Source organism: Schistocerca nitens, chromosome 3 (genome assembly GCF_023898315.1).
Source record: "Schistocerca nitens isolate TAMUIC-IGC-003100 chromosome 3, iqSchNite1.1, whole genome shotgun sequence".
In the NCBI taxonomy this organism is placed as follows: Eukaryota; Metazoa; Arthropoda; class Insecta; order Orthoptera; family Acrididae; genus Schistocerca; species Schistocerca nitens.
This window is the reverse complement of record NC_064616.1, coordinates 486,499,769-486,743,561: the sequence shown is the minus strand read 5'-3', so window position 1 is coordinate 486,743,561 and position 243,793 is coordinate 486,499,769. Positions and strand designations below refer to the sequence as shown.

Here is a 243,793-nt window from a genome sequence, read left to right as displayed (position 1 = left end):
CTCTGGTTTCGGCTCTTGAGGAGGAATGGGCTGCCACTCCTTCATAGACATTCTGACACTTCATTGAAACTATCCCCAGCATAGTTCAAGCCCTCATACGAGTATAGAAGAAGGACGGACAAACCTCATATTATTGTCGACCTAATGAATATTCGAATAGTTTTGGTCAGATGGTGTATGTACCTGTATTCAACAGATAAATTTGGGTCACAAGTCTCTCAGATCGCATGGAAAGGGACCATTGTGTGCGGAGAGGGAAATCCTTTCTACTTAGGGGGCTCAACGACTTCTCAGTATTCCGCATTGCCGCACGACTCTTTCTTTCATTTTACCGTGTAATCAGGAATGGCTGCTTGTCTGCGGTGGTGGCCTAGACAAAAATCTGTAGGTTGTTACAGTGCAGAATCGGGATAACGAGCTTTTGTACCTTCCTTGGCATTCTAATTCCAATAGTGATGTGAAGCTGACTTTTCACGTGTAACATGTGCTGTTTTTGAACGACCATCTTCTCTCCCGCAATTCTGCAATACGACCGCCATGATGCTCTGTTACTTGCGCCAGGTGACGAAAGCCTGGCATGTCTGTAGTGCTCGAAAGAACAGACCGGTCTTTCAATAATTGAAATACAGTGTCCATTGGCGCATGCTCATTACGTGGTCACTACTCTATCCACAGCACGCCGTTTTGAAACATTGTGTGTTCTGCCTTTATTCAGTTTCCCATGAAAATACAGCTCTTTTACACTGACGCGACAAAAGCTATCAGATACCTCTTAATACCGTGTCGGATCTCCTTTTACCCGGCGTAGTGCAGCAGCTCGACGTGACATCGATTCAACAAGTCGTTGGAAGTCCCCCACAGAAGTATTGAGCCATGCTGTCTCTATAGCCGTCCATAATTGCGAAATTGTTGCCGGTACAGGATTTTATGCACGAACTGACCTCTCCATTGCGTCTCATAAATGTTCGATGAGATTCATGTCGGGCGATCTGGGTGGCCAAATCATTCGGTCAAATTGTGCAGAACGTTCTTCAAAGCAGTCTGGAACGATTGTGATCCTGTGACATGGTGCATTTTCATCTGTAAAAACTCCATCGTTGTTTGGAAACGGTCGGCCGGAGTGGCCGAGCGGTTCTAGGCGCTACAGTCTGGAGCCGCGCAACCGCTACGGTCGCAGGTTCGAATCCTGCCTCGGGCGTGGATGTGTGTGATGTCCTTAGGTAAGTTAGGTTTAAGTAGTTCTAAGTTCTAGGGGACTGATGACCTCAGAAGTTGTCCCATAGTGCTCAGAGCCATTTGAACCATTTGTTTGGAAACATGGTCATGAATGGCTGCAAACGGTCTTCAAGTAACCGAACACAACCATTTCCAGTCAGTGATCTGTTCAGTTGAACCAGAGGACCCAGTCTATCCATGTAAATATAGCCTACACCATTATGATGCCACCACCAACTTGAGTCCATGGCTTCGTGGGGTCTGCTCCACACTCGAACCCTATCGTCAGCTGCTACCAACTGAAATCAGGACTTCTCTGACCAGGCCACGGTTTTCCAGTCGTCTAGGGTCCGACCGATATGGTCACACGAGCCCGGGTGGGGTTCAGCAGGCGATGTCGTGCTCTTATCAAAGACACTCCCTTCGGTCGTCTGCTGCCATATATTATTAACGCCAGATTTCACCGCACTGTTCTAACGGATACGTTCGTCGCACGTCCCACATTGATTTCTGCGATTATTTCAGGCATCTTTGTTTGTCTGTTAGCATCGACAACTCTACGCAAACGCCGCTGCACTCGGTTGTGAAGTGAAGGGCGTCAGCCACCGCGTTGTCTGTGGCGAGATGTAACGCTTGAAATTTGCTATGCTAGACTCACTCTTGACATTGTGACTCTCAGAATACTGAATTCCCTAACGATTTCCAAAATATAATGTCCCATGTGTCTAGCTCAAGCTACCATTCCACGCTGAAAGTCTGTTAATTCCCATCATGGAGCTATAATCACCTGGGACACCATTTCACACGAATCACCTGAGTACAAATGACAGCTCAGCCAATGAGATGCCTTTTCATACTTTTTTTACGAGATTCTACCGCTATCTGTATACGTGCATATTGCTATCCTATGACTTGTCATCTCAGTATAAACTACATTGTTGAGTAATATTCTCGAAGCTCTCAGACTAGTATTTTCTGCATTTTTGTACAAAACCCTGACCTGTTCTTCCCTCTAGGCGTGCCACACAATAATTGCGTAATGGTGATAGCTCACTTGTCACGCGCATGTAGCCCTAAACTGTACATGACGTGGGGGCACAACCGACATATGCATAAGGATTGTGCCAAAGACGTCTGTTTTCTGGAGAATTATCTGAGATTAGTATCGAGGCAGGGCCTCAGGCGTTGAGTAACAGCAACGCCGAGATTAGGTGCGGAGGCCGGTGCTGCAAACAAACTTATATGGCTGGGAGCCGGTGGCGGGTGGCAGTGGATGTCAGCGATGAGCGCGCGGAAGATGTCCATCAGGGCTGATTACGCGGCGGTGGCGCTGCAGGACCCCGCGCAGTCGCCGCTGCCGCTGCGGGTCCGCGTCTACCCGCGGCGCTGGCTCATCCTGGCCATCTACATGCTCTTTTCGACGTCCAACCTCTGGCAGTGGATACAGTACGCAATAGTCGGAAACTTGGTGCGCAAGTACTACGACGTCAGCAGCTATGCCGTGGACTGGACGTCTGTCCTCTTCATGCTGGTCTACATACCATTCGTTTACCCAGCGTCGTCCCTCATTAACGAGAAGGTGAGTGCTTTGCATACATCGGCAAGCTTTCGTGATCCTTGTCAATAAAAATAATATCTACTCCCGAGCCTGTTCTGTGTAAATCTCTTCATCTCTGAATATGTACTGTAACATACATTCATTTGGACCTGCTTACTGTATTCATGTCTAGGTCTCCTTCTACAACTTTTTACAACTTTTGCGCTCGACACTTCCCTCTATTACCAAATTCATTAATCTTTGATGCCTCAGGATGTGTCCTATCAACTGATCCCTCCTTTTAGTCAAGCTGTGCCATAAATTTCTTTTTTCCCGAATTCGATTCGGTACCTCCTCATTAGTTATTCGATCAAAACAGCTAATCTCCAACATTCTTCTGTAGTATCACCTTTCAAAAGCCTCTGATCTTTCCTCGTCTGAACTACTTATCATCCACGATTCACTTCCGCACAAGGCAACGCTCTACACAGATACCTATAGATAAGACTTTCTAACACTTAAATTTATGTTATGGGTTAACAATTTCCTCTTTTTCTGAAATGAGTTTTTTGCTATTGTCAATCTGAATTTCACACCCGCTCCACTTGGGCTATCATTAGATATTTTGCTGCTCAAACAGTAAATCTCGTCTACTACTTTTAGTGTCTCATTTCATAATTTAATTCCTTCAGCATCGCCAAATTCAATTCGACTACACTCTATTACCCTCCATTTGCTTTGGTTGATGTTCATTTAATAATATATTTTCAAGACACTATCCATTCTGTTCAACTTATCTTCGAAGTTGTTTTGTTTCTGTGACAGAATTGCGACCTCATCGGCAAACCTCGAAGTTTTTCTTTCTTCTTCCTGAACTTTAACATCCCTCCCAAATTTCTGCCTAGTTTCTTTATACATTAGTCAGTGTACAGACTGGTTAACATTGTGGTAAGCTACAGCCCTGGGTCTCAACCTACAACTCCCCTTCCACGACCTTCAACTCTTACGACTGCATTCTGGTTTCAGCACAAGTTGTGGATAGCTTTCCGTTCGGTGTATTTTTTAGCACAACCAGCTTCAGAATTTAAAAGAATGTGTTGCAGTCAATAGATGCCTTTAAATATACAAGTGCTGTAAACATTGGTTTGTCTTTCACCACACTAACTTCTAAGATAGGTCATAGGGTCAGCGTCGCCTCTCGTGTTCCTGCAGTTCTCTGGAACCCTAACTGATTTTCTCAGAGGTCAGCTTCTATCAACCATAAATTATTAAACTGACTGCTCAGTAATATTCACACATGTCTGCACCTGATTCCTTTGGTATTGTAGTTACTACAATCTTCTTGCAGCCTGGGGTATTACACATGTCTGATATATCTTGTATACCAGATGGAAAAGTTTTGTCATGGCTGACTCTCCCAAGAATTTCAAGAATTCTGAAGGAATTTTGTCTGCGCTATGGGCCTCTTTCGACTTATGTCTTTCAGTGTTATGTCAAATTATTCTAGCAGTATGATCTTTTTCCTGGCTTTTCCCGTGTCTTCTCGGTATCGGCATGTTAATATGTTAGTGGTAGAGGGTGGCTGGACGCTCTTCCTGTCACCACACCTTCCTTCCTTCCTTCCAACCGAGAACGGAATTTGTGTATTCCATCTGTGTTTGTCTAGTGTTGTCCCATGTGAAAGAGCTAGACCGTTTTCGAAATGTTTGCGAATCTTGCAACTGAGGTGAAACGTGAGTAGAAGTCCAGTACTCACCTAATCAGATATGGAAAACCGCCTGAACACCACGTCCGAGCGTTGTTCCAGCGATGGCACGTCTCCCCAAATCCCGGAAGCGGAGTGCTAGCCCCGCAGCTATCCAGGACTGAAAGTATCGTATCTCCCTTACAATATGCGTTTACTTCCTCTTCCCTTTTTATAATACTGCCTCTAAGTTCATTTATCTTGTATATCCCATCTATATGTTCTTTCCGCTTTTCAGCTTTCCCTTCAGTGCATGGTACTGATATGTCAGCTTGAGCTCTTGATAACCATATAGCTGCGTCTCTTTTCTCCCAAGATCTCTTTAGTTTTGCTGTTGGCAGCATTTATTTTTCACCTAGTCACGCATGCTTCTACAGCCTTGCATTTGTACTCTAGCCAGTCCAGCTTAGTCATTCCTCAGTTTCTGGCAATCTCGTTTTTTAGACGTCTTTGCTCCCTTCCACCTGCTTCATTTGCTACATCTTTAGGTTTTTTTCTTTCATCTATTAAATGCAATATCCCCTGTGTTAAACAAGGGTTTCTACTAGGCCTTGTGATTTTTACCTATTTTATTCTATGCTGCCTTCACCATCTGATTTTTCAAAGCTTGCCATTCGTCTACTATCGTCTTCCTTTCCTCTATTTCAGTCAAGCATCGCGTAATGCTCCTTCTGAAACACTCAACAAACTCTTGTTCCTTCAGATTATACAATTCCGTCTTCTTAATTTCTTACCTTTACACAGGTTACCAGTTTCACTCTGCAGTTCATAAACAATAAATTATTGTAAGGGTTTACATCAGCCCCTGTAAACGTCTTACAGCTTGAAATGTGATTTCGAATTCTCTGTCTTACCATTACATTATCAGTTTCAATTCTTCCAATGTCTTCAGGTCTCTTTCAAAGATAGGCACGTACTTTTCCTTTTATACTCCTCAACATTTCGATCCTACTGCTGGCATCTTATTGGGAAATTCAAGAGGTTGAATATTGCCGGAAAACAGTTTCCTGTTGTCACATCACGACAGCGTCCTGTGGTTCTCTGAAAAATGAATTAGTGTGAGACAGTTGTCAGGCTCTCACTGGCAGGTAATCGTTATTCACACGTTTTTAATTAAGTTCTGGCATCCTGTGGAGCGCGGAAGGAAAAATTTCAATTATTTAGTTATTGCAGTCTGAAAACTTGCCCTGCTGTGTATCTAAAGCAGGCGGTATAATACATTCAGAAAAATGAAAATTCTCTACAAACTAATACTTTTTATAAATTCAAAATTCTAGTCACGCACTAATAAAAATATTATTATATACAATAAATAATTATAATAAACATATGTCAAAAATCGTAATTAGCTAGAAAGAATATGAACTGAAAATAAGTGATGAGCCAGAAAACAAAAATGAATGTATTAGACCGTTTCTAGAGTGGATTACTCTTGCTGCTCTTCGGTTTACGGCAACGTCTGTATCGCTTCGAGTTTTGCCTGCTCAGAGTTGGACAATAACCTACTCTTACAGACACCAGTTGCCGTTATGTAAAATTTATTCCTATATAGATCATTTGTATTCTGTAGTCATAAAGTCAGCGTACGGCTCGGTAATTCTCGAGCATTTCATATGAGTTTCATACAAAAATGTATTTGATTCTACTTATCTATCATTAAACCTTTAATACTGTAATTATAAATAATAGTTCAGTTATTGGAAGACTCGGCAAAAGATCGAACCATCACAACAACAACATACGTTACTATTACTAGTTGCCGGCCACTGTGGCCGAGCGGTTCTAGGCGCTTCAGTCCGGAACCACGCGACCGCTGCGGTCGCAGGTTCGAATCCTGCCTCGAGCATGGATGTGTGTGATGTCCTTAGGTTAGTTAGGTTTAAGTAGTTCTAAGTCTAGGGGACTGATGACCTTAGACGTTAAGTCCCATAGTGCTTAGAGCCATTTTTTTTTACTAGTTACTAATGTATTTATATAAAACTAAATTACGATATTACATATTCTACTATAAAAGAACCGCTACACGTCATTAATAACACTGTGTTTTCATGCTACTTGTGAGCATATATTCGCGCATTTGCTGGTCGTGGTTACTTTCACCTGTGTGTCACATAACAGGCGGCGAAAAACTGAGAAGGAGTGAGGAGCTGATATTAATTAACTATCTTATTTGCTTTAGGTTACAAACGTACTTCTATACTTGTATTACATAAGACACCAGAGGCCACATAGTACACCAAGCATAATTATCTCGCCTTCCGTGGATGGTACGCAGGAAGCTCTCTGTATGAGGCTGGATTTCTCTAATTCTAACGTTGCAGTCTGCCTTCGGCAGGGCAACAGAGCGGACGCGTACGTGTTGACTTCGTGCGGCGCGCGAGCTCGCCTTGTTTACTTTCTGACGGCCGTTGCTTAAGTGCCGGCTTACCTTGTACGATCCATGGCGAACCGTTACCGTAAATCAACACTCCGATTTACTTTCTGCAACGATTATGCCCGACCCAAAGCACTTGAGGTGGAGCGTTTTCTGCGAGAGGAAGTGAAGATCCCGGCGACCGATATTATCGGCATACATTTGTCCATCGTGAGCAGCACGGTCTATGTGAAAATCATTAACGGCGCGGCGTGCGAACGCATACTACGTGAGACCAAACAGGGGCTCCGCTTCTGTCACGCTGATGGCAATGTGGGGGAGGTAACCGTCGACCACGCAGGCTTAGGTATGCGAACGATACGCATTTTCGAATTGCCATTCGAACTTCCAGCTGAGGAAGTCGTCGCGGCACTACGCCCATACGGCACAGTCCACGGCCACACTGCGGAGAAGTGGACACAGTTTCGGACGTATCCTGTCCTAAACGGGGTCCGACAGGTCACCATAGATCTCCGAAGCCACGTCCCGTCCTACTTACAGATCGGCGGATGCCGTGCCATAATTATATACGATGGCCAGCCTCGGACCTGTTCCGGGTGCGGCAAAGAAGGCCACCTTAGATCCGAATGCCTACAACGGCGTATTACGCAACTTCCAGCTGCCGAAAAACCACCCACGTCGCAACCTACAGTGCTACCGGTGACCTATGCCGCTGCTCTGGCTTCTCCTACCACTTTGCAACGTCGCCCGGTCACCACAAACGACGCCACCAACGAGCCCGACCAGACACCGCCGGAGAGCGCCTCGGACGACCCGCCGCCTCGGCCGGCCATTGATGCCGCTCCGATGCCGACGCAACCAGACGCTGACCCTGATCTCGGAACCACGATGGAGATCGACTCGCTCATCGTTCCTACAGCGGCCTTTCTGCCAGAACGAGGCGACTCCCTTCCGTCGTCGGACACGGAGGGTCGTACAAGGAAACAACGTTCCCCGAAACGTCGCAAGCGAAGACGTCGCACCGTTTCCGGCCAAGAGGAGACGTTACAAGTCGAGGAGGACGTAACCGTCGACCAGCACGAGGCCTCAGAACCCGTTACTGCTGACGAAGACGTAATGAGCGCGGAGACATCTATCGGTGTGCCTGCGCCCCGTGCTGACGCTGAACTAAATCATGAACGTCTCCCGGGCGACACTACACCACGCACAATTACAACATCTTCTGCGGACAAAATGGACGATACACCAGTTTCCGCTTCCACGGCGTGGCACGGGGAGGAGGTCACGGAGCAGGAGCCGTTACGGGACCCTGCGCCGTCACGGCCGCACCACTAATCATACTCTCCCCAGACTCCCCTGCGGCCCAGCGGGATAACGTTCCGCTGCGACGCCCACACCTTTGCGCGGACGGCGGAGTGGACCAGCCTCCAGCAATCCGACACCAGGCCTACCGGGTAGCAACCATCAACACCAACAACATCCGTTCTAGGGTGAAAATCCGCCTTATGCAGGAGATGTTCTGGGCTTCGGATATTGATTTCGCCCTTCTGCAGGAAGTTCACTTGGCTAGTCTCCCGGATATTAATGGCTATACCGCCCACGCCTCCGCGAGTGATCCTATGGGCCGCGGGGTGGCCATCTACGTCCGCCACGGGATTTCTGTGACCGATGTCGCCTTCCTTGCATCAGCTCGGGGCATGGCACTCACTGCCATGGGGACACGCATCATTAATGTCTACGCTCCCTCAGGCACCGACCGACGGCATGAAAGAGCCCAGTTTTATTCCGAGGAAATCGCTCCCCTGTTTTTAGGGCGTTATGACCATTGCCTACTAGGAGGTGACTTTAACTGCGTTCTGCATCCTAAAGATCAGATACCCCACTATACTACATGCCAGGAGCTACGTATAGTGGTGCGAGACCTCCTGCTTCACGATACATGGGAAGTACAACACGGCGACCTTTCTGGCCATACCTTTCTTACAAGTCATTCCGCAAGCCGGCTAGACAGGATATATGTCTCACAAACTCTTAGATCTGCGATACGGGGCGCCGAACGCTGGCCGCTGGCCTTTTCCGACCATTGCGCTTACATCTGTACGGCCCTCCTTCCGCCGCAATCAGTATGGCGCAGCCGTGCGCCATGGAAACTCAATACCTCACACTTGCATGACCTGGCGTGTCGCCAACAAGTCACTGAAACGTGGACAGCCTGCGAACGACGCCTTCCCCGCTACCACTCGACATTGACATGGTGGTTGGACTGCGCCAAGCCGGCGATCCGGAGGACACTGATGAGATACGGGAAGGACATGGCCGACTGGCATCACACCACTGTTGACTTCTATTACGCGATTCTCCGCGATCTGGATGCTCAACCGCCAACCCCGGACAACCAGTCGGAACGGCAAAGAACTAAGGCGAAGATAATTGCGCTGGCACGCCGGAAATTGCAAGGGGTCGTGATACGGACGCGGCGTCACGATCACGCAGATTTAGAAATTCCATCCATGCATGATATAGTGTCCGACAAACGAAGGCGTCGTCGGCAGATCATCAGCACTCTGACCACGCCTCATGGAACGCAGGTGACCACTCAGAATGACATCGTCCGCGCATTCGTCGAGCACTACCGTCGTACTTATAGTGATGACGACGCTGAAACTGCAGCAGACGACTCCATTTTGAATTACGTCACGCGCACCCTCCCCCACGCGGAGGCGGACGCTTTGACAGTGGCGGTCACGCTAGACGAAGTCAACAACGCAATCGCCAAGGGTGCAGTCAACAGATCGCCCGGCATTGACGGCTTACCGATTGAGTTTTACCGTACCTTTCGGGACCTCATGGCCCCACGGTGGACGACTATGTATCAAGAACTGATAACATCTGACCAAGCAATCCCACCCGCCTTTGCTGAGGGCATCATTATACCAGTCCACAAACCAGCCCGTGGTTCGATGGTCACGAGTTACAGACCGCTCACCCTCCTCAATGCCGATTACAAGATTTTCGCGCGCTTACTGGCAATGCGGCTACGAACTACACTTCCTCATATCCTCTCGCCAGAGCACGCGACTCCTGGCGGACAGATTAACATACAGACTGCCACAGGGGAATGCCGCGACTTAATTGCGATAGCGGCGGCCTGCAGGCTCCGGGCAGCGGTCGTCGCTATAGACTTCGACAGCGCCTTCGATAAAGTGCGTCATCGTTTCCTGTTTTCGGTGGCAGCCCGAATGGGCCTCCCCCCTCCGTTTCTCGACGTCATCCGGCGTCTTTACGACAGTGCCAGTTCACGTGTCCAAGTCAATGGACGTATAGCAGGGCCGGTACCTATCTGCCGTTCGATACGGCAGGGGTGCCCCCTCTCTACCCTTCTGTATGCTATTGCCCTTGAGCCCCTTATTGGGGGCTTGACGACGAAGCTCTCTGGCCTCACCCTACGCCAACACACTTTTCGCTGTCGGGCATATGCTGATGACCTCCTCCTCCTCATTCGCTCCGGCTCTGAGATTCGGGATGTCCTCGAATTGATTACCCATTATGGGGCTGCCGCTGGCAGTGCCATGAATGTCGCCAAATCTTCTGCGATGCACATTGGACGAGGCCTCCAGGAGGGTGAAGTGGCACCACTGCCGCTTGTACGGACTTTCCGGTACCTGGGCATTACCTTTACCCCCACGGTCACACGCACGGCGGCAACGAATTTCCGTCGCCTGTTACACGTCATCCGCAACGACGTCCGCCAGAACCTCTTGCGCCGCCAGGACACACTTCAACGGGTTGCGTTTATTAATCTTTATGTGGCATCAAAATTGGTTCACATCGCGCAAGTTCTCCCTCTGCCAACTGTAATTGGGCGCAACCTTCAGGCGGCTTTTGGCTATTATCTCACAGCTGGTTCAATGTTTAAAGTCCGTTATGAGACACTTACCCTGCCCTCACGGTATGGTGGCGTCGGGCTCGTCAATGTCCGTATGCGAGCTGCAGCCTTGTACATGAGTACCATGAGAAAACAGTGGATGAGCCAGGGTACATCTCTAACACACAGCTTGCTTGAGGTCCTCCTACCTGCTTCCACCTCACCACCAGTGTCTGTCGGCCATATCGTGCCTCATTTGTCCCATATTTCGACCTTTTTCGTCGACTACAGTTACATACATACCAGTCTCCCAGATACACGCCCACCTAGGACTAAGGATTTTTACAGCCTGTTGCTGCGCTGTGTTCCCCGGAATGTGATGGAGACCAAACACCCCTCCATCCAGTGGCCCATAGTGTGGACTACCGTCCACCAGCCCTTCCTTCCTACGAACGTCCGGGCACTGTGGTATCACATAGTCAACAGGAAATTGGCCACGAAGCAGCGCCTGCACAACATTGGCTTGTCAGAATCCCCTCTTTGTCTCCTTTGCCAGCAACTGGACACTGATGAACACCGTCTGACATGCGCCTCATCGCAAGATGTATGGCGCTTCGTGCAGCAAATCATTGCCTGCTATCTCCGGGTGCCACCAGACACAATCGAGCCTCGAATGTTTCTATACCCGGAGGACCGACATTTTCCCGCCGCCAAATGTCATGCTATTACGTGGGTCAAAGGGTGGGCGGTCGCTTATCTCTTTAATGAGGGACCTAAATCCCGCCTCGACTTCTGGACCTATTTACGAACAGCCCATGCAGCTCTCGAAAACACGCCACGTTACCGAACATTATTTGCTAACTATCTTCGAGCGGTCTTTGTTAGACCTCCACTGAGTTGGGGGGTTCCTGGCACAGAGGGCACCCACCCCTCCTCCCCCGGCGGTGTCTGAGTTTCAACCGCCTACGATCTATTCTACTTCTGACCTCCGCGGATGGGAGAGCGCGTCGCAGATTGCGCGGATTTTATTTCTTTTTGCTTTTCCTTTTTCCTTTCCTTTTCTTTACCCAGAATTTATATTTCTTTTCTCTTTCGCATATGTGTTCCCATAATTTCATGCTATTAGTGAATATTACAAAAACACATGCAAATAAATAAATAACAACGCCTTCTACTACTGTTGATTCCTGTTTCTCCCACTTCCCTAAGCACCACAGGCTCGGTGGTGGTGCGTGGGACACTGTGGCCAGGCCTCACGTTTTCGACCCCTGCCCACTTTGCCCCCCGAGTCCCCACCGGCCCACTAAAAAAAAAAAAAAAAGTTGAGCACTTGCCCTAAAAAAAAAGCGGTTCTAGGCGCTTCAGTCCGGAACCGCGCGACCGCTGCGGTCGCAGGTTCGAATCCTGCCTCGAGCATGGATGTGTGTGATGTCCTTAGGTTAGTTAGGTTTAAGTAGTTCTAAGTCTAGGGGACTGATGACCTTAGACGTTAAGTCCCATAGTGCTTAGAGCCATTTTTTTATTACTAGTTACTAATGTATTTATATAAAACTAAATTACGATATTACATATTCTACTATAAAAGAACCGCTACACGTCATTAATAACACTGTGTTTTCATGCTACTTGTGAGCATATATTCGCGCATTTGCTGGTCGTGGTTACTTTCACCTGTGTGTCACATAACAGGCGGCGAAAAACTGAGAAGGAGTGAGGAGCTGATATTAATTAACTATCTTATTTGCTTTAGGTTACAAACGTACTTCTATACTTGTATTACATAAGACACCAGAGGCCACATAGTACACCAAGCATAATTATCTCGCCTTCCGTGGATGGTACGCAGGAAGCTCTCTGTATGAGGCTGGATTTCTCTAATTCTAACGTTGTGGTCATCGCACGAGTATGCTTCTTAAGTCATTTTGGACCTCAGGTTCTCGGAATTTTGTAAATAAAGCTCTCCGCATTACACTAACTCATGTATCTCTCCCAGTGAAGTTCATTAGTTTAGTGACACATTCCCACCGGCTAAACAAATTCGTGAAGAATACTGCTGTTTTCCTTTATAGAACATCTGATCAAAAATATCCGGACACCCCTATGCAATGTGGAACTGACGACTGCAGGTGACGAGAGGCGCACCCGCTAGTATAAAAGGAGGCGGGGAATATCGTGTTGTCAGTAGAGAAGCAGTAACCACAGAAAGGGTCAGTCAGGAGAGCTCAGTGATTTCGAACGTGGACTAGCCATTGGATGCCATCTGAGTAACAAATCCATCGCGGGCATTTCATCCCTTCCAAATCTGTCTAAATTCCGAAGTCCGGCTGCTGATAGTCTCCGACCAATGGTGCGGGATGTAAAAGAATGAGCAGAGGGACCATTACTTGTTCTCGGATGGTGGACGCAGATGTGAAGGGGTTACGATGTGCTTGGTACACAGTATAACGATCCTCCTCTGTTGTGGTCAGACATGGTCGACAGCAGGCCTGAGGACATCTACGCCTGTCCTCATGTTCCCACGCAGTCTAACATCTGGCCACTGTCACATTCGAATGCCCTACAAGTCTAGATATTGTACGATTCGATCAGTTAGCCAAATGGAGACTTACAATGAGGCCACTTTCAAACTCTGTCAGGTGCTGATAAAGCTGTCTCACACTAGTATGCAGCATCTCTGTGTCCTTCACCGTGGTCAGTCACCATCTGACGTTGTTCAGACCTCTTAAATACCCTACCAGGCCTGGTAACAACACTAAACACGTGCAACACCAATGCACTCTGGTGGCTGTTCTACATGTAACATAGAATTGCAACTCTAATCCTTTATCCATCAATGGTGTGCACCCATCATGTTTCCAGGGTGCTTAAATTTTTGTGAGATAGTGTTCCACTCAAACCTATCTGATTTCAAAGACCCAGGAAAAAAAACACAGTAGATCCGACAGTGAAAAATGCACCACATTGTATGTAGAGCATCTCAAAGAATTTATTGATATATCATCAATATACCTCTACATGTGAACCATTTGAAGCATGAATAATATCGAGTCTATATTAAATTACTTGCTAAGTTCTTTGAAACATTTCCTCAGTTATTGTTGCATTCGCATTAGTGATACGATGTCGCAACAGGAATATCGTCCACTTTGATCGTATACACACGGTCCTTCACGAATCCACATATGAAGAAATCAAGCGGCGCAATGTCAGGTGAATGTGGTGACCAGTCAATGGGTCCTCCGCGTCCGATCCAACGACTGGGAAATTTCCTATCCAGGAACTTGCGAACAGCCATTAACCTTGCGGCAGAGCTCCATCTTGTTGAAAAATGATGTTGGGTTGCAAGTCTTGTATCTGAGGATACACAAACTGCTCCAACATGTCCAGATACACTGACACATTCACTATTTGTTCCGCAAAGAAGAACGGTCCAACAATCCTGTCGTGCATTAGCCTGCACCAGACGTTTACTTTTGGGCTATCACAAACATGTTTAATGAAAACGTGCGGATTTTGCGAACCCCAAATCCGAACATTATGCCTATTAACCCTTCCTGATAGATGAAAGGTTGCCTCATCTGAGAATAAACGTCTTCCCAGGTAGCTGGCATCCATATTAATACACTGCAGCATATCTGCAGTAAATTGTTGTCGGTGTGGATTGTCGTTCAACGTCAGATGTTATAGAATTTGCACTTTGTAAGCACACATACGAAGACGCTGGTGAACTACACGATGCAATGTTGATCGACGTACATCAAGTTGTCTAGATGTTTGACGAATTGACTTACATGGGCTTCTGAGAAACGTTTGTCTGATGTTCTCCACTGTCTCTTCTGAAACTCCGTAACTTGCATCGCCAGAATGTTTCAGAACACTTCATGTTGCCAGAAACCTCCTATAACATTCCTTAATTATTTTCACATCAGGTGGATCATATTAATACACACGACGATAATTTCTTTGGACAGTAACTGGCGATTTTGTTTCTGAAAACCACACAACTGCTTGTGCACGCTGCTGTGCAGTCGCCATTTTCACTTCATGCGACCATGCTGTACTCTGGTGACGATGCGTGGCACTTCTGATGCAGAAATATAAATACTTTGAGATGCTCTACTATGTGGTGCATTTTTCATTGTCATATCTACTGTGGTTTTTCTCTCCTGGGTCCTTGAAATATATATATATATATATATATATATATATATATATATATATATATATATATATATAGGGTGAGGAAGCAATGCCGCATTTGGAGATCGGCATGCGATTCCTCATCCAGATTCAAGGCAAAAGTTTATCTAGCAAAATCAGATCGGGAGCATTTTGAAAACACACGTAAAAAACGAGGAGCTGCAAACAATGCCACATCATGGAGCGCATTGGAATGTACAGAGGAACGCTTAATACTCTGCACAGCCGAATTAGCAGTTGTAGCCCACTGCGGAGATTCCTGGGACCTCAAATACACATCCACCATGGAACTATGGTCCGAATCCTCTCAGTTTCCCTTTTTTTCTATTTTTAGACCTCCGTTCCCTAGTTGTCGTCGTTTATAAGCAGGACACCATATTGTCACATGGCATTTTTCAACCTCCACAACAGCCATTATTGGTAGGAACACGACCCACATGTCACCTTGAACGTGGCTTTCAGGCACGCTTTGACATAAGTGTGTGGGCTGGAATCGTGATAGGAGTGCTTTTGTGCCCTTACCTACAGCCGGACAAGTTGAACGCGCCCTTGTAGCGTACGTTTCTTCGCAATGCTTTGTCTGAAGAATTAGAAAACATTCCATTTGGTGTTCGGCAGCAGCTATGGTTTCAGCATGATGGTGCACCGCCACACTTTGAAATGAATGTGCGTAACTATCTAAATGAACCGTCTCCATGGAAATGGATTAGTCTCCGAACCTTAATTGACTAGATTTTTATTTGTGGGGACATTTAAAGGAACAAGTTTATAATACTGCACCAATGGACGTACACGACCTAATACCTCGTGTGCATGCCGCTTCGGTAATGGTCGGTGCCGATGTGTTGCGTAGGGTCCAGCCAAGTGTGATCCAGTGAGTGGTGAAGTGTGAGAAACGCAAGGTGGTCGCTTTGAACATCTTCTCTAAAGTGAACGTTGCTCGTGCATGTACGTTCTGCGCTGTGAAGATAAGCCTGGACGTCAAAACGTACAGAATAGAATTATTGTGCGCAACGTAATGTGAAATCAAGTGTAGCCTATCTATTGCGTTTTTTGTCCCTCATTGACACAGACGATGCTACTGTATCCACTGTTATTTTATATTGGCTTTATTTGTGTCATAAACGAAACAAAGTGGTTTTTAAGAAGTTCATGCTATGTATTATTGTTTAAATAAAATTAACAATAACCGAAAGAAATACACATGTACCGCTCTGTGGAAGAGTAAGCTGGGATACAGTTTGATGCTTTCATTGAAAAAAAAAAAGTTTGGCGCAACGAGACTAACTTCGGCAAGTCTGCATATCCATTCCCCAAGGCACTGCCTCGTCTTACAGAGCTAATAGGACAAATGGTTCAAATGGCTCTGAGCACTATGGGACTTAACTTCTGAGGTCATCAGTCCCCTAGAATTTAGAACTATTTAAACCTAACGAACCTAAGGATATCACACACATCCATACCCGAGGCAGGATACGAACCTACGACCGTAGCGGTTACGCAGTTCCAGACTGTAGCGCCTAGAACCGCTCGGTCAGCCCGGCCGGCGCTAATAGGACAACTCTGGCACAGAGTTCATGGTAATTGTTCTTGGTCACGCTGCATACGTTGCCGGAACCCCGTTTTCCAAGTTTTTATTGGCAGTACCAGGTTTTGATAGATACACATTTGTCTTGAAATGGGATGAGGAATCGCAAACCGACGGCCGAGTCCGGGATTTTTTCTTCACTCTCTATATACAGGGTGTTACTAAAAGGTACGGACAAACTTTCAGGAAACATTCCTCACACACAAAGAAAGAAAATATGTTATGTGGACATGTGTCCGGGAACGCTTACTTTCCATGTTAGAGCTCATTTTATTACTTCTCTTCAAATCACATTAATCACGGAATGGAAACACACAGCAACCGAACGTACCAGCGTGACTTCAAACACTTTGTTACAGGAAATGTTCAAAATGTCCTCCATTAGCGAGGATACATGGATCCACCCTCCGTCGCATGGAATCCCTGATGCGCTGATGCAGCCCTGCAGAATGGCGTATTGTATCACAGCCGTCCACAATAAGAGCTCGAAGAGTCTACATTTGGTACCGGGGTTGCGTAGACAAGAGCTTTCAAATGCCCCCATAAATGAAAGTCAAGAGGGTTGAGGTCAGGAGAGCGTGGAGGCCATGGAATTGGTCCGCCTCTACCAATCCATCGGTCACCGAATCTGTTGTTGAGAAGCGTACGAACACTTCAACTGAAATGTGCAGGAGCTCCATCGTGCATGAACCACATGTTGTGTCGTACTTGTAAAGGCACATGTTCTAGCAGCACAGGTAGAGTATCCCGTATGAAATCATGATAACGTGCTCCATTGAGCGTAGGTGTAAGAACATAAGCCCCAATCAAGACATCACCAACAATGCCTGCCCAAACGTTCACAGAAAATCTGTGTTGATGGCGTGATTGTACAACTGCGTGCGGATTCTCGTCAGCCCACACATGTTGATTGTGAAAATTTACAATCTGATCACGTTGGAATGAAGCCTCATCCGTAAAGAGAACATTTGCACTGAAATGAGGATTGACACATTGTTGGATGAACCATTCGCAGAAGTGTACCCGTGGAGGCTAATCAGCTGCTGATAGTGCCTGCACACGCTGTACATGGTATGGAAACAACTGGTTCTCCCGTAGCACTCTCCATACAGTGACGTGGTCAACGTTATCTCGTACAGCAGCAACTTCTCTGACGCTGACATTAGGGTTATCGTCAACTGCACGAAGAATTGCCTCGTCCATTGCAGGTGTCCTCGTCGTTCTAGGTCTTCCCCAGTCGCGAGTCATTGGCTGGAATGTTCCGTGCTCCCTAAGACGCCGATCAATTGCTTCGAACGTCTTCCTGTTGGGACACCTTCGTTCTGGAAATCTGTCTCGATACAAACGTACCGCGCCACGGCTATTGCCCCGTGCTAATCCATACATCAAATGGGTATCTGCCAACTCCGCATTTGTAAACATTGCACTGTCTGCAAAACCACGTTCGTGATGAACACTAACCTGTTGATGCTACGTACTGATGTGCTTGATGCTAGCACTGTAGAGCAATGAGTCGCATGTCAACACAAGCACCGAAGTCAACATTACCTTCCTTCAATTGGGCCAACTGGCGGTGAATCGAGGAAGTACAGTACATACTGACGAAACTAAAATGAGCTCTAACATGGAAATTAAGCGTTTCCGGACACATGTCCACATAACATCTTTTCTTTATTTGTGTGTGTGGAATATTTCCCGAAAGTTTGGCCGTACCTTTTTGTAACACCCTGTATACAGAGTGTTTGTTTTAACTTGAGACAACCAAATATCTCGAAAACAACGCATCGTGCCAAAAAAGTTAATAATAGTAAAGAGGAAATCTGTCTGTGCTACAACTGACCACCACTAATAGTTCCTTCTGTATGGGCGGGGCCAACTTCGCATTTTCAATGTGAAAACCCCATTTTCATTGTATCCCACGCCAAAAAATACTGTCACTTCAGGGACGTTTTACGTTACTACAATAGTTGTGGCTTATATTCCGCCGGTAGCGGCCAGCGCGAGAGATACGGCGGTTGGATGGAAACACACCGAAATCAGTCACCCTGATGAGGGGGTTCGAGGGCGACCACCGAAATCAAGCAGTCTGATGGCTTGGAGACTCATCACTATCAACCCCGAAGGGAAGAGAAAACTACGTTGCCATATAGGTAGCATATTTCTCAGCAATGTCTGTGTGTAGCCTTATTATTTGTCGTGTACAATCACATTTGCAACACTCGAGTAACGCTTGAACGTCAATATCAACCGTCAGAACGCAAAGGTTTACGTTTACATCGTAAACTGAAATGTCAAATCAAATGCGTCTGTTCTTAAGTTCTAAAACAGGCACACTTGATATTTGTCGATTATTGCGCCAGCTATCACGAATGGGGAACAATGGTTTGAGTTAACCGTACGTATAAAAATGGTTCAAATGGCTCTGAGCACTATGGGACTTAACATCTGACGTCATCAGTCCCCTAGAACTTAGAACTACTTAAACATAACTAACATAAGGACATCACACACATCCATGCCCGAGGCAGGATTCGAACCTGCAACCGCCGTACGTATACTTGTGGTAGAATCCGAATATGCAATAGAATGGGCGGTTCCTATTTGAAATACAAAGTTGACCCCGACTACGCAGGAGAGGTGGTTAGGAGGTGGCCAGTTGTAGCGCAGACAGATTTCCCACTTTACTAATATTAAATTTGTACCTCAAACATTTTTTTTCATATGATGCGTTTTTTCGAGATATTTGGTCATCTAAAGTTAAATAAACACCCTATATACGACAAAAATTTCGCCATTTATTATAACATACTATGTTATTCATGTTCCAGCTTACATTTTGGCCTATGGCTGCATACACTCGAGGTATATTTCTCATGTATTTAGGTATAATTTGAAATTGCCTTGGAATCAGGGTTCGAAACTTTAACAAATGTATTAGGATTTATCGTGCTAATGGAATATCTTCCCGGGAATAATTCATCATTCTAGCGTGTTGTAGATAGCTGGTACTTCGTTGATGGCTGAAAGTCACAAAGTCAGAAGCTTTTAGCCGCCTCCTGTGTTGAAATTTCATCCGTTTTCAGAGAATTCTACACTTTGCTTATGTGAATGTTTCTTCCTTAATCGGCATGTTCAAGCCACAATTCTCACTAAAAGAAGCAACTTCTTACGTTCAGCTGTTCTCCTGCTGTCAAACTACGATACTCTATTAGTTTCAACGACATGTCTGATTAAGAATCAGAACATTCGAAAAATGTAGCAAGTGAAGCACTGCAGTAGCTACGGCACTCTTTCGGCATTTGAGAGACCTGGGATTCACTTCTTCGTCCTGGTTTCAAGGGGATGGCCGATTTCCCCTCATGAAATGTGGAATTAAACACTACAGGTCACGAGAGGTGGACCCGTCAGTATAAAAGAAGGCGGTGAGTATTTTGTTGTTAGTAGAGTAGTAACAGCAGAATGGATTGGACGGGACATCTCACTGACTTCGAACATGAACCACTTCTTGGATGCCACCTGATTAACAAGTGAATAACATACATTGCCACCTGTTTTTTTCTGTTTACTTCTTGTGCAGAATCAGTATTTGTTCCGCTGACTTGTGCAGTTTCTGTTTGATAATATAACTTATTAATGGTTTGTCTAGAAATGTTCCTTTGTGGCCCAGTGGCTTAAATTCCAGACTACTAACCCACAACTTTAGGATTCGATCCTGGTTGATCCTATTATTTCCTCAGTTACTTAACTCTGAGTAAGCTTGCCATTATATGGAACAATTTTTCGACCCGACATGCGTCTATGCAATTACATAGAGCTTTGAGATCCAAAAATTTTGGAAGAGACACTGGGTTCGAGTACATCAAAGATATCATACTGTTGCAGCACACTTGTAACTTTTGTACAGTGAAAGTGTCAAAGACAACTGGAGGACGATTCTCGCCTCTCTACACCAGCAGCAATTATTGAAGCAATGTCTTACCCAAGATTTGAAAACAAGTACAGTAGTTCACCTGTATTGTTGTCCATGACCAAGGGAGGCTTACAATAACATACACTTTAGAGATATACAATTAATCGCCAAAGAAACTGGTATAGGTATGTTATTCAAATACAGAGATATGTAAACAGGCAGAATACGGCGATGCGGCCAGCAACGCCTATATAAGACAACAAGTGTCTAGCGCAGTTGCTAGATCGCTTACTGCTGCTACAATGGCAGGTTATCAAGATTTAAGTGAGTTAGAACGTAGTGTTATAGTCGACGCATGAGCGATGGGACACAGCATCTCCGAGGTATCGATGAAGTGGGGATTTTCACGTAGGACCACTTCACGAATGTACCGTGAATATCAGGAATCCTGTAAAACTTCAAATCTCCGACAACGCTGGGGCCGGAAAAAGGTACTCCAAGAACGGGGCCAATGACGACTGAAAAAAATCATTCAAGGTGGCAGAAGTGCAACCCTTCCGCAAATTACTGTGGATGTCAATGCTTGTCCATCAAGAAGTGTCAGCGTGCGAACCATTCAACGAAACATCATCGATATGGACTTTCGGAGCCGAACGCCCACTCGTATATCCTTGATAACTGCACGACACAAAGTTTAACGCCTTGCCTGGGACCGTCAACACCGACATTGGACTGTTGATTTACTGGAAACATGTTGTCTGGTGGGACGAATCTCGTTTCAAATTGTATCGAGTGGATCGAAGTGTACGGGTATGGAGACAACCTCATGAATCCATGGTACCTGCATGTCAATAGGGGACTGCTCAAGCTGGTGGAGGCTCTATAATGGTGTGGGGCGTGTGCAGTTGGAGTGATATGGAACCCCTGATACGCCTAGATACGACACGTACGTCAGGATACTGTCTGATCATCTACCCATTATACTTTTTGTCAGATTTCGAAACAGAGTTTCAGAGTGGAAGCATCTCGCATTGAAGTCTGCGCTAAGTTTAGAGCTTCAATAAAACATCGCCAGTCTTCGATATTTTGTGTTCTTTTAAATTTGGCATGCTTGTTTCGTTGCTTATGAAACAGTGTTGTGACTTGTTTTGTGCTCCATGGGGGATCATAACCACATTTATTAATTTATTTGATATAAACGACTCATTTCTCAGATACAATTGCTTTGAGTTTAAGCCATGATTACTCATATGGACAAGTGACCGAAAAAGCGTTCCAAGGTAGATACACCCACTTGTAGGTGGACATTAAAGGTCTTTTCCAGTGCAGGTTTCAATGACTGAAAGAACACATGAGAACACACCACTAAAGTGGGGATGTTCTGTCTGTACTAGTGTTTTAGCCTCCTCACTCGAGACGGTAGTGAGCTGGGGCATCATCATGCGGTAATTACATTATCTTTACTACCACCAAAGATACGTCTTCCAGCAGGGGACGCAGGTCCACCGGCAGGATGTGAAGATACACTGAAGAGCTCCAGAAATTGGTACATCTCCCTAATATCGTGTAGGGCCCCCGCGAGCACGCAGAAGTGCCTCAACACAACGTGGCATGGACTTGACTAATGTCTGAAGTAGTTCTGGAGAGAACTGACACCATGAATCCTGCAGGGCCGTCCATAAATCCGTAAGAGTACGTGGCAAGGCATCCCAGACATGCTCAATAATGTTCATGTCTGGGTAGTCTGGTGGCCAGCGGAAGTGTTTAAACTCAGATGAGTGTTCCTGGAGCCACTCTGTAGCATTTGTGGACGTGTTGGATATCACGTTGTCCTACTGGAATTACCCAAGTCCCTCGGAATGCACAATGGACATGAATGGATGTAGATGATCAGACAGGAGGCTTACGTACGTGTCACATGTCAGAGTTATATCTAGACGTATTAGGAGTCCCATATCACTCAAACTGCACACGCCCCACATCGTTATAGAGCCTCCACCAGTTTGAACAGTCCCCTGCTGACATGCAAGGTCTATGCATTCATGAGGTTGCCTCCATACCCGTACACGTAAATCCGCACGATACAATTTCAAACGAGACTCGTCCGACCAGGTAACACGTTGCCAGTCATCGACAGCCAATGTCGGTGTTGACGAGCCCAGGCGAGGCGTAAAGCTTTGTGTCGTTCAGTCACCAAGGGATCACGAGCGGGTCTTCGGCTCCGAAAGCCCATATCGACAATGTTTCGTTGAATGGTTCGCACGCTGACACTTGTTGATGGCTCAGCATTTAAATCTACAGCAATTTGCGGAAAGGTTGCAATTCTGTCACGCTGAACGATTCTCTTCAGTCGTCGTTGGTCTCGTTCTTGCAGGATCTTTTTCCGGCCCCGGCGATGTCGGAGACTTGATGTTTTACCAGATTCCTGATATTCACGGTACACTTGTGAAGTGGTCGTACTAGAAAATCCCCACTTCGTCACTACCTCGGAGATGCTGTGTCCCATCGATCTTGCGCCGACTATAACACCACGTTCAAACTCAAAAAAATGGTTCAAATGGCTCTGAGCACTATGGGACTTAACATCTGAGGTCATCAGTCCCCTAGAACTTAGAACTACTTAAACCTAACTAACCTAAGGACATCACACACATCCATGCCCGAGGCAGGATTCGAACCTGCGACCGTAGCAGTCGCGGGGTTCCTGACTGAAGCGCCTAGAACCGCACGGGTTCAAACTCACTTTAATCTTGTTAGCCTACCACTGTAGCAGCAGTAAGCCATCTAGCAACTGCGCCAGACACTTGTTGCCTTATATAGGAGTTGCTGACCGCATCGCCGTATTCTGCCTGTTTACTTATCTCTGTATTTGAATGCTCATGCCTATACTAGTTTCTTTGGCGCTTCAGTGTATATCTCACCTGTGAGGCTTTGTGGAAGGATAGTTGGTCGCACGAGGGTGTAGCCAATAATCACCGCCCACACATTGAGGCTGAACTGGAGTTGACGGTTCGCTGTCACCATATTATGGGGATTCTCCATAGTGCACAGGTGGACGCTGTGAAGTTTCGTCTTCCCTCGCGAAGGTAGTCTCATTTGTGAATAGTATGGATGACAGAAATCCCAGCAACGATCTAGCGACAAAACTGTCGCCGCGGATGCCAGTCCATAGCTAATAAGGCCTGCACGCACTAGCAGTGGCAGTTGGCGTCGAGAATGTTCCGCGCGGTCGTCTGGCTTACCCCATGCTGGCAGGTCATCTGGCTGGTGGTGGATGCTGATACCGTGGTCAGTGTCGAAGATCTTTTATCTCCAGCTTCAAGTGGGGAGCTCATACAGATGCTCATGGACGGCTGTTCATCTTACATCCCATTCGCGGCTGGAACATAAAAGACCATTAGTGTTGTGTGTGTGTTGAGGGGGGGGGGTGGGAGGGGAGTGGGGAGGGGGACGATAATACTTGTATCTGAAGTTACTTTCTCCACGTACCAGCAAGTGTCTTGTGGGGTGTAGATGAAGATGTAAGAGGGTGGTTTAATACGTAAGGGTACAAGAGCTCCCACAGCTGTATAAATACCTGATGCGAATTAAATTTCACGCTTAGATACAATAGAAATAAAAGTTTTCAAACGTCGCTGGTAGATGGAGGTATCTTTACCATTGCGCTTCGAAATACCGCACCAAGATGGGGGCTTGACAGATACACAGTTGGCGATTGAAGTGTGGAGTGTAATAAGGTTTTTCCGTTTGAAAAAACGTGCCCAGCTGCAGGTTATCCTTAAGTGAAAGACTACGGAGTGACTGTAATGTTCAAAAAAATGGCTCTGAGCACTATGGGACTCAACTGCTGTGGTCATAAGTCTGACTGTAATGTCATGAAAACAAGTGTGGTTTTGATGGCAGCAGGTTGATGAAGGCCGAACAGTTATGGGAGACGAACAAAACTCAGGGCGGGCAACAATGGTCATCTCAGATGAGAACGTGTGTCATGTCTAAGGGTTGATTCAAGCCAATCGCTTCATTCAAATGAAGCAGATTACACACGAGCTCAATATCTCCATTTGTAATGTAGTGAAGAGCGTGAACAACGCACTGGACTACCGGAAGACGTGTTCTCGGTGGGTACCGTGCCAGTCTCTCTCTATGTAAATTGAAGTCGCTTCCTAGCGTCGGTCTATATGTGCAGGCTAATCTCAGGAACTGCTGTAGGGCTTTTGGTTCGATCGACACTAATAGATACACTGATCCGCGAGGAAGGTTTTTGTATATAGTTTATAAAGATTTCGTACAAATCGTCTGAATTACGATGAATTAAAGTTGTGGAAACTGTGCTACCATCACCTACAGAACATCGGCCATAACTCAAGAGAGCAGCAATGCCTTGAGTTAGAAGGAAGCCTGACCAAATTCGCATCTACGATATTGCAGTACCTGTGTTATTCTGATGGTTGACGACGTATGGAAGTTTGGGTCTGACCATGAGTCGTGCTCGGTTAGCCGAATGGTAAGGCGACCGCTCGCGATAAGGGGGAAATCCGGGTTCGAGTCCCGGTGCGGCACAATTTTCACTGTCGTCATTCCATTACGCAGCTGATGGTGGTCATTATTCGCAATTGAGAATTTATCTAATGTGACATTCGCATCTGGTTTGATGGTCTACTGGTGTTCGCTTATCCTGCCCCATCCCTCCCGTCCGTCCGCTGACTCCTTCGATGGTAGGGATGGAGTCAGGACTACAGAGTCAAGTGGCCTGGAGTTGAGATGTTTGCAGTTTTACGAAGCGGAGGCTGTCTATCGTTTGCTTAAGAGTTCTCGGTGTCTTAGTTTGGAGAGCAATTTTAATTTTGTTTTACGTCCTAGCGATAAGACCCCACATTATAATTTTAGGCGTGAACTAACTGAATTGGTTAGTCCGATGCTTTTGCGTGACGTGTGGCAGCAGAAATTCCGAGATCGATTAGACACACGATTTATACTATCATCTCCTGTAGCCGTGTCGACAGGTTTTATACATCTCATTGTTTATGTGATAGCATTCTTGCCGTTGACGTGAAGCCCATTTCCGTTTCTGACCACTGTGCTGTGGCGGCTGCTGTAAGCCTTTAACGGCACCCTGCGAAACTTCTTCTGGCCCAGTGGATGCTGAACTCCCAACTCACGGATAGCAGTCCTGGATGTTATGTGCGTTATTCATCGCTTTTGGATTGGTGGACAGACTTATGGAAGCCGAAGCTCCGTTAGCCCTTAACATCATGCTGTGTTGCTCGAGCGAGGGGCTTTAGGAGAACTTATGAATTTTATTACTCTCTTTTGCGTGAATTGTATGACCGAAGTGGTAACGGCCCTGTACGGATCTGAGACGTTCGTCGAATTAAAGCAAAGCTGCTGCGGCTGAAGCGGGTTTACTGGTCAAATCTAAACCTCTGTAGCTTGTTAAAGGGGAACTGACATCAATGTATCACCTGCTTCGCCAACAGTCGCGACGTCGTCACTCCTTCATTAAACTCCGGCGCCGGCCCCGGTGGCCGTGCGGTTCTAGGCGCTTCAGTCCGGAACCGCGGGACTGCTACGGTCGCAGGTTCGAATCCTGCCTCGGGCATGGATGTGTGTGGTGTCCTTAGGTTAGTTAGGTTTAAGTAGTTCTAAGTTCTAGGGGACTGATGACCTAAGATGTTAAGGCCCATAGTGCTCAGAGCCATTTGAACCTTCATTAAACACTAATAGTGTTGCAGCGAAATTGAAGTAGATACTTCCTGTGAGTTAGTGTGGGTAGAGGTCATTCTTTTCAACCGGAATAAAATAACAATTGGATTCTTTTACCCTCGTAGCAATATGATGAAGGCCATTAAATTTTTTAGTTCTGTATCTGCGTTTCCCTATGGCGTATTTTATATATATTTTTCAACGTCCATGTTTTTAGCTGTTTTATCTTCCGCCGATTGGGACTGACGTATAGTCGTTTTTAGCTCCTTTCTTTGTCTACGTGTTTCACAGTTTTGATAACATTGGCGCGTATGACCCTAGTTGTTTTTGCACCCAACAACAAAGCAAACAAACAAACAACTTAAATGATACAATTTCTGAAAGGTTCAAAGAAAGGTTGAGTCTAATTTCGAACACATGCACGAATCATGCAATTATAATTGGTAGTGACTTCAATTTATCCTCGATATGTTGGCGAAAATAGACATTTCAATCTGGGGGTACACATAAAACATCATCCGAAACTGTGTTAAACAAATTCTCTGAAAATTATTTCGAGCAATTAGTTCATAAGCCCACTCGAATAGTAAGTTGTTGTCAAACAAACTTGATCTCTTAGAAACAAATAATCCTGAGCTAATAACGAGCGTCAAAACGAATGCAGGAATTCATGAACATAGGGCTGTCGTAGTGAGACTGAATACCGTAACTCCCAAATTGACTAAAAACAAAGGAAAAATATACCTATTCAAAAAACCAGATAATAGTTTTCTTGACACCTTCCTGATAGACAATCTCCACTCCTCCCAAATTAGCAATGCTAGTGTAGACCAGATGTGGCTTGTATTCAAAGAAATAGTATCGGAAGTAATTGGGAGATTTATACCGAATAAATTAACAAACGACGCAGCTGATACCCCTTGTTGCATGAAACAGATCAGAACACTGTTGTAAAAACAACGATAAAAGCATGCCAAATTTAAACAATACAATCCCCAAGATTGACACTCTTTTACAGAAGCTAGAAATTTAGCGCTGGCTTCAATGCGAGATGCTTATAATAGTTTCTACAACAAAACTACGTCTCGAAATCTGATAGAAAATTCAAAAAGACGCTGGACGTATGAAAAGTATGCTAGCGGCAAGACACATCAATACCTTCTCTGTGCGATAGCAATGGAAATACTATCGATGACAGTACTGTTAAAGAAGAGCTACAAAACACAGCCTTCCGAAATTCCTTCATCGAAGAAGACGAAGTAAACATTCCACAGTTCGAATCAAGAACAGGTGCCAACACGAGTAACTTAGAAGTAGATATCCTCGGAGTAGCGAAGCAACTTAAATCACTTAATAAAAGCAAGTCTTCGGGTCCAGATCGTGTACCAGTCAGGTTCCTTTCAGAGTATGCTGGTGCAACAGCTCCATACTTAACAATCATATACAACCGCTCACTCGAAGAAGGATCCGTACCTAAAGACTGGAAAGCTGCACAAGTCACACTAATATTCAAGAGAGGCAATTGAAGTAATCCACTAATTGCAGGTCATATGAGTAAAGTCGATATGCAGCAGGATTTTGGAATATACACACATAAAAAAAGTTCTGCATCACATCGGTTCCGAGATTTCCTGAACCTATGTGCTCTAATAGATACTACCCAGCGTCGATTTTCCTGCTGTGGACATTTGGCGAACAGGTATTGATCCGGAAACAGCTGGCTTTCCTTACTAGATGTGTTGACATCGCCTACGCCACTAATATTGTGGCTGCCTGGTCATTTTGCATACTTTGTGGTCGCTGATGATTGAGGAAATTATCACTTGGCTTTTCGCTAGTATATGCATTTTGTATACTGGTGCAGCCGGCTATTGCCCCGTTTTCAGGACTCCTTTGCGAACATGCTCACCCTTACCTTTTAGCGGCGGGTCGGATGCTGGTGTAGAAGGCTTGTGATTGTATGCTCTGTTCTCTGTTGCACATTTGCATAAAAACACTATTGTTCGAGACCAATCGACTTACAGAACTGGCTGATGGGTAGGTGACACGTAGCAGTGCAGATGTACATTATCAAAATAAGAAAAAAAGAAAAAAAAGGTTGCGTAGTGGATAGAGTTTTGCGTCATAGAGCTCGAGATGGATAGTTCACTTATAGGTCGCGTGTACTGTTTTTTATTTTTTTTATTTTATAGTTTCACACTGTGTGATTAAAAGAGGTGTAATGGATAATGTCGGTTTATGTGGTCAAAGGATGTAGTTTTGCATCCTGCTATGTGTTAATATTTTTTTTTTATCTTCGCGTTGTTAACAAAAAAAATGTGGTTAAGGTCGCTAACATAGACATGAAGTCACGAGTTCTAGTCCACACACTCCCTGATTTTATAAGAACGCATTTCGGCTGCCTGCTAAAAAAGGAAGATAAATTTCAACTTTCAAGTATAGTAATAAATATAACAATAACGAAAAGATAAACACCTCATCATCAAGCTTTGATGTGAGACTTGCAGTTTGAAGTGATCAATATTTTTTAATGAATAGTTTCCCTGCCATCGTTTGAGAACAGTTACACAGTGGAAAAACGTGAGAATCCAAAATTATGGTGTTTTAATTTTTATACTTGAAGTAAAACGTTCTCCCAAAAAGTACTTCAGAAACTTTGCTTCGGTTACGTACATTACATTCTTTCAGCATCACAATAGATGTGTCACATTTCAGCTTTCTGCTTTCCTTGAGTCGAACCTACATGTGAATACTATTCTTTGCGTGGCACGGTGAAGTCTGCTATAAAGAGTCCACGACAAAGAACTGTCGGCAGTGAGTCTCAACAATACAGCACGGTGCGCATTAAGCTTCACAACAGGAGTGCTGTAACACGAGCTAAACATGTAGATCATGCGTGTATTTCCTTATGTTTCCTTTTATTTGTGCCACGGCAGCCAGCTTTCGACACATATTGTATCACTAACAGACATATATGCCCATGATTCACATTCAGTCTTTACATTGGTTGTATTATTTATTACTGACATCACGATGTGCGCCCATCATTGGAACGACATGTCACGTCAAACACCAATTCAGTATGGATACTAAGATGGTATCTGTTCTTTCGGACATTGGTGACCAAGCAGCTCGTTAGAATGAAATTACAATGAAATGAACACCCTTAGCTGCTTACGGACGTCGACATAAGTCACCGGGGTCAGATGAAAATGTGTGCCCCGACCGGGACTCGAACCCGGGATCTCCTGCTTACATGGCAGACGTTCTATCCATCTGAGCCACCGAGAACACAGAGGATAGCGCGACTACAGGGATTTATCTCTGGCACGCCTCCCGCGAAACCCACATTCTCAACGAGTTGTCCCACACAACATTCGTAGTGCTCCCGCCAATTATACTCATTAGTCGAGGCGCGTTGACGATTCCCGTAAGAGTTCGGGCAACGTTTGTGCATTCGCACACAAGAACAAAATGGTCAAGTGGCCGGTGAGCCTTAACTATATATAGATACTAAGATGGTATCTGTTCTTTCGGACATGTCCTCCCTCTGGCATGTGTGTGTGTGTTTGTACTTAGGATGATTTAGGTTAAGTAGTGTCTAAGCTTAGGGACCTTAGCAGTTAAGTCCCATATGATTTCACACACATTTGAACATTTTTTGAACACAAACAAAATACACCAGGCCAGTGAAGTCCTGCAGTGGACTTTTCTAACCACTCTCGTAAATATAGTATACAAGGTTGTTTAACTTCTGGTAATACAATAGGATATCAGAAAAACAAAGGCAACACTATGTTGTGACGAATGACCGACAGGTCATTTTTCAAGAGGAAATCTTTGTCCAGAAATCATAATTCGGATACTGTGGAGCTTCGAGGTTTGAAAATCATGCGTCAGTCTGTTTTCGTATTGTGTTTGGTAGCTTAGTTATGTATCTTGCTGTCCATCAGTGTACGATAGATACACGGACTGCGCCTAGTAATAGCATACCTGATATGCGTTGCATCTTCACGTAGTCATTTGATCTCGTTATAATTGTGAGCTGTACAGAACATAAATAATAAAATTATCGATACGACGCTTTCATGCGGTAATGCTGTTGCATGATAGTATGCGGAAAGATATCCCAACGGATATAAGCTACTCCGCATCATTCGACGTCCACAGCAATTGAGATAAGAGCATTAGAGAGCGGATAGTTGCGTAAGTAGGTACGTTTTTCCAGAACTCTAGCGTGGACATGCAGCAAAATTATTTTCTGTGGTTGTTACTTTTGCGGCGTGGCTTCACACAATGTAGGCAGGTCATGCTGCGAAATACGGTACTTAGCGTGTGGATACCAAGATCGGCGCTAACTCGATGGCCGAAAACACAGTAGGGATTGAACGTTGCGACAACGAGTAATGGAGTAATGAAAGCTCGAAACAATATCGATGAACAAAACCAGACTCGTCTTAAACGAAAACATACGATAAAAAAAGTTACAAATCAAATTCTAAGCACGGAAAAATGAGGTAACAGGTTTATTCGTGAATTAGTGCAACAAAAGCTTCAAAGACGAGATACAGACTGTCGATTCATCCAACTGGCCTGGTATTTTTCTCCTGCAGCAGGCCAAAGGCCATCCCCATGTGTCGAGTTTTTTGCGACCCTTGAAGTCGCAGCATCTGTAAGCGGAACTATCTGCCACACAAATAATGTCACCACCTCTCTCCGAACCTGTATGCATAGCGCTGAGAGAAGGGATATTAGAATTTTATTTTGTTGCAGATACAGGAGTACTGTGTGGTACTGCGAAATTTATTGTACCAATTATTCTCCGGCCGACCGGAGTGGCCGAGCGGTTCTAGGCGCTTCAGTCTACGACCGCTACGGTCGCAGGTTCGAATCCTGCCTCGGGCATGGATGTATGTGATGTCCTTAGGTTAGTTAGGTTTAAGTGGTTCTAAGTTCTAGGGGACTGATGACCTCAGCTTTTAAGTCCTATAGTGCTCAGAGCCATTTGAACCATTTGAATTATTCTCCATTTCTGTGCAGTGATAGATGTCAGAAATGGATGCCAGCCGTACTTAGTTGCCTTTGAAACGCTCCTTTTGTCTGTGCCACGGAGCAACCGTGGTGCTGCACGAAGTCACATCAAGGTTGCGTACAGAATCCACGCGCTCTCGGTGATAGGCGGAGCGAGGGACGAGTTACGCGACGTACTGCTTCATAGATTTGATAGGATTAACGGACGCGGATGAATCCGCTGCACTGCCAAACGTGTAAAATAAGCCTCAATAAAGGCCACCAGCCTCGCAATGGCCCGTAGGACAGAATTAAACTTCTCACTACTCCAATGTCAATAATTAAAGCCTTATATCTACCTGCTTTCAGAAATAATCCGAAAGTCGGTTATTGGACTGGTATACCTATCGCGCTAACAGTTAATACACCACCTCCAACTGAATCCTAACAACATTCGCCGATAATCTCCACTAAGTGAAACACGAATGTAGTTCAACGTCAGTACATTCACTCAGTTTCGACACATCCCCCGCACACCACACCATCATCAGCAAGCAACTGCAGATTGCTGTCCACTCAGACCACCAGATCATTTATGTATACAGAAAATAATAGCTGTCCTGTCACACTTACCCGGGGGCAATCCTGATGATGCCCTTGTCTCTGATGAACACTCGTCGTCGAGTACAACATACTGGGTGCTATAACTTAAGAAGTCTTCGAGCCACTGACATATCTGTGGACCTAGTCCACACGCTCGTACCTTCTTTAACAGCCTGCAATGGGGCAGCGTATCAAACACTTTCCGTAAACCTAGGAATAAGGAACCTGTCTGTTGGCCTTCATCCTTAGTTCGCAGTATATCATGTGAGAAAAGGTCAAGCTGAGTTTCACACAAGGGATGCTTTATAAAACTGTGCTGATTTGGGGACATAAGTTTCTCGACATCAAGAAAATTTATCGCATTTGAACTGACAACATGTTCAAGAATTTTGCAGCAAATCGATGTTAAGGTATTGTTTGTAAATACTCGGGTCCATTCTTTTACCTTTCTTATGTACAGGAGTCACCTGCTATTTTTTTCTAGCCGCTCGGGACTTAGCGTTGGGCGAGATATTCGCGAAAAGTGCAAGCTAATTAAGGGGACCATGCCGCAGAGTAATCTTTGTAAAACCGAGCTGGTATTTCATCCGGATATGGAGACTTATTTGTTTTCAACTGTTTCAGTTATTTCTCCATTCCAGAGATGCTTAATACTGTACGGGAGTTTGTTCGATGGTCAAATGACGGTATGTTTGTACGATTATCATGCGTGAACGATTTATTAAACGTGAAATTTTAAACTTCGGCCTTCCTTTTGCTACCTTCAACTGCCACCCCAGGCGGGTCAACGAGTGACTGGATGGAAGCCTTAGACCCGCTTAGCGATTTTACATAGGACCAGAATTATTTTCTCGTGTTCTCAGCCTGACTTTTTGCTAAGATGTAGTGGTGGCAGTTGTATGTTTCTCTCATAGATCTTTTCACAGGTGCACGAATCTCTGCGCTTTCTCTTTTGAACCGAGAGTACAATAGTCTCTCCTTCCTCAGCATTTTCCGAATTTCGTTGTTAACCCATGTTTGGTCTTTTCCGCCCTTAGTCCACTTACTAGGCACGTAGTTCTCCAGACCACGATTTACAATCTGTTTAAACTTTGTCCATAATTTCTCTACGTCCATGTTACTGGAGTTAATTCATGTCAGTTCATTGTTTAAGTGAGATGCCAACAACTGGTTATCTATTCTTGCTAGCAGAAATACTCTCCAAGCCTCCTTGACTGACTTATTAACATACGCAACCATAGTCGGTATGATATCATGATCACTAATCCCCATCACTGTACTGACACCGTCGATAACGTCCAGCCTGTTTGTAGCTACAAGGTCTAAGATATTTTCATTGCGCATGGGCTGCCGAACTAGTTTTCGGAAGACGTGTTCAAGAGTATTTCGCAAGACTGGCTGTCTGCACCCCACGCAACGAGTCCATAACGTCCCTGCCTAGATTAAAGTCGCCTCAAACTATTATTGCATGATCTGTATAACTACACGCTACCGACAGTATGCTTCGTTTTGAATGACTCTAGAACTGTCACGGTGGAATCGGATGGCTGGTAAAAACATCCAAAAATTAAGTTGGTTTGATCTGGGCCTGTTATACTTCACTGTAACACTCAACTTCAACGTCAATAGGGACAATATTTTTGTTAACTGCATTGAACACTCCCACTCCTATGGTGGCTAATCTGCCTTTCCGATATACGTTCCATGACTCGCTAGATATCTCAGAACTTTCTAATTTGGGTTACAGTCAGCTCTCGGTAGCAAGAATAATTTGAATACGAGATCTTTTCTGGAGGGCTGTGAATTCGGGAAGACGGCATTAGCGTGATGTGTCCCATTTTTTGTATGGTGTACTTATTATGTTGCAATAGCGATAAGAGCTGCTTGCAGGGTCTGCGGCTGTCCATTCTGCTGGGTGCTGCTCTGAACGCTGCGGCGACGTGGCTGAAGGTGTTGGCCGTGGCACCCGACCGCTTCTGGCTGCTGCTGGTGGCGCAGTCGATCGCCGCTGTCGCGCAGGTCTTCGTGCTCACCGTGCCACCCACTGTCGCCTTCCTTTGGTTCGGCGCCAACGAGGTGTCCACTGCCTGTGCACTCGGCGTCTTCGGCAATCAGGTGCGTCCAGGACATCTCATACAGTTTGTTGTCTTTATGGGTTTACTAGTCTTTTCCCCACTGCTTCGCCCACGTACCCATGTGGTACATATATTGCACACATCCTCTCCTCTTCCTCACTCTATCCATATCTTCCTCTCCCTCTCTCTGTACATCTCCTCCTCCCCCTCTGTCTGTACATCTCCTCCTCCCCTTCTCTCTGTACATCTCCTCCTCCCCCTCTCTCTGTACATCTCCTCCTTCCCCTCTGTCTGTACATCTCCTCCCCCCTTCTCTCTGTACATCTCCTCCTCCCCTTCTCTCTGTACATCTCCTCCTCCCCCTCTGTCTGTACATCTCCTCCCCCGTTCTCTCTGTACATCTCCTCCTCCCCTTCTCTCTGTACATCTCCTCCTCCCCCTCTGTCTGTACATCTCCTCCTCCCCTTCTCTCTGTACATCTCCTCCTCCCCTTCTCTCTGTACATCGCCTCCTCTCTGTACATCTCCGCCTCCTCCTCCCTCATACCCCCTCTTCCTTTTCCATCTCCTCCTCCTCTCTCTGCCAGCCGCTGGTGGCCGAGCGGTTCTAGGCGCTTCAGTCTGGAACCGCGCGACCGCTACGGTCTGCTCAGCTGTGCTTGTCGGTACATAGAGCCCCTGGAACGCTTTCTGATGCTATGTGCACAGCATGCCTGTCTTATAGGGCAGCCTAGATGTCAGTTGTTAGCAAATCTATTTTTCCCCACACCAATCCGTATGGGAGATAGGTTGTTCTTCCAACCACAGCACTTCTTCCCAGACTATAAGTAGTATATTTACCAGATTTGGTTGAAACTGATCCATCAGTCTTGGAGGAGACATAGAAAACACACACACACACACACACACACACATACACACACACATATGTAAATCCATTTTGATGTATGTATATAATTGTGCAGATGCCTGGATCAGAGTAATATCAGTGACTGGCACTCTGGAATAGCAGAGCCTAGAAGGAAGCGACATTGTCAGCTGGCTGATACCAACACACGCAGTATGGCTGAGGCATCAGCAACTGCATGGTTCCATTCTTATCCAACCACACACTCTCTGTTAGTGTGTTTGCTTTTTTTTTAATGATAACATCACTATTACTTTCCTGTGCTCGAATTTTGCCATATTTCAACAGTATATATATAGGCTGTAACTGCCATTTGCAACAAACTGTGATAACCATCACCTTTGGTTGCAGAGCAGTATGAGAACTGAACAGAAATGGTGTGCCTAAGGAAATAGGCCATGTTGTTCCCAAAGGAACTATCATGGAATTTACCTGAAGCTGGTTTGGGGAACCATGGGAAGCACAAATGTGGATGGTTGAATGGGGATCTGAACAGCGGCCCAAACTTGGAATAAGAGAAACTTCCTGCCCGGTTAAAACTATGTGCCCAGCAGGACTTTTAATATCTACCTCCACTTCTTTTTCTTTAGAAAATTATTCTTGTCTGACTATAGCAGTAGCTAAATAAGAAAGTAGTAACTGTTGCTAAGTATCTGCCTAAATGTTACTTATTTTTGGAATTTTGGATATGTGAATGGAAAACTCATAATGTAACCAAAATTTATTATTAGCCTAATTTAAGACCACTTTAGGAATACAAGTCCCAATGGCTGTAATTGATCTATACATCATATTTGATGTTGAGACTGCGGGGTTTTGTAGTGTTACTACAGTGAACACTGACCAATTAAGAGAAACTTCCCACCAGGTTAAAGCTATGTGCCCAACAGGACTTTTAATATCTACTTCCCCTCCTTTTTCTTTACAAAATTATGCTTGGCTGGCTATAGCAGCAGCTAAATAAGGAAGTAGTAACTGTTGCTAAGTATCTGCCTAAATGTTACTTTTTTTGGAATTTTGGTTGTGTGCATGAAAAACACTCAGAATGTAAGCAAAATTTATTATTAGCTTAATTTAAGACCAATTTAGGAATAGAAGTCCCAATGGCTGTAATTGACCTATACATCCTATTTGATGTTGAGACTGCGTAGTTCTATAGCATTACTACAGTGAACACTGACCAATTAAGGCTCAAATAGAAATTTTAAAAACACAATGCACCTTTCAAGTATTATAACATAATGAGCAAATGTGTAACTACCCCTGCTTCCTAGTGGCTTTTATCATATGTCATTCATGAGTCTGCTGGTTAGCGAAATTCTAACACAGTCGCTAAACATGACAACATAGTCCGTGAGTATACCTAATGATCTACACATACACGAGTAAATGTCTTAGCAGATACCATAAATATGAGTTTGACACAAGAAAACAGTTCCCTCTTCAGAATCTGCTCATTTCAAAACTAAATTACTCATGATATACAGTTAGCGTGTAATGACAATTGTGAAAAATATCTAAAATGAACCTTTGTAGTAGAATTACTAATCAGCAGCAATGTCCTTAACCTCGAAGTTGACTACAGACATTACACATGTTCTTTACATACTGATAGGTTCTGCATGCTCATTTACTCGCACACTCTTCACACAGTAACTGGAAGTGAGTATTAAAGTATCTGTAGTCGCAGCAAAGCACATTCAACTCTCTCTCTCCTTCATTTCTTTAGATACCTCACCACCGCTTTTCTTCCTTCAACTCTGTTTAAATTAGAACCATTTAACGTATGATGGTAAGCTGAAAATAACTTGAGTTTATGTATGGCTGGTAAACTATCGACGTCTGAGCCTCAGTATAAGTATTTATTACTTATGCATTTGACCAACACTAGAGAAGGAGATTAAGAACAGTTATATATACAAACAGAAGTAACAAAAAACGAGTACCTTTTGCAACTTAATTCACATTTTGTGATTCTTTCTTTTATGAATTAATGTACCACACATACCGCTATATCTCCAAAAATGGAAACGATCTTTAGTCAGTTATTCCTTGGGAAATGGTTGTATTGACAGCTTTGTTTTGTCGGAGTCTTTTTTATCAAATTATGACCATTTTTTGAGCAAACAATGACTTCAGATTCGCATTTAGTTACTTGTTGTATACTCATGATAAGTTGGAAATCCATTTATTGGCTAACCTCTGTCTTTTAGGTCAATCACACACCACAGAACTCCAATTTTTTTCGAAGTTATTGATGATACCCACATTCATTAGTAAAATTGCGCACTGGACGCTTTTCCCACCCACTTCTATAAACCAAACACGCATTAAATAACGTTATCTCTCTCATTCCAAAAACAGTTTATAAAACAAAATTACAAAGTTAACATTTGTGCAACTTTGTAATTACTTTTGAATATATTATGTAAAATACATATCTGGAAGCTAATAAATTAACCCTTTCAGATATGAATTGTTTTTGGAGGAAGGAAAATTTTCTTTATGCTGTAATGCTCTTAGGTGATTTTTAATGACTTTTGGTGCAAGATTTATATAAAAGTATGTACCCATTTTCAAAAAATGCTTTGTACACTTGGCTTACTTTATGGGTTAAAATAATTAATTTTGAAATATTCACTGTTGTAATAAATAAACTGATGATTCAATAATTACCATACAATATAACAATAATAATAGTATTCATTTATGCAGTGGAATGTAACAAACCAAGCACTTCCGTGTATTCTGGCGGTCACAAGCTGCTGCGCACTGCTAAAATGACTCGTTGATATTTTATAGTGAAGCCCAACAGTCAGCAGCATTTGTGCATCATAAAAAAACTAAACATTCACAAATGTGTACATGAAGTTCCCACTGGGGAAAAATATTTTTGTTCCAACTAAGAGACAGTAAAATTTAATGTATACAGTTATAACCTGATACACGTCTGGGAGCTGTTTTATTAGATTCACCAGAACAATAACAACAAAATAAATGGAAATCGTGCTTTACCTCTTACCTCTTACGGTTTTGCGATGGCTTCATATTAGCGAAGTAGCTACATTTCATGCAAAATCTTTTATTAGCCGCAACTCCGTAACTAAACATTTGCGGACCTATGTTTATATGAACTTTTTTCTGTAGTTTTACTTGCAGAATAACATTAAAATATCTGCATATCTTCGTGAATCACCCTGTATACTGGGAGCAACGACTGGTGGTTCCCATTGGCGAGTGCTAGCGTCACTTCGCTACATAGTTGTTTTAGATAAACCACAGATGGCTCTGCATACGCTATTACTTGTCCCTTCATTTATAAGTCAATTTCTCGATATGTTACAGGTTCCAATCTGGAGCCTGGCTTTCCTTGTGCTATGTTCTTACCGACTGAGATACCCAGGCACGACATTCAACATTTCCTCTTCCCTGACGTAAAAACTGAGAGATAAGTAGTTACAGAATAGGCTATGACGTCGTGGGTTGTGTCTGGATAGCTCAGGAGATAAGAGTATTGCTCGCGAAAGGCAAAGTTCTGTGTTTGATTCCCGGTCAGGCACCAAAATCTGATGCCACGTAGATCCACAGCTCCACACATTCCGCTGAAAAATGAAAGAATCGTAATGGAAACAGCCGCCATCCTTTCATCCAGGAGTGCTACTTTAGAGGTGCCTGGCGGAAAGTTCATTGGACTATTGGAGAGAGGTACGGACAGAACGGAAGATGTGAGTCGGGTCGTGTATCGTGTCTGAATAGGTCAGTCGTCAAGAGAATTGCCAGCGAATACCAAGGATCTGGATTCGAGTCTCAGTCTGCCACAATATCTCAAGAAGCTTCCAAAGAGCGCACACTTCGCTGTAGAATGATAGACTCATTCTGAAGCTGTACACAGATCTAACAGGATGGTGGCTAAATAACTGTACGTCGTGTCTTACGCATGCTGTGCACAACTGGGGTCTGAAGACCTTGCCGATGAGTCCATACTGTAGGTGCCCGCAAGGAATTCATTTATCAGAGCAACTTTGTGCTCATGGGCAATATCGCCGTGAAAAAAAAAAAAATTCTGGACTAACGGCATCTCTTAAAAGTGTTAGGCCTGACGTAGCATCTTACAACATACGTTACACACTACACTATACAAGTTGTATAAGTTGTTACTTTACTTAATTTTGATAGTGATCATGTTACTAGTAGTTAGATGACATAACTGAACTCAAAGGTATATTTTATCCCCCGAAACACACTATAGTTAGCGCCAAAACAATGCGGATTATAAATAGATTCCATTATGTCACACAAAGCTGTAAATACAAGTTGTAGCAAGGTAAAATTACGGTTGATTGTGCAATTCGAACATACTTTTTAGTGAGTAAGTGTGGTGTGCGTACTGTAAGACCTTCGGTTCACACACCATCAGATTACTAGACTCGTCGCTCTAACGAAGTAGGCGAGTGTCAGCAATATGTCTCGTGGTCTTATCGTGGCGCCTTTATCTTCTGCCGTTAGGTCAGACGATAGAAATGCCACTTGCACCCTTAGAGTAGCAGATTGATGGTGACCAACTTTAAACAGAACTTGATTAATTTTCACACACATTTATTAAAATAATAACAAGCATAAACCTTACGTAACTTGATCCTGGATGCTATTTACAATTGACAATCTGAAGTTCCTTTGGTCTTGGTACGTTAATCTTATTCTCACATATCTCTGATACTTGACAAAGTGTCTATACATTTCTCTTCATGACTATGTACAGGAATATGATAATCTTATTAGGCGCAGACTGAAACTTGACTATAGACTGGTACAGACTAATGCAGACTGGTACAGAAAGGTGCAGATAAATGCAGACTAATGCAGACTGACTGATCGGAGGTCTGTACACTCGTTATAATACCTCGCGTGTTCAGGTATCACTGCACGAGTGTGATCTGCGAGGAGAAAAGGTTCTACGTTAGCAGCAATGTCATTGGCTGCGTTACATAATAATACGCAGATCGACGGAAGCAGAATTTGGTCCGTCTCTAAGGCAGCGCCATCTCATAGTGCGGAGACGGATGAGCGCTGCGCCTGCGCTGTTGTGCTTAGCGGGGCGCGCTCTAGTGGGAAAGTTGTGTACGCGCTGACTATGCGGAACTATGTACACAACAGTAAGGCAACTACAATAACTGAACCCTAAATTTCAGAGACTAATGAACTGTCTACATTAACTATTTCATGAGAAAGCTATTGAACCAACTTTTATGTGGAATATTTATTATGTTGTTCACTGTGAAACGCTAATTAAACAGTAAATCACTCCTCACATTAACAGTTACGAAAATATTCTGTATCGTTCTGAGCAAAGAAACATCAAGGAAATTAGTCTGCAGCCCTACATTTTTCACACAGATGTTCCATAAACACAGATACACATAAATGTACGTACACTTGTCACGCTTTGCAAACAATGAACCGCTAAATATAAATTAATCATTTATATTGTCTGTTTATTGGAAAATACCGTCAGAATAAAGTTACTTTTACGTTATTGGGTGACTTCTCAAGAAATTCTAATTTTATTACAACGTTAGGCAACGGTAAAATTTGAAGTTCTTTTTAACGAGACAAAATGGTTAAATATTTTTCAAGCAAAAATGAGTGAATCACCCATAAATGGAGGAGGAAGGGAAATGAAGCTTCACGGATTGAGAGGGTATGTGATACTATTGCTGTGATTACAAAATAGAGTAAAAATTACAAAAAACTTGTCAGTATGACGTTGCACCCTCTGTGGCCTGGATGTATGCAACGATTCGTTTGGGAAGGGCGTCATGAAGCTGATGCATCCTGTCCTGAGGTGAGATGGCCCTTAACTGTTGTCACTGGTTCTTGATATCCTAGATACTGACACTGGGACGGAGTTGACAGCCAAGCTGGTCCTACACATGTATTATGAGTGACAGATCTGGGTAACATGCTGACCACGGGAAGCGCATTGTCCTGTTGAAAAATGACACCACAATACTGTCAAGCGAAAAGTGACACTTGCGGACGCAAATGTCCGTGACGTACAGATGTGCCTTCAGAGTTCCCTCAATCAGTACCAGCCGTGACCTCGCGATCAAATCCACACGATTTTACATAAATTAAATTTTTGCTTCAAATGACGACCAACTGCGTAAATAAAACTGGTATTTTGTGACCAGTCGGTCATAAGCGTTTATCACATATTTAAATATCGTTTAAATGCACCCAGTACGGCCGAAACTTTTATACTGAATAACTAAAACTGGTGTTCCGCGCCATCGGCTGCTGTTCGCGAAATCGAACTGCAGCTTCCGTCTGCTCACCAATGGCACGCGACCTCGGCTGTAGAACAGGTCGTAATTTTAGCCTTCGCAAAAGTTATCCGTGATCACGAAATACATGCCCTATCCCTCACTGGAGTATTTACATTGTTTTATTTGTGCAACTAACGATATCATTATCATTTTTGTTAATGAATTGAATTGTGTGTTGTGTGCTTTCTATGAAAATCGATTGTTGTTAAACAATTAAGGCTATAGATTACTGATTCTGAAGTAACTGATGGATGTAGTGGTTCGATGGTAAAATCCACTCCCTATTTTGAGAACAGTGTCTTAATTATAACACTGCGTACTTGCAGTACCGTTCTGATACTGTGGATACAGCCATACATTGACGAGCTTCAGTTGCAGGTGCAAGGAAAGAGAAGACGGTATCTTACCTTATTAATCTCTCTAAAAGAAATATTATGTCTGGGTTCTTACGGTCGCCAAGCTCTGCAAGAGTTAAACTGATTGTAATTAATTCTGAAATTTGTTGTGAGTTTAAAAGCAAATTTGTTAACTGTACTTTGTACTCAAAATTCTAAGTTGGAAGCAAGCCAAACTGATTCTGTTGCCATATTCTGGCAGCCATCTTTCAACTGTTTTACGCAATAAATTACTGAAATTTATAAACTGGATATGAACTTTAAATTAACATAACTTACGCCAGCAAACGGAAGAACAAAGGCACAGATACATAACATTGTAATTTACGCAAAATACATTACTAGCATTGTATCCTGAAATACCATAGTCTTTGCAGATATTATTACGATACTAAAGCTCGTAATTTTCACACATGTTATTGTTTGTAATAAATTACAAATGATTGAGGATCGAGTAGTAATGGAATAATCAAATAAAAGTCTGATCAGTGTTACAAATAAACTATAATGTTCAAATTAAATGTTCTTGATTTCGACCTAACGTGACAAGGTGTGTTAACAAAAGCCTTTTCTGAACAAAATGAGATTCTTACCTGGTCGTGGTTTGCGTAGATGCAAGCGTGATTGTGGTTGAGTAGTCGAAGCGGTGGTGGACGATGATCTCAAACAGATTCTTCGCGTCTCTGGTAAATTTATACGCGCCAAGCAGCATGAAGCTTTTCAGAGTCATTGTTCCTGCGGAACTTCGCAGCGTAAGTCCGGAAATTTTTGCATCCGCGACTTGATGATTGCAGAGACGACTTAATAGCGAGTAAGGGAGAGGCCAGCCCGCTCGGTTAGCCGTGCAGTCTAATGCACTGCTTTCCGGGCAGGAAGGCGTGCCGGTCCCCGGCACGAATCTGTCCGGCGGATTACCGTCGAGGTCCGGTGTGCTGGCCAGTCTGAGGATGGTTTTTCAGGTGGTTTTCTATCTGCGTCGGTTCCTCTTATTCCGCCTCAGTTACACTATGTCGGTGATTGCTGCGCAAACACTTTCCCCACGTACGCGTACACCATAATTACTCGACCACGGAAACATTGGGATTACACTCGTCTGGTGTGACTTTCCCGAGGGGGAGGGGGCGGGGGGTCCACTGGGGGCCGAACCGCACAATAACCCTGGGTTCGGTGTGGGGTGGAGGTGGGGTGAGTGGACTGGACTGCTGTAGCTTGTTGTGTGTTTGTGAACCATTGAGGGCAACTGCGGGGACGAAGGCTCTCCGTCGTTTCTAGGTCCCCTGTTCCATACAATACAGTACAACGGAATGGTCACACCACTTTGATGAAGATTCGACACACTCTTAGCACCACAATAGGAGGTGGGCAAGTGTGAGGTATGGAGTATTTTTAATATTCTGGAAGACGAATGGCGAGTTGTAAGAGCCACAAAAAAATTGCAGTTCTGTCCCAGTTAAAAACCTGCGTAACACCGATTTATAAATCATTTTCTTGCAAGAAAAAACACTTGGCTGCCTATGTTTTTTCCTTTCCCTGAGAGCTGGGGGTGGGGTGGGGGGTGGGATTTGGCACCCTAGCCCACCCCCTGTCCCCGAGTATGGGCGCCCTTGATCTGTGGCCATCGACAATTCGTCTACGCCGTATAGCACTTCCCACTGTCTGCTTCTTCCGTTACAGCTGCACGCGGCACCACCGAGCGCGTCAAGCCAACCGTCCAATCCGATTGCTAGATTTTTGTGGTATTAACTTTTCTTTTACCAAAGCATCAATGAAACCCTCAGACTAGGCAGTCGCTTACAACTGGATAAACAAATATTACACTGTTTTCATCTGCTTAAAATAACACACATACGGAAAGTAATACATTTTACAAGTGCACAAAGGTATCTCTATTGCCAACGTCACATATAGTTTCAAGATTAATCGATCGAGATTTGTATCGAAAGCGATTTTAAAATTTATTGTTTATGTATATGTAGTATAGTCGTTCCGTTACAAAAAAAAAATGGTTCAAATGGCTCTGAGCACTATGCGACTTAACTTCTGAGGTCATCAGTCGCCTAGAACTTAGAACTAATTAAACCTAACTAACCTAAGGACATCACACACATCCATGCCCGAGGCAGGATTCGAACCTGCGAGCGTAGCGGTCGCTCGGTTCCAGACTGTAGCGCCTAGAACCGCACGGCCTGTTCCGTTACAACCTGAAGTCATACCCAATTGCTTCCCGCACCATGATGTTAAGAATAACACTGCTGTGTCTCTCCAAAACATTGGAAGAATGGGACCTCTGCCAAGGTCGCTGCCATACAGGCCGACGAGAGTCGTTTGGGGTTGTGCGGAACTGGGATTCATAACTGAATACATTGCGACGGCATCCATCGGCAGTCAATGCTTGCAGATCACGGCACGTCTCGAAATGTAGCCGTTTGTGCTGTCGTGTTAACAGAAGCATACTCATGGGACGGTAATTGAATAACTGCCTAAGCCAGCTGCTGCTAATATCTAAGCAATGGTGCATGATGACACAGAACGTTGCAGGGAGTCCATTACTTGATCCCAAATGGCAGGCACACAGGTGAATGGGTTACGACACACTTAACGCATAATATGGCGATCCTCCCTTGTGGTAGTCACACGTGGTCGACTGGAACCATTACAACGACCATGCCACACCTCATGTTGCCACTATCACACCTTAATGCCCAAAAATCTGGATATTGCACAATTCGACCAGCCGGCCAACTGCACAGACACAATGATATCTCTTTCAAATTATGTCAGGTGCTGATAACGGTGCCTCATATGAGTACCCGTAAACGCTATCTCCTTCACAGTAAGCACCCAATATCCTACGCTGTTCGTGCCCCTTATATACACTACCAGGCCTACTAACAACACTAAACATGAACAATATTGCACTATGATGGCCGTTTTACCTATCACCGAGAGCTGAAACTCTGATCATTTATATACCCATTAATGGTGTGTATGTGTAAGGACTTATATTGACATCCGACCCTATCTTCTGGATGTTTCCATTTTTTTACTGGCAATATATACACACATCAAAAAGGTTTTGCATCAACTAGGTACTGAGAGTTCCGGAAACTGTACAGAAAATTGGAATTGAGATCAACATAAACATCATTTCTGCCCTTTTTATTGCTCATGGATACCACACATTGCATGTTGTACCACCACACAGCGAGACCTTCAGAGGTGGTGGTCCAGCTTGTTGTACACACCGGTCCTCTAATACCCAATAGCACGTCCTCTTGCCGTGATGCATGCCTGTATTGGTCGTGGCATACTACCTACAAGTTCATCAACGCACTGTTGGTCTAGATTCGGCGATTCGGCGTAGATCCCTCAGAGTGGTTGGTGGCTCACGTCGTCCATAAACAGTCTTTTCCAATCCATCCCAAGCATGTTCAATAGTGTTCATGTCTGTATAACACGCTGGCCACTTTAGTCGAGCGATGTCGTTATCCTGAAGGAAGTCATTCACAAGATGTGCACGATGGGGGCGCGAATTGTCGTCCATGAAGACGAATGCTTCGCCAATATTCTTCCGATATGGTACCACCAGCGGCGTACGTCGGCCCCACATTAATGCCACCCCAAAACAGCAGGGAACCTCCACCTTGCTGCACTCGCTGAACAGTGTGTCTAAGGCGTTAAGCCTGGTCGCGTTGCCTGCAAACAGGTCTCAGACGATTGTGTAGTTGAAGGCATATGCGACACTCATCGGTGAAGAGAACGTGCTGCCAATCCTGAGCGGTCCATTCGGCATGTTGCTGGGCCCATCTGTACTGCGCTGCATGGTGTCGTGGTTGCAAAGATGGAGCCCGCTATGCACGTCGGGGGAGAAGTTGCTCATCATACAGCCGATTGCACACAGTTTGAGTCGTAACTCGACGTCCTGTGGCTGCCGAAAAGCATTATTCAACATGGTGGCGTTGCTGTCAGGGTTCCTCCGAGCCATAATCCGTAGGTAGCGTTCATCCACTGCGGTAGTAGCCCTTGGGCATCGTGAGCGAGGCATGTCATCAACAGTTCCTGTCTCTCTGTATCTCCTCCATGTCTGAACAACATCGCTTTGGTTCACTCCGAGACGCCTGGACACTTACCTTGTTGAGAGCCCTTCCTGACACAAAGTAACAATGTGGACGCGATCGAACCGCGGTATTGACCGTCTAGGCGTGGTTGAACTACAGACGACATGAGCCGTGTACCTGGCTCTGAGCACTATGGGACCAAACATTTATGGTCATCAGTCCCCTAGAACTTAGAACTACTTAAACCTAACTAACCTAAGGACATCACACAACACCCAGCCATCACGAGGCAGAGAAAATCCCTGACCCCGTAGGGAATCGAACCCGGGAACCCGAGCGTGGGAAGCGAGAACGCTACCGCACGACCACGAGATGCGGGCAGCCGTGTACCTCCATCCTGGTGGAATGACTGGAACTGATGAGCTGTCGGACCCTTCCGTCTAATAGGCGCTGCTCATGCATGGATGTTTACATCTTAGGGCGGGTTTAGTGACATCTCTGAACAGTTAAAAGGGCTGTGTCTGTGATACAACATCCACAGTCAACGTCTGTCTTCAACAGTTCTGGGAACCGGAATGATACAAAACATTTTTGATGTGTTTATTTTTAAAACAATACATTATAAATACTCTCCCATGTCATTAACAATGCTAAAGGAAACAGTACGGTGACGATGCGAAGTACTACGTTGGTGGCATCAAATATTATATTGATCCAGCCTCAGCGTTTACAAGGCTCACGCAAAACTCATTTGCTTAACAACTTATCATGGAGCTGTGTTTAAACGCTCCTCATTTTGTACCATGGAGCCAGCAACAATCCGATTTTTCCATACAGCTGTAAAGATTTTAGCCCCGTATACAATCCGAGGTGCGCACACTATGTTGGCTGATTTCTGACTGGACGCTTGACCTCAGTTAGCTCGCTCTCCTCGCGCCTTCCACCTTTTCCATTGGCACGCTTTTTCCTCATTAGCACAGGGATACTTCCATCCTGCGTTTCCTGTCCTATCGCTAAAATTCTGTCGATCCTACATGTGCACCTGTAACACTACAATGATTTCGCAGTTTATGTTATGTACTGTATCATCACAGCTTTACTTCCGCCAGTAACCCATCTCCTACCATACACACCTCACAGTTGGCCGTCGATGATGACGTGAATGAAATTCCTTATGTCTTTGTGATTGTCGTACATGGATGATTTGCGTCTCCAGCGATCTCACTTCCGTAGATGGTCGCGTCGCTTAGTTTTCCTGGAGTCGGCGGCTAGGTGAGTGCCTTATACTTCTGTACGGTGATGGGGAATAGCTACGGCCTGTTGGGGAGCGACCTCGGTCACTTGACCGGCGTGAACAGAACTTTTGTGATGACTAACGCCTTGCAGCGTAGTAGTCGCCGAAAATTCGCCTTCTTTCTCTGCTGCAACGTTCAACGTGCCCAGTGAGTCCACAGTGAAAACACACCGGATTGTTGTCCTCCATCTTCCAAATGTCTGTTCTTCTGTTGGATGTTAAACTTCGCATAGCAGTTAACTGTACCTGCATTGGTAGGGTGCTGAGTTGTCGTTCGATGGCTCAGCATAAGTTTGGGTTGATGGAATCCTGTCTTCCTTGCACGTTTGGCTGGTGGCAGACATTAGTGCGAAAGATCGATTCACCTCTTGTTCAACATTCTCAATTAGCTCCTGTCGCATTGGGTCGACATTATTGCTGCAGTTTCTTTTTTACTCGGTCCCACAGTTCTGGCCGCCATAAAATGTTGTATCTCTTCTCTGTGTGACACATGAGAGAGATGAGATTGTGGTGGTCTTCCACAACTGCAGTAGGGACAACGTTCGGGACTCTGTCATACGTCTTGCCTCCGATTCTGTTTGTTACATTTCCTCGATACGCTGACACCACTTGATGAATTCCTCGCCTTTTGATCACGTCCTTTACCAGAAGAGCTTGATACATGTCTTTGCAGATCCTTTCATCAAGTGTGTGATTTTCTCTGCTTCCCTCATATTCGAATTCACGATGTGGCATAGGACCAAAACATTCTACAGATAAGAGTCTGTCGTTTTCCCACGATGTTGGCCGTGTTCTTCAATTGTTCTTCTGCTAAGTGGATCTGATGTTGGTAGTCGCCACGTGTTTTCTTCAGTTCGGAATTTATCCCAGCTATTGATCGTCTCCTCTTTGTCCTCGAACTACTGCTGGGCTGCTCCATCCAAGTAAAAGTACTTTTCTTCCAAACACATCATGTCATTCCACCTGTTGTATTTGGCAACTCGGTCGAATTGTTTCAGCCATTTGTCAGGTTATGACCAGCATCTCTGGAATACTGAAGAATTCCTTATGTGCAGCTGACATATTGTTGGCTTGGGATCCGTTGGTCTCCTGAATATTCGTACCGTGGGAACGATGTACTGCTTGTATTTAGGTTCCTATCCGAATAGGCGACGGCTTTTACGCTCCATAATTGGAGCAGCGAGATGTAGATGTTTCGAAGTACCCTCGCCTTCACGAAACAATGTCACATTGTAACCACATCCAAGTCTAAACCAGAAAGCAGAGTCGTCAGTGAAGCACAACACTTAACATAAAAAGCACGTTTATTAAGAACATCAGCCTACAGCCAGAACGGAACTGATCCCCTGGATAGAGACTGCAGCTATTTATACAAACATCGAATATTCCAGAGTAATGGTATTTATACAGACATTGAATATACCAGAATATACTAACATTATGAACATAAAATATTTCGAGAAACTTCCAGAAACAGTAAATATTAAATAAGAAATTATTACTGGTGGTCGGGTTTTAAGTGGTGACCCGCAGCACGCCATCCCTCAACGATAACCATTACGTCACAGTGCATGTGTTGTGTGATGTCCTTAGGTTAGTTAGGTTTAAGTAGTTCTAAGTTCTGGGGGACTGATGACCATAGTTGTTAAGTCCCATAGTGCTCAGAGCCATTTGAACCAACAGTGCATGTACCACAGCTTTCGGGTGTGCCGCAGGGGAGTGTCATAGGACCGTTGCTGTTCACAATATACATAAATGACCTTGTGGATAACATCGGTAGTTCACCGAGGCTTTTTGCGGATGATGCTGTAGTATACTGAGAGGTTTTAACAATGGAAAATTGTACTGAAATGCAGGAGGATCTGCAACGAATTGACGCATGGTGCAGGGAATGGCAATTGAATCTCAATGTAGACAAGTGTAATGTACTGCGAATACACAGAACGAAAGATCCTTTGTCATTTAGCTAAAATATAGCAGGTCAACAACTGGAAGCAGTGAATTCCATAAATTATCTGGGAGTAGGCATTAGGAGTGATTTAAAATGGAATGATCATATAAAGTTGATCATCGGTAAAGCAGATGCCAGACTGAGATTCATTGGAAGAATCCTAAGGAAATGCAATCCGAAAACAAGTGGGTTACAGTACACTTGTTCGCCCACTGCTTGAATATTGCTCACCAGTGTGGGATCCGTGCCAGATAGGGTTGATAGAAGTGATAGAGAACAACCAACGGAGAGCAGCTCGCTTCGTTACAGGATCATTTAGTAATCGCGAAAGCGTTACGGAGATGATAGATAAACTCCAGTGGAAGACTCTGCAGGAGAGACGCTCAGTAGCTCGGTACGGGCTTTTGCTGAAGCTTCGACAACATACCTTCACCGAGGAGTCAAGCAGTATATTGCTCCCTCCTACATATATCTCGCGAAGAGACCATGAGGATAAAATCAGAGAGATTAGAGCCCACTCAGAGGCATACCGACAATCTTTCTGTCCACGAACAATACGAGACTGGAGTAGAAGGGAGAACCGATAGAGGTACTCAAAGTACCCTCCACCACACACCGTCAGGTGGCTTGCGGAGCATGGATGTAGATGTAGATATCTCCAAACCTAAACTGGTTTTTGATGATTCTACAAACAACTTTAGGTGACGTTCCTGTTCACCTCCATTGCTGCTATTGTGAACGTTTAGCCTTACAATCGTGTGGCTCTACGTATATTCCGAAGTGCGTGCAGCAAATGCAGAAACGTGAACTAGGGCGACGTTATTACCAGTTGCATCCAAACAAGACCAACGTGCTTTTATTCTTGTCTTGGCTGCCGAAGAATAAACACTGGTAGACATCTATCGGAAAATGAAGAATGTGTATGGGGCAGCATGTCTGTCGAAAACCACTCTTGTGGGATGGTGCGTCAAGGGGTGCTGTTGCTTCATGATAATGCACGTCCCCATATCGCAAATTTCGCAACGCAGAAGTTACGCCACCTGGAGTGGGAGACACTCGAACACTCGCCCTATCACCCTGATCTCTCCCCTCACGATTATCACGTCTTCGGCCTCTTACAACAGTCCCTGAAGGATGGACGTGTAATGTCGGACGGGGATGTGCGGCAGGCAATTACGGACTTCTTCCCACAGCAAGACATGGTGTTTTAGCAAACGGGTATCTTCAACTTGATGCATCGGTGGGATGATTGCTTCAGTGCTGACGGCGATTTTGCCTGTTTGGCGTACCTATTCTGGACTGTACGGCCTTCGAACTGAAACTTTTTGATCGCCCCCATATAGAAGCTGCACGCAACAGGAATACATATATCATAGACGGACTATTTAATCCACACGAATACCACACAGGACAATCTAATGCGCTTGTACACAAAACAGACGTGTTAACTCAGTAAAACACACACACACACACACACACACACACACACACACACCCGTAAGTTGCTGTAAGATCACTGTCGAAACACAGAAGTAAGTCTAGCTTATAGCAAATAGTATGTATAATGACGAATTTCGGATTCTAAGCGGATTCCAAGCAGTTCTGAATACAAAATTATCATTCAGTGTAATAAGTATTTACAGAGAGCAATGCAAGTACAAGAAAGGAAAAAATGAGGGAGATCGCATGGGCCCGCACTCCATCTTATACCTTCCACTGATCCAGAGACAACTTTCGGTTGATGAGATACTGCAGAAGTAAAGGCATTTTACTCATAAGTCTGGCTCTCAATCTCGTGATAAAGAACGTTTCTGTTCCAACTCCCCCCTCAAATGGTTCAAATGGCTCTGAGCACTATGCGACTTAACTTATGAGGTCATCAGTCGCCTAGAACTTAGAATTAAACCTAACTAACCCAAGGACATCACACACATCCATGCCCGAGGCAGGATTCGAAGCTGCGACCGTAGCGGTCGCTCGGCTCCAGACTGTAGCGCCTAGAACCGTACGGCCACTCCGGCCAGCTACTCCCCCCTCCCCATCCTAAAAGAGCACATATAAGAAAACACTGAGATTCTGGATTTCAGGACTCCATAATTAGGATGGAACAGCTAGGTTAACGGAATAAAAAAATAAAAGTATTGCATTATCCTGGATAATTGATAATGGCTCGTGTCAGTTCTCGAAAACCTTTATTCTGAAACACAACGACAGTTGCAGCAATCTACCGAATGAAATTACTGATACCATTGGTCGACGGATACCAAAATCGAAACTTTGCCAAGGGTGTACTGTAGGGTTTACTTAATGCAGTAATCGTTATCTCTTATACTAGTACAACCCAGAAAATCTATTAAAACCAGATGACGTTTTGCCAAAGAATGTACTGTTGAAAACAACGCATACAGTTGTCCCGAGTTGTACTGTTTACCATACTGTTGAAAATCACAAATATTCCCCGAAAATTTCTTTGAATGTTAGATTATTTAAATTAAAATGCTCTGTGGACAGCTGAGAACCGAAAAACTGTACCTAGTTTCAAAACATAAGATTTTTACTCTGCATATTTTCGACTGCGATCTGAGATTAACGAAGATTCTCTTTTCTAAGAGAAAATTATTTTTGTTTCAGCTGGGGGTATCTCTGAGCTTCTTCCTAACACCACTCTTAATAACGGACCACGAGAACGTAGAAGACATCGGTTGGGACATGAAAGTCTACTCTTACTCCCTCGCTGGAGGATCCACGCTTGTCTTGTTACTGGTAATCGCATGTGAGTAATTGAAATATATTAATTTTTACATGAACAACTCTTCCAAGAATATTGTTAGGCAATAAGAGGGTCAGGACAGAGAGGTCGTGTTGATTGTTGTACTAGCAATCAAAGAAGCTGGCTCAATATTAACACACTGGACTCTAGAACTTGCTATGTTATCTACGGTATTTTGTGTTTTGACAGAAGAACAGGCTGTCATCAGTGTTGTTCAGTTTATACAGTGATGGTATGACCCGGCTGCAAAAACCAGCAGCACCTGTAAGAATACAACTAGGTCACCAAACGAAATTCGCTGTTATCAAGCGACAGCGAAAACACTGCAAAATTTTAACAGCGAAACATGAGTCTCCTTTCGGGGAAACTACTTTCAAACATATGTGATGATGATGATGATGTTTGGTTTGTGGGGCGCTCAACTGCGTGGTTATCAGCGCCCGTACAATTTCCCAACCTTTGCTCAGTCCAATTTCGCCACTTCCTTGGATGATGATGAAAAGATGAGGACAACACAAACACCCAGTCATCTCGAGGCAGGTGAAAATCCCTGACCCCGCCGGGAATCGAACCCGGGACCCCGTGCTCGGGAAGCGAGAACGCTACCGCGAGACCACGAGCGGCGGACTCAAACATATGTGTAGACAGTGTTAGTAGAATCAGTTACAGAAATTAAATACCATACATCACGTACAACTACGACTAGGACATTGAAAACAAAGACGGCGAGTTCCTGTAGAATGTATAGTGCAAAACGTACGGCACTTTGAAGACATTGTAGAAAGGAACCTTAACTTAAATTTTGCAAATCGATGCCTTCCCTACGTGAAGTTGAAGGTTGCTTCAAAAGAGATCAAATAGAGGATGGTAATATCCAAAAAGAATGGGAAAATTATGTAAGTAGCGTGAATAAAAGGACGCTATGTGCAAGAAGCATGAAGCGCCCTTTGAATGTATCCTGAAAGCTAAAAGAGCCACGCGCACTTTGAATAAGAAAATGCTATTTGACACTGAAATCAATATAAAAGATAGGGTCGCCACCAACTCTAGCCACACGACAAAGAAGAGGTAGCACTGAGTCGGAAAATTACTTAATTTATTAATAAGAAAAACTCACAAAAGAACATTCATTGTAAAGTCATTGATAAAGAATGGGATGTAGTTATTAATATGATCCAGGCATTCTTCCCGTGAATCAAATATTGAGTAAAGTAAATAGGGCGTGAACACCATGCGTAAGTGCAGCCTGCAGCAATATTCGTGAAAACACGATCTATTCCAGAGCATTTGTTTCAGATAAAAAAAAGGGACACTAATCACTACACCTGTGCACATGGAAACGCTATAGGTGGGCCAACAAGGAAAACTACAAGGTAAAATGGCGAAGGTAACGGCGACGTAACATCGGTACACAAGATAAGATTGAAGGCAGAATTATTTATTCCTTAAAACATTGATGTAGTGCATCTATAGACTGCTGTTACATGCTAACTATGTACAATTGCTTGTGAAATACTATACGTTTCATAACAGACTCGCGTGCTCACTCGGTCCGCGGAGACAATTTCTATGGACCGTGGCCAAATTTTAATCACATGAGACAAAGAAAATTCACAAATACACAAAAATTACCAAGATCAATAATTGTGACCTCATGCGGTCCGCAAAGCAAAAAGAACAAATTAAATTAAGCGTGATATACTACGCTAACATCATGTCATCTGACCTACTACGACCACAACCATGAGATATTATTTTAAAATTGCTTTAACCAACTATCAAAAGTTAACATAGAGACATAGGTGAACAGGTACATAATATATATAAATATATAAACAAATACAATGATGCAAAATCATTATCACGAACCAAAGCAGTATCATCTGGTGCTGACATATATAAAAACATGCAAGTGAAAGTGCAAAATACAATATTCACAACAAATACAGTGATACAAAATCATTAATGAACCCAATGGTATGACAGCTGGTAAATAATCACCTATGGAAAATAAGACATGAGTACAAAAACACATCCAGAAATCAACTCGTTGACACGCTGTCATTTTTCAGTTTCGCCACATGGTTGTTTCACTGGGTATTCTCTTTAGGTGCTGGGGTGGGCGTCTCTTCTAAAGGCGACTTGGAGGATAAGCTACTAGGGGACCACAACACTGAACTGGGGAGTTCGCAGCGGCGTTGATTGTAACGTCCGTTGTAACCCAGGTTGTTCATCCTAGACAGCACCCCGCGACGTTGCCTCGTGCCCGTTTCCACCCTCTGCGTCCATACTGTGGGATGGTTCGGCGTTGCAGATTTGCAGGACATCGCCACTTGTGGGCCCTGCCTCATCATCGAGAAGGCGGCTTGGCGGTCGTCGTCCGTGTGTTGTGGAGGAATGTGTTTTACCGACACACGCCCCCGTCTCCTGTCGTGTCAATGGGGAGACACGCGCTCTTCTGTGTCGCATCGAGGTCGACGTAAACTCGTGCGGGTGTCGGGCTTGAGACCCGCGTATCACCTCTTTGCACCGTCTCAGCTGATGCGTCAGTGGTGGGACCCGCGTCCCTCCGGGCAGTGGGCGTTACCTCACCGCAGCAGCCGTCTGGACTAGCGGCGCTCAGGGATCGGCGGCCTCGCCTGGTGTGCGTCATACTTTCCCTTTCGCTTGTCAGATGACAAGCGCATGGGGTGGAACGCCGGCCATCAGCTGGCGCTGCCGTGGTGACACGCCTGCGGGCTCCGGTGTGAGCCTGCGCCTGGGGGAAGACCAGCATCCCCTCCCCTCTGACGGGGAAACAGCTGTGACCGCTCGCCGCATCACTGCTTCGCCGTTGATACCAGGGTTCGGCAACGCCTGCCGGTGGACCAAGCCCTGTGCTTTCTGATGCGGAGGCTCCCTAGGCGGCCTTGCACCCACTTAAGAACTGCGCTCACAGGGATCGTTACAAAATATCATGTGTACAGATTACCACAAAATCTTCGGAGTTTCTCACTCCTGATCAATACATGGAATAGTGCCCAAAATTAACTTGACAAAAAGGGCCTTCTTAACATTACTAATAAAAAAACAATGAAGAAAATTAAATAACCAATATTCAAACAAACAAAAAATCCTTTTTATAAAATATAGTTCCAGCATTACATCTGCTGTCAATCATTCAGGGTAGATCTTGTACAAGGTTTGGTCAGGATTTGGATAGGATTTGGCGCCGCTGCTAGCTACAGACACAAAACTCTACGTGCTCCTAACTACGCTCTCACACACAATCTACACAGCTCGTACTAGTCACCATCACCATATAGCCCGACTACAATTCCCACATATAAACAAAATATTCCTTTCAACACCAATACCTATATCGTTGTTCATTGACTGCTCCTCCAAGGTTTGCAGAACATGTTTGCTGATCTGTGAAAAATTTCCGAGACTTCTTTTCTATGGACATTGCATAATAAAAGTTATGATTAATGAGACACAGAAGGTTCATTCAAGTCACATCTGGAATGGTAAATGTTTCAACATCTATTCATCAGACTAATGCAAAAGGTCAGTGGGCATAAAAATGAAAATAAAATCATTCTATCCTATTAGCAAACACATAAACACTTCGTCCTATAAGTACATAAAAAAATACTGTCAAAAGAAATCCATTGTCCAGGGCCATGAGTACCCAACTTACTGCTATCATAAGATACTCATAATGATTACACACTTACTCACCACATGTCCCCAGGGGTCCTCACCTACCGTCATGTTATTTTAGCTTGGAGGTAGTCGCATTGATTCTCTATTAAATATCAAGCTGCTTGAGTTTATAAGCTGTTTCCATATACATCTTCTGGGGTTTCACACCCTGGTGTCCTCAACCGTACCTAGTAGTATGTGACGGCAAGTTACACTTTCCAAATATCTTATAAGATGGCAACTCTGATAATCAAACACTATTAATCTCCCTTCATACACAAGTCCTTCACCTACAAGTCACCAAGTTGCTTCGTTAACATCGCAGTACATTTGAAAAAAATCTCACTGAATCATGCTCACCTAAGGGGAATAAGAACACTAAAACTGTAATTTATCATCAAGAATTACCTTACGACCATTGACTCGCCACCCCAACACACCCGATACCTTTTTAGTCATCAAAGAACGAAAGCCATCTTACTGTAATAGGAAACGCTTCATATGAGCCTCATAATAATTCACATTCAGATGTTTTGAAACTGCACAACACTACTCCTTTCTGCTGACAAGAAGAAATAACTACACACATATTGGGGGACCCTTTACAATACACAGAAAATATACACTTTAATTTTAATCACACCAGAGTGAATCAAAACATTGGAAAATATGCACTGTAATTTTACTCACAAAAGAATGAATGCGAAAAAGCATATGGGCAATACGTCATTCCGACCTCCGAGGGGCAAGATCTTCTGCTTCTTATTCAATGTAAGGTTTTACGTTGGAGATGTGGTACAGGCCCTTCGACTTTCGAGAGCGGAGTGTTTCTACTTCAAGCGCATTCGGATGTGGAATCCGCTTGATTCTGTACGGCCCGTTGAATAAGAAGAAGAACTTCTTTGACAACCCAGCCCGTTTATTAGAGAGCTTGTGCGAGCGTACAAGTACTTTCTGGCCCACGTGAAAAGTTATATTACGCACCTTCTTTTTGCAGGTTCTTATCCGAGCCTCGGCGGCACTCTTTATATTTTTCAGGGCAAGCTCCACAATTGCAGATCTTCGTAACCTGGGTTCTACTGGCCAGGGAACCACCTCTTTTATTTTACTCGGAGGCTCCTTGTTTTTCAGGACCAGAATCGGTGGCAACGTCGTCGAGGAATTTGGCAACTCATTTAATATGTTCTGGAAACCGGCTAGTTTCGTGTCCCACGTCCGGTGGTCACGGTGGCAGTATAACCTACACAATTTTCCAATCTCCTTCATCCACCTTTCACAAGGATTTGCTGAAGGGCAGAAAAGGGAGATAAAGATCGGTTTCACTCGCTTTCTCCGAAGCATATGCTCCCAGTGACGTGACCTGAATTGTGGCCCGTTGTCCGAAATCACACGCTTCACAGTGCCAACCTCCCGTAAGAAGTGATTTGCGAACGCGGCAGCTACTGCCTTCCCGGTGGCCCTACGCAGCGGGGTGAGGCAGACGAATTTTGACGTCAGCTCTACTGCCACAAAAATGTACGCAAATCCGTTCCTAGAACGCACTAGCGGACCGAATAGATCTACTGCTGCGAGATCCCTGAGTTTATTGGGAACGATCGGGTGTATTGGTGCGGCAAACGACACAGTGGGCGGCTTGGCTTGCTGACAGGGCTTGCATACCCTAATTACTTTACGTATACGCCGAAGCATATTATTAAAGTAACAGGTTTCCCGCAGCTTCTCCAAGCATTTCCTCGCACCAAAGTGACCGTAGCTCAAATGCACGTACCACACGAGCTTGTTCACCAGTTCCTCCGGAATCGCTAACAGCCACCTGGAGTCATCCAGAGCTCGCCTCTTAAATAGGATGCCATTCCGGATAATATAATACTGCCTGATGGCCGCGTGGGATTTATCATGCCATTTCTCTTTGATGTCACGCAAGACTTCGTCCCTGTCTTGTTCCGCCCCGATATTGCCTAGTGACGTAGTGACATAATTCGCGAATGCCACATTTTGAAGGTATAACACACTGAAATTGTTTTCATCAATAGCGTTATCCTCAGCATGGGTGAGCCCGATAGGCATCCGAGATAGAGCATCAGCAATGATGTTCTTGTGCCCCGGAATGTACTCTATCGTGAAGTGGTATTCCTGGAGGAACACCGTCCACCGTCCGAGTCTACCGTGATTGATTTTGGCGCTCATTAGGAATTGTAGTGCTCGGTGGTCACTGTACACCCTGGTCGTGCTCCCGAACAAATAGTAACGGAATTTCTTGAATGCCCAGACAATCGCCAGGGCTTCAAGCTCCGTGACAGAGTAGTTCCGTTCACTCCGCGAGAGCACACGGCTGGCGAACGAGATAGTTTTCCAGGTGGACGGGTCCTTTCCACCATCCGTCTGGAAAAACACCGCTCCTAGCCCCGTCAGTGAACTATCTGTCATCAGGCAAAACTCCTGATTCAAATCCGGATGGGCGAGCAATGGAGCGTTAACGAGTGCATTCTTTAATTCGTCAAATTCGCTCTGTGCTTGTTCGTCCCACATCCAAACGGTGTTCTTACCCGTCAGTGCACATAAACGAGGGGTAGACAAAACACTGAGATTTATAAATCTCTTGTAGAAATTGCAAAGCCCCAAATAACCCCTGAGCTGACGCTTTGACGTGGGCGTTGCGCACTCCGCAATTGCTGAAATTTTTTCGGGATCCGGATGAATTCCATCCGCCGACACAATATGACCCAGAAACTTTATGCTTTCGCGCCCGAACTGGGATTTGTCCAGATTCACGGTCACCCCCGCTTTCTCGAATACTTCGAGCAATCGATTTAGAACCCGGTTGTGTTCCTCCCATGACTTCTCTGCAATTAGAATGTCGTCCACATACACAGTTACGCGCGCTCTTAGGTCGTCAGGTAGTATGCTATTCAGGCCTCTTATGAAGGCGGCTGAAGAAACATTCAACCCGAAAGGGAGACGTTTGAACTGGTAGCAGCTCCCATAGCAGAGGAAGGCAGTGTATTGCCTGCAAGACGAATCGAGCATAATTTGCCAATAGCTGTTTCGGAGGTCAACGGATGACAAAACTTTCACGCCATGAAACCTTTGCAGCAGTTCCTCCAATCCTTCTGGCCTATCTGTCTCAGACATGATTACCGTATTTATATGTCGCGAGTCCAACACCAAACGCACGGACTTGTCCCGCTTTGGCACAACGAGTAATGGCGAGTTGTATGAACTCCTAGCTCGCTCTATTATACCCTGCTCCAGCATCCTACTTATTTCGGCTTCCACACTGCTCTTGTGCACCAGTGGGATGGGGTAGGGCTTAACAAAGAAAGGAAGATGCTCGCGCACCGTAAAGCGGTACAGAAATCCATCAATTGCCCCCGGTGAATCCGAAAATAGTCGGGAATGGCTTCTCAGAACGCGACACAGTTCCATATGATTCGCTTCCGAGGCTCCCGCACCAGCAATACACCTTTTCACCGCGCTCGTGAAAACATCGTTCCTACCATACTCATTAGGTTGTGAATCTAGGTCACTAATCAGATTGACCAAAACCTCCTGCCCAGGTCGCGACTCAGTCCTAACGTGAAATTTCAGACAGCTCACCTCAGACTCCTTGCGCAAAACACATTCCTCGAAAATTAGACTGACAGGGTTGCTCCCGGCAATGATAGTCATAACACCGCCAGCCACGTCGATTACGGCGCGGTGGGCATTCATGAAGTCAGTCCCCAATATCATCGCCACGGTCATCAGCGGCATCACAAAAAAATTGAATTCAAACTCATGTCCTTGACAGACGAAGTTTACTCGAGTCTGAACTTTAATTTTAACACTTTTTCCATATATCGCGCCCCTGACTGTAGTTCCTCTCACCTGGAAAGTTGGCCAACTCCCCGTTTCCTCAGACTTCCGAAACGCCGCCTCACTAATCAGCGAAAAGGGGCTGCCTGTATCGAGTACACATCTAAGACTGACTCCCCGAATGTAAACAGACACGACTGGGTTTACCGCGGGCACACCAATACTGTGGTCCTCCCTCAACAAATCTTCCCTAATATCGTCTTCCTCTGTCAAATGCACGTCAATATCACTGGTCCTCATTAAGTTGTCGCCAACCGAGTCAGCCGCTAGTCATTGATCCCTTTGATTAGGGTCATGTGGCGGATTGTGACGCGGGTTTGCGGGACGAATTTCAACACCCAATGGCGGACCACCCGTACTGTTTACAGCACCCCTGTTGTTGCTTGTTCGATAATTATTCTGTGGTCGGTCACGACTACCGTTCCTAGGTCCGCTATAATTACTCCAATGTCTCTGCTCATTACCATATCTTCTAAACTCCCGGGGGTGTCTTTGATTTACTCTCGGCGAATGATGACGATTGGCATCGTTCGTTCTGTCCGCGTTCCGTGAGGAATCGCGACGCTGCCAACGCTCGCGCGCCCTGTAACTCTGAGGCGACCCGTTACGTCTGGAGTGCCACCTGTCTCTACGGCTGCGGCTTCGCTCGCGCGGCCGCTGCTCGTAGGCGCTCTGACCGTAATTCTGCGTGGTGCCATTCGCATCGCACTCAAGCTCTAAAAGGAAATTGCGAAACCCCTCTACGTCATCCTTACATCGTCCTGCAAGGATAGCGTGCCGCAACTGCATTGGAAACTTTCCCAGGCAAATACGAATAATTTCTGCAGGTCCATAAGGATCGCCAAGATGTTCATTCGCCTGCAGCATGTGCTCGAACATCTGCACAGGGCTGGAGAATTTTGACCTGTTTAACTCTGGTAGCATGATGAGTCCGTGTTTTACACGACTTTGCGCTGCCACTGACCAATATATCGACAGGAAGTGTTGACGAAACTCCCCAACAGTGTAGCAATTGCGTGCAATTGACCTCATCCGCGCCGCTGGCTCACCTTCGAGGTAGCCGCACATATACTCTATTTTGTGCGCACTGGGCCACGTAGGAGGGAGGGAGAACTCGAACTGCTGTAACCAGGCCCGCGGGTGAATCCCCGTAGCCGAGTTACGGAAGACTTCAAACTGCCTCACGGTCAGAAAATGTTTAAAGTCAAATTCGTGAGTTTCCCTTGGCGAACGTTCCTGAGGGGATCCGCACCGTTCCCACCTGGTACGAGATCCGTGATCATGACGATGATCAAATTCGCCATCGTTCCCGGAATCATCGTCGGAATAATGGCCCTTTCGTTCATTTCTTTCAACTTCATGGGCCTTTAACCCTTTTAGGTGAAGTTCTAAACGGGCAATGCGCTCACATATTCCCTCGGTAACCCCTCTTTGTTGTATTTTTATTTCACACTGTCCACGCGGACATTTCGTTATCGACGGTATTTCGTCTGCATCCGCTGATGACGAGGTAATCGTTTCCCTATTATTGTCAGCCTTACGCGCCACTGCGTCTGAGATCCTGGCTATTTCTTCTCGCATCTCTCGGTGGGCCGTGTCTTGTTTTGTTTGCGTAAGCCCTTGCTCTCGCTCGAGAGCTATTATCGCCTGGCTGAGGGTTTCTACCTGCGCGCTAAGGTGGACCGGGCACTTAGCCGCAGTGTCCTCTATTCGGGACACAAGAGCCGTGTGGTCACTCTGGCATTGTTCTGCTAATGCGCGGAGATCCCTGGCGGAATTTCGTCCTACTCGGGTCTCAAGAGCCGCTTGTTCACTCTGGCATTGTTCTGCTAGTATACGTATATTCCCAGCGAACCTTTCTTCTTGCTCCATCACCTGCTTGCTAATGACTTGGTGCCCCTCTTCTAAGGCGGAGATGCGTTGGTCAATGATCGCCAGTTTCTCCCCAACACCCTGCACTATTTCACTAGTCAATCTTTTATTCGCTTCCTCGATATGCCTCCTATTTTCTTCTGCTTGTTTTTTATTCACTTCCTCGATATGTCTCCTATTACTGTCTAGTAATTGTCGTAGCATAGCCTGTAATGAATTTGCATCTATCGAATGATTCGAAATCACTACGGCTGGCTCAGGATGGACAACACTTGTACTTGCGTTTTCCGCGTTTCGTTCCTGGTCAGACTCGACGTTTTGACCTCGTCCTTGTTCAGGGTTATTGTCTGGCAGGTTTTTCCGATCGCGGCTCCCTGAACAGCTACGCGTCTCCATCATAAGGATAGTTACTCCGTGCTCCAAAATACAACAAGAATAATGCCAAAGTCTCCTAATGGACTCACAGTCCCCACAAAGCACCCAAGATTTACTATATGACACCAATACACGCCACAGGACAAGAGTCAACCCACACTTGTAACACAATTGAATACTAAATCACAATATCTATACAGTAATACATATACAAGATAAAACATGTAAGAAAATGCACACCTATATCATAAATTCACGTAAATTCTGTATCACAGAAAGACAATATACCAATTAGCACATCCAACCAAAAATAACTAATCCTCACTGCGCATCAGAAGATCTCTGGTTTACCGAAATCTGTGAGCAGGGTAAGTCATGTGTAAGTAGCGTGAATAAAAGGACGCTATGTGCAAGAAGCATGAAGCGCCCTTTGAATGTATCCTGATAGCTAAAAGAGCCACGCGCACTTTGAATAAGAAAATGCTATTTGACACTGAAATCAATATAAAAGATAGGGTCGCCACCAACTCTAGCCACACGACAAAGAAGAGGTAGCACTGAGTCGGAAAATTACTTAATTTATTAATAAGAAAAACTCACAAAAGAACATTCATTGTAAAGTCATTGATAAAGAATGGGATGTAGTTATTAATATGATCCAGGCATTCTTCCCGTGAATCAAATATTGAGTAAAGTAAATAGGGCGTGAACACCATGCGTAAGTGCAGCCTGCAGCAATATTCGTGAAAACACGATCTATTCCAGAGCATTTGTTTCAGATAAAAAAAAGGGACACTAATCACTACACCTGTGCACATGGAAACGCTATAGGTGGGCCAACAAGGAAAACTACAAGGTAAAATGGCGAAGGTAACGGCGACGTAACATCGGTACACAAGATAAGATTGAAGGCAGAATTATTTATTCCTTAAAACATTGATGTAGTGCATCTATAGACTGCTGTTGCATGCTAACTATGTACAATTGCTTGTGAAATACTATACGTTTCATAACAGACTCGCGTGCTCACTCGGTCCGCGGAGACAATTTCTATGGACCGTGGCCAAATTTTAATCACATGAGACAAAGAAAATTCACAAATACACAAAAATTACCAAGATCCGGAAAAGATTAGAAGCATACACACACAGTTGTAGGCACATAAACATTCACACTGAACCGAGGGCACTTCAACATATGCAACTCCTTTGTGCTGCGTTCCTCTCACGGATCAAAGTCAAGACTGCATTGGGAATCAAACTGAAAGTCTACAAAAGCCTTGCATTCCCTGCTGCAACCCAGCAAGTAAATCTTTATAAGACGAAATTCGAGACCAAAAGCTAAAAGCTCCCCTCTCTATGTGACAACGCGCCACGCGGTCAGTCCAACTCACCCTTCTTCGACTGGAGCACAGCTGTGTACGCTTCCCGTACCGGCGGCAGACTGTCTCCCGCTTCTGTAGCCTCTTCCACGCTCCGCGTGGACCGGAAAACCCCAGGATGCCATTTCCGCCACCAACCTAACGCAGGTGGATTTCTCACAAGTAGCGGAAACCTCTTTGCCGACTTGACCACTACGAGAGTTGGCAATGAAAGGTGGCTACAGGACCCTTTCAATTATATGAATAACAAAACAAATGGCTGAAGGTTGAAAGTTCAAATAAGCTCCGTGTTGAATCTTCCAGGCAGATTAAAACTGTGTGGTGGACCGAGATTCGAACTTGGGCCCTTCGCTGGATAGTGCTCTACCGTCTAAACTACCAAAGCACGGCTCACAACTCCTGCTCAAAGCTTTACTTCCGTCAGTATCTCGTCTCCTACCTTTCAAACTTCACAGAACCTCAGAACCTCTCCTGCGAAAGTTGCTTGCTTGTGCTTGGGTAGCTCAGTCGGTAGAGCACTTGCGCGCTAAAGGCAGTGGTTCCGAGCCTCGGTCCGGCCTACAGTTTTAATCTGCCTGGAAGTTTCATATCAGCGCACACTTCGCTGCAGAGTGAAAATTTCGGTCTGGGAAGCTCTGTGTTAACACAAACTGACGCTCAACATCCTAGATCAGTGGTTTCCAATCTTTCATAAACCACTACCCCTGAACGAATGCAGATGTGCCGGCCGAAGTGGCCGTGCGGTTAAAGGCGCTGCAGTCTGGAACCGCAAGACCGCTACGGTCGCAGGTTCGAATCCTGCCTCGGGCATGGATGTTTGTGATGTCCTTAGGTTAGTTAGGTTTCACTAGTTCTAAGTTCTAGGGGACTAATGACCTCAGCAGTTGAGTCCCATAGTGCTCAGAGCCATTTGAACCATTTGAATGCAGATGTGAGCCACTGGCTCAACGAACTTCAACGCCTAAGAGTTAACTCACCTGTGGACGAAGGATAAATAATATTCACAATTTTCGAACGAGGAGATAATGAGCTAGCTGGTATTACTTATTTCTAACAATCATTTTTATATTACACCACAATTACGCTGCAATTATATCATAAATACCCCATCTATACACCACACATGTGCCGTACCTACACCACACACACAGGATGGCAATTATTGAACTATATGGGAAAAAACGTAAATTAGTTACAAATTATGGCGTGCAGACATTTTATTCAACACGTTAACTTCACTACAGATATTCGTATTTAGGTTATGACATGTTCGATACGCCTGCCATCATTGGCAATAATGTGGTGCTGACGAATAGCGAAATTCTGCATTACCCGCTGAAGTGTCGGAACATCGATGCTGTCGATGACCTCCTGAATGGCTGTTTAGATTGAGCAATGGTTTTGGGGATACTGCTGTACACCTTGTCTTTAATATAGCCCCACAAAAAGGAGTCGCATATGTTCGCCAATTGAGGCCCATGCCAGTGGCCTCTGGGTACCCCAGAGCCAGAATGCGGTCCCCGAAGTGCTCCTCCAGGACATCAAACAATCTGATGCTTCGATGGAGTCGAGCTCCGTCTGGCATGAACCACATCTTGTCAAAATCAGGGTCACTTTGGATAATGGGGATGAAATCATCACCCAAAATCTTCACGTACCGTTAGGTAGTCACTATGCCATCAAGGAATATCGCACCGATTATTCGAGACTGGACATCACACACCATACAAACCCACTGAGGGTGAAGGGACTTCTCTATCGCGAAATGTGGATTCTCAGTCCCCCAAATGCACCAGTTTTGCTCACTGACGAACCCATCCAAATGAAAGTGGGCTTCTTCGCTAAACCAAACAACAATGCGCATACTAATTCCCATCATGCCCCGTGGTCAACCGTGCAGTTTGAACGTCCTAACGCAAACCGTTCAGACGTTATGACGATTTTATTTCATATAGTTCAATAATTGTCACTCAGTATGTTGTACATATTCTGAGTTAAGATACTTCCACAGTATAAAAAAATAAAGACATCATAGCACAGTCTGTAAAAAACGTTAGTTGAGTCATGCCAAATCTGGAAATTGGTAAAACTGGCGTTTTGGTAGGTTGACAAATTGGAAACTGGTAAAAGTAGTAGAAAGGACCAAAACTGCAGATGTACTGGCCACAAAAAAGGCATCTGTGTAAATACTTCCATTCCTGTGAAACTTAAAGATCTATTCCATGCATTATCAATTGCAACTGATAGGTTGTGTCGTTGGCATCCACATGTAAGAGGCATGAACTATGAATTTGTTGAGTATTTCCACAAAAAAAGCGTAAATATAGACCAAGTGCAAAACCAATGCCTAAATTCCGCCTGTACCAAATTCTATAAATGTGACATCTACTGAGCCTGTACAGTCTGAGTTTACGAAAGTTATTCCAATGTATGTGATCGCACCAGTTGGACTCGATACAGTACCGGCTGAATTTAAAGGTTACAGAAGACAGCATTTCGCGAAATACTGTGCTACAACACATTGATTATAAGTAAATGTATATATGTAAGTAAGCCAAAAAAAGTGTAATTGTTATTTCCCTATGTACTATCTACATCACGTATACGTCCTACATACGGTGTACATACACTTCACATACATCATACATATATTGTATATACGCTGCGGTAAGTCGTTTCAACAGTATAAAAATATTTACGTCACAGAATAGTTTGCAAAATGTTAACTGAATGGCTTCTGGAAGCTGGTAAAGGTAGCTGTAAAATTGATAAACTGATAGGACACCAAATTTGGAAATTGGTAAATAGTCTGGCAGGATCCACCAAAATGTAGATGTGCAAGCCAAAGAATTGAGCACTTTTTTAAGTGTGTGTGTGTGTGTGTGTGTGTGTGTGTGTGTGTGTGTGTGTGTCTGTGTGTGCGTGTGCCTACTGAATAAAGTGAATCCATTCTCGCAGAAAAGATGCGTGCAGTGTAAACAACTGGTCGCCTGACGTTAAGTGTTGTTCGCCCAAGCACCACTAGGGCAAGAGCTAATCACAATATCACAATGTAGCCTATGGTCAAAAATATCCAAGTATTTATCAATCATGTGCTGTTGGTCTCAGCTAACAGCCGTAGGGCTCCACTGATCTTAGGCAGTTTGCTCTCCATTCTAGGACAGCACTTTGTCGTAAGAGAATTAGAATGTGGGTATTTGCTATAAGAAATCCATTCTAGCTATGCACCGAAAATGATGTTAGCATGTTCACATGTAGCCCTTGTCAAGTGTGGCCAGCCATAAAAAGTGATGGAAAGGACCAAAATGCAAGTATAAAAGAATAGGTAGAATTAGATACCTGCCGTTAAGATAAGACGTCTCCTTTTGTGTAACTGCATGGTGGTCTTTAAAACGATTAGGGACACTGCCTCCACTATATACAAAGAAAAACTTTTAATAGCCACTGAAGAGACGATGTGTAGTCTGTAAGCACTACGAAGCCGACCACCACCTGTCTTCTACCTCCCCATGCAGTAAAATAAAAAAAGAACAAAACAGCTCCACACGTACGAATTCACTTAGCTCTAGCATAGTGCAATGCACTGATGAAGAAGCGCGGGGTAGCCGTACGCTCTGAGCGCCTTGGCACGATTCGCGCGGCTCCCCCCTTCCCCCCGCCGGAGGTTCGAGTCCTCCCTCGGGCATGGGTGTGTGTGTGTGTGTTGTCATTAGCGTAAGTTAGTTTAAGTTAGATTAAGCCTAGGGACCGATGACCTCAGTAGTTTGGTCCCATAGGAACATACCACAAATTTCCAAAATGCACTGATGAAACATTGCAACCCGGCCTGCACTTGATTAGTGGTACATTAAATTCCTAAGGAGCTTGCGGCTACGAAAAGTCGGCAACCAATATTTTAGATGCTTCGGTCAATCAAGAACCCTACAGCGCGTCTGGAACATGAGCTATGCAGCAGCAGGATTTTTTGTATATAAATACGATCAGCTCTGTATGTCGGCCCAGCAATACACGTTATAAGCAAGATCGACAGTCCACATAAATTATGGGTAAGAGAGAGAGAGAGAGAGAGAGAGAGAGAGAGAGAGAGGCCGGACACTGTGACGGAGCGGTTATAGGCGCTTCAATCCTAAACGGCGCTGCTGCTATGGCCGCAGGTTCGAATCCTGCTTCGGGCATGGATGTGTGTGATATCCATAGGTTAGTTGGGTTTAAGTAATTCTAAGTGTAGGGGACTGATGACCTCAGATGTTAAGTCCCATAGTGCTTAGAGCCATTTGAAACATTTGAAGAGAGAGAGACTGAGACTGTCAGCTTCTGGTGGTTCATAAAGAGCAATCAATTTACGTCGTGGGTTTGTAAAGCCTCTTATGAAGCAGGAGAGAGCATTGCTGCAATATGTTCTAATAATAATGATAGTAACAAAAAAAATGGCTCTGAGCACTATGGGACATAACTTCTGAGGTCATCAGTTCCCTAGAACTTAGAACTACTTAAACCTAACTAACCTAAGGACATCACACACATCCATGCCCGAGGCCGGATTCGAACCTGCGACCGTAGCGGTCGCGCGGTTCCAGACTGTAGCGCCTAGAACAGCTCGGCCACACCGGCCGGCAATGATAGTAATAGTAGTAACAGTATCTTTATAAACTAGCCCTGTGAAATTAAGACACACCACTGTTGATTTACATAAAGCCTTCTCTCTGCTTTAGAAGCGACGCGAGTTGACCAGGAAGCTGCTGGCCGGCGCTTCAGTAGGCTGTCGCTCTTCCGGTATTAAGTCGCCGCCTCCCCTCCGCTCCCCTCCCCCCTTCACCTCCCGACACTCTAATCCCTTATTTCGCGATAATATAAAACTTGCTGCCCTTCTCTGAACGTCTTCGATGTACTCCGTCAATCCTGTCTGGTAAGGATTTCACACAGCGGAGCAGTACCCCAAAAGAGGACGGACAAGAGTAGTGTAGACAGTCTCTTTAGTAGATATGTTAAATTTTTTTTGTGTCCTACCAGTAAACCGCAGTCTTTGGTTAGCCTTCCCTACAACATTTTCTATGAGTTCCTTCCAATTTAAGTTGTTCGTAATTGTATTTCCTAGGTATTTAGATTTGACTGATTTATCATGTAACCGTAGTTTAACGGATTCCTTTTAGCACTCATGTGGATGACCTCACACTTTTCATTACTTAGGGTCAATTGCCAATTTTCGCACCACTGTAACGGTCGTGAGAGTTAATTACCTTTGAGATTGGACGTGGAGAACTGTTGTCAGTCAAGAGTGCCTTTGAGGCGACAAAGACGCCATTGTCAGTACTTCACTGAGACTTGGGAAATCCATCGGGGATTCTCTCAGCCGGCTCCAGCATAAAGCACGCCCATTTCATTGAGACAAGCCACAGAAATTTTTTTCTGCTTTTCGAATTGTTGCTGGGAAAGTATACAGTCATAAGAATTCGTGTTACCAAAGCCAGAACGTGATTTTGTCGGAATTGGAATTGCATTGATATACGCCGCTTTTTCTCGCAAAAAAATCAGCACGCACGTGCAATATGTGGAAGGGACACAGCTGCAACTTTTTTTCGCGATATTGTAGCATTTGTCCAGCAACGAACACGTCGCGCTGGCTCGCACTTGTCAAATATGCCTTACTAACTGAGAAAGTCAACACTTACCGCGTAACATCAGTATGTGCTCTAATTTTTGCATAGTAAGATGATGTTTTCTTGTCTAACATAGTTGAGAGTGCGTAGTTTCTAGTAATAATAATAATAATAATAATAATAATAATAATAATAATATTAGTAATAATAAACAAGTTACAAATAGCATCGATTCTGTGGCAGTATCCGGTCCCAGTAACTTAGCATATGACTCGATTTCCACTCCCTCACATCATTAATAAATGCTCCGTTAAAAAAATGTACATCAAATATATCACATGCTGATTTATAAATGATGAATAGAGACCCATCCGTGCTAGTAGCGCTATTTATGGTTCATGTAACCATATATCAGGCCTGATTGCCTAGGAGGTGCTGGTTTCTATGCCACCTCAGTCTGTCTTGTATTTGTATACCTGGAAGGTCTAACTGTATTACATCATTGTCCAGTAAAGCAAAACCTAATCTGTTTTTCCGAATTTTCGATGTCCGAGATCATCAAACAGAGCTCTGTAAGCATATATGCGTAACTTATGTTTGTATGCATTCTATGACACTAAACAGCTACCTAGGGAGGCAATTTAGCTGCATGACCTCTGCTACTTGCGTAGCCCTGCTCCTAAGCTCAGTTAAGGGCTACCAAAATCCTGCTATAGGATGTTGGTATTTGTTAAAAAATGAATTTTGTTATGAAGGTGTAGCGAGAAGGCCATTAGAAGCGGACTTGCAAATGACGGTGAATATTAATTAAGACACTTCGACATTACAGTGTGTTGGCATAGTCTGCAAAATGCCGGCAAATATTAACGTAAGACACTTTGAAATTATAATGTGTGTATAACTGAATGGTAAATTACGCAAAATGGTGGAAAAAAACTGTTAATCCTCTAGGAGAATTGTGTGTGGCAGAGTGCCAAGTCCCGACGGACGGACAGTGTCACAAGCCTTCATATGTAGGAGGAGCGTGACTTGACTTTAGAAAGTATTTGTTGATTAGGTAGCATCAAGCCTGAATGAAGCTCTTTTGTTAGTCTTAGCTTGTCCTGAGGAGCACACACATCAGTTTCTTTCGAGGCCGTGATTATGAACTAGCTAAATACTTTCGCAAGCCCCAACCTGTTAGGACGTGTATAGATGGTGAAATATGAAATTTCATACATCAGAAAGACATCATCACTACAACAACATTGCTTGTGGTACTAGTTCTAATTTGACGGTATTGTGAAAAAGACTGTTTGTCCTGCTTTAATGTAATAATTCTGTGACGTATTTGTTGGAAACAGTGTTGTTTATTAAAACTGTGGCATGGGGGCTTAATTAAATAGAATGCAAATAATTTCAAGTTTTGTAGCTGACTGTCCGGCTACGCAGTCTCGTAAACGGTTAGCCCTGACTGGTATTAGTACGCAATCTGACTGCATAGAATAACAACAAAGAATGAAAGAAAACTTCCGTTAACACAATTAATTAAGTCCCCAGCAACTATAAAACCTACGAAACAACAAAACACAAGTGTAACTGTTCTGTGTGTGGAAGTGTGATTCAACGTACACATCTGGCATTTACACTGAAGTAATTAAAAAAAAAACTATAATTGCACATAAAAATCAGAATTACACTCTAATACATGAACACAAGCCAGATGCTTTGTTGACTGAACCTGTGACCAAGAGACATTGTTAGTTAGGACATTTGAAATAAAAAAAAATTTTCTCTACCTTCATATACACTCCTGGAAATTGAAATAAGAACACCGTGAATTCATTGTCCCAGGAAGGGGAAACTTTATTGACACATTCCTGGGGTCAGATACATCACATGATCACACTGAGAGAACCACAGGCACATAGACACAGGCAACAGAGCATGCACAATGTCGGCACTAGTACAGTGTATATCCACCTTGCGCAGCAATGCAGGCTGCTATTCTCCCATGGAGACGATCGTAGAGATGCTGGATGTAGTCCTGTGGAACGGCTTGCCATGCCATTTCCACCTGGCGCCTCAGTTGGACCAGCGTTCGTGCTGGACGTGCAGACCGCGTGAGACGACGCTTCATCCAGTCCCAAACATGCTCAATGGGGGACAGATCCGGAGATCTTGCTGGCCAGGGTAGTTAACTTACACCTTGTAGAGCACGTTGGGTGGCACGGGATACATGCGGACGTGCATTGTCCTGTTGGAACAGCAAGTTCCCTTGCCGGTCTAGGAATGGTAGAACGATGGGTTCGATGACGGTTTGGATGTACCGTGCACTATTCAGTGTCCCCTCGACGATCACCAGTGGTGTACGGCCAGTGTAGGAGATCGCTCCCCACACCATGATGCCGGGTGTTGGCCCTGTGTGCCTCGGTCGTATGCAGTCCTGATTGTGGCGCTCACCTGCACGGCGCCAAACACGCATACGACCATCATTGGCACCAAGGCAGAAGCGACTCTCATCGCTGAAGACGACACGTCTCCATTCGTCCTTCCATTCACGCCTGTCGCGACACCACTGGAGGCGGGGTGCACGATGTTGGGGCGTGAGCGGAAGACGGCCTAACGGTGTGCGGGACCGTAGCCCAGTTTCATGGAGACGGTTGCGAATGGTCCTCGCCGATACCCCAGGAGCAACAGTGTACGTAATTTGCTGGGAAGTGGCGGTGCGGTCCCCTACGGCACTGCGTAGGATCCTACGGTCTTGGCGTGCATCCGTGCGTCGCTGCGGTCCGGTCCTAAGTCGACGGGCACGTGCACCTTCCGCCGACCACTGGCGACAACATCGATGTACTGTGGAGACCTCACGCCCCACGTGTTGAGCAATTCGGCGGTACGTCCACCCGGCCTCCCGCATGTCCACTATACGCCCTCGCTCAAAGTCCGTCAACTGCACATACGGTTCACGTCCACGCTGTCGCGGCATGCTACCAGTGTTAAAGACTGCGATGGAGCTCCGTATGCCACGGCAAACTGGCTGACACTGACGGCGGCGGTGCACAAATGCTGCGCAGCTAGCGCCATTCGACGGCCAACACCGCGGTTCCTGGTGTGTCCGCTGTGCCGTGCGTGTGATCATTGCTTGTACAGCCCTCTCGCAGTGTCCGGAGCAAGTATGGTGGATCTGACACACTGGTGTCAATGTGTTCTTTTTTCCATTTCCAGGAGTGTATATTGACGAAACATACACTCTGATCATTACAACATCCGCAATCGAATAGCATCGGCTGTCTAGCCCATCAGAACAACTGCATACAACATGCTCAAAACTAGTCACGGCTACATCAGAACTCCTACTGCCGACTTCTCAATAAGCAGTCTCCACGATGACTTCTCGACAAGCACTGCCAGTGGAGGCGGCTGAATAATACTCTTTGGCGCAATCTCTGGCGCTGTGACTCAGTGTAGCCACCTTTCATATGCCCCTCCTGCACGGGCTAGAATTTGATGGTATTTTTGCCAGCATTGGTGGTGAAAATACCACCAAATTCGTCCAAAAAATACAGACAAAAATTAAAAAGTAATATTAATAAGTAAACATCACATAACTAAATAAATTTTGGCTTTGCACTGACCCTTCAATACCCTAATATATAAAATACAGTAAGGAATACAAATGCTTGCATACATATGATTTTACATAATAGTTTACACAAGTATCATGTGGTTAAACAATTCAATCAATAGCGTCAGCCATGACGAATAGGTGCAGGTAAGAGTCTCATAACATCTCATAAACAGTAAACACACAAAAAATCAGTTTATACAAATATTCACATAAAATCCTTTCAATAGTTCAATAAACAAGTAGAACTCCTCAGAGTAGTTGACAGTTCCTGGCACCCAAAAATGGCGAGCAGGCGCAGACACCAACAAGTGACATTATCTCAGTAGAAGCAGTCCATTAGTGGCACCCAGTAATGTTGAACAGGTGCAGACACCAACAAGTGACATCATTTCAGTAGAAGCAGTCCATCAGTGGCACCCAGTAATGTTAACAGGTGCAGACAGCAACAAGTGACATCATTTCAGTAGAAGCAGTTCCATCAGTGGCACCCAGTAATGTTGAACAGGTGCAGGTAACAGTCCATAATATTCACTATCACTAATCAAACAGTTCATCAGAGTTCATTAGCAGAAATTAAACATTTCCAAGTGTCACCCATCATGTTGAACAAGTGCAGGTAACAGTCCATAATATTCACTATCACTGATCAGACAGTTCATCAGAGTTCATTAGCACAAATTAAACATTTCCAAGTGGCACCCATCGTGTTGAACAAGTGCAGGTAACAGTCCATAATATTCACTATCACTGATCAGACAGTTCATCAGAGGTCATTAGCACAAATTAAACATTTCCAAGTGGCACCCATCATGTTGAACAAGTGCAGGTAACAGTCCATAATATTCACTATCACTAATCAGACAGTTCATCAGAGTTAATCAGCAGAAATTAAACATTTCTAAGTGGCACCCACCAATGTTAATTCGTGTAGGTGACAGTCCATAATATTCACTATCACTAGTCAGACAGTTCATCAGAGTTCATTAGCAGAAATTAAACATTTTCAAGTGGCACCCACCAATGTTAAACAGGTGCAAGCACGAACAACAGTTTGAATGCACACACAATTGCTTTTACAAAATTATCATCAATGCTCTTACACTAAACATAAAAATAATAATAAACACACAATGATATCAGATAATTGTCATATTAAATATTACAAATACACAAATATCAGTAAACCTATAATATTTATGGGTGTCAGTGCAAGCCGCAACAAACAAGTAAAATAATATTTAGGAGATAGGTCGGTACCAATTATTTGGGATTAGGAAAGGAAAACACACTCACTCATCTTTCATCCACACATTAAGTACTACTGTGTAATTGAATAGTGTTAACTGTGTAACCGAGCGAGGTGGCGCAGTGGTTAGACACTGGACTCGTATTCGGGAGGACGACGGCTCAATCCCGTCTCCAGCCATCCTGATTTAGGTTTTCCGTGATTTCCCTAAATCGTTTCAGGGAAATGCCGGGATGGTTCCTTTCAAAGGGAACGGCCGATTTCTTCCTCATCCTTCCCTAACCCGAGCTAGCGCTCCGTCTCTAATGACCTCGTTGTCGACGGGACGTTAAACAACGCTAACCTAACCCTTAACTGTGTAAATACAATTCTGTCCAAAATGTTATGTTCAACTTGTGTATCAAGTAGTAGTGGCAGCAATGTATAACAGTCAATAATAGTTAGTCAACGTCGTAGTCATCATGTCAAGACCAATGTTTGCCAAGCCAAATCAAAATGTACGGTTGCTGAACAACTGTCAGTGTGCCAAAATATGCAATTACTTTCTCTCTCTCAAAAAAAAAAAAAAAAAAAAAAATATATATATATATATATATATATATATATATATATATATATATATATATATATATATATATATATATATACTGCTTATTGATTTAACAAAGTGTGTGCGTAGACAACCTTCCTCCTTGTTCCATATAGACCAAAAAAAAGAATGCTCCTCACTTACTTCACCTCTTATCCACCAAAACTCCAATAATCATTATCATCACATAATCTTAATACTTCAATGATATCTCTTACGTCGATACATATAAACCTTATCATCAATATCATTTACCTTACCTCCTGTCCACCAAAACTCCAATAATCATCAACTTCACACAATCTCAATACCTGAATAATACCTCTTCAATACGTCGATACATATAAACCTTATTACCAATATCATTTCACTTCCATAACAACTCTTTCCTCTAGTCAGTCTCCTCGAACAAGTACAGACAAAATCCTAGTACAAACTTAAATTTATCATCCCATGCAATCCGAAGACACAATGTCCACACACAACCTCTGCGTAATCCATCTGACCCAAATCTTCTACTAATTATGAATTATAAAATACATTTTGGTTACCTTGTCCATCATTAAACAAAAGAAATGCATCCATGACCTCTAACAGCCTTTAGTTTAAATAACTCTCAGTAAGTAAGTACGATTACGGAGTGTGAATGGTCGTAATATTTCACAGTGTGTACACCACTTTAAGAATCATGGCAAAACAGAAGCAAACATGTGGAGTATTTCTTGTGTCAAGTGTCACTTGCTATTTCAATTGCTCACGAAGAATGCAGTATAATAGCTGTCAATGGTCTAAACCTAGTGTTGGTATGTCATGTCGTTAGCTTCCTTCCTATTAGCATAAATTTATGCAGCTTCCATAAAACCTCCAGCTCATGTGACTTCAATGAAGTTTCTTGTACCAATGTCGCTCGTAGAATTATGGCAGTTCATTTTCTTATCTTAAAATATAAGGCACTGAGCGTAAGCAAAACATGCAATTGCGAGTAAATATACCAGTAGAGAACAGAATGTTAACAAGTGGATGTAGCACAATCCCTATAACGAGGCTCTGCCAAGCGAAAAATCTATAATTAATACCACAGTGTAACCTAAACTCTATGTTCGTACACAGTATATCAGCATTTCTATATACCAAATTAAAGAGTAGTTATGACAACAAAACAGAAATGTGTAAATATGCAATCCATAAGCAAGCAGCAAATATGTATCTTACATAATAAATAGGTCATTAGCATCATATCAACATAAGCAAATAAATGTTCATATGTAATCTTAATAAGTAAACATGAAGGCGGAAGCAGATAAATCACAAAGTATAACCTACATACATAACCACAGTCAGCACAATTAATCAGGTGACAATTATAATTTAAATAAATAAGCACAGCAGGCACATAGTACAAAAACTGTCACATCAGCGAAAAAGCAGTGCAGCCAAGCGATGCATAATTACATAAGTAACAACCCTGTTCATTAATCAATCATTGTCAAAATCAGTAAACACAAAGTATAAATCACGTAATCGCGAGCAGCATATTACGTCTAAAGTACGTACCTAAGTGGAAATATGGTACCTGAAAAATAAACTCAACTAATAGTGACCTTTTTAGTTTATTAGTTTCTTCTTCGAAATTACATTCTTCCTGAAACTTTCTCGATAGCAAGTCCTCTTAACGTCGGACACACACAGAATTTACCTGAAGTTCTTAAGTATTTTATACAACCGCATCCTGAAAAATACTGAACGTTAATAACATAATTTATCAAGTCACTATAGCTCTATACTGAATTTATGCGGAGGAATTACATTGTGTATTTGTTTACGGGTGTCAGTGCATTCGCACTGAGCGCTCGATCAGCTGTAGGTATGCGTGACGTAGGAAGTAATTGTTTGCGGTCAACGACTGCCTTGTGCGCCGCGCAGACTTGACTGTTGCTTTGAGTATGTGCCGCCGCCGGAACACGGCGCGGTATCCTTGTATTCTCTGCATGTTTACATATAACTATTGGTTTCTCGAAAGTATGTCATTCCACAAAAATTTTAACGTTCGATATATGATGTATTCCCTTAGAGCGCCGAGATTTAAGAGTTTCTACTTCGACAGTGTTATCATGAATGATTTTGCGAACCCTATATGGACCGTTATAAAGCAGAAAAAATTTGCGACACAAGCCTTTTCCTTTGTGAGACAAACGGTGAGAGTTAATTAACACCTTTTGACCAACTGCCAAGATTTTTAAACGACCAGGACGTTTAGCTGATTTCTCTCTTCTAGCAGCTGCAGATGCGATATTTTGCAGAGCCAGGTTCACAACTTCAGAATGCCGCAGTTTCCGTATAGGCGGAAAAGGAACGATTTCAGAAATGCGATTTGTCGGTGCTTTATTTTTTAATATCAATATAGGCGGTAAAGAAGTTGAATCATTAGGGAGTTCATTCAGAATGTTTTGAAAAATATGAAGATACTGATCCCACGTTCTGTGATTCTGATGACAATAAAGTCGACACAATTTATTGATTTCCTTCATCCATCTCTCTGAAGCGTTAGATTTAGGGTGAAAAAGTGAAATGAAAATTGGTTTAATCTTACGACGCCGTAGAGTACGAAGCCAAATTTTAGAACGAAACTGTGATCCATTATCTAATATAACTTTATCAACATGACCTACTTCTTTAAGAAAATGTTTGATGAAAGCATTAGATACTGAACGAGCTGTTGCTTTGCGTAAAGGTGTAAAACACACATATTTTGATGTCAATTCCACTGCTACCAAAATGTACGCAAAACCATTAGTAGAACGAACCACTGGACCGAACAAATCAACTGCAGCCATCTCCTTTAATTTCGCTGGAATGATAGGAAACAACGGTGCTCTGTGAGAAATAGTTGGCGGCTTAGCCTTTTGACATAATTTGCATTTGGCAAGAACAGATCGAATACGTTTTTCCATATTACTGAAGTAGCAATTTTATCGTAATTTATGAAAGCATTTTCTGGGACCAAAGTGTGCATAACTGAAATGTGTATACCAAATCAATTTATTAACCCACTCATCAGGAATACAAACTAACCGAACAAAGTTGTCGACCGATTTTCGTTTGGAAAGAATATCATTGCGAACTAAATAATACTGTCTGATCGCTACGCTGTCCTTTCTCCTCCACTTCTCCTTAATGTCCTTCCAGATTGGATTCTTGTTTTGCTCCTTAGCGATGTCCTGGAGCGAAGACGAAATAAAATTCTCAAACGCAACACCTTGAATATACATCAAACAATAATTGTTCTCTTTGCAGTCCTATTCATCACTTTGTTTCAAACCCATAGGTGCACGTGATAAAGCATCAGCAATAATATTTGAAGAACCCTGTATGTAAACAATACTAAAGTCAAATTCCTGTAGATACAGCGCCCATCGTGACAATCTTCCATGAGTTAATTTTGTTGACATAAGAAATTCCAGAGCTCGATGATCGGTGTAAACCTTAGTATGTCTGCCATACAAAAATATGCGAAATTTTGTGAAAGCCCATACAACAGCCAAAGCTTCAAGTTCCGTAATCGAATAATTCTTTTCTGATTTAGAGAGAACACGACTTCCAAATGCAATAGTTTTCTGTACTACAACGCCGTCTTCTTCTATCTCTTGAAATAAGTGTGCATCTAGGCCTTTGTGTGATGAGTCCGTCGCCAAACAAAAATCTTTAGATAAATCCGGGTGTGAAAGAAGTGGATCAGCAACCAAAGCATCACGAAGTTGTTCAAATTCTGATTGAGCTTCCTCATCCCAACACCAATTATATTTCTTTCCAGACAGTTCACATAAACGAGGTGTGGCCAAATTGTCCAATCTAACAAAGCGTCTAAGAAAATTACAGACACCAAGGAAACTACGAACATCACGTTTTGTGGTAGGAACAGCATAATTACGAATAGCGTCTAGTTTCTCTGGATCAGGAAGAATACCTTCTGTAGAAATAATATGACCATGAAATTTCACCTGAGAACGACCAAATTCAGATTTTTCCAAGTTCACTGTAATGCCAACTCTTGCAAAAATACGTAATAATGAATCCAAAATTTTGTTATGCTCACTCCAAGAACGTTTAGCAATAAGAATATCGTCAACATATGAAGTAATATTGTCACGAAGATAAACAGGTAAAATTTCGTTTAAACTACGAATGAATGCTGCTGAAGATACAGAAGTCCAAACGGCAATTTCTGAAATCACTTTTGGGTAAAATAGTCATATCCGGTTATTTTTTACCGACTCTCTAGATAGATTGATAGTTGAAGAGTTGTTTTGACAGATACAAAGAATAGTAGAAGAGTAGGCAGCGGTGCAGAAAACTAAAAGGGAAATAGCACCACTACAGCTCGGGGCCCTGTGCACGCTAAGGCACATATTCACTTAGTGTAGTGAATCCCCTGAGGACATTTACATCTTCCGGCTAAAGCAATTTGTCTTATGGATTGTGGCAGCTTAGTTAAACAAATGCGAATTAATTGAGTCGGGCTATAGGGGTTGGACAGGAACTGATTCTTTCGAATCATGTCTTCAAAGTATTCTGCCGGCGTGCGGAACTCAGACTGTTTAAAATTACGCTGCATAATAAGACTATGTTTGACTCTGTCTTGCGTGTTTTCTGACCAATATGCCGATAGAAATGCATGATAAAAATCATTTAGATTATTACAATCTCTAATAAGTGCGCGCATCCGCGTCGCTGGTTCGTTTTTTTAAATATCCACACATAAATTCCAGTTTGTGACTTAGTGGCCAATCTGGTGGAAGTGCGTACATAAATTGATCTAACCATGAACATGGATGTATGTCATTCTTAGAATTGCGAAAGATCTTAAATTTCCGAACAGTTAAGAAGTGTTTATAGTCAAAGTTTTCTCCTCGTGGCGACAAAGACCTACCGCGTCTGTCCCAGTCCCAATGTCGATTTTTGTCAAGTTCGCGCGCCTGGCGCTCTCTTGTTGCATCTCGTAAATGAAACAAATTATTTTCTTCAAACCCCTCTGCTATCTGTGATTCTAAATTTCTTCTGCTGTCTTTTCCTACGATTTCGCCTTCAATTTGTTTGACTTGCTTTCGTAATGCCTCAAATTCCCTTTTGACGCGTTCATTAAATTTTCCCTGATTTTCAACATGCTTATTTATGTTCTGGTACTCTTCGGTTTCTGCAAATGGCAATGGAGCTGTATCATCTGAATCTCTGTCCCCATTTAAACTAAGACTTGTCAATTTATCTGAAATCTCCTCAACTCTTTCCGATAAGTCACCTATTTGTTCTTTCTGTTTATTTACGTCTTCCGTAAGTGTCGCGACTCGGGTTTCGGTATTGACACATTTAGTAGTTAACTGTTCATACTGTTGTGTTAGGTTATTTATTCTGTCAATAGGTACTGATTCCTCGATTTTTTCAAATATTTCTTCCTTATCGTGTGCATGTTGTAAATTTAACTCTGAAAATTTTTGTACTATCACGCGATCTCTTTCTTCCTGTTCTCTATCCTGTTCCTTTTGTCTGAATTAATCTATTATTGTGAGCATTCAAAATCGGTTGTACTTCTTCTCTAATTTCTTTGTTTGATTCATCTTTCATGTTTTTGAAACATGTTCCTATTCGTGAACCTAACTGTGTTTCCATTGTTTCCATCTCGGTTTTAATTGTTCCTATTTGTGAGTCTAACCGTGTTGCCATTGCTTTCATCTTGGTTTCTAACCGTGATTCCAAATTTAATATTGCACTCATCAACTGCTCCATATTAACTGGTTCGAAACTCTTTTCACCCCTAACATTTCCCGCAAAATCAACTTCTTTCGTCATAGCTGTAAAGCTATCTTTGTTCGATACTATTCTAGAATCTTCTGTCGTTAATCTCATATTCTGAAAATTTTTTGATTGTGAAAAATTTTGAACTGTTTCCGGACTATTTTCCGGACTTATTAAATTGTTTTCCACTTCATTATTCATCATCCTGTTCTCCTGTGTTGGCGAGTTCGCCATGTCAACAATTTCGTTATTCTGACTATCCATCATTTTTGCCTTTTTCATCGATAGCGTAATCATTTACAAAACATACAAAACTCGTCACTATACGAAAATTACACACAATATAACACTTTACCACCAACAATACCATTCACACGAAATGCTTCCCGACAAACACACCTAACGAACAATTAAAACCTTCACAATTGCACAAAATTGTCAGACCTGTATACAAGACACCAAAAATTAAATTCTGCCAATATACCATTTAAAAGAATGACACGACAACTACAAATGTTCAGTTACCAAATCTACACATGCAATATAGACTACAATTACTAAACTACAAATTACTTCAACAATACTACTGTCTGCTATTTTTACTATCAGAAGAATTCCAAGGGACGATCCGAAGCAGCGGTCGCCACGTGCATGGGGGCTTAATTAAATAGAATGCAAATAATTTCAAGTTTTGTAGCTGACTGTCCGGTTACGCAGTCTCGTAAACGGTTGGCCCTGACTGGTATTAGTACGCAATCTGACTGCATAGAATAACAACAAAGAATGAAAGAAAACTTCCGTTAACACAATTAATTAATTAAGTCCCCAGCAACTATAAAACCTACGAAACAACAAAACACACGTGTAACTGTTCTATGTGTGGAAGTGTGATTCAACGTACACATCTGGCACGGTTCTTCCTCAATAAGACAAGGTATTTTAAGCACCATTTACACTGAAGTAATTTAAAAAAAAAAACAAAAATACTATAATTGCACATAAAAATCAGAATTACACTCTAATACATGAACACAAGCCAGATGCTTTGTTGTCTGAACCTGTGACCAAGAGACATTGTTAGTTAGGACATTTGAAATAAAAAAAAAATTTCTCTACCTTCATATATATTGACGAAACATACACTCTGAACATTACAACATCCGCAATCGAATAGCATCGGCTGTCTAGCCCATCAGAACAACTGCATACAACATGCTCACAACTAGTCACGGCTACATCAGAACTCCTACTGCCCACTTCTCAATAAGCAATCTCCACGATGACGTCTCGACAAGCACTGCCAGTGGAGGCGGCTGAATAATACTCTTTGGCGCAATCTCTGGCGCTGTGACTCGGTGCCCGCATCTCGTGGTCGTGCGGTAGCGTTCTCGCTTCCCACGCCCGGGTTCCCGGGTTCGATTCCCGGCGGGGTCAGGGATTTTCTCTGCCTCGTGATGGCTGGGTGTTGTGTGATGTCCTTAGGTTAGTTAGGTTTAAGTAGTTCTAAGTTCTAGGGGACTGATGGCCATAGATGTTAAGTCCCATAGTGCTCAGAGCCATTTGAACCATTTTTTTTTGTGACTCAGTGTAGCCACCTTTCACTGTACGCAGACAGAACATAGTTAATAATAATAATGATAATAATAATAATAATAATTGATTGACTGGATGGTTTACCTGTACACCAGTGGACAAATTGCAAAGGGTTGTAAGTTTATTTGTTAGCTGACACTACACTACATTATAAACACGGTTTATTAGCATTTAAAACACTTATACGAACTATCACAAAGCCACGCTCATGCTTACCAATAACTTTGTTCACTCCTGGGTTTGTGATTTGATATATATATTTATTGCTGGCCGCGGTGGTCTAGCGGTTCTTGGCGCTCAGTCCGGAACCGCGCGACTGCTACGGTCGCAGGTTCGAATCCTGCCTCGGGCATGATGTATGTGATGTCCTTAGGTTAGTTAGGTTTAACTAGTTCTCAGTTCTAGGGGACTAATGACCTGAGAAGTTGAGTCCCATAGTGCTCAGAGCGATATATATTAATTATATATGTTATTCTACCATTGAAGGTCATTCACGTTAAACAGTTAATTCCAACTTTCTTATCGTAGAGTATAGCCCTATGTATCCTCTTATAGGCGACATGTCCCCTCTAAGAGAACATTACGCTCCACCTTGGGAACTGTATACACTGAAGCACCAAAGAAACTAGTATAGGCAAGCGTATTCAAATACAGAGATATATAAGCCGGCAGAATACGGCGCTGCGGTCGGCAACGCCTATATAGCACAACAAGTGCATGGCGCAGTTGTTGATCGGTTACTGCTGCTACGATGGTAGGTTATCAAGATTTAAGTGAGTATGAACGTGGTGTTATAATCGGCGCACGAGCGATGGGGCACAGCATTTCCGAGGTAGCGATGAAGTGGGGATTTTCCCGTACGACCATTTCACGAGTGTACCATGACTATCAGGATTCTGGTAAAACATCAAATCTCCTACATCGCTGGGGCCGGAAAAAGATACTGCAAGAACGGGACAACGACAACTGAAGAGAATCGTTCAAGGTGGCAGAAGTGCAACCCTTCTGCTACCTGCTGCAGATTTCGATGGTGGGTTGTCAATAAATGTCAGCGTGCAAACCATTCAATGAAACATAATCGATATGGGTTTTCGAAGACGAAGGCCCATTCGAGTACCCTTGATGATTGTATGACACAAAGCTTTACGCATCGCCTGGGCCCATCAACACCGACATTGGACTGTTGATGACTGGAAATATGTTGCCTGGACGGGCGAGTTTCGTTTCAGGTTGGATCGAGTGGATGGACGGGTACAGGTTTGGAGACAACCTCATGAATCCATGGACCCTGCATGTCAGCAAGGTACTGTTCAAGCTGATGGAAGCTCTGTAAAGGATTGAGACGTGTGAAGTTGGAGTGATATGGGACCCCTGATACGTATAGATACGCTGCAGTGGATGGGCACTACTGTTGTGGGTCGGCCGTGAGGATCCAACGAACGTCCAGCATGTCCAAGTCCTCTGATCGATCCTCACTAGTGGGCAGCCCTGTTACTGCTCGCAGTGAGGTTGAGCCCTCACCTGTGGTCGTGTAGGAGGTCGCGCCGAGACGTGGCAGGTGGCGAAAGACTTCTCAGGGGGCCACACGTAAAGTCTCCCCGGTTAGTCTGACTAACAGGTTCCAGGAGCTGTCTGTGGCTGAGATCGTCGCACAGCCAGATGCCATCGGCTGTCCTGTTTCAGAGGAAACTTCTCAGCCTGCAAGATCTGGGAAATCACAGAGGGTGGGTTTATTGATAGTTGAGTGCTCCAACGTAGGAGCGTTATGGGGCCCCTTAAAGGACATGGCTGCAAACAAGGGGAAGAAAGCCAGTGTGCACTCCATGTGCATACCAGGTGGAGTCCTTCCAGAGGTGGAAGAACTCAATCCGGATGACATGAAGAGCACAGGGTGTAGCCAACTGCAGGTGCTGGCTCACGTCTGTATCAATGATGTGTGTCACTTTGGATCGGAATAGATTCTCTCTGGTTTCGAGTGGCTAACAGAAGTGGTAAAGGCTGCCAGTCTTGCTTGCGAGATGAAAGCAGAGCTGACCATTTGCAGCATAGTCGACAGGACCGATTGCGGACCTCTGGTAGAGAGCCGAGTGGGGGGATCTCAATCAGAGGCTCAGACGGTTCTGCCACCGTGTAGACTGCAGATTCCTCGACTTGCGCCGTAGGGTGGTTGGGTTTCGGGCTCGGCTGAACATGTCAGGAGTCCACCACACGCAGCAGACGGCTACACGGGTAGCAGAGGCTGTGTGGGGTTGACTGGGCCGGTTTTTTTCTTAGGTTAGAGGGTCTCTGGGAAACACAAAAAGAGCTTCAGTCACAAAGGGTGCAGACCGAACACAGGAAGAACCTAGATACAGGAACCATCGGTAAAGCGGCTGTGAATTGTCGCTGGGGAAGGACACGAAGGAGGCCTATTGTGTTTTCTGATGAAAGCTGGTTATGCCTCGGGGCCAGTGAGAGCCTGCAACCAACCTTTTTGCGTAGTAGACACACTGGACCTATTCTTGGAGTAACAGACTGAGGTGCGATTTCATATGACAGCAGGACTACTCTCGTGGTTATCTCACTCACCCAGACTGCAAATTTGTCCGTCAATCTGATGATTCGAGCTGTTGTGCTGTCATTCATTAACAACATTTTGGGGGTGTTTCTTTGCCCACATGCCACGCTGTTGTAACCAAAGATGCTCTGCAGAGTGTCTACATGTTGCCTTGGCTGCTCGGTCACCAAATCTGTCTCCAATCGAGCACATATCGGACATCATCGGACAACTCCAACGCCATCCTTAAACAATATTAACCGGCCCAGTATTGACCGACGAAGTGCAACAGGCATGAAACTCCACCCCACAAACTGACATCCGGCACTTGTACAACAAAATACATGCGCGTCTGCATGCTTGTATGCAACGTGATGGCGGTTATACCGTTTATAACGTATCAGCATTTCACATTTGTAATGACGCATCTTGCGCTTACTTTAACCTGTGATTTTGCAACGCTAATCACTTAAATATGTTTCCTAGACAAATGTATTCCCGAAATTTCATTTCTCTACACAAAATGGTTCAAATGGCTCTGAGCACTATGGGACTCAACTGCTGTGGTCATAAGTCCCCTAGAACTTAGAACTACTTAAACCTAACTAACCTAAGGACATCACAGACATCCATGCCCGAGGCAGGATTCGAACCTGCGACCGTAGTGGTCGTGCGGTTCCAGACTGTAGCGCCTTTAACCGCTCGGCCACTCCGGCCGGCTTCATTTCTCTACATTAATTATTTTTTTGGTATTGCTGCAACAATAACCATAAAGTCTCGCCCTGTGCGGGAATCACAGGAACTGTGCGAGTGCGATACGTAAACATCCGGTGACATATGAAAATTTGGGTCGGTCCCGGAAGCGTGGTCGGATGGACGAAGTGGATAAGGTGGACGCTCGCGTAAAGTAGGAAATTCGAGTTCGAGTCCTGGTCCGACACAGATTTTCACTTGTCACTAACAAATTATGCAGTATCAGTCTAATCGTAATCACAGTTCCGAATATATTTCTTCCATGACTGAATTTAGTTCGTGGAGTAGAGGCGCAAGTTATTTTGCTCACCTGCACGCCTGGCACCTGCAAAATCCTCCCTCAGACCTGTTACAAGAACTATTGCAATTCATTTCCACCGACTGATGAGCGCATACCTTGGTTTTTTCATTGAGTGCTGGTTTTGCTTTGGCTTCATTACTTCCTTAAGTCATTCTCTAACCAATGGTGTATCAGAAAAGCTGGGCAAAAAACTCTGCGAATGGCAATCAGCAGTTACACCTGTATAGCTTTTGCTACTAGACGCCATATTACTCCAGCACGAATGTTCCTACACCGACAAGCACCCCAGTACAAATCTTGCTTTGCTCTTCCACAATGTGAAAACTTACTTATTCGGAAAACATTCTTCCAAGCTCTGCACTTTGATGTCAGCTCGGTTACACTTCCTCTGGCGCTTTATGTACTTATTACTGGAATGTTTTGAGAACAGAGTCCAATAAATCCTTTTTTGGCCAGAGGCACAAAAACACCGCTATTTTCAATTTGTTCTACACTACTGTATATTAAAACTGTGGTACCAGAAAGGTAAAAAATTACTAAATTTACTTATGCTGCATATACAGCACTACCAAAAGAATACACGGTAAAATTTTTAGATGATTTCGGAATTACTGATTGTGAAGTTTAGTCTACAGAGCTGTTACCTTTTCCAGCAAGAATAGCTCTAACCTGGTGAGGCAAGCAGTCGAACTGAGCTTGAATGACAAATGTGGGTACATTACCCCATTCTACTTCAAGGCACATTGTAATGCATTTGCAGCCGGAATTTGAGCATCAGTTGACACCACACTGACATAAGAAACTGTTACAAATCGGTTAGTTGAAGGACAGCTCCGAGCCAGACGCCCTGCAGCGTGCATTCCTCTACAATCAAACTACCACAATTCGCGACTTAAGGGATGTCAAGCGAGAACTCATTAGAGGTCAGGGTACAGGCCTCTTGTGTTTTCTGATAAAAGCTGGCTATGCCTCGGTGCCAGTGATGGCTGTGTGTTAACGAGGGGGAGGCTATTTGGGGGCCTGCAAACAACTTTTCTGCGTGCTCGACACACTGGACGTATACTTGGGGTTACGGTCTGTGGTGCTATTTTATATGACAGCAGGACCACTCTAATGGTTATCTCACTCACCCTGGCCTTCAAATTTGTCCGTCAATCTGGTGATTCCACCTGTTGTGCTGTCATTCATGAACAACATTCAGGGAAAGGGGGGGGGGTGCTTTCCAATAGGATAACGCTCGCCCACATACCACGATATTGTAGCCCATGATGCTCTACAGAGTATTGACATGTTGTCTTGGCCTTCTCGATCACCACATCTGTCTCCAATCGAGCACATATGGAACATCATCGGACGGCGACTCCAGCGTCATCTACAGAGTTGACCGTTCCTATATCGACGGACCAAGTGCAACAGGCATGGAACTCCATCCAAAAACCTGCCATCCTGCACGTGTACAACACAATACATGCGCGTTTGAATGCGTGCATTCAACATTCTGGCGGCTACAGCGGTTGTTAATGTATAAGCATTTCTCATTTGCGATTGCTTATCTCGCACTTACATTAACCTGTGATGTTGCAATGTTAATCACTCAAATATGTTACCTAGAAGACTGTATTCCCGAAATTACATTGCTCTATGTTAATTATTTTTTTCTATTGTGATTTTTTACCGACAATGTATACGCAATACAGATGACATTACTCTTACCTATTATGTAAAGTTGCACTGAAACGTTAACCATTTGCGTATCCAATCATGTAAAACAGTTCATATCAATTTGACGTTTGAAGGATTCCGCCTGCATGGTGTTGTGATTTTAACTGCCTATACTGTATTATGTATTGGCGATACTAATTCGACGACATTACTTTCGCGTTTTAACTACCTTGTAGTTTCAAAATACTAATTTAGAATTTCTTTGCTCTTGATCGAGTATAAGTTGTTCAGATAATTTGCAACAAGTTAAATCTGAGGTCTTTTCGGTATAAATGCAGGTACCCAAACAAATATCACCCAGCGCCTGTGTAGTTTGCAAGGAGCCAGTGGGCTATTTGCTTTTCTAAACTTATGCGGGAAGTATGAGGTTTCGAATCCTGGAAAACGTATTTCATTTGAGACCAGTCATAAAGTTCAATTTGTTCGATATTGTTATCCCTAACTGGCTCTTAAATTAAGTGGGCATCTTCCAGTGCCGAACTTTACGAAACTTTGATGTTCACTGATTTATGCTTCTCATTTACAATTTCTTTGTACTTTAATTTGCTTAAACATGTTAGCTTTTCTTGACGTTATATGAAAAACCTTAGTATTTTTTCTGTTACGTTCACTTTCTTCCCATGTGACAGAAACGACAGCCTTTTCACGTCAGGATGTTATGAAATGGTCCAATGTGTTTTTATTTTGTTTTAATGAACACCGCAGGTGTGTTGTTTGAGTTTTTAGTGTTTTAACCATATGAGCTGAGTGTTGGAAACCTGAAGATGACAGCAATGTCTCTTGAAACACTTTGTTTAATTATGTGAACTGCGATTAAAGTGGTTCAATGCTATCAGCTTTACTTATAAAGTGTAACAACCGCTACAACACATCCTAAAAATGGATAATATTAAAATGTTACGAAACGCTCCCAATAATTACGTAGCCATAAAATATTCGACAGATCGTGTTGACTGAGCTGCGTGGCACGCTGATTTAAGTTACTGGTCCCGTGCTTGGCAGCAGCGGAGTTCAAATCGCTGGCTGGCCATCATATTCTCAAGCGATAGCTGTGATGGTTTGCTTAACAAGACCTGAGTTCCTTTCCTATTACCTGCTCATCTCTAAAGGATTCCACGTCGGCAGGGGGAACTTTAGCAACCCTTCCTTCCTTAGGGCTTCATGTGACTTTGGGTCCCTTTCGCCAGGTAATTTCTCAGAAGTAGGAACTTTCTTACAAAACACAGCAATAAGTAACGTTATTATACGCAGCCCCTGAGTGGTTAAAAAAAGCTTGTGAAGTATTGTTAGACCAATTGCCAGAAATGTCAGAGCAATAATTTTGTAGAGACTTCGAAGTTTCATGGATTTGTTGGCTCTGGCTTAAAGCATTGCGTGCCGTCCCTGTACACGTAGGAAGGAATTCTGTGCACGTGTTGGGAACTCGTGCAGGAGTCTGCACCTTCAACAGCACTTGTGCAGTATAATATAACAGCCAGAGCCAATAATACTTTTCTTGCTTCGAGAAAAATTCACTTATCAAGAACAACAGAGTACGTTACGACGATTCCTTAGCCGTATACCATTATGTAATAAGTCAGTCGTACAGAGGCTAATACATTGCAAACCTATCTCTCTACTTGGGTAATGTCGCGAAGATTCTGCAAGGATACCTTCTGCTCATAAACAGCGTCATTCCCTTACAGGTACCCAGTTTATGTATGTAGATCGTATGCACGATTGTTGACTTTAACTCATAATGAAGGAGACGAAAATAATGTCACCAGTCACTGTTTTTGCTCTTTTAACGCACTATAAAATCGTTGTGGAACCCGTCCTCTATCCTCAGGTGATAACCAAGTGATGATGATGCAAATGATAAGGGATAATAAAGAATGGCAAATGCATATCAAGAGCGGTGGGGCCAGTCCTGATGTAGAGTCTGTAGGGATGATATATATGCCCACAAGTTGAAGTATACTGTCAAGCAGAGCCAATGAAATGACCATGTACCTAATATATAGTTAGTAGATCTGATTTTCGTGTGGAGACGAGCAGAGACAAGCAAATGGAGTCTATATGAAAGCTGACAGCTGATATTGGGATAAATACCCACGAGGAAAACACGAAGAACACCACTTATATAAGACTTTTGTGTTGATTAAGGAAAAGAGGGCGAGTAGCATCGCTATACAACATATGTAGGAGAGCAATGGTTTTCTGGATCAAATCTAAACTCAACCATTGCTGAACTTGAACTTTGGGGTTTGATCCTGACTTTTGGACTTGACTTTGCTATTGACATGTACTGGTCTTATCTGAGACTTCCTTCCATCTCAGTCGGAGGCACATTGGTTGTCTGATTATTAATTGATTTAATAGGTCCTAGAGACACATCTTGGGAGGGTGCGGATGGGAGCTGCGAGCCCTCAAGCTGGATCAGGCACTGCTTCCACTTACTTCTGCTGATCTCCTTCTATGCGCTTTCCTTTCGGCCTCCCTTGGCTAACTCTTGCTTTTTAGATCCCAGGGGCATTAATTTTTGAAGCCTAAGGGTGTCTTTCTTTCCAAAACTATTTATCGTCAATTTGTAAAAGAAGCAGGAGTGGTGGATAAGCTTCATTACCTTCAAGATCAACGTTCATGATGAATTATATCAAGAATCAATGTTCCAAAATAGCCCCACAATCGTATCTCCTGGGGGGAACTACTTTGATGTCTGCATCAAGAAAGGAAAGGTGTTTGATTATCACAATCCAGATCATAGAGATCCTCACCATTTGCTGTTGGACAATGACAGTTTAGAACAAATTAAGGAGGAACTGGAGTATCCTGCGCGATGCAAACAAGAATGCTGTCTCCTTCTTTTTCGGTGAACCCGATAGGAAACAAAATGTAGACGGGTCCTTACAAGGGAACCTCCCCATCGCACCCCCCTCAGATTTAGTTATAAGTTGGCACAGTGGATAGGCCCTGAAAAACTGAACACAGATCAATTGAGAAAACAGGAAGAAATTGTGTGGAACTGTGAAAAACTAAGCAAAATATACAAACTGAATAGTTCATCATATGATAAGCAGCATCAAGGAGACAGGGGACGCAGGAGCGCCGTGATCTCGTGGTAGCGTTAGCAGCTGCGGAACGAAAGGTCCTTGGTTCAAATCTTCCATCGAGTAAAAATTTTAATTTTTTATTTTCAGTTTATGTGACAAACTCTTATGTTTTCATCACTTTTTTGGGAGTGATTATCAGATCCACAAGAAAACCTAAATCGGGCAAGGTAGAAGAATCTTTTTACCCATTCGCCAAGTGTACAAGCTAGGTGGGTCGACAACATATTCCTGTCATGTGACGCACATGCCGTCACCAGTGTCGTATAGAATATATATGATGTGTTTTCCTGTGGAGGAATCGGTTAACCTATGACCTGGCGATCAAATGTTTTCGGTTCCCATTGGAGAGACACGTCCTTTCGTCTACTAATCGCACGGTTTTGCGATGCGGTCGCAAAACACAGACACTAAACTTATACAGTGAACAGAGACGTCAATGAACGAACGGACAGATAATAACTATGCAAAAATAAAGAAAGTAAAATTTTCACTCGAGGGAAGACTTGAACCGAGTACGTCTCGTTCTGCAGCTGCTCACGCTACCACGTGACCACGGCGCTGCTGAGCCCATAATCTCCATGATGTTGCCTATGTGACCCATGGACTACTCAGTTTGTATATTTTGTTTATTTTTTCACAGTTCCACACAACTTCTTCCTGTTTTCTCAATTGATCTGTGTTCAGTTTATCAAGACCTATCCACTGTGTCAATTTATAACTAAATCTGAGGTGGGTGCGATGGGGAGGTTCCCTTGTTAGTAAACAAAAATATCACTGATAGGTTATCGGTATTAGAAGAGATATGCAGTAGAATAGTTTGATTGGCTTTAAACATTTCGTCGAGATACAGGTTCAAAAATGGCTCTGAGCACTATGGGACTCAACTGCTGAGGTCATTAGTCCCCTAGAACTTAGAACTAGTTAAACCTAACTAACCTAAGGACATCACAAACATCCATGCCCGAGGCAGGATTCGAACCTGCGACCGTAGCGGTCTTGCGGTTCCAGACTGCAGCGCCTTTAACCGCGTCGAGATACAGGTCTGTGTTCCTACTTCAAATCACGCAGACGAAAAGAATGACTCATTCAACGAAAGCGTTATCCAAACGAGTAGAAAAGGAAGGAATTGTCACTTTGGATTAGTTACTGATGATTCTGACGCTAATATAGGGTCACATAAACAGGGTGAAACAGTAATTTGGAATTATGGGAACGAGGAGAAAAATGGGAAAGGAGACCTAGTAGTGCAATTTGCAGAATTTACTAAAATATCTATAATGGACATGTTCTTCAAAAAGCATCCTAACAGGAAGTGGACACAGAGAAAAATCACTTTCAATTAGACAAGTGAGAGTTTTTATACTGTCGAATTCTTTTAATGTTGTTAAAATGTCTCTGTTTTAAACAAATTCAACACTGACAGTGACCACCAACTTGTCTTCTTTTTCTTGTGTCTTTGTCTAGCATCGACGTAGGGTCGACATGGTTAGTAACGGATTTGGCATGGTTAATTTAGAGGGTAGCCGGATGTCCTTTCTGTTGCCACCCATTCACCTCCTGGGATTGTCTGCACGTAGCATTATTCATGTGAAAGTGAACGAAGATTTTCTAAATGTTTGCGAATCATGTAACTGAGGTGGAACTTGGGCACCAGAATGGTATTCATTATTCACCGACAGTCGTTAATTATCCTGGTGGATTCGATCCGGGGCCGGGGCACCACCTGCACCTCCCCCCCCCCCTCCCCACCCCATTCCCTCCCGGAAGTAGCACTTGAACACGATGGCTATCTTGGCGGGTGTGACCACAACTATTAGGAGCAAGAATCAAGGTAATACAATGGAGTAAACTTCCGATATTAAAGATAAATGCTATCAATCAACATAGAAAATATTAGTGATGAAACTAGAAATTTACTTAAACTCATAAGCGAAGTTAAAATTCAATCTGAAATGAGGTAATTCTAATACCTAGTTTAGGGAACAAAAAAAGCTTAAATAACGTTATACGAAAGCTCATGATTGGCCAGAAGCAGATTACTACGTTAGATAGAGAAAATGGTAGACTTACTGACTAAGTGGAAATATTAAATTTCATCAGGAATTTTCACAGTCACCTGTACGCAAAACTAAAGCTAATTACAGCATAAGCTGACCTGTACAATGCACCCAGAGATCCGGATGTACCTCCTTCGGAAGTCAAATATGCTACTGATACCTTTAAAAAGGGCACTGATCCTACTTATGATGAGTAGTATGTAGATATTATGAACTTTGCTGATAAGGAAACTCACGAACACTTGTCAAAAACATTTACTTTGTCTATTGACCATGCATCAATCCCAGCCTCATAAAACAAAGCAATGATAATACTGCTCCAAAAGAAAGGAAGAATTCAAAGGGCACTGATCCTACTTATGATGAGTAGTATGTAGATATTATGAACTTTGCTGATAAGGAAACTTACGAACACTTGTCAGAAACATTTACTTTGTCTATTGACCATGCATCAATCCCAGCCTCATAAAACGAAGCAATGATAGTACTGCTCCACAAGAAAGGAAGAATTCACGACATAAAAACTATCGTCCCATGTACCTAATCTGTGTTTTGTACGAAGCTCTTAGAAGAATATTGTAAAATCGTATCAGTCTTATCCTTGACGCAGATCAACCCATAGAGCAGGCTTGAATCCACAACAGCTTCATCACATTATGCCATATTTTTGTTCCCTGGGAAGTGATAAGCAGAGCAAACGAATACCGCATGCCTCTATGATTAATTTTTGTAGTTCTGAAACGGCATTTGATTCAGCTAGCCATGCTATCATCAGTCAGCAGTAAATTATTTTCTTGGAAGAATAATCAATCCTCCATAATAGATGGGATCTTGTGTAGTTCCCATATATTTTCGCCTACTGCGAAGTGACAATTGTTTTGCACATCTGCGTGATGGTAATGACGTTACTAAGTCGTAGCCTCGATCGATAAGCTGATCTGCTTCTTCAACGTAAACTCATGAAACTGTAGCATCTGTTTCTTTTGCCCGCTTCTTTGCGCTGACAAAATGTTTTCGCACTTTATTTTGTGCTTCATCTGGAATAAAAACATGGCTACCTTCCCCTGAAACTGTGTTATTTCTTGTGGATAATCTTCCTTTGCATTCATTTTTTTAAAAGTTTTGGTTTAAATGGCTCTGAGCACTATGGGACTTCACTTCTAAGGTCATCAGTCCCCTAGAACTTAGAACTACTTAAACCTAACTAACCTAAGGACGTCACACACATCCATACCCGAGGCAGGATTCGAACCTGCGACCGTAGCGGTCGCGCGCTTCCAGACTGTAGCACCACAATCGCTCGGCCACTTCGGCTGGCAAAGTTAACACTGCGCCCGTAAGTCACTTCTTGTTTGTTTGTATAATCCACCGTTGTAAATCAGTTAAGGCTTCCTTTTGGTGGTCTAGGTGAACTCCATTATCTCAGCACTAAAACACGGAACTCTAATCGCCAGTCAGACGTCACCTACAGTACTGAACTCTGGGAGAACCCCACGCACACTACGAACTGGTGCGAGCACAGGGAACTTTGTACAGGAATTGGGGTTCGGCTTTCCCCAGAACACGCCGCAGGCAGCGGTGTGCAGGTCGGTGTATCCTACTACTGGATCATCCTGTCCACTACCTACGGTGTCGGCTCCTTGCAAATCAACATATTCCCTCTCCGTACAAGTGTCACTCCATGCATGTGTCACCAACTCAAGGGAACTGGCTGCCTTATTAGCTGCCTGGCCGCCACACAGTTCCCTCCCCGGCCCCCCTATCGAGAGCGGAGCTCGGGCCATGAGCGAGGTGGCGACGATGAAAGCTGGTACCGGCTAAGCGGCGCCCTCCAGCAGTGAGGTTGTGGCCGGAAGCGTCGATTTTGCTGGTGCCTGTCATGCGAAGAAGGCGAGCACCGGAAGTCGGAGCGCCGGGTGGCAGCGTGTGAGATGGGCGGAGCGGACGGTTGTTAGTAGTGCCGGAACGCTTCGTGACAGGCACATGCGGCTCGGAGCCGTGCCATAGCGTACACATTCTGCTTTTAGCCTGCACTGTTAGCCAGGCAGGCAAGCTGTCGTACGTTACAAACAGAACGGACAGGCTGCTTTACTCCTATCCAAGCCAAGCTATGTCTAAGCCAAGCAGGCTAAAGGACTCCTGCTTGCCTGCTCGTCTTCCTGTTTTTCTGCTCTACGGAACAGTTTAAAAATGGTTCAAATGTCTCTGAGCACTATGGGACTTAACATCTGAGGTCATTAGTCCCCTAGAACTTAGAAAGAACTACTTAAACCTAACTAACCTAAGGACATCACACACATCCATGTCCGAGGCAGGATTCGAACCTGCGACCGTAGCAGCAGCGCGGTTCTCGACTGAAGCCCCTAGAACCGCTCGGACACAGCAGCCGGCCCACAGCACCCTGGCACATTTTATTAATTGTGAGTTTTCATAGAATTTTTTTATTTGCTGTGATTGGCTAAGTTATGTCTGTATATACGGAATCTTGTTGCTAGTACTCATACACAAGGCACGCTGCAGAATAAATGTGACGATCTGAAACCAGGTTTCTTTATTTGTGTGTTAGCTTATCCGCATTCCTAGCAACAGCTGTCGGTTTGCTTTTAATACGTGGTCTGGCTGTAACAAGCAATGGAGAGGACACCGAATGGTAAGTGGTAAATGAAATGAAATGATCGTATGGCATTGTTGGCCTGGATGTCCCATTCGGGTTCGGCCTCCAAGGGCAAGTCTTATTTCAGTCGGCGGCACATTGGGCGACTTGCGGCCGATGATGAGGATGAAATGATGATGAGGATGAGATGATGATGAGGACAACACAATTCCCTTTTCCCGAGCGGAGAAAATCTCCCACGCGGGCGGGAATCGAACTCAGGCCCAGTGCATGGGAGGCAAGCACATTACCACTCAGCTAAGCAGGCGGACATTTTAAGTGGTGAAAACTTGCTTGTGGTACGGATGTCGACTGAGTAAGAAGACTCCGGATGGTTCGTTTTTAACAACTTCCCTTGTGCCTATAGTTCACCGAGCATGTAGTGAGTGCTAAAAAAGACTGTTATTCAGGCAACAGTCTTGAATTAAGACGGACGCCCCAAGCAGACCAAGTGCAGATTTGAAAATTTCCAATTTCGTCTTTAGTTTCCAAATCAGTCGTTAAGGTTCCCCCCCCCCCTATTATTTTAATACATTTGCTCTTCTCTATCATTACTGATAATTTGTATCGTGATGATGAGGGAGACGCACTATATAGGTCCTCTGTGCTGTCCTCTGACCTCAGTTTCCCCCAGTGCACTTGTAAGTCTTACATTCAGGAAGAGGGTGGTTCAAATCCCCATCTTGCAATTTATTTTCATGGTTTTATTAAATTCTGGGAAGTTCCCTTGAAAAGGACGCTATCGATTACCTTCCCCAACCTCCCCCCAAACCGAGCTTGTGATTCGGCTAACTATTTCGAAGTTGATGAGACAGTATGCCGTAATCTTAGTTCCTTTTTAATTTCCTCCACCATAATTAATTTGCTTGTCGATGGAAACTTACTTATATCGCATCACCATTAATAGTACAAAAAAATAAAGACTTTCATTTTACATTCATAATTTCAGTGAACATAAATGTTATTTTTGTTGCTATGAACTCCCACAGATGCATTTTATACGTGATGGATTGGTCGTCAACAATTTACACAGTTCAGCTGACTGGTAGTGCAAAATTCCAAGGTAGAAATGTTGCAGGCCTTTGTTACCTATTTCATTACATTTCAGTTGGTTATTTGCATTTGGTATCTTGATTCTTAAATTATAACGCTAGAATAATTCATCTGACTGAAATGACTTTGTGCCAGAGATTTAGTGTATGACAATACTCAAATGGCTATAACTGCCAAGCTAAACACGGTCTTTGTGTTTGCTTTCAGGAAGTGAGAGCTTCACACTGTACAGGACTAGAAAATCAAAACCGACTTGGATTTTTTACTTGCTGCCATGTCTCTAAGGGGTACCATTATTCGCCGTATGTACAAACTGACGACGATTAACAGATCCCTAACATTATGCGCCTTCCTGCCCCTGACGTGAGACAGAGCAGGCTGCCCAACAGTCTTACTGACTCTGTTACAGCTTGGATGGGTGCGGTACTTTGATTTCATCCCGGTCCACGTCAATCCTGTATAGGGCTTCTAGACCGACGACTCTCGCGCCTTTCATAGTCAACGGTGACGGTGACAGATATTTCACTTTTGTAGAGGAAAGGATAGCTTCCGAGGTGCCTCTGGTATTCTGGTACATGTCTCTCGGTAACCGTCCCAGAATACCCATTCGCAGCAGTTTCCAGTCGCTTGACAGCTTGACAGCAGTCACGACAAACTCGAACTGCTTACGAACAGCAACTAACTCAACCTATGTCCAAAAATATCGTGCACAGAGGGGTTTCATTGTGGTTGGCCCAGTTTTCTACAGAGCAGTACCGATATTTTTAAATGTATGGATCTTTTATGCTAAAAGTATTTTCAACAAGCTACCACAAGAATTCAAAAATCTTAGCAGTAATCCACGCGCTTTCAGATCGGAACTGAACAGTTTCCTCATGGGTAACTCCTTCTACTCTGTCGAGGAGTTCCTTGAAAAATTAAGCTGATTCTTGTTGTATTGTTGATTGCGTTTACTTAAACTTATGGCATGACTTTTTGGGGTTCATAAACTATCTGTTTTTATGTGTTATTACTTTTACGCCGTAATTTCATGTACTGACATGTTACATGACCTTAGAGATTTGCTCCTCAACTTGGTCCTACGCAACTCGACGTGTAAATAAATAGAAATAAATAAATTAAAATTTCCGTCTAACAACTGAAGCGATTCACACCCAACAATGTGACTTTTGGTATTAAAAGATAAAACTCTGAGGTCAGATTTATTGATTCTCTGAAGCACAATAACTTGGCGATAAGTGAACCTTGTGTATGCTCAGTAAAGTTGTGGTATCTTTTGAAATTCCAGTCTTTGTCTTAACTGTACAATCAGAAAGGCGCGTATTATTTTCAAACAAGTGAACTATAACAGCTTCAAACTCAACTACCTCCCAGATTATTTTTTTACTAACTAAAAGCTTTTTGTTCCTTGAGATTCTAAACTCTCATTTTACTCTTCTGAATTAGCGTCTAGTGACTCACTTTGCTCTCTGTTACTAGCCTCAGTGCTGTCACCCAAGAATACGACCTACATATTGATAAAGTCTCTATCAAAAGTATGTTTTGCAAATGAACTGATATTATGCTGTTCAGTGTGAAAATGGCAGGCAGCAATAGTTGCAGAATTATCTGACAAAAGATCACAACTATTGGTTGATTCAAGTGGCAACACCATCTCGGAATCGTCTACATCTACGTTCACAGCAACACCACTTACATCTTCATTCACATGATTAATACCACTAACCTCAACACACTCTACATGACTGACCAAAATCGTACCTGAATTAGCAGCGTATCACCACCCTGAATAGCAACAGTAGACATAACATTACTTCAACGAAAGTACACCACCAACCAAGACTTATACCTCTACCTAAACTTCTATTCCATCTACTACTTCTTATCTCTCTCTGACTGTAATAGTCTTCTCCAGAACCAGAATAATAGAACTAAAATAATAATCAACTTCCTGAGAATAACACTGATCAGAAAAAAATAATCTTGCAACAAGCCTCCAAAATCTCAGTGTAGCACCCTAAAATAAACCTCACAGGAGAGTAATGTGGAATATTCCTCTTCAATAACCAACAGTATATTGAAAAATAAAAAATGAATCTAGACCAGCATGTAACAAAAGTATTCAATGTTCTGCTCAGATGAAAATAAAAAGTCAGTGATCAATCAACAAAATTTATATAAAATCAAAGGTAAAACATATACCATATAGATGCACGAAATATTTCAAATCTCATCACACAAAGTTCAGTAGCTTCACAACTCTTTACCGATGTACAGACCACAAAATGTTTCCAAAGTTCGAGATCACTTTCTCTGAATAAGACAAATGAAAATGATTGTACACTCACTCAACTTCATGACAGAGGGGTGGGGGGTAAGAGCGGAGCAGAAATCTTTGCTCTTCACTCCAAGTGTAATTTCTTACTGCAAGACTGTCCAAATACTGAAGAAGTAACCAAAATCACTCCAAACTTTCACTGTGATGAAATTATTTGTTGTGCAGGCCAAAAGATATCCAATAATATGTCTCATAAAAATATCAGAGTTAATGATAGCCAACACGTAAATGGTAAATCCACAAGTGTACTCTACTGCATAAATATTTCAAATGAATCTGCGATAAACTCCTATACCTTATATCCCATATGATCGAATACATTTTACTGACAATCTCTCACACCACAGGCAGTTACATAGAATGGTAGTATAGAACACATCAGTGCAATTTATGGCAGTAATTTCGCCTTGTATTGACACAGAACGGAAACCAACAAAAAGAATGCTGTTTTCACTGGATAGTGAGCTAAATTAATTACATATGATCAGAAAACATGCCTTAAACACATGCAGTGCCACACAGAAATAAAGTTATATACAGAAGTTAAACCTTTCATGTGCCTGACCCCTAATCGGTATGCCAGTAAGTGCTAAACAAGTTGTCATCAAATCCTTGATCTAAAATGTTTCACTCTCAGTTATCATATGTCAGTACTGTGCAACTTCATCAAGCAGTACCAGACAACATCAAAACTATAAAAACCCCAACACACATTTAAACACAAATTACAATACTGAATTTCCATTACAGCATCACCAGTAACACACCTAATTTTAATTTAAGCACAAGAAAAGAATTTTTACCACTGCAGCAACGTTACTCACCAGTTTGACTCGATTAAGCGCTTCAACATATAACTGTAAATTCCTGCCAGTAGCAAAGTCAAAATGCAAATCTCACACAATATATTGTGTAACAAGTGTACAGCACACTATAAGAAAGTAATCCCAAACTCAATGTTTGTAAGGAAATAAATAAACGTATGTAAAAGTGAGCCCTGTCCACTTAAGTATGTTGTTAAAGTACAAGAATTATCAGCTGGTCCCAAGCTAATCACAAAGTGTAATTTCAACATCAATGTAACAACACAGTCATGCAGCTTCAGTTAAAGAGACAAGGATTGTTGACTGTTCACATATATAACTAAGGTTCCTCACTCTTCACTACAAGCAAAACTCTTCGCTTCAAATAAACGTAAACAGTAGCTTACTATCAACAACAATGTACTGAATAGTTCCAACTTTTCCAGAAATGAATACAACAATATTTTAACTTACTCATCAGTAATTTATAGTAAACAAACTTGCAATCAGTTATGTAATGTGGTGAATAAACACAAGTTTCAGCAAACAATAAGCAAAATCAGTGCAAAGAAATAAAAATTGAATATATAGTAACTATTGAGATCTATGTGCAAAGGAAGTGTGCACCCATATATCAAAAATTTGTTATATTGTCCTGAAAGTATATAAGAATGTAAGGTTTAGATCACACTGAAATCTACTTGCCACAGAGGATGCATGAGCAAATAATTTAAAAGTAAGACCTCTTAAACTAGAAAAATATTACATGCTGGTAGTAGCAGTTGAATGAAAATAAGAAGAACAATTTTTAATCAAGCTAACAGGAAAAGATATGAAATGAAACAAATATCTATCAGCAACTGGTACTAATCACTGTACAGACTGACTAGCCATTCTGAGTTAATGGGAGTAATTCATTAATACATTAGTGAGAATTTAAAATTGACCTTCATGTCTAAAGCTGCTATCAAGCTACAGGTGTCTGTTCACAATGTGAGTTCTCACAGTGGCCAATGTGCCAGGGAAACATAGAAGATGTATCACAAGACTGTTTGCAGACACAGTACACTTTTCAGCTCTTTACTGAATGCACTAAATTAGTATATGTATGAGAGTTCTGCGACAAAGAGCACATTTTTTAAAAACTCCCAAAATGAAATCATCATTTTAATTTTACTGTATGTCCTCTTAAAAAATTTGTCTATACCAATGACAGGTATTTTCTTTTAATGAAAAAATAAATATTATTCAATTAAAATATAATATTTAAGAAAATAAATCTGTTGAGTTAAAATTTAAAAACAGAAAAAATTCAAAAATTCATTCAAATTCAATAATATGAACTGATTTATTTTTGCTATTTTTTACCTCAATATATAAAATTTAATCCAATAATTACCTCTATCTTCATCTTCTGAAAAGATGTAGTATAACAATGCAGAAAAGTAATTTTAAACTTATCATCTAAAAAATAATAAAACCTTTTGGTCATATTTAGTTACCAAAATTACAGATTTTGAAGTATTTTAAGTTTTACTTTTCTCAGTTCTGTTAATTTAGTGAAGCCTCCGGCAAAACCATTGCTATAACTATTAAGTTCTCTTACAAAATGTTCAATACTGTCCTTCATGTTCGTTTTCTTTTCCTTTATCTATATCCAAAAAGTAAGATTAAAATTTTTGAAATTGATACTTTCGAAAACTTGAAAATAATCAACTTTCCAGCTAAAAATTTTCGATTAGTATCCTGTGTTGTGAATCATAATTTAAATTCTTTTTACTATGTATAATTACACATGCAAGGGTATCATTTGGTATGTTTGCATAAAACAGGCAAATAATTTGATTGTTGCTTTTGTGTGCTTAACACATTCATTCTCCTTGAGATATTTATTACATAGATAGAATGATTTTGAATAGAACTGAAGGGATTTGTATTCACACTGCTGCTCAGTTGTGTTATTCTTTTAAAAATCTCCAACAGCATCATAAGCTTTCCAAAAGCTATTCAGTGGATTAAGATTTCGTAATTCTGAACGAAAAATTTCTGTTCTTCCATTCTGTATATAGATATTTGTAATTTAACATGACTGACAAATAATGTAACTGATTATTTTTTCATTTCATTTGGAGAACAATGAAAATAAAATAAGGCATATCAAATTCAGCAGAATCATAATAAATATCTGATTCAAAATTTCTTCTTCTATTCAATCCTGCAAACACTATGGTTTTTGGTTCAAAGAAATAAATTGGAATTTTCGAATTTTTCCATCCTCCTTGTTCTAGTTGAGGTGAATAATCTGATTCATATTTAACAACTTGAACATGGATTTCCATACTTTGTACAACTATTTACCTTCTTTTGTACATGATCCAGGAATATCAGTACCATCATGATTTTTACTACACTATCAAGGAATAGAATCTTCAGAATGTGAGCTCCAAGTAGAAGTTACTGTTAAACATTCTTCCCAAATTATTTCTTGAAAATCTTTAAAAATCGCCAAACAATTATAATGGATAAATTGCTTCATTTTTCTTGTTTTCAATTTTACCATTGTTAAGAATATGATGTTCCATACTTAATTCATTTGATAGAGACAAAGTCAATCAAACAAGAACTGGTGCAGAAATAAAGGGATGTTTTATTCTATACACGATATTGCTTCTATTTTAACTGTAATAACATTGAACAGATTTACCACGTAATTATCAGTTAGATTAACATTTGATTTGCTGTCATATGCTGAAAAATCTCTCCCAACTGTATGAATAGCATCAAATGTCATATACAATTGTGGGTGATTTGGACAAATCTATCTATCACCATTATTAACATTAATTTGTACTTCTTTGATTAGAACATTAAAATTATTCTTCGACTTTTCCTTAACAGGAAAAGAGTAAAACTGGTAAGTCCCAATTCTCTTCATCTCTTATCTTTATTTCGTTATCAGAATTCAGCTTATTATATTTCAGTCTAATATTCAGTGTTAAACATCTTGTATAAAACTGAAATGGAGCATTTTTATGAGTTTCTCTTATTGTAACAGTTAACCTTTTTTTAAGAACAGATGATTTATCACTCAGCTGAAAAATATGATCCATTTATTATTAATAAAAATTAAGTAAATAGATGACAGACTGGAAACAGAAAAAAAGAATTCCAGAAAATAAATTAAAAAATAAAGACAGTAAACTATTACCAAATTCTATTCAGTGTTCAATAGTGCGACCAAGCAATTGTGGAAAACAACATTAATGGTTGATAACTACATTCTAGCTGTGGGATGATGGAATTTCAATAAAATTAACGATTTGTACATTTATTCTATAAGCTTAAATCAAGCGAAATATCAACAATTTGAGAAAAACTGAAGATAAAATTGGTTAAAAACAGTAATTTTATTGAAAATAGTGAAGAGATCATTCCGTTAGATGACTGTGAAGATAAGTCAGAAGTTACATTTGACGATTTCATTCTTGAAAATCAGGATGTAGTTACAGAATATTTAACCAAATGACACAAAGATAAATTATATTTATCATTAACTCTTTGGAGATGATTTTAAATTTGACAATTTAGAAAAAACAAATGCAGTAAATGGAATATTGTTGAATTTAGTTTTATTAGGCTAGGAATCACAAGAAAACACACAATGGTAACTACAGAGAAAAGATTAAAAATTTGTTAAACATTGAAAGCAAAAATTGAACCTACACATGGAATATACATATTGAACATAAAAGGTGAACATAAAAATGTAAGTGATTATTGTTTTTTATCCTTAATAAATGTTTATTAAATGTGACCCAGAAATTGTTAATAAAGCTAGACGAAATAGAAAAATAAAAGAATAATTAAAAGAAGAAATTAAAAATGGAAAAACAACCAAGAATGGAGTATTAAAAATTCAGAAAAGAAGACCGAAGACTTATCAACGCAGATGTAGAGTTAAAACAAGGAATTGAAAGACTATGTTATACTATGTTAAAACTGACTGAAGAAAATGGGGAAGTTGAAAAAGATGATTCCTTGCAATCAAAATTATTTAGAAGAATTTAGCGATCAATGATATGATATAAAGTTCACAATGTAATTATACACAAATTGAATCAGAAATAAACGTTTGTTGAATAAATATGAAGAATACATTAAATATAGGAAAATTTAAAAAAATAACTAAAAATCATCGAATATTGGAAAAATTAAGATAAGTGATAGAATGGTACAATTTATCAACAAGAGTGTTGATAAAATTTTTTGGTTAAAACCTATCAGTAGATTTAAGTATATTGGAATATTACGATTAAGATTTGAATGTGATAATAATTGGAAAAGAAGGGACAAATGATTTAATGAATGTTTTAACAAAAAAAACAAATAACTGTGGAGGAACTGGTGATAACTCATTTTCTACTGATTTATCAAATAACGTAGATACATTTCTTAATTTGGGAGAATTATATTCCAATAATAATCAAAATAAAATAAAATCAAGTAAAAGTAATAAATATAACTACTTCAGAAAAGATATTGTCGATGTTAATTATTTTAATAATTACCAGTAAATTTATAATCAAATTCAGATTCAAGTGTAGACGCAAACATGGCTGAAGCTTTAATAAAAAAATATTCAGAAGTACCAATCAAATATGTTTCGATGGGTGATGTCTGCCTGTTAGTTGCAGACTATCAGTAATTCAGGTCAAGAATTATCAGGAAATAAAAATTATCATAATGAAAACGTTGCAATAACTCAAATGTTAACAAGTAAAATTATTGATTTTATTATTAATAACCCAAAAGGAATTTGGTATTCGCTTTTATTTTTAAATAAATTGCCTCACACTTTTGGAAAACGGAAAAATTGGGGGAAATATTAGTTAATACATTAATAAAGTATCTTTCGAATTACATAAACCTGGTTATAGTTACTGTGGGCCTGGACAAAAATTAGAAGAATTATTATCTAGAAGTTAATCCATTAAATGAGGCTTGTAAAAACCATGATATTTTTAATGAGATAATAAGTATTTAGAAAAAAGATACAAAGCTGATAGATGACTTCAATTAATTGCAAAAGAAAGAATGCATTATAACATTTCTTTGTTTGTTGAAAAGTTTGCTGCAACTGCAAATAGATTAATAATGTATGAAAAAAGAAACTGAGGTATGGGTATTCAAACAGATGCAAAGGATAGGGTTTATAAATATTCGTTATTAATTTTTAATCTACATATCTGAATAAATTTAGTAGTGATTAAAATTTACTTCCAAATGCTATAAAAAAACCAGATTCGACTACAGCTAAATTAAATAATGAAGAAGTCAGTAGTATACATAATTTCTTAACCGATACTCCAAAAAGAAACAACAATAAAAAGCTGACTAAATTTATTCATTAAATTAGGTCTTGCTGTTGTAATTGAAATTTAATGAATATTTAATGATGAATGAATAATGAAGACTGCACATTTAATGAAGAAGAATGAAAGGTCTGGATTAACAAAACATGACGCCACATTTTTACCAATTTTATTACGATCATTATCTGCAGTTGGTTCATGAAGCTGGTAGTGCAGCAGCAGTCGCAAATTCAGTTCATTACGAACAAAGAAACGATAGAGTATTACAAGAACAAAGCAGATACACTCTAATAGTGAAAAATAAAGGGAAAGTAATAAAAATACAAAAATAATCAAAAAATATAATAATCTTTATCTTATTTTGATATAGAAGAAATTGCTTGAAAAATTGAAAATTAAACACTTTCATACTGTATTCATGACTGATGAATTAGCCGCACAGAGTGACGATGTGGTTTGAGGCGCCATGTTACAGACTGTGAGGCCCTCCCATTGGATATTCGAGTCCTCTCTCGGGCATAGGTGTGTGTGTTGTTCATAGCACAAGTTAGTTGTACTAGTGTGTAAGACTAGGGACCGATGACCTCAGTTTTCGGTCCCATAGGAATTCCCTCACATTTGAACATCTGAACTGTTGAATTACCTACTAATTAAAAAATTACTCAATGTGGAATACTTAATTCTGATACATCTGATCATGTTTGTATTCACTGGATTTTTTATTATAAATCAGAAAATACGAAACTTGTATTGATTTATTTTGTGCAAATATTCATGAACAACTGGTTGATTCTTTGGAAAAAAATAACCTATGTTATAACAACAAAGGAACACAAAATTTTAACAAATTTATTTATGGTTATTGTTTATTCACCTTAAAAACTATTATCAGAAATTCATAAATTCAAGATTTTTTTCATATAATTAATGGACATTTTTGGACATTAGTTAAATCTTAAAGACAATGGTGAAATATAAAAACTCATGGTTTTTCAATGATTTGAACTGAAAATTAATGAGGTATAATCTGATCTTAATAAAATGATAAAAATATCAGAATAAAAAATCAAAAATATTCAATCACTAAAAACAAAAAATTAAGAAGAAAAAACTTCAGAATTTGAAGATTTTCTATCAGAAATTAAAAATATGACATATGGTTTTCAGCCAAAATAGATCCAAAAATTAAGAAAAACTGAAACAGACAATAGAGTCCTTAGAAACAAAAATCAGAGATATTCGATCACTGGAACCGAAAATAAAGGAAGAATGAAGTTCAGAATTGAAAAATTGTCGTTACAGTCATTAGAAACAAAATATAAAGATATCCTAAATTTTCAATCATAAGTCGACCTAAAAAAAACGAAAATTAGATTAAACAGTTTCAAAAAGAATCAAGCAGGATTTTTAATTCAAGTAAAATTTACATTAGTTGTCATCGTAGAAGTAAAGTAAGTGTAAAAGTTCCAATCGCTAAAACAAATGTTTTCAATAAAAGACATTAAGAAAAAGAATTTTAAAAAATATGTTTAAAAACCTGAGTGCACAAGTATTTTGACACAATTGAATAATTACATCTACTGTTTGTAGTTTAAAAATTTACTGGAAAAATAACCTTCATAGAGTAACAACTACAATTGAAAAACAAAGAAATAAAGATCGTTACCGTTAAAAAATTTTATATGTAACGTATTTAATATTTATGAGGAAAGTATTAATGAACTGCGTAAACTGAAGAGAAAAAAATTAAAAACAATCGTTGTTTCTTTCATAATTTATGATTTATGCCACACTGATTTAATCTAAATGGATTCTGATTGTTTGAAAGGATTACGAAAAATAAATAAACGATATAAATATTTATTTACTGTTATCGACGTTATTTTCAAATTCTGCTTGGTCCATTCCATGATGGATGATGGCGGCTTAAACCTCTGAAACGTGTAATGGAGATACACAAACAGCAACGGGTAACAGTAAACTTGTTTCATTCGATGGACCTTTCTAGTTAAGGATAAAACCGGTAAGAACATAGTTGACCTTTTCAAAAAGTATTCAAGTCAAGAAAACCAAGAAATTCACAGACAGATAATGGTATAACCTTTTATAATAAAGAATTTCAGGAATTAATAAAAAATTTAATTTTAATCATTATTCAACCTTTTCTGAATTAAAAGCATCTGTTACTGACAGATGTAATACAACACTGAAAGACAAGACATGGAAAAAATTTGACTTACAAGGACATTATAAATGGGTCGATTTTGATTAATATCTAGTCTATGAATATAATAACAAAAAGCATTCAACAATAAAAATGAAACATATAGATCAAAAGAAATAATCAAGGAAAAACAAAAAACCTAATTGAACACTGTTTATGTAATTAATTTACAGATACTGACACAAAATATAAACTTGCCAAACAAATAAGAATAAATAAACTGAAAGGAATAAAGGGGAAGGAAAGATATTATGCCAACTGGTTTTCTGGAATTCGTTAAACTGAAAATCCAGTTCCTGGCAGTTTAAGAGATTTTATAGGAGGAAAAGTAAAAGGAAATTTTTGTAAACAAGAACTATTGCAAATGAAATATGCAGTAATTTATCTTGTTGAAAAAGTTTTGAGAAAGAAATGCAATAAAGTATAAATTAAATGGCTAGGATTTGGTAATTCACACACGTTGGATCGATAAAAATAAAATTGTCATATAATTTTTTTATATAAATCGACCTTCTTATTGAAAATTTAAACTTGTGTGGCACTGATTACAATATTCATTACGCTTATTGTTTTATGAAAGAAGATGGAATATGTTTTGATATTAAAATAAAGGTTAGTAAGACTGACCTAATGTCAGAATTATTTCAGGATTTTAAATTTTAATTAACTGAATATGACGTTTTTCATGATTTCCGTTTATTAGATGCATATAAAAACCGTTATGGATGTTTTATAAATTTCAATAATGGAAAGAGTACTTAGAATTTCACTTTTATTTTCTAAGAAATGTCATATGATGCCATCAAACAAATCTTCTCATCAATACATATTCTGAAGATTGAAATATGTTCGGTAATAAACATTATCGTTTTGCTTCCATTCTTTGGAATAATGTTAGTGAATTAGGTTCATAAAAATACTTAAAAATTCTCCATAATTTGGATGTCCATTTCTGATAACATTTATTTGGTAATTTTATATTTTTAAATTTTGTTCAAATCAAAATTATAATTATTTAATTTAAAAAAAAACATAATCATGGCTTAAATCTTCATCAGGTATTGGAGGAACAATATGTGGTGAAAGACTCGTTATTTGTTCATTTTTTTCACATAAAATTCCTGTTGCTCTGTCTTATATTTCATCTGACTTTTTTTGGCAAATTGTAATTTTATTTATCTCCTGTAAATGTTGTATTCAGTTTTTATAGGAATCTATCATTTCTTTTCTTATTTTGTATTCACCATGTTCATAAATAGATGGTAAAACTTCTCTATAAATCCAGTCTTAAAAATTTTTATGAGTTTCATCTCTGATTTTATATTTAAAGAATATAATCATGGCTCATTTATAAAATTTGTAACTAAATGTAAGTGTAACTTCTGGTTACCACAAATGACAAAAAGATAAATCATAGCTATAAATCTTGGATTATTATTTTCATCAATTTTATTAACACCTGTTTAAACATATTTTTTAAAAATTATTAAATTTTTATATTTTAATTTCATTAAATTTTTTATTAATAAATGGAACATAAAAGTAAAGCGAGTTCCCCAGGGTGTAAACATGAAAAACAAATTAATAAGGTAAAAAAGTTACAACACAGAACTCATCTTCAAAAATGAGTTGTGTTGATTGTATAAAAAGGAACAAAGAGGTTTTAGGCAAAATATACAAGAACACACAAAAAAATAGTAACTCAAATCAAAGAAACATTTCCTAGTGAAATCTTTAAAAAAGTTAAAATTCTTCTAAATATATTCATAGATTATCAAAAACAAAATGACAAATATTAGTATAAGATTGAAAGTTTTTGTGGAAAAGTTGTTTGCATAATATATTCAAAACACATCAAAAATTAACATGTCATGAAAAAATTAAACACAGAATAAATATTTATTTGATAATTGGTTTTATTTAATCTTAGCGGTAAATGTTTAATTTATATCAGAAACAAATGTAAACATAATGATCATCTTTTATTTAGTTTTCTGAATAACCATTAACACAACTCTTTAATTCACATATGAAATCATTTACTCTTACTTGATTTTCTGGATTATCATTAATTCAACTAATTAATTCATGAAGAAAATCATTGTATTCATCATATGTGATTGATTTGTTCACTTTGCAGTTACCATATGGTATAGTATTAACTCCATCTGTAATGCAATCTGTTTATTATAAGTGGAACTTACAGCAATTTTGTTACATCTGCTTGTATTTATCATATATGTATATTTGTATTTGTATTTAAAATATCTAATCAAATTCATTTTTTTATTTTGTCAATTAAACAAGTTTTCTAATAAAGTAAAGTAATTTCATTTTTACAACTGATTTTTTAACTGATCTAGGTTTTTTTATATTCTTGATTTTTCTCTTAATAAGCATACATTTTCAATCGTAAACAAATGTGTTATAACATAATTTTCCCGCAATTTATGTATTTCATTATTCTTAAAACTTCCTTGTTTACTCGTTGAATTTAATATATATTATCTTTCGGATGATCACTTGAATTAACATTGTTTACCATTGCTTCACTGTCGTATAAATCATCAGTTTTTGTATCATTTGTAATTTATTAGATGGAGAAAATCCTATTTTTACTTTGTGGTTTTTGAAAATCTTTGCAATCTTCTGTGATATATTTTCAATGTATGAGATGCTAGGTGTACATTAGTTTTTGTCTTTTTCTTCTGTGGTATGTTTTGTGTCTGGATCTTTCATCACTATGTCTACTAGTGTGTCAAACATATAAGTAGTATAATCATGGCCAACTGCAGTCTGTTTCACTATATTTATTTCCTGTGGCATGTTTCCATGGTTCAAAGTTATTTTAGTTGCCCCATATAGCACTGACCTGTATGCTGGCTGTTAATGGATATTTGGATGACATGAAGTTGCAGGGATTGTGAAGTTGATCATTTGCATTTTTCCTATAAATTTTGAATTTTTTGTGTGTTGTTGTATCTTATAATATTTAGTTCCAGGTGGCTGGTGCTTTTGTCTTGTTCATATTTTGTTGTAAATGTAATTGTATCATATAGACTGTTGAAGGAATTTAGAATGTCTGTTATATCTTTGGCATCCTCTTTCACTAGCAGTAGTGTGTCATCTACACATCTTCTGTAAAATTTAATTTCCTTTAAGCTGGGTTCTTGACAATTAAATAATTTTGTTCCAAATGGCTTATGTATATGTCAACCATGTTATCAGATATACATGATCTCATGCTAGGCCATCTTGCTGCTTATAAAAATTACCATTAAATGTAAACAGTTGTAACTTAGGATTATCTGGAGGAGTTCCACAGATTGAACAATCTCTTTGTATGCAAATTTCTTGTATCTCATAAAGTTGTTCAGGATTACTGATACAGATTCTTGTGCAGGTATGTTTGAGTAAAGGTTTTTAATGCCAAGTGGTAAAAACTGAGCATCATGGGGAAGGTTTTCTGACTTTGAGTTCTTCATCTAGTATCACACTGTTTTTTATTGACTATGTGGTTCCATGTTTTTAATTTTTTCATCATTATTTGGTTCAGTTTCAGCGACAGTTTGTATACTGGGCTATTTATAGAGCTAACCTCTACTGTTATCGAACTACGTTTTTTGTGTATTTTTTGCTGTGTTCTTAAATGTGGTGCTTTTGGGGTTCATGCATGTGAGATATTTCTTATTTGTTTCTGTCAACTCGAAACGTGTGGTCTTTCGTTGTTCCTTTGTTTTACTTTGAAATTGTTTCCTTGGGTCTTTTTAATGTGGTGAATATTATTAGTGTCAAAGAATTAATGGTTTTGTTTATATACTCCTTTTCTTTCATCTCAACTAGTGTATTGCCTTTGTCTGACTTCATAACTATGGACTGGTTGCTTTTCAGTATATTTTTTGTGGATTTTAAGGTTTTTGTATCATTTAATAATTATTTAGATCTTAAGTATCTTCTATCATGTCATTGTTAAGAAGCTTTTTTACTTTGTGGCCTACTGATTCTTTTGTATTTGAATTGAACTTTATACCACCTGCTGCTTTTTAGTTGCAACTATGATCTGTTTCAGAGAATGTTTGATTATGTTGGATTTTATGATGTATTTTAGTCCTTTTTGAAGTAGACTATTTTCTCTTTGGTGAAATTTTATGTCTGTGTTGTTCACCACTCTGCTGCAGAATGTGTGTGTGTTTTCCTCCATAATTATAAGGTTGGATTTGTTATTTTGTTTTGATGTCAAGGACTGCAGTTTCTTGTCATGTGTATAGATAATGGTCAAGTACATTGCCGACCATGGCTTACGAGGGCCTATGTATACTGCTGCAATTGGTGGGTTCCTTTCAGTTTGTTGCTGCATCTGTCTACATGCTGAGTGTCTGTTTATTAATTCTTTCTCCTTGTGTAATTCCTTTTTTTAGGTTTTCAGCCATAGTTTTTTTAGGTTTAGGGTTCATAAGGTTTGCTATGCTGCTGCTTCGACTTATTTTCAGTTATTTTCACACGCAGTTATTGTTCTTCAAATCTAAATTTCAGGATAAAACAAGTGGGTTATCTTCTCTTTGGTTATAGGTGATTTCTCTGTTGCAGTGTAAACAACTAACATGTAACTTAACCATATTAATTGTTAAGTTCTGCTAGGATCTGCATAAGTCTAATGACGAGTGTTACATAACACAATACTCCATATGTGTGGTGCATTATGAGACACTTACCCACCATGTGCCATTCTAAACTGAGCCATATAGGTTTTAAGTTGTAACGAAAGATAACTTTGACAACAGGGGTAAGAAAATGACTTTAGTCATATTGAAACTACCTCAGGACATCATTTGGTACATTTAAGATAGAATGTTAGGGTATATCGCTGGATGTATTGCAGTGGAGAAGGTTCCTACCGAGTTCATGTCTGCCTCCCATGTCTGATACTCAATAAAAGGTTTTTATTTGTCGAATTTTGCTCTAAACAGCATTTCCTTACTTTAATTATAACGCAATTATTCAGTATCTTTCGAGGTTTTACGTGACATGCTGGAGTTGCGAAATTACACATTGATGTGTTACTTTAATTGGTTGCCCTTTTTATGAGTTAATTTTCACATGTTCCATAGATTCCACTCACAATAAACGTCATAATGTGGAATGCGTCTTTAAAAATGAAATCTTTCCTGGCATGTTGCTGCTTTCACCTTCAGCATGCTATCAGGAGAAAGAACACTGGCGTTCTACGGATCGGAGCGTGGAATGTCAGATCCCTTAATTGGGCAGGTAGGTTAGAAAATTTAAAAAGGGAAATGGATAGGTTAAAGTTAGACATAGTGGGAATTAGTGAAATTCGGTGGCAGGAGGAACAAGACTTTTGGTCAGGTGATTACAGGGTTATAAATACAAAATCAAATAGGGGTAATGCAGGAGTAGGTTTAATAATGAATAAAAAAAATAGGAGTGCAGGTTAGCTACTACAAACAGCATAGTGAACGCATTATTGTGGCCAAGATAGACACAAAGCCCATGCCTACTACAGTAGTACAAGTTTATATGCCAACTAGCTCTGCAGATGATGAAGAAATTGATGAAATGTATGATGAGATAAAAGAAATTATTCAGGTAGTGAAAGGAGACGAAAATCTAATAGTCATGGGTGACTGGAATTCTTCAGTAGGAAAAGGGAGAGAAGGAAACATAGTAGGTGAATATGGATTGGGGGGAAGAAATGAAAGAGGAAGCCGCCTTGTAGAATTTTGCACAGAGCATAACTTAATCATAGCTAACACTTGGTTCAAGAATCATAAAAGAAGGTTGTATACATGGAAGAATCCTGGAGATACTAAAAGGTATCAGATAGATTATATAATGGTAAGACAGAGATTTAGGAACCAGGTTTTAAATTGTAAGATATTTCCAGGGGCAGATGTGGATTCTGACCACAATCTATTGGTAATGAACTGCAGATTGAAACTGAAGAAACTGCAAAAAGGTGGGAATTTAAGGGGATGGGACCTGGATAAACTGAAAGAACCAGAGGTTGTAGAGAGTTTCAGGGAGAGCATAAGGGAACAATTGACAGGAATGGGGGAAAGAAATACAGTAGAAGAAGAATGGGTAGTTTTGAGGGATGAAGTAGTGAAGGTAGCAGAGGATCAAGTAGGTAAAAAGACGAGGGCTAATAGAAATCCTTGGGTAACAGAAGAAATATTGAATTTAATTGATGAAAGGAGAAAATATAAAAATGCAGTAAATGAAGCGGGCAAAAAGGAATACAAACGTCTCAAAAATGAGATCGACAGGAAGTGCAAAATGGCTAAGCAGGGATGGCTAGAGGACAAATGTAAGGATGTAGAGGCTTGTCTCACTAGGGGTAAGATAGATACTGCCTACAGGAAAATTAAAGAGACCTTTGGAGAGAAGAGAACCAGTTGTATGAATATCAAGAGCACAGATGGCAACCCAATTCTAAGCAAAGAAGGGAAGGCAGAAAGGTGGAAGGAGTATATAGAGGGTTTATACAAGGGCGATGTATTTGAGGACAATATTATGGAAATGGAAGAGGATGTAGGTGAAGACGACATGGGAGATAAGATACTGCGTGAAGAGTTTGACAGAGCACTGAAAGACCTAAGTCAAAACAAGGCCCCGGGAGTAGACAACATTCCATTAGAACTACTGATGGCCTTGTGAGAGCCAGTCATGACAAAACTCTACCATCTGGTGAGCAAGATGTATGAGACAGGCGAAATACCCTCTGACTTCAAGAAGAATATAATAATTCCAATCCCAAAGAAAGCAGGTGTTGACAGATGTGAAAATTACCGAACTTTCAGTTTAATAAGTCACAGCTTCAAAATACTAACGCGAATTCTGTAAAGACGAATGGAAAAACTGGTAGAAGCGGACCTCGGGGAAGATCAGTTTGGATTCCGTAGAAATATTGGAACACGTGAGGCAATACTAACCTTATGACTTATCTTAGAAGAAAGATTAAGAAAAGGCAAACCTACGTTTCTAGAATTTGTAGACTTAGAGAAAGCTTTTGACAATGTTAACTGGAATACTCTTTTTCAAATTCTGAAGGTGGCAGGGGTAAAATACAGGGAGCGAAAGGCTATTTACAATTTGTACAGAAACCAGATGGCAGTTATAAGAGTCGAGGGGCATGAAAGGGAAGCAGTGGTTGGGAAAGGAGTGAGACAGGGTTGTAGCCTCTCCCCGATGTTATTCAATCTGTATATTGAGCAAGCAGTAAAGGAAACAAAAGAAAAATTCGGAGTAGGTATTAAAATTCATGGAGAAGAAGTAAAAACTTTGAGGTTCGTCGATGACATTGTAATTCTGTCAGAGACAGCAAAGGACTTGGAAGAGCAGTTGAACGGAGTGGACAGTGTCTTGAAAGGAGGATATAAGATGAACATCAACAAAAGCAAAACGAGGATAATGGAATGTAGTCAAATTAAATCTGGTGATGCTGAGGGAATTAGATTAGGAAATGAGACACTTAAAGTAGTAAAGGCGTTTTGCTATTTAGGGAGTCAAATAACTGATGATGGTCGAAGTAGAGAGGATATAAAATGTAGACTGGCAATGGCAAGGAAATCGTTTCTGAAGAAGAGAAATTTGTTAACATCGAGAATAGATTTAAGTGTCAGGAAGTCGTTTCTGAAAGTATTTGTATGGAGTGTAGCCATGTATGGAAGTGAAACGTGGACGATAACTAGTTTGGAGAAGAAGAGAATAGAAGCTTTCGAAATGTGATGCTACAGAAGAATGCTGAAGATAAGGTGGGTAGATCACGTAACTAATGAGGAGGTATTGAATAGGATTGAGGAGAAGAGAAGTTTGTGGTACAACTTGACTAGAAGAAGGATCGGTTGGTAGGACATGTTTTGAGGCATCAAGGGATCACAAATTTAGCATTGGAAGATATAAGATGAACATCAACAAAAGCAAAACGAGGATAATGGAATCGTAGAGGGAGACCAAGAGATGAATACACTAAGCAGATTCAGAAGAATGTAGGTTGCGGTATGTACTGGGAGATGAAGAAGCTTGCGCAGGATAGAGTAGCATGGAGAGCTGCATCAAACCAGTCTCAGGACTGAAGAGCACAACAACAACAACAACATGCTAATCGCTTTTCATTTTCTCTCCTTCATTAATTTCGAGCTTCTAATCCGTTAGTAGTTTCAGAGGACACTTCAGAGAACATTTTGCGGTAGTGATTAAACGAATGTGAGGGACTGAACACGAATTCTTGCTTTGAGATCTGTTAGCTAAGGGCAAGCAGGAATTTCATCATTGTTGGCTTAGGAAATGAACTTATTATTGACTTATATAAGAAACTTTTACAACATAGTCCCAGTGTGATTTAGAGAAACCATAGAAAACCCAAATAAGGATGACTAGAAGCAGATTTGAAGATCGGTGCTCTCCATCAAAATCACAGTTTCTTAATAAGTGCGCATCTCGTCTTATCGAAACAAATAGCAGGAAAACACATATGTGTAATGACTAAACACAGAGAAAAAATTTAATTAATGACATTGAATCTACGTCTGGATGCAACTGAATAAATGTAATTCTTGTTTATTCATCATTTTCCATATAGGTTTTGCCTCAAATTACAGTAGTGTAGCATCATCAGTTACCTGAAAACCTACAGCCACAGATAAAATATCATACTCCACATCCATTCATTCCCACAACCAAAAGCAGGCTGCACTGAGACAATACGTATTATTCCACTTAGAATGAGAAATTAAGAGAAAAAATATACAAACGATAAAATAGATAGCAATGGGCAATAGGTATGGCAGTACAAACTAACATGCAAAATAAAAACGACACAGATAGAAATCAACAGATCACACACAATGACAACGTATCCACATGACGATTACGCAACAAGAAATTGATGGATATTGTAAGTAATGACATGCATACATAACCTGAAATATAGATTTTTAAAAATTCTAAAGACATAAGGCCTTATTTTACATGTTATAAAGAAATACATCTCTGTGTAGCATACAAAACAATAAACATCGTCCAAGCAAATTTATACAGCTCAACACGCAACAGAGACAAAGCGAAAGAGAGAGATATGTATCAGCTTGAATGTCGGCAAGGCTGCAACGCTGTGTGTGTAAGAATACCTAGCAGAATTTTTAGCACAACTTGAAAGGAACAAATTAAACGTTGGAAGTATTACAGCAATTATCACTGATGTTTATAATGTCTTTGTTTATACCATGTCTGTATCCTCACGTTGCTGTGTCCTTCATGCGTGCATGCATGCATTTATGTCTGAAGCTGAGGTTCGAGCTGTGTAACACTCTTCCATGGATCAAACAAACCTGTGAACATTAGTGCTGACCTTCTCTGTATACGTTCAATATCCCCTGTTAGTTCTATCTGCTACGGTCCCTCACATTTGAGCAACATTCTATAATGGATCACGTGAATGTTTTGTGAGCAATTTAGTTTTGCAGGCGGATTGCCTCCCCGTAGTATTCTACCAATGAACCGAAGTCTGGCACCTGATATACTTATGACGTGAGGGATACTGAAATGGGAAAATACAGACACTGTACAAACACGGACATTGTAACCATCAACGATATATCCATGCCTAGAGGGGGTTCTCATCTCCATAAATTCCCACATTTTTATAGTTTCTTCAGTTTTATTCTACAGTTCATAACCAATAAATTGTGGTCAGAGTCCACATCTGCCCCTGGAAATGTCTTACAATTTAAAACCTGGTTCCGAAATCTCTGTCTTTCCATTATATAATCAGGTTGAAACCTTCTGGGGTCTTCAGGTCTCTTCCACTTATACAACCTTCTTTCATGATTCTCAAACCAGGTGTTAGCTATGATTAAAATATGCTGTGTGCAAAATTCTACCAGGTGACTTCCTTTCCATTATTTTCCCTCAGTCCACATTCACCTACTATTTTTCCTTCTCTTCCTTTTCATACTATCGAATTCCATCCCCCGTATCTATTAAATTTTCACCTCTCTTAACTACCTGAATAATTTTTTTTATCTCATCATACATATCTTCAATCTCTACCTCATCTGCGGAACTAGTCGGCATATAAACTTGTACTACTCTGGTGGGGGTGGGTTTTGTGTCTGTCTTGGCTACAATAATGCGTTCACTATGCTGTTTGTTTTAGATTCCTGGTGTTCCTATTTTTTATTCATTATTAAATCTACTCCTGCATTACCCGCATTTGATTTTGTATTTATAATCCTATATTTACCAGACCAGAAGTCCTGTTCCCTCTGCCATCAAACTTTTTAAATTTTGTAACCTACTTACCCGATTAAGAGCTCTGACTTCCACGCTCCGATCCGTAGAACGCCAGTTTTGTTTCTCCTGATAACGACGTTCTCTCCATATAGAGTAGGACACAAATAGTATGAGAACATACAGTATGATCATATGAAATACCTCATTTTGAAATTTATACCCTAAAAGCCATGCTGGTACCCTATAAATGGCCAAAAACACGTAAACAACTACTGAGTAATGAACCTCTCTGAAGATATGAAATAGGTATAACACTGACTCCTCTCTCTCTCTCTTTCTCTAAATACATACTGGTGTTAACAACACTACAGAAAACTGAACGCAATAACATACTGCAAAAGTGTCTGTATGTGCAGTTTGCGCGCTGTCCTGTGAAGTGTTGGTGGCGTTGCAGGCCAGAAAACAGCGTCACTAGCAGAGAAGTGAGGAGACGTGTAGCGAGACATTATCACAAACTGTAAATTATAAATCACAAGAAAATGCATGCCATATCTCCTTGTTACTAATGAGTACAATGCAAAATATGAAAATTAGAATTGCTGCATGTAATAAAAAAAAGGGTATTTGTATTCCAGGCTACTTAATATGCCTCAATAAAATGAGGCGAAACGAGTATGTCAAAACAAATGGAATTTATTCAGTTCACATATGACCAAAAATTAATTACTGTAACATTATTAGCAACTGGGATAGACAGGCCAACAACATTAAAGATTTTAACACAGAACAAAGTTTAGCCGACTCATAGGCAAATTGTGGACTGGCCCTGAAGATTTCCTCCCTTAAGCTGACATGGCGACAGGAAGGACATCTGATCACAGAGCCGAAAATACTTGCCATATAATCGTCAGCGCGCCTCATCACTGGCAAGAGAACAGCTGATAAAAAGGGTTACGGATTATTTAGAGCACTAAATTTGAATCATGCACCGAGAAAACTAGCAGCAGGTGAAACTCGCGCAACAGAACCTTCTGCGACCAGACGCAAATTGCCTTTGGTTTACTTTAATGAAAAAGCCCCGTTACGCTTTCCAAACTGCATGTTTTTGTCAAAAGACGTAGTACACTGATTTGCAGATGAGATTCCTCCGGAGATTCCTCCGGATAAACAAAAATTCAGTTACGAAAGAGTGACATCTACACCTACATCTACATCCGTAGTCTCTAAACCACTGTGCAATGCGTGCCAGATGTTACTTCCCACTTTACCCGTTTTATGGGCTTCTTCCCATCCCATTTACTTACGGAGTGCGAGAAGAATGACTGTTTAAATTCCTCTGGGTGTGCTGTAATTAATCTAATCTTGTTCTCATGATCCCTACGGGAGCGGTACGGAGGTAGCATATTTCTAGATTTCTCATTTAAACTTGTTTCTTGAAATTATTTACAGGGTGAGGCGCTTAAATCCGGACAAATGCAACTTTTTTTTAAAGCAAATGTAGTAAAACAAAATATAGATGAAAATGAAAAACCTCTTACCTGTAAGTACTCGTGTCTTTTAAGAGTAACATTACTCGATGTATCCCCCATCAGTCACAATGACCGCCTCCAATCTTGTCCTGAAGCGATCGCACGCACTCTTTAAAACAGCGCTGTCCATATTCGGGAGTGCTGCGTTGATAGCGGTGCGTAGAGATGCGACATTAGGGTGACGCGTCTTATTGGTAACTCTCTCGACTACGCTCCAGACATAGTTGTTGAGGGAGATCAAATCCTGGCTATCTGGGGGCCAGAACTCCTTTGACCAGAACATGTCAACGTTATCTGAGAGCCAGTTTTGGAGTAAATGGCTCATATGAGTCGGTGCGCCGTCCTGTTGAGAGACATATAGTCTCCCTGAGGCCACAGCTACCATCCACGGTTTCACGACATTCGTCGGAACTTGCAGATAAACTTCTTTTGTGACAGTCTTTCCCTTTTCAAAGAAATGTGACGGCATGATATCACCCTCACTGGACACAACACCTAGAACGTGAACCTCAGACGTCTTCTCCGAAGCATTATACTTGAGCACAATATTGTAAACAGTTGATCTCGGGTACCCAAAGAATCGTAGTAATTCAATGGGTGAACGCCCTGCACGAAGACTTTCGATAATCGCGGATTTCGTTTGAACTCCACACTTGTCCGTAACACTTCTGTCATTTTGAGTTTATGACTGTTTACTAGATGCCTATGGCGTTCAAGAACGACAATAGCTACGATGTGGAAATTCAAAATGAAATTTGTCCGGATTTAAGCGCTGCACCCTGTAATTGGGCTTCCTTGGAATATTTTGTATCTACCTTCATGTGTCTGACAATTCAGTTTCGGCAGCTTCTCTATGATTCCCTTCCACGCGTCAAACAAACCTGTGAACGTTCGTGTTGCCCCTCTCTTTATACATTCAGTACCACTGTTAGCTTTATTTGGTAGGGGTCCCACACACTTGAGCAATATTCTATGATGAGTTGCACGAGTGTTTTTTGAGTAATTTCCTTTGCAGAATGATTGCATTTCCGTAGTATTCTACCAAAGAACCGAAGTCTGCCACCCGCTTTAGTTACGACTAAGTTTATGTGATGGTTCGGTTTCACATCTTTACAAAGTGTTATATCTAGGTATTCGTAAGAACTCACAGATTCCAACTGTGCTTTTATAATACGGTAGTTATAGGCTACGATGTTTTTCGTTTTGTGAAGTGCACAGTTTTACATTTCTGTAGATTTAAAGGAAGTTGCCAATCTTTGTACCGCTTTGATACCTTATCAAGGTCCGATAGAACATTTGCCCAGCTTTTTAGACAGTGTTTCATTATAGATAACTAAAAATGTTTTGAAAAGTGTGAGGTTACTATTAATATTGTATGCAAGGTCATTAATATACAAATGAACAGAAACGGTATCAACACACTCTCCTGGGCCACTACTACTTCTACATATGTAGATGACTCTATATCCAAGATAACATGCTGTGTCCTCCCTACCAAGAAATCCTGAATACAATGACAAACAAATTTTACTTGGTACTTTTGGTAATAAGCATAAGCGTAGTACTGAGTCAAATGCTTTTCGGAATACAAGTAATACTGCATCTACCTGACTGTCTGAATCCGTGGCTTTCAGGATATCATATGAGAAAAGTGCGCGTTGGGTTTCATATCATCGATGTTTACAGAAGCCATGCCTGTTGGCATCTGTTCAAGATACCTCATTACCTATGATCTGAGAACATATTCTAAGACGCTACAACAAATGGATGTCAAGGATACTGGATTGTAGTTCTGTGGTACACTTCTGCTGCCTTTTGCAGACGTGTGTGAGCTGTGCTTTTTTCCAACTGTTTTTTTTTTTTTTTTTTTTTTTTTTAACTCCGTCTACAGGCCGCAAGCGACCCATCGGGACCATCCGACCGCCGTATCATCCTCAGGTGAGGATGCGGATAGGAGGGGCATGGGGTCAGCACACCGCTCTCCCGGTCGTTATGACGGTTTTCTGTGACCGGAGCCGCTACTATTCGGTCGAGTAGCTCCTCAATTGGCATCACGAGGCGGAGTGCACCCCGAAAAATGGCAACAGCACGTGGCGGCGGGATGGTGACCCATCCAAGCGCCGGCCACGCCCGACAGCGCTTAACTTCGGTGATCTCACGGGAACCGGTGTATCCACTGTGGCAAGGCCGTTGCCTTTTTCCAACTGTTGGGCTTTTTTTTTGGGGGGGGGGCTTATGGGTAACAGAGGGCCTATTTCAATTGAAAGTTCGGTATAGAATCTGACCGAAGCTCCCAGTCTGCCATTTTTAAATTTTTTACTATCTTATATCTTAACGAATGAATTAAGGATTACCTTTCGGTTTCCCTGCTTAGACTGTACTTTGTCAAATTATGGTAGATAATTGTCCCTCCTGAGGTAACCTCCGAGTGTTGAACTTAGTTACAAGTTGAGATGCTTGTAGAGGTAACGTCTATGATAGGGCTTGCTCTCGCACTTTTTGGTAAGTATATGGATTTCCTGACGAACTAAGCATACACAATCGCAGCTTCAGACTCGCCTCTTCATATTCATGATTTCCATTACGAGATGTTCCACTGTGCCACGTGATACACTGAGCATCTGCATCAACACTATCCATAACAAACTTACCATAAAGCACCTGACTGATGTGTTTTAATTTTTTGATAGGTACTGATACTTCCCCACAGTGCTGAAAGTACATACTATCCATAAACCAACTAGTATCAACAGGGACAGCGTTTACAACTATTGCGTATTCATCACATAACTGAGTGATTTTCGTGACTTTATACCTAATGTTGGGAACTACTTCTGCCGCCATTTGGCATCTGCTTTCCGTTATTACATAAACTGCTTAGGCAATTTAGGGATTCTGCCTTGTACTTTGTGCGGATAACGTAATCTTTCTTCTTCTAATACCTTCCGTAACTCATGTAGCACCGTCACATTGCGTAATACATTCAGCTATGCTGTTAGTAACGTTTGTATGAGGTGGAATAGGTGTTAAAGGGAGTCAAAAGCGACTGGGAACGCAAAAATTGGCATTCGTCTTAATTCTGAAAGAAAGTCTAGTGTCCTAAATCTTAACCACTGCGTCATCTTGATTAGCTGACCATTCAGACAAAAGACTGTTCCTGTTTAACCTGAGAAAACTTGAAATTTCATCTTATCTCTGAACCTGTTAACGTTAGCAGTATTCCTCCGCAGACATTCGAGACCTGCAGCCCCTCCTTCTCTCGGGAGTAAGAAGTGCCTGGGATGCCCTCAGGGTTTAATTTCCGATAGGGAACAGTTTCAAGTCTTCGCTGCCAGGCCTCGCTGCGGGTCACCGTCAGCGCTTGTTAACCATAATCACTTTCGCTGCCTGTGATCATCTTCGCATCGACATCTCGCCCTCATCACTGGTCATCGCCAGCTCACATCTTCACTGCCAGTCTTCACCTCCGTCAGCGTCACCGCAGTTTCATCGCTTGTTTGTCATCGTCGCCGCCTCCATCTGTTGATCGCTGTCATCGCATTACTCCTGACATAGCTGCTTCCATCCTTGTCACATCGGAGACATTCTCATCTTGCACAACTTCACCACAACTCGTCACCGTCTTCCCAGCGCCGCTTCGGAGGCCGCTCATCACGATCAACGCCGTTCATCACTCTCCACCATCATGGACCGCCCAACTACACTTATCCATCTCTCGCTTCCACTGCCACCCCATGGAGCACGTCTTCTAATTCACCCCCTTACATCAATCCCCACTACCTACCCTATCCCAACACAAAATTCATACATTTATCCTTAATGAAATATTCCTCCAACCCTATCAGACCATCCAAACCTCTTCCTATATCCTCCATTGCATAGGTAACCCCCTTCTCCTGGCCAAAGGCACAGTTGCTGTTGAATACAAAAAGAACATCCCTGTTCGGCCACAACCCTTATACAATACTCCCACCGACCACATTATCCTTATCCGCTTTTTTCCCCTCCCTAACCATTAACTGTGCCACCATGTACATCAGACCTAATCACCCCATCCCCTATGACTTCTTCACCCACATAGACTGTACTTTTTCCACCTATATTATTGCCACAGACCTCAACATCCATAGTAGATCCTCTGCAGAACTGCAACAGTGGCTACAGTTTACCGCCTCCCAGCAAGGTAACATTATTCTCCTCCCATATCACACTTGTCCTGGAAGCAACACCGCTCCTGATGTCATCCTAGTGTCTCTCAACCTCCGTGGACACATCAGTGCAGTAGTCCTCGATTCTATAGGAAGTGACCACCTACCTGTGCTCCTCACCATCTCCTACTCCCTGCTTCAGCCCTGTGAACCCCATCCCAACTCCATCCAAGACTACTTCTGGGCCAACTGGGAACCCATAGAGACCGAGACTGGTAGCCATCCTCTGTCCTTCCAGCAACCTGATGATATCTTTCAGGCCAGATTCTTCCTGCAGCAGACCCCTACATTCCTACCAAGACAATATTCCTCTCCACCCTAACCTCCCCCCCACAAGCCCTACAACTCCTCCAACAATCCCATCACATGTACTGATCCTTCTTGCATATTCGTGATCAGGATACACTCACACGCAACTGGCAAATACATAGAAAAATCAGGAATTTACTGAATGCAAAACACACACACACACACACACAGGACTGGTGCCAGACGTGCACCACACTCAATGCTACACTCCCCATTAACTCTTCCGAGTACGGGAAAGCTTTCCATCAGGTCACTGGCAATAACCTTACTAAGTGCTTCTCCGTGATAACCATCCCTTACCTGACAACCTGAGCAAAGCTAACCATTTTGCGTCCTATTTCTATGGCATTTTCTCCATCCCTGATGACCAACATTTTGATTACTCATTTTTCCCTACCACCCATGAAAGTATAAATAGCGCTGTCCCACTCCTGGCTCCCAGATTCCAGTACATGGAGAACATATCACAAACAGAATTAAGTACACCAGCTGCAGCAAGGGGTATAAAACAAGTACTCCACAAAAAATGCAATGCCTTCTCCAGTCACGACAGCATTTCTTATCGACACCCCAAAGAATGCTCCCTCTCCTTTCTCATCACCCTTGCAACCCTTTATATCACTATCCTTTCCACAGTTTATTATCCTCAGCAATGGAAAACTCGAAAATCCTGCTTCTCCTCAACCCCCCCCCCCCCAAACCTCCTACTAATACCTTCTCCTACTGCCCCATCGGTCTCACCTCATTGTTTAGCAAGGTCTTCAGATTCATCCTCTCCCGATGCATCCAGCAACATTTGAACCAACACCACCTTCTTCCTATTAACCAGTGTGGCTTCCATCCCAATTTCATCTCTGATGAGCACCTCCTGCACCTCAGCCATCTCCTCTCCCATCAACTCAACTCCCATAAATCCGCTATTTTTGTCTCCCTCGACCTCGAAAAGGCCTACAACTGTGTATTGCATTCCGGTCTACTATTCAAACTACAGATATAAGCACATCCAATTAAGTATGCCCGCCCTATTGCATCCTTCCATTGTAATCGCTCCGCCTTTGTCACTATTAAAATTACCAATTCCCATACATTCCATTCCACTGCAGATGTGCCCAAAGGCTCTGTCCTATCTCCTCTCCTTTATTTCCTCTACATTGCTGATATGCCCAAGCCACGTCCGCCGGTCCACCTCCTTCAGTATGCTGATGACCCCATTTTCTGGCCCTCTACCCTACACTCCAGAAATCCCAACGATCGTTCCAAACCCATCTCAGTCAGTTTACCTCCTGGTTTAACCAATGACTCCTCAAGAACAACCCCTCCAACACCCAGGCAATGATTATAGGTTGCACCAACTCCATGACTTCTACCATACCATTTATAACTGTCCTATCGAGCTAACTAACACACTAAAATATCTTGGACTAACCTTTGATCAGCAACTAATGCGGAAACCTCACCTGCTAACCATCCAACAGAAAACCAACAATAGACTAAAACTAGTAACAGGCTGAACTTGGGGATTACACCGCTTCACTATTCTCCACACCTACGCAACCCTGAACTGCCCCATCCCTGCTATGGAAATGCTAAATGGATCTCTGTCCCACCAAAGTTCTGTAAGTCCCTCTGAATCCTCAAACGCCACACACTCTGTCTTCCTTTGCACATCTGTTTATCTTCTCCCATCTGGACCCTTTACCACCTCATCAAATTTCCAACCCTCCTCACCCACATCGAACACTTCTGCATCTCCTATGCTGTCTGCAAATAAGATTCCAATCACACCGTTGTCTCCCCTCTGATCACCAACCCTGGTATGCTGCTGCGCCTTCAAAAACACATCCCTCCATCACTACACCTCTACACGCTCCATATCCTATGCCAAAGCAAATTCAACCAATTCCCTCTCGCAGACAATGAGATCCGCCCTGATATTTATCTCTCCTACCAATTTTATCTTTTTCTCACCTATCCCACTCTACATCAGGGCTCCTCTCTCCTTTCCCTCTCCATCCATCCCGATCCATATCATCTTGCAACCACTGTCCTATCCATACGATACACTTTCCTCACCATCTGTCTTCCCCACATACTGTATTTCTCACTCTCCACCTCAGCTCCTATCTCTCATCTCCATAGTTTTTCATATTCGATAGAACCCTCAACCCTAGGGAACACACTATTTTCTCTGGCAGTATCTGTAACCCTAGTGCAGGTCCTACAGTTTTTATGTGACAGTGCAGTGGTTTGGTGTTTTCATGAGAATTTCACCTTCCTGCGACGTGTTTGTAAAATGTATGTACTTGTATTTCCGTTTTTTTTAACTGTCTGTCTTTGATTTTTAATTTAAACTTTCTCAGTGTAAAATTTTCTAATGTACTTGATTGAAGAGCGGAGAATTGTACTGCTGACTGATAGCCCGGCCACTGCCCATCGCCCCGCCCCCGCCCATATGGGGCAAGGGTGATGAAATAACGATAAAGGAAAAAAAAAGTTCCTTCGCATACAGGGTGTCCCACATCATGATTCCCATCACAAAAAATTGGTTCCTTACCTTGTCTAGGCTACTACCACTTTCACGCTAGATCAATGCGTCACAAGAAGCTTCAACTTTTGTAGTCCTGTCTTCCTCAGGTGCTTGTAATATTACGATATATTGATAATACGAGGGCGGTTCAGAAAGTAACCTCCGATTGGTCACAGTGCGGGTTGTGGGGGGAGTAGCGACGCCATCTGTGCGTTCACGCACTCAACAGGTCAGTCGGCATCAAGCCGTGGTCTAGTGAACGTCGTACCTGCGCTAGTTTAGTTTTTGTGGCAGTTTGAAATGTGTGCTGCAATAGAAAACCCCGCCAAATGTGAAGTGCGTGCTGTCATAAGGTTTTTTACAGCCAAAGGATATTCTGCAGCAGCTATTCATCGTGAGCTTTGTGCCGTGTACGGACCAAGAGTTATGAGTTAAGGAGTTGTCCGTGAATGGGTACGTTTATTTAAAAGTGGACGAGAAAACGTTCATGATGAAGAGAGGAGTGGTAGACCATCATTGGTGACTGACGAACTCGTTCAGACAGTTGATGCAAAAGTTCGTGAAAATCGACGTTTCTCAATGTCGGAGTTGTCTACTGGTTTTCCACAGATTTGGCTAGGGTCACAGCGGTTTGATGACGACGAAGAGGTCAAAGATGCGGTCACAGGCTGGCTCCAGGCACAAGCGGGTGATTTTTATGCAGAAGGAATTTCAAAGCTTGTGAAGTGATACGATAAGTGCCTCAATCGCTATGGAGACTATGTAGAAAAATAGTGCAAAGATGTAGTTGTAAGATGTATATATTAAAATATTTTTATTTAACTTGGTGTATTTTTTAAATCAACCGGAGGTTACTTTCTGAACGGCCCTCATATTTACTTTATGGACCGTCTGACTACAACTGAATGAAACACAATTTTCGTGTCATACGCGTTTCGCCTTTATTTTCTGCAAGGCATCTTCAGTGGCCTGGAATCTGAATATATTTTTGCTATTTACATTTTGGTCAATGTACGTATAGGCTATTAACAGTTCTGGTGGTTGGTTTTTGCAATTATGTAGTAATATTTTTGAACTGTACTGATAGGTTGCGTGGACGATTTACTGCATATTACGCTCCTGTTCCATTTTTGGTGTTGTTCCTCTTCTTATAAATGCCAATTTGCGATTTTTTCCCTCATGTCATAGCACTAGGAACTGAACACTTGTTCTGATGCAATGCTTTGATTTGTGTTGCCGACTGGCAGAGGTTATTGCCAACTTTCGAGTGTAATTATTGAATTATCTGTGATCTGTTTGTGTATGCATTTGTGTGTGTGTGGGTATCAAGGAATACATAAACACCAACGCCATTCAAAAACTATAGTCAGAAGCAACTACATGATTACAGGCAAACATGAAATGAACATTAAAAAATACTGAACACACACGCACAGACAAACTGAAATACTACATAACACAGAAAAACCCATAAGCACCAACACTCCGCAGTCAACCAAAGGTACATAAAAATGGAACGTTAATGAGAGCTGCTACAAACTTCAAGGAAGCCCCAATATACCACATAGCCAAACACTTTCAAAAGTTAGTTACAAACCACTGCAAAGTAGAAAACAACAGAACAGTGATAAACACAGGAAACCAAATACACTACTGGCCATTAAAATTGCTACACCAAGAAGAAATGCAGATGATAAACGGGTATTCATTGGACAAATATATTATACTAGAACTGACATGTGATTACATTTTCACGTAATTTGGGTGCATAAATCCTGAGAAATCAGTACCCAGAACAACCACGTCTGGCCGTAATAACGGTCTTGAGACGCCTGGGCATTGAATCAAACAGAGCTTGGATGGCGTGTACAGGTACAGCTGCCCATGCAGCTTCAACACGATACCACAGTTCATCAAGAGTAGTGACTGGCGTATTGTGACGAGCCAGTTGCTCGGCCACCATTGACCAAAAGTTTTCAATTGGTGAGAGATCTGGAGAATGTGCTGGCCAGGGCAGCAGTCGAACATTTTCTGTATCCAGAAAGGCCCGTACAGGACCTGCAACATGCGGTCGTGCATTATCCTGCTAAAATGTAGGGTTTCGCAGGGATCGAATGAAGGGTAGAGCCACGGGTTTTACCACATCTGAAATGTAACGTCCACTGTTCAAAGTACCGTCAATGCGAACAAGAGGTGACCGAGACGTGTAACCAATGGCATCCCATACCATCACGCCGGTTGATACGCCAGTATGGCGATGACGAATACACGCTTCCAATGTGTGTTCTCCGCGATGTCGCCAAACACGGATGCGACCATCATGATGCTGTAAACAGAACCTGGATTCATCCGAAAAAATGACGTTTTGTCATTCATGCACTCAGGTTCGTCGTTGAGTACACCATCGCAGGCGCTCCTGTCTGTGATGCAGCGTAAAGGGTAACCGCAGCCATGGTCTCCAAGCTGATAGTCCATGCTGCTGCAAACGTCGTCGAACTGTTCGTGCAGATGGTTGTTGTCTTGCAAACGTCCCCATCTGTTGACTCAGGGATCGAGACGTGGCTGCACGATCAGTTACAGTGAAACGTCCCCTTTGAAAAATTATACATGACTGTGCTTAAACTGACACACAATATTTTTAGCGCAACGCAATCTGACTTTCAATAATCCCTACAAAAGAATGGCCCTGACTAACATTAACCTATACCTTTCACAAATCACTTACCTCACAAAAATCTTCGTTACTCGAACTACTGCAATACAGCGAGCGCCACTACTCCAAGCTAAATAAAAGATTCAAACTACGGAAGGCACTAACTACTGATAGGCATAGTTAGCAAATGAAAGATTTTAATAGAGAACAAACAATGTATTTACCTTAATAGTGTTGAAAAATCATAATATACATAGCAGTTCATGACATCCAGTCCTACAAATTTCAAAACTCCGCCATTTCTCTCCCCACATCCACCACAGCTGGCGGCTCACCTCCAACTGCGCAACGCTACGCGCTGTTAACATCCAGCTGGCCAACACTACAATGGCGAGTATTGCAACAATGCAAAGCAGCCACAGACTGCACACAGCACAGCCAGTGATTTTCATACAGAGCGCTACGTGGCGTTACCAATAAGAAAACATAAACAGCCTACTTACATAGCCCCATGCTCCCAAAAAAAAATTTTACAAATTGTTTTGGGCAGTGGCCAATACAGATTTGAAAAATTTTTTCATAATTAAAATAACAAAGATATCAACTGCACACACTTATTGATACAATGTTGGTCAAAACCTAAATTTTTTTTACAGTCCATAAAGACAGTCCTGATCGTTCATCACAGTAAAATTGCAGTGTTTTTCTCAAAGTCTCAGCAGTAAAAGAAAATGCACATGGAAGTAGTGGATTTCCATGCAGTCTTGAAGAAGTAGCGGTGTCCTTCCAACGGAAAGACACTGCTGACTCTCGACATGGAGACAGGTAATGGGCCACAACAGAGCAAACCCACAGCAGAGTCAGTCGAAGTTTTGAAGAATACTGGTAGGTAGGTCATCACACAGCAGACCCACTGTGGTCCTGGTAGAGATTGTGGTATTGGTGGCTCACCATAGGTGCAGACCCACTGCAGTCCTTGTAGAAATAATGGTATTGGTGGGCCACCAGAGATGCAGACCCACTGTAGTCCTTGTAGAGACGGCCAGCAACCATCTGTTGCGACTGTGCAAGTGCACAATCACCATCGAAGAGTCTTGCGGACAATATAGCAAGTCCATAAACCACAACTTGTGCACTCACAAAAATTTTTTTTGAAATGTCTTTAGAACCAGCAATGCTGTTATCCAGTCCTTGCTGAATTATCAACACACGTGCAAGCACTAACAGTCCAAACTTCTCACATACTGTGCATATATTATGACCAACAGAAATGTGTGCAGTGAAATGATACTTAATTTTAAGAACTGGTAACAATTACAATTTGATAACATAAAAATACAACAACAAAGGTACAAAATACATCATTAAAGAACATAACAATACAGATAACATTTATAGTAACACAGGCTTTACAAAAGAATAGAAATAAACATATACATCAGTGTTACAAAAATAATGACATAAGGACATACATAAAGATCAGAATAACTTTTGAAACATCACCTTTACACATGATCATCAAAACAAAACAGAATAAATAATGTCTAAACATCTTTACAAAGTAAATAACATAGTATTAGAAAAATTCTACAACATAACTCTGATCAGCTAAACACATAAAGACAGGAAAAACACAAATTCACAAGAGTACACAAACACTTAGCAGAACGATACAAAAGGATGGGACAGGGTTTGTTTTACTGCAGTATTTTGCAAACAAAACTTTCTTTACTTCTTGGAGATCTCCCTTCATTCATCATTATTCCCAAAAAGTCCTTTTCTATAATTGCTTTCTGTATTCAATTCATATTTCTTTCAAAATAATTATTTCTCCATGTACAATACTCATTTTGGCCCAAATCTTTTTCATATGACTTCTCAATGCATTTCTCCCAATTCATCACAACTCGTTCTCTCATATAGCCTACCCCATCTTAAGCTAACTTAAATCTACTGAGCTCAGTTGCTAAACTAAGGGACGAGTCAATGCAGCAGCACAAAACAATTAACACAAACAGCAATGACAAAATATTCAAACTGGCAAAGCAAGCAGCAATATTACAACTAATATAAGGCAATGAGCAGCAAACAAGAAAAATAAATCAGTAGTAAAACTGGCTTAACAGAGTAATGAAAAATGAAATTTAGTAGCACTATGCCTGGCAAACAGCAGCAGCAAATGTAATAACTTATATCTAAACATGACAAAGCTCAAGCAGAAAAAATATTACGCTAAAGATGGCCATGTCTAATACCTATGTCACATCTTAATACTAGAGCGATGCATCACAAAAACTTACTCTGCAAGAAAGTTACCAAGTCATTAAAAAATTATTTATGCAATTCCTGTGAAGGGAAATGTCTATTTGTGCTCTCTTTTCTAAGAAAGTATATCATAAACGTATTCTTTACTGGGTCTGTAGACGGAAAATAGTGATATTAGTACATCTATTAAATTTTATAATAACCAATGCTGCAATGCAGCTAGAAACTAGATATTAAAGAAAATGAGCAAATATGTACAAAGGAAGGCATGAAACATCATTCATTAGCCATATGGAATTTCATAAGGTAGTAAAAAAAATCTCTCAACTAGAAAGACAGTAGTCATAATCAGGTGTATAGACATAAAAATATTTCTCATCATTTCATTAGGCATTTCAGTAAATATCATAAATTAAGAGCTCCACAGTGTTATCATATGTTTTCAGGTTTGAGCGCGCCGTATTTGCGATGCTTTCTACAAAGGAATGTCAATAGCGAAGATAATGGCCCCTATTTTTTTTCTCCACCTGTGCCTCTGAAAGGCACACACTAATGGCTTTTTTCCAGGCGACTGTTGCGCAGCTGGGTGCCCACGACTCATTACGTGAAGGTGGTCGCTTAACTTTCTTACTGAAATATTTACGGCACCAGTTTGCATTATAGTGACAGTCTCATATAAAAAATTTCGCAGGTCGAGAATTTGCGTTGCAAATGTGTAGAAACAAAATCCTATGAATATAACAGTGTTCAAAAAGTTTTCGTCGGCATTGTGGTACATTCACGCATTTACACACATTTCATAACTCTTAAAGTACGATTCTTGGTTTCCAACATCCTTTTCCACAAATCAGAATCCCTAAGCACTACTCATTATTCCTTACCTTATTACACATATACATATTCGTTGACACTTCTTCAGTATTTCATCATATTAAATATGTAGCATAATCAAATTTCTCATATAGCATCAGCTTATTGTTCATAAACATACCTCAACAGCATAATACACATAGTCATCGTAATAACAACATCATAACAGATCAATCACATCTCAGAATCGTCGCAGCTTCTTTCAATAATTTCAAGACCTTCAATAAAGTCATCTACCTCAAACGTACTTTAAAAATCATGGTCCCATACCAAATACATCATTCAGAGCTCTCATAGTATCACAATGGTTCCGAAAAAATATGAACAGTTCACAAAGTACAGACGAAATACAATTTCATAAGTGTGAAGTTATCCAACTGTGTAATTGTGTAAACATCTGTCACTGACGTAGTAAAAAAAAATGTTTGTTTCTCTGTTAAATAATCAGATAGCTGTGTAATTCCGTGTTAGAGGAATATGGTACCGATGTGTAAAGTTGTATAAGCAAATACCATATTAGCTAGGGCTCCTTGTGCTTGCCAAACACATGGTACACAAAGTAGGCGTGTACCCCCCTGAGGATTAATGTAATTATACCCTCAGGTGTTACAGATTACAGCAATGGAATGAAATGTATCACGGAAAACCTTTGTATCATTGTACTTCAAATATCTTTAAAAATAAATGTTTTAAGTACAAAATTAATCACTCAAATACGTGTATTGTAGCGCTAAACTGTGCATCTTGTTGTAAGATAATCTCTGTGGAAGTGTCGTAGTTATCGTCCTCTGTAAGCAAAATTCTGCTGAAGTCAATGTACTTACCTCATCATAAACGAAAGTGAAATGCCTTGCGTATAAATAATGTAGTTATTACATACCTTACCGTGATCAAGAAAGTACTATAATGTAACATATTGTTGTGCTACGGAAAAGGCTGTCTCATTGTAGCTATACCACACAAGTTACTACTAAAACATGTTTTACTTTCCAGAATAATACATAAAACTGTGCAGACATAAAACAGAAACACCGCAAAAGCAACATTGTAAATTGTCACTCATTAGTAGCGTCGTGATAAAATCGTGTAGCTGTCACATAAACTAACCACTATGTCATCTGGTATCTCACAGAAAGTACTTTAAATCCAGAATGTATTTTCAAGTAAACCAAAATGTTGCATTAAAATCTCATTAGCAGTACCAGTATATGTTCTAAGTATGTAAGTCTTATAGTCGTTATGTAATCGTGCAACTATCAAGCAAGAATGTACACACACAATAACACTGTGTCGTCTGTTCACCATAACAATGCATTCGTAATTTCTGTTTAAATATGTTCTCTTGGTTCTTGACTGATTATTTAACTTCAAACATTGTTGCATGTTAACAGTTTCTTAAGTCTGACAAAGCATACTAGAAATGTGAAGTGAAAAAATTTATGGCAAAGACAAAGTTAAAAATCAGATTATATTTCAATAAACGGTTTTACATGTGAAATGTGGTGCAATCCTTTACTCTTCCTAGTACGCAGAGTTTCAACTTCAACGCAATTATCATGTGGTATACGTCGGATTCTATAAGGTCGATTGTAAACTAGAAAGAATTCGTGACTCAAGTGTTTCTTCTTATGTGATAATGAATGAGATTTAATGAGAACTTTCTGACCAATGTATAATTTCTTTGCATTTGCTTTACCGTGTAGTTTTCTCCTTTTGTCTGCTGCAGATTTTATATTTTTAATAGCCAAATCAGTTATGTCCTTGTGTCGAAGTTTACGTGTATTCGGGAAAGGTAGAAGCTCTCTGATTGTGTTCGGTGGTTCTTCATTCTTCAGTACAAGAGTAGGTGGTAAAGCAGTGGAGTCATGAGGCATTTCATTCAGCACATTTTGAAATAAGTGTAAATATCTGTCCCAATGCTGATGCTTTCTGTGACAATAAAGTCTGCAAAGTTTATTGATTTCTTTCATAATTCGTTCAGACGGGTTACAATGTGGCGAGTACAATGAAATAAAAACAGGTTTGATTTTATGATTCCGAAGAATGCGTGACCAAACAGCAGATCTGAATTGCGGTCCGTTATCTGAAATGACTTTAGCAACGTGGCCAACTTCACGTAAGAAAGTTTTAACAAAGGCGTTGGATGCAGACCGTCTAGTGGCTTTACGTAACGGAGTGAAAGAAACAAATTTTGCAGTAAGTTCAACAGCGACTAGAACGTACGAAAATCCTTTCGATGTTCTGACAAGGGGTCCCAAGAGATCAACAGCAGCAAATTCTTTTAATTTAGAAGGAATGATAGGAAACAACGGAGCACGATGTGAGACAGTAGATGGTTTAGCCTTTTGACAAAGTTTACAAATAGACAAGACTCTTCGAATTCTCTTTTTCATATTGTTAAAATAACAAGTCGTTCGAAGAATATGATAACATTTTCGTGGACCAAAATGTGCGTAGCTGAAATGATTGTACCAAATGAGCTTATTAACAAAATCGTCTGGAATGCAAAGTACCCAAAGCTTGTCATCAACAGTGCAGCGTTTGAAGAGTATGTTGTTTCTAACAAGATAATAATGCCGAATCTGAGTGTGTGTCTTTTCATGCCATTTACTTTTGATGTCTTGCCAAATCGGATCTTTATCTTGTTCATGAGCAATGTCCTTTAAAGATGTGGTGATGAAGTTTTCAAAGGCGACTTTCTGAATGTAAAGAATACTGAAATTTTTCTCGAGGTTGCCTTCTGTGTTACTTTTCTCGAGCTGAGCCGGTGCGCGTGACAGTGCGTCCGCAACAATGTTCTCCTTGCCGGGAATGTAGGCTATTGTGAAGTGGAATTCTTGCAGAAACAATGCCCAACGTTTTAACCTGTCACGATTTAATTTTGAAGACATAAGAAATTGTAATGCACGATGATCACTGTATACTTTTACGTGCTTACCAGAAAGAAAGAAACGGAATTTGTTAAATGACCAAACGATAGCTAAAGCTTCTAATTCAGTAACGGAATAATTTTTTTCAGATTTTGTTTACACTCGGCTAGCAAAAGCAATGGTTTTCTGAACAGTAGTGTCATTTTCTGTGGTTTCTTGAAATAAATGGGCACCAAGACCGACTCTAGAAGAATCCGTGCTAAGGCAGAAATCTTGTGACAGATCTGGATGAGCTAGTATTGGCGCGTTAAGTAACGCTTCTTTCAAAGAATTGAATTCCAATTGTGCTTGTTCGTCCCAGTTCCAAATAGTATTTTTTCCAGTGAGAGAACAAAGTTTTGGTGTAACTAGAATTTGCATATTCAGAAAACGGCGGTAAAAATTTACGAGACCTAGAAAACTTCGGACTTGTTTTTTTGTGGATGGAACTGGAATGGCTCTGATTGCTTCTAACTTTTCAGGATCCGGCTGAATCCCTTCAGAAGAAATAATATGTCCCAAAAACTTCACCTTTGTCCTACCGAACTCGGACTTTTCCAAGTTAACTGTAATTCCAGATTCTGCAACAATATGTAACACGCTGTTGAGGATGCGATTATGTTGTTCCCATGAGGCTTCTGCTATCAGAATATCGTCCACATATAAGGTGATGTGACGTTTTAAGAACTCAGGTAATACGGAATTTAGCCCGCGAATGAACGCTGCCGAAGAAATGTTCAAACCAAAAGGAAGTTTCCGAAATTGATAACAAACGCCGAAACAAAGGAAAGCTGTGTATTTTCTACATTCTGGATGAAGCTCGATCTGATAAAAGCTGGATCTGAGATCAATAGAAGACAACACTTTTACACCATTAAAATTCTGAAGAAGTTCTTTCAACGTTTGCGGCCTGTCTGTTTCAGGAATGATGATAGTATTGATTTGTCTCGAATCTAAGACAAGCCTGATCGATCCATTTTTTTCTCAACAACATGTAATGGATTGTTGTATGAGCTTACTGCAGTCTCAATAATGCCCTCGTCATGCATAGATTGTATTTCTGTTCTAACACGGTCCCTATAATGTGCCGGAATTACGTATGGTCTTACACAAAATTTAGTATGCTCACGAACACGAAATTGGTATTGAAATCCCTTGATTGTTCCTGTTTTGTGAGTAAAAACTGTGGAAAACCCACCGATTCCATATTCTGCTAACAGTCATTGGATCTCGACCAACGCGAGCAGCAATGTCGCGATACGATAAACCGCAATCGCGATAGACTACAATGTGACCTTTATCAAAGTCGGAAACGTGATGGTACTCATTTCTCCTCCTTACACGATCCATCACAACAACGTTTCACCAGGCAACGCCGGTCAACTGCTGTTTGTGTATGAGAAATCGGTTGGAAACTTACCTCATGTCAGCACGTTGTAGGTGTCACCACAGGTGCCAACCTTGTGTGAATGCTTTGAAAAGCTAATCATTTGCATGTCACAGCATCTTCTTCCCGTCGGTTAAATTTCGCGTCTGTAGCACGTCATCTTCGTGCTGCAGCAATTTTAATGGCCAGTAGTGTAGAACACACACAGAACAACAGGTACCACACACATCACTGATTTCATTCGACATATAAAATCGTATACCTCCATCCCTATCACAGAAACAATAGAAATCATACAACAAAATCTCTCATCCCACAGCAGCTCCACCACAGAAGCAATAAATGAAATAACAAATATGCTCAGACTGACAACTGAACAAAACTACTTTCAGTTCGAGAGTGAATATTATCTATAAGGTGATGGACCTGCCCATGGGATCCCCAGTATCAGGAATATTAGCAAACATTTTCATCAATCATATGGAAAATCAGATATTTGAAAAGATAACCACTAATGAATGTTTCAAAATCACATATTGGTATAGATATGTGGATGAACTTATTTGTCTGGTAGATGACCTAAGTGAAAAAAAGTACAGTTTGACGGAGCATCTAATACTCTGGCGTACATATTAACTGTTCCGAGTCTTCTATACAGAGTGTGTCGGAAAACTGGGAACTGCAACGACTGGTACAGAGAAGCTGCCAACACTATGGCCTTCAGGTTCTTGATGTTGTTTTTTTCTTATGGAAGTAAATCCTGATTTAGACGTGTTTTTGAGTGTTTACGTCTCATAGGTGCTCTACTGCCCTATGACGAACATAGCTTGTATCTCAAAAATGTCACCAAAGCCTTGAAATGACACTATGACACATTCACTATTGCAGAGTGGCATTCTGTATATGACGTGTCTTTCGACACTAGCTTCATATGTTGCAATACTTTCTGTAAATCCTACTCAATCAAATTTTCAGCAAAACCAAATTGCAGTGGTACATTTAAGGCCCCACATTGGGAGTCATTTATATTGTGTTGGCTTTGTTGAGCCTCACACTGGTAAGCCGATTAATATTAATTATATGTATCAGCTATAAAATAATTTCTATGCTTGAGTGTGACATTTGTAATTGACAAAACGTAAAGAAACAAGGTGTACCAGCTGCAGGAATTTAGGTAGCGTACATGGCAATCGTTCTGTTTTGTCACAAACTATGTGTGTTATAAAACACAGCTTTAGTGACTGTAGTTACACTTTACAAAACTCATTCTTACATAATTGATAATTTTTGATCACTATATCACTATGAAAAGAAAAACTGTAGTATACCGACTACGTTAATAATAATCTCAAAGTCACTTTTGCAGGGTATTAGTTATTATTTCAAGACAAACAGAACATTGACAGATGGACTTTTACTGGAGTGCATTAGTAGATGTGATTATGAGGCAGCTATCGACATTTCGGCAACGATAAGCAATTCGCACTGCCTGTGTGATTCAGTGGTCACCATGTTAGAGCCAGCAGACATCGCACAAAGGCTGTGACTGTATGACCAGGTGCGATTTAGTTAGATGGCTAACAGTACTGATTAACTAATGCTCATTACTTAGTCCTAACCAGATTTTTATGATCTTGCAGAACATTTTGCGGTGCCTCACCAAGCTTTCCTGTAAAGTCTTCCACACTAGGAGTAATGACTATCTCATAGCACTTCGCAAAATTTGCTACGGTTGTGTTCGTACACTACCCGATATCTGGACACCAATATTTAATGTGGAGCTAACCACTAGATATCACGAGAGGCCGACCTTCCTGTATAAAACGAGGTGGTGATTTCTGCGTTGTCAGTAGAGAAGTACTAACAGCACAATGGGTCGTCAAGAGAGGTCAGTGGCTTCGAACGTGAACTACTCATTATAAACCACCTGAGTAACAGATCCATTAGGGACATTTCAGCCCGTGTAGAATAGTCCAAGTCGACTGTTGGTGATCTGGCTGTGGAATGGAAACGCGAAGGAACGACCACAGCTAAACCAATACAGGGTAGACGTCATGACGGACAGGTACCATTGAGCGCTATGGAGGGCGCTTGTCAAAAAAAAACACATGAAATAATCGGATGGAAGCAGTCGTTAGTTCCAAAGTGGTTCCAGCAGTTCAGCTAGCAAAGTGACTGCGTAGAGAATTAAAAAGAATGTGGTATAGTGGTTGAGTAGCTCTGCCCTAGACAGACATTTCTGTAGGCAATGGTAAGCGACGATTAACGTGATGTGAACATCGACGCCGCAGGACAGTGGATGACTGGAAACGAGAGATTTAGAGTTGTGGATCGCGCTACACCCTGTGGCAATCCGATGGAAGGGTTTGGATTCGGTGAATGTCTGGAGGACGTAACCTGCCATCACGTGTGGTGCAACAGTTAAGTACAAGAAGGTGGTGTTACGTTATGGGGATGTTTCTTGTGGTTAGCGTGAGGTCGCTTTATTGTGCTTAAGAAAATGTTAAATGCGGAAAGATATGGACACATTAGACAGCACTGCGTACTGCATACAGTAGAGGAACAGTTAGGAGACGATGATAGCTTGTATCAGCATGGCAATGCCCCCTGGCATGAAGCAGGATGTGTGAGGCAATGAACGGTTTGTGGACAATAAAATTCCTGAAATGTACTGGACTGACCAGAGTCCCGACCTAAATTCAATACAACACCTTCGGGATGAATTAATTAGTTATAACGTGAGCTTCGCTCCAGAACCCAACGTCCAACGTCACTACCTTCTCTGGTTTTGGCCCCAGAGGAAGAATGGCCTTCACAGACGTTCAGGCAACTCATTGAAAGTGTCCGCACCAGAGTTCAACCCCTCATAAAGCTGAAGGGTGGACACACCCCATATTAACATCTACTTACTGGTGTCTCGATATTTTTGCTCAGAATGTATACATTTGATTGGCCAGGTCGAATGTTTGGTCTCGACAATAGAATTGTTTCTCAGCAATTTTCACATCTGTTGCATAACAACCTCTTTTTTTCCCCCCGTGAAGAGACAAACAGGTTAACCAAAATTATTACTTTCTAAAATAGTTCCTTCATAACTACATGTAGGTGCAGTTACCAAAAAAATGGTTCAAATGGCTCTGAGCACTACGGGACTTACCATCTGTGGTCATCAGTCCCCTAGAACTTAGAACTACCTAAACCTAACTAACCTAAGGACATCACACACATCCACGCCCTAGGCAGGATTCGAACCTGCGACCGTAGCGGTCACGCGGTTCCAGACTGGAGCGCCTAGAACGGCCACAGCGGTCGGCGTGCAGTTATCCATTATCTTCGAAATTACATGTCCTTTCGAGTCGTCAGCTTGTCAGGTCCTTGCGACTACATCTATAGTGCAGCTAAAGACGAAACACAAGGTATATGTCTGTCCATTCCATTCTCCTGGAACGTCGATATCGTCTTTGTGTCTATTTAGGAACTGGGATTGCCTCACACACAAACATAAGGATACTGAAAATAAACTGACCACATGTCATTCATAACTACTGCGTAAAGTTTATTTATAAAGGATGCTATTAAAGTTCTCAAGCAATCCAACCGAAATAATAGTAGCAGTGATTAATATGCGCGCTTTGCAATGCGATGCTCTGCTGAGGGAAGAGAGTGTTCAGTCTTCCAGGACAAGCCGGCGACGCCGCCCAGCGTGGCCGTGGCGGTACGCGAGATGTCTGCGTCGAAGCAGGGCGAGGCTGGCGGCGGCTCGTCGCTGAGCGTCCTGCGCCGCCTGCTGCGCTGCCCGCCCTTCCTGCTGCTCGTCGCTTCGCTCAGCCTCTGCTTCATCGTCTTCAACGCCGTGGGCACCATGCTCAACCCCCTCATCCTACTCTACTTCCCGGTATGCTCCTCGACACTTACGATATGTACTTCCACTGTGCATGCATAATGTCTAGCTGGCTAGTGCAAGAGGTACACAAGTCGCACTTTAGAGATATGGAAATCGTTAGCGGACCCCTACACATCTGCGGATAATATCTGAACGAACATTTAAAAATGATATGAAGATGGTATCTGTTCCCGAAAGAACAGATACCATTGATGACCGTGCAGCTTCTCTATAATGAAATGATAATTAAATCGAAACCCTTAGCTGCCTACAAGAGTTGTTGATATACATCAATGGGGACAGCTGAAAATGTGTGCCCCGACCGGGACTCGAACACGGGATCTCCTGATTACATGGCAGACACGCTATCCATCTGATCCTCCGAGGGCACAGAGGATAGCACGGCTACAGGGACTTATCCCTTGCACGCCTCCCTTGAGACCCACATTCCCAACTGTCCACAACCTACATAGGTGGTGGCAGGGTCCCTATAGTTTGGTTTCGTTACTTATCGATTCGGTTTGGAACACTTAGCGTCGATTGTTCTGTTATTATTATTATTATTGCCAACACCAACAAATTCGCAGTTGCTGTATAATAAGTGTACGGTAAAGCTAAGCGTTGCAAGATGTGTTGGCAACGCCGATTGTGGAATAAGTCAGCCTTTCCTCTCTCATGTCTTCCCTCACCGCACCTCCAATCGGCCTAACGTGTAAGCTAATCCCTTAGCTACGCAGCCCACCCTCGCTGCGAACTTTATTCTTATCCGTCACTCGTATCTATACTTTATTTGCCCTTAGAATAAACCTGATGTCGCAAAACACGTCCCCGGGTATTGCTACGGAATTGGAAGTAGCATCCGACATTATAAAAGGTTGATTTAATTTTTTTATTGCATTACTGGGAATATTTCCAAGATTTAATAGCCGTATAGATTTTTCCTAATCGATGAGTCCAAAGCTCAAACCAAATATTTGTGTACACTTGACAATGATTTTCGCAGTGTCAATGGGGATACACAATTTTTGCCTAAAGAAGTGGTACATTCCACCATGAGTGGGACGTTTGGCAACGCTGCTCTAACAGTATAATCTACGTTTTCATTGTTGTATAAAAACTCAATGCATTGTTGAAACTGTTATAAGGTTGTAACAGTCAGTCGACAGGTTACTATGGAAGTGTGATGTGATTATGTAGTGTACTACGTGCAGTCTTCGTCACTTTATAACATAAAAAGAAGTGTTAGCGCCGAAATACAATGTCGAAACAACAAAATTTAATTTCTTTCTTTTCTAATAAAGGACAGTCTATTGCAAAAGACAAATACGAGTGTGAGTCTACTGAAAGAAGTGCTAGTGATTGTGACGATGAATTGCGTAGGTCTACCAAGTCTTCAGTTTCCCTTCTACAGTTTTCAAACGATAAATGTGCTATTTCTGGTGCATCCGTAAATTGCAATTCTAAACAAAGTATTGAACGCGAGATTAAGTATCAATTAAGTACAACTGGTTGTACTTTGATCACGAGCGGGGTGGGGCTTTCTACAAATTGTGTGAAATGCATTTAAAAAACGATATGGAAGCTCTACAGAAAACAGGAGGAGTGTTCATTTCTGTACCTTTCACTAAATTTAGAAAAGCTACCGGAAGCACGGGAAAACTAGAAAAGCACGCCAACTCAGAAAAACATGCATGAGCCGTTGCACTTGAAAACTGTAGATTACAGGGATTAAATGCTCCAATTCATACACAGATATTTAAACAAAATGGAAATGAAAAAGCTTTAAACCGCCAAGCATTGTCATCGTTAATTCGAAGTCCGTATTTCTTTACTAAGGAAGAAATACACCACACAACAAAATATGAACCTCTAATTCTTAAGGTAGTACTGAAAAGCGACATTAATCTTGAAAAGTGGTTAAAATTTCAGAGCGAAAGGTCCACATATCTTAGTTAGTATACTGCGTCAGAATTGTTGACTTGTTTGGGAGAGTCTTTACACTTTCAACACGAAACACTTCTCCATGACAAATATTTTTCATTAATGACAGACGAATCTACAAATGTTTCCGACCAAAGTGAACTGTCTTTAGTAGTTCGATATGTTGCACCGTCTCCATCGTTTGAAGTGAAGGAAAGGTTTTTATGTCTCGTTGAGTTGAAAAGCACTTCAGCTGAATCCATATTTACAGCAATTGATACTGAACTACAGAAAAGAAAACTTTCTTACGACAGATTATTATCTTGTTCTTTCGACGGTGCTGCTAATTTTAGTGGTTCTATCTCAGGAGTCCGAGCTCGGTTGTCAGAGAGGAAGGGCCATAAGCTGCCATACATTCACTGAAGAGCACATGTTTTGTCAGTTGCTGCAACACCAACTCTAGGAATAGACACCCCATTATAAGACGCACATTACATGTTGTTAAAGACATTTACAAACTTTTTCATGGCTCTTCCAATCGAGAAAATGTTTTGCATGAAATTCAGTGTGCTTTAGAGCAACCTGTTTTAAAAATTCGCGAAGCTGTTGACATCCGATGGTTAAGTACCTACCGCACAGTTCACGCTATTTTCCTAACCTACAAGTCCATTATAATGGCATGTGAACATATACACAAGGACGGCGCGGATTTAACAAGTTTAGCTGGAGGAATCTTGTTAGAAATGATGAATTCCAATTTCATTGTAGGTTTAGTGATTTTAGACGATACGTTAAATGCAGTCTCAAACCTATATAAGGTTTTGCAGAGACAATCACTTAAAATTTTGCAAATCCCTCTACTTGTTTCTGGAACTCTGGAACATTTAAGACAAATCGACTGTCTTTGTGACTGCGATGGACATAGCGCAGAAAATGAAACTCTTAATAAAATGAAAAAACTGCAGGAGGACGCAACATAAGTTAAAGGTGTGCTATTCACGAACGTAGAAGAGCAGATTCAAGCTATGAATAGCGCAAGGAAATTTGTCAAAAGTATGATTGATGAAATTGAGCAACGGTTTGATGAGAAGGCAATAAAAGTGATAGAACTAAGTGCATATTTTGAAAGTTTTAAAAAATTTCTAGAGTTTAGTGATAATGGTTGTAAAGAACTGTGCTTGATTTTGGGACTTACAAACGTCGACGCTGTTATTGCAGACTTGCATTCTTTTAGGTACGTTGTTAGTAATAAATTAGGCGGTACGTCTTCTGATGTTGCTTCTTTCATTCTGAGAGCCGACATCGGCTACGAAACACTACGGACACTAGCTGAATGTGTACTGTGCATTCCCGTTTCGACTTGCAGTGTGGAAAGGTCATTTTGTACAATGAACAGCGTGATGACAAAAATTAAGGAATAGGATGGGTGAGGAAACGCTCCAAGCATGTGTGAAGATTTCAACTGAAGGGGACTACGAGCCAACAGAAAGTTTTATTGATGACGTCATCAACAGATATGCTGTAAAAAAGCCTCGATGTATTAGTTTGATGTAAATGTGAGTTTTTTTGCATGCAGTAAAATTATTTTATTATTTAATATAATTAACTTAGGCTTTGCCTAACAGCTTAGTACTTAACCTACATATTATTAAATTATATATTAGTTATTCATGAAAATTTTTAAATATTAATAGCGCTGATACGTCTTTAGAACGTTATTACTTAAATTTTAAGCCTATAACTTTGTCCTCTCTCCTCGCCCTCCTCTCCCGGGGAAAGTGGCTGTATTCATCACTGGGAACATTGGCTTGACAATTAACAGATATTACACACACGTAACATGTACAATACAAGCTACGTACTATTTTAAAGAAAGTGCTTATTCAGGTCATAATCGACATGAAACTACAATTACAAAATATGAAGGATAATATAAATATTGTGTTATTACATTACAGAGGGAAAAACACGTCATACTGAAATTATGGACCTAATTTGTAACAAATATACTCGTGTGTGCGATGGGCTCATGAGATGCTGAAAATTCTTTAAAATATATACCTACAGTGCTTCACACAGTATAGAACGTTAGCTAACGCTCAGATGTGAAAATCTGCTCATGAAAGTAGCCAGCAAGATGATATTCCATAGGGAGTTAAAGGAATATATCTGTCCATAAAGGTAAAAGTCTTCCAATTTACGCGGTAACTGCTCATTTTGTAACCTCTAGATGTTCCAAAATATCAGCTCAAGCGAAAGAACGAATTAAAAGGACTTCTGTCGAATTCTACAAGCAACACGTGTGGCTACCCGACGCACTGAAGGGAAGAGGACTAATAAATTTAGTTGTTGGTAGGTTTGGGGGAAGGGAACCAAACAGCGAGGTTATCGGTCCCATCGGGTTAGGGAAGGATGGGGAAGGAAATCGACCGTGGTCTTTCAAAGGCACCATTCCATCATTTACCTAGAGTGATTTAGGGAAATCTCGGAAAACCTAAATCAGCATGGCCGGACGTGGGTTTGAACCGTCGTCATCCCGAATGCGAGTCCAGTGGTCTAAACACTGCGCCACCTCACTCGGTGATAAATTTGGTGTAGGCTGCAGTTACGTTGGTGCCTCTTCTGGGTCAACCAGGGAAAGGAATTGCTGCCTCTCCCTCAACGAGGTGTAGAACACTGGCCAGCTGACACAGGGCTACCGCGGCACTAGTAGCCTGACATGGAAAGCACCGATTTTGAACATTTTTCGCGCGATTCTAATATATAATCATATGTAGCAATTGCTTCTGTACTACAGTGCGCTTCTGAAGCGTTTCCGAGAAATCGAGGTTCGAAGTTTTACTAGCCTGCTTTTCATTAGAGAGCGCCAATCAACGAGTAGCAACGTCAGCGCAAGTGACTGAGGCAGCAGACTTGATGTTTGCCCTTACTGCGTTCGAGACTCTTCGTTTTTTTAATCTTCCAACCTTGTCTTGAACTGCTACAACAACTCATGTTTGTTTGGAAATTAACAATACCAATAATAATGAGAATCGTTGTGCTGCACCTGCGATGAGAAATATTCGAGGTACAATAAGGAATCGTGTTGCCGTTGTGTCTGCAGTGCAGCATATATTTTTAACTAAGTCAAAAATTTCCTGAAGCTATGGTAGAATGCTTTAATATTGATACAGGGCAGAGAGAAATATCTCGCGAAGATTACTTTACTTTTTGCTACCTGGTACTGTTGGCAGCTCTAGTGTTGGTATCAATGTTGAAATACGCACTGTTTGCGTAAAAAATTGTATCTGAACCGACCCGGACGCGAACCACCTAGAAACGAAGAGGAATTAATTAATCGCATTCAACATGCCGCCAATCACGTCAGGGCAATGCTAGGAATCTTTGAAAGAGTTTGGCAAAACACCGTTCGACGTTACCAAGCTTGTGTCGCGTCAGAGGGTCACCAGTTCGCGCTACTGCTTAAAGTAAACAATGTCCTAGCTACAAGAAAGGCCCTTTTCAGGTCCGACACAATTTTTAAAAGACTTCCTGTACTCGAACTATCAGGACGGATTTGTTCCTGGTACGTCTTATCATGAAACTACATTGGATGTGTCGGGACCCTGGCGGATTCGCCTCCAGGCCCCCAGAGTGGAAGGCTGGCGCGCTACCACCGAGCGTGCGAGCCGCCTTGGATAAATCGCGATCTGTGGCAGGCAAAACATCCGCAGTCGTGCTTTGCCAAGAGTAGCCGGCAACAGGGCCATCCCGCGGCCAATCGGAGCGCGTGGCACAGAGTTCCCGTAGTTTAAAAATTGTGCGTTGTCGACCTACACAACATTAGTAATTTTGATTCCTATTGGCATCAGGTATTCAGGGTTAAAATTTCGTGACATAATTTTGGTCCGCCCTGTATGAAAGGTACATCTATTACGTTGACCAATATATAAATGCAAAAGTGTGTTAACACTGTGGGTATGCGGAAGCGCTCCAAGAGAGGTGTCGTGAAACTTCGAGCGCACCATAATGAAGCAGACTTGTCGGCATGGGCCAGTTGAACATATGGAGAGTGAATACTTGAGTTACAGAGCAATCTTCCAACACATGAATATCGATTTTTTTCTATAAATTTGGAAATTAGGTTGACGGAGGCCCATTCGATCTTGGTTCCAATGTATGGAACTGGGGTAGTGAGAATAAGTTGTGTATGTGAATGGATCAATTTTTTTCGGGACAGAAAGAAAACTGTTTCTGTTAGCCCATCTCGGAACTGAGAACGGCAGACAACATCGAGAATGTGTGACAGGTTCAAAAATGTGTGTAAAATCTTATGGGACTTAACTGATAAGGTCATCAGTCACTAAGGTCACACACTACTTAACCTAAATTATCCTAAGAACAAACACACACACCCATGCCCGTGGGAGGACTCGAACCTCCGCCGGGATAAGCCGCACAGTCCATGACTGTAGCGCCTTTGAACGCTCGGCTAATCCCGCGCGGCTGTGTGACAGGAACTGGCACAAAAACGAGGACTGCCTCTGAGTTTGCTATAGGAGTAACCGGGATTTAAATGGCAATGTTAAAGCCACCATTCACATAGAAATGAGCGAGAGGAAAATCTTTTCCTAGTTGAGGCTGTCGGCCGGAGTGGCCGAGCGGCTCTAGGCGCTAGAGTCTGGAACCGCGCGACCGCTACGGTCGCAGGTTCGAATCCTGCCGCGGGCATGGATGTGTGTGATGTCCTTAGGTTAGTTAGGTTTAAGTAGTTCTAAGTTCTAGGGGACTGATGACCTCAGAAGTTAAGTCCCATAGTGCTCAGAGCCATTTGAACCATTAGTTGAGGCTGTTTGTCAAACATTTTATTTCGATGTGCAGATTGTCAAAGAGTTTTTCAGCTATATATTTTTCTCTACTTTCTGTGCCAAACTTATATTCGCCAGAGGGAAGTGCAGGTAATTTTTCGTTCTGCTATTTTATTTGTGAACATCTATTACACTGAAACTGCTGTGGACTGTTGACAAGTGAATAATTGTACAGTGAAGGTGCCGTCAATATTCCCAGTTTCTTAACCAGTTACCTGGGAGATACAATTCTGTTAACATCACACATAATTCGAATTACTGTCTCTGGTGCAATGATTTTTTTTTTTTTGCTAAATGGAGGATTTACCTCAGAATATTATATCGTTGGACAACAGTGAATGAAAATATGCAAAGTATTTCTCTTACACACCAAAGTTGGCAACTATAACTGAATCTAAGCCTTTTAGCTGATCTAAACTACCTGACAAAGAAGTGAAGCACTCAGGAGACATGGTCGGATGTCAACGTAACTTCGTAAACGTACGCGTCACTGGCTCTTATGTAAATGATTAGAGTTGCATATCTCTATGACAGGCACAACGACCACCTGAGTGCATTAGTGTTGTTCGTGTTTCGTGTTGTTACCAAACCTGGTAGAAACATAAGACGCGTAAACAGCGTCGGATGTTGATGCTGCGTACTCGTGTGAGACAGCTGGCAGAATTTGAAAGAGGCCCCGTCGTGGGTCTCTATCTGACCAGGTGGTCAAACAGCACAGTATCTAGATTTTTGGCCATTCAGATGATATGTGACAGTAGCCCAGTGTTTGGATTGCACTGAAACGTGAGTGCAGGTATACTCGTCGTCGAGCTTCTGGTCGACCACATCTGAACCCCAAGAGGGAGCAACGCCGTATTGTGCACCAAGAACATCGTAGACCCTTCCCAATTGTACCTGCGTAGGAGAACAAATAATGGGCCCCACGCAATATTCTTTGTAATCCCGTACCTTTGGTCAGGCACTAGCAGCAGTCAGACCACGGAATTACCGCACAATGGGCAGATTGCCATTAATACCACAACACAAACGGCTGCGTTTGGAGTGGTGCAGTGGCAGGAAAGTATGAATTGCTGAACAATGGCGTCACATTGTGTTCAGCGGTGAATCGCGAATCTACACACGATGATCGCCGACGAAATTAATGGCGACTTGGGGAGAGGTCCCAAATTTCTAAAGTTTTGGAGAGGCACAGCGACGTTACACTTGACATCATGGTGTGCTGAGCCATCGGGTATGACCTCAAGTCATGGTTGATAGTGACTGAGGGAGCTCTGACGGCACAACTGTACGTCATGGACATCCTGCGTCCTCATGTGTTACCTCTCATGCGAAAGTTCGTGATGCTATTTTTCAACAGAGTACTGCTCCTCCACATACGGCACATGTGTCTATGAACTTTCTGCGTGTTTCTGAGATACTCCTGAGGCTACCAAGATCCCCAGATCTGTCCCGGAGAGAACGTGTTTGGGGCCAGCTTAGACGCCAACTCCGTCCCAGTGCCAGTATCCAGGATATCAAGGACCAGTTACGACAATTATGGGCTAGCTCGCCTCAGAAGAGTATAGAACGGCTTCATGACATCCTTCCGATAGGAATCAGAGCATGCACCCAGGCCACAAAGGGTGCAACTTCAAACTGATAAGTGGGCTCATACTGCCATGTTGTCAAGCACTGTAGTACGTGGTTTAAGTAGTCAATGTGCAAATCCAGTAATTTAACACACTTACCCCTATTTATTATTCGTTGTTGGTACACTAAGTTAATAAGTGATAGGTTACATTAAACATTACAAACCTGTGTGAGCTATGGTATTACGGAGTTTGAAGATAGCCCATTTGTGAAAAATCAGTTAATGTCATTACAGACTGGTGGCCGAGCGGTTCTAGGCGCTACAGTCTGGAACCGCGCGACCGCTACGGTCGCAGGTTCGAATCCTGCCTCGGGCATGGATGTGTGTGATGTCCTTAGGTTAGTTAGGTTTAGGTAGTTCTACGTTCTAGGGGACTGATGACCTCAGATGTTAAGTCCCATAGTGCTCAGAGCCATTTTGTCATTACAGAGTCATGTAACTTGGCGTAAGAACAGTGGTCGTAAAAAGATTCTAACCAAGAGGGACCGGAGACGAGTACACGCCTTCTTAATGACAGTCGGAGACAGTACTTGCTGCTTTCAGTGAATGCCGGGTTATTGCAACCAATTTCCAAGCTACCGTAGGTAAGGGAACTGCTTGAAAGGACATTTGGAGTCGGTTACATAGTAAAGTTCATCGTTCATAGCAGCACATGAAATTTCACGTCTTCAGTGGGCCAAATAATACAAAAAAATGCCATTAGCTGTCTGGAGGCGTACAATGTGGTTACCGAGTGGTGATTTTGCTTCTTTTCTAACGACGCAAGACGTCGAGTGCACTGACAGCCCAATTTGGTTTCAAACCGCAGTATGTGGAGTGTATAGTTCAGGCCTAAAGTGGTTCTGTGGTGTTGTAGCGGTGTTCGTACCATGACATTTGCCCACTCACTCAGGTTGCCCTAAACCAGGATATTAATTTTAACTCTCTGTCATCAACTGTAACAACTTCTTCTACAGCTCATAATGAGTATGCTGTGGACACTCACGTCAAGTTGGTAACACTCACGTACTCAGAGCTGTACGTACACTCTCCATAATATGACCATCTTTCAGAAGCTTGCATAACCACCTTTTGCAGCGCGTACCGTCGCGAGATGAGCAGGAACAGAATTAATGAGGGCCCGGAAAGTACCGACAGGGATGTGAAGTCATTAAGAGTCCAGTGCAGTGGCCAGCTGCACGACGTTTCTCGATTTAGAATTCATGGTGCGAACACCCCGATCGAGGTGGTCCAACAGATTCTCGATTGGGTTTACATCTGGGGAGTTTGGTGGCCAGGTAAGTACTCTACGATCATCCTGGTGCTCTTCAAACCATGCACGTTCATTGAGAGCTGTGTGACACGTTGCATTTTCCTACTGATAGCTGCCATGGTGCAGTGGAAACACAAACTGTATGTAGGGACGGACATGGTTCCCAAGCATAGATGCATACTTTTTTGATCCATTGTGCCTTCCAGATTGACGAGATCACACAGGGAATGCCGTGAAAAGTTTCACCAGAACATAAAGCTCCCTCTTCGAGCCTGGGCCGTTCCGACGCTTGCTGCAGAGTGTTTCCTTTCAGACATTTCAAGCCGATGGAGCGTCAAACGTGATTAATCTGAAAAGGCCCCCTGTCACCACTCAGTGGACGGCCCTATGCGGAACTGGCGTGCAGATACCAGCCTTCGTCATCAATAAACAACTATCAGCATGGGTGCGTGAATCAGGTGGCTGTTGCGGAGGCCCATACGCAGCAAAGCTCGTTGAAAGGTCATTGACGAGACGCTGTTGGTGGACCCTGTGGTTCATCTGTGCCATCAATTGTTCAACAGCTACCAGTACGCATCCCATCTACGTTCGGAACGATCTTTCAGTCATCCTCCCTCCCCGTGTGAAGGGCTTCCATCTTTTGTTTACATTGTCCACCCTTCCAAACGCCATAGAGTTACAGCACTCAGACGTCCACTGGTGGACGGTTTGGGGTTGCATGCACGCACCCTTTCTACCGTCGAATGTGTCTGCACTCTGGTATGTAGTTGCCAACGGTAAATTCCTGACCAATCGTGGACTTCTGCATATAGGACTGGCACTTCGCCACTTTTCTCTGACTGCCAGCTCGACCACACCGAGAAGCATCCTCTTACATACCCCATGAAACGGGATGTTTGGCTCTACATCCATCGCGTTGTGGGCTGTTACCTCCGCCCCCCGCAAACAATTACTCCGGAATCATGCTATTGCTCCAGATCTCACACTGTCCTGTTGCGAGACACTAAGCACTCACCTGCTTTAGAAGACCGGCTTTAGAATACTTCTTCCTCCGCCGGCCGGAGTGGCCGAGCGGTTCTAGGCACTACAGTCTGGAACCGCGCGACCGCTGCGGTCGCAGGTTCGAATCCTGCCTCGGGCATGGATGTGTGTGATGTCCTTAGGTTAGTTAGGTTTAAGTAATTCTAAGTTCTAGGGGACTGATGACCTCAGCAGTTGAGTCCCATAGTGCTCAGAGCCATTCGAACCATTTTCTGAACTTCTTCCCCGGTAGTCCACATACAGTTCTCGACTTCTGGAATCGGGTTGTGATCGCGCACAGTACGCTCTCGGTCGTGCCATCACCGACAAACCTTCGAAGGATATCTCCAAAATGTCTTTCTTGAATCCCCTCCCACCCCCACCCCCCACCCCCAAAGTTCCGGTGTGCCCCTTCTCCTCATTCCATGAGTCATCCGTGATCACCGTCCGCAGTACCGTGCACTGACACGTACGACCTAACGAATGGATATAATATGAACAAACGAAATAAACCTTGTTTCATGTTAATTGTGATCTCTTATCGCTCATTCTTAACACCGTTAAGGATCGGAGCTCGATCGATTGCCCGGTTTAGTTATTTTGATTTAGTTTCCTTAGGTTGGGAGGGGATGGAGGGGACGAGATTTAGGTGTAGGCAATGTCTGAAGAGAGATCAGTTTATTCTTGTTTGGTAGGGTCACAAGTGGTGGTGTCACTTAGGGTTAGTACTACTCTTTTTTTTATTTTCTTTTATTAGATACCCTTAATGCCCCAATAAAAAAGTTGGGTAGTGCGGCTGACTGCCATGTGGGGGACCTGTGTTCGGTTCCCGGCCGGGTCGGAGACTTTATCTGCTTTGGAACTGGGTGTTGTGTTGTCCTCATCACCATTTCATCATCGACACGCAAAGCGTTGAAGTGGTGTCAAATAAAACGACTTGGTCTAGCCGACCGAACAATCCCATACCGGGTCTCCCTGCCAAAAATGCCACACTATCATTTCATTTCATTTCGCCTACGGCTCGTGGTGCACTACATTTACCTCGGCGCCCGTTTTGGATAACTCCATTCTGCCGAGCACGATATACTTTAACCACAGCGGCAAGCGAACACTTTACAAACATAGCCGTTTGGGTAATGCTTACACACTTGGCCCGAAAGCCAATGATCATGCGGGTTTGGACGTCAGATAAATCGCTCCGTTGCCGCATTACGACAACTTTGTACCGTTTCCACGTCTTTCGGACACGCTTTATATACCCTCAACTGATAGTGCTGCCATTGCCCTCTGTGAGTAGTTATTGCACGTTGACGTCGAACATAGGCGGTGGTAACATTAATGTGACTTTCCTGTGTTTTTATTCCTAGCTGGTTTGATATTAACTCCGGCACCCTGTCACACCTCGACTGGTCCGCTAAATCATCTGATCTTAATTCCATTGAAAATGTTCGGAAGTATTTTGAAAAGAGTGTGAAACGTAGCAGTCAACATATCGGCAATTTGGAAGCAGACCAGCTTCAGTTGGATGTGGCCATTATCAAGCCTATAGTGGTGTTACACGGTATTACGGAGTGGAATCAGGGCTGTCGACCTGTGGTTGATGCTATCCAGGCCTTTGAGATGTAGACTATCCTGATACACTTTGCAGATCCGTAACTGTAGGTAACAGAACTACTAATTGGTTGATCCAAATCACTCTGTATTACTGTGTTAGCGAAAGAGTGTAGTGTACAAAGCACCTGCCTGCAGCGGTCTGATTGCCCTCAGAAAAATTCCACTGGGCAGAAAATATACAACGCCAACAACCTCCATCTAATCTAATTACTGGTCTTAGCAACAACCTTGCCATTTTCAGTAAAAAAAAAAATCTTGCCACGTTATTTCAAAGAAAATTAGACAGTCCAGTCAGAATAAAATACTTCGCTCTTTGTATCCACCTTTAAATACCCCAATTCCACTAGCACCTCCTCCAGCTACTATCTTCCTGATATGACACAAAACTACTGCCACGGATAACGACCATTTGTGCTAAATCAATGAACCTTCAAATATTAAAGTCATAAGCGTATACATCATCAACCACCGTAAGCAAGTGTGAATGCTCCATGCAACGGGATGTTTTCCGGTCGCCATACTTCGCTCAGACTTATAAATCCGAGAAAAATACCCCTACTTTTCTAAAGCTGCTCTGCAGTTCCAAACAACTTCAAAATTATGATTCTTGAAATTTGTCCGACGAATTGAGTATTCCATGATGTTTCGCTATTGTATGCGGAAAACGTCGACATTTTGCCACGAAATTTCGGCTGACAACCATTCAGCCACCTTCAGGTGAGCTTTACAGTGAGGTCTGTCGTGCACGTCGCTAACCTTACACCAAAACTTAGCGTGGAGGAGCATGCGCTATTGGTTACTACTGCATGACCGCCCTCCTTCGATTTTAGAGCCTCTGTTGGATAATGCTCCATCTGCGACGCTCAGGGGAATGCGATAACCATGACATTGGATACACGCCCTCTGTCGAATTGGAGGCCCGCGGAGTTAAAATTCACAGGCCAAAACAGTAAAATTAAGTGCCGCTAGGCGTGTCGTTATGCTTAGAGTTTTATATTTCTGAAGATATTAAAGGAACCACCGAGTTCCATGCCTTATCAAGTCGAAAGCCGCCTTCCAGTGAAACATATTTCCACAGATTCTTTGGTAATAGAATCCCAAAATGATGTCGTCGTGGCCAAGATTTTCTTGGTAGAATAATTGGTAGAGTGTACCGTCGGATACAATTCTCAGCTATGGATGATCTATTATGCTGTGAAATGTGAGTATGGTGACCTTGTTCCACGTACCTTTCCTGGATTCTGTGTGTCGTCCGACAACTACAGGCTTTACCACATTGGCATGGTATTTTGTAGAGTCCAGGTCTTTGTCAGTGGCCAGAATATTACTTTAATATAATGTTTCTTACGATGCGACAGATCTAGCTAGAATTAATTTCATTATTTTGGCCTATGAATTTTAACCCTGTAGGCCCACAATGCGACACGGGGCGTGCATGCAAAGCCCTATCGCCGCCAAGTATGCCTCCTGCTCGTCTCTCAAGGGTACTGTCCAACCTGAGACGTTGAAGCATGTCCTGAATTTTTGTATAGAGGAAGAACAGAACGAAAGAAACACATTGTCAAAATTTTAGCTGTCAAAACTCACTGGAAGTATTTTTTTAAAATGTTGAAAATCGCCGTATCACAGCTTACCTGGGTGCTGGAGGAATGTGCATCCCTGTCGTAGCTGCGGCAGACGGAGCATGTTCAACACGACGGACGCATAGCCTTGGTTGACGGCAAATTGCCAAACAGATAACACTGAACATCGCGAAAGCAATTCGTAAAGTGAATTTCTGTTTCCGTTGATAGTTTCTCTGACACAATTGTTCGCAATTTCTATTCGCTCAAAATTTGCCACTCATTTAACATCCGTAATAACTGGCAGTTGCTTTTGCAGTATCGCCAGGTATTAACAATGGAGATAAAACTGAATTAATTTTCTTTGTGTTTTCTTCGTGTATGCTAGCTAATAGCATTTGCCTTTGCGTAGGTTGCAGTGTTTCACAGTAATGTGGAATCTAGCTAATGTTTTGAACCTTGCAGAGATGAAATGTGAAGAACGTGGTATGCAATCGAAATCATCTACTTCTCCTAAAGAATTTCTTACGTATTATTCATTCCTTAATTTCTTGGAAATTCACTGAATGATGTCGACGTATCGATAGAAATTATGGAAACATAAGAAGAAACAGGAAATAACTGACAATTCTGTGAATTCTAATTCGAACAGTGACTGTTGTGCTAATTAAAGTCCAGAACAAAAACACAGTATTTTCCTAGCCCGAAGAAAACATGTACGATTATAGCTTTCACTGCCAAAAGAAAGGCTACAAATTTTTTGGTTAAACGAAGAAGGGAAAAATTGTTTGAAGTTAAGCAGTGTGCAAAGCCGGCTACGTTTAGTAAAATCTGAACGTGAGTTGTACAAATGGAACAAAGATTTACACAAAATACGAAATGCATGCCAAAATGAAATTCACAAAACTGTAAAAGAAAAACTGTTTGAAAAATTTAGAACTGTTCGTGAGAGTCAATGCACCGTTACCCAGGGAGATCTACTTGTCTGGGTCCTCTGAATTGCGAATAAGATTGACATTACTGTTTTCAGGCTTCTTCGACCTAATTAAACAGGTTCAGGAAATTATACGAAAAAAGAAGTCGGTATAATACAAATTTTACTTCAGGTAAATGTGGAGAGGAAATGTATTTAACAGGCATCACTACAGAGTAATCTGTAGCTGACATAAAGACGAAGCTTCTTGTTTACCCCCTAAAATACTTTGTATAAAGCCAGCCAGTCAGTTTGCATGCAAGTACTGCGTACAGACAGTTCTTAATAAGTTTGAGAGAAAGAAAGACAAAGTAGTTTGTGCAGCTGATGACTGCAATGACAATCTTGTAGTCTACCAAGCAAAATCTGGAAAAACAGAGGGGAATAATTTTCAGTATTAAATCCGAAACGTTTTCCTAGCATTTGTAACAAATAAATCATTGCTTTTGTTTTACTTTTCATCTAGACATAACATCACATCTGTCTCTGGAAGAACGACGAAAAGATTCGGCCTCTCGGCAAAGAGTTGTTTCGACACTGTAAAGCATTTTTCAGATAATTGTCAGACAATATAATTTCTGATAGCTCTTTGCCATTTCAGGTTTATCAGCGGAATAGTATTGTCAAACTTCAGTCGTTTTTGCAATGTCTGTCTGATTCACCAAGTTTTACAAAGTTAGTCAAGTATGCCTGGTACACAGCACAATAAGCAGAACAACGGCCACAACCATTTCTTACTCCATTCTAATTCTGTCTAAATAAAACTAGTAATTACTGTGACGTGCTTAAATGCATTAATTTGTCCTTTATCAGGTGTGCCTGGTTTAAAGGAAATGTTTGTTTTCCTCATCCAACAGCCACTTCATATTTTTTAGATGACTACTGGAAATAATCAAAAGGACTATTTCATAGCGAGTAAAATATACATTATTCAAAAATCGTCATAAGAACTATGCTACAGAAATTGTTATAAAGTATTTCATGTCAACATAGTAAAGTCTCAATTCATGGAAGTCGTCTGTAATGTAACATCATATGCTGCCTTGATTTTCTTTCCTCTGCTAGTCACTTGGGTAACAATTACATCTGCAACAGGTTAGGTGACGCTATGACATCTACATCTACATCTACGTGATCACTCTGCTATTCACAAGAAAGTGCCTGGCAGTGGGTTGAATGAACCACCTTCAAGCTGTCTCTCTACCGTTTCACTCTCGAACGGCATGCGGAAAAAACGAGCACTTAAATTTTTCTGTGCGAGCCCTGATTTCTCTTATTTTATCGTGATGATCATTTCTCCCTATGTAGGTGGGTGCCAACAGATGTTTTCGCAATCGGAAGAGCAAACTGGTAATTGAAATTTCATGAGAAGATCCCGTCACAACAAAAAATGCCTTTGTTTTAATGATTTCCACTCCAATTCACGTATCATGTCTGTGACTTCGCGATAATACAAAACGATCTGCCCTTATTTGTAATTTTTCGATGTCATCCGTCAGTCTTACCTGATGCGGATCCCACACCGCACAGCAATACTCCAGAATAGGGCGGACAATCGTGGTGTAAGCAGTCTCTTTAGTATACCTGTTGCACCCTCTAAGTGTTCTGCCAAAGAACTTCAAGTTATAAAAAAAATTAATGATTTGAGACATTTTTGGTATGGTTTAAGTACTTAAAGTTCGGGTTTGTGGCGCTACGATCTCTTGTCACGGTTGCGTCTACTTATTCGCCTATTTGCTCGCTAGGCGGGAAGGGCTGTACAAATCGCTGTTTTAAGCTGTTCTTCGTGGGGAAAAAATGAGCAACTTAAGAAAAAGGAAAAAAAAACTTGCAATGCGTCTTAGCGACTAAAATTTTGACAGCTCATTTCTTTTGGGGAATTCTTCCTGCATGAAAAATTTCATGTCACGTTTCGACATGTCGGATTGGGCCATTCCTTTGTCAGATGGAGCAATATTCGACAGAGGGTGCGAAACTTGACGGAGGGCACTCATGCAGCGGCAATTAATGGCATGCGCAACTTATGGCATGCGCCTCCGTGCTACTTTCGGTATCAACTTAGCGACGTGTACCTACAATTTCCTCTGTGAAATTCACATGAAAGTTTTTGAACTGTTGTCAGCGGAAATTTCGGCAAGATTTCGACCACATTAATCTGCAATACCGATACTTCTTTGAAGACTTCCAGATTTTCCAGCGTATGTTTGATCTTGTCGCAGTCACTAATGTGATTTTTCGCAAAGTATTTAAGACCCATAAAATTACTACATCTACATCTACATCTACATTTTATGATTACTGTGCAGTTAATACTTAATTGCTTCGTAGAGATTCACAGAACAACTTTCAGGCTATTTCTAGACCGTTTAACTCTCGCATAGCACGTGGGAAAAATGAACACCTACGTCGTTCCGCGCAAGCTCGGATTTCTCATATTTTATTACAATGATGACTTCTCCCTATGCAGGTGGGAGTCACCAAAATATTTTCACATAGTTTGTGATAGAAATTACGTGAAAATATCTCGGACCAAAGAAAAACGTCTTTTTTTTCCTACCATTGGTCTCCCCGATTCCAACCCCGCCCCTCCACCACTGCATCAACCAACGGCACAGCAACTCATACTGTATGTCCCATTATCTTTTCAACCATGAAACATTTTCTGGGGACAGTCCACAGTTTTCATGCTTCGTTCTCAATTCCTTTAAAACTGATTGAGAACAATAAATGTCCCCCTTTTCTTATTTTTTGTCCTAAGTTTTTGAAATTTCCTAAAACAATCGAAATAGGAAGAATGTGCTGATCATTATAAACTAGAACATGGATGACTATACCAGTACAACCTAATTTGGCATCAATTACTTATTCCATATATACATTTTGACATCGCAGTCCACGGAGAGCAGCGACCTGATTATATATTTAAAAATGAACAGTCGAGATCACAATAATATTTCTTTATTAACCGGTTTCGGCTTACGTACAAGCCATCTTCAGAATTTTTTTTGAAAAATCTGAGAAGCCACCAGCACCAGCCATACGGGACCAAAAAGAAATCGAGATGGCTTGTATAAAAGCCGAAACCGGTTAATAAAAAAATATTAATGCGGTGTCGACTGGTCATTCTTAAATTATTTTGTTTAACTGCAAGAAAATGGACTAATGAAGATGAGGACTATTTTCTGGTGCGAATGAATTTTTACTTGAATGCAGAAATTATACCACACTGATGGGGGACATGCCGAAGCATCAGACTAGGACAGCTGTATAATCGTGGTGTTATTTCGTTTCTATTTATCTCATCTTTTTCAGCATCCACTTTCTTGTGAGTAAATAAATAAATGACGCCTTATGTACATTTTCTATTGGGAATTCTATGACTTTTATTAGCCACCACGGTGCAGCAAAGGTCTAAGAGATTGGCTTCTGATCATTCGTCTTACATGGGTCCGGGTTCGAATCCCGGTGAGACATGAATCTTGTGTTTGTCTAGAGGCACTGGTTCTTTCCCCTCCCTGGAGTCAGTGGCCCTAAATTAGGGACTGCTTATAGCCCATTTAATTGCTCACGGTGGTCGTTACACCCTAACTGAAAAAAAAGTTCTTTTAAGTACATATTTTCCATTAAGCTGTTTCTAGAAGCGAAGTTACTGGATTTGGAATATTACTTCTTTCGTACAGTAAATTTCTGGTTTCACTTTTTTTCTCTTGTGCAGAATCGAGGTCATGTTGAATCAAGGTCATGTCTGTTACCGTTTCGTACTAAGTAGCGGCTGCTTTAGTTTTGAGGTAGTTAGAGGCAATGTGTTTACTTTCGTCAAAGTAAGTAAAAAACTTATTAAGTAACTGTTCCATATGCTTTTGGAAACAATTTGGTGTTTTAATTTTTCCTCTTGTTAATTTTTTCTCCTCATTTGCTAAATGTTTTCACTGTTTGATTTGAAATTAACATTTTCCACTCTTTGCCTCCCATTAAATTTTACTGATGTGGACAGCCACCTTGTCTTGCCTAATGGTAGAAGCGGCCCTTGCCACCCCAACTTTTGAAACGGCGCGGTCGACTTCCTTCCCCAGGCTTCCCTAACTCGCTGGGACAGATGACCTCGCTGTTTGGTCCTCACCCGAAATAAACCAACTAACCAACCACCCCAACTCGTGTACCATATTCGTTACATTCTCTCTTACACTTGGCGATAATCCAAAACCAACTGCCCTTCTCTGAACTTTATCGATTCTCTCCGTCAATGCTATCTGGTAAGGATACCATACCACGCGGCAACATTCCAGAAGAGGACGAACAAGAGTAGTGTACGCAGTGTCTTTCGTAGATGTGTCGCATCTACTAAGTGTTTTGCCAGTAAAACGCAATATTTGGTTCCCCATCTCGATAATATTTTCTACGTGATGTTTTTAATTTAAGATGTCCACAACTGTAATCTATAGATATTTAATGGAATTGACAAGCTTTAAATTTGTCTGATTTATCACGTAAGCAAAATTTATCGGGCAGTGTTTCATTACTCAGAATCAACTGACACTTTTATCGTAATGCAAGAAGCTTGTCAATTTCATTCTGAAATTCGCTTTGGTCTTCTAATCACTTTACTAGAACGTAGACTACAGCATCATCTATTACAGTTCCTTGGGGAACGCCAGATCTCACTTCTGTTTCACTTGATGACTTCCCGGAGATTACTACGAACTGTTGCGTTTTTGATAGGAAGTCACGAATCAGTTTGCCCCTTTTGAAGATGCAGAAAAATGGAATGAACTTGAGTTTCCCTGTCAAGACACTCATTACTTCATGTGAATAAAGAGCCCGTTGTGTTTCACAGAAACAATATTTTCTGAATCCATGTTGGCTATGCGTAAAAAATTGGTTCAAATGGTTCTGAGCACTATGGGACTCAACATCTGAGGTAATCAGTCCCCTAGAACTTAGAACTACTTAAACCTAACTAACCTAAGGACATCACACACATCCATGCCCGAGGCAGGATTCGAACCTGCGACCGTAGGCTATGCGTCAATATATCGTTTTCTTCGAGATATTTCATGATGTTACAACACCTTACATGTTTCAATATCCTACTGTAAACCGATGTCAGTGGTAAGGATCTATAATTCAGCAGATTATTTCTGTTTTCTTTCTTGTGTATGTGTGAGTACTGTATAACTTTCCAGTCTTCAGGTACGGATCTTACGACAAGTGAATGGTCCTATATGGAACCATATCATCAGCTTTCTTCGAAAGGAACCTGGTTGGTATATCAACTGGACGGGAAGACTTGCCTTTATTAAGTGGCTTAAGTTTCTTCTCCACACCGAGAGTGTCTACTTGTAAGTTACTCATGATAGCTGTTGTTCTTGACAGGAATTACCTAATACTTACAGCAGTTGTTTTTGGTGAAGTAATTTAGGAAAACGGTGTTCAGTGGCTCCTCTCTAGCGGCGTCGTCACCGATAAGAGTATCATTACTATCACCCAATGAAGTTATTGAATGTGTCTCGCCCTTTGCCTACGACCAGAATCTCTTTCGATTTTCTGCCAAATTCTGAGACTGTGTCTTTGTGGTAACTATTAAAAGTATCTTGCATTCAAGTCTGCGCTAAATTTCGAATGATATAGAAGAGCGCTCATCTAGGAGAGTTTGCGTCCTTTTAAGTCGAACATACATTTTTCGTCGCTCGTGCAACAATATTCTGACCTGTTCTGTAGGCCATGGGAGATGTTTTAAATAAATATGTTTTGTGTTTAATTTTGATGTATCTCGGTGTTACGGTATTCAGTCTCGCTATAACGGCCTTGTGGTTACTAACAGCTGTAGCCATAATGACGCTCTCCATTTGCTCTGGTTTGTTTGTTGTTAAGAGAGCTAGTATGTTATCGCAAACAATTACACTGCATGTAGGCTTCTGAGCTTAATGCTCAAAATAATTTTCAAAAATTTTTCAAATGGCTCTAAACACTGTGGACTTAACACCTAGACTTAGAACCACTTAAACCTAACTAACCTAAGGACATCACACACATCCATGCCCTAGGCGGGATTCGAACCTGCGACCGTAGCAACAGCGCGGTTCCGGACTGAAGCGCCTACAACCGGCCACAGAGGCCGGCAATAATTTTCAGAGAAAGCATTTAGTACAACTATTTCAGTCGATGTTTTATGCTTACCACCGACTTTAAACATGTATTTTAGACAAAATATCGAGAGTAGGCTGACGTCGCCACCAACTATAACTGGATGAGACAGTACCTATTCGAAATTAAAGTTTTCCCTGAATCTATATGGAATAAAAAGCGGACCAAACGATTACTCCTCTGCCCAGATCTCCCTATAAGCTTGGAGAAGGTGCGTCACAAGGTGTCAATGAAATCTCCACACTTTTCATTCCTGACGCCCTCCACACACCAGTCAAATTTTGTGGCAGCATTCGGTACAGATATTCCGTTTACGTAAATATTAGTGAACGATGACATTAACATTGTCCTTACTAATCCCCAATCCAGCGATAGATATTTCAAAGACAATCGTGAACTTTGTACCAGCCTTTTTTGAACTCATCGTTCATATCTTTCTTTTTACCCATCTTCTATTCCCTACATTTGTAGTAACGTGGGATGCGAATCCGTCACCGATTTTCTCAAATTGTGACAAGATCATTGTACTATGGTACGTATCTTTGACCGACTTCGTGATATTGGCTGCGACCGATGTATCTGGGTAAGTTCAAATGGTTCAAATGGCTCTGAGTACTATGGGACTTATCTTCTGAGGTCATCAGGACTCTAGAACTTAGAACTACTTAAACCTAACTAACCTAAGGACATCACACACATCCATGCCCAAGGCAGGATTCGAATCTGCGCCCGTATCGGTCGCGCGGTTCCAGACTGTAGCGCCTAGAACCGTATCTGCGTAAGTGTTTCGACGCTAAGCGACTCTGCTCGATGTCTCTTAGAGTGCACATGTATGTGCAGATTCAGAGTACACATTGCCATTTGGATGTCTGTCTATTCCGTGACCTGTTTAGTTGCATGCTGAATATGTGCTTCGTTAATTAGACCTCTGTGTCATACGTTTCTGCGATACTCTTTCGTTTAAATTCTTAGTTTAATGTATGCTACCCAGCAACTTTGTCCTCTTTTCATTTTGTTTCAGAACGGCGAGGCGTTTGCTGGCCGCGTTGGCCTTCTTTTTGTGGCCTCGGGCACCGCTGGGGGTCTCGTGTGTGGTTTCATTCTGGACAAAACCCACAGATTCAAGTACGTAATCCGTGTCTATCAGAAAGGTCAAGTAGTGGTCCTTTAACCTCCTCGTCTTATACATTGATATTTGTTTTCAACTGACTATTCGCACATATGAAAAAGGCACGTACGTACTTCACTGCTTATGTTAAAGTAGAGATGAGTGGAGATCACTCTACCGAAGGACAGAGATAAGGAACTAGACTAGAATTGAAATAACAAGTCGCATCCTATATTGAAATAATAGTACACTATTATTTCTGTGCAGTGATCAGCACGGTTTGCCACAGTAAATAGACATAGGCCATACATATACTGGAAAATAAATAAATAGTAATAATAGGAATGTAGGTTCAGAAATTAAATATTCTTTGCTTTTCTGTTTAACAGGCACACATCCGTTGTCCTGGTCGTGATTCTCCTTGTGAGTATGGTCGCTTTCACGTTCACTTTGTCTCTTGGAAATCATGCAGTCGTGTACGTCGTCTCATTGTGTTTGGGGTAAGTGAAAACTAAATCAATTATATACATACTTTGTTGGTTAACATAATCATCAGTCTCAGTCCGAAGTTCTATAGCTCGGTATGGTGTGTAGAGCAAAGAACCACAATCTTGGAAAGGTCCTGATGGTGGCTGTTGATGATTGCCCCTTTTCAAATAGGTATCCTCCCTAGGAATCACGCACATGAATGAAACAACAAAAAACGAAGGGCCTCACAGCGAACTACAGACCTGTTCTCCATTATGCATGGTTGGCTGGACAAAATGTATGTCGATTTTTATTGTAACTTGGATGAAAATCTTTCTAGAGAGCTGTTCTTGTGACAGTGGACCAGGATAGTACTAACATTACAACAGGGCCTCCATCAGGTGTCACACACTTCTCATTAGTATAAGTCTTTTTCACCGCCCTGATATCACCTCTTAGGGGCTGATGTGGCTGCTTTTTTACGTCTTAGCACCAATACCCACAAATTTTGTATCGTATATTTATTCTTCCGCACACGAACTTTTTTCTCTGTTTTTCCGCTAAAACGCGTTTTAGGCAGGCTGATAAGGACGAACAGAGTGGTAAACCTTACATCGCCTGGAAGCCCCTAGAAAACATAGAAAACAAAGTAAACTGCAGAATTTCAGCACGCGGACCTACGGAGAAAATAAGTACCATTAAAAAGAGCTATCAAAACCGAACATTTCTGCCTAAAAGGTTTCTTACGATGTTTCGGTTATTTCATCATAAAATCTTCCTGAAACTGATGATTTGACCAACGTTTAAGAAAATAAAACGACAGTTTATATGGTTATATGATATGTGCTTTTGAATTGTTACAGTGAGGGGAAGAAGTTACCTTATACGTTTCTTTGAATAAACTCTATTTGCAATTTCTAATGTTTATAACATACTGACCTCTTCAATGCTGCTTTGCCCAGATATGCGTTACACACATATACTGAACACACCTTTTCCTCCTCCTCGCTGTGTCCACCTCTTCCTCCCTTTGTCCCTCTCATCCAACTACCTCACTATCTGCTCCTCTCCCACTCTCTCTGTCTCTTCATTTCCTCTTACACCTCTGATCGTCCATTTCTGTCACCCCCTCCCTCTGACCATATCTTCCTCCCCTCTCCCTCTGACCATATCCTCCTCTCTTTCTATCTCTGCCTCATCCTATTCCTTTTCCAGCTTCACAGCACTCCTCTACACCTTCCACCTGCCTCATGCATTCATCCCCTCGCCCCTTTCTATCCATTTCCTCATTCTATCGCTTTTTCTGTCCTCTCTTCTAGCCATCTCAACCTGTTCCCAGCCATACTGATTAGTGCATGTAGCCCCTGCAATAGACTTCAATAAAACAGGCTGAAACTACTTCGACAATGTGCGTGTCATGCACTGCAAGCTACACATCAGAGGCTTGAAAATCATTGCCTCTAACATCCGGGCCACCATCCAAAACAGGTCAATTAAGCAGGCCGATAATACTCGAAAGCAACTCACCTGTTATGTAGGGCAGCTTACATGTTGGGGATTGGAGAAACGTCACTTGCCGGCCGAAGTGGCCGTGCGGTTAAAGGCGCTGCAGTCTGGAACCGCGAGACCGCTACGGTCGCAGGTTCGAATCCTGCCTCGGGCATGGATGTTTGTGATGTCCTTAGGTTAGTTAGGTTTAACTAGTTCTAAGTTCTAGGGGACTAATGACCTCAGCAGTTGAGTCCCATAGTGCTCAGAGCCATTTGAACCATTTTTTGAAACGTCACTTGACCCTGACATATAGGCTGGCCAGAAAAAGCCTGATGTGTAGGGCAGCCTATACACTGGGCGCTGGGAAAAACCACATTTCCGCCCATATGTCCGCTCCTATTGGAGCGAGGCGGTTATAAACTCCACAGAGCTGATACTCGTGAGGCCTGATGTTTCTATACCAAATTTGACTGAAATCAATCTAGGAATCTGGGAGGAGGTCCTGGACAGATGCAAATACACACATACACTCTGCTTTATACCGGGTGATCAAAAAGTCAGTATAAATTTGAAAACTTAATAAACCACAGAATAATGTAGATAGAGAGGTAAAAATGCTTGGAATGACATGGGGTTTTATTAGGATGGCGCTCCACCTCATATTGCTAGACGTGTGAAAGATCTCTTGCATGCATCGTTTGGTGATGATCGTGTGCTCAGCCGCCACTTTCGTCATGCTTGGCCTCCCAGGTCCCCAGACCTCAGTCCGTGCGATTATTGAATTTAGGTCTACCTGAAGTCGCAAGTGTATCGTGATCGACTGACATCTCTAGGGATGCTGAAAGACAACATCCGACGCCAGTGCCTCACGACAACTCCGGACATGCTTTACAGTGTTGTTCACAACATTATTCCTCGACTACAGCTATTGTTGAGGAATGATGGTGGACATATTAAGCATTTCCTGTAAAGAACATCATCTTTGCTTTGTCTTACTTTCTTATGCTAATTATTGCTATTCTGATCAGATGAAGCGCCATCTGTCGGACATTTTTTGAACTTTCGTATTTTTTTTGTTCTAATAAAACCACATGTCATTCCAAGCATTTGTGTCAATTTGTACCTCTCTATCTACATTAGTCCATGATTTATTCAGTTTTCAAATTTATACTGACTTTTTGATCAACCGGTATATACAGAGTGGACAAAAATAGTTTGAAAAGCTTGTAAGGATGTTCCAGGGTAGGCTGCACTGAGAAAGAAACGTTGAGAAAAAATTCGATACTGCATTTTACAGGCTATAATACACTATAAGACACACCTTAATTTTTAAGCAACTTTTTTAAAAAGTAACATTTTTGTCATCTGTGGTATTAGCTTGCAAAATCAGACTAAAAACATTCTTACTTCATAAAACCGAACTGGCGTTTAAAATCACTTAAAATCGTCATCTGAATTTTTTTCTTCTTTTTCTTCGTCTTCTTCTTCTTCTTCTTCTTCATCTTCGTCGTCATCGTTCCCCTCTTCATATATAAGATGGTCTTTACTGCCATCGAAGTAGTTACTAATGCTGTACGTCTTGAAAGGTTTTATCCATTGACAACTTGTTTGATTGTAGGTCGATTTAAAGCTCCCTTTGACCTGAAGTCGTGTTGGGTTACATTCATCATGCATTCTTTCCATTCTTCTCTCATATACACTTTAAGTGGTTTATTTGTCGCTACTTCAAGAAGTTGCAATTGTGAAAAAAGTCTGCCTGGAATAACAGCAAACTCTGTATTTCCCTGTCTCAATTTCTCTTTCACAGAATTTTTCAAATAACTACTAAACTGATTTAGTACAAGAAGAGAAGTCTTCTTAAATAAAAAAAACCTATCCTTCTCTCCCACACACTGTTACTCCATGCCAGCCTCGTCCACCCAGCCCTTGCCATGTACATGAACATCAAGACCAAGTGGTATTTTCAGAAGATTTTGGCAGTGCTTTGTGCTTGAAAATGATAGTTGGATTAAGTTTAGTACCGTCAGCACAGCACGAAAGGACAACAGAGTAGTGCATTTTTTCACGTCCACTTGTTTTTATAGTTACAGCTTTAGCACCTTTCATGGCAACTGTTCTGTTATTCGCCACATCAAATGTTTTCGTCCACATTCGCTATTTGGCTTAGTTACACACAGGTTTTCTTTCGATGTTGTATAATAAAGCGATGGGAAGATAATACACTCCTGGAAATTGAAATAAGAACACCGTGAATTCATTGTCCCAGGAAGGGGAAACTTTATTGACACATTCCTGGGGTCAGATACATCACATGATCACACTGAGAGAACCACAGGCACATAGACACAGGCAACAGAGCATGCACAATGTCGGCACTAGTACAGTGTATATCCACCTTTCGCAGCAATGCAGGCTGCTATTCTCCCATGGAGACGATCGTAGAGATGCTGGATGTAGTCCTGTGGAACAGCTTGCCATGCCATTTCCACCTGGCGCCTCAGTTGGACCAGCGTTCGTGCTGGACGCGCAGACCGCGTGAGACGACGCTTCATCCAGTCCCAAACATGCTCAATGGGGGACAGATCCGGAGATCTTGCTGGCCAGGGTAGTTGACTTACACCTTCTAGAGCACGTTGGGTGGCACGGGATACATGCGGACGTGCGTTGTCCTGTTGGAACAGCAAGTTCCCTTGCCGGTCTAGGAATGGTAGAACGATGGGTTCGATGACGGTTTGGATGTACCGTGCACTATTCAGTGTCCCCTCGACGATCACCAGTGGTGTACGGCCAGTGTAGGAGATCGCTCCCCACACCATGATGCCGGGTGTTGGCCCTGTGTGCCTCGGTCGTATGCAGTCCTGATTGTGGCGCTCACCTGCACGGCGCCAAACACGCATACGACCATCATTGGCACCAAGGCAGAAGCGACTCTCATCGCTGAAGACGACACGTCTCCATTCGTCCCTCCATTCACGCCTGTCGCGACACCACTGGAGGCGGGCTGCACGATGTTGGGGCGTGAGCGGAAGACGGCCTAACGGTGTGCGGGACCGTAGCCCAGCTTCATGGAGACGGTTGCGAATGGTCCTCGCCGATACCCCAGGAGCAACAGTGTCCCTAATTTGCTGGGAAGTGGCGGTGCGGTCCCCTACGGCACTGCGTAGGATCCTACGGTCTTGGCGTGCATCCGTGCGTCGCTGCGGTCCGGTCCCAGGTCGACGGGCACGTGCACCTTCCGCCGACCACTGGCGACAACATCGATGTACTGTGGAGACCTCACGCCCCACGTGTTGAGCAATTCGGCGGTACGTCCACCCGGCCTCCCGCATGCCCACTATACGCCCTCGCTCAAAGTCCGTCAACTGCACATACGGTTCACGTCCACGCTGTCGCGGCATGCTACCAGTGTTAACGACTGCGATGGAGCTCCGTATGCCACGTCAAACTGGCTGACACTGACGGCGGCGGTGCACAAATGCTGCGCAGCTAGCGCCATTCGACGGCCAACACCGCGGTTCCTGGTGTGTCCGCTGTGCCGTGCGTGTGATCATTGCTTGTACAGCCCTCTCGCAGTGTCCGGAGCAAGTATGGTGGGTCTGACACACCGGTGTCAATGTGTTCTTTTTTCCATTTCCAGGAGTGTATTTTCTCTTCATACTCTTGTGGCATTTTGTAGGTATTTTGGTTTTTATTTGCATGCTAAATCCATGACGCGTTATAAACCTGTAGCACCAACCAACTCCACCCTTAAACTCTGTTATGTTCTACTGTAGCGTTAACCTACGAGCGTGTATTTGAATAATTTTTGCATTAATCCCAGTGCCATTTTGACGGTGTCCTTGAATCCATTTCAATACGTCAGCTTCTAGTTTAGGCCGTTTTGCATTCAGTCTTCTACTTGCACATTTACTGTTCCTCCTTTCTTTCAGTTCTTCTCTACTAGCCTGCCAATAGAGAATGGTTTTTTGTGTTGGTGGAGGGCCGAAATGCCGCTCAGATGCTCTGTATCCATGTTCTTCTGCATATGCTCTCACTTTTAATTTACAGTCCTCATCATGTGAATACCTTTTATTATTTTCCGTTACGAAAGTAGCTACTAAAAAAATATTGTACTGTTACCGAAAATACAAATCACTTTCAATTCAAGTTCACTGGAGTTTTCTGGATGTATGATAACAGGGTGGGAGGGAGGCTCTGTTAGGAAGCTTGTGAATCTCCGCAACCCATATTCTTCGCATAGGTGCACTGCTGCTGCTAGTTGAAGCCAATGTTGCCAGATAAAGATAGGTTTCACCCGGCATTGAATATATGGTCATTTCTAAGACTGGAAGGAATTTTGAGTCAAACACTAGACATTTTTATATTAATTTCAAGAACACGACGCACCTGAATTTTGAAGGCCATTTTTCGAATTAAAAAGTGCGTCTCACCGCCGGTAAACTACGGCGTTTCTCCGCTTCAGAGTTAATTAGAACTGAAGTTAGCCAATCAAGCCGTTGCACGCGCAAATTTAAGTGGCCAACCATGTACAATTAGTGCCAGCTGTTCTCATAGCGTAGAAGATAGTGCACGAGATTGCTCAGCCTTTGGCTCAGGTTTGACCTTTACTATTATATACCAAGTCCAACTTTTATATCACTCTCTTTCGATTTTAGGAAACCAAAGGAAGAACACGTTTTGCGACACTCTCTCTGGTGGACCACTTGAATTTGAGAGTGTAATAGCCTCACTGGCTAACGTAAATGCTAATTAACTCGGAAATGGCACAACGTATCTACTTTCTTCCCTTAACATTTATTATTCTGCACATCTACTCTGGAGCACCCTTACAAGCTTTTAAGGCTTTTTATGACCACCTTGTATAACAGATTAACCGAACATATCAAATTATTCTGTCTCTGTTTGCTGTAAGACATGTTGAGAATGCTTTCCGCCTTGTTCTAACCACAGACGTGCTTGCATTTGTGCACTTCAAGTACCTCGACTATCATATTTCGCGAATTCGGTTTTTCATTCTATCTCGCGTTGTAGAACACACAATACCAAAAGAAATAACCAAGAGAAATTAAATGTGACGATTGTGGTGGCTAAGTCACTGGCCTTCCTCTACTAATCCAACAACCAGGAAGAATTTAATTTGAGATACACCAGGTCACAAAGCAAAAATGTGCTAGATACTCATCTTGCTTTAACCATGTTAACAGCCGTGTTGCTAGAACATCTTTTGTCAGTGTATGCTGGAGAAATTCGGAATACCACGCAGAACTTGAGCGTAAAAAATAAGATCCGTTAACTTTATCATGTATATGCTCGACTAGGTGTTTATGCACCAGATGTACTGGTTGTTTTGAAATACGACAGTTTTCTGCGTCAGTCAATTATAAGTGACTCACGCAGAAAACTGTTTTATTTGTACTTCGCACCAGTTGCAGCACTCCTTTATGGACGAAATATTAACTCATTGTCTTGCTGGCGTAATCGGTGAGGGTTTACTTCTCACTAAAAATGATCAGTTCTGGATATTTACCTCTCCATTAGATTTGAAAGCGGCTTCATCAGTCTACAATGACAATGGTGACGTCCAGATTTTGATTTAGAAGCCAGATGAAGAAGGTGATTCTTGTCTCGAGATTATCTTCGCTTAATGTTTGATGAATATGGACGTGATACGGTCATAAACAATTAACATCTAGAAGTCTCCAGATGGAAATTATGCTCATATCGAAATCGCGTACTATAGTTCCCGTAGAAAAATGTGGCACCCGATTATTGCAATAAGAATATCTGGCAAGACTAAAACGTCTACTAACTTGTCTGGCAGAAGTGTGGGACGGTTGCACTGTTGCGAATGCATGCGTCCAATCGCCGAAAAACATATCCTGGCTCATGTGAACAATTTCAGTATCTCTCTGGATTAACCGCCTCGATGATAATTTTGGCATTATTCTACGAGTACCATAAGCATATTAAATGCCCCTTCCTTAGAGTATATGAAATGATTCTTCGTTAGACCATACGAAATGCCTCTTGGGTAGCATGTGATAACTCAATGAATAACATAACAAGAGGCCTGAGGCGGTGCATAGTCATAGGTCTCTCTAACAGACCTAGGAATGTTTTACGCGAGTAATGATACGAGCATCGAGGAGCTACGAGTTGCGCTGTCTAGTGTCAACAGTTTTCACATGCTTCGGTTGAGTGGCGTGGCGTAACGGATCGCCAGGTAGAGTTTATTGCTGATATCATAGTAATGGTGCAGAATAAAAAAAAAAAGAGAGAGAGAGAAAATTTGGTGAGTTTTGAGAGCTCTTTCCATCAGTACTAATTTTTCCTACTCCTCATTTAAAACTCTGGAGCTGAGATCGTTTTCTTCATTTTTCAATGGCTCCCAGGCTTTGTAAAATTCACCATTCTATTCGTCCTTATCGGTTTGCCGAAAACACATTTTACTCGAAAAAGATCAGACTACCGTTTCCGAGAAAAAGTGCATATGCGCTAGGTGCGAGGCGCCTAATATTTCCATCTCAAAGTACTTTGATCCGTTAAAGACAAATTGCAATATGCTTTCATCTAGGCAAACATTAACCAGGAGCTCATGCAAAAAACAACAATACGTTTCGCAACTTTGTTAATAACCCAGATACTTTTATGGTACTATGCTATTTCTTGCCACCAGAACATCAGACCTCGACGAACCAATCTGAGTGATACCATTCTTTTGCTGATCCAGCTAGAAATCACTAAGCAAAAATGCACTCAATAAAAGGATTTTTGTGCTGTTGGTATAGCCGCTGAATGTTCCACCACCTGAAGTTTACTCCACTCTCCAAAGAAACTTGCGCAGCCGAGGCAATACGTACGTGATATTTACGGTACTCTCTACGAAAACAAGTGTTGAAATTAGAGATACGTCGTCGGTTGTATGTTTACTTTCGGAGGAATTAATTGGAGTTCAGTGGAACCACTGTCTACGTAGATCAGATTTGTTATAGGGAAAGCTGCTGTTCATTTACAGTATGTTACTTGTAAAATATCGACACAGTCAGATTGTTAGTAACCCATAAACCATTTTCAGGAGTACAATGCTACCTACTAACGAAAAGTCTGTCGAAGTGCTCTTAATTCAGGGCACATGTAACCAAAATGCATCAAGAGCAGCAGAACAGTTTCCAGATAGACGTTTTCCAACTCTTTGTTGATTCATTACGGACTGTTTTCCAACTCATCCCACCTTCTTTAATACCATCGTAAAATGTCGTGGGACTGGAAGTTTTGCCCCAAGAAAACGTATACAGAGTAGGACTGGTACCAACGATGCTGCAGAAGAAGCAGTTCTTGCAGCTGCTGTAATAAATCCTTACGCCAGTTCTCTTCAAATACAGAAGGAGGTTGGTATCAGCCAAAGAAGCATTCTGTGAATTTTTCCTGGACATAATATCGTTCCTTTTCATTTTTCCCTACATTAAGAGCTGTATGGCATTGATTTGCAACATCTTTTCTATGTTATCGGTGGGTTCTTCAGCAAGACAATAATTTTATGGATAAAATATTGTTTTCTGAAGGGCCTATGTTCACAAATCACAGGAATGAAAATTTGAGAATGGTGTATTACTTGTCAATGGAAAACCCACAGTAGATTCGTTAGGTGTTCAAGTGAAGATGGAACGTGTTGTGTGGCATATCTGACTGCAAGTGATCGGCTCATATTTCGTTGATGGTACGTTGAACAGGGAAAAGTGGACACAGTTTTTGTCATATGCTTTATCCGTGTTATTAGAAAATATATCCTTGAAAACTCATTAGATTATGTGGTCCCACATGATGGATTTCTTCTTCATAATTCTCTAGCAAGAGTTGTATTAAACCGCTTGTTTCTAAATCGGTGGGTGGTAAAATGCAGCCCTGATCAGAAGTAACCAGCTCTATCGCCAGACCTGATCCATTAGATTTCTTCTTCCGGCGTTATGCAAAGCACGTTGTCTACAAGAAAGTTGCAACGACTGTGATGGACATGAGAGAGCGATTATTGCTGCATGTACAGCGATTACTCCAGATATGTTAACAGTAGTGAATTCATCAATGCACGCGAAAATGTCGTCCTGTTAATTGTTCTTACTTTGAAAGAATCGCCAACAGAAACGTGTTGGTCCTGGCGGTCTATGGGTCAGATATAAAAAGATCTCAAGACGAAATATTCGCTTTGACTATATTCCTATTTCCAACATCTACATGGACACATCAGATGGCTGGCAGCATTGATGACACTAACGAAAACTGAAATGTGTGGCCAAAGAGCTCACGCTGGAGATGGCGATCGATGGGGAACATGAAGATGGTGTGTTAGGGAAGAATGGAGACCAATTGGTAAAATAAAAAAGAGGGAACAAAGGTAGCACCTAAAAAATACTAAACATAAGCAAAAATATCAGATTTTAATCCAAAATAATGAATTTTATCCTGCAAAATCTAAAAGTTTTGTAACTGACAAAAATTATTTTGCGAACGCAGGTAGATATTCTCATGGATATGTCTATTTGTTGAACTGTACAGGAGGTACAAAAGTGAACTGTCTCACCTTAATGCTGGCTTTCTTTCGTGCGAAACATGTTTAAATCTTTGTCAAGTGTAACGCACAAAAATTTCTATACCTGAAACTTTCGTGGTTTCACTCGTTTCCTTGCTTCCTGAGAATTGACACTACCTTTATTACTTTACCGGATGAGACCTGTAACTTATATGCATTAACATTTCATTTTAAAGTTCTAAAATCATAGCTCTGAAACGAATCAAGGAATAATTTATGCTACAGGAATCGCTATGTGCAACTGTTCAGCATTACGCAGATTCATGCAGCGACAATGTACCTCTTATGATGAAAGAAGGAATGTTTATGTACGAGGTGTGCTAGTTAGTTATACATTACATTAACGAACCATTCTTTTATCGAAATGACGTGGTGCGAGTGAGTTTGCAGGATATGTAAACACGATGTTTCAGGTTACTAATTTTTAAATAAAGATTCGTCCACAGAGTAAAACGAGTTGTCCAGGAGAAAAGATTGTAGGTTATATTTAATACTTGCTTTGCAGCCTTTAGACATTCTTTGTTATTGGAAAAGTGATATAAATTTTTTGTTGCTGCATACTGAACTCCTTTCTGAGCCCCTGAAAGCTTTAATAATAGATAATAAAAGTATTTTTTCCTCTAGTATTCACTGCCATTCTGCTTAAACTATGATGCATTATTTATGACGGATTTCATTAGCGCATTTATGTATTGTGATAGTGCAGTTAAAATGCCCAACTCCTTGAAGAGGTACCTACAAGACGACCACAGGAGAACACCTCATATTGTTCTTATTGATAGCTTTTGTGCAATCAGTACTTTACCTTCTTCCATAAGACATTATTGAGTGGAAATGCGTAAAGTACCTCAGGAAGATGACTCGCTTGTTTCCAAGAACAGCATTTACGTGGACGGTAAAAATAGCTGAACTACATTATTTGAGGAGCTCCATTATATGCTTCTTCCAGTTCAAGTTTTCAGCAATACATACACTCCAAAATTTGGAGCATTCTACTGTGTTTACTGGCTCCTGTACACATGTCACATCAATTCTCGATAATATTCGCTTTGTTGTACATGAGTGATTATAGTACATTTTCTCAGAATTTAGGAAGAGTCCGTTTTCAGATAACCACTACATTATTCTTTGAAAAACATAATTGAAAATGTATTCTGTTGCTTTCTTTCCTATGAAATTTGTTATAACACTGGTATACTCCGCAAAAAGTACCAGTATCTATATAAAGTACCTATATAAGGAATAGGAGTGGACCCAAAACTGAACCTTGTGGGATCTTTTTTGTGATTTCTTCCCAGTCACTAAAATTTTCTCTCCTCCAAGCACAGTTTGAATTATTCAGCACAACGTTTTTGCATCATATTTGTTAAGTATGAATCAAATCTGTTGTGTTTAAACCTATCAGTTCCATAAGACTTAGGTTTTTCTAAGAGCTGCACAGTCAGTAGCCTTGGAAAGATTACAAAAATACCAGATGGAGATATTTTATTAATATATAAATGGCACTCTCAGTCGAACAACCCTTCTGGAATCCAAATTATTGTGTGCTAAGTAAATTGTTTCTACTTAAATGTGAGACTACTCTTGAATACATTGCTTTTTCAAAGACTCAAACAGTTTAGGCACATATGCCCTAAATTTAATGAAACAGCAGAATGAGCCCTATTCAATGTAAATCATTTCTCACTTTATTAAACACATAAACAGTAGTAACACCCTAACATGAGGGCAATTAAAGGTTAGTCTCTCACAAAAACAATAACCAGTGGTGTCTATTGCTATTACTTGATATATGAAAAAATTAAATCTTTCTACACAAAAATAAACTCTTACAGAAATGAGTTCAAGTGTACAAAAAATTAAACAAACGAACATCATACAGTGGAATCAAAGTTGTTACAAAATCAAATAAGAATATAGAAAAGTTCTTAATATTAAACTTAACAGGAGTTAACATTCAACAAAATTACAATGCCAGTTATAGTGCTCGTTCCACTTGTATTTTAACAGACATATTAAATAAATAGAGATCTGGAGGCATAGTTTCTTCCAATATGCGAATAATTACTATGTCACTACATTTACCATTGATGCTACTCCACTACTCACTGCTGTTGTCTTCACTTGATGACTATTCTACATCAAATCTAGAGCTGGTGTTCAAAAAATAAATTTACATAGGTAAGTGTATCAACTATGTGGCACCTATACCTTTAACCCACTTTGGGTTTGTAATCCATAAACAGTCACCAACAGGACATTTTTGTCATATTACAAAAGAGAAGTGTTAAAATAATAGAACAACCATCAGCATGCACTATCAGGATTGTAATCGTGTGGTCTATATGCAATATCTAGGTGTGAGGTATAAATATAACAAATTCTATACTAGCATTAAAAGTGGATCAGAGCCATAAATAGAACAGCGTTCTTGGGTTGGGAAGCTACCTCAGCCTACACTACATATAGTTTCCAGTATCGGATGTTAATAATAATTCCAGTAGATTAATAAGTGAAGCATATATACATCACACCACTCTGTTTCCTCAAAGATCACAGATTCTTTCTAAGTATAACACCCAATTTGGAAAAGCAGGAACTAATACACGAACAACCACACACAATCAAAATCCACCACGTGGCATCCCTGAAAACATGTCTGAAAAACAGAAAGTTATTGATTAGTTAAGTATCACATATAATAGGATTATAATCTGAAGACATGTACACAGCTCTTCCTCCCACTTACCTGTAAAGTCACAAACATTTTAGGCAGTTATGAGCCAAATTTAACGAAACAGCAGACTAAGTCATATTAAATGTAAATAATTGCACACTTTATGAAACACATACACAGCAGTAATATCTTAACATGAGAGCAATTAAAGATCAGTCACACACAAAAACGAAAACCAGTGGTATCTACTGCAGTTACTTGACATATGAAAGAAACAAGCAAGTACCGTTTAATGAAAGATAGGTAAATAGCTGGCTATGCAGGAACATTCAGACCTTCAAATTTTATCCAAACTCTTCAGTTTCCCTCTCTCAGCTGTTTATTGTGTCACTGTTGGAGGGAACTGGAGTCGTCAGACAACACTAACTGATATCACTAAAACAACTCGGTCATAACTAAAATAAACTTCATCACATAAATATCTCTCACTAAATAGCTCTAAAATATCTCAAAATAATAATAATCAGTATTATCAGATCCATTAATAATACCACTACCTGACTGCATCTACAGTACACTTTCCTATCACATGCCAGGCCCAAAAACATCGCGACAGTTTTTAAGGGACACCCTTTCACACCAAAAGATTCAGCGTTCCATAACTGATCCTGGTTCTGATTAACAACTAGGACTCTTGGGAGACATAATTGAGACAAACACGTCAATTTACTTTCATTATAGGTCATTTTTCTAAGGGAAAAAAAGTTATAGATAATGCAGAACAATGGTAATATTTAACAGAGGAACCCAAAATGTTTCACTGGTGGAGACCCTATAGACAATAACTTCCTTATCTGTTATCAACCAATAAGACTACATTATGAACTAAGAATATAATGAATTCTCCACATTTACTTTCATTCATAATTTGTATTTAATTTCTTGCACTGTATCTACTCACAATCATATTCTTCTGCTGCAACAGTTATACAGATATGTTTATAGCCAAAACACTATCCTCTAGGGGAAGATTACATAGTATTTGTCTTCCTCATAGGCCCTTGTCACCTACACTATGACATTACACGCAAACACCACAACTGATACTAATGTTAACGAGAAAGGAAAATCAACAGGATAAGTAGGAAAATGAGACTTAGCAAAATCATGTAACTACTAACACTTAACAATAAAAAAGGATAAGTGTGAGTGCAACTTCCACTCTGAGGGTTTTGCAAAAACGCAGTTGCGGTGATGTGTGTGTCCCTATTCTAACTCAGTTACCCAACTGGGGAAAGGAGGTTTACAGTTTAACGTGGATTCCGAACCAGGTGTTTTTTCTCACAGCTCCTCACATCGTTGAGAGGTCAAGGCTGGGTTAAGACGAAGACAGATAAATCCGTGGTCCAACCGAGTTCGATCCCGCAATCTCTCGCTTTCTACGCAAGCATTTTATTGCTGGACCAACAGACCCGACTACATGAAAAAAATACTACACCTAGAAAGACGACGTCGATTTTGAACCGATGACACCATATGTCACCTAGGAGATAGTGGATGTACTGATAATGGTTTCAGCATCGTCCAAAAACAGATTGAGTTGTAGGATAGCTACCACGACGCCATCTGTATTTACCTTTTCACGGAGAATGCTAACAGCCAGAAGGCTCAGTGGGGTGCAAACGTGTGAAGCAAGCAGGCCACCATGCAACAGACACGCGATCGTTCTTCCTACAGCCAACTGAGCGAGTTTGAAAGGGGTCAAAATATGGCCTTCCGAGTAGGGTGAAGGTCCTCACAAGTTGGACGTGCTGCGTCAAACACAACTGTGGTCACGTGAACATTCTCACACCTATAGACGCATCACAGACGCCCGCCAGGGTCGTCGCACTGTAAGGGCAGCAGTGGTAGATCGAAGAGCTAGCACAGCACATATAAGAGGGCTTGTTAGCCCAGACGCGTCAAGACGAGATGTTACGAACCGGTTATTAGCAGATGGACTACAGGCACGCACACCTCTAGCCTGTATTCCACTCACGGCACAGCGTCGACGTGCACAGCTCGACTGATGCCGTCAGGGGGTCACTTGGAAGATGGAATGGTGCGCCGTGGTCTTCAGCGATGAAAGCAGATTCTGCCTGCACGCAAGTGATAGTCGATTGCACATACGACGTAGACCTGGTGAGAGCTGTTTCGTATAGTCCATTCATCCAAGACATAACGGTCTGGGGTGGATAAGCTACACCACGCGTTCACATTTGGTGTTTCTGGAGGGGACAGTAACCAGCGCTCGATACATGCAAAATGTAGGTACACTCTTCTTTTGCCGTTGTTGCAACAGGAAGGTGATGTGTTGTTCCAAGAGGATAATTTTCACCATCACACTGTCCATGATATCCAAGGCGCTCTGCAACACATGCAGCAACTTCCTGCCCATCATGATCTCAGGACTTCTCCCCGATCGAGCACGTGTGTGACATGATAGGAGAGATGAGACTCGTGCAACTTGTCAACCAACAACACTTAAGTGAATAGGTCGAGCAGGCGTGGCATACTGTATCCCAGGATAGTATTCACCATTGACTGGGTGCTAAAGTCAGAGGCTGCATTTCCACTTGTGGAGGGTACACCATATATTAATATAGGAGCATGGACTGGTACCTGGTACGTCAGAACCATTTCTGCTATTGATCTGAAAATGTAATCATTTCTTGAACCACATGTGGACAGTAGCAGTAGTAAATCTTGTGTGAATCTGAAACCTCTAAAAGGCTGAACTAATTTTTTTCTGAACTGTGGATGAAGCCCGACCAACAGGCATTACTTGCATTGATCAAAAATGGTAGTGCATTGAGAATGGCTAGTTTCTAGTTGAATTGTAGATCTGCCAATAAAAATTTCAAAAGGACGACTGATAGCTGAAATCTGAAATCTGTTATTTACGTAACAAAATATTTGATGTATATGGCCACATCTTTTGGTTGCACTGACTTAGATGCTTACATTTTTTACACCACCAAGGAACCACAGACCTTAGTATTTGACATAAACGTCAACATGATATTTGTACCTGTTCCCGAGATAAAAGGGTCTTAATAGTCGGACAGGCAGACGAGCAACAAAGTTATCCTATAAGGGTTCCGTTTTTATCGACTGAGGTACAGAACACAAAAAATAATAAGATTCACAGAATAAAGTCAATCAATACAACCTTACACCTTTCCTGCACACAGAACGACACTCTAACAAAAAATAGAAGACCCTTCAGGAATGAATTATCCAAATGGGACGGACATTGGTTGATGCGATATTCTTGTACAAACAAACAACTGATTAGAATTTCATAAAAATTGGATGATTCATTCGAGAGAAAGAGTTTCACAAACCGAACAAGTGAATAACGTGTTTGTTCCAGCTATGGCCCTTATGCCAACAGGTTGACGTTGATTGACAGAGTTGTTGGATGACATCCTAAGGGATATCGTGCCATATTCTGTCCAAATCGACCTTTAGATCGTCAAGATCCCGAGCTGATTGGTGGACTATGACCATAATGCTCCAAACGTCCTGAGATGGGGACTTATCCAGCGACCTTGCTGGCCAAGGCTGGGTTTAGTAAGCACGAAGACAAGCAGTAGAAACTCTCGCCGTGAGCGGGTGGACATTATCTTGTGGAAATATAAATCGAGGATGACTTGCCACGAAGGGCGTAGAACATCGTCAACGCAACGCTGTGCTGTATGGGTGCAGGCGTTGACAGCCAAAGGGGTCCTGCTATGAAAAGAAATTGCACCCTAGATCATCACTCCTGGCTGTCGGGCAGTATGGTGGGTGACAGGTTAGTATCCCACCACTGTCTGGGGCGTCTCCAGACACGTGTTCGCTAGTCATCGGAGCTCAATTCGAAGCGGGACTCGTCACTGAAGACAATTATACTCCAGTAAATGAGATTCAAAGGAACACATCTGTACATAAATTTCTAGTTTTTGATTCCCAGACATCTAACTAGCCGCGTGAAGTGGCCGCACGGTTTGAGGGGCCCCTCCCTCCGGAGGTTCGAGTCCTCCCTCGGGCATGGGTGTGTGTGTTGTTCCTAGCATAAATTAGTTTAAGTTCGCTTAAGTAATGTATAAGTCTAGGGATCGATGACCTCAGCAGTTTGGTCCCTTAGGAATTCTCACACATTTGAACATTTTTGTACATCTAACTAGTCTTAATTTTCTGTGACGTGATTAATTTGTAGACCTATTTGGATGCAGTAAGTCTCGTCACTTTCACTCATTTCTTAAGTACCATCTCATATCAACTCCTTGCTCAGGAAGTGCGTCTAACCGAACAGAGACAAATCTTCTCGTAGATCTGTCTATAGATTTGCCGATCACCACGAGCCATATCACTTACTCAATCAATGGTTTTACATTCGAGGCATGATGAATACATTGAAAGTTACGCGTGAATTAAGTCTTCACTTTGGTAGCCTTAGATTGTGCAATTAACGAATGCGAAATGGACCATTGTACACACCAAAAAATTATGATTAATGGACTTTTCCTTACATGATTTTAGATTTTCCCGGTATAGGGACTCTTGAACACTTCTTGGGTATGCAGTCATGTGGTACCATCCAAAAGAAGCAATTTTTCGGCAAGCCGGCTTCTTGCTCCCTTCAGATGTTGCTGACGACTGACTAACATCTACTGTGTCCCGTCTTAATACCCTCTCCCCCACTGCAACCGTCTTCACCCCCCGCTGACCTGGTGTGGTGGTGGGGGGAAGATATCGATGTGGGGTCTTAATCAGCGCCGCCGCCGGTGCCAGACGCGGATCTCTGCCGGTGTGTTGAAAGAGCTTCTTCGTCCTCTTCAGTTGCCATGAGGGAGCGGATCTCCATACAGATTGCCACTGCGCTTTGGTCATGCTGAAGGTTGGGTCGTAGGTCTTGCTTAATTGAAAACCGCTGCCATTTATTAATCCATCACGCATTCGGATCTCTACAGCTTCTTTTAGAATACAATTCTAGAAGGTGTTGGATTGTCGCAACAATTTGCTGCCGTAATAATTCATAGGATGTCCTTGGGAGATGCAGTGCTCTGACACAGCAGATTTTATCGGCTGAACGTTGTCAGTGTGACGTTTATGCTCAGTGCATCTCTCCTGTACTGTTCGTATTGGCTTGCCTTAATACATTTTCCTACACTGGTAAGGGATGAATTAGACTCGCGGGTTTCTGAGTCCTAGTTCGTCCCTGACTGATCCTAATAAAATTTTCGTCTTGGCTGGTGGGCGGAACTCCCACTTGACGTTATGTTTCCAGAGTATCCTTCCAATTTTTGCGGCTGTTTTCCAGACGAATGGAATAATCGCCGTCGCAAGCGCTTTACCTTCATCTTCAGCAGGCTGTGGTCTTGACTTAAGGCACATTGTAGCTGGCGGTTGCTGTAACCGTTCATACGTAAAACGTCCTGTAAGCACGTCTCACATGTTGCCAAGGTTATTTCGACTACGCTACAGAAGTTTTGCTGGGGATCCCTTAACATCTTTCATACAGTCCCGATCTCTCCCCATGTGAGTTCTATATTTTTGGAACCCTTAAAAAAGACATTGATGGCCGTCCATTTTCTTCGGATGGAGAGGTGCACGATTGGGTACAATCATGATTTCCTAGATAACAACAAATATTTTTCCATTTAGACATCGACGCAGTGGGATAAATGCAATAACGGTTGTGGCGATTACTCTTGTAACAATAGACAGTTTACTTACTTTTTTCCATCTGTCTCGTTTTCATTTGACTGCCCCTGATTCCAACAAATGCTAACCCTTCCGACATATTTGTAGGAATGTCATCACTCTGCTCTCTACGTCCACCTACTTCTGTGACAAGTACCTCACTTGAACGATGGATATTGGAAGTGCCACATGTTCGCACCACCTCTAGTAGCAAGAAAACGTCAGATGCGATATCACCTATATCTCTACTCGCATTTCTTGATCTGGTTGTTCCTTAATACATGAACAACGAAGCAACAGACAAATCCAAAACAAACCATTAAGAGTAATTTATCCACTTCAGTAACACTTAACGCTATCAAAATATCGATAGAAGCATATGTACCAAGCCAGGCATTACATAATTAACCAAACAAAGACAAATTACAAGAGAGGAAGCCATTTACATAGACAAAACATAACCTACCACACATCATTTAAACTCTGCAGCAAAATATTTACACGATTTTTCATAAATTACCAACTTTAACATTAAACACTCATGCACATGGCATTAGAAGCAGGCTACTTCAATCAACTTATATTCAGACACCCATCATATTCCAAAAAGAGAAACCCTAGCACACCAGTACAGTGTTCTGCAATGCGATAAAGCGTCAAAATTCCCTTAAAGTAATAATTCCAAGAATGTTTCACATGAGAAATCTACTGTGTGCCACTATACCATATACCAGAAACACTGTCAAAGAAGCTAATCACTTAAAATCCGACAGTAGTGGCCACACTTCCACGTTCTACAGAACACGGGTAACGAAAGAAAACACAGGAGAAAGCATTAGCATTCAAAATAAGCATAAATATGTACTTCGCCTGTCGTCAGCTGTGGGTGCATTGTTTCTTCTTAGCGCTATCATTTTTCTGTCAGAAATCATATCTCAGTAACATATTGCTCATCTCATCTTCATCTACTTCACCGTCAAATTCCATAATATTATCTTAAAGTTCGTTTCGTTTCCTTTGTGCAGCCCTTTTATGTATAGCTTGCAACTTTTAATTTTTCCTCTTTGCTTAGTACATACTTGCCAGCTGAGCTCTTAATATTCTCGCAGGTATTTTTCTTTTCTCCGAAGGTCTCTTTGGTTTTCCTATAATCGTTATCTAGCTTTCACATAGACATGCACGCTTCTACAGCTCTTCATTTTATGACCACCCACCTAATATCGATATAAACCAGTCCAGACGATGGCAGTGTCACTTGGCGAGAAGTGAGTGCTAGTCAGACACACGCATGTTGCGTGTATTATCGGTGAGCGTGCTGTCAGTGTGTAGAATAAGGCGCGCAATCTACCTGAATCTGACCAAGTGCAGTTTATGATGACCCAGAAGTTTTGCACGAGCATTTCGAAAACAACACAGCCTGTCGGATGTTTGAGGAGCGCTGTGTTGAGTATCTTCAACACCTGGGGCAACCAAGGTGAAACCATGCCCAGACTTCTCGGGCTAGAGCGACCACCCCTCATTCCAGATGTCGGACATCGGCGGCTGGGCAGATTGGTAAAACAGGACAGGTGGCGAACTGTGGCGAAACAAACACCAGATTTTAATTCTGGACATAGTACCTGTGTGTCTGAAGACACAGTGCTCCGAACACTCCTAAACTCGGTCCTCCACAGCCGACGCCCAATGCATGTGCCTGAGTTAACACCACGACATCGGCAACTACGACCGCCCGCACTGAACGTTGGCACAGTGTCAGGAATTTGTATGGTCTGACGAACTCCGATACCTTCTTCATCATGCCAATGGGATGGCGCGAATTCATCGTCTTCCAGGTGAACAGTTTCTTGATGCCTGTACTGCGGGACGGAGACAATTAGGCGTCCGCTTCATTACGCTCTGGGGAACGTTCACATGAGTATTCATGGGTCTAGTGGAGCTTCTGCAAGGCACCGTGATGGCCAAGGAGTATCATACACTGCTTACAGACCACGTACATCCCTTCATGACGATCATGATTCTCGACAGCAGTGGCATTTTTCAGCAACATAACGCACCATGTCACAAGGCTAGGAGTGTGATAGAGTGGTTCAAGGAAAACAGTGGGTAGTTGCAGTTGGTGTGGAGGCCCTCCAAATCGCCTGATCTGAACCAATCGAACACATTTGGGATGTGGATGAAAGTGGTGTCAGAGCTCATCGTCCCCCTCCCAGGAATTTACAGGAATTAGTTGACTCGTGTCTGCAGGTGTGTTGCCATCTTCCTCCAGTGACCTACCAAGACCTCATTGCTTCCATGCCATAGTACATCGCCGCTGTTATCCATGCCAAAGAGGACATACCAACAATTATGTAAGTGGTCATATTCTGGTTGATCAATGTACTTGATCTCTTAGCAACAAATAATCCTGAGCAAATAGCGAGCATCGTGATGAACACAGAAGTTATTGACCACAAGCTTGCTGAAGCGAGGCAGGCCATTGCAACATCCAAATCCACCAAATGTAAACGCAACATATATCTGTTTAAAATACGAGAAAAAAATTCAGTTGATGCATTCCTAAGAGACAGTTTTCTCTCCCTCAGAACTAGCTATGTAAGTGTATATTGTGTAATACATAACATGTGCACAGCTAGGAATCCCATGTCTTGTATCTTCTTTTGAATATGTCTGAAAGAACAGACACCATGCATTCATACAATTATGGAAGTGTAGAGCAGATGTGCTTTGCATTCAAAGAAATAGCATCTAAGGCAGTTGAGAGATTTATATCAAATAAATTAATGAGATATGGTAGTGATCCATCATGCTACACGAAATAGGCCAGAACACTGTTGCAGAAGTGACGAAAAAAGTATGGCAAATCTGAATGAATACAAGTAGAATATAAATGTGTGTTTCAGCTCACTTTTCCCAAAATGTCAAAAATTCTGAATTCTTACGAATTCCCATGGAATTTCACGATATTTTCCAACACACTTGTCAAGAATATACTTGTATATTCCACTACATGGATCCCAACAGTAAATGAAAGTAAATAAGTGGTTCTTTGAAGTATTTTCAGCATTTTTTATGGTTCTTTAATCATCTTTAAATTATTTTCTCCAATAATTTCTATCAATCACATCAATTGTCCAAAAATTATCAAATATTTTCCAAATATTTCAAAGAAAACTCATGAAATTTCAAGCATAGAATCTAGATACAAAAGTTTAAAACATATCCTCATTTCCACCTCTTTTTTCTTTGAAACAGTGTGTGTAAGAAAATGCAAAAACAAGTTATAACTTTTTTCACTTCTATCACTCATTTAAGTTGTAAAAATATTCCAGTAAAAATATTTTTCATTATGAATGGGAATCTTAAACGTTTTGGAAGAGCTAGAAAATTTGAACATTAACTTTGTTTTAAGAGAAACATCAAAGGCATTATTTGGTAAATATACAAAAATGTTAAAAATAATATACACATTCTATAGTTAAAATTATGATGAAAAACGGGTTTCCAAATTTTATTGATGCTGTTAATTTGAAAATAAAAGGTTAAGATGGCATTGAATACAGCTCCAAAATCCAAGCGCATTTTATTTAATTATTTTTCAGTGGAAGACATAAATATATTAAATGTGAAATTCATAAAAATCAAAAAATATTAAAAGTAAATCTTATGTAATCATATAATTTTATAATGTCCTTATAGTAATGTATCTACTTTATTGCCCAAAATGCATTTTTTATCATCTGGAGTAAATGTTTTGTATTAACCTCAACAGCATAAATTACATGTTTTTGGCTTTGAATTAAGCAGAAGGTTCTGTATTGTTCAATATTAGTAAACAAAGAGTCTATATAATCTTGCAAGCTTATTTTATTTCTTACAGTATATTTCCTAACTCCTGTTCACTTCTTTCTTCTCAACATCACCTGTTTTATAAGCTTTTGTTTTTGATCTTAAGCCACAACATTCTTCCATTATTTTTCCAATACATTTATCACTCAGTTTGCATAACACAATTCATTTATTTGTGGAATTTGTATATATTATCGATAAGAGAGTCACTTGTTTCTGTTTTATTAAGAATTTTCATCATGTCTTCATTGAAACATTCAGTTTCTTTATTAAAAATGTAACTATCAGTAACTTCATAAAAAAGTCTTTTCACATTTTTTTTCCTAACTTTATAGTGAAAATTATGCATGAGTTCCATAGATATGCATCAGTTCAGAGTATGCTTATTCCACAATAAATGGGTTTGATGGAGATAATTTTGGTCTTCTTCATATGAAACACAGCAAGATTTTCATTAAATATTGTTCTTCCTTTGAAATTTGATATTGTTATACTTTTTTATATTTTTTGCATTTGAAACTGTTTCTGTACCCACTCTGTGTCTTATACTATCCATTGCTTTTCAAAATACTGAATTATTCAGTAATTTGCAGAAAGGTATTAGAAATTTTCTGCAGCTAATGGTAAATCTTTACGTTTATCATGTACATTTTTGGAAATTATAGATCTACTTCAAAAAATATCTATATTCATGATTATTTGGAATTTCCTTATTTGTTTAGTATCAAAATTATTTGCAAGATTTAAAATTAGTCATATGGTAAAAACTAACTCTTAGTTCAGCCATATAAATTATTTGGATCTAATTGACTTTTTATTTGAATCACAATCTTTCAAGTATTTATTATTTCCTATAATGTATCTTTTACAAAATTAAGAAATAACATCTCTAATTCCATTAAAGGCATCATAATCATCTAATAATTATATTTTAACTTTTGTCACTTTTCACATCGAATCGCAATGATAGATAGAAATCATTACATTTTGTACAAGTCCTTTAAATTTATTTAAAACTCCAGGTTAAAAACAAAACATCAGAATGAGATATAAATCGTTATTTTTACCAAGATCTTTTATATAAAATTTTTCCCAAATTCATTTTGCAAGTTTATAATCATCATCACTCACATCACATTTACTTAATGTGTTATAGATTTTTTCTTTAGACGGAAGATGTGTAATTGTTTTCTGTTTCTATCCATATACTCATAAGGGTAAACTCCTATAGTTTTTAGATTTACCCAATTTCTGGAAAGGATTTTCCACTGCATTTCATTTGATCTTTTCTAAAATTTCATGAAACTTTGGCGAAGCTACAAATTTAAATTCATCTAAAATCTCATTATCAAATTTTCTGGTTTTAACCAAACTAATTATTTGCTATTAAATCTGTTTCTTATTCATCATAACTAAGTTCTTTTATGAAAGATGGATAATTTATCATGATAAAATATGTAAACAAATATTATAAAAATTAGAATTATATATTCCAATTAAATGATCATTGTTGTTGTTGTTGTGGTGGTCTTCAGTCCTGAGACTGGTTTGATGCAGCTCTCCATGCTACTCTACCCTGTGCAAGCTTCTTCATCTCCCAGTACCTACTGCAACCTACATCCTTCTGAATCTGCTTAGTGTATTGATCTCTTGGTCTCCCTCTACGATTTTTACCCTCCACGCTGCACTCCAATGCTAAATTTGTGATCCCTTGATGCCTCAAAACATGTCCTACGAACCGATCCCTTCTTCTAGTCAAGTTGTGCCACAAACTTCTCTTCTCCCCAATCCTATTCAATACCTCCTCATTAGTTATGTGATCTACCCACCTTAACTTCAGCATTCTTCTGTAGCACCACATTTTGAAAGCTTCTATTCTCTTCTTGTCCAAACTGGTTATCGTCCATGTTTCACTTCCATACATGGCTACACTCCATACAAATACTTTCAGAAACGACTTCCTGACACTTAAATCTATACTCGGTGTTAACAAATTTCTCTTCTTCAGAAACGCTTTCCTTGCCATTGCCAGTCTACATTTTATATCCTCTCTACTTCGACAATCATCAGTTATTTTACTCCCTAAATAGCAAAACTCCTTTACTACTTTAAGTGTCTCATTTCCTAATCTAATCCCCTCAGCATCACCCGATTTAATTTGACTACATTCCATTATCCTCGTTTTGCTTTTGTTGATGTTCATCTTATATCCTCCTTTCAAGACACTGTCCATTCCGTTCAACTACTCTTCCAAGTCCTGTGCTGTCTCTGACAGAATTAAAATGTCATCGGCGAACCTCAAAGTTTTTACTTCTTCTCCATGAATTTTAATACCTACTCCGAATTTTTTTTTGTTTCCTTTACTGCTTGCTCAATATACAGATTGAATAACATCGGGGAGAGGCTACAACCCTGTCTCACTCCTTTCCCAACCACTGCTTCCCTTTCATGCCCCTCGACTCTTATAACTGCCATCTGGTTTCTGTACAAATTGTAAATAGCCTTTCGCTCCTTGCATTTCACCCCTGCCACCTTTAGAATTTGAAAGAGAGTATTCCAGTCAACATTTCTACGGAATCCAAACTGATCTTCCCCGAGGTCCGCTTTTACCAGTTTTTCCATTCGTCTGTAAAGAATTCGCGTTAGTATTTTGCAGCTGTGACTTATTAAACTGATAGTTCGGTAATTTTCACATCTGTCAACACCTGCTTTCTTTGGGATTGGAATTATTATATTCTTCTTGAAGTCTGTGGGTATTTCGCCTGTCTCATACATCTTGCTCACCAGATGGTAGAGTTTTGTCATGACTGGCTCTCCCAAGGCCGTCGGTAGTTCCAATGGAATGTTGTCTACTCCGGGGGCCTTGTTTCGACTCAGGTATTTCATTGCTCTGTCAAACTCTTCACACAGTATCATATCTCCCATTTCATCTTCATCTACATCCTCTTCCATTTCCATAATATTGTCCTCAAGTACATCGCCCTTGTATAGACCCTCCATATACTCCTTCCACCTTTCTGCATTCTCTTCTTTGGTTAGAACTGGGTTGCCATCAGAGCTCTTGATATTCATACAAGTGGTTCTCTTCTCTCCAAAGGCCTCTTTAATTTTCCTGTAGGCAGTATCTATCTTACCCCTAGTGAGACAAACCTCTACATCCTTACATTTGTCCTCTAGCCATCCCTGCTTAGCCATTTTGCACTCCTGTCGATCTCATTTTTGAGACGTTTGTATTCCTTTTTGCCTGCTTCATTTACTGCATTTTTATATATTCTCATTACATCAATTAAATGCAATGTTTCTTCTGTTACCCAGGGATTTCTATTAGCCCTCATCTTTTTACCTACTTGATCCTCTGCTGCCTTCACTACTTCATCCCTCAAAGCTACCCGTTCTTCTTCTACTGTATTTCTTTCCCCCATTCCTGTCAATTGTTCCCTTATGCTCTCCCTGAAACTCTCTACAACCTCTGGTTCTTTCAGTTTATCCAGGTCCCATCTCCTTAAATTCCCACCTTTTTGCAGTTTCTTCAGTTTCAATCTGCAGTTCATTACCAATAGATTGTGGTCAGAATCCACATCTGCCCCTGGAAATGTCTCACAATTTAAAACCTGGTTCCTAAATCTCTGTCTTACCATTATATAATCTATCTGATACCTTTTAGTATCTCCAGGATTCTTCCAGGTATACAACCTTCTTTTATGATTCATGAACGAAGTGTTAGCTACGATTAAGTTATGCTCTGTCCAAAATTCTACCAGGCGGCTTCCTCTTTCATTTCTTAGCCCCAATCCATATTCTCCTACTACGTTTCCTTCTCTCCCTTTTCCTACTGACGAATTCCAGTCACCCATGACTATTAAATTTTCGTCTCCCTTCACTACCTGAAAAATTTTATTTATCTCGTCATACATTTCATCAATTTCTTCATCATCTGCAGAGCTAGTTGGCATACAAACTTGTACTACTGTTGTGTCTATCTTGGCCACAATAATGCGTTCACTATGCTGTTTGTAGTAGCTAACCCGCAGTCCTATTTTTTTATTCATTATTATACCTACTCCTGCATTACCCCTATTTGATTTTGTATTTATAACCCTGTAATCACCTGACCAAAAGTCTTGTTCCTCCTGCCACCGAACTTCACTAATTCCCACTATATCTAACTTTAACCTATCCATTTCCCTTTTTAAATTTTCTAACCTACCTGCCTGATTAAGGGATCTGACATTCCACGCTCCGATCCGTAGAACGCCAGTTCTCTTTCTCCTGATAATGACGTCCTCTTGAGTAGTCCCCGCCCGGAGATCAGAATGGGGGACTATTTTACCTCCGGAATATTTTACCCAAGAGGACACCATCATCATTTAATCATACAGTAAAGCTGCATGTCCTTGGGAAAAATTACGGCTGTAGTTTCCCCTTGCTTTCAGCCGTTCGCAGTACCAGCACGGCAAGGCCGTTTTGGTTAATGTTACAAGGCCAGATCAGTCAATCATCCAGACTGTTGCCCCTGCAACTATTGAAAAGGCTGCTGCCCCTCTTCAGGAACCACATGTTTGTCTGGCCTCTCAACAGATACCCCTCCGTTGTGGTTGCACCTACGGTACGGCCATCTGTATCACTGAGGCATGCAAGCCTCCCCACCAACGGCAAGGTCCATGGTTCATGGGAGAAGAAATGATCATTATGACAAATATTTTTGTTTTGATTGTGAATTAAGATGTCTACATAATTAACTAACTTTTTGGTTTATTACAGCTTGTTGTTTATATAATTTCTTCAATTGCAGAATATAAATTACCAGTTTCTTCAACTTCTGTCTTCATACATTCGATAAACGCTTTATGACAATTTAGTTCTTGATATGCAATTGTATTTTCGTATTGTTCATCCATACATTGGCTATAATTACAAAAACCACTCACTTCATATTTTTGATTTTTTGTTGTATTTGATTCTTCTGGATCTGCTGACAACTATACATTATTAAATGTTACTTTCCAAACCAGAATAAATTACAAACAGAACTTCCATTGTATGATGAAAATATTTAAAACTTTTATATGTAATTTAACTGATAAATAAGCTTTAAATCATTTGATAATAAACAATTTGAATTTGACTCTCTATGCCTCATTCATTATTAAAATGCATCAAAGAAATTTTACACTCAAATTTTACTCCTGTATGTTATGTTAATTGACCTTAAATTGAGCTTGAGAGATTTTCATCCAACAATAATGTGAACCATTTTCAGTTTACAAAACAATATATTAATATGCTTCGTTTGATTTCATATAGTTATTTTCATTTGACATACTTGTTATTTTTCATCAAATGAATAAACATTAATAAAATAGGTTAATTTTCAGCTCGATTTTCTAATTTGTCAAATATCTGAACAACATCTTGCCCAACGTTCTTACATTTTGTACCTCCCTCTGATGTTAATTAATTCATCTATTTTTATAACATTTCATCAAATCTTTATCATTTGTGATTGTACAATTATGTGTTTAAATTTAAATTCCATAGTTTTTTCAGAATTCGATGATTTAATTTTCTGTTTACAAAAATACTAAAAATTTAGTTTCAACCCATCGTGTAATTTTATGTTTTCTGTCAGTTTTCAAATTATTTTTTATTTAAGTGCTTTCAAAGAGAAATTTGGAGGAAGAGATTAAGAATGGTTCTATGTTAACAGTAACTAACTAGAAATTGATTAACTGCTTTTTGTCTTCTTTTGTTTCTCAAATACATCACTAGAAAATGGAAATATTTCTTTTGATTGTGTAATTTCAACATGTTTGAAAACCTTATCATCACTTTCAGTTTCAAAATAAGTTAAATATTTCCAAGTACTTATCTTAATATTATGATGTTGAGTTATAAATTTAATCATCTTTTCTCGGTCTAATATATCCACCTAATTACTTCTTCAAAATAAAGATGAAGCTAAAGAACTGTGACCTGTCTCGTGTTTTCATCATTTAAAAGTGAAAAAATTTAGTAGAAAAATAAAAATGACAAAGTAAAAAATTACAACAAATTATGGAAAATTAATTGAAAATTTAATAAAGGTAAATTTAATCAAGTTCAAGGTAAAGAGGGATTGATTTGAAGTTAAAATTTTGAAGCTTTTTTTAATTACTCCAAGCTGATTTTCCTATCACTTTCTTACTTTATTATTTATAACAGAAGAAATTTATAACAAACATTAAAAAAAGTGAACTGTAAACTTAGTAATAAATATTGAATTAAATTTTCTTGATTTGAAGCTGAATTTATTATCGCTTTTTTAGTTTTGATAGATTCTAGAAAACAGTTTTTACACCTACTTGAATATTTGTCTTTAAATGATGGAGTTAAGTGAAAGCAATCAAAATTTTTAACTTTTTGACATTTAATACAGTTTAGTTTTCTATACCAAACTCATTTGCTTTATATTTATCCATCAATAATAATATCTTCGAATGCTCATCATTGAATACATATTTTAAATGTTCACTCTATTAACATTTACAAGTGTATTTTCAATATGTACACGAAATTCATTTGCTGTTATACAGTTTTTATGACACTCGTTAAAACATTGACTATGTATTGTCCTATAGCCATCTTTTGTATATTTCTCCAAGTTAAAATGATCACTTGATTGAACAGTTTCACACCTTTTACCATTTTTAAACGTGACACAGTTGGAAGCTTGCTTTGACAGTTGTTTAATCATTTACATTTGATATAAAGTTTAGTAGTAAAATGTTTTAGATTCTGTAATGTATTTCTTAATACCATTATTATTTCAAGAATTATTTTAGATGATTTAATAAATTGATACCATATAATAGTTGTGCCACCTTATATTACTTTGTTTGGAAAGTTATTATACTCTAAAACATATATCCTTAACAAATCATTCATTCCTGCAGGCATTCCAGAAAAATTTCTGCTCAAACACTACACAATTTTTATTTAAAGCCACACTTATGTACCTCTACATAAAAAAATCATTAGAGTATTGCTCTACTTGTATGTATGTTGACTAAACCATTTAATTTAAAAATTTGACATAACCATGTACTCATTATCGATTTTGGATATCCTGCAATTTTTTGTGATATATTCAAATATATCATACATATCATGTCATAAACAAATAAAACAACTTCAGTGCTCAGTCTTTCATACACACCATTTAATTCTTGTGTATTTTGTGGTGAAAGTGTTAACAGTTTCGCCATTAAGTACTGTTTATAAGCACTTTTATCAACAGCAGGCTTAAAATTACAATCAACTAGCCACATCTATTTCCTATAAAAAATATAAAATACCATTCACAAATAATAAAAGATCACTATTATTAATTTGACGTAATGAGTCATTTGGTTCAGCTTGTGGAAATGATACAACTGCTGTAGCTTTTGATACAGGTGATTGTGTCAGTTGAACTGATACTTTACCATACTATTTCTGAGTAGTATCAATGTCATCTTGAGATAAAGGTAAATTTGTTCCATTATTATGTGAATACATAATTGATACAGTAACTTCTGTATGTTGTACAGCTAATACTAATACTGAAAACAGATTTATTTGCTTTTTAGGTGTTACTATCATTCTCAAAATCCAAAATTAAGTATGGATTACTTATATGTAATCGTGATAAACATCCCAATAATAAATCTGAATATTATTGCATGAATATCTGTGATCATTGTCATGCTACTTAAGACTTAATTAAGTCAGCTTTTGAATCACAAAGGTGAGAAGACGATGAAGAGCCTCATGATGTAAATTATGATTATATAAATCTTGTTAAGATACTTTTATTCATATAAAAAAAGATATCTTGTTAAATTAATTAAAATTAATTTATGTTGGAGGTGAAATTTTTAACAAATTTTTCCTATCACTTAAAAAATAATATGGCCATTAAAAAATCTCTAGAAATTAGCACTGAAATTAACGTTATGGTTACTGATAAAATGATGTTAGATAATCCCAGTTCAGGTGAAAGAAAACATTTAATAATAAAATGTTACTCAACTATTCCTAACAAAGATAAAAAGAATAAGAGATTTTGAACAACTTTTATATGATAATGATTATAAATTAAACATAAAGGAGGCTATATATAATATAAGTTAAGGAAATCTGTGGGCTAAAATTATGTACATATATCAGTATGCTGCTACTTAGTCAAGAGTGCTTCAGGTGTCACTTGAAATAATCATAAGCAATACATATTTCAACATAAGTAGTACTGACCTAATTATCTTTCTTTTTAATTGGGAATAAAGATACATCACCATATGGATACAAAATAGTTAAATTGAGAGTGCAGACACCTTTATTGAGACATTAGCCATTTTTTAACAAAACATTTTGTTCAAAATTATTTTATCTTTATGCCCAACTTTAATGTGAGTTATCAAATCCTAACGATTTAACATAAAATTTACCATCTTTTTTTCACAAAGCTTTCTGAACGAGATATGCATCAGTGAATTTTGTTCTTTTGAAGTCCTTGGTATTGAAAACTTTCTCCTGTGTCTTTTAATTTCTATGCAGTTACATCTGAAAATATAACATCTTCTATGTCATAACTTTTGTTTGACCAATTAGCAGGAAACCATATTCAAAAATTCCTTTCAATTTACTTACTCTGACTTTATTTTCTATTTTAAAGATTGGTTTATAATCAGTGGAGAAAATTTTTGTCAGGCTTAAATGAACTTTAGCTTCACTTTCACCGACAGAATTTAGTGTTATTATATTTGTGACTCAGTCTTTCATCTGAATCAATTTCCTTGCAGTTACCTTCAAATGCAAATTTTCGACATTTTTCCATCAGTGTTCTGATTAGTCTTTCAGCAATGTATGTTTTCAATTCTATAAAAGTTTAGTAATGGTTAATGTTATATTTTTCATAACTTCTTGAAAACCCTTGGTGAAAATTTCTTTTCCATTACCTGTTTGGAGGTTGCTTTGCGTTCTATAGATAGCTAAGGCAGTCTCTGTAAAGTGTTTTACAGCAAATTCTTCTGAAAGATTTTCACATGTTTTATCTTTAATTGGAATAGTCCAACCAAATTTTGAAAAGACATCTGTTACACTTAAATAATATTTACATCCTTTCTTATTTTTGAATTTATTTTTATTTGTCCAGAATCCATTTCTATTAAATTTGCTTCCCATAAATTACCTAAATTAAGTGAAATTACATTTCTTGTTCTCAAAAATTTTTTGATTGGGATTTTTAATTCATTAATAATTTTTTCATGTGTGATTATAATTTTTAAACGAATTTACAGTTCTTAATTGTACACACTAAATATATTATTTTAATCCTTCTCTCATCCACTGTTAATTATTGCTCTTTGAGGATGCTGAGTTTCAGTAAATTTTTTTCGTTGAAGACACCAAATATGACAATGATTGTCAATTTATGTAGATTAAATTTCACCAAATAAAATTACTTTAAATCTGCAGTTAGAGTTTGAACTATATCTTTTAATTATACAGTTAGATAATTTCATAATCCACTATTAACAGTAGATTGTTATTATTTACTTCATATAGGTTCTCATATACACTTAATGAATTAAAAAAATCGGTAAATATTTAATCTTTTTTATGTTTTTACCACAGATAATAATTTGTTCAGATTAGAACCATACTCGAAATTCTACATTTGTTGTTTATTTGCTGTGAACATTGAAAATTTAGTTGTTTTTCATTCTAATTCTCTTTGTATTTTGACATTTGGTATAGTCACATAAATATAATTATGAAAGCCATTTATCTTTCCATTAAGATTTGTTATCATTACAGTGAACTGTTATAAAATACTTGTGTATTATCTAATGACTTTAGTATGAAAATGATAGATTGCTACTCACCATATAGCAGAGATGTTGGGTTGCAAACAGGCACAAGAAAAAGACTACTAAACATGTAAGCTTTTGGCCAGAAGGTCTTCTCTGGAACCAAGTGGATTTAACACAAATATAGAGAAATTACCAAATATTAATTAATCATAATCTAGTATTCTGTCAGTACACCAATACAATTGATTTTGAGCCAAATATTTAACTACTTTTTTTGATATGTTGACTCCAAATGAACTAAAAGCATTTTTTGTATTTTTTGTTTTATAATAAAAATACCACTGTGCATCTATATGATGTCAAAAAGCAAAATTAACTATTCCAGATCGTAATTCATAAAAATACTACAAATTATTTAATTTTCATTTCTTTAACAAGTTCTTCTATATCTAATTTTTTAATAATATTTATATTTCTTAATCAATTCTTCCAATTTTGTAATTCATGTACGTTTTCTCCCTATTGGTAAACTGTGTTTTTTGTTCTGCTAATTCTACATAATTATTTTTTATTTATCATGAGCTGATGTAACAATAGCTATTGTTCTACCAGGTAATGCACCACTTGTTCCTAATGAAGCAAATTAAATAGTTAAAAGACTTCACATGTCTATTTAAAACTGATTCTTCTTTCTTTTCTGTTACAGAGTCAATAATTTTATTTCATAACAGTTGTAACTAATGTTAGGAGCTAATTTCAACCAATTTCTTTATCCATCTAACTTTTTTTGAGCACCAGTTAAAGTATTTGTAATGCTCTTTAACACTGCATTCTTGAGTTTAATTTTAATTGATTTAGCTTTAGTTATGCCACTCAATGGCAAATATTAATCCATGTTGAAATCAATATTTTATATGCATTAAAAATTTGTTTCTGGTACTCACTTAATACTGCTTTAGTAATCCTAAATTACCTTATTTAATTTTGATTAAAATATTTTGTAATCCCTAATCATTATCGTCAATTTCTAATCCTAGGCATGATTTTCACTTTCTATACATTATTTCTATAACTGCTGCTCAAGCTAATTTTTCTGCAAATGATGCAGAAACAACAAACATTCTCTCTTTTGTGATTTTTTGAAGCTATTCATTTGCTTCAGGTCTAGATTCTAAATCTTTCTTATCTGTGTATAAAATATCATATTCATTACAAGCTTTGTCTAATATATTTATTCCTTGATATCCTTAAGCTAATCTTTCTTTAATTTTGTTCCTGGACCCCAATACTTACAGCCAGATTGATTCATTTGAAATGGTAATTTGTTAATCAATTTGTTAAATAATCCATTACCTTATTTTTCATTCTTTTACAATGTATTCAGTAAACTGTTCAAAAATTTAATTAAATAAGGTGTACTTTTTGGATTGTTGATAATAAAATTATTAAATTCGACAGTTAACATTTTTGATACACCAACGTCTTCTGTATAATAATTCAGGTAATTCTTGCCTATGAATTATCATTTATTCAAAGATTTAATCTCTAACATCATTCATCCAAATATAATCAAGTGTATGTTATGTATATATTCTTTATGAAGCATTCAGCTATTTTCTCACTTCCATAATGATCAGTAATTGATTATCTTAATTTTGGAAAATAATTTTCAGCAATTAATTTTTTCAAGTAACGATATTTAATACGTTTATTTGATTTCCTTTTGATTTTTCATAATGTAGTGCTTTTGAGTTTAATAATATATTTGCATAATTTGACAAAGCGCTAGAATGAAATTTTGAATTATATGATTTATAGTAACATGTTCTTTAGTTAAAGAATTTTTTAATTCATCTGTACCTACAAATTTTCTTTTACCAATAATTAATTTACCTTCATGAAATTTTACTGGTAATTTACTTAGAGATTTAAACATTCCAACATGTTTGAAACTAAAACTGTATCTTCAGTACTGTTTAAATGGTTCCACTCTCTTTCACTTATACTTATTTTTAATTCTATTTTTATTCCATTCTGTTTCTGTTTCTGATTCGTTTAATGTGTAACCCATTAGTGGTATATCACCAAATTATTCTAAATAATGAGAGTAAGCTTTATATGACAGGAACAATTTGATTCTCAATTTCTACATTACTTATGTATCTTTTAATATGTTATCACCTAAACATTCAATTCCTTCTTTAACTTTTTCAATTGCTCCAGTAACTGGTTAATCTTCTTTTTTCAAATTCCATATTTTGTTCTCAGTTGGTTTTTCCATTTTTTAACCAATTTTTTAATTTTTCATGTTTTGTCTCTTTCATTTAATTAGGATAAAGTATATTAAAATTTTCGACATTCATATCCATGTTCAAGACTTAATACATTCCACCTACATTTATGTTTATGTAGCTAAGTTGGAACATGTTAGAATATTTCTAATATTACTTCAACAATTTGATTTGTTTATTTTTCTTATGATATTTAGTGTCAAAATTCCAAACTGACCCTCATTCCAACATTTACTACATATTTGTTTTCAAATATTGAAATTTAAATCTCCATCAACATTCTCATAGTAAATATTTAGTTTTTTTTATTATCTTGCCCAAATATATCTTAAAAATTCAAATTATTTCTGACCAAGTTTTAGGTATTTTCGAGTATGTATCAGCTACGAAAAACAAGCTATTCCTTTATGTTTATCTCCAGTAAAATATACCTTAGCTGTATCTTGATTCTCAAGAATGATAGCATGAAATAAAACAATTGAATTATCTTCACATTTATCCAGTTGTATACTTTCATAATTATTAGCAATAAATGTAACAAAAATTTTTGAAATATTCTTTTCAACTTTTTTACATGTTTTCATTAATTCTTGATATTGTAATTTATCTATACTTTTAGACTAAACATATAAACGATTGTTTTTATTCCTCTTTAATCATCCTTCAGTTAAAATCTAATTATCAATCATCAATTTTGCTATTACCCATCTGGTATGACCAATTGTCCTACAACTGTATTGGGTAAAAGCTTACCATGTATGTATTTGATATTGTTATCTCAAAGTCTTATTTTTGGATCACAACCTGTTTTCCTCATGTAATTAGTAAAAATTTATGTTAGTAAATTAGGCTTGATTTGAATTAGGCAATGAATCATCAGTTCTCAAAGTAATATTACCTTTATCCATAAGAGACAGACTTAAAAAGTGCCAGTGGTTAGTTTTTACATCACATTTTTATCTTCAAATATTATACTACAAAATAATAAACTGCATTGTGACAGAGAAAGAATAGAAATTCTGTTTGTTAATGCAGTTTTAAAAGCTTAGAAAAAATTTATTCATACAAAGAAACATAATATATACATTAAAGCGGAAGAAATTTTAAATACTCATAATTGGTAATGATGTTAAATTGTATGTGAAAATAAAAGATAGTAACAGAAATTTGTTAGGAATTCCTCATCACATTTTTGGAGGTAATGGAGAAACTGTTGCAAACAATACTATGAAATTTATGGCATTTGAATTAATTAATGTTAACTTTTGTTTAGCTGAGGGAATATTTGTAAAAAAATGGTTTTCTTTCATCTGATACGAAAATTATTGCTTCTTTTAACCCTAATATCGAATTTGGTGCAACAATAATTTATGAACCAAATTATTGTTTCAATACAGGGTAAAATTCAAAACTGAAAAATAAATAATATTTTGCTACTGTAACAGCTATTTTAGAAACGAATGAATAAAATATGTTATACATAAATCAACAAGATTGTGAGCTATCAGATATATTGTTTTCTTCTAAGGAGAAACACAAAGACAATTACATACTCCTAACAAAGACATAGAAATAAACATAAATATCTGTGATAGTTGGCTCCATCAAAAGCACTAGAAATTGTCAACAGTTTATGAAACATATTAGCCAATGTATGATGGAAAATATAATAAAAATTGATTGATAATTATACAGAAAAAATTACTTCGTTTTGTCACCATACAGAAAAGAAACAATATTTTATTTAGAATTGAATTTCCTTTCATTTTATCATTAGCTTTGTCACATTCAGCTTTATATGGGAGGACATATAACTGACAATGGGAAAATAATGATGAAGAAAAATGAAGTGTTACAGGCACTTGGGATTTTTGGAGATTTTTAAAAGATTATAAAGAAGTAATGTGGGAAGAAGATTGAACAGTATTATTTACTAGGGGCTTGAGTTCAAGTGATGTTATTTTTTGTTTGGTCCATTGTAATGATGGAGAACAAATAAAAGATTCCTTACAACAGAAGAATAAATTATAGTTGAGAATAATGATGTTTGAGTTACAGTTGTTAAATGCGATGGCAATTAGGAGCTAGAACAATGAGAAATTACCTTAAAAATTCTCAGACACCGATTTCTTTTTATGACTATAAAAGTAGTTGGTCTAAGTGGTAGTAAAAACTTTGTGATCGATATCACAAATCATTATATGCGCTACTTCGTTTTTGTTATGTTTCAAACTAATCGTAAACATAATCAGATGACTGATTTATCTTTATGTGAGCATTATAAATTAAGTACATGACATTAGATAAATGGAAGAAATGAAGTATATCTGCAAGAATATAGAGCCACAACATGATTTTTTGAAAGATTACACAATGAGTTACACAATTAAAAGACATACTGATATAAATCCATATACTTTTATTTCAAATTTTCCTATTTATGTAATTAAAAAGACATGTACCAAAAATATTGTAGCAACCAAAAAACGAAAAATAAATTATGTGTTAGTTTTAATGTTGATGCTGACATGTACATAAATATGTTTTGAAAAGAAGAATCTAACATATGGTGCTCAACAAAGAATTTTGCCAGAGAGTTTTTAATTTTTTCTTAATTTTTTACATTCCTTAAAATTCGTATTTTCTTTTAATATTACTCTATTGCATTCCACAACTTCATCAATAGAAATAGATTTTTATATTCGGTTTTTGATCATTTTCTGGATTATTAAATAAACTAGAAATTTTAAAAAGATCTATGATCTCTTGAAGTGCATAAATTTTTGATTTTTGTTGTTCATTTTTGAAACAGCTAAAGCTGCCTAGAGAATGTGTCCTGTTTATTGAGTCCATATACAAAAACAACTTTAATAAGATTTTTTTATTTTTCCATTAATAATAAATTTGTATCTTTATATTGACTATTTTTCTAATTTTCTTAAAGAATAAATTTCAATTTTTATACTAAATATTCTTATCCATATAAATGGAGCCACTACTTAAAAGGTCAACAATGTAAGCAATAATAAATTGTCCAGGAAAATTAATAAGCTGGAAACAGATGTTTATATACATTTTCTGAGTGTAATTATCTTAGGAAAAATGTCGATAAAATCATTGCATGGAGCTCCATAATAATCTTGATGTTAATGATATGGGCCTGTAATTTAGTGGATTACTCCTACTACCTTTCTTGAATGGTGGTGTGACCTGTGCAACTTTCGAGTCTTTGGGTACAGATCTTTAGTCGAGCCAACTGTTGTGTATGGTTGTTAAGTGTGGAGCTATTGCATTAGCATACTCTGAAAGGAACCTAATTGGTATACAGTCTGGACCAGAAAACTTGCTTTTATTAAGTGATTTAAGTTGGTTCTCTGCTCCAAACATATTTACTTCTACGTTACTCATGTTGGCAGCTGTTTTTGATTCGAATTCTGGAATATTTACTTCGTATTCTTTTGTGAAGACATTTCGGAAGGCTGTGTTTAGTAACTCTGCTTTGGCAACACTGTTTTCGATAGTATCTCCATTGCTATAGCGCATAGAAGCCACTGATTGTGTCTTGCCACTATCATACTTTACATACGCTCACAATCTCTTTGGATTTTCTGCCAGGTTTCGAGACAAAGTTTCGTTGTGGAAACTGTTATAATCATCTCGCTCGCTGTAAGTATTCTTGCGCCTAGATTTTTCTTTTCTGTCTTCGTACACAAGAGACTTTTGTCCATGTATTATGTAGCACCTTGAGTGTCTATACCAGAGCTGCCCACGGCATGCCAGGCTTCATGCGTGAAGGGCCAAGGCTCGGCCTGTCTGAGCTTCCTTCCCAGAAGTAGTCGGTACAGCGCGACATTCATTTAGTATTGTTATGTGGCATTTTTCGTTCGGCACAACTCTCTTCAGTTCGACAGAATTGTGGCTTAGCGCTGTTGAACCTTTGCCATTTGTTCGCGGCAAGGAGGACGTTCACAAGTCTAGTGGTTGTTTGCATAAAAAGAGGCAGTCTAACGATCTATCGTAATAGTCCTTCAAAAATGAATGGGAATGATTGAAGAGAGGGATGAGAATTCTCGGTATGTATTATGCAGTCGTATAAGCGGCAGGTGCTGCAAATTTGCTGTGAAACGACATTATAATACCAAGCAAAAGAATTTAAATATGAAGTTGACAAGTTCACCAAGAAGCACTTTGTGCTAAATTTCCAGGCGTGCAGCACGTGAAGAAACTGGCGAAGTGAATAGCAAACATTTCTGAGGTCGTACGCAGTATTCTGCTGTAAGTTGCAACAGCTTTCTATGGAACTGAACGAATCGTCTGGAGACTTTATACACTCTGTCCGGAAAAAATCTTCCAATATTTACAGGGGATGTAGTATGCATCAAGGACAAACAAAAACTTCCCATCAACAATGGTCGTAAGTCTTATATCTTCCATGTTATTTTCATCTGGCGTACTCGTAGTGTTCATATGGCACATTATTTGTTGTGGCACAGCAGCACATTACTGTAATTTGTTTCCGTCTACGTCACTGGATGTTCAGCTCCCAATGAGCGCCTACTATTCAGCACAAGAGATGGCAGATACGATATTCTGCTACGGGCAAGCAGATGTAAGCAGCCTACAGACATGTAATCTGTATATTGCGAAACATTCACGACGCTGTACGCCATCTGTAAAGACGTGTAGCACCCTGTTCACTTCGAGCAGGTGTTGTGAGGGCTAGTGCAGGGACATGTTGTTAAATTTATGAAGGAAAAAGGAGTGCAGGAATGAAAATTAGAACATCCAGGAACAACTGCAGACATCGCATTTTAAGTGGACTTCACTGCACACGGCCCACATTAAGACACTGCAAGGGGAGAAACAATTTTTTCTGGTTTTACGGGGATGCATTTCGAAAGAAAATCGCGTTATAGAAGGGACATATCTGACAAACACAGGCCAGTTCTCTAAGATCGCTGGCATTAAAGGAAACGCTAAGTTTGAAGATTTCATTGTGGTCATGAAAGAATAAAAAGGTTAGTTTCCTAAACCTTTTGAGGACACTGTGAATCTTCCATCTGTTTTCCAGCTATTTTCGAGACCGTTTGCAGTGTCAGTTGAAAGCACGCCTGTGTATGTGCAGATGTACCTGATTGACCTGCAAGGTAATTCTCGTTTTAATTACAAATCCTCTTGCGTTAAAAGTCTCCGGGAACTGCTTTCCTCAGGTAGTGTTTCCATGTCTCCATAATGAGTTGGAAAACTGCTACGATATTTGGATCGACATATTTGTGTGGAAAACCATTTCTCAATTACGAAAATAAATAAGTCATGACTATGTGGCAACCTCGAAGGAAACCGTCTATTGACACACAGTGAACATGGGTTTAGAAAACATCGTTCCTGTGAAACACAACTAGCTCTTTATTCACGTGAAGTGTTGAGTGCTATTGACAAGGGATTTCAGATCGATTTCGTATTTCTGGATTTCCGGAACGCTTTTGACACTGTACCACACAAGTGGCTCGTAGTGAAATTGCGTGCGTCTCAGTTATGTGACTGGATTTGCGATTTCCTGTCAGGGAGGTCACAGTTAGTAGTAATTGAAGGAAAGTCATCGAGTAAAACAGAAGTGATTTCTGGCGTTTCCCAAGATACTGTTATAGGCCCTTTGCTGTTTCTTATCTATATAAACGATTTTGAAGACAATGTGAGCAGCCGTCTTCGGTTGTTTGCAGAGGACGCTGTCGTTTATCGACTAATAAAGTCATCAGAAGATCAAAACAAACTGCAAAACGATTTAGAAAAGATACCTGAATGGTGTGAAAAGTGGCAGTTGACCCTAAATAAAGAAAAATGTGACGACATCCACATGAGGGCTAAAAGGAACTCGTTAAACTTCGGTTACACGATAAATCAGTCTAATTTAAAAGCCGTAAATTGAACTAAATACCTAGGTATTACATTTACGAACAACTTCAATTGGAAGGAACACATAGAAAATGTTGTGGGAAGGCTAACCAAAGACAGCGTTTTATTGGCAGGACACTTAGAAAATGTAACAAGCCTACTAATGAGAATGCCTAGACTGCGCTTGTCCGTCCTCTTTTAGAATACTGCTGCCCGGTGTGGGATCCTTACCAGATAGGACTGACGGAGTACATCGAAAAAGTTCAAAGAAAGGCAGCACGTTTTGTACTATCGCGAAATACTGGAGAGAGTGTCACCAACTTTCTCCTCCGAATGCGAAAATATTTTGCTGATACCGACCTACATAGGGAGGAAGGATCACCAAGATAAAATAAGGGAAATGAGAGCTCGTACAGAAAGATATAGGTGTTCATTCTTTCCGCGCGGTATACGAGATTGGAATACTGGAGAATTGTGAATTTGGTTCGACGAACCCTCTGCCAGGCACTTAAATGTGATTTGCAGAGTATCCATGTAGATGCAGATGTAGATGAACCTGAGTGCGAAATTTGGGAAACTGTCTGCGTCTGTCCGCATGGCGACAGTTTGTGCCAGATAAGAATTATATTATGTCTTCAGTTCAAAAATGTTCAAATGTGTGTGAAATCCTATGAGACTTAACTGCTAAGGTCATCAGTCCCTAAGCTTACACACTACTTAACCTAAATTATCCTAAGGACAAACACACACACCCATGCCCGAGGGAGGACTCGAACCTCCTCCGGGACCAGCCGCACAGTCCATGACTGCAGCGCCCCAGACCGCTCGGTATGCCTTCAGTGCGCCAAAATAAAAATAAATAAATAAAAAGAACCTGGAAATTTATTTTGCTTGTGATCTATTTTGTTGCGAAATGTGAAGTATAAAATGAAGTCGTATGCAGTGCGGCTGCACAGACATTTAAATGTGGCACGTTCGCAGCTCCTCCTCTTTACCTCTCCTAACGCTCAGTTAGCGTGCCATGGCGGTGGGAGAAATGTGCAGCGAGGCTGAGCACTGTGGCATTCGTGCAAGGCACGGCTCCCCAGATAAATTCTTGACCGCCCCTGGTCTATACTTTTCTAGGGGGACCTCGCTTTGAAAATATTGGTTCTTAGACTTGAAGATAATTCCTGACTACTTACTCAAAAGTAATTTGTCTGAGCAGTGTAAAAATCTATTCTTTTGGATTACAGTTTCCCTGCGAATAAACCACCGTCCAGTTGACTAGAGAGTTTCAGGTTACCAATGAGTCTTTTATCTTTGTATTTACAAGATGCTGGAAGGTGTATACGTTCAGCTGCTAATAGAGCGCAGCTTCTAGTCCTTGACAGGTCGTTGGTTGGTTTGCAGGTTTTCATCGGGCGGCTACTTCCCGGTGGGCATGGAGTTCGTGTCGGAGCTGACGTACCCAGAGCCCGAGAGCATCGCGATGGCCGTGATGATGATCGCAGTGCAGGCGGCGAGCTCGGCAGCCACAGTGCTGTACGGCTGGATGCTGGGCGCCGTGGGAGACCTGTGGGCCAACGTGTTCCTCAGCGCGCTGCTGCTCGTCGCGCTCCTCGTCACCGTCTTCATCAGGGAAGACCTGCGCCGACACCACGTCTCTCTCGCCGCCAACAACCCCGATCGCAAGGACACAGAAGATGCTCGCAAAAACAGCTTCAGAGTCGACGGCCATCACTGACAGGCCACGTCGCACCTTACAGAATGTGCCCACGGAAAGCCAGCTTTCGGCTCACTGAATATGTGTTATCACACGAAGATGCAAGTGGAGAAGAGCAATGTTTTGAAGAGTTTATTCACACGAAGGAACTCCATCGTCTAAAACGTGAATTGATGTCAATATTTCGAGATGTTATGGCCTCCTCAGTAGACTGAGAAATGCTCGTGAATTATTCTGCGGCCACATCACACTGTTTTCACAGTTATCGATATTTATTTTTGCGTACATAAGCTTTTATACTTAAAAGCAAGACTGTATTTTATGACAACTAAATATGTAAAAACACACAATAAATTTTATTTTTCAGTTTCGTGGATATTTCTGCGTATATAATCATTATCAGCAATTTGAAGTTCCCTGTAGGATAAAGGCGTCTTTCAGATTTCTCCATGTATCGAGGCCTTCATCTATGTTGCTACTAAGTAACGTCATGTGTCTATGTCCCATTAGGTCGTTGTGTGGACCCATTCTTACATCACCACTGGACTCACAGAAGGGAAGACAGTGGTTCAAATCCCCATCCGACCACCCAGATTTAGGTTTCCCGTGATTTTTCTACACTACTGGCCATTAAAATTGCTACACCAAGAAGAAATGCAGATGATAAACGGGTATTCATTGGACAAATATAATATACTAGAACTGACATGTGATTACATTTTCACGCAATTTGGGTGCATAGATCCTAAGAAATCAGTACCCAGAACAACCACCGCTGGCTGTAATAACGGCCTTGATACGCCTGGGCATTAGATCAAACAGAGCTTGGATGGCGTGTACAGGTACGGCTGCCCATGCAGCTTCAACACGATACCACAGTTCATCAAGAGTAGTGACTGCCGTATTGTGACGAGCCAGTTGCTCGGCCACCATTGACCAGATGTTATCCTGCTGAAATGAAGGGTTTCGCAGGGATCGAATGAAGGGTAGAGCCACTGGTCGTAACACATCTGAAATGTAACATCCACGCCGGCCGCGGTGGCCATGCGGTTCTAGGCGCTGTAGTCCGGAACCGCGCGACTGCTACGGTCGCAGGTTCGAATCCTGCCTCGGGCATGGATGTGTGTGATGTCCTTAGGTTAGTTAGGTTTAAGTAGTTCTAAGTTCTAGGGGACTGATGACCTCAGATGTTAAGTCCCATAGTGCTCAGAGCCATTTGAACCATTTGTAACATTCACTGTTCCAAGTGCCGTCAATGCGAACAAGAGGTGACCGAGACGTGTAACCAATGGCACCCCATACCATCACGCCGGGTGATACGCCAGTATGGCGATGAGGAATACACGCTTCCAATGTGGGTTCACCGCGATGTCGCCAAACACGGATGCGACCATCATGGTGCTGCAAACTGGATTCATCCGAAAAAATGACGTTTTGCCATTCGTGCACCCAGGTTCGTCGTTCAGTACGCCATCGCAGGCGCTCCTGTCTGTGATGCCGCATCAAGGGTAACCGCAGCTATGTTCTCCGATCTGATAGTCCATGCTGCTGCAAACGTCGTCGTACTGTTCGTGCAGATGGTTGTTGTCTTGCTAACGTCCCCATCTGTTGACTCAGGGATCGAGACGTGGCTGCACGATCTGCTACAACCATGCGGATAAGATGCCTGTCATCTCGACTGCTGGTGATAAGAGGTCGTTGGGATCCAGCACGGCGGTCCGTATTTCCCTCCTGAACCCACCGATTCCATATTCTCCTAACAGTCATTGAATCTCGACCAACGCGAGCAGCAATGTCTCGCGATACGATAAACTGCAATCGCGATAGGCTACAATCCAACCCTTATCAAAGTCGGAAACGTGATGGTACGCATTTCTCCTCCTTACACGAGGCTGGCTCTGAGCACTATGGGACTTAACATCTGAGGTCATCAGTCCCCAAGAACTTAGAACTACTTAAACCAAACTAACCTAAGGACATCACACACATCCATGCCCGAGGCAGGATTCGAACCTGAGACCGTAGCGGTCGCGCGGTTCCAGACTGACGCGCCTAGAACCGCTCGGCCACATCGGCCGGCCCTTACACGAGGCATCACAACAACGTTTCACCAGGCAACGCCGGTCACCTGCTGTTTGTGTATGAGAAATCGGTTGGAAACTTTCCTCATGTCAGCACGCTGTAGGTGTCGCCACCGGCGCCAACCTCTTGTGAATGCTTTGAAAAGCTAATCATTTGCATATCACAGCATCTTCTTCCTGTCGGTTAAATTTCGCGTCTGTAGCACGTCATCTTCGTGGTGTAGCAATTTTAATGGCCAATAGTGTATATGTCCGTCCAGTCCATTCACCTGGAACGGCGATTTCATCTTTGTGTCTGTTTAGGAACGTGTTCGTGGTGTAGTAATTTTAATGGCCAGTAATGTAAACCGCTGAACGAAAATGCTCGGATGTTACCTTTCAGCTGACTTCCTTCGCCTAACCTATCCCATTCTGAACGAGATGATCTCTTAGGCAGGACGTTAAACCTACTCTTATTATAATTTCGCATTAAGCAAAGAACTTAGTTAATCGACCTGCTGTCCTTATGCCTGGGTACATACCCGTCTTCATTTCAATCACACTTCGGTCGCAATTACCTTTCCCGCTCCATTTCGTTGCCGGACAGAGACTATCTGATCAAAAGTATCCGGACACCTATTAGTGGACACTGATATGGAGTGTGTCCACTCTTTGCCTTTATGACGGCTTGAACTCTGCTGGAAACACATTTAACGAGGTGTCTGAACGTCTTTGCAGGACTGGTAGCCCATTCTTCCTCAAGAGCCGAAGTCAGTGATTTAGTGCTGTTGGACGCTGAGATATGGAACAAAGTCGACGTTCTAACTCATCCCAAAGGCGTTCCATTCAGTTCAGTTCGAGACTCTGGAGAGGCTAGTCCATGTTGGGAATGTTACTGCCCAAAAACCATTAATTCACAGATATTGATTTGTGCTATGGAGCACTGTCCTGTTCATTCAAACAATCATCGTGTACGAACTGTACATGCACTGTAGCCGCGTGCGGTAGCCGCGTGGTCTAGGGCACCTTGCCACGATTTGCGCGGCCCCCCCTGTCAGAGGTTAGAGTCCTCCCTCGGGCTTAGGTGTGTGTGTTGTCCTTAGTGTAAGTTAGTTTCAGTTAGATAAAGTAATGTGTAAAAGTAGGGACCGATGACCTCACCAGTTTGGTCCCATAGGAACTTACCACCACCACGTGCTGTACGCAGTACTGTAAACTGTGTTCTTGTTCTTCCGAATGTTGCGTTTTCTTAGAGACGATAAGGGCACCACACTCAAACAACGAAAAACACGCCCATACCGTAACACCACATCCTTTGTACTTCACTGTTACCGCTACACGTGATGTGAGGTAACGTTCTCTAAACAATCGCCAAATCCAAACCCTTCCACTGGATTGCCACAAGGTACAGCGTGATTCATCGCTCCGTACCTCTCGTTTCCAGTCACCTATTGTCCAACGGTGTCGCTCTTTACACCATCTCAAGCGTCGCTTGTGTGCCTAATAAGGAGCTGCTCGACCGTTGTATACCATTCTTTTTCAATTTCGATGCTCAGTGATTGTGCCGCCGGCCGGGGTGGCCGAGCGGTTCTAGGCGCTACAGTCTTGAACCTCGCACCCGCTACGGTCGTAGGTTCGAATCCTGCCTCGGGCATGGATGTGTGTGATGTCCTTAGGTTAGTTAGGTTTAAGTAGCTCTAAGTTCTATGGAACTGATAACCTCAGAAGGTAAGTCCCATAGTGGTCAGAGCCATTTGAAACATTTTTGCTAGCTAGACTGCTGGTAGACTTTGGAATTCAGGAGTGATTCCTTCCACTGGTTTTATGCGATTTTTTACAGCTACCCTCCTGAGTGCACTGCGATCCGTGTCCGTCAGTAGGCGATGTCTGCCTCGTCTTGGTCTGTCTATGGTTGTTCCTTCGTGTATCCACGTCACAGTTACATCACCAACAGTCGATTTTTGTAGTTTTAGAATGGCTGGAAATGTCCAAGACTGATTTATTACTCAAGTGACATGCAACGACTAATCTACATTCGAAGTCATCCAGTTCTCCTGACAGACCTATTCTTCCGTTATCGCTTCTCTACTGACCACATAGTAATAGCTGCCTCCTTTTATAATGGTGGGTCCGATTCTTGTGACAAATAGTGCTCATTTCAGCGTTACATAAGGTTGTCCAGATGATTTTGATCAGACAGTGTATTTGATTGTTCTCTGGTATGTCGTAGTAACTCCCAACATTCATATATTCATCGACTCGATGAGCAGCCGCCCGATTTGCAGTGTTCATGTATAACTGTGTGTGTGTGTTTTTGGAGCTTACGGGAGCTGAACGGGGAAGTTATCAGCGCCATTACACATATTAAAAGAAACAAATGTGGATAAAATGGCGAAAATGTTAACATACGTGCTAACACAATAAAGAAATACTACAAAGTGCTGTACAGGAGATTGAAACCAAAGTAAAACGACAGAGGACCTAAAAGTGTGTATCTGACGTAAGTAAAATTGGTTATACAAGGTGTTCGGAAATAGGACTTATAGAGAGGAGTGAGTACATAATATTTTGAATCGGAGCCGGCCGGAGTGGCCGTGCGGTTAAAGGCGCTGCAGTCTGGAACCGCAAGCCCGCTACGGTCGCAGGTTCGAATCCTGCCTCGGGCATGGATGTTTGTGATGTCCTTAGCTTAGTTAGGTTTAACTAGTTCTAAGTTCTAGGGGACTAATGGCCTCAGCAGTTGAGTCCCATAGTGCTCAGAGCCACTTGAACCACTTGAATCGGAATGCATGTCCGGAAAAATACCGTTCCCGTGCTGCGACCATTTGAAAATATGTTGGTTATGCTGTAAGCTACCGCTTCTGTTTTGCTCTTTTCTGCTGATGCTTAAGCCTGAGAGCCGAACGTATAAGTGAAAAATTTTGCACAACGGATTTTATAACGCTAATTTGTCGCCCTGACACTTATACGCTCTCCAGAAGGGTAAGCTTATCCTTTGCTCTATATGTGACGTTAACTAGTCGTATGCAAATCTGATTAGTTTCTAACCATATCCTCAGTATACGCTAGAATGTTCGGATGTGCTGACCTACAAACACTGCCTCCATCAGGTGGTTGCAAACATGAAATACACAAATAAGGACATAATAAAATGACAAAGAAAAGTACTAGCTATGAAATTATACACTCAGTAGTGTTAAATTCTTTACTCTTTTGCAATTCACTCTATTCAAGATTACACAGTACGAGCAACATTATAGTTCTGCCTATTCACATTTGGTAATCGCTCTGTCTGGCACTGTCCTGTGATATATAATCGCGGTCGTTCATTCAAGTGCGGAATACTGAAATCAGCTATGGCAATTGCAATTATATTTAGAACTACACTCGCGACTAGCAACGTGAAGCCTCAGCATAGAACGAAAAAGACACGTGATCAGCAATTTACTTTACTTCCCTCGCACGACCACTACAGTGATCTGACGCTTATCGCTGCAAAGGTTCTCGGCTCAGCGAGATAACATAAATTCTACTTCACCAAAAGCTTCCGTGGGCACCTCCACGGCTGCCGTGGAACACCAGACGATCCTCAGGCTCTCGCTACAAGTACTCTGTCCCAGTAACGAGGTTGCACGACTCGCCAGGACCAACCTCTCTCCTCGACGCTCCAGGAACAAGTGTTTCTCAGTCGCTACGCTTTTTCGTAGCTCCTGTTCTTTTTTCTTCCCCCTTTTAATGTGTGTGGCCAATCACACTGCTGGAAGGCGTTCGTTTCCGAGCGCCGACCAATCTCATTTTTGCAACCGACCGAAGCTTCTAGAAGCTTCCAGACTATTCCAGAAGCTTCCGCTCCGGCCGTTGGGAAAACCACCTACACGCCGCCACGCGTTTTGTGAGCGAGCCCTTGTGTCTTCTCCTTGTCCTCGGCCACGTGGCTCCAGCTAAGCCGCGGTCCACCCACCTGGGGTTTCCAGAGTAGCTTACGGGCGCTGTTGTCTTCAGCTCTCAGGCCTGCCTGCCACGCTTGTGTCTTTCCCGTTCTCCTGCCAGCCTCCCGTCTCCGTCCGCTTCACTGTCGCCCAACGTGTAGATATTCTGCTAGAAATTCAGATCCCTAGCCGATGTCAGTATCGTTAATGGTTTCCTGTCTCGATGTTTATACTTCCGGAGTGGTAGTTGTAATGTCGCTCAAAATGATGCCACCTTAAAATGCGACATCTTTTACAAGTAATTCATCAGGCGTGACCCGACACATCACTTGTTTTACAGTTCCACCCATTATTAGCCACAGAAATTGCTCGTGTACTCGTTGACGGGTTCTCTCCAACGTGATGCATTACGGCCTCTTCCAAGTCGTGTTCGACGTCTCCTTGGAACACCAGAGTCACGCGTGCTGACGGTGAAGCTACTCTTTTTCGACGCCGTTGAGTAATTGTCGCGAAAGGGATATGTGATGTGTGATGTTGTGGAGAACGATACCGATAAAGGCGACGAGCAGTCCGTCCATCACGGTGAGTTTCGCCATTCAGACGAATTTTATCAGTGTATTCTGAAAAATGTACTCAACCATGTTGCTCTTAATACTCGGTACTGATGGAACCATACGTTCCTGGACATGGCTTCCTATTCAAAATATTATGTACTCACACCCGTCTCGCTCCAGGCAAATGCCGGGATGGTTCCTTTCAAAGGGCACGGCCGACTTCCTTCCCCGTCCTTCCCTAATCCGATGAGACCGATGACCTCGCTGTCTGGTCTCCTTCCCCAAAACAACCAACCAACCACACCCGTCTACAATTATATAAGTTTGTAACTGGAATTCCCTAACACCCTATATCAGTGATTGCTAACACTTAGTTTCAGATGAATCGGAAGCTTAGTTTCGAAAACTCTATTGAGTTTACCAAAAACATTTCAGACCATTTTAACTCTCGCCTCATTTACTGTCCATATAGTTGTTGTATTTAACTGACCTAAATATGTAAACAAATCAAGTGGTTCTAGAACTTCATGGTTAATTTTTACTATTTTGTTTTCGATGCAAGGATTACAAATTACCTAGTCTTATTATAAATCATTTTCTTTCCTACTTATAAACTTTTTCTATTAAATCTTTACTTTCGTTGTTCAGTTTTTCTTGCAAGAGCTACAAACATTATAATGTCGTAAGAAAAACGGAGCTGGTTGATGTATGCCCCATTAGCACATATTCATTCTCCTTTTTTCCAATTAATGGATAAATAAATAAAATTCTCAGCAGTCTAGAGAAAATGGTATACGATAAATTACTGAAAGTGCTAAGCAAGATTAAACATTGGTCAATATGCAAGTGCGTTCAGATTTCATTCGTTAATGAAGGAAAGTAGCGACTTTTCAGGCTTTCCCGACGGATATGTTGCAAATACAATTCTCGGGTTTGCCGCCGGATCGTATTGTGTAAATCCCACAATATTTCATCAATGTAAATGCGACATCTTCAGGTGGTGGTAGTTGCTGCTGTCACTGCTGCAAGACGAGACTGATCAAGAAGTGTATTTGCAAGAAAAGTAACATTCGTACGACACACGGCATCATGGTGACACAGAAGTTGTTTTACTTCCAGATTACTATTACACTGTCGCCAACAATCTGGTTTCTGCGATGTGTAACACCATTTATTCAAGACCTATAATTCCCATGCACTAGTCAATAGGCCTTTGCTAATATTTTGCATGGGTCGGCTTCTTAGCATTTTCCCATTTAAGCATAACCCGATTCTTTGAGTGAATGTTGCACTATTTTTCGCATTCTATAGTATCTTCTGGCAGAGACGAACGGGTTCATATCCTGGCTAGTGACGTTCTGCCCTTTCCGCTTATGTCGTACACGTGATTGCTGCCATCAGTTTGCATGTTGTGGGTATTTTAGGCCTCAAGCGGAGTGGCTGTTCCGCGGACGCCTTCATACCAGAAAGCTGGCCTCCTTCATTTTCTCTGTAGTGGTAGATACACAAAATCGTTGCAGCTAGTGACATTGCTAGCATTATGATGTAGAAAAAGTCCATCATGCAATGGAGCATTTGCATTTCATTAGGCGTATAATCCTGTGTATCCTTATTACTCTATATTGAGAGGCACACGATTTAACTGAGCTAACAACCGTCTTATATCTCTTAGCCGGCAAATAATGAGGTATAATTTTGTTGCACGGCGCCATAATGAGCTCCCAATATCGCATACAGGGTACTTTAATCCACGAACCGTACTTATACTGCCATTACTTTCTTTAAGAATAGGCCCTATGTACCAGTATATGTACGACGGTACTTCAGACAGTAAGTTACGCGTTATTATCGCAGGCCAAGTAACTTTTATTGAATACCGAACCACATCTACATCGTTACTCTACAATTCACATCCACGTGCTTGACAGTTTCACAGATACATGACACTATTTTTCATCATAGCCACCAAGTCTCTGTAAACGTCGATCGGGACGTTCTACTGATCGTTCAAGTCCTCAACGACATAAAAAAGCTCTCTTCTCACGGAGTCATTCGATAACCGCTGCATGTTGCAAAATGTCTTTCCCTCCAGATGTTATTTCAGCTTGCCGAATAAATGGAAATCGCATGATGTAAGATCTGGAGTTCCCAATCAGCATACCACACGTCTGTGCTGTCTTGGTCAAATTGTTGGCACCATTTCACTAGTGCTGGACTCAATATACCGCCTGAATTTCACTGCGAGTCTGTGTGAAATTTAGACCTATGTCCACAAGAATCACGCTGTCTCGCGTACTTCAACTTTGTAGTATGTTTCCAGTTGTCGTGCGGTTTCAGTTGCACTCTGCGATGCATCTGTTATCTGTACCGCAGTAGAACTGTGTATTTCAAGAAACCCAGAAAGTGTACTTCCTTCTGATAATGCACGACTCTTGTTACACAATGGTCTTAGCGTGGAACGACATATGTAACTTTTTTTTGAAGTCCGTACGTATGTACTTCTATGAATTTTGTCCCTTGATAGGGTGCATTCTTCTTCCTTGACTGGGTGCGTTCCAAAAATAGGAACAGTTTCCAAGTACACAATTGTTGGGATGCTCATCCGAAGTTGGACTGACAGAGATGGTCGTTTCATGTCTGGACATTTATTTACTTATGTTTGTATTTCATCCGGCAAAATTAGGGTCTTCAGGCCCTCTCTTGCAGCTAACCAGATTAACTTTGTGAGTCAACATTACTCATTTAAAAGTAAGTAATATATAATGACAATAATAATAATAAGAAGCATAAGAATAAACAACATAAACAGTCTATTGGCTTCTGTCTCGGGTTCTTCGGCCGACGTTCATCTAATGATTTTTCTGACGTTTCGCCAGCACGAGTGGCTGGCATTGTCAAAGCTTCACCCTCCATTGCCGGTGGTGAACTGGAGGCGAGCTCGCGGCCGCAGACTATATGTACCTGGCGCGCCAACGTCCGAGGGCTTCTCAGCGGTCATTTCCGGTGCGGTTCTCCTCTTGCTACCTGCGACGGTCGTTCGCTGCAGTACGGGAAGCCAGGATCCGTTTACCTTAAGGCTTTCCTCTTTCTTGTTGAAACTGTTCGCGTGTTTTTGGATTTCTACAGCTTCTCTGAACAAGCGCGTGTGATAGTGCTTCTCTACAGCCAGAACTTCCGTGTCGGCGAATTTTATTACGTGGTCGGTCTCATTCAGTGCGTGTTCTGCCACGGCCGATTTCTCCACCTGCCCCAACCTGCAATGTCGCTTATGCTCTTTGATCCTGGTGTTAATGGATCGTCCAGTCATTCCGACATAAACTTTTCCGCATGTGCAAGGTATACGGTATATTCCCGACATTGCAAGTGGGTCTCTTTTCTCCTTCGCCGATCTAAGACACTCTTTGATCTTCCTTGTCGGTTTGAAAATCGTCTTTACGCCGTGTTTGCGCAATATACGGCCGATTCTGTCCGTCACTCTGGGAATGTATGGCAGAAAGGCCGTACCCGACATTTCTTTTTCTGGTTCCTTACTTCGCCGAGTGTTTGGCTCTGTTACACTTCTAATGTAATTTGTGGAGTACCCATTGCTCCTCAGAACAGTTTCCAGGTGTTGCATTTCTCGTTTGAGGTGTTGAGGCTCACATATTCGTCCTGCTCTCGTTACGAGCGTACTAATCATGCCTCTTTTCTGGCTTGGGTGGTGGTTTGACAGTTTGTGGAGGTATCGGTCCGTGTGTGTCGGTTTTCGATACACGCTGTGTCCCAGGTTTTCGCCGTCCCTTGTGACCAGCACATCTAGAAATGGCAGTTTCCTGTCCTTTTCTACCTCCATGGTAAATGTTATGTTGGCATGGAGGCTGTTCAAGTGTCTCAGGAATTCACCGAGCTGTTCTTCACCATGGCTCCACACCACGAAAGTATCATCGACGTACCTGTACCACACCTTAGGTTTGCAAGTCGCCGAGTCCAGTGCCTGTGCTTCGAATTGTTCCATGAAGAAGTTGGCCACCACTGGACTGAGAGGACTACCCATGGCGACGCCTTCCAGCTGTTCGTAGAAATCGCCATTCCACGTGAAATAGCTCGTGGTGAGACATGCATGGAAGAGCTTTTTGATGTCTTGCGGGAACATGGAACCGATGTGCTCCAGAGCGTCGCTGAGTGGCACTTTCGTAAATAACGAAACAACATCAAAACTGACCAGGATGTCGTTTGGCGCAAGTTTCAGTTTCTTCAGCTTCTCAATGAAATGTCCTGAGTCCTTAATGTATGTGTCGGTCTTTCCCACGTGTGGCTGTAGCAGAGAGGCCAAGTGTTTCGCCAGTTTATACGTTGGTGAGCCAGGAGCGCTAACGATCGGTCTCAGTGGAACGTTGTTCTTATGGATCTTGGGTAATCCATACAGCCGAGGTGGTAGGGCTTCTGTGTTGCGCAGGTTTCTCTGTATGTCCGCCGGCAGAGAAGACGCCTTGATTAATCGATTCGTATTCCGAGTGATACGCTGCGTCGGATCTGCGCTTAGTTTTCGGTACGTCGTCGGATCTAATAGGTCTCGGATCTTTTGCTCATAATCTTCGGTCTTCATTACGACGGTCGCATTCCCCTTATCGGCAGGCAGTACCAATATACTCTTGTCGGCGTTGAGATTCTTAATGGCTTGTTCCTCTTCTTTCTTCAGGTTGCAAGCTGGTGGTTTTGCTCGGCGCAGTATCCTGGCTGTTTCAGTGCGTATTTCCTCTGCCCTTTCACAAGGAAGGGTCCGAATGGCTGCTTCAGTGTTGGCAATGATGTCCTCCATAGGTATAGTTCTCGGGATGATAGCGAAATTCCCTCCTTTTTGAAGGACTGACACTTCCTCTTCGGTCAATTGTCGTTCAGTGAGGTTGACCACTGTGTGTGACATGTCGGGAATCGCCTTGTCGGTCTGCTTCCGGCATCTTTCAAACTTTTTCTTTTGCCGCTCGGTGCAGCGCTCGAGTTCGTTCTGCATGCTCCTGTGAGTGATGCTGTCGATCTTGTCCCAGTCGTCTCGATGCATTCTGCTACTTAGTTGATAGAAAATGTCCAGAAGTTCCTGATCCGTTCTTGCCAAGTCTCTCTGTGTTGTATGTATTCGCTCACGAAGAAAAGCTCGTTCCATTCTGTCGTAGATACGATGTGCTTGGGCGGTGGTGAATAGGCGCTTGCATCTCAAGAACTTCGGTGTAGCACATTCATCTCGGCACCGTGACAGAAAGGCGAGAGAGGACATCAGTCGCGCTTTCTTCTTCCGTCGTTGGTCAAGGCGTCGGTACAATCTGCAAATCTCCTCCCCGTAGAGGCGTAATACAAAATTGTTAAGGCTTTCGTGGCCACTTGTTGACAAACTGCCTATTGGCTTCTGTCTCGGGTTCTTCGGCCGACGTTCATCTAATGATTTTTCTGACGTTTCGCCAGCACGAGTGGCTGGCATTGTCAAAGCTTCACCCTCCATTGCCGGTGGTGAACTGGAGGCGAGCTCGCGGCCGCAGACTATATGTACCTGGCGCGCCAACGTCCGAGGGCTTCTCAGCGGTCATTTCCGGTGCGGTTCTCCTCTTGCTACCTGCGACGGTCGTTCGCTGCAGTACGGGAAGCCAGGATCCGTTTACCTTAAGGCTTTCCTCTTTCTTGTTGAAACTGTTCGCGTGTTTTTGGATTTCTACAGCTTCTCTGAACAAGCGCGTGTGATAGTGCTTCTCTACAGCCAGAACTTCCGTGTCGGCGAATTTTATTACGTGGTCGGTCTCATTCAGTGCGTGTTCTGCCACGGCCGATTTCTCCACCTGCCCCAACCTGCAATGTCGCTTATGCTCTTTGATCCTGGTGTTAATGGATCGTCCAGTCATTCCGACATAAACTTTTCCGCATGTGCAAGGTATACGGTATATTCCCGACATTGCAAGTGGGTCTCTTTTCTCCTTCGCCGATCTAAGACACTCTTTGATCTTCCTTGTCGGTTTGAAAATCGTCTTTACGCCGTGTTTGCGCAATATACGGCCGATTCTGTCCGTCACTCTGGGAATGTATGGCAGAAAGGCCGTACCCGACATTTCTTTTTCTGGTTCCTTACTTCGCCGAGTGTTTGGCTCTGTTACACTTCTAATGTAATTTGTGGAGTACCCATTGCTCCTCAGAACAGTTTCCAGGTGTTGCATTTCTCGTTTGAGGTGTTGAGGCTCACATATTCGTCCTGCTCTCGTTACGAGCGTACTAATCATGCCTCTTTTCTGGCTCGGGTGGTGGTTTGACAGTTTGTGGAGGTATCGGTCCGTGTGTGTCGGTTTTCGATACACGCTGTGTCCCAGGTTTTCGCCGTCCCTTGTGACCAGCACATCTAGAAATGGCAGTTTCCTGTCCTTTTCTACCTCCATGGTAAATGTTATGTTGGCATGGAGGCTGTTCAAGTGTCTCAGGAATTCACCGAGCTGTTCTTCACCATGGCTCCACACCACGAAAGTATCATCGACGTACCTGTACCGCACCTTAGGTTTGCAAGTCGCCGAGTCCAGTGCCTGTGCTTCGAATTGTTCCATGAAGAAGTTGGCCACCACTGGACTGAGAGGACTACCCATGGCGACGCCTTCCAGCTGTTCGTAGAAATCGCCATTCCACGTGAAATAGCTCGTGGTGAGACATGCATGGAAGAGCTTTTTGATGTCTTGCGGGAACATGGAACCGATGTGCTCCAGAGCGTCGCTGAGTGGCACTTTCGTAAATAACGAAACAACATCAAAACTGACCAGGATGTCGTTTGGTGCAAGTTTCAGTTTCTTCAGCGAAGTAAGGAACCAGAAAAAGAAATGTCGGGTACGGCCTTTCTGCCATACATTCCCAGAGTGACGGACAGAATCGGCCGTATATTGCGCAAACACGGCGTAAAGACGATTTTCAAACCGACAAGGAAGATCAAAGAGTGTCTTAGATCGGCGAAGGAGAAAAGAGACCCACTTGCAATGTCGGGAATATACCGTATACCTTGCACATGCGGAAAAGTTTATGTCGGAATGACTGGACGATCCATTAACACCAGGATCAAAGAGCATAAGCGACATTGCAGGTTGGGGCAGGTGGAAAAATCGGCCGTGGCAGAACACGCACTGAATGAGACCGACCACGTAATAAAATTCGCCGACACGGAAGTTCTGGCTGTAGAGAAGCACTATCACACGCGCTTGTTCAGAGAAGCTGTAGAAATCCAAAAACACGCGAACAGTTTCAACAAGAAAGAGGAAAGCCTTAAGGTAAACGGATCCTGGCTTCCCGTACTGCAGCGAACGACCGTCGCAGGTAGCAAGAGGAGAACCGCACCGGAAATGACCGCTGAGAAGCCCTCGGACGTTGGCGCGCCAGGTACATATAGTCTGCGGCCGCGAGCTCGCCTCCAGTTCACCACCGGCAATGGAGGGTGAAGCTTTGACAATGCCAGCCACTCGTGCTGGCGAAACGTCAGAAAAATCATTAGATGAACGTCGGCCGAAGAACCCGAGACAGAAGCCAATAGGCAGTTTGTCAACAAGTGGCCACGAAAAGCCTTAACAATTTTGTAACATAAACAGTGTCTAATGTATGGAATTTAAGACATGTTAGTCTTATTAACATTCTCTTAAGCAGTTTCCTCCTTATGTTATCCGAATGAGAGTAATGACATCCAACCGAAATGCAAGGAAGCAGTAGGGAAACAAGCAATGAAGAAAATAACTGACTTGTCAGCGGAAGAGCGAGAAACTGTAGGGTGAGATTAGCTAATGTGATAAGCCCACATGTTGCTAGGGGTGTTTCGACTGCACTGCACTGTCCCGATCTCCCACATGCGATTTCCAGATTTTTGAAGCCCTGTAGAAAGACAATCGTTGCCGTGTACGTGCTTCAGAAGAAGAGGTGCATGCCTGGGTACAATTACGGTTACCCAGACAACACAATATATTTTTCATGAAGACATTGACTATCTGGTCTCACAGTGGTAAAAATATATTAACACTTACGGCGATTACTTTTAAAATAATAAACAGTTTACTTACTTTTTTTCCATCTCAATCGTTTTCAGTTGGCTGCGCCTTATACATGGTGTGCTGCACATCAAACGTAATAAGACTGAAAGTAAAGCTCTCTCTCAATTCATTTCCAAGCATGATATTTTCCCCTGGCTTGGTAAATATTGTAAGAGAACGTAGACAGAGGAAAGACACTATTCAGAACATGACAAAGTTACGAAAATCAACTGAAGGATGGCGTGACTGCCGCCTTTTAGTGGGACTAGCCCTTAGGGGCGCTCTGGTTCTTGGTACACTTCTGGTCGTGGCGGCAGTGCTGTTGGTAAGCGTTGACGGAGTTGGTTTGTATAGCGGCGTTCCAGCCTCTACGCTGTGTCGACTAAGGTGTTGCGCCATCCATAGGTGTCTACCACGGTTGCTGATGTACACGTGCCATTCTTTCCGCAGGAGAGTGCCCGCACTGTTGTTCCTGTTGTGTAGCGACATGCATGCCCAACCTGGAATTCCTACGGCAATGGGGTTAGGAGATGAATGAGCGTTCATCGTTGCCTCCCATAGGGGAACTCTGCTGGGCCGTAGTCCTTGACAGTTGTGCTCCTGTATACGTCAAGGAAAAGTGGGAGCACTGCTGCTGTCGTGGTCGTTTCCACTGCTTTCAACATTTTCTGTTTAAATGTCTTCACTATACACTCCTCTTTGCTGTTGGACAATGAGTGAAATGGGGGATTAAAAAGGTGCGTTATGGTGTGTGCAAAATTATTTGAAAGCGTTTATGGTGACCTTGAGTCCATTGTCAAGCGCTTTAGTATGGAGAAGCATTCTGATCGCTAGAACATGGAACAGTGTGGTTATTATGGCTTCTGTTGCAGTGGATGCGATGATTACCACGTGTGGATATTTTGAGTAGGCGTCTGCTATTAGTATCCAAATCAAACATAGGAATGAGCCTGCGACGTCCAGATGGATACCTTCTTGAGACTGGCCTGAGTTAGGTCGTCAGGCAAAAGAATGGTGTGGCACTGTGTCATTGCCAAGTGCATGCTGAATAGCTTCATGCCATGGCCCCCACATCCCTGTTCAAGCATAGCTGGTAACTGGGTGGTCTCTCTAGGGCATTCATCTGCAACATTCTCCATTACATACAAAGAATTAGTTGTAGGATCTCGGACCTTAGTGTGTGAGGAAGTTGACACTGTACACATATGCCTCAGTGCCTAGAATGAGGACGTTGTTAGTACTGGAGCAGACCCAGTCGTGAGACACTCTGCACAGTTGCTAGATTTCCCCCACCACCCTCGCCCTCTGAAGGTCACCCGCTTCCAAGACCTGGGACACTCTGCATTGCTTCCAGATCTCACACCCCTCAAAGGTCACAAGATGACGTCACCCAATATGGCGGCGAAAAAAGATGGCAGTAGAAAAAAATATGACAGCATAAAAAGATTGCATTGGATTATGGCGTCACACACATGATAGTGGTAGAAGACAGGTCCATACAATTGCGCATTTTAGAAAAAAATGTCGTGGATTATCCTGCTGGAATTGGAAATCAACAACGAGTCACTTGATCATCGAAAACCGATCAGACACGATCGAATGACCATCATAGAATGTGACATGTGAAATTTTAAGAAAAAAGAGCAATAAATACATGTTGTAGAGTGATATACACCTCAATAACCAGTCACGTGATCATCGAAAACTGATCAGATACGTTCGAATTACCGTCGCAGGAGGCTATATACCAAATTTAAACAAAAAAGAAACAAAAAGAATCATAAACAAAAGAGTTTCATATAGCTTAGCAACTGATCACGCAATAATCGGAAACTGATGAGATACATTTGAATTACCATCATAGGAACTATATACGAAACGGTTTAACAACTGATCACTTGGTCGTCTGATCTCGTACAATACACAAAAAAATTTCAGGAAAAGTCTAACTATGAGAATGATTATGCTGTAATTGCTACATATAAACAAGCACTCGAAATGAAACTTCCTGCCAGATTAAAACTCGGGACCTTTGCCTTTTGCAGGCAAGTGCCCTACCATGGCTTTTTTTTTCTTGTATCATTTTGTTCTATATTCTTCGTTGAATTTGTGCGGGGCGGACGTCTGATGACAGCCGTTTAGGTTCTTCGTTGATACATTCAATCAGTTTTTGTTCCAGAGGGTAGCTAACCCTCTGACCGAACACGCTGAGCTACCATGCTGGCACCATCTGAGCTACCCAAGCACGACTGACGCGCCGTCCTCACAGCTTTACTTCCGCCAGTATCTCGCCTCCTAAGGTAGGAGGCGCGGTACTGGCAGAAGTAAAGCTGCAAGGACGAGGTGTGAGTCGTGCTTGTGTAGCTCAGATGGTCGAGCACTTGCCCGCGAAAGGCAAAAGTCCCGAGTTCGAGTCTCGGCACACAGTTTTAATCTTCCAGAAAGTTTCATATCAGTGGAAACTCGGCTGCAGAGTGAAAATCTCATTCTGGAAACACTCTAAAGTTAAAGTTTTTACGAAAAAACGATCACGACTGACCAAAAAAAAAATATTATGAAAAACGATCCGACACAATTTTTGCGCAATAACGGTAGCGAAAATTTAAAGAAAGTTTCCCCCTGACGAAGTTTTTACTATACGAATGTCACCAAGGAAAAAGAAGTTATTACGAAAAACGATGCGAGAGGGTTAAGCACATAACAATACCAGGAGTTGTTGCAGGGTAGGAAGATACATCTTTATTTCATGGCCGTGTAGCGGTGCTCCGCCTGTCTGCCTTCTGCGGCGCCTGGCACAGCGGAGCGCAGCTGCTCGACCCTCACCCATTGCAGCCAGCCGGCAAAGTGAGTCTGCGCACGCAGCTGCCGGGCCATCGCTGCTCCCTTCATTTCCCTCCCTTCGCTCCGCAAAGTGCGCTGTCGCCTGCTCTTCTTTCTTCTCCGCTTGGCGTACCTGGCTGACACGCTCCCTGTTTGCAGCCACAACACCTGCGGTGTATTCAGGCGACTTTGCTACTGCCACGCTTCGCAGCGCGGAACGTCTTTTGTCAAACCACGAGCTTGTAGTGGTGCTCAAATACCCCACACATTCACGTTGGAGCACTTTACAGGTTCCCTTTACGAATCAAAGTCATGCAAAAGAAAATGGTAGAAAGATTCGAAAAGAATGCAACCCACATGAAAATATATCAAAGAAATGTGTTCGCGAGGCAGGCTGGCGCGGGTGTCTTGCACCTCCCTTTATGAATCGAAAACATGAAGATATATTACAAAAATGCTGATGATTTGCTTTGCTAGAAGAACATGAAAGGATTCGACTTTTTTCCCAGTTGCGTTTCTACAGGACTGTTGATATTTTTAAATCCGATATATCGATATTTTTAAAAAATCATCGTCGCCCTCGATATATCGACAGAAAAAACATTGACGTGTCGGCCTATAAGAAAATCGGTTGCACAGTGTAAACATACTGCCGGTTTTCAGCTATCAAGATGTTAGCAGTAAATTTTCAGAGTGTTCGGAATAAAGTTCCTGAATTTACTGTCCTCCAGGAAGCGTGTGGCGAGCAAATTATTCTCGGAACTGAGACCTGGCCGAACCATGCGATAGGAAGTTCTGAAATATTTAGTGAGGGTTGGAACGTGTATCGGAAAGTATGTAGGAGGTGGTGTCTTCATTGCAGTTGACAAAAATATTGTGTCTACTGAGGTCGAAATAGAGTGTGATTATGAAGTTATCTGGACACGTTTAACAGGGCTAGGAGAAATAAAGTTAATTGTTGGGTGTTATTACCTGCCACCATGTTCCACCGTGACAGTTCTAGAATCATTCAAAGGGAGTCTATTCTCTGTATCGCAGAAGTACCCGGATCATGCTATATTAGTCAGAGGTGACTTCAACCTACTTAGTATAGACTGGGATGTCTATGGATTCATTACAGGTGGTACAGACAAGCCGTCGTGTGAATTACTTTTGAAGACATTATCCGAAAACTGTCTTGAGCAGCTAAATCGACAGCCAACGCGTAATGAAAATATTTTAGATCTGTTAGCCACGAACAGACAGGACCTCATCGAAGATGTCAGTGTTGACACAGGGATTAGTGATCATGATGTTGTCATTACGACTATGGTTACGAAACTTAATAAAACGTCGGTCAAGAAGGCTAGGAGAGTATTGTTACTAGAAAGAGTAGATAAGCAGTTGTTAGCATCCCACTTAGTAAATGAATCGACTTCATTTACTTCCGGTACGATGGACGTGGAAGCACTATGGGCAAATTTTAAACACATTCTAAATCACGCATTGGAGAAGTATGTGCCGAAAAAGTGGGTTACGGACGGAAAAGACCCACCGTTGTTTAACAGCGCAATTCGGAAAATGTTCAGGAAGCAAAGACAGATCGGGAGAATGAGGACAGGCAAAAGTTAGTAGAGATTCGTGCTGCTGTAAAAAGAGCGATGCGCGAAGCATACAACCACAACCACCGTCATACCTTAGCAAAAGATCTTGCTGAAAATCCAAGGAAATTCTGGTCTTACGTAAAATCGGTAAGCGGGTCGAAGGCTTCCATCCAGTCACTCACTGATCAGTCTGGCCTGACAACGGAAGAAAGAAAAACGAAAGCTGAAATTTTAAATTTTGCATTTGAGAAATCTTTTACGCAGGAGGATCGTACAAACATACCGCCGTTTGAGTCTCGCACAGATTCCCGTATGGAGGACATAGTGATAGACATCCCTGGGGTTGTGAAGCAGCTGAATGGGTTGAAAATAAATAAATCTCCAGGTCCTGATGGGATTCCAATTCAGCTTTACGGAGAGTACTCTACTGCATTGGCTCCTTACTAAGCTTCCATTTATCGCTAATCTCTTGCCCAACGTAAAATCCCGAGCGACAGGAAAAAAGCGCAGGTTCAAATGGCTCTCAGCACTATGGGACTTAACTTCTGAGGTCATCAGTACCCTAGAACTTAGAACTACTTAAACCTAACTAACCTAAGGAGATCACACACATCCATGCCCGAGGCAGGATTCGAACCTGCGACCGTAGCGGTCGAGTGGCTCCACACTGTAGCGCCTAGAACCGCTCGGCCACACCGGCCGGAAAGAAGCGCAGGTGACGCCTGTATATAGGAACGGTAGAAGGACGGATCCTCAAAATTACAGACCAATATCCTTAACATCGGTTTGTTGCAGGATTCTCGAACATATTCTCAGTTCGAATATAATGAATTTCCTTGAGACAGAGAAGTTGCTGTCCATGCATCAACACGGCTTTAGAAAGCATCGCTCCTGCGAAACGCAACTCGCCCTTTTTTCACATGATATCTTGCGAACCATGGACGAAGAGTATCAGACGGATGCCATATTTCTTGACTTCCGGAAAGCGTTTGACTCGGTGCCCCACTGCAGACTTCTAAGGTACGAGCATATGGGATTGGTTCCCAAATATGTGAGTGGCTCGAAGACTTCTTAAGTAACAGAACCCAGTACATTGTCCTCGATGGTGAGTGTTCATCGGAGGTGAGGGTATCATCTGGAGTGCCCCAGGGAAGTGTGTTAGGTCCGCTGCTGTTTTCTATCTGCATAAATGATCTCTTGGATAGGGTGGATAGCAATGTGCGGCTGTTTGCTGATGATGCTGTGGTGTACGGGAAGGTGTCGTCGTTGAGTGACTGTAGGTGGATACAAGATGACTTGGACAGGATTTGTGATTGATGTAAATGGCAGCTAACTCTAAATATAGATAAATGTAAATTAATGCAGATGAATTGGAAAAAGAATCCCGTAAGGTTTGAATACTCCGTTAGTAGTGTAGCGCTTGACACAGTCACGTCGATTAAATATTTGGGCGTAACATTGCAGAGCGATATGAAGTGGGACAAGCATGTAATGGCAGTTGTGGGGAAGGCGGCTAGTCGTTTTCGGTTCATTGGTAGAATTTTGGGAAGATGTGGTTCATCTGTAAAGGAGACCGCTTATAAAACACTAATACGACCTATTCTTGAGTACTGTTCGAACGTTTGGGATCCCTATCAGGTCGGATTGAGGGAGGACATAGAAGCAATTCAGAGGCGTGCTGTTAGATTTCTTACTGGTAGGTTTGATCATCACGTGAGTGTTACGGAAATGCTTCATGAACTCGGGTGGGAGTCCCTGGAGGAAAGGAGGCGTTCTTTTCGTGAATCGCTACTGAGGAAATTTAGAGAACCAGCATTTGAGGCTGACTGCAGTACAATTTTACTGCCGCCAACTTATATTTCGCGGAAAGACCACAAAGATAAATAAGACAGATTAGGGCTTGTACAGAGGCATATAGGCAGTCATTTTTCCCTCGTTCTGTTGGGGAGTGGAACAGGGAGAGAAAATGCTAGTTGTGGTACGAGGTACCCTCCGCCACGCACCGTATGGTGGATTGCGGAGTATGTATGTAGATGTAGATGTTTTAGAGCTGTGTATTTAAGTATTGGTTTATTATTAGATATTTCGTACGTCAACAAGCTAACAGCCTGCTTATCCCTCATAGTACAAGAATTTAAAGGAAAACGATGCACATTCATGTTTGGCAATAACCACTTTGCCCGCAATGGTAAATGCATGTAAGTGGCACAGTAAAAGGTGTCCGATGGATCCGTAGTTCAGTTTCGTCACATGTCGGATTTTTCCAGAACACTTCATGCCTACTTCCTGTTTCATTTCGGCGAACGCCGGCGAGCTAGCAGTTGTAGTGTCAAAACTGTGTGGTGAAGGTAATCGTTGCAGTTTCCGTTTGTAGCGCCGAGCTCCGATTACGTCAGACCAATCTTGTCATTTAAATTTTTGTTCATCATTTTCAGCAACTGGTTTTGAAGAGCGCCGACCAAATGGTGTGCTAATTCTTCACATCGGAAATCTTGTTATTCCATTCACACTGCCACTCTCCAGTGCAATCATACATCATCTTTGTGCCAAAGAGAAAGACTGGACGTGATGAAAGCTCAACAAGTAGTAAGACTCCTTCACACAGTGATAGTAAGATTATGTTATACTACAATTTCAAAATAACAATTTCAAATATTTACCGATAATCTCGAAAAAAAATAATATGAAATAAAAATATCCGCACTCGATATTGCCAATTCGTTATTGATATACCGGGAAAAAATATTGGCAGTATGTATCGATATTTTTCGGAAAAGTTTTCGGTATATCGATATTTTAGCGCAAGCCCTAGTTTACATTCCACCTTATAGGTATAAACACCTGCGCAGCTGCTGGGATCTATCCTACAATGAAATGACAGACGTGACACACAGCATAGGATCTGACGTAACCTACACGTCAGATGCATTGTTAAAGGTACTAATTTTGTAAGGACAGCACTGGAGACCCTACGATATTTCATTAGCAGGTTTGTAAGGACTGTATTCTTTCACAGCAGCCCCCAGGTGTGGCAGCACGTGCCTATAACTTTTTGAATGTTTCCCATGAGTTTTTGGAAGGACTACATTATTTAAGCATTCAAACGTGTCAAAATTTTGCTTTCACATAATTGGTCGGCACCTGCCTCACAGAACTGTGTATAAATACCCAAACACTGCCAGCTAAGAAATATCCTAGTTCTGGACTGAAGAAATCGTCATCGTCTTCAGCTTGCAGTAGCTCAGGTCAGCTTGGTAAAGCTGATGACATTAAGCAGACGTCTTTCGTCGACAAAGTTAGAGCTATGAATTATGGGGAACACTTGTCCTTATTCACGCCTACGGATGTAATCTAATGAATTCACAATGGTTGATGTAGGTGATGTTGATACCCTGATGTATGATGATAATACGCTGGAGATGATATTGGTGATTTTTGTTGAATATCATGTGGATACGATCGAGCTAAGTCAGCCTGCCCCAAAACTGCAGGCATCTCAGTTCCTATGTAAGTATCGATTTTTCCTAACATCAGTCTGTAATCAGATGTAACCATGCAATAACATGTAACTAATGCATCTCATTGATATCATGGTTGAAACATGTCAGGCAGCTGCATGTATACATTATAAGGTGTCTAACTAAGCTATCCCATCTTTTAGAGCCACAAATCTCTTTTTCTCCCTAAATATAGGCGACAACCCTTTCATGCCACTTATCTCTTATAACTTTCGTCTGGTTTCTGAAAAAGTTGTAAATAACTCTTCTCTCCTTGTGCTTTACCCCTATCACCTTCAGGATTTCAGAGCCTGTAAGCAATTCTATAAACATAGGGCCGCCTAACCTTAACCTATCTTCAAAGAAAAGTCATAGGGCCAATATTGCCTCACATGTTCCTACATTTCTCCTGAATCCAAACTGATCGTTCCTGAGTTAGGCCTCTAACACTTTTTTCCATTCATATGTAATTGATTTCGCAACCATGACATATTAAAATATTAAACCAACAGTTTGGTCATATTCACAACTGATTTCTTTGGTGTTGGCATCATTACATTCTTCCTAAAATCCATACCATGCATCTTGCACACCAGATGGAATAGTTTTATCATAGCTGGCTCTTCCAAGGAAAGGGACATATACTTTTGTTATGTGAGAAAGGTCTTAATCCTTTTGTAGATCAGGATATTGACACAAGTATGACTTTTTCTTTAAACAGAATGATATTTTTTTAACAGCATCCGAAAGCTCTTGAAAGTACAATCACTGTGATATAATACTTGTTAACTCAGAAGACTTCATTGACATGACATTCATGCTGGCTTTGTCAGGTATAACAACAGCTACTGTATTGCGGTGTCATAGGAAACCCTGTTGTGGGATCTATATTACTTCATCCCAGGAATGTTAAATGGAAAGATGTATGCATATTTCTTACGAACATTCTACCTGATACTAGTGGGACATAGCTGGTATCAGTACACTTTTTGTTAGTGAGGACTGCATATGTTCAGGAGCAACTATGATTGATTTATGACCCCCTCCTCCTCTCCTTAACCTATCAATCTATTAATTGATTTATGACCTCCTGAGGATAATCTGTCCTTCTGATAACCCCCATCTGTCCCCCCTCCCCCTCCTCCTACCACTGGAAATTCCCCTCTCCGGTAAAACAACACTTTTGATAGAAAATTGATTGACCAATTAATTAAATCCATAAATTAATTAAATCCTCCCCCTCTGTGAAATGCCCCACCCCTCCCCTCCCACCTCCCTCTCCCCCTCCCCAATTTCACCTGCCAATTGATGGGAAAAGGACTCCGTTTGTGCTGAAGAGGAAGGATCTGATTACAGGAAATTCTAATCAATGTCAATCATATAGTAAAGGATACACTGTTTATTTATAAAATTCAATTCACTGGGGTTGGGTCTCTCTTTTGTTTGGTGGGAAAAGCTCATCATTATCTGCTGTTTGGGAAATTACAGGTACTGTAAATTGCATCGAAAAGAAGTAATTAAATAGAGCCCTTTTTTCCGATCATGCAAGGGATACCATCACGAAATCGATGTCAGCGTAACTTACCACATCTAACTACACTGTTAAAAATCTTTCGATTGCATCTTTGCACCAATCATAGGGCAGACACGCTGGCCGTAACACTGCCCACAAAGCGCCGACTGCTTAGCCTGGCTTCACCACGTGTCAGTGTCCAAGAGACTGTGCTATGCCTGCTAGGACCCTGCAACTGCTGTCGGCCACTCCACTGCCAGCCATCACACAGTATTAGAACACCCCAAATGACTACTTCCTGTTGTGTGCCACTGCTTGGGAGAATTCCTACCAACCCATCCAAACCAGCAGACCATAGTGTCTCAGAATACTAAGCTCACATTTTTGTGATTGTCTGGCAGCCAGGTCACTCCCACAACTGTGGTCCCCTTTGTTCATAGCTGTGTCCTCAGCCACCTCAAGTGGCTACTTCTGTTTGCAGTACCCACACAATCTGCATATAAACACACACCTTCCATACCAGGTAGGTGGAAGCAGTTGCTCTATGTGCTCACCCTGCAGTGCAGATACTGTCTGAGACAGTTCACCATAACACTGGCAGAGGACGCTCGGGGCGCTGGGAGAAGCAACCGCCAACTCACCCCTCCTCCCTCCATTTCCCTCCACTCCTTTCCCTCACCCCTCCGGTTACCTTCAGTCGGACAAAACATCAGGTGGCGGCAACTCTTTGATATTGATAACTCGGAAATTCCTCTCGAAATATATGCTCTCTTTCTCTCTCTCTCTCAGGTGGCCACTTCCTGCCCATAAAGCGTCTTTCATGTGCCACACTAACTATTCCTTTGTCCTAAACAAAGAAGCGGATAGCTGATAAATCCCCACTGTGGACATCTTGAAAATATTTCCTCACACTATCAGATTGATTGACTGATTAATTAATTAAATCGATACCCTTTCTAAGTGGGCAGTTCTTCCTAGCATTCTATTGGTCGATACTAGTATATGTGGTGGGATTCGATCCTGCAGTTTCCCGTTTCCAGATTTTTCTCCCATGTCTCCTGTGTGCTCCCTGCCGCCGTTGGATAAGCAGCTGCAGCAGCAAGTCGTATACTCCTAGCTCACTCATTTGTTACATAGTTTAATTCTTAATTTCTTTGCGTGTTTTTGGTACTTGCATTGTTTAATTCATAAATTTCGGGCGTATTATAGTATTTGAGAGTTGTAGCATCGCGTTTTAGTACCTGAATAGTAAATTCGCGTAGTCGTTTGTCTTCTGTTTTTGTTTTGAACGGCCAGTCACAGTCAGTGTGCTCAATTCTTAATTTCTTTGCGTGTTTTTGGTACTTGCATTGTTTAATTCATAAATTTCGGGCGTATTATAGTATTTGAGAGTTGTAGCATCGCGTTTTAGTACATGAATAGTGTAAAATCGCGTAGTCTCCTTCCGCCGCCGAGCAGTGTGTCAGCAGTGCGCAAGTAGCAGCATTACTGCATTTACTAGGCAATCTTGTATTTTAATAACCGTTTAAATTTTGTCGATTTGTTTGCGCTCTCTGTAGATTAGTTCAGACGTTCTTTGCACAACAGTTTTTAGCATGGATAGGGACTGCAACTGCTGTGTTCGGATGCAGGCTGAGTTGGCATCCCTTCGCTCCCAGCTTCAGGCAGTGTTGGCTTCGGTCACACAGCTTGAGACTGTTGCCAATGGGCATCACTGTGGGGGTCCGGATGGGGGTTTGTCGGGGACGGCCAGCTCGTCCCACGTATCCCCCGATCGGACTAAGACTGTGGTTGCCCGGGATACTGCCCGCATTGAGGCTGATCCCTCACCTGTGGTAGAGTAGGAGGTCGTCTCAAGGTGTGGCAGGGGGCGAAAGACATTCTGGAGGGCTGAACGGAAGGCCTCTCCAGTTTGTCTGACGAACCGGTTTCAGGCTCTGTCTCAGGCTGATACTGACCTTCGGTCTGACATGGCTGCTTGTCCTGTTCCAGAGGTTGCCCCCCAGTCTGCAAGGTCCGGGCGGTCGCAGAGGGTGGGCTTACTGGTAGTTGGGAGCTCCAACGTGAGGCGCGTAATGGGGCCCCTTAGGGATATGGCAGCAAGAGAGGGGAAGAAAACCAATGTGCACTCCGTGTGCATACCGGGGGGAGTCATTCCATATGTGGAAAGGGTCCTTCCGGATGCCATGAAGGGTACAGGGTGCACCCATCTGCAGGTGGTCGCTCATGTCGCCACCAATGATGTGTGTCGCTATGGATCGGAGGAAATCCTCTCTGGCTTCCGGCAGCTATCTGATTTGGTGAAGACTGCCAGTCTCGCTAGCGGGATGAAAGCAGAGCTCACCATCTGCAGCATCGTCGACAGGACTGACTGCGGACCTTTGGTACAGAGCCGAGTGGAGGGTCTGAATCAGAGGCTGAGACGGTTCTGCGACCATGTGGGCTGCAGATTCCTCGACTTGCGCCATAGGGTGGTGGGGTTTCGGGTTCCGCTGGATAGGTCAGGAGTCCACTACACGCAACAAGCGGCTACACGGGTAGCAGGGGTTGTGTGGCGTGGGCTGGGCGGTTTTTTAGGTTAGATGGCCTTGGGCAAGTACAGAAAGGGCAACAGCCTCAAAGGGTGCGGGGCAAAGTCAGGACATGCGGGGACCAAGCAGCAATCGGTATTGTAATTGTCAACTGTCGAAGCTGCGTTGGTAAAGTACCGGAACTTCAAGCGCTGATTGAAAGCACCGAAGCTGAAATCGTTATAGGTACAGAAAGCTGGCTGAAGCCAGAGATAAATTCTGCCGACATTTTTACAAAGGTACAGACGGTGTTTAGAAAGGATAGATTGCATGCAACCGGTGGTGGAGTGTTCGTCGCTGTTAGTAGTAGTTTATCCTGTAGTGAAGTGGAAGTGGATAGTTCCTGTCAATTATTATGGGTGGAGGTTACACTCAACAACCGAGCTAGGTTAATAATTGGCTCCTTCTACCAACCTCCCGACTCAGCAGCATTAGTGGCAGAACAACTGAGAGAAAATTTGGAATACATTTCACATAAATTTTCTCAGCATGTTATAGTCTTAGGTGGAGATTTCAATTTACCAGATATAGACTGGGACACTCAGATGTTTAGGATTGGTAGTAGGGACAGAGCATTGAGTGACATTAAACTGAGTGCACTATCCGAAAATTACCTCGAGCAATTAAACAGAGAACCGACTCGTGGAGATAACATCTTGGACCTACTGATAACAAACAGACCCGAACTTTTCGACTCTGTATGTGCAGAACAGGGAATCAGTGATCACAAGGCCGTTGCGGCATCCCTGAATATGGAAGTTAATAGGAATATAAAAAAAGGAAGGAAGGTTTATCTGTTTAGCAAGAGTAATAGAAGGCAGATTTCAGACTACATAACAGATCAAAACGAAAATTTCTGTTCCGACACTGACAATGTTGAGTGTTTATGGAAAAAGTTCAAGGCAATCGTAAAATGCGTTTTAGACAGGTACGTGCCGAGTAAAACTGTGAGGGACGGGAAAAACCCACCGTGGTACAACAACAAAGTTAGGAAACTACTGCGAAAGCAAAGAGAGCTTCACTCCAAGTTTAAACGCAGCCAAAACCTCTCAGACAAACAGAAGCTAAACGATGTCAAAGTTAGCGTAAGGAGGGCTATGCGTGAAGCGTTCGGTGAATTCGAAAGTAAAATTCTATGTACCGACTTGACAGAAAATCCTAGGAAGTTCTGGTCTTACGTTAAATCAATAAGTGGCTCGAAACAGCATATCCAGACACTCCAGGATGATGATGGCATTGAAACAGAGGATGACACGCGTAAAGCTGAAATACTAAACACCTTTTTCCAAAGCTGTTTCACAGAGGAAGGCCGCACTGCAGTTCCTTCTCTAAATCCTCGCACAAACGAAAAAATGGCTGACATCGAAATAAGTGTCCAAGGAATAGAAAAGCAACTGGAATCACTCAACAGAGGAAAGTCCACTGGACCTGACGGGATACCAATTAGATTCTACACAGAGTACGCGAAAGAACTTGCCCCCCTTCTAACACCCGTGTACCGCAAGTCTCTAGAGGAACGGAGGGTTCCAAATGATTGGAAAAGAGCACAGGTAGTCCCAGTCTTCAAGAAGGGTTGTCGAGCAGATGCGCAAAACTATAGACCTATATCTCTGACGTCGATCTGTTGTAGAATTTTAGAACATGTTTTTTGCTCGATTATCATGTCGTTTTTGGAAACCCAGAATCTGCTATGTAGGAATCAACATGGATTCCGGAAACAGCGATCGTGTGAGACCCAACTCGCGTTATTTGTTCATGAGACCCAGAAAATATTAGATACAGGCTCCCAGGTAGATGCTATTTTTCTTGACTTCCGGAAGGCGTTCGATACAGTTCCGCACTGTCGCCTGATAAAGTAAGAGCCTACGGAATATCAGACCAGCTGTGTGGCTGGATTGAAGAGTTTTTAGCAAACAGAACACAGCATGTTGTTATCAATGGAGAGACGTCTACAGACGTTAAAGTAACCTCTGGCGTGCCACAGGGGAGTGTTATGGGACCATTGCTTTTCACAATATATGTAAATGACCTAGTAGATAGTGTCGGAAGTTCCATGCGGCTTTTCGCGGATGATGCTGTAGTATACAGAGAAGTTGCAGCATTAGAAAATTGTAGCGAAATGCACGAAGATCTGCAGCGGATAGGCACTTGGTGCAGGGAGTGGCAACTGTCCCTTAACATAGACAAATGTAATGTATTGCGAATACATAGAAAGAAGGATCCTTTATTGTATGATTATATGATAGCGGAACAAACACTGGTAGCAGTTACTTCTGTGAAATATCTGGGAGCATGCGTGCGGAACGATTTGAAGTGGAATGATCATATAAAATTAATTGTTGGTAAGGCGGGTACCAGGTTAAGATTCATTGGGAGAGTGCTTAGAAAATGTAGTCCATCAACAAAGGAGGTGGCTTACAAAATACTCGTTCGACCTATACTTGAGTATTGCTCATCAGTGTGGGATCCGTATCAGATCGGGTTGACGGAGGAGGTAGAGAAGATCCAAAGAAGAGCTGCGCGTTTCGTCACAGGGTTATTTGGTAACCGTGATAGCGTTACGGAGATGTTTAATAAACTCAAGTGGCAGACTCTGCAAGAGAGGCGCTCTGCATCGCGGTGTAGCTTGCTCGCCAGGTTTCGAGTGGGTGCGTTTCTGGATGAGGTATCGAATATATTGCTTCCCCCTACTTATACCTCCCGAGGAGATCACGAATGTAAAATTAGAGAGATTAGAGCGCGCACGGAGGCTTTCAGACAGTCGTTCTTCCCGCGAACCATACGCGACTGGAACAGGAAAGGGAGGTAATGACAGTGGCACGTAAAGTGCCCTCCGCCACACACCGTTGGGTGGCTTGCGGAGTATAAATGTAGATGTAGATGTAGATGTAGATGTTGGTGAATAATGGCACAGTTAGGTCATTTGGCAGGAGGTACATTGCGTTGGAGGTAGCTGAGAATTTCAAATTTCAGCTCAGTTGCTTGTTATATCGTTAAACGATCTGCAGAGGGGTTGGATTGATGTGTGTGCTCTCAGTACCACTATTGGAAACAATAAACTGTCCAACTGCGAATTATACATCTCTATTGGAAGAAATGCTGTATAAAACGATGGTTGGAATTTCAAATTTTGGAGTGAATTCATACCGTCCAGATTGTGCAATTCCAAGCCACTACAGGTCTGCTAAATCTATTTTATAAAGCACTATAGAATTCCTAAATTTGTTCTCTCAGCTACACCAGGACAAAGAAGGAGGAGGAAAGGGTCTAGCGCGCAATAGGACAGTAACAGAAACAAATACACTACAAGAGAGAATGCACTGCGATGTACTGAGAAGCACTAAACCACAATACTAGTAGTGGTCACGGCTAGATGCCTGAGATTGCTCAAAACACTGGTACATACAACCCACTCACACCCCAGAAGTCCACACATTTAGCACCCGTCCCCTCGTACACCATCAGAGCCAACACTCATATATGTATGAAAAGGGAGTTACTGTACTTCTGACTACCTGGTTTCAGCTACTTTTCAAGGTCACCCGACTACCCCACTTTTCCCATCCGAAATACAGGCATATGTAGCGTTGTAAATAGGAAATGTGTTAGGATTTTCGGTAGGTTAGCGAATAAGACAAACAAATATTCTAATACAACATATTTATTAAATTTTGCATATACGTTTACACAAAGAAAACAACTCTTTCATTACATTTGTTCCGTGTAGTTTTAATTACATACAGCTTAATTTTTATCTTATAATTTAAACCCACGTCTGATTCAGTTATTTTCTCCTTCATCCAGTAATCTGACAGGTAGTCTACAAAGAAGGTAGGTTCTCTAATTCCAGTATATATCTAATTTTTTTCTTGTAAACTAACTCTTTTGTGGCTTTAACAATTAGTTCTGTTTCTTCCGGTAGTTCTTCTAGACAAGAGCAGTCGGGGATTTTAATTTTTCCTCTTATTTCCTGCATAACACTGTTGTTATAACGCTCCATATCTTTCTTCTTCTGCACACTCTTGTGGATTTTCGGTATTGCACTTTAAGTTTGCAACTTTTGGATACGAAATGCCATTAAAGGTTGTTATACAGTTCGTTTTAAGCCCTGCAAGCGGTTGTTCTGTTCCTGAGCGTATGAAATCAAGCCCACCACATTTCGATAGAATGTAACCGTCCTTTTTAAGCAGGTCCAGGAAGGAATGGAGTTTGATAAACAAGTTTTTCGTGTGTCCTTTAAACATAGTAAACGTGCTCCAGTCCGCCATTTACGGCCAGGACTCCAACATACGGTCACGTACCACTGCTGTTTACAGCATATGCTATTATCTTGTATTCCTCAGTCGTAGCCAGATTTCTCTATGAACTGTGTTTAAAGCCATATGCAAACCTGGCTTGCACATTTGCAATAGCCACTTCGTTTTCAGTTTACAGCTTATATTGTTCCTTTGTGGCAGTTGCCTTCTCCATATCTTCCACTTTTCTTTTTACTTCGACGTCCTCCATTTTCAGTTTCCTTTTCCGTGTGCATAACAAAGTAACTGTACTTAAAGGCGTAATTTCTTAATTGGTTCAAATGGCTCTGAGCACTATGGGACTCAACTGCTGAGGTCATTAGTCCCCTAGAACTTAGAACTAGTTAAACCTAACTAACCTAAGGACATCACAAACATCCATGCCCGAGGCAGGATTCGAACCTGCGACCGTAGCGGTCTTGCGGTTCCAGACTGCAGAGCCTTTAACCGCACGGCCACTTCGGCCGGCGTAATTTCTTAATTGGGGAATGGTTTAAGTCTTTGTGATACATTTACTCTTTTTCTTAGTCCCAATTCTGCAATATCTTTATCAGACGGTATTGTGGAGAACAATATTCTAAACTGAGAGAAATAAATTTCTCCTGCTAACCTAACACTTCTGTATAATACTGATATCGTCTTTGTTGGAGTCGGAGTTAAGAATCACCACGTATTTATAGCTAGGTAATTAAAACAATATGTAGAAAGAACATAGCTGATAAACTTTTCTCGGTCTTGAGTGTTTGGAAGACTTACTTATACACCTGATATGTTTCGGATATTCTTATTATCCCAGTACACAAACTGCATAACGTTATTAAACAACACACAACAGTTGTTCTGTATGTTATCTGTTAACTGACGCCACATGGAAGCAAGTGGCACGGAGTAACGTGGAACACATTGTAATACTACTTGTACGATAAGATGATATCAGTATTATACAGAGGTGTTGAGTTAAAGCAGGAGAAACTTAATTTTCTTAGTCTAAAACGTTGTTCTCCACAATATCGTCCAATATAGATACTGCAAAATTGAGACTGGTTGACACGAGTGACCTTATTCCACAAGTCCTAAGAAAAAGAGTAAATGTGTCACACAGATTTAAAGCATTACCAATTAAGAAATTACACCTTTCAGTAAAGTTAGTGTGTTATGCACACTGAAAAAGGAACTGTAGATGGAGGACGTCGAAGTAAAAAGAAAAAGAAAACTGGAGGATATGGAGAAGACGACTGCCACAAAGGAAGAATATAAGCTGTAAACTGAAACATAGTGGATGGATAAATCTGGCTACGGGGGATATAATATAATGGCATGTAATGTGAACAGCATGGCCGTATGTTGGAATCCTCACCGAAAATGGCGGATTGGAGCACGTTCACTACCTTAAAGGACACACGAAAAATCTAATTATCAAACTCCATTCCTCCTTGGACCTGCTTAAAAAGGGTTTTTACATTACATCGAAATGTGGTGGGCTTGATTTCATACACTTAGCAGCAGAGCAACCACTTGCAGTGTTTAAAACGAACGGAATAACAATCTTTAATGGCAATTCGTATGCATGTATGCAGAAGTTGTAAACTTAAAGCTCTATACCGAAATTCCACAAGACTGTGCAGCAGAAGAACTGGCAGCCTATATCCAAGAAGATATGGAGTGTTATAACAACAGTGTTATACAAGGAAAAATTAAAATTCCCAAATGTTCTCGTCTAGAAGAACTGTCAGAAGGAACAGGACTACCTGTTAAAGCTACAAAAGAGTTAGTTTACAAGAAAAAATTAGATATATGCTGGAACTCGAGAACATACCTTTTTTGAACCTGACAGATTACTGGCTGGCGGATTAAATAGCTAACTCATCTGTGGATTTTAGGTATAAGATGAAAATTAAGCTGGATGTTATTTAAACTACACGAAAGAAACTTAAAGAAAGAGTTCTTTTCTGTGTGTAAATGTACGAGGGTTGGAACTTTAATAGTGGCAACTATTTATTTACAGCTCGTACAAAATAGATACGTGTTTCAAAGTTTTACTGACCTTCAAAATAGTTACCAGCATTGTGTATAACCCGTTGCCAGCGATGTGGAAGTCATAGCAGTGACAGTTGTGTTGACAGTTCGAGCGGCGCGGTCTATTGCCCGAAGAATTTTTAGCAGTTCTGGAGCGAATGCCGTGAAGTGTTCCCTTCAGTTTAGAAATCTAGTTGACCTTGCGACTGCCTAAGTCAGGGGAGTGCAGTAGGTGGTATAGCACTTAGCAGCCCCATCAGTCAAACAAATCAGTAACAGCTTGCACTGTACGTGCTTGAGCATTGTCTTGGAAAATGATGGTCAGGTCCTGCAGAAAGTGTCATCGCCTCTGTCTCTAAGCTGGTCATAGGTTGTGTTCCAAAAATTAACAGCTGATCGTAGGTTGTGTTCCAAAAATGAGCAGCTAGGGACTCCACCACGGTATTCCTGAGTGAGAGACGCCAACTTTCTGCCACAAATCTGCCAATGGGAGAACGAGGTGCGGTCACATAAGGTACACGAGAGGCTCGGCGAGGTAGCGGCGGCAACAGCGGGGCGCTCTCTTGCCTGCCAGCTTTCTTACCCTCTGGACGTGTCCACAGGTCCTAGGGCTAAATGCTCTTTTCGTACCATGTGCTGCTCACTCCATGGCTGTAGCCAGTTTTATGAATATTATTCCCATTAGTGGTAGTTCTTGGGAATAAAACCCATTTTGCCCAGAATCCTGGTATTTTTCATTTTACGTCTAGGAAAATCTCCCCAGATGCCCACCTGAGCCCGTGTTATCATTCTGACGTGTACAGCGCCATCGTATCGTCATAGCACGCAACGGCATATTGTCCAATGTACTTTCCTTTGTTCAAATGAGCTCCGCAGTCGATAAAATTACGTTCGCTTAAGAAAAGTACACTACTGGCCATTAAAATTGCTACACCAAGAAGAAATGCAGATGATAAACGGGTATTCATTGGATAAGTATATTATACTACAACTGATATGTGATTACATTTTCACGCAATTTGGGTGCATAGATCCTGAGAAATCAATACCCAGAGCAACCACCTCTGGCCGTAATAACGGCTTTGAAACCCCTGGGCATTGAGTCAAACAGAGCTTGGATGGCGTGTACAGGTACAGCTGCCCATGCAGCTTCAACACGATACCACAGTTCATCACGAGTAGTGACTGAGGTATTGTGACGAGCCAGTTGCTCGTACACCATCGACCAGACGTTTTCATTTGGTGAGAGAACTGGAGAATGTGCTGGCCAGGGCAGCAGTCGAACATTTTCTGTATCCAGAAAGGCCCGTAGAAGACCTGCAACATGCGGTCGTGCATTATCCTGCTGAAATGTGGGGTTTCGCAGGGATCGAATGAAGGGTAGAGCCACGGGTCGTAACACATCTGAAATGTAATGTCCACTGTTCGAAGTGTCGTCAATGCGAGCAAGAGGTGACCGATACGTGTAACCAATGGCTCCCCATACCATCACGCCGGGTGATACGCCAGTATGGTGATAACGAATACACGTTTCCAATGTGCGTTCACCGCGATGTCGCCAAACACGGATGCGACCATCATGATGCTGTAAACAGAACCTGGATTCATCCGAAAAAATGACACCCAGGTTCGTCGTTGAGTACACCATCGCAGGCGCTCCTGTCTGTGATGCAGCGTCAAGGGTAACTGCAGCCATGGTCTCTGAGCTGATAGTCCATGCTGCTGCAAACGTCGTCGAACTGTTCGTGCAGATAGTTGTTGTCTTGCAAACTTCCCCATCTGCTGACTCAGGGATTGAGACGTGGCTGCACGATCCGGTACAGCCATGCGGATAAGATGCCTGTCATCTCGACTGCTAGTGGTATGAGGCCGTTGGGACCCAGCACGGCGTTCCGTATTACTCTCCTGAACTCACCGATTCCATATTCTGCTAACAGTCATTGGATCTCGACCAACGCGAGCAGCAATGTCGCGATACGATACTTTATCAAAGTTGGAAACGTGATGGTACGAATTTCTCCTCCTTACACGAGCCATCACAACAACGTTTCACCAGGCAACACCGGTCACCTGCTGTTTGTGTATGAGAAATCGGTTGGAAACTTTCCTCATGTCAGCACGTTGTAGGTGTCGCCACCGGCGCCAACCTTGTGTGAATGCTCTGAAAAGCTAATCATTTGCATATCACAGCATCTTCTTCCTGTCGGTCAAATTTCGCGCCTCTAGCACGTCATCTTCGTGGTGTAGCAATTTTAATGGCCAGTAGTGTATTTATTTTGTGGGTGACATATAAGCCATTCTGAATAAAATGTTTAGTTTATTTAAAGTGTATTCCGTTTAGTTAGTATTTTGAACGGTATCTATAGACACACACATCTGTCAGACAGCTGGTGTTTTACCTTTAAGAAGCACTAGAGCAAAGGCAGGTGAGGAAGTGAATAAGGCTATTTATCAATATGAAAAGAGAAATATCAACGTCGCCTTTTCAGCTTTGACAAGTAAGGAGCAACGCGGAGGGCTTAAGTGGGAAACTGCACGACGAAACTGTAGTTGTTTCCACAAAAAGCTGGGAACTTACACATAAATTTGCAACAATACTCCTAAGCCTCATCTGATGTGCCGGAAGCTAAAATATGTCGTAGTTCTATATACTAAACTCGTAGCTGGCCCTGCATGTATTTTGTATAGAAGATAAGGTTTGTTCTTATTAGCGTAGGCCTGTCTTGCTACATATGAGCATAACGACGGAGCCTCGCCTGAGAGCTCTGCTTGGCGGTGTTTATATCGCAGTAGCCAACTCTGGCCACATCGTTTTCCAAATTTAATATATTTCTTTGTGTCTTTACGAAAGCTTTCAGCGTCAATTATAGCAAGTGCTACATCACTGTAATTTTTTTTCAGGAGCTACTGAATGCAGTTATGGGAAGTACACAGTTCCATTAAAAAACCATACTTGTTTCAGTACCTCAGTTGGTACCAGAATCCAGAGCATTAGCCATACAAAACATTTCATGCCCCTCTTCGTACTATCAACTGTAGAAAAAATACTCGTTTCGGTGTCCGAAATCGTCCACCCTGTATAAGTACTGGGTCCTGGCGTTTGTCATACACATATAATCTTTAACTATACTTCACCGGTTTTGTTGATACGTACATCGTCTATAATAAGGCACAGCCAGGAGAGTAACACCACTGACAATCCACAAAAAAGTTAAAAATTTTTGACTGCACGGTGTATTCTATCTCTCTTCCGCTCACCCTTCTCATCCGAGTTCTCGAATTAAAGAGCTGCCGATATGAACAAAAACCTGTTTTAGTACTATAACGTCCCATTCTACCTACTGAGAAAAGATTATGTATGATTCGCTGCTAGATTTGGGAATTGCGCTGTGAACACAAGAAAGCAAACTTTCAGTTCAAGAAATCTATATCATGTACTTGAGAGTACTTTTGTTTTACCAATACTATGGGTCGGCCACAGTAGAAATTTTATGAAAATGTCTTGAGTAAAAGAAAAATCCATGAACGTTGAACATCAAGGTTCCTGCCGAAGGCATTAGCTCTAAGTCGCGGACCACGAACCTAAAACACATAATGTTATGTTTTCCTGTTCTGGACTCAGTTGTTGGTCGTGCTTTCCTCCATTTGAAACAGTTTCCCCTACCATATGAACAGGAAACCATAATTTATATTTAGATGTTAAGTTTACCGACACGCAGCGATCATAACGTTGCGCACAGACTGTGCCATATAATTTATCTCTGAACAAAGACGAATCAAAATTCTAAACACTTTGGAACATATCCGCATGCAGTTGACTCCAACACATCAATATCGGGAATCTATGGCATATCATTTGGCTAAGTCCAAGTGGGAAAGATAATTTGTTGCAAAAAAAATTAAGTTCACGATATACACGATGTGATTAAAAGTATCTGGACACCCCCAAAAACATACGTTTTTCATATTAAGTGCATTGTGCTGCCACCTACTGCCAAGTACTCCATATCAGCGACCTCGGTAGTAATTAGACATCGTGAGAGAGCACAATGGGGCGGAACTCACGGACTTCGAATATGGTCAGGTGATTGGGTGTCACTTGTGTCACACGTCTGTACGCGAGATTTCCACACTACTACACATCCCTAGGTCCACTGTTTCCGATATCGTAGTGAAGTGGAAACGTGAAGGGACACGTACAGCATAAACACGTACAAGCTGACCTCGTCTGTTGACTGACAGAGACCACCTATAGTTGAAAAGGGTTGTAATGTGTAATAGAGTGACATCTATCCAGACCATCACACAGGAATTCCAAACTGCATCAGGATCCACTGCAAGTGTTATGACAGTTAGGTAGGAGGTGAGAAAACTTGGATTTCATGGTCGTGCGGCTGCTCATAAGGCACACATCACACCGGTAAATGCCAAACGACGCCTCGCTTGGTGTAAGGAGTGTAAACATTGGACGATGGGACAATGGAAAAACGTTCTGTGGAGTGACGAATCATGGTACACAATGTGGCGATCCGATGTCAGGGTGTCGGTATGGCGAATGCCTGGTAAACGTCATCTGCCAGCGTGTTTAGTGCCAACAGTAAAATTTGGAGGTGGTGGTGTTATATTGTGGTCGTGTTTCTCATGGCTGGGGCTTGCGCTCTTTGTGTTTTTTTTTTTTTTTTACGTGGCACTATCACAGCACAGTCCTACATTGATGTTTTAAGCACCTTCTTGCTTCCCACTGTTGAAGAGCAATTCAGGGATGGCGATTGCATCTTTAAACACGATCGAGCACCTGTTCATAACGCACGGCCTGCGGCAGAGTGGTTACATGACAATAACATCCCTGTAATGGACTGACCTGCACATAGTTCTGACCTGAACCATTCAGAACACCTTTGGGATGTTTTGGAACGCCGACTTCGTGCCAGGCGTCACCGACCATCATCGATACCTCTCCTCGGTGCAGCACTCCGTGAAGAATGGGCTGCCATTCCCCAAGAAACCTTCCAGCACCTGATGGAACGTATGTCTGCGAGAATGGAAGCTGTAATCAAGGCTAAGGGTGGGCCAATACCATGTTGAATTCCAGCATCGCTGATGGAGGACGCCACGAACTTGTTAAGCAATTTTCAGCCAGGTGTCTGGATACTTTTGATCATATAGTGTGTAATTCATACCTTTCGTATGATTAGTATTATCAGCTCTTGCCACTACCACTGCCTCGTTTTCTACATACATATTATGTATGTCCTGACAGTGTTTACAATAACAATTTCCATCAATAATAACGTGCTCACATAATTTTACAGAGGCTCCCACGGCTCTTAATGTTAATATTTTTGTGACGGTCCATTTTAATATTAGTGCATTGTGAAACTGGACGTCTTGGGATTAGATCCCGGTCCTGAAGTGATTTTTATGGTCTGCATGCTGTGGTGTATTCTATTGGCCATCTGCATTCTATTGACTCAGGGAAAGTGTGTGTGTGTGTGTGTGTGTGTGTGTGAAGTTTCTCATCACAACTGGTGGTTGAAAAGTTGTTCTCGTTCAAAACGCATTTTAAAATTCTGAGATGCATAGTTCAGTGTGTGATGCGCTCCTGAAAAGAAAAAGTGACCAGAATATGAGTGACTTGCTTGAGTGACTGCAGCGCCACCAATTATCTCACGTCATACTCGCCATTTTGTATTTTATCATGGTATGCAGTGAAGTGGGTTGGGGTTTAGTGACATGAGGTATTGATCGTCAGTGACAGAGGGGAGCAAAGGTCATTATTTTGTCAGGGATGGCGGAAGGGAAAACGACACTTTGTGGGCGGTGGAGTGGGCTCTTTTCTTGGCTGAGAGGGTGAGGTGTGACACATTGGTGGTTCCACTGACACTACTGAGACATAAGACCCTTTAAACAGAGTAATACAATGTGTTTTAACTTGCTCAATTCCTCACGGCTGCGGAGCGGCACAGTCGTAGTGTGCACATTCCAGTGACCGCTAATATGGCGATGGCTCGTGTTGCAGCAGCGGTGGCGTATTCTTCCATTCAGTACCGTACCCGTGACGCACTGTGGTGGCGGCGCGCCCTTCTCTTTGAGAATTTGCTCGATGCGTTATTAACAAGCGGCTACGGCGTCGCGCGGAGTGCTCCGTCCCGGAATCGAACCAGCGACCCTCAGGTTTGGCGTCTTCTGGCGGAGTTCTCAGGCCCTAGGTTCACAGGTGACCCATTTGGTGAGGCAGCAGTCCCTTCAACCTCACCAGCCACCTGAGTAAGTACCACACGAACTTCCTTCTCGTAACATCTGGGCGGTTCAGGCGCTTAGTCCGGAACCGCACGACTGCTACGGTCGCAGGTTCGAATCCTGCCTCGGGCATGGATGTGTGTGATGTCCTTAGGTTAGTTAGGTTTAAGTAGTTCTAAGTTCTAGGGGACTGATGACCAGAGATGTTAAGTCCCATAGTGCTCAGAGCCATTTTTCGTAACATCTGGTATGGCATCTTCTGCGTTGAACCTTTGGCACAGTGTCGACGTCATATGTCGAGCAGCACAGGTGCTAAGTCGTTGTAGCGAAGTATGATGTCCGCTGACAAACCGTCGGTCCGTCGTCCAGGCAACGTTTCCTTGTGTCTTCTTTCTCCCTCAAAGGACCACCTCATACCCGTTTGTCGGAGATATTTATTCAATGTCTTCGCCAACGTCGTGAAGTATCTAGGGTATCGCCAGATATGTCACTCTCGGGAGTTCAGTATGCTGACAGTTTCTGGACCATTGACCGCTGATGTGCGAATAGCGCTGGTCGTTGTTCTCCTTGGAAGCATTTCCTGTCTGCTTTGTCGTTGATCTGTCGAAGTGCTGACTACTGCTGCGCAAAGTCCGCTGGTCATCGGCCTGCTCACGTTGGGCAGAAACATGACCAATGTTGACGCACGTGCTGGCTCCCTTGTTCGACTCCTGCTGCTTCCGATTATTGTGGCTTAATGTGTCAAAGTCTCTAAAATTTTCACTTAACCTATAACAAGTCTTTATCTATTTTTCTGCTTTGAATAACCATAAATGACACGTAATTATTATACATTACTATTATACACCCTACAGCAGCAATGGGTGTCACACAGTGTGGGAAAGCAGGATTGCACAGACTACGACGGGTGGTGTTGTGGGGAACTAGGCAGTGAGCAGCGCACGCATCATAGTGTCCCCAAGTGCCAAACCAGGCAGTGCAGTGTTGCGCCTACAACTACAGCAGATGTGTGCGAATGCGCTGCTGCCCACGAAGTCCAGCCGTCATGGCTCCAGGCATGTACTGTGTGGCACATGCTCTAAATGAAGATGTATTTGCTAGTGGTACATTAATGTTTCATTCTGTGTGCAGGAAATTCTTTTAATGTGTCATATTGCGTAATTATAGAATTATTAACCACAGTGATCGCCCCTATGCCGGCCGCGGTGGTCTAGCGGTTCTAGGCGCTCAGTCAGGAACCGCGCGACTGCTACGGTCGTAGGTTCGAATCCTGCCTCGGGCATGGATGTGTGTGATGTCGTTAGGTTAGTTA

The 243,793-nt window shown here is 41.4% G+C and overlaps 1 protein-coding gene across 1 annotated transcript; it reads left to right on the top strand.

Moving 5' to 3' along the window:
- The first annotated feature begins 2,497 nt into the window (after positions 1–2,497).
- On the top strand, positions 2,498–203,755 carry LOC126249288 (uncharacterized MFS-type transporter C09D4.1-like). Its single transcript, XM_049950943.1, has 7 exons — positions 2,498–2,794; positions 33,640–33,864; positions 51,386–51,527; positions 138,597–138,820; positions 160,792–160,895; positions 161,268–161,378; positions 203,083–203,755. The coding sequence occupies exons 1-7, from the start codon at positions 2,498–2,500 to the stop codon at positions 203,414–203,416; spliced, it is 1,437 nt and encodes a 478-aa protein (XP_049806900.1). The 3' UTR covers positions 203,417–203,755.
- The last annotated feature ends 40,038 nt before the right edge of the window (positions 203,756–243,793 follow it).

Excerpts from the sequence above, each read along its gene's own strand:
- LOC126249288 (XM_049950943.1), top strand. The coding sequence starts at position 2,498 with ATGAGCGCGCGGAAGATGTCCATCAGGGCTGATTACGCGGCGGTGGCG. Across the intron at positions 138,821-160,791 it reads TCATCCTACTCTACTTCCCG|AACGGCGAGGCGTTTGCTGG; the intron begins GTATGCTCCTCG and ends ATTTTGTTTCAG. Across the intron at positions 160,896-161,267 it reads GACAAAACCCACAGATTCAA|GCACACATCCGTTGTCCTGG; the intron begins GTACGTAATCCG and ends TCTGTTTAACAG.